Genomic DNA, 288,358 nt, shown 5'->3' with positions numbered 1-288,358 from the left:
CAGAAAGTTCTCAGAGGCACCTGCCTGGTCAAGTTGTAAATGGTACCCAGGATTCTTTGCATCCAGATGTTGAGTGCTATCTGGTAGACATTTCCCTAAAGGTAATGAAGAGAGAGGAAATGACATCTTTGTTATCTTCTCCTTTGGCTAAGGAACACAAGGGAATACATGGTGTTCTCCTACTTTCACAAGGCTCAGAGGAGGGAGATCTTTGATTACTGAACCGTGCTTGCCCAGAGGAAGCGATTAGGTCCACTCTGTCCATATTCCACACAGACTGGCAAGAGCGTGGCTCAGAATGTAATGGATATTAACCAGCCCAAATTATTCATACATATCTACAGTCCAGCTAGTAATTCACTAATCATCCATGTGATTTGGTTGGTCACCAAATTAGTCTGAATAGGCTGTCTGCAACAAGGGCTTCCATCACTAATGAGAAAAAATGGGAAAAAATTGGATACCTAGAAAGCATGCCCAGAAAAGTGAGCATCACTGCTTAACTTAGAAAAATGTGGTCATAAAGAATGTCCAACCCAATCCTTTTCCAACTTCCCCTGTGGAACTTGGAAATGTCTCCTTAGGCGGATATTTATCATGTCTTACAATATCAGACATCCTACTGGAAATCTTGAGACGGTTGAAAAGACCCAACCTATTATTTCAAGAGCCTGTCACAGAAATGAGAGCCTTTTGCTGAGGATGATATGGGAGGCAAAGGGTAGGTATCCCAAAGTCATCTTTTGGGTTTAGAAAGGAAAGTTGGCAGGACTCTACTCTGTGCGAATTACTTAGCGAGAGTGAGAAAAGGAAAGTGAAGAAAGAAAGGGGGATGGAAAATGGGGGGGATAGGAGAAAGTAGGTAGGGAAGTGAGAGAGAGAGAGAGAGAGAGAGAAAAGAGAATGCAGTTTCATCATTTCTAAGACATCTGAACATGCAAAGGCTGCGATGAGAAACTCTTAGGATCTTGGGCAGAAACTTATTGATTACACAAGCTGTTCACTAATGAGGAAATGGAGAAGGCCAGGGCCAAAACTTTTCTATCCCCAAATGTGCTGACATAATGAAAATAGAATGTGTGTTTGCAAGAACAGCCATGTGTGAGAATGGGGATAAAACTGTCGGAGCCTCTGACTTATTTCTTGTGCTCCGAGTCATCTATTATTCATGCTGATAATTAATTGCAGGGCCGAATCACATCACAAACATAGAAGAGGCAGAGTTCAAAAGAATCTTGAAAATTCATTGCCACAAATAAGTATTTCTTTAAGGAGAGGAGTCTGTTAACTTAGGTTTTTCCTGACTTGTGTTCAGCCTGCAGTGACACGAGACTCCCTCAGAAAACAGAAGTGTGTCAAGATCATTGTGCTAGACATTGAGAGAGAGACAGGTCATCATCATTTTGGGGCATGGGTTGAAGAACCAAATTGGCATTATTGTATTTGCCATTACCACAGCATAAAATCATATCTTGAGTCTTCTAGAATTTTAAATCTATGATATTCTCAAAAGGGCAAACATACTAGTGAGGCCATCCTGACTCATGGAAGGTTAGAATCTATATGCGACTCTCAGAGCAGAGAAAGTGACCCTTTTAATCCATTCTCATTACAGGGGCTTCCGTTAGATTCCCTGGTGTGGTTGGCTAGCAGTAATGAGGTCTCTGAGCAATTGAAAGTATAACTCAAGTGAATTTTCACTTAGGGCCATAAATTATAAGTTAGCTTTCATTCCCAATTAATTTCTAATGTTTAAAGACACATGGTTCTCTCTCTCTCTGTGTATATACTATACTACCAGTTGCCAATCAAGGCATTCTGAAACTACTTTAGCTTACAGAGGAAGGTTCTCTTTGGGTGAGAGATGTGCATCATGGACCATAGAGAAGACTTTTGCTTCCGGCCTAAATCCCAGTCTCACCTTGGTGCTTCCGGAATGTCAGCCAGGTTTTTGATTCTTCACAGCTCTCATGCTTGTTCCTCAGCCCACCCATTGCTCCCCACGAGCAGCATCAGGCTTTCTGGTTTCAAGTGAAAACATAATTGAGTCTATTCTAAGGAAAATTGAGACTTTCTTCAATTCATAAAACTGAAATGTTCAAGTGTAGAGGCTTCCGTTCAAATTCACCTATGGTCAGGTTTTCCCTGGACATGATTAGAATATTGTTTCCAGCTCCGATGTCCACCTTCTTTCCTGTTGGCCTTGTTTTTACTGTTATTATGTCGTTCATCAGGACTGGGGCTGGGGGAAGTGTCAGTGTTCTACCAGCTGAGCAATGATTAAGGAACTTGCTGAAAGTGGAAGTCAATAACTTAATAGCTTCTATCATGAGTTCAGCGCAGGTAGGGAAAGAAAATTAATGCTGGGAGGCTTTTGAGGTTGTTTTACTTTACAAGTTCATCTTGTAGTCAAGTCTTTGAAGCTCCACACTTCCATTGGCTGCTGATGAAATTAAGATTTGAAGAGCTAGAGGAAAGAGGGGTGAAGAAATAATAAGAAGGGTGAACAATGCCAAAATACATTGCATCTGTGAATGGAGAGGGCAAAATAAAAGTTGCCGAAAGCTGTTGAGTCATAGGAAGAACTGGAGATGAGTAGAGTTGAGAGTAAGCAAGTTAGGGTGTCAATCTGATTAAACTACTGTATACACATGTGTGACATACCAGGGTGAAAACTCTTTGAACAATTAACATACCCTTAAAACCATGAATGGTAGGAATGATGAATGGTAGGAATGCCCAGGGTATTGGTGAGGGAGAGGAAGGGGATGAAGAGGTAAAAGGAGGTAAATAGGGTCAAAATATTTTATGTACATGTGTGAAATGAAGCTTATTAAAATAGGTTTAGGAAGAAGTGGGTGATGGAGGGTTGTCTGATTGAGGTACATTGTACGTGTGTGTGTGTGTGTGTGTGTGTGTGTATGTGTATGTGTTTATAGGCATATATACCAATAAATTTGAGATTTAGAGTAGTTTCTGGAAGTGAATTTAAATGAGAAGACTGTTGGGTGAGCATAGAAATGGAACAAAGAAAGTTAGTGTCAGAACAGAAATGTGTATTAGTGGAGTGGAGATTAAGATAGTTTGGGGAATCTGCGCAAGAGAGACACGTGGGGATTGGAAAGCTCGGGGTAATGAGCTAGCTTTTCTGTCTCCACCAACAGGGGGCTCTCTTGCTCCATTGTCCTAACTTCTGAGGTATCCCTCATCCTTTTTCTCTTGTTTACCCATTGTGTAGATAATGTTAGTTTCTTTATTGTATACTCCAAAGGATTTTTATCTCTATATCTTAAAGTGTGTAGATTTTTGAGTGCAATTCTCAGAACTGAGTTTCCATATTGCTGCTATTCTGTTTCTGTCACTATGAGGACATTTTGATCAACCAGTTTCCTCTGAGAGCTAATGACTGATCCACATTTTTTTCTTAAAGAAAAGAAAAAATATGAATGTCATTGTGTTTTGACCCTACTCCCTACTCCCTTCCCCCCTCTTTTTTGGGGGGGGTCCGGTCGTGGGGCCTGAACTCTGGGCCTGGGCTCTGTCCCTCAGCTCTTCAGCTCAAAGCAAGCGCTCTACCACTGAGCCACCTTCCCAGCCCCGTCTTCCCTACTTCTTGGAAGAGAATTTTACTTCTTCCAATCTGTGGTCTCCAGATTTGTCCATAGGTTAAGATGTTGCAGTGAGCTTGTAACCCTGATGTCTCACACAGATCTTGCTTCTTCATACATAATGTGAAAACTTGGAGCCAAGGTTATGAGGAATTTCCTTTGAGTTCAGCATGCTGTCATTCTATAGTTCTCATTGGGCTGAGGTTTAGGACCTTTTAGGGGTTGAACTTGTGAAGTTTACACAATGAAATTCTAACAGTGTTTTTACAAAATGTGAAGGATCCATGCTTGGGACCCCATTCTCTCACTTGGCTTTTCCTCCCATGGCTGGCACTCTACCATTTGAATCACACTTCCTGTTCTGATTTATTGCTGGTTTAGTTGGAGATAAGTCTTGTGGATTTATCTCCCTGGGCTGGCTTCAAATCTTGACCTTTAGATCTCAACCTCCTGAGTAGTTAGGATTACAGGTGTGAATAACTGGAGCCCTTCTGGCTAGTTGCTGTTAGTAATCACGCAGCAAAACTTTTCACTAATAAACAGAATAATGGCAATGATTTTTGTTGAAAAATCATGGTTTGTTCTCATTGAGCTCAGGTATTGTTAAAGGAATTGTAACAGTTAATTTAAAAATAAACTAAAATTTATGCACATCTGAAATACCTCTTGGTCCAAATCACTTCACTAAAAAAAAATTGACTAACAGGAAAGTAAAACAGTCACTGGGAAAAGGGAAGACCAATGTAGAGGGTAAATGTGGGTGAATGAGCCTAAAATACTTTATTTGCATGTGTAAAAACAGAACAATGACACCTGTTGAAATTGGTTTAGAAGGAAGGAAAGCGTTATAAAAGGGGTGAATTTGATTGGGATATGTTGTGTGCATGAATGAAAATGTTACAAGGAGCCTCCCCTCCCCCCACCCATACAACTAGTGTATGCTAACAAAAATCTTTTTCTAAAAAAGAAACCCACAAAAAACCCAACACACACACACACATACACACACACACACACACACACTCACACACACACACACACACACACACACACACACACACACACACACACACACACACCCCTCAAAAATCTCTACATAGAAATAGTTACTGGCTTCTGTATTTCTTTTCTGTTAAGGGATTTTAAAAAAAATATGTAAGTTACATTAAAAAAATTAATGCTATTTACAGGAACACATTGAAGTCTACCAGGAATAGATCTGCCCACAAAGCCATTAGAATAGCAGTCTTTGAAATGATGCCGGGAGAATATTAGGTTAATTCCAGAATGACCAGAGCATCCTCTTCCTAAAAGGAGACACACCGTCACTGAAAACTGCTGCCTCTGATTATAAAATGGGAGTAGAATATTAAAACTGTCAAGTGACAAGGAAGCTATACATCAGGGTGATATTAAATGTGAACCCTGGCAGCGATTCGAAAGGTGTATTTGTTCAAAAGAACACACCCTGCTTTCTTCCTGTGCTTGTAACAGAGCAGTAGCAGGAATCAGCGGCAAACCCAGAAGCCTCTAGAGCAGTCTGTGTTTAGTGGGGACCAACCTCCTGTGTGCCTCCTCCAGGCTCTCCATGGTGACTGTGATACAGGACACAAGTTGCTTCCATTCCTTGCCCCACAATTCCCCTACCTAAGGATGGGATCAGCAGTATTTCCCTTGTGTACTGAGGCTGTCAGCTGAGCTGAGGTTTCTAGAGTGCATTGGTATCCGTGGGTGAAACGTAGCCTTGTCCTTGGTCCAGCCTGAAGGACTTACTGCATCTTGAGTGGCCTTGAGACCCAGGATGCTTTGAGAAACTGTGTTGACAGCCCCTTCCTAAGACTGGAGAGAGTCTGATAGGAAATAGTTTGAGAGACCACTGTGAGAGGGGGCCATTCCCATGCGTTCATTTGCCAGAATGAAGAAAGATGCTTAGACCCTCTTTTGTGAAGTTCTTTCTAGGGCAATCTGCAGCTTGCCTTTAGGTAAATACTTTGAAGGTTTACTGTTGTTGCTTAAAAGCTTTCAGTTAGAAGTGAGCACAGTGCTTAATGATATTCAAGTCATATCTCATTAGTTCATTAAAGGGTGGGGGGATTTGCATTCCATAGAGACCTATTAAGGAAAGTAATTTTATTAAAATCCTAATTATTATTTTAAGGCATATAAATTAATATTCTTATTTGTGAAGTGCTCCCTCTCCCTGCTTAGGATGCTGCATTGACAATTAAAGCATAATAAAGATGATTAATAATGAATACACATAAAATTAAAATATCATAAAATATGCAATTAAAAAACACTAAAAACCCTAGCTGAGCAGAATCATTAGAAAAAGGCTAATCGTGATGGGGAGAGAGAAGCTTCTGGAAGCTGATGTTACTGAGCATTATTTAACAATGAAGAGGTTTTAAAAATGTCTAGTTCATTTCATCAGGGAGGATGATATAGATCTTGTTAGAACCTCAGTGCCTTGAAAGAGGAAATAAAAATGACCCAGGTTAAACCCCAATGTGTAATTTAACCCCTCAGTTACTTCTGTGTCTTAACAGGCTTACCTCAAGCCTAATAGGAAATATTCAGTCGTCAAGCGGGAAACATGACAATAGTTACTTTCAGTGTTACTTTATTAAATTTATCCAGGCAATGGGTGGCTCACTCCTGTAATCCTAGCTACTCAGCAGACTGAGATCTGAGGATTGTGGTTTGAAGCCAGCCTTGAGGGAAAAAAGCTAAGAGAGGTCACTTGTTTTGTTTTTGTGGTCTGGTGTGATTGAGCTCTGCTCTCCATAGATTGTGCCACATGAAATCTTAAGAGCACCTTCTCAGAGGTGGGTATGGATATGTTCTCGATGTCTAGCTGATGGCAATGAGGCTTGGGAAAGATGAATGACATGACTATGTCATTGAATGGCTGGCCTGGGACCCTCTTCGTAGGGATTTAGCTCCAATGGCCCAGCAAATAATTAGGCAGCTGAATATCTTGTGAGGGAAAGTACTGGATTGTTTGTTTATCCAGATCATCTCCCGCTATCCTGACTATTCATTGTGACAGTCTCCTGCCCCATGGATAGATCTGACCCATGTTCTTCCTTGGTGGATTCTCCTCACCCCATCTGGAAAGTTCGGTTTAGTTTTAGTGCCCGGATTTCAAGTATCACCTTCTCTTTCATGTCATCCCTATGTGTGTGTTGGAGATTGTTTTGTGGTAGTATGTCTACGGGCCCTACTTCTTTTTATTGTCTTATTGCTTTGGCTTAGAAGAACTCTAAAGTGTGTGTATACTTTATAACGTACATGTGCATTTCCTTCCTCCTTTCCCTTGTTTCCTGATAGATGAATCTCTGAATTTGGAACTGTGTCTGTGTTTGCCTTTGAATCTTGCTGGATTTGTTGTAATCTAAGAATGCAATGGAAGCATAGGTAGAAAAAATGTGTGTGTGTGTGTGTGTGTGTGTGTGTGTGTGTGTGTGTGTGTGTGTGTGTGTGTGTGTGTGTGTGTATTGTCATGCATGCAAAAACTTACTGAGGAAATGATGTACCAAAAAGTGCATGGTAATAGAAGAATTTATTCCACAAATAGCTTTCTAGCTTATTAGACATTTGCTTGGAAATTTTCTTTTGAAACTTTGCAACTTGGGCTTTTAATTTTGGGAAAACTGACCAATCATCTGCAAGAGTTAATGACTTTCCATAGGCACTTGCTATTTACATATTACGTAAATCTGTACAGCAGTCTGCTGAATCTTAGTTTCTTTATCTATAAACCTGGGATAATGGTGTCTATTTGTATATCAGAGGTTTGGAAGAGTTTATACACTGTCAAGCACTCTTGTCAGGGAAGATATTTTTTCCTCAGAATTACAATAATCTTCATACTTCACAGAGCTCCCCAGGGTTGCCAATTTACCATAGAATAAATTTTTAAGGGTGCTCACCTTTTACCACACAGCCATGTTTCTCTGTAGAAATGGCTTATGACTCCTGTAGGGTAGTTGACATGTTAAAGAGTTGTCCGATCTGATTCTGGGCCATGAAATATAAAGGGAAAGATTCTCAAACTCCTTGGAAAGTTTCTTTGCTGATGAAAGAGAGATGCAGACTGTGGCTATGAGAATTATGTTTGCTTAGGTTCCAGGAGAAAACAATTGTCAGGGGATTACAAGCCTCATTAATAGTAATAAAGGACATGCATTCTTCAAAATAGATGAACAACACATGTATAACTAAAATAGGGAGAAAGTCATAGAAAGTGATCCTCTCCCTCCTTCTGTGGGATGGTCCATCACTGTTCTACATATGATGATACAAAGCTTTGGGTGTCTAAATGACAAACCCAGAAGCCTACATACTCTGGATTGCCAGTTTATCAGCCAATCCATTGTCCTATGGTTTAAGCTGGCTTGAGTTCCTGTTATCTTCAGCTATTCATCTTTCCTCACTTTTACATATCGAAATCACAATTATCTTCCCCAATAAATCATTTGCTTTATTTATATTTTGGCTATTTTTCTGCAATACTGATATTCTCACGCAGACAGGGGTTTCTCTCTTCAAGAGTCTTCCTGGAAATCTCTTTGGTCTTTGGTTTTGTTTGGATCTGTTTCAAAGGCAGGTCTTGGACTTAACAAGGCACCTTCTTCTGTAGGGGCTCCCCAGCTCAATAGGGGTGCTGGCAGTGAGGACACACAGTTGTACAATGCCCAAACAGATGCTTTTTTGGGAGGGAGTCTGGTCGTGGGGCCTGAACTCTGGGCCTGGGCGCTGTCCCTCAGCTCTTCAGCTCAATGCTAGCGCTCTACCACTTGAGCCACAGCACCACTTCCAGCTTTTTTTCTTTTTGCTTATGTGGTGCTGAGGAATCGAACGCAGGGCCTCAGGCATGCAAGGCAAGCACTCTACCACTGAGCCACCTTCCCAGCCCCCAAACAGATTCTTATATGTAAATTTCTTCATTCACTTACTAATTTACAAATGTGTACATGGGAAAATTATAAGAGTAGCCACTGTATCATTTTCTGAGGACATGAGAGTAAACAAATGGAAGGTTCATTTCTTGGAGTTTAGAGAGGGTTTTTTTTTTCCTGGCCAAATCAAGAAGAGGATAGGTTTGGGGAAAAAGGGAACACATCTTTTGTTTTGGCCTGATATTACATCAATAAAAAGACCAGGAGTTTTCTCATTACCCTGAAAGTTAGAGAGAATGGCTTAGATGAGCAGTCACTCTTTTCTAGCTGAAGGCTGAACCAATATCCTCTTCCTAAATCTCCTGCAGAGAGAAGCACCCCTCCAAGCATCTACATTACCAGGGAAACAGAAAGAGTGGGAAGCAGCAGGAACATGTGTTAGTGCTGTGCTGACTTGAACCTTGGATCCAGCAATACTAAATGAATGAGTTCAGAACTGGAATAATGTTCTTTCTTATGGGCTTCTGACTGGCTAATGCTGTTGAGCAAGCCATACATTCTTTCTGGGTATTCTATCTTGCGGATACTAAGATGTTGCTTTAGTTTATCTTGACCTCCTGTCATCTGAGATTTTATCATTATGATGATTAACTTCAGAATCCATCAGAAGACAACAAATTCTCTCTAAAAATTCACTCTTGACAAACACAAGTAAATGATTTAGTTGACTAATACATTATTTGGCTCATAAAGATGAGTAAAATACCAAAAAATACCCCACATTCTCTGGAAAACACAGGTCAATTATTTAGATGAAAAAGTAAAGACAGTATTTTACTCATAAAAGATGAGGAATTCTGTACTTTATAAATGTGAGTATGTATATAGGAACCAAAGGTCAGGGTTTTTTTTGTTGTTGTTGTTTTTTTTGCAATGATGGCTGAAGCTCACACATATTCTTAAATCACTCTACTCCAACTTCCCTCTGGAAAAGACAGCTCACGTGTCAGAGTCTGTTGGCCAGTGTTTTCACCAGGTTTTGGGGAGAGAATGGACACGACGAGTTCTTAAGTTATGGCCTATGGACTCTGCTATTTGCTTTGTTCATTTTTATGTTTCCGCCCTCCCTGATATGGCTATTAAGCAGCAGTAGAACTCTCCCCATATTCTATGCATCAAATCTTGAACACAGTTCTGTGGACATATCTGTACAATGTATTACCTAAAAGAGGGACATTCTGGAGAGTGAATAGAGACCATTAATGACTACGTTGAATAACATGGATAAACTGGGACCTGCGTGCACAGATTGGGCCTTATATATACCTTATCCACTGAGTGCTAGTATTTAGAAACAGAGAGACTATATATAAGGGGAGATACAGATACCTGTACTGGTCACAATTTCAATTAAGGCAACATCCCAACTTGCGAACGCAGCTTTCTGCAAATGCCCTACATCCCATTCTCTGTGCTCCCTGAGCCTTTACAAACCACTTTAAATGTCTGATTCGCTTGCTTTGTTTGAAATAACAAATGATGGATGGCTAATTGCCTCATAAGAAGTCCCTTCAATTTGTCACTTTACTAAAAAATTAGATAAATAAATGAATCATCTCTGCTTTATCCCTGACTCAATATAATTAATTCTAATCTTTCGCATTTTTCATTTTCTCCATGTTTAATTCCATCATTTTAAAGACACAAACAGAAGAGAAACCTTTTTAAATTAGTGGAATAATTGTGCTGTTCGTGCCACTCTCTGAAAAGGCTGTCAAGAAAAATACCATGACCCTATCTCAAACATTAAATGGTTTAGAAGTGAGACTTTCAAAATCTGATTGAAAGGATCACATTGAGAACTGATTTTTTTAAATCTTGGTTTATATGCTTTCTGATGTATACTATCTCCTGAGCACAGAGCTTTGCTCTTGGAGAATATTAATCATGGATTTCTAGCTAATTAGTTAATACTAAGAATAACTTCATTTATATTTTCTGTCTTATTGTCTCTGGCATTGAAGAGTATCCTAAGTAAATGCAACTTTCGCAACATATAATCTGAGTATGGAGATAATCTGTAAAGTGCTTCAGTCATTGATTTTTTCTTTTCTCTTTTTATCCAAGACTGGGACTTGAGCTCAGTATCTGATGCTTACCACTCATTGGCAGGCATCAACTGAATCATGCCTCCAATCCCAATAATGACTTTTATGCATACAAATGCATACAAAACTTGTCTACCAGGGGGGAGAGGGTCACTTCAAGGCACTTAATTTGGACAGAAGACTTATGATTCTATAGCTTTTAAACTACAGTTTGTATGTTCTGCTTGATCCAAAAATTCTCAGTACCTTGTATACCCACAAACTAGCTTATTTCTAAAGGGGCTACTACTCTCTGGTGATAAGGGATTCATGGAGATATTGCACATAGTAGTTCATTATAAATAAGAGCAGAACTTCACATTTGCATAGCAGATTACAATTTACAAAGTAGCTTTGCTTACTCAATATCTCCCATAACTCTCTCTACAACCACAGAAGAAATTCAGAAACTCTTATTTCCTTGTTCCTCACTTTCTGATTTCCTCTTGTTAACCAATTGATTGAAAATGCCCCAGAAAAGGACATCCATTGAAGACCTAGGATTAGGGGTTAGAAGTAAGTAACCCCTAAGGTAGAATTTGGAAAACTATGGCTAGTCAGTTGAATTTCACCTGCCAACTGGTTTTGTCTGTAGATTCTCTTTAGCTTATAATGGGTTTATAGCCATATAATTCTACTATAAATTGGAAATGGTGTAAGTTACTGGGTGCCAGTAGCTCACATTTATACTATTCAAGAGGCTAAGGTCTGGAGGATCTCAGTTAAAATCCATCAGGGGAAAATGTCTGTATGACTCCATTTACATCTTACTGGCAAAATGCCAATCTGGAGTCATGGCTCATGTGGAACAGCACAGAAACCATCTGAAAAAAAGGTTTAATTGAATAGCATTTGATCTGTTTATATGTTGTCAGCAATGGCTTTTACACTGGCATAGCAATGTTATCTATAACATATATTTTGTAAAGCATAAAATTGTATTCTCTGATATATATTATATGTAATATATATTATTCATTATACACACACACACAAAGTAGAGGGAGTCTGGGTTCCTGAACCACTATGTGGAAGGTTGTAGGAAGGTTATATGAGTAGGAAATGACCTTCTATTTTTTAGAGCATTAAGGTTTTCATGTGTTTGTTTTAGTTATTATTCTATTTTTATTACTATACTTTTATTGTATTCAATTTACTCATAGGTTTATAAAGCTCAGAGAAGTTTGTACTTATTTAAACTCATAGAATCTGACATTCAGAAAATGATAGTGGTAGACAAACTAGAACTTGAACCAACTCAGGTATGTAAATCCCAATAACCATAGGACATAATACTGTGAACTAAATGTGGCACTCAATGTCAGTCAAGAACCTAAAATCTTTCTGGTAGGAGTAATGTTTCTCTCAAATCTCCAATGGGACCTGGAAAATCCTATTAGAAAATCCTATTAGAAGGACTGTTGTGACACCCTTATTTTGTTTACTGGTAAAATTAGGTAATTGTCAGCTCACTTCTCCAAACTTGAGTATATATTATGATAACATGCTATGATATTGTAACAATTAAAATGAAGTCTTCAAATTCTTTTTTTGTTTTCTTTCTTTTTAAAATATATTTTTATTGTAAGAATACTGTACAGAGGGGTTACGGTTACACGAGTAAGGGAATGAGTACATTTCCTAATGAGCATTGTTACCTCCTCCTTTGTTTTTCCCCTACTATTCCTTCCCTCCCCACCTCCCCAACTCCTCCCTCCCTCCAGCAAGTTATAAAGTTTGTTTTCAACATAGTGTCTTATACATCTCATTGTTACAATGAGTAAACATGTATCCTTATTTCAGCATTTTGTTATTTCCCTTCCCCTCCCCAAATTAGAAAAATGTATATACAGATTTTTGTTTGAGACACACAGAAATCTGTGAGGCAGGAGGTATGTTTGTTACAAAGAAAACTTTTATAGAACAATGCAAGAGAATCATGGTGTCCTCATCTGCTGAACGTTTGGCTCTCACCATCTTTGAAAAGGGATTTTGGGGAATGGATTTGTAGATGCTTTGTATGATGGGAGTGTGTAGAGGATGTTTTCCACTGGGTAGAATCCTGGTAAAATTGTAATATTTACCATTACTTGACAACTTGTCTATGCAAAGCATAAAAAATGCTTCTTTGTAGCTGAAGGAGCTCAGAATTAAGGAGATTTGGGGGAATAAAAAGTAATTGAAGACAGACAGTAGTAGGAGAAATAGTACCAGCATACATTGCCAAGAATTCTAGGGGGAGGGAAGGGATGGTAGGAGAAAAACAAAGGAGGGGGTAACAATGCTCAACAAGAAATGTACTTATTACCTTTCTCACGTAACTGTAACCTCTCTGTACAGAAAGGCTTTACAATCAGATAAAATTAAAATAAAAGAACTCTACACTGAGTTGGGAATAAGAATCAGAGACAAACAATATAATAAGTCTCTGAGAAGTTAAGGCAGAAATATACCAGCTCATTCCACAGAAGGATCACCTCTCTTTTTGTCCACAATAAGTTGTTTCTTATCATAATAAGAACAAATCTCAGGCTGGGCGCTGGTGGCTCTCACCTGTAATCCTAGCTACTCAGGAGGCTGAGATCTGAGGATCACAGTTCAAAGCTAGCCCAGTAAAGAAAGTCTGTGAGACTCTTTATCTCCAATAAACCACCAGAAAATGGGCAGTGGCACTGCAGCTCAAGTGGTAGAGTGCTTGTCTTGAGCTGAAGAGCTAAAGGACAGCTCCCAGGCCCAGAGTTCAAGCCCCATGACTGACAAAAAAAAAAAAAAAAAAAAAAAAAAAGAACAGATCTCAGGCCCCAGTGCTCTACAGAGTCCTCATCAAATGACTAGAATCCAGTCTTCTGGAATAATGAAAGTCATTGTAATCTTATTTCAGTTTGTTGAACATGTGAAAGGATCTAGATTTCATTCCTCTTATTGTTCTTGATTGCTCCAGCATCTTTCCATGCTTCCCAAAATTTTTTATTTTTTATTTTGTCAGTCGAGGGGCCTGATCTGGGTGCTGTCCCTCAGCTCTTCAGCTCAAAGCTAGCACTCTACCATTTGAGCCACAGCACCACTTCTGGCTTTTTTCTGCTTATGTGATGCTGAGGAATTGAACCCAGGGCCTCATGCATGCAAGGCAAGCACTTCTACCACTGAGCCACCTTCCCAGCTCCTTCCCAATTTTTAAAATTTCTTTTTTATGTCTTTTTGTTTTCTATGAAGTGCATTTTCACATTCATTTCTTCAGCCTCTGTTTTTCATGCTTCATCTCTTGCCTTTTAGATTTAGCTGCAGTATATTTTCTTAGGGAGTGGGTAGACGTGGGTTAAAAAAAGGAAAGTGGCTGTGTATTTTGTGTACATGAATTCCTTTCATCCCTACTGCAGTAGAACGGAAGTAATGGAGAGAAATATTTTAGTGCAAGGTGTAAGTAGATGATAAAATCTTGGTTTTAAACCAACTACCCCTTGAATATTAAGCAGAAGTCATTAGCTTTATTAGATTAGAAGCTAAGAAGCCCTGATCATCTTTAGTTTCAGGTACATGGTCTTTGCATGGTTTGCTGAAAGTTATACCCAGTTGCTTGAGAGTAGTTGTAAAACACCCGGTGCTTTTTATTTTTAACTCATTTTTAGATATATCCTGTAACTCATTATCTATTCCTGACCACTGCATAACCCTTCTCTACTCACTCTGGCATGGAGACTTATTCTAGCCAAATGAACCAATGAAGAAAGAACATTTATTCAAGCCATACATTAAACAAAGTGGCTCTGAACAAATGGTGCTGGAACTGCCTCTCTAGTGCTTACTGTCACAAAGTGCTTGTGGGATAAGAAAGATCAATACAACCTGGAGGTGATGTTGAGGAGTCCTGGCCTTGACAAGCTCATAAGTATACATGAGGAAATTGTGCTCTCTTTGGTGGTAATCCAGTTTAATTAGTTGGTGCTTGCAGTAGCTAAGAGACCATGAAAAACTCAAGGTAAATGAAATGGTACATAACAAAAGGTTCTTTTTATCAGCCTTAAAGGGAAACTGACTCGAATTTGAAACTATTGCATTGAATCATGCAGAAATTCCTTTTCTTTTCCTTTTTTTTTAATCTTTTTTTTCCCTTGTGCCAGTCCTGGGTCTTGAGGAGCATAGAGTTCTAGTGCTGTTCCTGAGCATTTTTGTTCAAGACTAGCACTCTACCACTTTATCCATAGCTCAGTTTCACTTTGGGCTTTTTGGTAGTTAATTGGAAATAAGAGTCTTGAGAGTTTCTTGTCCATGCTGGCTTTAACCATAAACCTCAGACCTTAGCCTCCTGAGTAACTAGGACTTACAGATGTGAAGCACTGGTTCCCAGCCAGAATTTCTTTTTTATAGACCCCCAAATGGTTAAATATCAGGATTTCATGTGATCGAGCCTAATACCCACTTCCTCCTTGATTGCAATAGTTCCTATTTTTTTTTTTTGAAATTGCATGTTTCAAATTGCATTTCACTGGTTTCATTGCGTACTGGTGGAGGCTGGAGAGAATTCACACTTGAAACCTTGTTTAGATATTTCCTGTGTGTTACCATGGAGAAGACATTCTACCTAGCTTCACCTCAGTTTTCTTACCTGTAAAATGAGAATTACACATTGATAGATATCAGAGGCTTTGGGAGATGGATTATTGCAATAATCTGTGAGAAAAGTGCCCAGCACAGAACTATCATGAAAGTAGGCATTTAGAATTTTCTAGACATGTGCTTATTTAGTTCAACAGCGATGTGTTATTTAATTAGACAGAAATAGACAGTATCTATCACCAAAAATTACTATTTAAATTTGACCCACTGCACTCTATCCAATTAAAGGAACATGTAATGTCTTCTATCTGCTAGGCATTAGATTAGGGACTAAGAATGGAGTTACAAAGGCCTTGAACATGTCATTAACTTTTATTTTTGAGTCAATAGGCACATAATGTAAGTACTCAGTATCTCCTGAACATGTTGGGAAAAATATTAACAAATATGACTTGATTCAGGTTTTAAAATTTCTGTACATTTTCCCCATATACAACATCATGTGTGATTTTGCTTAGATATTCAATCTAAAATAAAAGATTACCTAAATACGATTGGATATGTCTAAGAAATTATTTTGCCAGTCATAGCTGCTTGCTCGCTGTTTTTCTCTCCCAACCGAAGTCTTTTGATTCCTTTTTTTTTTTTTTTTTTTTTAATATTTATTTTGGAGTCCTCTAGATGGCACTAGAGAATACGGCATCTAAGTGGCTTATGTAATGCCCTTCAGTAGATGAGGGCAAGTAATTTTTATTTTTCTGCAAATAAACATTCATAAGGAGTTGAACAGGATGGAATGTAATATGCAAGGTTAGCATTTACCCACTCTTTATTTGAGAGGTAGACTAGATTGCTTTGAGAAAGAAAGCAGGTAATTTCAACAGTGGATGTCTCCCAATTGCTTTTGATATTTCAATTAGAATAAGATTCATTTTGTGTGCATAAAAAGACATAAACATAATACAGATCTTGAGACCAATCATTGGCCCAAATGACATTTATAAATGAATCACATATCATGGCACTGGGTCAATAGAACAGGAGGACTGTGCGTTAATTGGGGCAGGAAATGGCAGCTGGGATAAGAGACTATGGGATGTGGTAGCACATGTGGCTAATGGACACATCTGGAATTCTCGTGTGATCTGACCACTTTTGTAAAAATAATTCTCATAGTTTTTCAATCAAAAAGAAATCTAAGCTTGAGAGAATGTCTTACCCAAGGTCACAAAGATAGTGAATTAAAATTAAGGCTCAAATTCAATTTCTCTGACTCTAGTCTCCTCTTTTCAACTGTGCCAAAGTGTACCCACCTTGTCGTTAGCATCTGGCACTCTTCTGGTCTCCTTGGAGCTCCTTTGTTTCTCCATCCTTCAGAACTTCAATGCATTGAGAGTTTGGATGCTCTAAGCTGCCAGTGCATTGAGAATTCCCATTTCAAGAGGCTTACACAAGAGTTCAATTCCTTTCTAACAAGAAACTTAAGGTATGGCCATCCCAGAGTTTATTATCTTCAGTAGACCCATGATCTCATCCCAGGTCCAGAGATTTTTGACATTTGTTCTTTGCTGTATTTTATTCTGCTTTTTTTTCCCCATGGGTGAAAAAATAACTTTAGCAACTTAGACATTATGTGCCTGCCAGACTACATCTAATTGTTCCTTCCTTGGGCCTCTTCTATAGACTAGAGAAACATTCCTCAGGAACCCTCAACACACCTTTCCTTATGTCTCACTGGCCAGGACTGAGTCATTCTGCCTACCTCAACAATGGTGATGGAGTGATAACAGACTTCTCTGTGGCTCTTAGCTGTGGAGATGCCCCTCCAATAATAGATGCGTGTGGTACTATTCAGGGACGATTTTGACTGCAGTATTGAGGAAGAAGGAAAAGGAATGATAAGTGTCCTGCAACACTCAGTCTATCTCTTGTGGTAAGGAATCATCTTACCCAAACACCAGTATTCTATCTACTGAGAGATACTGGAGAGCAAGCATGACTTCCTATGAAGTCACAGGGTACAAGATGGACCAGGGAACCAATTAGCACTTTAAACCAGAAAATAATATTGGTGTGACTCCTGGATTAACAATTAGAAGGACCCCTGGGGTGCTTTGTTACCATATCTCAAAATTTTTCATTGCAGTAAAAGGCTGAATGCTCAAAGAAGTCTAGCTTCCTAGATCTTTTGGTATCAGGCTATAATAAGATAAAAAGAGAATATGAAAATTATGAAGATTTGTTTGGGTAACATTGAAATAAGGAGACTGGGTTTAACTGGCACCATGTTGGCATGGTGGCTGATAGGGAATTGGGATTAACTTGTGCCATCTTGTCTTCATGGTAAAGGCAGGGAAGTTCCACCCTCAGGTGATGGGCATGCCTGAATTCCTAGAGGCAGGGGTGGGGACTTAGATGACAGGTTACTGAACCTGTCAATCCTGTGCCTCCAACTGTCAAGACTGACAAGTTTCCTGTGACCCTGCCCCCTGACTCTGTCCTTACTTAGGCCCAGACCAGCACAGGAGCCATAATGCTATGCTTCATGTCTTGTGTCTCCTGGCTCTCCTCCGGTCATCATGGCATCCCACTTCAGATCTGGTTTGTTGGTATTGTTTTTCTGCTCTTTCTTTGCTTTCCTACTGCCATGGACCAGTTTTCTAACAGTATTAAGCGTATTAGAAGGGCCTGCAGGTCTTTGTGACAGGAGTCCACCTGCAGTTGCCGGCTTTCCAATAAAGACTCAGGATTCGACCTCTCAAAATGTGGCTTCTCTGTTTCTCATGACCAAGTTCTGGTACAACAACCTGAATTGGGAATGACTATCATTCCTCCTTAGTAAGTCCAGCTGGATTGAGTAGGATTGAGTAGGATGCAGTAAAGTCAGAGGTGTTTGGTTGTTGATTTGCTCTTCTACAGGAGTAGGGGAGCTGGGAAGCCACTGGATCTCGAGAACAACACTGGATTTCTTTCTTCTTCCCTAAGTGGCGTGGGAGAAAATGAACACAGCTGAGGTATCAGCATCATTTTATGGAAAGCACTGAGTCTTTGAAGCTAGGCCTTCGAAGTTAGGTCTCTAAATCTACAGCTTGCAAAAATCATAGCTTGCCATCACCTGGTAACAGTGAGCTACATCATCCTGGCAAAGTCACCAAAGATCTTGGAGCTCTGACTGTTCTTTCTTTGAAATGTGACTCAAATGTGACTCACAACAAAATTGAAGTGGTAATTTGTGGCTATAATCTCACGGGAGAGCAGAAGGAAAATTCCTAGCAAGGTGGCTGTAGATGACCATCCTTATCCTTTACTGCACGTGATTTTACCCTTTCTCCCCCTCTAGGGTTTACAAATAAAAGTACCTGAATTCCAGTTACATGTGAAGTTCAGATGAATAATGAATACTTGGTTGGTAATTTGTTAGTCTCAGTCTATCTCCAATTGCACTGGGCATACTTACACTAGCCTACATTCATATTTATATGAACTTCAAATTTAGATATTCTGCATTTTGTTTCAGAATTCCCTCCTACTTCTCGCTTCTCTCTAGTCAAATAATTAACAAATCAAGCCAAATTAAATACCTCTTTTTCACATAGATGTTTTAATATTTACCAGCTTCTGGCAGACCAATGGATGACTCCTTCCATTTTTTTTTTAAAATAAACAAGCATACAGCCTGCTGTGGTTGAAACTTGTCTGTGGCTTGCAAACTTTGTGCTGGGTCTTCCTCCAGAGTATTTTCTTTCACAGTTGGTTGTACCATGTCTGAAGAGATCTGCAGTAAATACTGTACTGCACTGCTGAAAAGGGAGAAAAACATCACCATCTGCATCTACAGCTTGCAAATTACAGCTTGCAATCACCTGCTATTAAATAAAGACACTTGAACAATATTTTGGGTTTTAAATTAGCAATTTACATCACAAGACTCTGAAAATACTAGTCTTTTAATACTGCAATTTTCTTTCCTTTTAACCAGGCATCAACACGTATTGAATTTTTTTTCAAAAGAGAAGCTATACAAAGCAATGTTTATTTAAACAATAGCCACCAATGGTATGAGACACACAGATGGAAATCCTATAGTCCCTCACCCAGTGGGAGGTGTCATTGGAGGACCTCCAAGGAGCCACAACATTCTAATTTACATCCTGGGGGAATCTAGGCATTGCCCTTTCTGTTAAAAAAAAAAGGCAACTTGTGACTTTAAATGAGCATCATTATTCCACAATACTGTGAATTTCCGGAAATTAAGTAATCACTTAATCACGATCAAAAAAAAAAAAAAAAAAAAAAAAAAAAAGGCAAAAGAAAACTGCTTGGCCACAACAGGCTGTATGTCATCTAAGAAAGTGGTCTCAAGCTGGGAATCAGAGGCAAAGTCTTTGTTTGAAGGAGACTTGAAGCAAAAAGGCTGAAAGGCAGAGAGTTCAAGTGGGAGTATTTCCTTTTGTCACTTGACATCAGGGCTGAATTAGAAGGGATTGGCACTTGTACAAAGCACACCGGATGCAAAATGAGAAGGGATTTGGAAGCCTGCAAGGAGAGAAAGATTAAGCAGCTTTGTGCTGCACGGACACTACGTCTATAGACAGAGGGCTATATCTATATCTAAATATAGTGGGCTGCCTTCAAGTTCTTATTATTGGGCTCTTATTCTCCCTTTCTCTTGACATCTGAGTTAGCTGATGGGAAAACACCAGGAGCTGGCACACATTGCACAGAGCTAAGTATAAGCTTGGCAGTGTGAATCACTGGGTTGTAAATTCCTTCACACACCGCACGTATGCACACACTAATGAACACGTGTGAGTGCACATGCACGCATGTGCACACACACACACACACACACACACACACACACAGCATCCTGAAGTGTTGTAACTAAGCATGTTTCCTGTCTTGCTGTTCCATCCTCATTTCACCCATGCCTTCAGCTACTGTGGACAAACAGCTGTTTCCCACAGCCCTGACTCTGGGGCTGCTTTCATTACTTGTTTGGTTTTAAGCTGACAGAAGGGGACACTTGCATTTCTTTTGTTGTTCATGGCTTGCCATCTTTGCTTTTTGACAACATATGACAGCTGCTTAAATCTGAAGCTTTTGCCTTTTCATGATCCTTAAATATGGCACATGCTCAATCATGGCTAAACACTATTATTGTTGTTAGTGGTGGTAGTAAAGGTTTGTTGTGATGTGACACAACAGGCTCATTTAAAAGGGGAGGTATTTTAAAAAGAAGTAGGTTTAGATTCTAGCTCATTACAGAGAGAGTAATTGATCTCAAGGTTTGGGCCAAGTTCAGTCCTTTCTAGATTCTATTAATGATGCTGATCATCTCCAAAGTTTGAGCCATAAGTCTAATCAGACTAATCTTGTAGACCAGTTGCCTGTCTCAAGGATTTATATATGCAGAACTCAGCATGGTGCCTGCACTCTTCCAGTTCTCTTCATCTCTAACACTAGTCATCATCCTATCTTGGTATCTTCAATGTTAGTCTCCTCTTAAGGATTGTGTTGGTTTCAATCTAATCTCTTAAATGAAATTCAAATGATCTGGTGTCTAGCTCAACTGTTTCTCAATCAGAGGACCTTGTTCACGTCTATTTATAGTAGCATTTGCAAATAGAAATGGGATAATGGATAGGTTTTGATGTTCATTTTTTCCATGTGGTTTTATTGACTTAAGGTGTCACCTTATAGCCTAGATTGGAACTATCTTCCTGTTTTACCCTCCTAAATGCCGAGATTACAGATGTGTACCACTGTGTCTTGCTCAAATGGTTCTATTTTTTATTGCATGTGAATTATTATATGCATGTTCTTTTTAGAAGTTTTTTATGCTCAATGTGTAACTTGCCACTAGTGGATAATCTTTTCCCTCTTCTTAATCATCATAGGCAAAAGAAAAGAAGTTTTTCTTCAAAAGCATACATGTTTATTGGCAGAAACATTCCTGAATGGCTATCATTAGATTCTCTGGATTTGTGGCCCCTCTGGCATCTTTCAGTGTCTTGAATGCACTTTTCATATAATTATCTGACACTACAGAAAGTTAGGTGTATCTGTAGATGATTAGAGTTTGAATGTTCTCTCATTGGTATACATTCTTCTGTCATAGATCCTGAGATGTAGAAGAAAGAGTATAGTTGATCCTCCAATTTAACTGATGCTCAAATATAATTCTTTTCTCCCTCAACTGAACAAGGATTGGATGATGAAAGTCATCTCTGAAAGTTTTTGTAAAATATTCAATTATTAGAAGTATCCAGTGAAGCACTGATTTCAGGGCCTGAGGCCAACCTCTAATGTTGATAGTCTTTTTAAAAAATTCAGTGCTAAGTTCGTCGAAAAACAAACTTTACAACTTTGGTGTGGGGGGGGGGAGGATCAGGTGGAGGGAGGTCGGGGGAGTATGGGAAGGGATTCGAAGGGGAAACAAAGAGGAGGCAACAATGCTTGATAAGAAATGTACTCGTTATCTTGCCCATGTAATTGTAACTCCTCTGTACGGTATTCTCACAATAAAAAAAAATAAAAAATAAAAAATTCAGTGCTAAGATTTGAACTCAGGGCTCAGAGCCTCATGCTTTCACTTGGCTTTCTTGATTGGCTGACTTCCAACCTGGCAGTACCACCCATCCTAGCCTTTTGCTGGTTAGAGAAGAAATGAGTTCTCAAGGTCTTTTCTAACTGGGTTTACCTTGAACCCTGATCCTCCAGAGCTCAAATTTCTCAGTATTCTGAGTAGTTTTGATTGCAGATGTGAGTCATCTGTGCCTACCAAGTAGTTGATATAAGAAATTACTCTATAACTTGTGTGTCCTTTACACACATGTATAAATCATTTGTTTTAAACATCTGTTGGATTGTCCTCCTAGATAATGTTTTCCATTAGTTCTTACTGCAACTACTTCTCAACTCAGAGACTGCTAAATTTCTTTGTCCATAAGATATTTTTGAGGGGGAGTAACCCTTACTAAGACTTCAAAAATATCTGTCTACGTCTTAAAGCTCAATATCTCTCTGTGTTCCTGACATTTTACAAATCCTTGCACTTTTTGTTAAATCATCCTTCACATCTTATTTTATGATCTCAGCTGGAAAAGAAATGGTTTACCTGTTTTAACTACCTCTAAACATTAAGCTAATTAAATAAACATAATTCCACATAATGGGCTTTGCCATTGAGTTTTGCATTTTCAGAAGTCTCTACTCAATTTTGCACAATAAATCTGGCATCACAGGATCATAGCTGAGAAAAGTGCCTTTCAGAGCCATGGCAAATGAGAGAATACAGAATGTTGTAGTCCCCAATCCTTAGTTTTACTAATGCCGTAAACATCTTCAGTGCATCTATCTCTCTCAAGTATTGCTAGCAGGGAGCCAAGTTGATTGGATCCCTTTCACCTTTTAAAAATCTCCACCTGCCTCTGTGTTGGGGGCTGGAAATGATTATAGAAGCATAGTCTTTGAACTTGTAAGAGATTTAAAAAGTCATCAAAATTCTTTTACACATTATTTCCACCCAACGGCTAAAAGATAGGCGCCCTTTGGATTCTTTCAGCCGTGGGGTTCTCATTACCTCTCAAAGGAGTTTATTCCACTTGCGCACCGCCGCATGGTAGAGAATTATTTGTTATAGTGAGAAAAATTCGCTGGTTCACTTTCATTGTGTTTTTACTGGATAGACTAAACAACTGCTGACATCTGGGAGCGGGAAAGAGGAGCATAAATTTGAAATACTATGCTCTGCCCTTCTTGCTTCTCCTTCTGTGGTAAATAACCTGGGTAATATATGTATTTATACGATATGATTTTGACTCTGGCCATTCTGGGTGCCTTAGCTCTGGATGTGTTATATTTAGCTGACAATCATAATAGATAGTAACTATAGCTAATTTATTGAGGTTTTACTATGTGGCAGATGTCTCATGAAGATTATACTTACACACCCAAATGATCTAAGTCATCTAGTGACAACCTATTTCACTGACTGAATCTAACGGTAAAGCAGAAGTTGGTGGCTCAACCTGAGTAGCTGGCTGATCCTCAGGGAGCTGAGATATAAATATAACTATTTGAAGCCAGCTTAGACAGACAAATTGGAAAGTCTCTTATCTCCAATTAACCAGTAAAAAACTGGAAGTGGAGGTGTTGCTCAAGTGATAGATTATAAACCTTGAGTGAAAGACACTAAGGGAGAGTACTCTGGCCCCGAGTTCAAGCCCTGGTGCTTGCTTGCACGTGCATGCACACACACACACATGCACATACATACATGCTCAAGTGTGAGCAGGTGTACATACACATACCAAATGAAACAGAGAAAAAGAAACAAGGGTAAAGACAAGTTAAATAACTGTCAGGCCCATCTCTCTAGGAGCTGGCAGAGTCATGATTTGAACTTAGGTCTATTGATTTCAAAGTGCATATTCTTTATTTTTTTGGTGGTTAATTGGAGATAAGAGTCCCATAAACCTTCTTGCCCAGGCTAGCTTCAAACACATGATCCTCTGATCTCAGCCTTCTGAGTACCTAGTACTTTCAGTACCTGGCTAAAAGTGCATAGTCTCTCTCTCTCTCTCTTCTTTTTTTCATAGTTTTATTTTGCTTATTTATTTATTTAGGCATTTTGCTTATTTTAGCTTATTTATTTAGGCATATTAAGCTTATTAATTTTAGCTTATTAATTTACATATTATTTATACTCCATTCTACTTTGGGAGGATCTACACAGAATATTTTAGCATTTCTAATGCATAGAAGAATAGCACATATATCTTGAAACTACTAGAGTTCAGTACTCCAAAAACACATCTTGCAAAAACATTGCTTTTAAAACCAGTGTCTTTAGTCCTAATGGCACCCCTATAGTCTTTAAAACAATAGGATTACTCAAAATTCCTTCATATGTGTCCCATTTCCATGCTTTGTACATCAAAGTATTGAGAATCTGGTTTTATGTAACCTCAGGATGTACAAGAACCAAGTTAGCATCTGTGTGGGAGTGAAGCAGAAGATCCAGTTGGGGCTGGGGAGAGGGGCAGCCCTTCGTTTCCTCTATATGTCTTTTCATATTTTCATCAACATGTGTAGTCAAAGCGTATATTCTTAACCATACATTTATAATTTCCATTTTGAGATGTCATAGCAAATCTCCCACTTATCCCCAGAGCAAGCTGCTCTTCCAGGTCTTTTTGTGAGCCAGTCAGGGCAGAGAAAGGTCATTATCACTCAGCTTGTCCTACAAGTGACGTCAAACCAAAGAGCCAGTAAGGCTGAGGCTTCCCAGTGAAAGAAGAAACAAAGGACTCGATGATTAATAGGAAGGCTTGAAAGCCCACCCTAGGATGATTGGAAATGGTGAGGAGGAGGCAAGTGTGAGACCCATGGAGTTGCTGCAGAGGAAAGCTAGCAGGTGGAAAGCCCAGAGGTGAGGCGCTACTGCACTTATCCCCAGCGCAGGCTCCAATCAGGCATCCAGTTTGCAAAAATCATGTTCTCTGGCGGCATGTACTGTGATGTACCATGTTGTGTGCCTGTCTATTGCCCTTGGGAAGAGGATAATGAAGGCTGGGGATGGGAGGAGGTGACTACCAGCACGCAGTGTCTCACTGTGTGTTTCTGAGCTGGGCTCCTTGCCACTGTGCTTTTATTTAAATTGAATGTGTAGCAACGATATGTCTGAAAAGACACAAGTATTGGAATCACGGATATTATAGGTGTATTCATGCTTCCTTCTGAAAGGATACAACTCCCCCAGGGAAACAGAGCTGAAAGTGTAAAAAAACACACACACACACAAAAACAAAAAAATACTTTGCATTCAAAAATGTTGATGAGAGATGAAATGAAAACATGATGAGTCATAACTTTTTTTTTTTGTCAATCATGGGGCTTGAACTCTAGTCCTGGTTGTTGTTCCTCAGCTCTTCAGCTCAAGGCTAGCACTCTTATTACATGAGCCAGAGTGCCACTTCCAGCTTTTTGGTGGTTAATTGGAGATAAGTGTCTCTCAGACAGTGGGCTGGCTTTGAGCTGTGATCCTCAGATCTAAGCTTCCTGAGTAGGAGGATTACAGGTGAGCCACCAGAACCTCACTACACTTTTTAAACTTATTTTCTTGATAAATCCAAGTACACTACAAAGCCAGATGATATTGTTGCTAAAAGAACATAAAAGACTGTTTGGTTAAATCATCTCATTTTTATGGAGAAACTGAAGTCCAAGCATGAGAATCTGAGGTCCACTTCCCACCTAGTACTCTATACCCAGGAAGAGGCTGAGAGAGTATGCTCTAGATCTCTGGATTGTGATACTAGAACACTCCCTACTCTTTATACATGAAGGTCTCCATACTTACTAGAAATGAGATGTCAATTTCATTATTGAAAAAAGCAGTGCAAAGAAGCTGGAGTTGTAGGTCGGTGGTATAGCCCTTGACTCATAGGCATGGGTAGGATGTTCAGCACTGTAAAACAATAACCACCACCATCACATGGAAAGTCAATGAAGCTTAATTGCATGGTAACATCCTTCTTCTATTATAAACACAAAGAAACACAAAGTGAAAACTATTTTCCTCTCTGTACATTGAGTGTTGAGTCATAAATTGGCAGATAAAAAATAATGCACAAATGTTTACATAAATGAAGGAACCAAAGAAGAGTAAATAAATAAAATAATGAAAGAATAAGAGAGTCACTGCCTAATGACATATTTTGGTGTAGTTGGAAAGGTATGAATGAGGAAAGGAAAATAATGAGATTCTATCTCACCCCAATTAGAATGGCTATTATCAAGACAGCAAACAATAACATGTGCTGTCAAAGATGTGAAATGTACTCATTACCTTGCTCATGTAACTGTAACCCCTCTATACAGTATTTTCACAATAAAAAAACTTATTTTAAAAAAAGATATGGTCAAATGTGGGAATGTGAGCTTGTTCAACCACTCTGAAAAGCAGTATGGAGATTCCTCAGAAAACTAAATGTGGAACAACCCTATGGCCCATCAATTGTACCCCTGGGCATTTATCCAAAGAGCACAAACTGGGTTACAATAAAGCTCCCAGCACAACCATGTTCACTGGAGCACTATTCCCAATAGCCAAGGTATGGAATCAGCTCAGATGCCCCTTCATGAACAACAAATGGATCAAGAAAATGTGGTATACTTACTCATTAGAATGGCTATAATAAAAAAATTTAATAATGACAGATGCTGGAGGGGGTGTGGCCTAAAGGGAACCCTACTGCTCTGTTGATGGGAATGTAAACTTGTTTACCACTCTGGAAAGGAGTATTGAGTTCCCTCAAAAGACTCTACATAGAGCTACCCTATGACCCAGCAATCCTACTTCTAAGCATTTACCCAAATGATCACAAACTAGGCCACACTAAAGCTACTAGCATAACTATGTTTATCACAGCATTATTTGTCATAGCTAAGATATGGAACCAACCCAGATACCCCTCAGTAGATGAATAGATCAAGAAAATGTGGTATATCTGTATATGTATATGTATATGTATGTATGTATATATATATATATATAAATATAAAATGGAATTCTATGCTTCCATCAGAAAGAGCGACACTGCTCCATTTGCTAGGAAATGGAAACACTTGGAAAAAATCATATTAAGTGGAGTAACCCAGTTCCAAAGAAATTTCAGTCCAATGTTTTCCCTTTGTAATAACTAGTATACATATAGGATAATCTTGTCAGATGAGCTGAAAATCTCAAAAGCCATGTACAAATGACCATATAAGATCATGCTAAGTAAAATGAACCCCAAGATATGGACACTAGAAGTCTGTCCTTATTGTTATTGTTTTAAATGTGCCATGTGATTTTAGTTGTTGTAGTTGTTGTTTCCTTTGTATGCTCTTTCCCCTATGGCATATCCCCCATTGTCACTGTACTTGATTTTGGTACCCTGCATCTTGTGTATACATATGTCTAATCTGGGGAGGGGAAGGGGAAGAACAAAACACTGAAACAAGGACACAGGATGACCCACAGGACAATATAGTGGAAACAAACTTTACAACTTTGGGAGGGGAGGGGGACTAGGGTGGGGAGGAGTGTGGGGTGTGGGGGAGGGAAGGGATAGTGGGACAACAACAAGGAATAGAAAGGGTAACAATGATTGACAAGTAATGCACTCATTGCCTTACTCATGTAACTGTAACCCCTCTGTACAGCATCTTTACGATAAAAAAAGAAAATGTGGTATATATACATAATGGGATTTTACTCATCCATTAGAAAGAATGATATTGCACCATTTGCAAAGAAAATGGAAAGACGTGGACGAAATGGTGTTCAGTGGCATAAGTCAGGTCCAGAGGGACAAAGGTTGCATAGTCTTCTTAATATGTGAAAGCTATAATTAGCCTATAAATCTATAAGTAAATATGTCAGGGGTTATGCAAATGCAAACAAATGTATTAACTGAAAATGTGATAGATTCAAGTGAGAACTCAAATAGTAAAATTCCTTAGAAAGGCAAAGTCAAACCCAACAAAATTGCATGAAGTAGGGTGAGGCCATGGGGAGAGGAGTAGACAAATGAAGAGGGAAGAGAATGCAGTCAAGAATTAAATATATTCATATATTAATATTAATTGATTATGTCTTATATATTAATTAATATATCTTTCTAGAGATACCTCTATTACTATATATAGGAAAGGGATGGGTGGGGGGATGGGTGAGAATGTCGAAGCGGGTGACACTGATCATACATAAACTGCTTTGTTAAATGGCAATTCCTTTGTACAACTGCTTAAAGATAATTAAAAAAATAAAAGAAAGTTTAAATTCCAAAATTGGAAGAAAACATGGATTGAGTTCCAATTGCATAAGATGTTTGATTTAATAACCTGCAAATCACAGCCTGCTTCTCTGAGCGCACAAAGAGCCCTTCTTTGGAAGATGGGAGGCGGCCAGGAAGATAAGTAATACCTAACTTGGTTGGTTCCTACTAGAAATATAGCATTGTCTTCAAAACCAGAAGACAAGTATGTTGGGATCTGACTCTGCCACTGACCAGATTTATCCCCAAATTTTCTTCTTCACCTTTGGTCATCATTTATTTTTATCCTGTCTTCTAGCAACTTAGCTGAATTGGTTTCTGAGTTACCTCTCAGCCCAAAAACTCCAAAAAGCTTGATTGATGAATTTAGACTCTTGCCAGGGTGGGTTGGGGGTGAGCCCTGGAGACTTGAGTGGGGTGTGGTGTAAAGAAAGAAGCAGTAGTGGGATCACAGGCACAAAGGAGATAATTGAAGAACTACTTGGGGAAATATTACAAAAAGCTGCATGATGAATCTAAATGTGATTTTCAAATAACACCCAAGTATTCCCAGAGATGCTTGGGGCAAGACAATGTTCTGTTATTTCAGAAAAGAAAATATGTACTGTTCTGTGAACTTGAGTAGAGTCAAGGACATACATCATAATTGCGTGCCAAGCCAGCCTTTTCAGGATAAGGTACTTTTTGGGAACAATGCTTTCCTGGAACAAAGCTCTGGGAGGTGTGTGGGGAGTATGTAGTACTTTGAATATTATCTCTATGCAAATGTAAAGGGATTTTTTTGTTACACATTTTAAAGAATTAAGTTTGCATGTTATGAATATTATGCATAGCAGTGGGAGTCTTTGAAAGTCATGTAAGAAATTGTGTTTTGGATATTATACTGACTTTCCCAATTTATTACAAATCTCATTTATTCCTCAATATGCTTAGGAAATAAATACCTCTGACATAATGTATTCCCACTATTGATTAGGTGTTGAACCACAGAGAAGAACAACTTAGGTTCCCACAAAAATACCTGTGAAGAATGAAAGCCTTAAGCACCTGTGTAAATTCAAAGGCAACTGGTCACTCAAACGTGTGTGCGCTTTCAGAAGTGAGTCAGTTAGCATAATCTTTTGAACTCTGATGGCAGCCATATTTACTACCTCTGGACTCTGTAGAGGAAAGAAACTTACTACTTCTTTGGCCTTGCAGATAGTATTTTAAATGCTTTGAAATTTTAATGAGTTTTACCTACCAGCATACACATTTACAAAGCATGAAGTCATTAAGTCAGAAGGGAAAGAGACCATGTTAACTGTGCGTAGTTGTTCTGTGCTTGCTTCTCCTTTTGACTTAAAAGCAGGCACTGGTGGCACTGGTGGTGCAACTCTAGCTACTGAGAAGGCTGAGAACTGAGAATCGTAGTTTGAAGCCAGCCTGGGCTTCAGACTCCACAAGACTCTTATCTTGAATAAATTACCAAAAAGGTGAAAGTGAAGCTGTGGCTCAAGTGGTAGAGTGCTAGTCTTGAGCAAAAGCAGTTCAGGGACAGAGCTCAGGCCCTGAGTTCAAGACCCAGGATTTGGTCTCTTGCAATGTTAATTTGAATCACGTACTTTTTTATTAACTTTTTTGATCCTTTTTAATCTCTATGGAAGATTCTTCTTCATCCTTCTACTTCCCACAGAGGAATGATCTAGACCCATCTTTGCTCTCAACTCTATATTAGATTCTATTGTTTCCATAATGCATTACCAGAATTTATGCTTTAAACAATGGATTTATTATTTTGTAGCTCCTTTAAGTCAAAGTTTGACATGGGTCTTATTGGGTTAACGTCAAGGTGTCAACAGGATTTTGTTCCTTCTTGAAGGCTCTAGAAAAATATGTATTTCTCTTTCATCTGTGTTTTGACAAAATTCAGTCTCTTATGGTTATAGAACTGAGATTCCTGCTTCCTTGCTGGCTATAGACTAAAGGATGAGCATAACTCTTAGGAGTCATCCAGAATCTGTGGCCCATGGGCTTCTTTCCCTCTTCAAATCTAACAATTGATACTTGAATCTCTCTTCATATCCTGAATATCTATTCCTTCTAGTCCATCTCTCTGACAGTACCTGAAAAGCTGGGAAGGTCCTTTGCTTTTAAAGTCTCATGTGATCTGATTAGACCCATCTGGATAATTCAGTATACTCTCTTCATTGTAAGGTCATAATCCTATTTACATCTGAAGTTCTTTTTCCATATAAGGTAATGTATTAGGAAAATGAAGGAGAATGGAAAAGGAATAGGCTGGACTCGATTGTAATTAGGATAGGACTGTTTATTGCCAGACCTTCCTGTTGGTTTAGAAGTTGTGCTTATATGGGTCTTAACAAGGAAAAAAAGAAATAAAAATCAGGCTGTAATTACCGGGGGTAGAGAGGAGGAGGGAGGGTGTTAGGTACTCAGCTAGGGCCAGGTACTTTCAGTTAGGTCCATAATGGGATGTCCTGCCTTCGGTAATGAGGACTTTCAGCCAGGCCTATGTTGGAATAACTTGCCTGTGGACAGGCACGTGGTCAAGCCTGCTTGTGTGCACCTGGTGTCTTGCTTGACCTTGGGGAATAAGGCAGGAATCATTTCTTCATATTCTATCTTTAGATAGATGAAGTTTGGGCTGAGAGGGGAGAGGCAAGGCCTTCATAATATATTCACAGGCTCTAGTCTAGGGTATGGTTCTACTTATACATCAAATCTAATGTGCTATCAGATTCTGTAAACTATGCCTCATCCAGCACTCATACCAAACTCTATAATGTATATCAAGGCCTGTTGCTTCTGGTAAACAGCTAAAGGCACCAGGCATCAGTGGCTTATACTTGTGATACTAGCTACTCAGGAGGCTGGGATCTAAGGATAGAGGTTTGAAACCAGCTGGGGTAGGAAAGTCTGAAGACTCTTATCTCCAGTTAATCACAGAAAATGCTGGAAGTGGAGCTATGGCTTAAGTGGTAGAGGGCTAGCATTGAGAAAAAAGGAGCCCAATGTCATTACCTAGACCCATATTTCAAGTCCTAGGACCGGAAACAAAAAACAATAATGAAAACAGCTGTAGGCATCACACATCAATATACTCTTTGCCACATCCCCCTAATTCTCCCTAAATTCAATCAAGTCCTTCCTATGCTATTAAAAAAACCTATCAGTGGCTTCCATTGCCTAGAGGATAAAGTTCAAAATACTTTGTAGTTTGTTAGGAAAAATCCACTGAGGCCAGGAGGTAGTGGTTTATGCCTGTAATCCTAGGTAGTCAGGAGGTTGAGATCTGAGGATCAAGGTTTGAATCCAGCCTGGGCAAGAAAGCTCATGAAACTTATCTCCAATTAACCACCAAAAAACCTGAAGTAGTGATGTGGTGCAAGTGGAGTGGTAGAACACTAGCCTTGAGTAAAACAGCTCAGAGACAGCATGTATGCCCTGAATTCAAGCCCTAGGACTGGCATACATACATGCATACATACATACATACATACATACATACATACATACATACAGACAGACAGACAGACAGACACACACACACACACACACAGAGGCACAGACAGACAGACAGACAGACAGACAGACAGACAGACAGACAGACAGACAGACACACACACACACACACACACACACACACACCTATTGAAATGGAGACATCAAAGCAATGTCCTTTAGGTCAATGAGATATTCAAACTGTTCATGAGTCAGAAATGAGAGATACATCTGACAGAAGAGTACTCCCAGATGGATTGATGCTGAAGATATTTAAATAGAAATGGAAGCAGAGCCTCAGCTGTTCATATAATTTAGACACAAAGATGGCATTTGAAAAGCAAAAGTATGATGAAGGGAAATGGCTTAATTCAGTATGTTCTATCCAACTTTGACCACCAGTTGGTTATATACAAAACATTAGAGAACACATTTCATTGTCAGAAGACAGTTAGTTTGACTATTTGCAAAGGAGGGTGTGAATTATATGATTTTCAGAACTCTATCAAGTTATCTGTCCATAAAGAAGAATTGGTTGAACATTATTGTACCACTGGCACTGAGTTGGTGCTGAGAGTTATGAATAGAAACACTTTTCAGTTCTTGACCATGGGGCAATAATCCAGCTCAGGCCAACGTAGTTTGGAAAAGAAAAAGAGAGTTGTTTTAGTAATCTTCATAGGTTTTAAGTACAACCTGAAGCTGGAAAGAATACTCATAATCTTTTGACTTTTATTCTCTGAACTCTACCTGCTACAAGAGATGGCAATATCCTTGACTTTTAGCTCTCTTTTCACGTACAGGTGTACAGTCTTAAATCAGGATGGGGAAAAGGCCTGTTTTCCACAGGGGGTAAGAGATGCCAGCTGTGAAGACATGGAATGGGTATATAGCAGAGTGGTCTGTGTTTCCCACAGAGAAACTAGCCTGGAAGATGGTGAATTGGTGCTGAGTCAGCATTCTGGAAACAGCCCTAGGAAGCAAGGATCAGCTAGACTCTGCGCTCATCTTTCATCAACTTTGAAAGGCTGTAGCCCAAAATGCATCACAGAAACCTGAAACAAGACCAGAATAAAACAGTATACAAGTGACTAAGGTTTAGAATATAAAGGTAAAACTTGAAGGTTCCTTCTCAGTGAACAATTTTTGTAATCTCCATGTTGTGTTTTTGGTCTTTATGTCTTTTATTTTTTGAATATTTTCATTATCTTTAAGTAGTTGTACAAAGGAGTTGCTATTCACCAAAATAGTTCATGAAAACAGTGCATCCTGATCAACTTCACTCCTTTCAAAATTCTCACTGGCCCCTCCCTATCACCCACCACTCCCATGATTATCTTAATTCTAAGTTATGTATCTTTTTGCTATTTAATAGAGCAGTTTATGTATACAATACATATTGATCTCTATTATATTATTGTTAGGAATGTAAGCTTACTCAACCACTTTGGAAAGCAATTTAGAGGTTCCTCAAAAGATTAAACAGAGCTTCCATTTGACCCAGCAATTCCACTCCTGGGCTTTTATCCAATAAAATGCAAACAAGGTCACACTAAAGCTACCAGCACAGCCATGTTTCTTGCAACATTATTTTTTCATAGCCAAGGTAGAGAATCAGCCCAGATGTCCCTCAATGGAATGATGAATCAAGAAAATGTGGTATATATATATATACACACACACAATGGGGTCTCCACTTTCTTAATCTAGATTCTGTGACTTATTGTGGTTGGTGGAGTGGCTGTCTAGATCCACCTTGGTGTGGAAGGTGTGTTGTGGTCATAAGTGATTGGGTGACTGCAACAGGTCCTTACAATTGTTCATAATAAATGTCCTCCTAAAAATCTAGCTCTCAAACACTCAATTAAAAATTGGAAAGGTTTTGAATGGACATTTCTCCAAAGACACATAGAAATGTTAAATAGGCAGGCACAGGAAGAGACACTAATCACTAGGAAAATGCAACTCAAGATCACAATGAACTATCACTTTACATTTGTAAGGATGGAAACCTCAAATGCAAAATTCTAGTTAGAATGAAAAGAAATTAGAAGTGTTGTTCTCTTTTGGTAGTAATGGAAAATAGAATGGACATCCTTAAAAAAATTAAAAATGGACTGCCACATGGTTTAGCAATCACACCTCTGAGTATTAGGCGGTAGGAAATTAAATCAAGATCTTTACCTATTTTTATTGCAACATGATTCACATGAGACAAGATCTCAGAATCAATCAAAAGTTTTTGCTGGTGAAAGAAAATGTGGCATATGTACAAAAAGTAAAACATTATGCAGCCTTGAAAGAAATCCTGTTCCATGTGACATAATGAATAAACCTTAATAATATCATGCTAAACAAAATAACCCAGGCGCAGTAAAATGCTGTGTAATTCTATTACACAAGCCATCTAAAGCAGTCAAACTCAGGGAAGTAAAGTAGCATGGTAGATGCTGGGTTTAGAGAGAAAGCAGGGAGTTGCCACTATTCAACACCTGTGTAGTTGTGAAGTAGACAAAATTAACTCTCCTGGTGAGACTTTCCAGCATCTGGTTGTTGGAATGTTGCTTCTACTCAGTTGCTAGAAAGTGGCTCTATGGCTATTGCTGGAATGTGAATTTGGGGAAGACTAGGTGGGTCTATGTGAATCTGAAGCCCATGAGGCATTTTTTAAACAGACAGCGTAGTAACAGGATGCCATGATTTCTGCTCAACTAAAAAGGAATTGTCAGAAGTTTACATCAGCTTGCCTGACCCTTATCTGATTAATACCTGTTTTGTGTATAACGAGCTTATATAAAACCCAGAATTTCCCCAACCTCAGGATCCAATCTTCATTCTGGCACTAGCTTGCTTCCTGTTGCTGGCAATAAATTCCTTTATCCTCTCTAAAAAGTGGTCTCGATCTTTGCTGGTCTGCTCTGTTGTAACAGTTTCAGATGCAGAAGATGGATTGTTCTAGAGGTCTTCCGTAGGAGGTTATGATTACAGTTTAAAATGCAATGTTGAGCCAGGGACCAGTGGCTCACACCTGGAATGCTAGCTACTAAGGAGGCTAAGGATTGCAGTTCAAAGCCTGCCCGGGCAGGAAAGTCCATGAGAATTTTGTCTCTAATTAACTGCCAGAATGCTGGAAGTGGCACTATGGCTCAAGTGGTAGAGCACTTGCCTTGAGCTGAAGAACTGAGGAACAGGAACAGTGCCCAACCCCATAGTTCAAGCCCTATGACTACCACCAACAATAAAAATACTATGTTGGGGGGCTGGGAAGGTGGCTCAGTGGTAGAGCGCTTGCCTTGCATGCATGAGGCCCTGGGTTCGATTCCTCAGCACCACATAAGCAAAAAGAAAAAAAGCCGGAAGTGGCTCTATGGCTCAAGTGGTAGAGCGCTAGCCTTGAGCTGAAGAGCTGAGGGACAGAACCCAGGCCCAGAGTTCAGGCCCCATGACAGGACCCCCCACCCCCCAAAAAAAATACTATGTTGGATGAATGGCTCTCTTATCTTTGTGGCATCAGAAAAGAGACAGGAAAAGAAATAGATTGAGAATGATGGTAATATTGCTGTTCAGGATTAAGATGCGTGCCTTTTCTGTTGATTGCAGAAATATATTTCTGGATTCTCTTATTGTAGCAGATCCTTGGATGTCAATGGATTTACAGGGACATTTTTATGCCCTTCCTGGGGCTTGAAGTCAGGGCCTCAGCACTGTCCCTGAGCTTTATTTGCTCAAGGCTAGCTAGCACTGTCCCTCTTGAACCACAGCTTCCCTTCTGTTCTTTTTGTTTTATGTTTAATTGGAGATAAGTGTCTCATGGAATTTTCTGCCCAGGCAGGCCTTTAAACAAGATCCTTATATCTCAGCCTTCTGTGTGTCTAGAGTTTTAGGTAGAGCCACAGGTGCCCAGTTGATTCACTGGTGCATCAATGTTACAATATCACTGGTAGGGAGAAGAGCAAAGTCTTTTGGGAAACAAAATAGCTTACTGATATTCATGGAGTGGGTACTAGATAGTCTCTGGCTATTTCTTTTTGACCTAGGTACTTTGGCTTCTATGAATACATACAGTTCTCATTTACTTAAGAGTTGAGGTATAGTAAAGGGTATTACTGGCAAGTCACTGCTCTTCTGAGAGATAAATCAACCATATCAGCTTTATAGATAAGAATAATTTCTCTCACCCAGCATTCCCTTTTCCCCATCCCTGTGGTCTATCAAGTAAGAATTCAGGTCTGCCAATTGGAAAAAGTGATACTGACTATAACCCAAAGCAGGAAGGTTACTTATATTTCCAACACCAGTTAAAAGTATGGAGGAAAGAAAGCAGAGAACGATTATTATTGCATTTCTCTCGGCTTGGGCTGGAGATAATGAGCCCATTCCTGCTGCCCCGTCACTTGCCTAATGCCTATTGATGTCATCCAGAGTCCACAGTGTGTGAGAGCCCTTAGATCACATGTATCATCTTGAAAATAATAAGGACAAAGGGACACCATTTTTATTTAAACTTGGCAAAGAGAGCCTCTATGGTTCCAAAACCTCTCTAGATGGTCCCAATTAAGAAGAAATAATAATCTTCCTGGCATTGAGCGGCTGCTGCTGTTTCAAGGTGAGCTTTTCATGAGGAAAGCATGGAGTCATACCCAAGATGGGTTTTAGGTTTCCAAAGACAGTTCTCCTAGGACATATGATTAGAAGGCATTACCAGAGTCCTCTTAGACACTGATCAAAAGCAGGCAACTCCTATATATTCGAAAGAATGAGAGCACTTAAAAGAAGAAAGCAAAGAAAAAAAATCCTTCTCAATTGAGGGAGGAGAAATGCTTCATTTTGGGAATTATTTAATTCCTTTGGGCTTTTTATTTCCTTTTTTTCAGTGGGGCTAAGGTAATGTTGCTTAAAACTTAGTTCTTCAATGCGATAGCTTGAGAGGAACTTGTTACAAAATAAAAATAAGAGCATGGATTTCTGTTTTTCTCTTAGAGAGACTCTGAAACAGTTGGTCTTGGATAACTTTGGGAATTTGCATTTTAAACAAATTATTTTGATCATTATACATGTTTAGAAAGTATTTGTAGATAATTTCTGCTCTCTTGATGACTAGATTCTTTCCTTTTTTATGTTAAGATGTGAAGAGTATGGACTGGCCTAAGTCTTGTTAATGACTGGACATATTAGAAGATCACAGGCCTGGGAAATGTTGTAAGGTAACTTATCAACATTGCCACATTTTGAAGGATGGAATATTGGAGTCTTTATTATAACACTAGCAGTCTGCAGGCCACCCATTATAACAAAGGCCTGCAGCCCCCAAATATACAAATATGTATATATGTATATATGTATATTTGGGGGCTCCAATTCAGCGATGAAGAGCTGACTTGGGATGTATGATGATTGGAGACAAGCCAGGAAATGGGACACCAGACACAATCACAGAGACACACATGGCATGGCATAATGGTGCCTGTGCTGGTCTAGGCCTAAATAGGGTCAGCGCAGGGGGCAGGTCCACAGGAAATTCCCAGTCCCAGGCACTGGACTGACAGATTCAGTAACCTATCAGCCAAGTGCCCGCCCCTGCCTCCAGGGATCTGGGCATGCCCATCACTTGGGAGGTGGGTTATTTCCTTCCCCCAACATGAAAACAAGATGCCAGATCTACCATCCACCATGTGGCCAATATGGTGCCAGCCAGATCTCCTTACTTCAGTAGTTAAGTCTAACTCCTGTCTAGTGCTGATACTAGGTAGAAAAGTTTCAGAAGTTGGGGAAATGTTTACTTTGGTTGACAGGACAGAATGCTAAATGTTATAACCTCAGGGAACAGATACTGGTTTGAACAAGTCGATGAGTGCCTTAAGATTTAGGTGGGAAGGCCCTAGACAAAATAATTCCTTACAAACTTGGCAGTCCCTGATAAATTCTCCCTGCTTTTTCTCCTTCAACTTTACCTCCTTCTGTGTTATTCTTCAAAATGCTGGACATGAACTATTCCCAGATTAACCAGAGTTCTAGGCCAGAGGCCTGACTCTGGGTGTTGCAAAAAAAAAATCAGGGCCAGCATTTACTCTAAAGGAAGCAAATGAAAATGATGGTGAAAAGAGAAGAAAGGATTTTATTAAAAATATTCATTATGAGAAGATGGAATGAGTATTTCAGCCCATCTTTGAGAGTACAGGCATGAACTTAAGATTTAAACAGAGGAAGAACTGGGGCAGGAGCAAGAGGTATCCATAATTATGTAGTCTAGGTCAAAGGATAATATGAGTAGTTTAAGTTTTGCAAGGTGGCTCCAAAGAAATCCTTATCACTTGATGAGACAATCTTTTCCCCCCTGAGATGATAGATTCTGTTTGGGGATGATCACATCATGGGTGATGAGATCTATCTGTGAGGCTCCTGTTGTTCTTGGAATCCACACTAAGTGTAGGTGTAGGACAATACCTGGAGACACTCAGGTCCTTTGTGAAGGGGTCTAGGTTGAACACTGTCAAACCAGGTGGCAAGATGCCTCTACCATTTTTAATTTTGTGTCCCAGCCTTAAAGGAGGAGGAGATGGGCTAAGGTCACTAGGTTTTAGGCAGTCAGTCCTTCTGGACTCATCCACTTATGTATAGAGTTAAGCAGAAGTCTCACCCAAAGCAGAGGAGGCAGATATAATATGAAAGCAGAGATATCAGATTTTATTCTGCTTTTAGTTGCCAAGTGAGGAGTCAATGCTTTTCTGAAAAAGGCAGCTTTTAAGTACCTGTTAGATTCCTTCCATAGAGCTTTTGCAATGGCTGATCCCTTTGCTTAGATGCTCTTCCTATAGATACACACATGGCTAACTTTATGTTTTCCCTTAACCCTATCAAATATCACCTTTACTAAAGGATCTGCCTATTGTAACCTGCTGGAGCCTCCACTAGGTACACCAGAGCCCACTCATCTTGCTGTATTACAAACCATAAAGTTTACTGATCCCTCACATTGTCATTAATTCACTTATATCTTTTGAGACTATCCTATAACCTATGAGAGGGAAAGAATCGCTGTCAATTTTATTCACTTGAGGGGATGGTAGACTTGAGAATCTTGTAGTAATGAAAATGGATGATGGTGGTTAAGGTTCTGAGAATCTTGTAGTAATGAAAATGGATGATGGTGGTTAAGGTTCAAAGAGATCTTAACTGTATATTTCTCTTAGGGTTTTTGGCCTCTGGGGAGTCCAATACTAGTGTCAGTTGATTTAAAGATTGGAATCTGGTATTGTAACCTTAGAGTCTTGAGATTCTCATCTGGCTCTGTTTCATCACCATGCAAATGGAATGGTATGCCAAGAGTAATTACTGTCTGGTGATGTGGACTTACTTTCTCTCTGACATAGCTCATGGTCAAAATAAGGTCATTGGGCAGCATTTATTGAGTGTTCAGTTTGTCCCAGCATAATTCTCAAATAATCCTATGAGCTAGGAACAACTTGTTGTTGCTCTCTTGTATAAATGGAGGAACTGAGACATATAGCTCTTAAAAATGAAATCGCTTGCATAAGGTCACATAAGTAGGAGATAGTAGAGGCAAGAGATTTGAACCAGAATCCACAATTTTAAGTACTAATATTTCTGGTTCTTGGAGCAATGGTCTAAAACTGGTTCATGAGGTAAAATGTTTAGACAGTATGTGAAAAATATTGAAACTGTTGACATACTTATTTACTTGTTTTTTTTTTTTTAGAAATCAAGAACCTTGGTTCAAAAATCAGACACCGTCTCATTATTTGAAACAGAAAAGGAATTTACAAACATACAGAAAACTTCTCAGAAATTTCTCTCTAGGTAGAGGATTAGCATTAGGAAGTGCTACAGTAGCAACAATGCTTGAGTTATGTAATAGGACAAAAAAGTTCTACTGGTTACTGCCATTGAACATTGCCCATGGAGTAGGCAGCCCTGATGGCACTCCCAAGACTGAGATGCTGCAAGCTAGGCATTGTAACTGGAGCCTTTATTGTCCAGGTGCCTCTGTAAGGTGCAGCTCTGCGAAGATGCTCTCCTCTGGCATCCTCACAAGAAACCATTCTTAGGCAGATCCAGTGTTTTGTTATCCTTAGAAAGTCTGAGTTGGTGTGTCTGACGGGGAACTTGAGATATTATATTTATACCTGGCTTTGAAGAAATTAAGAAAGTGAGAATTTAGTGTTTTCAAATCATTTTGGTATACTTCTGTTACTCTTTTAGCTCTTTAAGAACAGAATTCTTTAATTTCACAAAGTTGGGGATTCAAATGAGAAAGGAAAAATAAATGGCTAGAAGAAATGAATACATGTCTACCAAAATCTGTATATTAGCTAAAAGTATGGCTACATTATCTATATGATAGAGAAAAAATCATGAATAGTACAGATGGTGAAAAATACCAAGCTACACACAATTGGGCCTATTATCAGGTGTCTGGAGGCTTTCTAGTTCCCAGATTAGATCACACTTTTTCAGCAGAAGGGCCCAGGAAGGAATTTTAGTTCTTTACAATAATACTCATTTTTATCTCTCTAAACTTTCCCACTGATCAGTATTGTGGATTGAATTTTGTTCTCCAAAACTCATGTTCACGTTGAATCGAGTACCAGTGACTGTGACCTGATTTGGAAATAGAACCCTTGCAAGGAGTGGTCATATTGGATTAGAGAAGAGATTCATCCAATGATTTGTGTTCTCATGAGAAGAGAAGAAAATACCTGGATAAATACCAAAGAGTAAATTCTATGTGATTGAAACTCAGGAGAGAACTGGATGTCAAGGTGGAAACAGAAAATAGTCAGGAGTCTATAATCCAAAGGGTGTGAAGGATTGCTGACAGCCTTCAGAAATGAGAAGTGGATCTGGGCACAGATTCTCCTTCAGACTTGTAGAAGGAATCAAGTTAGTTGACACCTCTATTTTGGACTTTTGGTTTCCAGAACAGGGAAAGAATACATTTCTGTTATTTCAAGCCATCTAGTTTGCAGCCATTTGCTACAGCAGCCCCAGGAAACGAATGCAACCACTTTAAGAATATGTTTGGATGGCTGGTCTTGACTTAATTCATGCTACTTATTCTGACTCTTCATTGTCAAGTCCATCAGTTTATAGCCATTGGCATCCTGCTTCTCTATCAGGTTGTGATTCTTTTATTTATCCTGGGAGAAGTATACTGAGTTACTTTTTCTCTCCATCCATGGAGAATGAGGAGTTTAAGGCCATCAGTTTGTGTCTGTGACAGAGATTAAGTCTGAGCATTAGTAAAGAACAAGGATCCTCTCTCTTTCTACCTGGTGCATACTTAGAATGTTACTTGTTCATTTTTAAGACAGTTGACAATCAACTTTTACCAATATAGTGTAATAAAAAGGATCATCGAAATTGCTTTCTGACCCCTCTAAGCAGGTTTGTTTCTGCACTGAAATAATTGCCCTCTCTCTCCACCTGCTGCCCAGGCTCCTGTGGTGCTGCTGTTTCTTCCCTGGGAGAAGATTACATGGTAGGTGGGATCATCGGAAGTAAATTGAGTAGAATTATGTACCTAGTGACAGCCTTGTTCTCACTCTGTAACACATTCTTCGATGCTGATGAACTTGATGAAATAAACAGGGACATTTCCTCTGAGTGAAAACCAAAACCAAAAACCTCTAAATCTTCAAAAATCCAATTTCCCTTTTTGTGTCATGTGAGACATCTATGAAGGAGCCATCCCCTATGCCAAAGAAGGGAACTGAGAGAACTCTCAGCTTAAATGCTTCTCTATTTAACTTGCTAAAATACAGCCTCAGCCACAGAGAATCAAGAAAGGGTATAATAATCATAATTCATTAGCTGTCTCATGCACCTCCATGGGGTCCCATAATTCTTTGTTAAATTATTTGATTAAGCAAACGGCCTCCATAAACAGGTGGGACTTGCAATCCTAATATCAGATAAAATAGACTTCAAATTAAAATTAGTGAGAAGAGATAAAGAAGGTTGCTACATACTAATTAAGGGATCTCTCTTTCAGGAGGCTATTACAATTCTAAATATCTATTTGCCAAACAACCGAGCACCCCAATTTATCCAAGAAACACTACTTTCCCTCAAATCTCATATAGATCCAAAGACATTAATTGTTGGAGACTTTAACACAGCACTATCCCCACTATATAGATAATAAACTCAGCAAAAACTCAACAGAGAAACCACATATCTAAACAACTGCGTAGATCAACTAGATTTAACAGACATCTACCAAATATTTCACCCAGAAGCATCAGAATACATGTTTTTCTCAGCAGCACATGGAACATTTTCCAAAATAGACCATATTTTAGGTCACAAAGCAAACTTGTCCAAATTCAGAAACATTGAAGTTATACCTTGCATTCTCTCAGACCATAAGGGAATAAAAATAGAACTCAACACCAAAAGCCACCAAAGAAAGTCCTGTAACACATGGAGGCTGAACAACACACTGTTGATTCACCGGTGGGTCATGAAAGAGATTACAAATGAAATTCAAATGTTCATGATATTCAACAAAAATGAACCACAAATTACCAGCTCCTCTGGGATGCAGCAAAGGCAATACTCAGAGGCAAGTTTATAGCTCTGAGTTCCTACATCAACAGATTGGAGAGATCTGAAACCAACAATTTAATGAGACATCTGAAACATCTGAGACATCAAAGCAGAACTCACAACAATACTCCTCCAACTCTTCAATGAAATTGAAAGAGAAAGTTCACTACCGAACTCATTCTATGAAGCCATCATAACCCTCATCTCAAAACCAGGCAGAGACTCATCAAAGAAAGAGAACTATAGACCCATTTCTTTGATGAACATTGATGCAAAACTTCTCAACAAAATTTGGCCAATCGACTTCAACAATTCATCCAAAAAATCATGCACCACGATCAAACATGATTCATTTCAGGGATGCAAAGCTGGTTCAATGTATGCAAATCAATTAATATTATTCATCACATCAACAAGAGCAAGGACAAGAACCACATGGTTATCTCAATAGATGTAGAAACAGCATTTGACAAGATCCAACACCCCTTTATGATGAAGGTTCTGGAAAAACTAGGAATCCATGGAACATTCCTCAATACAGTAAAGGCTGTATATGACAAACCTACAGCCAGCGTTATATTTAGTGGTGAAAAACTAAAGCCATTTCCTCTTAACTCAGGAACAAGGCAAGGATGTCTACTCCCTCCACTTCTCTTTAATTTAGTATTAGAATGCCTAGCTATAGCAAAAAGACAAGATGCAAACATAAAAGGGATCCAAATAGGGAAAGATGAAGTAAAATTCTCCCTCTTAGCAGATGACATGATCTTGTATTTAAAGAATCCTACGGACTCCACTCCCAAATCACTCAAGCTCATTCAAAACTTTGGCAAAGTAGCAGGGTATAAAATTAACCCTCAAAAATTGGTGGCTTTTCTGTATGCCAACAATAAGAAAAGTATGGCTGAATTCGGGAAAGCAACGCCATTCATAATAGCCCCATAAAAATAAAATACCTAGGAATTAACTTAACCAAAGAAGTGAAGGACTTCTATGATGAAAACTTTAAACACCTGAAAAGAAAATCAAGACAGAACTTAGAAAGTGGCAAAACCTCCCATGCTCCTGGATTGGAAGGATCAACATCATGAAAATGGTAATACTTCTCAATGCTATCTACAAGTTCAATGTGATACTTATCAATATTCCAACTTCATTCTTCAAGGAAATAGATGTAATCCAAAAAATCATATGGAACAATAAAAGAACCCGAATAGCAAAAGCGATCCTTAACAGAAATTATGGTGCTAGAGGAATATCAATACCAAATTTCAAACTCTACTACAAAGCCATAGTAATCAAAACAGCTTGGTACTGGTAAAAGAAAAGACCTCAGGACCAATGGAATAGCAGTGAAAACCTAGAAATGAACCCACAGACCTATAGCCATCTAGTTTTCAATAAGGGAGCTAAAAAAATAGAATGGAAGAAAGACAGCCTCTTCAGTAAATGGTGCTGGCAAAATTGGTTAATCACTTGTAGAAAACTAAAGCTAGATCCTTATATATCACCCTGCACCAGAATCAACTCCAAATGGATCAAAGACCTCAGAGTCGAAGCAGACATTCTGAAAACATTACAGGATGGAATACGAGAAACCCTAGGTCTCCTTGGCACAGGCTGAAATTTTCTTAAAAGAGACCCAAAAACACAACAAATCAAAGAAAGGTTGGACAAATGGGATTGCATAAAATTGCAGAGCTACTGCATGCCAAAGGACATAGCTAGCAAGATCAATAGAAAGCCCATGGATTGGGAGAAGATCTTCACTAGCCATTCAAGGGACAAGGGTCTCATATCTAAAATATAACTAGAACTCAAAAAATTAAATCCCCCAACAACAAATCCTCAAAGAAACAACTGCCCAAATACAGAGAAACTTCTCTGAAGAGGAAAGAAGGATGGCCGATAGACACAAGAATAAATGCTCAACCTCCCAGCCATAAAAGAAATGCAAATCAAAACAACATTGAAATACCACCTCACCCCAGTTAGAATGGCTATAATCAAGAACTCTAATAACAGATGCTGGAGGAGATGTGGCCAGACGGGAACACTACTGCATTGTTGGTGGGAGTGTAAACTAGTTCAACCACTTTGGAAAGTAGTATGGGGGTTCCTCAAAAGACTCCACATAGAGCTCCCCTATGATCCAGCAATCCCATTCGGGCATTTACCTGAATGCTCACAAAGAAGGCCATACTAAAGCTACCAGCACAACTATGTTTATTTCAGCATATTGACCATAGCTAAGCTTGGAACCAACCCAAAAGCCCCTCAGTACATGAATAGATCAAGAAAGTGTGGTATATATACACAATGGAATTCTATGCTTCCATCAGAAAGAATGACATTGCCCCATTTGTTAGGAAATGGAAAGACTTGGAAAAAATTATATTAAGTGAAGTAAGCCAGGCCCAAAGAAACATAGGTCCCATGGTTTCCCTTATTTGCAATAACTTGTATATGTCTGAGACAAGCAGAAATAGTCAGGTAAGTTGATGTTAAGTGAAATGAACCCCAAGATAAGAACTCAAGTGTTTTTTTCTTTCTTGGTATTGTTTCTAACCTATTTATAAGATGATTTCTTTGTTCCTTTGTATGTCCCTCCCCCACAGTATAACCCCTGCTTTCACTATATTTGATGGTGGTATAATTTGTGGAGGGGTAGGGCAAAAACAAATTGTTTAAATAGGGATACAGGTGGACCCATTGCAACAATAAGATGTACAATATGTTATGTTGAAAAATGAACTTTACAACTTTGGTGCAGGAGGTGGGGGGTAAGGGGATGGGGAGTGGGGCCGGGGTGGGGGTGGAGATGGGAAGAGAGAGGAAGGGGAAACAAAGGAGGAGGCAATAACACTTGATAGGAAATGTAGTCATTACCTTGCTCATGTAACTGTAACCCCTCTGTACGGTATTTTCACACACATAAAAAATATTTTGATTAGGCTTATGTAACCTTATGAATGATTTGAGATGCCGTAAAATTTTCATGTGTTGCTTTACTTTCTGGGTACAAATTGTTTTATTTCCCCTTTGAAATACATGCAGCAATGGTGGCTGCTATACCAAGGCAGACGAATGAAGTTTCAAAACTAAAATCTCTTCTGGCCAGATGTAGACATGATGAGTGGCTGCTGATGGTTGTTAGTTGTATAATGTTATAGTTCTGCCTAGTCACATGGCATTCGAAGATATTTAGTAGATGCATACTCCACATTTATTTGAATATTAAGTCAGTTTCAAGAATTTATTAAACACATGGGGACTTGCAAAACAAGCTAGGAGATTAACATTAATATATTTCCAGTTGTATAGTTTTCTGCCTTCATTCTGTCTTCCTACTCAAAACTCACATTGTGACACTGCGTTCATCCCTGTGGTTCTTTTGTACTACATTCCTAACCATTCTTAAAATAATTATGACCATTTAATTTCTTTTTAGCTTAAAAATACCTTTGTGGGTATAATTCACATATGACAGAAATTCATACATTTCAAGTGTACAGTCCAGTGAGTTGGGGTTTAGAGTGTTCAGTTTTTTTAGCCATCATGACAATCAATTCCAAAAACAACTCTGTCACCTCAGAAAGGAACTCTATAATGGTTAGTAGCCCTTTCAACTTCACTTTCCCTAATGCTGTCCTAGGATTTCTAGCCTTAGGCAATTACTTCTTCATATTTATCTGTCTGTCTACCGACCTACCTATCTACCTATCCATTTGAACTTGAAAAAAATAGACAAATAGGATTGCATCAATACTTGGAAGCCTCTTCTGCACAATAAAGGAAATAACCAAGTGAAGAGTCAATCTTCAGAATGTAGACAGGCATTTGCAAACTGTACAGATAACAAAGGTCAATTATTATCCAAACTACATAAAAGCTCAAATAGTAGCAAGAAAGCAAGTAACCTTATTAAAATGGGCATATGTCATAAATATGATCTCCTCAAGATGAAGAACAAAGCCAGAGGCTTAATCATCACAAATTTATATCTTTTCTCTATCTGTACATCTCCTTTAAAAAAATCTCAATGTTGCTGAGGGTGTGTCTATGAGAGAGGTACCTTGCCTTGACTTTTGTATTCCTGCTCTCTGCTTCTTGTTGGCCATGAAGTTAAGAACTTCTTTTCCCATAGGTTTCCACTTTGCTTTACCCAAGCACTTGGGACTAATGACCATTGTCTGAAACATCTGACACTGTATTATAAGGGATCTTTATTCCTTTAAGTTGTTTATATCAGGCATGCTGTTACTGTGACAAAAAAACTAACCAATGGAAAAGAAGGAATTAAAAAAATCAAAATATCAATCAAATGATTGATCTGGGTTTACATTTTTCCAAATACAATGTTGAATATATTGGCTTTATATATTCCTCTGTCTTCATATTAGGAGACAGCACAGAGAGAAATAAGCTCTGAAAAGAAAAGAGGATTCGTTTTTGAGCAGTATTTAAAGCAAGCATAAAAAGCCCCAAATTTTATTGAAAATACAACTATTTTTCACTCTCAGTCTCTCCCACCACAGATAAAATAAGTCCAGGGCACTGTCAGGAAAATGTGGTTGTCAGTAAAGAAGTCATAGAGGGACTATAAAATATTTTGTTAGGACCTCAAAAATATTTAAAGGTTGCGTGCCATAATTCTTCTGAGGCAGGAAAGCATTCTTATAGATTCATCTGAAAGATCGTCTGATTATTGATAGGGCTTCTAGGAATTTTAAGAATGTTGTCCTACAGCATCTCAGACAAGACTCCAGGTAGTCAACACTTCCTGAACAGGGGGTAGTTTTGACTTATATGCATTATGGGTTATTAATTGGTAGAGAACAAACTCATAAGAACATGAAGGAACTGTATTAGGAAAGAGCATCAACCTGCAGAGATAAAGACATGAGGAAGGAAGAAAGAGTGAAGGTGAGAAACAGAGAGAAATAGACTGGAAAAAGAGAGGCAGCAAAGAGAGACGAAGAGGGATATATGACATGACTCCTGGGCTCTTTTATTTCAGTGGGCAGTGCAGGTGAAGACTAAGAAAACTGCTCAGCACACAAAGTCAGTAGCAAAAGAAGGCCTGTTGAAGGTAAGAATTGAGTTTAAAGGCTGAGATCAATCAAGAAGGACTTCCATTAAATAGGAAAGAATTACCAATCTAGGAAATGGCCATTTCAGAATTGTTATAATCTGGAAATATCTATGGGTCACTCATTACCTCTCATCCAAAGGGAATTTCTAGTGCTTGTCTATCACTATGGATATAGCAATGGATGGAAGGCAGCTGTTTTTTTGAATTGACCAACTTTGGGATTATTAGTTATCTTGCTCACATTATCCAAATATTGATTTAGTTGTCAACATTCTGATTATGAGCCTGAGATTCATGATATCATACACTGAACCTCTGAACACTGTTGAGAGAGAGTGTGTATATTTTTCACATGGAAGGAATGTAAATAACTTGTAACCCGAAAGCAGGATATGGAGGTCTTAAAATACGCCACCAAATTCTTTGAAAGTGTTTCTTCAATGTAGAGTGATTTTGTCTCCTTATTCTTAGTCTTGGGGAATCTATGGATTCTGAGAGATGGGTTTATAAACTTCTATAAGGTTCTTCTAGAACATTCTCTCTTATGATACTCTTATGGAAACTGGCCATCATGTTGTCAGTAATTCATATTGCTCTTTGGAAGGGCCTTGTACCTGTGAACATTTTCAGATATGTCCAGCCTTTATGTTATCTCAGCCAGATGCCAGGTATGTGGGTGAAATCATTGTTTTGGAAGTAAAGCATTAGGTCTTGACTATTCTGGTTCTCACTTTTCACAATTACCTTTTTTTAAAAAAATTTATTTTGTTGTAAAGATGCTGTACCGAGGGGTTACAGTTACCTGAATGAGTAATGAGTACATTTCTTGTCGAACATTGTTACCCCCTCCTTTGTTTTTCTCCTACTATCCCTTCCCTCCTCCCATAATTATCTTTTTAAAGACATTAATTACCTTTTTAAAGACCTTATGTCTAAACGCTGTCAAAATCTGAGGCACTGGATTGGAGACTTCAACATATGAATTTTGAAGGATTTCATTCCATAACTAGATGTACCTATTTATTTATTGATATAGATAGATATCTGAGTATTTTTTAGTCTATAGTTTCTATCTATCCATCCCTCTAACAAGAGTAGTATTAAAGTAAGTTTTACATCCTTAAGTTACAAATTTTATAAAATATGCAATACATATTTTTTGTATTCTCTCACATGGGTTTCTAACTCTTTAGGAGTAGTTCTGATCCTTATTGAATATATCATTCCTAAAAGAACAGTATCCATTTAATGATGCTTCTAATTTTATCCCTTGATTAAGGAGACAGAAAAAAATACCTAGCATCCCCTTTACCAGTTATAGCTGGATACTAGACGCCATCTTACCCATGATGCTCTGTGAAAAGTCCAGTTGTGTTTTGATGGTAGGAGCAGAAGCTCTGGTTGACAGAAGTCCTAACTTATATACCTCAATATCTTAAAAGTTTTCAAATTCATGGTAGGCTCAGTGAAATGAAGTCAGAGACTTATACAAAATGCTTTTGCTGTGTTTTCCATTTAATTGTGAGAGGAGAAAAAAAACACAGAATATACACTGGAAAAGAATTGAAGGAGATAAAAAATATCCTTTAGAAGTGCTTCTTTTTCTACCTTAGGCCCCATAAAAGCAAAGAATAAAAAATGATGTTTTCTCTGCTAGAGGAAAATGCCTATGCAGTGTAAAGATGAACTTTTCAGAAGATAATGCAGAAGAGTGCCAGCCATTAAAACTCTATTTATGCTGTTTGACAATGCTTCAGAATCACTTGAAGAAGGAGAATTACGTTGTGGACTGAACTAAGGCTTGATCTGTTTGAGGAATATCTTGTATTCTTGCATAGAATGCCATTAAAAATAAGAAACCACATCAATGGAAAGAGCTAAAATAAACTTCAGCCACAGAAAAGAGAGTAAGTTGGAATACTTTATGTCCCATGGCTCCAGGTCAGTCACATCAAAGTCTGCCGGGCCAAACATTCTTTCTGGATCCCTGGATATTTTCCTTCAGCTCTGGCTGGGTCTCTGTTGCCTACTAGGAATGACTTATGTTTTATACATTAATGTTAGTAGACACAAGCAGTCTTTGGGGACTTTTGGTGATGTTAACTCTCTTGGGTCTTCTACTGAGAACAACTCACTAAGGTCACCTTGATTCTTCTTTTGGAGTGTTTTAGGAATCTGCTGGCATCTTTTTTTGTGTGCCTCTTCTATTTTTTAAAGACCAATAAATGAGCCAACTAAATCATGCTCATTGTAGTTGGTCCTCTCACCTCTGTTTTAGTGAGGGATTTGCATGTGAGGTGGCTTCAATGATTTGTAGGGCTCCTTTAAGTTTTCAGAAGTTTTTTTTTTAAACTCTAAATCTAGATCACCCATTATTATCTGCAATTTCCCTAGCCCCTCATCTTAGTCAGATTTCTGTTGCTCTGTTGTAATACCTGTGATAATCCACTTAGAAGAAAAAAATAACTTATTTTGGTTCATGGTTTCAGAGGTTTTAGTCTCAGGTCAGTTTCCTTTGCTATCGGGGGCTTTTGGTCAGGCAGGACATGATGGTGGGGCACATCAGTAGGGCACAGCTGCTTACCTCTTTGAAGTCAGGAAGGAGAGAGAGAGAGGTGAAGAGAAAAAGAGAGAGAAAGAAAAGAAAAAGAGGGATAGATGCCCCAATAACCTAACTTCCTCCCCACCTTCTAAAGGTTGCATGACCTCTTAATGGCACCACAGGCTGGTGAGAAAGCCTTACATATGGATCTTTGGCGAACATTAAACACTTTTCAACAGAGAAGAAACACCCTGTCTTCTGTGTGCCTATGTGTCTGTTTAGATACAGATGTCTGTTTATTTAACAGTCTGTAGCGGAAATATCCCTTCCTTCTCTGTAGTAGTGTTTTCTCTCACTTTTCTTCTAATAACTTGCCATTCTTCTTGTTTCAGTCAATGTTTTTTGCATATTGTTTTTAAAGGTTTTTTAAATTGTCCTTAAGTATTTCTACAAAGGAGGTGGCATATAACTAAAGAGTTTATGAAAACAATGCCACCCCCTTCAACATTGTCCCCCCCCCGTCTGACCCACTCCTTTCTTTACTTTTCTTAATATTCTGGTATGTGCAATGAATTCTTGACTGCATTCAACCTCGCTCCCCCTTCATTCATCTGTCTCTATCCCATTGCCCCACCCCCTTGTATGTACCCCTCTTAGGGTATTGATTTTAAGATTTTTACCAGCTATACATTAGACAGGGGCCTAATATCCAGAATATACTTAAAATTCAAATGATTAAATCATCAAAAGTTAAACCCTCAAAGAACCATCAAGTCACTTAATAAATGGGCTAATGACTTAAAGAGAAAACTTCTCAGAAGAAGAAATAAAAATGGCCATTAGACATGTGAAGAAAAGCTCAATATCTCTGGCCATAAAGGAAATGCAAATCAAAACTATATTGAAATTCTACCTCATCTAGTTAGAATGGCTGTTATCAAGAAAACAAACAATAACAGATCCTGGTGAGAATGTGGCCAGAGGGAACACTACTACACTGTTGATGGGAATGTAAAATTGTTCAACCACTTGGGAAAGCACTATAGAGGTTCCTCAAAAAATTATATGTAGAGCTACCCTAAGACCCAGCAATCTCACTCCTGAGCATTTATCCAATAGAAGATAAATAAGGTTATAGTAAAGCCATCAGAACAACCATGTTCACTATAGCACTATTCACCATAGCCATGATATGGAATCAGCCTAGATGCTTTCAATGGATGAATTGATTTAAAAAAGATATGTATATATATATATATAATAGATATATAAGATAATATACAAAATACATAATATATAATATAGACATAATAGATATAATATATAGATATATATATATTGATATATAACTATATATCAATATATATAATGGAATATATATAATGGAATTTTATTAATCTATTTGAAAGAATGATATTGTACCCTTCATAAGAAAATGAAAAGACCTGGAAAAAATTATATTAAGTGAAGTAAACCAGACCCAGAGAAACAATGCAATGTATGGTTTTCATTGTGATAGAATCTGTAAGTAAACATGTTGAGATGTATGCAAGTGGTTACAAATGAATTAACTGAAGTATAATAGACTATGGCAAGCTCAAATACTGGTTACTAACTTGTAATTGAAGGATAAGACAGTTTCTATTTAAATTTATTATATTTGAGAAAAAATAGGTATTTAGTTTATACTTATTAAAGAATGCAGAATTATGGGGAAGCAGCCACAATATCGAGGTTCTTTAGAGGATGTTATTTTTTTCAATAACTACAATTATAATAGAGTTCAAAAGTCAAAATATCCACATCTGGTCTTCAGGCAGAATTTGCCATTTAGAATCACTTTTTGGTTTAGATGACGGTATAATTCTCAAGTCCTATTTAAGGGGGAAATAAAGGGACCTTATCATTCTGTTTCATTTGAACATTCTTACCTATTTAGTTTCCTTAGATGTTAGAAAGCAATTTAGACATGTTTTCCAATGTTTTTCTGATTACAGTTAGATGTACACCTATTAAGCCTTTGTGTGAATGTTTTGGCATAAATAGCATCAAGTGAGTGAGAACCATCATTGTTGACTTTATCAAAGAAAGCATACTAGCTTTAGGTTTTCCTAGCATTCATCTATCAACAAATGTTGTCAACAGACCTGATGTAGGCAATGACATTAGGGGATGCCAGAAGGAACTTTCAAGGTAGAACAGGGTTTATATGGTTGTTTACATGTGTCAGTGTATCTGAATTCCAAGTTTAGATCGTTGGTTTTGTTTTCTTCAGTGTATTTGCTATTTTATTTTTCTGAATTTCTCACTGTTTTGATTATAAAATCTGAAAAGATAGCTTCCTAATGTGTCAAAGCTAGTGAGACTATGGTAGCAAGGAGGTTTTCATTGGTAAAAGGGTGGAACTGGAGACCATTGTAATAAGTCTGATAAACCAAGCTCAGAAAAGACAAATATCACACCTTTTCACTCATGCATAGACTCTAGACCTAAAAAACAACTAATAATAGGATATAAGATAAAACAGGGAACCAATGGGTAGGAGGAGGAGAAAATAGGTAATAAACACTATAGAACTAATATATATATATGTTTAATATATATTATATATTATGTATATATATCCCACAACAATGGTTAGAATAAGGAGAGATGAGAGTTCTGAAGGAGTAGTATAGGTGGGTGAATTTGATCAAAGAATATTATATATATACATGTATATCATAAAAAACCTTTGTATAATTAATTTATACTAATGAAAGTTTAAAAAGTAACAATAACAAACACCAGCAGTCACTGGATTCTCTTAGTGGTTTGGGGGTACTTTTCTTATTAATAGATTCATATTTATAACTCATTTGCAATACCTGTTGATTAAAGTTCGAATTCTCCTTTCTCAGAGGCCAAAAGACATGCTGTAGTAAATTAGGAAGACTGAAGTTTGTGATTTAAAGGAGTTGAGAACAGAGACAGCCATGATATTATTGAGTTAGAAAGTAAATTTCCTGTTTATAATTTCCCCTACAAAGTACTACACAGGGAGAATAGTGAAAACTTACCTTTCTAGCTCTTTCTAGATTTGTGATAAGTTCATATGCCTCAATGAATGAACGGATTGTATGAGCTGTGTTTTAGAAGACAACTTCTGCAGGTAGGGCAAGCTTCATTTCATTTCTACCTGTATTTCTTTAGTCTAAGGCATTATGGGCAATTCAAATTTGCTTCCTCCTTGAAGAACACATTTTACTTTTCTCATGTCATTTATAGGAGTTCTACATAATATGTCTGATTCCTATCATAGTTCTATATTATCTTCCCATCTCATATAATATTAAGGTTCTTTAAGCCCAGACATGGTGCATTCATACAATTTTTAGTAGGTGCCAACTATGTGACAATTCTGTGATTGTTACTGGGAAAGTAAAAAAGACATTATATCATCCTCAAATAGCCTATTTAACTCTTCTGCATTTTACTTATGTTTCCAACTTTCCAGTGTCTCAGTCTTATCTTTTCTTATAAAGATTCCACAGATATATTTATATATATACTAGATATATTCCAAAGATATATATATATATATATATATATATATATATATATATATATATATATATATACTAGAGTCAGATGGAGATTTATTGTTTAAGAAAGGGGATTTCAAACACATCATGCCTGGTATCTGTAGGTTAGTTAACCCAGTGTGAGTTTCAGTGTAAGTTCAATGCCAGTCTTATGCATTTTTACAAATAGAAATTAAGTCCATCAAATAAGGTTGTTGATATAGTGTGTAACACACAGTAGGTGGGACACAAAATAGAGCTGTATTAGTTACTATCTAATTCAGAGTTTGGCAAACTTTTGTGAATGTTTTTGTCTTTACAGTTAATATATTCAAAGTGGCAACTCTTCAACTTTGAAGTGGCCATAAATGAGATATAAACCAAGCATATATCTGTATTTCCAAAGACTTTATATATGAATTCATGTGGCTAGCTGAAATTGGAGCATAAGTCATAGTTTTCTGATAGTTGATATAGTCCAACTTATCCAACTTTTAGAATAAATTATTTTATGGAAAATTAAATTATCATATATACCACAAACAAGTGTGTCTTGTTAAAGACAATGCACATATACCTTTATTTCTGTCAGTTGAGATACTGATATAAGAAAGACTTAATTCCCTTAATCACTGATTCTTTTTTTCATTGTATGAGTTTTGTGTGAAGTCTTTGGTAATATCAACAATATTATTATTTGCCTCCCCAAACTTTTTTATTAAAGACCAGGAAAACCATGGCATGATAACTAAAAAGGAATCAAATACAGATTTCATGATCTTTGGTTTTCGAGTTAGCACAGATTTTATAAGCTAAGAAATTTTAGGCTAGTAGGTTAGATATTGCTAATTTTAATTTATATTCTATTTCAAATATGGAGGGATTTATCTTAGTAAAAGTCTTACAGTCAAACTTTTCAGAGAATAGAAGACCCTGCATTTTATTTTTTATTTTTACACCTTGTTCAATGTCGGCCCTTTCAACATTCCCTGTTTTCATAACTCCAATCCCATACTTCAAAGTCCCTAAAGATACCACTAGAAAACTCTTAGGTCTTATTAGCAAATCAACAAGAAAAAAAATCATCATACAAAATCCAATGGCTTCTCTACATACAAGTAATGAACATGTGGTGTATAAAGTCAGGAAAAGAATCCTGAAATCATGAGAGAAACTTTGCTTATTTTCTTATCTTTGAAGGAAAGTGCTTCATCTTTTTTAAGAAGAGAATTATTGTAATTACAGGCTTTCCACAGAAGCTCTCCATTAGTTTTTAAGTTGTTCTTCCAGATTCTTAAAGTGCTGAGAATGCATTAGTGTTGATTTTTGTGAAATGTTTATTTTATGCTTACAGGCTGTCTACTTTGTTGGGAATATGACAGATTGCATTTATTTTCACATAACAAGTAAATATTCCTTTTTTTGAGAAAAATATCACTGGACCATATTTTACCAGTTAAATTAACTATATACTCACATATAATTTTATGTAATATGTGTATATTATTGTGTTCAATTTGCTATTTAAAAAATCTTTAAGAAATGTTGTACTTTATCCAACAATTAGTTAATTTCCATGTTGTAAAATCATTTTTGCTGAGATTAGCAAGAGCTTCTGCATGCAGCTTTTGTATCTCTGTGCTTTCCAAATGGGACAATATTCTGAAAAAATACTTGCATTCTGTATTTATTATAGCATTATTTGCAGTAACAGTGTATGGGGGCAGTACATTGATTAAACCTAAATATCCATCAACAGATGGGTAAAGAAAATGTGGAAAATGAACACAATGTTCTATTATTCAGCCTAAAAAGGAAAGGAAAGTCTTCTATTTGAAACACCATGGACGGAGCCAGAGGGTATTATGTTAAGTGAAATAAAACTGACACAGAAGACAGAAAATGATATCTCTCATTGGAGTATCCTAGATTGGTCAAACACATAGATGCAGAATATAATGGGGATTGTCATGAGCTGAGAAAGAAAAGGTGCTGGTCACTGTCAAATTTTTCATTTATGCTCAATAAATAGTTTTACTGCAGCATAATGCCTATAGCTACAATATTCCCCTGCAGGCTTAAGATTTGCTAGTATGATGATCCTAAACCAAGGGTTCTCTCTCTCTCTCTCTCTCTCTCTCTCTCTCTCTCTCTCTCTCTCTCTCTCTCTCTCTCTCTCTCTCTCTCTCTCTTCTCTCTCTCTCTCTCTCTCTCTCTCTCTCTCACACACACACACACACTCTCTCTCTCTCTCAAATAATACTTGAGGTAAGTGAAGAGAGGTGTTGGAGGAGATAAATAGGTTGATGCATAGATTATGTTGGTGGCTTCATAGGTATGTTCTTATCCTCATGGTATTGCAGATATTACATACAGTCAGCTTTTTGTGTGTTAGTTCTACCTCAATAAACTGGTTTAGAAAAAGGGGACAATGTAAAAATGCTTCAGAGTAATGAGCAGTAAAACATATTTCTTTTTTTATTGTGAAAATACTGTACAGAGGGGTTACAATTACATGGGCAAGATAATGAGTACATTTCTTATCAAGCATTGTAGCCTCCTCCTTTGTTTCCCCTTCCCATCCCTTCCCATCCTTCCCCCGCCCCCGCACCCAATTGCTCACCCTGCACCAAAGTTGTGAAGTTCGTTTTTGACATAATGACTTGTACATCTCATCGTTGCAATGGGTCCACCTGTATCCCTATTTAAACGATTTGTTTTTCCCCTTCCCTTCCACAAATTATACCGACATCCAATACAGTGAAAGCAGGGGTTATACTGTGGGGGAGGGACATACAAAGCAACAAAGAAATAATCTTATAAATGTGTTAGAAACAATCGCATGAAAGAAAAAAACATTTGAATACATATCTTAGGGTTCATTTCCCTATCATCACCTTATCTGACCTTTTCTGCTTGACTCAGACATATACTAGATATTGCAAATAATGTAGTTTAAGGTCATAGGAAGTTATAAGAATTTTGGTATGTCACACCATGCAGAAGATATAGACCATATTCCTGGTTCTAGGAAATAAATACTATAAACTTTTATTTTAAATCATTTTATTGTGAGATGGAGAGGCTAGACTTCAGGTTGGATGTAAAACAGAGAGGTCTCGGTGTTCATATTGGCCATATGTTAAACAGAAAAAGTCTAGACATGGTTTCATTCATCTTCTTTTTATTACAGGAGAGAAAAGCCTGATTTAGGAGATAGTAAAAGAAAGTAAAAATTGAAAACCTTTACTGTTACTTTCAAAGTGTCTTCCTAAATATTTTTTTGATAGGCAACTCCACATTCAATATACAGATTACATGAGTAGGCACTGATGTAGATAAAAGAAATACTAAAAGTAAGATTTGCCCTCTTTACAGCTAAAAACATTACTGTAATGAACGAGCCTTGGTGACCAACATTTTTGATAGCACAGGTGTAGAAATTTGCCACTGGCCCTTTCCATGCCCTGGCTGTTTACTGTACTTGGGTTGTGTATGAGCATTTCAGCACCTAACTGGGAATTAGGTGACAGAAAGTAAGGAATGAAGCAAAGTTTGTACAAGAATTTGTTATAAAATACTTTTATAAAGATAAGTAGACTGAATTGATACATGCTATCTCTCCAAGGAAAGGGAATGGAGCTAACATTTTTGGAATTCTTCTATTGCCATTTTCCATATTATTACTGTTAATCCTTAGAATCCTCTAAGGGAAATATGTCATTCTTTCAGCTAAAGAAGCTTAAACTTCGAAAGACTTCTCATCCAGGATGTGTAGATTTTGGATTCCCTTATATGAATGGTAGATTCTAACATAAATAATGGTATAATCAATTTCTCAAGGGGATCTGAAAAATTCCTATATGTTCTATGGACAGGGTCTCTATGAGAATCAAGGAAAATAATTTATATTAAAGTGATGAGATCGCTTACATTTGACATTCTCATTAGTAATGTTTTTCATTTCTATTTTTCCTTGTCATGAGAGTTTTTTTCAGTTCATTTTTCTTTCAGGGAGTGGCCAAACTATTGACTATTCTTGTATAGATTTGGCTTTTTATGGCAATTAGAAGGTCCTGCTTTTATATTTTACCAAGTTCCCTGTGCATGAACATGTTAAAGAGCTAGAAGTCTCAGGCCCTGGCTAGCTTTCAGGTGCTCACTACAGATGTTCAGGTTAGCAGTCTCTCAACATCAGGAATGAGTTAAAGTGAAAAGAAGTTATGGTTTGGGATATTTAGTGTGATATTTCTGAAGGGAAGGCTTCAAAGCATTGTTTTAAATTTCAAATGATCAAATGAATAGAATCATAAATACAGATTAAATTCTTAGTTTGGGGCAGTTAGTGTGCTAAGCTGTTTCTGTTTCTAAAATGTTTCTGTCCTGAAATGATTCTACAATACTATGAGATTGGTTCCATTACTATCATTATGTGCGTTTTCTATCTGAACAGAGTATAAAATTCAAAACATGAGAAGAATAATCTGGATTCTCAGGGGAAATGAGACACAGAATCCCAAATTATATTTCCCAGATTTATTTCTTAAGGTTTAATTATAAGAAGACATTGCTCATAAAAAGTAATGAAATTAGTCAAGGCCATATTGAATGTTTACTATCTGATATGTCTTCTCTTGTTAAAGAGAGTTTACCTACTGTAATAGGCAATAGACAATTGTAATTAGAAAATGATAACAGCCAATTATAAATAACTTCAATCAGAAGTAGCTTTATAGAGTTCAATCAGAGAATCATACCACTTATTTGTTGATTGACTTATTGGCTGCTACATTTCTTAATGTGTTTATTCATGTTTTTGTTATAAGAACTTTGCTAACAAAACTGTGGGGACTGGCTAGGCACATCTATAACCTACAAAGCAGAACACCCTTACATTACCTTTCCATTGCTTGGGATAGGTTCACCAGAATGTACATCAGAATTTTCATTCCATAAGGATGGTAATGGGCTTTTATCACGTCTACAAATTACCTTCATGGCAATATCTAGAAGAGTGTTTGATTAATGCTATAGAAAAACCAAAGAGACAAATGAAACTAACCATAATCACCTAACTGGGAATTAGGTGACAGAAAGTAAGCAAAGTTTATACATGAATTTGTTATAAAATACTTTTATAAAGATAAGTAGACTTCAGGAGTTCCTAGATAGTCAAAGAAAGTTCAAAGCCTTGAGATGACTCAAAGCCTGGTCCCACAGCTCATCACTCACCTCTGCTTAATCAACATCAATTAATGAGCATGGGTCAAGATGGAATTGTCTTGTGGAAAAAAAGTAGAATTATGGAGGGCCATCCTACATACCAGAGACTAAAACAAATACATGATGTAGAACTAGAATGTGAAAAAAAAGAATTTAATAGAGCAGGGAAACATAGGCGACATTCCAGAAAGGGTCCTGATGATGACTCTGACCTGGAGCTTGAACCCGGGACTGGGAGCTGTCCTTGAACTTTCATGCTCAGGGTTAGCACTGTATTACCTGAGCTATTCCTCTAGTTCCTGCTTTTTTGTTGCTTTCTTGAAGGGAAAAGCCTCATGGACTTTCTTACCTGGGCTGGCTTTGAACTGTTCTCCTCAGATGTCAGCCTCCTAAGTAGCTAGGAGTAGGCATGAGTCACTGGTGTCTAGGTAGGCCATATTTAATACCAATTCTGATTTTAAAAAATCTGCTTCCACAACTTGTATATTCTAGACACTCACATAGATCCATAATTGAATGAACTTTATGTAGTTGAACACTTTTGAGTTATATCTCAAGGTGTTGGCACACTTAAGTTAAAACTTTCTGGACTACCCGCTCCATAGTGGGCTTTAGGCATAGTTCTTACTTTTTCTGGATCTCAGTGTACACTTTCACTGAAGCAGCATAGTAACAACTTCTCTGTCTTTTTTTGCTGGTTTGATTAATTTATTCACTATTCATTACTTCTCAATCCTTTCAGCCTAATGACTAATAGAGGGTTGAGCGTGTGACTTGGGCACTGTTAAGTTTTCAAGCTCTCCAAGTGCTTCTAATATAAACCCAGGGACCAGAACCGTGCTAAGCCAATTAATGAGCACTGCAAGTGGTTCAGGGGTTATTTCTGACTCTCTGTACTTTTAACCCTCTGACCTTTCAGGACCCATATTCCACCTCCACACCATGGATGAGCTTTTCTGCTGGGGATCTGCCCTTAAAGTCTGCAGGAGTAAGGCCTCTTGCTCTTGTGAGTGAGCATTGAAACAGAATGACTACCAACTAGTCCCCCATCTCTGCTTTGAGAGATCCTATTGAATCTATTCCATTTCTATCTGCCCAGTGCCCTTGAGCTGCTCTGTCTTCATGCTGTTGATAGCATACATTTTTCTTCTTCTGTTCTTGGCCACGGAAGGTTCTAATTTACTTTGCCAAATCCGGTATCAGAGGCTGTGTAGTATAATAACAGGTTGGACATAGGTTTAGATCTTTCCTTGGCTACTGACAAGTTCCTTTCTGTCTCTACAACTTCTCTGTCTTACAGTTCAGATGACACAGTGAGTCTTAATGGTCATATTACAACCACTATCCTTGGTGCTGAGATGCTAAGAACACTAATTACTAACAGAAATAAACAAAAACCAGAGCTTTTATGAGTCAAGTATACATAGATCATGGAAGTGAGCGTTTTGTCTTGATTTTATAGATAGGAAAAACAGAATTAAATGAAAGGTGGCACACAAACTTGAAGCCCTGAGAAAGAATGTTAACTCAGTCAGTTCTATTTCAACCAATCAGTAACTGAGTCTATTTAACTCAGTTCTCTTCAACAAGGATGCACTGTCCAGAAAACTCTGTTTTCTTCGAGGATGAGCACTATGGGCACCATCCTTGTTTACCAAGAAAAGTTCAGCTACAAGCCCACAGAAGGACACCAGTCATTTTATACAATATGGATGCCTTCATTTTTAACCTTTACCCTCCACTAGATCAAATGGCTGCTTGAACTTACAGGTAGCAAATTATGCTGGTGGTTCAGAGAGAACCTGGTAATATTTCTCAAGAAGGTGAAAATTGGAACTTGCAGAAATTTATTGAGGATATTCTTCAAAGACTCCAGGACCTTTTTTTTTTTGGTTGTTGTTATGTGTTTTTCACAGTGGCTGGTGAAAAGGGCAGTTTATCTCTAATGCTCTCATTTCAAGAAGTACACTCTGATTTGTGAGATAGCAGATATGACTTTTCAGTCTTTTTATCCAAGTATATTATACTGACAACCATGAATGTCAAAAGAACAGGTGAAAAAAATATATGTATCAGAAAAATAATCAAAGTTTTCTGAAAATGGAAATAGATCTATTTTAGGATCCTCTTGTGAAGCCAGGGACAGCCATCTTATCTGGATGCAAAGAATTGGAGTGGAAAAAGTAGAAGTCAGAAACTCCTTAAAGATTTTTTAAAAATAAAGTTGGACTCAAGTCCTTATTCTTCAAAGATAATCATTATTAGTGGTGGGAAGTATTCATGTTTCACAAAGCAGGTGATTCTCATCACTTTCTTAGTTTAACCTCCAAGATAAATTGCTTTTGTAAAGTTCTTTCTGATTATTAAAAAGGATTTTATCTAGTCCTTTATGAATTTTAGCCCAATGACATATGTCTAAGTGTGTTTGAGAATTTAACTGCAAGAATATTCATTGCAGGATGATTTATAATATAAAAATTATTAACACAATCTTAATCTCTATCAACAGAAATCTAGCAGTATAGCTTCCACATATCTCAGAGAAAAAGTACAAATTCTAGTGAAAACTTGACTAATCTATAAATGTTTTCAAAATTTACACTCTTATCAATTAAAATAGTCAGTAAATTATGGCTGTAGATAATTTGCATTACTACAATAAAAAACTGTGAGTGAACTGGGTGTCTTTGAGCACAAATAGGGCTTTTATAAAAGTTGGCTATATAAGAGAACGTAAAACAGAGAAAAACACACAGAATCAGAATCAATCACATGCTTTTTCTCACCATAATGTAATAATTTTGTAAATCAATAAAACCATTGGGAGCTGAAAAGTACAATAATATCTGGAATGTATGTGTGTGTGTGTGTGTGTGTGTGTGTGTGTGTGTGTGTGTGTGCGTGCGTGCGTGCGTGCGTGCGTGCGTGTGCGCACGTGCGTGTATCACATTGGGTCCAGAATGAGACACCTAATGTACAAATGGAAAGAATGTAAATATGACAATTCCTAGAGAAGGAAGCAGAAATCTGCATTATTGCAGAATCTCTCTCCTTACTACAAATCTCTACTTAAAAAAAAAACTGTAATTTGAGAGAAAGCTACAAAAAGATATGCAGCATATGATGCCATGGATTATGAAGTTTATCTTATATAGTAAAGTATCCTAATCAAAGAATGCATTTAACAAAAGTTAAACAAGAATTATAGGGAAATAATAGCACAATGAGGAAAGTACTAAGATATGTAGAGGAAATAAGCCATATCCAGGAGGGTTTTTAACAGTGACTTGGGAGTAACATGTATTTGTGCTTTTTCTATTAAAACTCACAGGAAAACCCTCACTTGACAAACCTGAGTTTTGTCTTTTACCAGAGCTATTTTAAACCTTGGTGCTGTTGTTTTGGCTCATGCTTTAACGGTACAAACGTTTGGTAGGAACATTTCCAGTGGGAGGAATTCATTAGGTGTGTGCTTGTCAAAGGACATTGGGATGGGGAATTTGTCTTCCCTCTTTCTTTGTTTTTTGGCCACCATGAGATGAATATACTTCTCCCCCAGGAACATGCGTTGCCACAGGTCCAAACGAGTATGGATCGAAACTTTTGAAACTGTGAGCAAAAGTAAACCTTTCCTCCTGTAAGCTGTCTCATAGGTTTATTGTCACAGTGACCACTGACTAGTATACTTGGAGTACAACATTTTTGTCCTGTTGTTTGAAGTTCTTATTTCAATGAAGGAGTTGCTGCCTTGAGGATTAAGGGAACAAGTTTTTACTCCACATCTACATCCAGTAGGACTGACTCAATGGTAAATTCTTCAAATTGAAGAATGCCATTCTGTCCCTAAGGAGTGCTGATAAGACCCTCAGGTTAATATTGCCTAAGGGAATCCTTGTATATTTTAGTAGTTTGAGGTCTTTTCCTTATGCAGCATGAGCCACATTATGCAGAGAAACAGCATCTATCACTCTGAGCAATCAAGCATTTCATTTGCATTTTTCCACGAAATACAATTGATCTTTTTTTTTCCAACAGCACTCACCTAACAGGTTTCAGATTGTGTTTCCTATCAGGGTTGTGTTAGAAAGACTCTTAATGTCTCAGCCTCAACCAGTCATACAAGTCATAAACCACTGCGGGAGTTTCTGACTCCATTCTTCAGTTAGTCTTTGAGAGACACTGCCATGGCAGAAGTCATTGGGACTGGCTCTGAAGCCTTCATATAATAGGCGGCCTCTTGAAATCCTCTTGCTTCAGTCAGGAGAGCATTTTCCTCTAAGTCTTAGCATACACCTCTGGGGTATGAATTCTCTCTTTGTTTTCATATCCATCATGTCTCTTCCCATCTATTTTCATTAGTGCTGCGGAGCACAGCTGGACCTAATGATACCTTGTAGAAAATGAATAGAAATGGAGGGACCTATAGAATGAGTAAGCATGCATCAGGAAGTTCTTCTCCATCCAGCACACCCAAGATGAGGGAAGAAAAATGGTTGCTTGGTTTTCCTTCTCATAATGAAAATCAAGCTAGTTAAATGCAGGCCTTAGATTCCACAGGAAAAAAAATATCTCAAATCATGGTAATTCTTGATCTTTAAGAACATTCTTTCTTTCAACGGAGCTCAAAGGTTTTAATAGGCTTTTTCCTCAACCTCAAATCCTGCATGCTTAAACAAAGCCTTAGAGAATCATGTAGGTAGGATGATATTCTTTTATACTCATTTCAGAATTCTCATCCTCTGAACTTTAAGACATATAGCTATCTAATCTCAGTGGAAACATTTTGTTTAAAAGATCTGGAATATATATTAATTTTTTTCACTTTATAGGTTATATTTCCCTATAAATCTTGTCTTAACAGCTTTTTTTTGCCTATACCATTTGAACTCGGAGCATTGAGTTTGCTCAGCTTGCTTTCAGGGCTGTCCTGTCCTCTATCTTTTGGGCCATAATTTCATCCTAGAATTTTGCTGGTTAATTTGAAGTCAGAGTCTCTGAGATTTTTCTGTTCAGGATGGCTTTTAATTATAATCTTCAGTATCCTTAGCTTCCTGAGTAGCTAGAATTAAAGAATTATAGCTGCGAACCACTGGCACCCATTGTTTTCATAGTTTTTGTGGCATATGCTCATATTTTTTGGAGTTTGAACTCAGCACCTTGCATTTCTAGGCAAGCACACTTCCATTTGAGGTTTCATTTTGTTTTATTTTGCTTAGATTCAAGCCTTCGGCAATGACTGTCCTAGCTCTACCTCAGTGTGTGACAGTCGGTATGTGACAGTCAGTCATGTGTGGCAGTCGGTGTGTGACAGTGTGTGACACCACGCTTGACCTTATTCTGGCTTTTGAAATATATGAATTCTCTTCTATAATATATGTGATATCCCCCCCCCTTGCTTAGCATGAATAGAAGTTGGAGTTTGAGGGAGAAAAATCAAATAAAAGGTCCGGAGGTTTTTGTAAGCTTATCAATCTCATAAAGTAACTTTGTGCACTTTGGGCCTGGTAGATGTGGAACTCTGCTTTCATGAGCTGTTCAGAGGCTTACCTGATGAGCCTTTGCATGTGGGCAATATGTTTTCCTCAAGATGCTTGCTGTCTTTGGAAGCCCTATTCACACAGATCTTGCTCAGCTGGAGTCGCCTGGTCCTTCATGTAGTTTCCTAAAGACAAGACAAAAGTCTGGACCTGGCTTTTTGCTCATGGCCCACATGTGGCCCATAAAAAATGCTCACTCATCTTTTGTTTTGACAATGCTAGGAGTATACAGTCTCTTCCCAGGACCCTTCACCTTTACTAAACAGCCCATTGGAACATCTGTCTTCTAGATGTCCCACAAGTCAATCAGACATTCCAAACTTGGGATAACAGTTATTAATTTCTGTGAGTGGAACTACTGGAACCTCTTAATTTCAGGTGTGATTGGTTGAATTTAAAGGAGATTGGGCCACTTCTTTCTTTCCCTTCAGTTTTAGAGGTGTGTGTGTGTGTGTGTGTGTGTGTGTGTGTGTGTGTGTGTGTGTGTGTGTGTGTGTATGAGTGCATATGCACACAGCCATGTATGCATGAGATGGGATGGAGGGAAGCAGGAAAACGGGGAGAAAGAGAGGAGAGAACGAGGACACAGACAGCAATCCATTGGTTCTCTTCAGCTGAACATTTCTTGCAAATTCTTTTTGTGGCCTTTTTACCTTCAATATGAGATAAGGAATAAAAAAATCCCTCAACATTTCTTAAATAGTGGCTTTGAAGATTTATTCCAAACTTCAATGTCTTACACTCTCATAGATCTGCTAATCTGCTCTGTGCTGCATTTTGGCCTCTCAGTAGAAACTTTGAATTTAATGTCATATTACAAGTGTATTCATAAATTTGGCAAGGAATCATATTTTATAAAACATATCTCTCCTCACACTCAATCTTTTAAGAGGATTGGACATCTTTCAATTACTTATTCTTTTTAAGAACCTGTTCCTAAATAATACCAGATCCTCATAAGATAAAATGAGAACCTCTTTCATTTTTTGATGTTTTTATTGCAATATAGCAAAGTAATTCAGCAATAACTCTGAAGCACCTCTTCTTTGACTATGTGTAATACTCCGGGAATGGAAAAATGAATGGAAGAATGAACATGGTAGAGCCTCCATTCTGTAGGTGACTGTAAGCTAATGAGAAAGCAGAATTAAAAAGCACCACATTGAGTGATATATTGACAATCTTGTGCAGGGTATCACATAGGAGAAGTACCACATCCATCTGTGAGATGCCAGAGAAGGCCTACTGGAGGAATAGCATACAAGATGAGTCAGGAAGATGAGTTGGCTACAGTTATAAGAGTAGAAGACAAGCAGGCTCCTGGCCAGTGAAACTCAGATTCTCAATGACTCCATAAATCCCTACTAGAGTATGATAAGAAAGTACAGAGTGGTACTGTAAGAGATGGAACCAGGTTGATCCATTGCAACAATGAGATGTACAAGATGCTATGTTGAAAAACTAACTTTACAATTTAGGTGGGGTGGGGGGGTGGGGGAGTGGGGATGGGGGTGGGGGGAATGAAGTTATGGAGATGGGAGGGAAGGGATGCTAGGGGAAAAACAAAGGAGGAGGCAACAATACTTGATAAGAAATGTACTCATTACCTTGCTCATGTGATTGTAACAGTATTTTCACAATAAAAACTTATTTAAAAAAGAGATGGAACCAGGATTAGATCATGAGGAGTCTTCCAAACACAGTGAGATGTCTGGATTTTATCTATTGAAGAGTGGGAAAATGATGTTAGACAGTGGAGGCATTAATGTAATAACTAAGGGAGTAACAGGTAATTGTAAAGCATTGTTATCTTTGTGTGTCTGTTTGGTTAATGATTTATGTTTTCAATGTGTTTTCTTACCATAGCTAACCTATGGTAAATGCATTGTTTTCTTATACAGATGACCAAACTGGTCTTACAGATGTTAAAGGATTTACCCAAGATCATACCATGTAATATCTGAACCTGCGATTTGGATTCAAATCTTTTTAGTTTTATTCTAAGTTTATAGAGGTTTGAAAAGCTTTACATAATTTTAAAAAGTGATGGTTGTTTATATATAGATGCCAAGAAAGGTAGAGTTCTGAAAGGATGGTAAGTGAGATAAGCCTGTTTTAACCCTTCTGTTATAGTCTCTTTCTTGCTTAGTACATTCTGGTTCTTCAACATGGTTATTTGCTTGCACTAATTATCTGCTCACAAGGAGTTCCATGAAATTCCCTTAGGTTATCCAGTTCTTGGCATCTATTTTAATTCAGAGTTTTCCAAATATTCTAGGGAGCAAGCAAATCTATTTGATAACATTTGTGGCTCAGATAATCAGTTGATTAATAAAGATCAAAGACTGAGTCTACTTATCATCAACCGGCTACATCAATAAAAACTCAGAGTTATTGCAGGATAATATTTCATGGTAACATTCAGGTTAAAGTTTTTCTGCAAAGATCAAAATACTGAAATATGAAATTACAGAGTTGTTAGCATCTGATGATACCTGGAATTTATGACTGAATTATTTGGTTTCACAGGGAATGTTTTGGTTATTTGAAGCAGAAAGATGCGTTTGTTTCTGCAGATAGCTAGGAAAAAACTCAATGACCCCGAGACATCCTTGGTCAATCAGAAGATCTCTTAGAAATTCATAACAACAAAAAGTCAACTGCTAATCTAGTTGAGAGCTTACTCCTCACCAAAGGCTGTAGGAAAGCATTTCCATCCACTACTCATTAGATTTTTCATGGTAATCTTGTGACCGTTTTGCCAAGGGGAGACACAGACTGAGATGTTCAATAACTTCTCTTGTTACCCTGAACTCCAATGGGGGGAAAATGACATATAAGGTAATTCCAAAGCCTCCATTGTTTCAAATTCAAATCTTTGTCTATCAAACCTAGATCCAGTTTGAGAAGTAATAGGAAGGTCTGTTGTTGGTCTTTTTTGATGCTGTTGCTCATTAGTTGGCTGATAAATCTGGTAGAGACCCAGAGTCAAATAGGAAAAAATGAACATCTGCACTAGAAAACTGTGATGGGATTGTACAGAAAGCATTTCCCAGAAGGAGTGGGAAGATGAGCACTGAGGCAAATCAGGGGAGGCTACTGGGCTTTGTGTGTTATTTGGTGTAGTTAGCCAGCATCTGCTTTTTTGCTTTAATATGAGAAAAGCACTACTCAGAGAGCCAGAATTTCCTCTGTGTTTTATATCAGACAGAAGATGCTATTTTCTTAATTGAAACCCACATCAAACCTAAAATCCTTTGCTTTCTTAAGACCTTTGAAATGGCAAATCAAACTCCAGGAGCAGCAGGACTGAGGGATTTGGAGAGCCCTCAGGCTACATTTGTTGCCAGAGGAACTGAAAATGAAAAGACCAAATAGTGTAGTATTTCCAAGCACTTGAACTCCAAAGAGTTCTGTTTGTGAAAATTTTGTTTTACGATTTTTCTTCTCTAAATAAAAGCCCAAGGTCAAGTAATTGAGCTACCTTAGTTTAAACAAAGGGGAAGAACACAGAATTTATTTGATCCTCCATGAATGTTTGCTGGCATATTGAGAAGGCAGCTCAGGCTCTGAGAACCTTTCTGACAAGCTTAGGAAGGAGCAGGTGCTCAGGACAAAAGAAAATCAGACCCAAGTGGGTGGAATGGGGCAGTATCTTGGTTTGCCCTTCTGACATGTCTGGAGTCTCAGTACCTGATACTTCCTCAAATGCAGGATGATCCTCTGACTTTATAAAGTTCAGCAAGAAGGAAAATGGAGAAGTGAGATCTTTACCTGTGGCTTGAAAAAAATCGCTAAACGGAGGCTAGGAGATCTGGATTAAAGCTTGGTTTTCTTTCTCTGTTGATGAAAGGATCACACGTGTTTGGAATGTTCCAGATAAATATATAATAGCACAGTAAGAATTTTACTGCTCACACCAGTTGGTCCTAAATGCAATGGAGAGAGCAGGGATCTTGCTGGCACCACCAGAGTGGCGGCCTTAGATTCATAGAAAGCCTGGTGAACCCCAGGTTCTCAGAGACACCTTTGCACTCCTGTCTGTCTCACCTCACAAAAAATGAATTGACTTAAACGAACAGGGAAATAGATGTGAGTAAATACACTGTGTTGTGGGATGGAAATGATTTATGGGGTTATATTCTTGGGGGAGGAGGTTTGTTTTTCTTCCAGTATGATTTCCCCATATGCATTCTTGGATAGTAAACTTTGCTGCCCAAGCCAATAGGCCTTTGGCATTACATTACTCAAATATATAGATTAGGAGAGATAATTTCCTAATTTGTATCTCACTTAACTGGAAAGTTGTAAGAAGGTATATTACCTTTATTGTATATAAAGTAACTTCCGGACAGAAAATTGTCATTTGAAATTGTACAATACTCCTTCTTCTGAGTAAAATTACTCAACACTATCCTTTAGCACATGGCACCTGTAGCATAATTTAAATGGTGTAGTGGTTTGGTCTTTCTGGATCCTGTTTTCATCCTCCCTATCTTTTCGTTCATTCAGACTTTTGTTGGATATTACCAACTTATTTTTCTACTGACCAGCATTGATCACTTGTTTCCTCCTTTGCTTCTCCTATCACTTCTAGTTCAAATTCACTCATTTTTTTTCCAATCTCATTTTGAATACCACATCGTCAGAAATTCCTTCCCTGGTGTTGTCTGGACTGGCTCCTGTTGACATCTGCTGCATTACTGACATGAAACAAACAGTTTTACAGCCATTTGTCTTCGTGATTTCAAATACTATATTAGACCAGAAACTCTGAGAAATCTCAAACTATTTGATTTACATTGTATTTCCATTTCTTAGCACGGTGCAGAGAAAAGACATTTAACAAAGAACTGAGATACAGATGTGAGTAAATACACTAAATATTGAATGAACAAGTGAATAATACCACAATTATGTTTTTTGCTAATAGTGCCAATAGAATTATTGATCTCATTGAGGCAACAGGAATGCTAAAGCTAATTTCTAAACAGTCATCACAAAGAAAATAGCTGATAAGGACAAAATATACATAATAAATATAGTACCTAAAAGATATCAGGAAGATATCTGAAGTCATCATTGATCCTGATTGTTTTTATTCTACTAGTTATCAGTATTTTTGAGAGTTTCACTAACTGCTTGATTCATTCTGATATGAAAAAAGTCAAGATACTGTCAAGTCCTGTCAAAGATCTGTTTTAATTTTTTTAAGTTTTAATGTTTATTTTAAGTTGTCAGGCTTGAATTTGAGGTTTGGGTACTGTCCCTCAGCTATTTTGCTTAAGGTTAGTGCTCTACCACTTTGAGCCACAGCACCATTCCCAGTTTTCTGGTGGTTAATTGGAGATAAGAGTCTCATGGACTTTCTTGCCCTGGCTGATTATGAGCCATTATCCTCAGCTCTCAGCCTCCTGATTAGCTAGGATTACAGGCATGAGCCACCAGTACCTGGCTATTTCAATATTTTCAATTTGTCTCTCCTTCCCCTTTCAAAGGCTTATATTTCCTTATATTTTGTTTGCCTGGCATCTTCACCGAAGCTGGCTTCCTATGTTTAAGGTTTATGCCACCTGTTAGTCAGAGGAGAAACTAAATTTGGTTTGACAGTAATTCACCATCATATTCTATGTCTGGTTTCTAGTTCATTAGTAATCTAGACTATCTTCCCATTCACTGTAATCTAGACATATTTAATCTAGACATATTATAGTGATAGAAAGTTTATATTTTCATTTTTGGGTAATCATGGGATTGGTCTCTTTTGCTTTTTGTCATTCTTTTCTCCTTAAAAATCAAGTTTTTATATGTTGATATATTTTGGATTGTTTCTTGGACATTATCACTGATATTATAGGGATATTAGTTCTGTTGAGTACATCTGAGTACATAAATAAGAGCCTTAGGTTTTGTATAATAACATCAGAAACCTATAATAGGCTTTTCATGTTTTAAATACTTAGATTGACTAGGTACGAACTATAAAATCCACCTTCCTTATGTGTATTGTTGGCTTGCATTTTGTTTGGTATTTATTTTGTTGGCTTACCAATATATCTGGAATCTGATTCAAGATTAGCCAGAGATTTGGAATGATTTATCTATAGGTTCCAAGCCTTTTATTCTCATCTATTCTTCTCTGGGATTTCCTTCCTTCCTTTCTAGTAATTTTTTCCCCAAAACTCTGCCTTTGGAGTAAAACTGTGAAGTTTCCATGAACATTTTGGTTGATGGTGGACACTGGATCAGGCCTTACACCAGAAAGTAGGAAATTCATTGAGTCATGTTTCCTTGATCCAAATTTTAATTATTCTTTAATATGCTGATTATTTTTAGTCCCCTGTATCTTTTGTTATCTGTTTGAAAATAATTTTTCTAGGGCCTATTATTGGCCATCTATATAAGTATTGGGCCAAATAGGAATTCCTCAGCCATACCAGAAACAGTGAAATACCAGATTTTATGCTGTCAGAAAAAATTCAAATACAATACTGAAAATATTTACAATATTGATTGTGTATTGGGGTCCATGAAACTCCAGATTTACACACCTCTACCCTTACAAAAATAATTCAAACCCATATTATTTAGTGATGATTCTTTAAATAACTGTTTTATTCAAACCCTACTCTCTCTCCTTCTCTTTTAAATAAATGCTTTAGGTGAGTACAATTCCTGTATTATAAGTAAGAAAATTAAATCTTGAAAGTGAAGTCTCATATGAAGTTTAAAAATCTGACAAATGGCAAGACTCACATTAAGATACAAAGATCTGAATGCAAGCACCGTATGCCAGATCCAGCCATATATCATCTGTAGATATTTGAGGGCATGCTGAGACATGACAACACATTGTTTTGTCTCCTCCTTCTCCCCCAAACCTGAATTTACACCTGTATTTAAGATACTATATGTGTTTGAACAGATTCTTTACTTGTATTTCATTCTGACACTTAGAATCTGGGCCAAATCAGCAAATACATGTCACCAATTCCCAGCCCTCCAAAAGTTTCCCTGTCTTCTTCCAGTCAAAACTTTTCCTCAGTGGCTCATGCATGGAATTTCTGACATGTCATGAGGAACATTGATTTAAATATTTCCAGTTCCTTCCAGAATTAGGAAGAAATTTATTTAACATCCTTTTTTTAGAATAATGTCTGGGTAATTTTGTGACAGAATTAGACAAGAAGATGAATTGAAGTCCAAGAAAAAGAAGCTGATAACGAGGCAAAGCATGGTGGTATATAAAAATGCCTGTGTGCCTTCATTCTAATTCTTTAAAAGTTGATTCTTTTCTAGTCTTAATTAATAGAAGTCTTTGCTCTGGCCGTATATACCTGTTTCAATATCACAGGAAATATTTTGCTTTGTGAAAGCTCCATACTGTGGCTGTATTTTGCATTAAGATATGATGTGTCTAAACAACTCAAAGCAGTAATGATGGTAAGAGGGAATGACAAAGACAGTAGCTTAGAGACTTGATAATTGGCATTACTGTAGAACATGATTTTTCTTAGTTTTGACATATGCTATCTCTATATCTTTCATATAGCTCATTATAATTGTTTCAGAATACACAGAAAAATTGAAAACAAATATAAAAGTTGATTTTATTATCATTAAGCTGTCAACCATAATAAGATTTTTAGTGGGATGGGGCATTGGTGTATAAGCTATTGTAGATTCTAAAAGTTTTAATTGCTTTACTCTTTTTGAAACTTAAGATTTTATAAATATCTGTCTTAAGTGAGCACTTTAAAAAACTCTTGGTACTGGCACTGGTAGGGTGGTAGAGTGCTTGCCTTGCATGCATGAAGCTCTGGGTTCGATTCCTCAGCACCAAACAGGCAGAAAAAGCTGGAAATGGCACTGTGGCTCAAGTGGTAGAGTGCTAGCCTTGAGCTGAAGAGCTGAGGGACAATGCCCAGGACCAGAATTCAGGCCCCACAACCGACAAAACAAAAAACAAAAATAAAAACAAAATCCTTTTGCTATCTACAATTAGAGTAAGACATCTAAAGATGATAAATACTTATAAAAAGACTATATAATGAGAATTTTTCCCTTTCATGAAGGGAAAAGGGAAGGTTTCTGAAAATATGTAGGTATTTCATGATGTGACTTTACATCCACGGTGTAGAAAGAAGTATCCATAAGTTCCTGTTGCTTAAGTGTGTTTTTTATAATAATCATGGCCTTTGCTGTATGACACTCTTGACATGAGTTGTCATTTTTCAGCAGAGATGCAAAACAATTATATTCAATTTGAAAATCTTCAATACCTCATCCAGTCTAACCAGCTTTTCATTTGCAGTGTAAGAATATCTATGATCCTCTTTGATGTCTCCTTCATTTTATCCATTTCTGAAAGGGCTTCAAAATGGAACAAAGATGGCTGATGAAACCAGCCACATCTTCTTTTTGTTGAGAATCAAGGTATAGGTGATATCATAAATATGATAAATATGCCTTGATTTTTTAACTTATTTTTTAAAATTGTTAAGGTGATGTACAGAGGGTTCAGTTACATAAGCAAGGTAATAAGTACATTTCTTGTCAACCTTGTTACTCCTTCCCTCAATTTTCTCCTACTTTCTCTCCCCTAACTCCCACCCAAGTAGTACAGTTCATTTCCAACATACTGTCTTGTGAATACTGCTCTTGCATTGGTTCTCCCGTTGTCCTTTGTCTCACCATTCTGTTGTTCCCCTTCCCTTCCCTAATTCAAATGAACATACATACAATATGCAACACCAAGGTACCAAAATCAAACACAGTAACAACAGAGGATATACCATAGGGGGAAGAACATACAAAGGAAACAAAAAAATCATATGGTACATTAAAAACAACAGCAACAACAACAAAGAAGAATCTCTTCTGTCCATGTCTTCATTTCGCTTAGCATTGTCTTATATGGTCATATTTACAGAGCTCCTTAGAAGATGAGCAGAGTAGGTCCATATGCCTTGATTTTTAAGGCTGGCATAAATAGCACAAGGAAAAGGAAAGGTTCTTTAGCTGGCTGCTGGTGACTCTTGCCTGTTTTCATAGCTACCCAGGAGACTGAGGATGGGAGCAGGGCAATTTGATGCTAGTCCAGTCAGAAAAGTTTGTGATGCTATTTTTCATCTCTTGTCTGCATGTAGGGATATGACATTGTTGTCCTAAGCTTCATGGGAGGCCAGGATTGAATGGATCTTGGAACCAGGCTGCTCAGGGATGAAAAGTCTCAGAGACTGTCACATGAGAGGAAAATCACATGCCACCACATGGCCTATCATTTCAACAATGACAGAAGTTCTTCCAACAGGAAGATAGTGATCCAAGTGTAAGCCTGAGCAGGAAGTGAGAACTTCTCTCAAAAATAACCAGCAATAAACAGGATTGGAGGTGTTGCTCAGCAGTAGAATGCCTGTTTAGAAATTGTGAGTTCCTGAGTCTTATGCCTAGGCTGGCTTTGAGCCACATATCTCAGGGCTTCAGGTATGGTGTTAATGTTTAAGCAAAAATGTGGAAGTGGATTGTCTTTTCCTATACAGCTTAGAAAGTCATGTGAGGCTTACAACATTTTATTACTGACAAGCAAGACACAAACCACCAAAATTCAACAGAAGGAAACTAGTTGGCCTGTTTTGATGAGCAAGCAGCAAGATGCTCTAGAAAAGCCTGCAGAATGGGAAGAATTCTTGCAGCCATTAAGTACAATCTGTCATGGGACTTGGTCGTCATGTGAGGAAAAAAGACTTCAAGCGTAGCACTAGGTTAGTGGGGCAGTGATTAGCAGACAGACTTGGGTTTGCAATATTATTGACTAATGAAGACAGGAATGGTCACATCTCTTCATTTGGACTGCTTTCATATATATATATATATATATATATATACATATATATACATATATACATATATACATAGTATTGTAAAGATATTGTAGGTTACAGTTACATGAGTAAGGTAATGAGTCCATTTCCTATTGAGCATTGTTACTCCCTCATTTCTTTTTCCCCCCTACCATCCCCTCCCTCCCCACCTCCTCAACTCTTCCCTCCTCCCCCCAAAGTTGTAAAGTTCATTTTCAACATAGTGTCTTGTACATCTCATCGTTACAATGGATCAACCTGTATCCATTTTTCAGCTTTTCTTTATTTCCCTTCCCCTCCCCAAATTAGAAAAATGTATATACAAGATGCAGGGCACCAGAATCACATACAGTGAAAACAGGGTTTATACCATAGGGAAAGAACATTCAAGAGAAACAAAAAAAATCACATAGTACATTATAAGTACATTAAAAACAATAGCAAGAAAGGTAAAACTACTTGTGTCCCTATCTTGGGGTTCATTTTGCTTAGCATCATCTTATATGGTCATATGTATATAACTTTTGACCTTTTCGGCTTGTCCTAGACATATACTAGTTATTGCAGATAAGGGAAACCATGGGACCTATGCTTCTTTGGTTGGATTGCTTTCTGAGAACATGGCAGGACTCAAGTCAATGTGCAAAGCATTGCTCATTAAAATTATATTTTGTCTCAATAATTTCTCTTTCCTACTTAACGGAATTTTATGATACATATTTAATTTTCATTTACTATGTAAAGTTTTGTGTGGGCACATAGATAAAGAGATGTTTTCATCCTTTTACTAGGGTTACATGGAAGCTATTAAGATTTATAGTTCTAAAGTACCTGAGAGAGAAAACATGCCATGTAGTCTCCTTTTAAAAAAAAGTTAGATGTAATTGCAACCTTTAGAATGACATAAGCAACTCAATAATAAGGGGAAAGAAAATTTGAATATTTGAAAGATAACTGAAAAACTGGATTGGGGAAATGCAAAGTATTTAGGTGAAATATAATGTTACTTATGTTACTAGTGTAAAGAAAAACTCAGGCTTTCAGATGTCACTTATTTCGTTTTGAGGTCTGTGAAAGTTTTATATATTCTTCATATACTTTGAGGAATTAACATACCATTTTATATTTATTTGTATTATATGTACAATATTGAATAAATACACTTGTTTATTTAAATGTCTCATGTGTCTGGAAGAACTCCTTGATAGGAGGGATGATGAAGGTTTCTCACATTTTGCACAAGAATCCTTGGTTCCTTGGATATTGTGAGTTTGTTCTTTTTGTACCTTGTTTTTCTTGTGTAAGGTAAAGAATGAGCTACAGCGAATGATAACCTGACAAACCTCCATGAAGATAATTGGGCGCAATACATTTATATACAGACTGAAAACAATTGTGGGGCCCAAAGACTTGTTTGCAGGATGGGAATTCAGAACCAGAGTTAAGATTTGGCAAAGAGAAACACTTGTCACAAAAGCCACAAGGGAGCCTTCACTCATAAATATTTACACAGAGATCTCAGGTGGCTGCAAATCTCTAAATGTCAAATAGGAATTGCTGTGTTGGCTTTCATTTCTTATGCCCAAAATAATCAACTCCTCATACTAATAGGATTTCCAAGGTAATTTGGAAAACATAATGAACAGAGTAGCAAATGAAAAATTAGAATCTGAGGTGGCTGTTTAGTTTTTTTGTATTTATGAGAATTGGCTTTGTTTGTGTAGCTTTATGAAGCTATTATTTCTACAATCATGTTTTTGTCTTCTAAAAAAGAAGTTCCTCTCTTTCAAAATGTGAACACCTTGATAAAATTATTTATGCCTTTAGAATCTGTCAGCATAAGTCTGATTACAAACTATTTATACCTAAAGTCTATCAATCAATATAAAGCTCTCCATGGAGTATTTTCCTCATTTGTCTTAAGATCAGTGTTTACTGAAGAAGTTGCTTTTTTGTTTTTAATGACAATATTTTAAATATTGGTGCTTCATAAATAGCTTAAGGGTTAGTTGAGCTTAAAGTGTAAGGGTATTGAAAGGAGATATATTTACCAACTGTGTGATCTTAAGAAATGTGTGACTTTCTGAAATTCATTTGGTCTACAGTTTCCTTTCTATATGTGGGAATATCATCATGTTTTTACTTTGCAAGTCTTTTGCCAGTTTTAAATATACTTTTATTCAACTGTCACTTGAACACCATATACTTGGACAAGGATGTATGAACTGGATACACCCCTACATCCCTTATATTGTAGAAGGACTATATTTTTGGGAAAAATGTTCTTCCACCTCTGGCATTGCATATTGGATAATTCTAATGTCAACACAAGAATATTTCCATTTACTTTCTTAATATAAAGATACTTAATTTTTCAGTTTCATCACCAGAAAGTTCCATCATGGCCTTGAAATACTATCTTTACTTCAATATAGATTTTTAGCCACAAGAGATTAAAAGAAATCTTCTCACTTGATAGTTGTTTATGGGGATCCACAAAGTTTCCAGATCAAATACTTAGTGTTCATTTTGCATTATCTATTAATATACTCATTAATAAAGGCTTAGTAAACAAGTATAGCCACAAACCATTACCAACAACTGAAACTCACCGGGACCCTTCCTCTTTTATCTCTAACTTTTTATTACATTTTTTTTGGCTGAAAATCTGATGTATGGCACTTACTGAAAAAATCTTATTTATTTATTTATTTATTTATTTTGGGGGATCAGTGGGAAAGTCATTGACTTTCTGTATCTTTCTGTGTCTCTGCTTCTGTATCTTTATCAAAGGAATATTGGTATCTCTTTTACAGAACTTATGAAATTATTTAATGTGAATGAATATAAATATTATGATACCAGTAAGTGCCTATTATTATTTTGGAAACACAGACAGTTATTTAAAGTGATTTTACTAATCTTTAGGTTATGAATATCTACCTGTCCAACATCTAGCTTGGCTGAAATCCTGGGAACATTGAATAGTAAGCAGGCATAGGAAAGACAACAAAGAAATAAGGGTTATCTGCTACCCGTGTGTAGTAGGTATTATCACACTAGGTACTCTACAAGAGTAAGCTCATTTAATCATCACAATATTATCTCTAGGTGAGAGGTAAAATACAGAGAAGTTAACAAACTTTTTCAAATTCTCCTGCCCAACAGGCAATGGGATTTGATTCCTTCCACAGCTATTTGAAATCTTTTTTCTTTATTTAACATCAAGACTCTGTAATTTATTTCATAGAATAGAAATAGAAGATACACTATCAACATCATGATGTTGGCATTACAATAAAGTTGAATAAAGATAGACAATTTTTCTTTATGAACATAGATGTAAAAAATTCCTCACTTGATTTCAACTACACATTAAAAACACCATACATTATGGACGATGGTTGTACACAGGGGATGCAAGTTTGACTAAATGTACACAATAAATAAACATAAAATAAATAAATAAGCATAAGTACACAGAATCAAGAACAAAAAACAGCATCTCAATAGATACAGAATACAGTAGTGATATTCAGGTTTTGATTTTTAAAAGGAATTACCTTTTAGAGATAGGTGCTATAGTTGTATTGACAAATTGTATGATGACTAGACGTTGCTTTAAAATGCTACGGGTAAGGGCAATGTGGGTGAGGCTGTAGATGAAACCAGATTGTCAGGAGTCAATAATTTCAACAGTTGATAACCACAGGGAAGTGTTTGTACATGTTTGGAAATTTTTCAAATTTCTTTTTATTTATATGTTTCTATTTTCTCTAAGCACTTGTACAAAATTTTATTTCTTTTTTTTTTGGTGGAAGAGGAAAGAAAGATCTTATGCTTGGGACTGTGCTGCTATTGCTTCTTCTTCTCCTTCCTCCTTCCTCCTCCTCCTCCTCCTCCTTGTCCTCCTCTTCTCTGTTTTCTATTATAAGTTAGCTTGAAAGCCTTTATGATGTCAAGAACATCATGAAAAAATTTTATATATACTTGTCTCCCTACCAAAAAATGTTTTCTGGACATCCCAGCTTCTGAGAGAGAAAGATGAGAATAACTAGGTCAATAGGAAGTGAGTGACTATATGAAATACTGTTTGAAGGATAAGGCCAGTTTCCTCTTGCTCAGCTCAAAGTGTGCCAATGACCCCTCTCCTCACTGAGAAAAATGGCAAACTTCTTATGTGTCTAGCCCCTTTTTCTATGACTCATTCACACCATTGTATGTTTTGTATCATTCTTCATCTTAGACATTCTCCTCTGGTTACTTTGGCCTGTTAGTTCCTCCTGGAATATTCCAGGTAGTATAGTGACAGTCCTCTGTGGATTTCTCTTTCTGCAGATACCTGCATGGTTTGATGGGTGACCTACCCACCACTCTGTCCCCTGGCCCTTCCCAGCCTTCTTTTCTGACTTGATGTCATTTAGTTTGTATGTGTGTGATGTTGTGAAGAAGTCACACTTTTACTAAATGGTCTGATGTGTAAGGGAATAATTGGCTGAAGCCAAGTGTCACTATTATGGAATGATAAATGTGAACTGTAGCTACATATGTTTGCTTTTATGATTCTTAAATTTTATTACTAAAAATAGAGTCATCAGTTTTGCGAGGCTGGACCCTGAACTGTACCATTCCCTCCTCAACCAGGTTAGCTGCTAGATTATTCAGGCTGTAACTGAATTTTATCTTCGTGATGCCTAATAGATGCTCACTTTCTAAGATGTTGAGTTTTTTCTAGCTCTGCTCACATAAAATACTTATGATGGGAATATTCCCAAAAGGCATTCGCATTTCCATTTATCTCTATAAGTAAATAACTAAGTTCAGACATCCCATAATTATCATCTACATCAGAAGAGTTTTTCAGTGGTGGTAGTGGAACTTCATCAAAATGAACCCTAAAGTCATAACTTTTATGTTGCTAGATAAAATACGGTAGTGGCAACTCCTTTGTACAACTTCTTAAGTTAAAAAAATCTTATAAAATGATGCTTATGGAATAGTTTTAGAAACAAATTTGAGTTTTTCTCTTTTATTTTTGATATTTTGTTTAGCCCAATTCAAATAACTGTGAGTTTACACTTTAACAAGAAAATATGGAAGTTGAAATGTAGAAATAGAGTCAAAACTGGCTTCAGATGACTCTAATCATTGCTAATTACTATTCATTACTCAGTTTGCATTTCATAGGTGCTAATTTTAGAACTTTATCTGGTTAAAATGCTTTGTAAATTATCAGATAAAGTATGTATATGACATAATGATTTTTAAGTAGTTTTTTCAATGTAGTTTGCAATAAATAAAGCATTTTCTCTGTAAACAAAATTCTATCCATTTTGTTACTAGACTCAGTCTTTAAGAGTGGAATTATTGTATCTATTAGAACATGTTATGAATGACTATATTATTTTACTTCTTCTATACATATCTGTTTCTGTCTAGTTGCAACAAATCAAGTTGCAACATTCCCAGGAAGTAAATTTTACTACAACTTAAATATAGACAATACTAGCTGGGCACCAGTGGCTCATGCCTGTAATCCTAGCTACTCAGGAGGTTGAGATCTGAGGACTGCAGTTCAAAGCCAGCCCAGGCAGGAAATTCTGTAAGACTCTTATCTCCAATTAACCACCAGAAAACCAGAAGTGGCACTGTGGCTCAAGTGGTAGAGACCTCTCCTTGAGCTGAAGAGATTAGGGACAGTGCCAAGGCCCAGAGTTCAAGCCTCAGGACAGACCAAAAAATACATAGACAATACTTACATTTAAATTTTAATACTAAGAAATTAGCAATAAATATAAATGTGACATCTGTCCACATTAAATATGATGCTAGCCTGCATAACTGTGTGATAATTATACATGCCACTTTCAGTGACTAAGCATTATATTGAATGAGTTATTTCATTACTTATTTTTAAGGTGTATAACGAGATTTAATACAGATTTGGCTCATATGCAATAGCTAAAGCTACAATTGGGTATATTATATATTCATTGGGTGCATTTTCTTTAAGCCATCATGTTATATAGTGATAATATATAACAGTATTTTTATATCTTGTAAAGATTTAGAAGATATATTTTTGCAGTTAAATTTAAATTTATCACTGCGAGAATAAAACAGCTAAGCATCCAAAAAACAGCTATTTTATGTTTGTTTGCTTTTCCATCCCCAATATCTGGAGAAATTCTGGATACATTAACCACATATAATCTTGAAAAAAGGAATTGTACATGAGCGATTCATAGTTAAACAGCTATGATTAGGCCTAAGGGGAAACACGTGTACCTGAGAACATGGCAAGCTGATGGAACGTGGAATGTGGAACATGGAACATGGGATGCTGAAAAAAAAATTAGGCATCCTCACTGAAGGTTAAACAGACTTACAGATGAGTTAATAGAGGCAAAAAGCTAGGAGGACAGGAGGTGATGGTTTTGATATAGGAACAGTTAATAGTATTGACAGGATTTAAGCCATGGTTTGACAGAGGATATTTGAGGCAGAATAATGGGCAAAGAGAATTCGAAGAAAAGAGGTTCCGAAACAGTGTGTTCTACGTAGACAGAGTGTGCTTTCGGGATATGCTAAGTCTGAATTTTGTCACGATAGCTTTTCACAGTAAGCATATATGCCTGAGACTACTAACTGTGATATTTGGCTTCCAACTATGGCAGACTTCTGCTTTCTGTGCACCTGCAATTACCTTCCTCTCACTCTGAGTCTATATAAAATTTTATATAATAAAGGGACAGGGATGAGTGTTAGGAACGCTCAAATTTAGCTGCTCTAAAAATACCCAACAGATAAAGTACTTAAATAAGGTAGAGCTTCATTTCTTTCTGTGGGATCATTTAGATGGATTTAGAAGGACTCTCTTCATAGCCATGCTTTAATTCTCTAAGGGCATAATATTTTAGTAGATAATAGATTACATGTATATGTTTGGTTGATATATTTAATAATTTAAATCCAATGTTTTAAAGTAGTTTTAATTGTGTATCTCCCCACCAAAACAAAGTAACAACTATAGAAATAGTTTTTTTTTCTATTTTGTTCTATTTTATTTATTTCTTTTTGAGTTCACTCATCATAAAAAGAAAATGGAAAAACAAGTTCTTGAGTATATAATTTGCACGTGTACCATCTGAAAGTAAAATAGTACTTTTATTTGTGCCTCATTTAACAAAATGTTCCAACTATCTGTATGGGAGACCAGAGTTCATATGTGACCGTAAAGCTAAGTGCCTAGCTAAAATGTGGGGATTCTTTTACCAAAATAATAGGAGAGTAGATATTAGGTAGGATAAGGATTGACCTCATTACTTGCCATGGAAATTTTAAAAAGCCTTGAAATTAATCGAAGCCAAGAGACAGTATCAGGAGCCAGGGAGCACAATTATTGTAACATTTCAAGGCTGAGTGGCAGCTAATGGGCGTTGATCTTTAGAGATGATTGACAGCCTCTAGTCTTTCCAGAGGAAATATAGGAGTCCATAAAAGTTCACCTATCATGTATAATCAGGAGTGATAAATGGAAGAGTGTGGAGCTCAGGGCAGTCACCCTAATAAAAAAATCACAATCCCTTTTTTTACGTTTCTGGTTGTGAGGCATTTTCTCTTTATTATTGAATTCAATAATACAAGAAGAAGTGTACTTAGCCATAGTTATAACAAATTATGAAGTTGAGAAGTGGCTAAGTGGAGCTGATCTTTGAGATGGTTGACAGACTCTGCTCTATCACCTCAGCAAAGAGGTTAACGTGGTGGCTCAGGTGACTGTATGCTGGGGAATAAGTGCATCCAGATTTATTGAATATCATTAGAAACAGAGGTGGGATTAACATGGAGATCTGGAAACTCAAAAATCCTTCTTGGAATTCCTTTTGGAGTAAGGGGTTATAGGAAACAAATGGATAAAGAATGGAATTCTCACAAACTGTATTCACATCCATCTCTTTGTGATTCAACTAGGTCCCTTTACCCACTTTTTTGTTATTTTCCCTGGTCTTCTAGAGTAAAAGGCAGATAAGCAGTCTTTGAAGATGGTATAATGTCCCCCTTGTTTCCTTGGCCTGTGGAATAAGAGCTATCCAACTGGGGAAGGCTAAGAAGAAATTTCTGCAAATATCCACTACCTTCCACCTCTTAGCAAGAGAACAGAATCAAATCCAATGAAACCCATTTACACAAAAAGATGGACACCATAAATCCCATACAAACAAAAGGCAAACAAAAATACTAATGTTGAGTCCTAGAGATTGTGGAGGTTATTAGTGCCTCCTTTTTCCTAAAAGCTATGCCCACTTAATTCAACATTCTCTCCATTAGAACCAGATGGATGCTTAGGGAGAAATGCAAACTACCATTAATTTAAGCAAGTCATAGATTAAGTGTAGCTCTCTTTTTGGACATGAGAGGATTATCCAGACTTCAAGAATTTGGTATGTAGCCATCGAGTCAGAGAGTGTATTCATTTTTTTCCACACTCAGAGAAAAGATTCAGAAACAGATTATATTCATATAGAAAGCATGTCAATGTCCATGTTAGGACAAGCCTAACACTTTTGTGACCTTAGTAAATCCACGCTTTCTGGAAAGCAAGAAATGTCATCATGACCTGGATGTATTATTCTGTAAGATCTAGGTGAAAGAGGTCAAAAATGTGTAAATTTGTTTAAGGCTGGATTAATGAAAGTCAAATGAATGCAAGCCAAAACTGAGTAGTGGTCGGATTATATGTACATTTGAAAATTACCCTGAGAGAAAGTAGAGAGAGTATATCTTTCCAGTGGGCAAAGACAAAATCAGTCAATGTGCCCATCTACTTTTATGAAGGGAAAAATTGGCAAAAGTCTAGGTATGGCTATGTAAACATTCCAGAGAAATGTTATGATCTAGCTGGATGCCTAGGGATCTGGAAGGAAATTTACTTAACACTTAAAAATGAGGAGGTTTGGGGTAAAGTTATGTGAATATATAGCAGTGTGTCCAAAGTGTAAAGACATCTAAATGTCTTCCCCGAATTATCCTCACACAAAGAGCACTGAACAAGTAAGTACTGACACTGTACCAAAACCTACCTCAGAACTAACACGGTCTTAAGAAATGGCTAGTTGTAGAAACTGCAGTATGATTTCTCTTATTTACTTGACCTATGTTACAATAGTTAACCATGTAACTTAACCATAGGTAACGATGGTTACCCTTGTATACCCTAGAACACTAGAAGCTCTGATGATACAGTTTATTCCTTGAGGACCCAAATAGCTCTTCTGGTGCCCAGTAGACTGTATTGGATCCCTTCTGTACTGGGAGCAGTTATTTGTCCTTGAACATGGACACCTAATCTAGGTGTGTATTTTCTTTTCACATCTGTTGAACCCTGTCAGTCCAAAGGATGTGGTTTTTTAAGACAAAGAAGTAATGACTGACCCACAGGCATAGACTTGCCTATATGTGACCAGTCAAGTCAAATCACAGGTTGTCTGCCTCCTGATTTTGTCATCCCCTCATTGTATCATGTCTTGAATGATTTCTAAACTTCTAGGTTTAGAAAGTATTTGAATGGTGGAGTAAGATGGAACATGTGCTCAAAGGTGGTACTCTTCATGAATGGAGTTTTGCTGTTGATGGCACGGTACATATTCTGAGAGATGTAAGGTAGGAGGATAGACAGATTTCTGGGAAGCATCTTGTGCTTCTGCCTAGGTTCCTGGGGGAAAAGTTTAAAGTAGGTCTTGAGTAGAATCGTGTGACTGTGCATATGATGATGTGCCCAAAATGTGAAGATGGTACTACTTTCCTCTAAGCAGAAACTCTAACAGGATTAGCTCCATTATTATTCTTCCTGAGCATACTCTGCAGGACTTTCTACATTGTCTCAATAATTCTGTAATCTATAGGGTTAGAGGTTCCCTTTCATAAAAGGGGAAACATTTCTAATGGCACAGCAATCAAACTGTTGGTCTGTAAGTTAAACATGCTTTCCACATAGACTGGATTCTATTTCCAGTATCCAATGAGCAAAAAAAAAAAGTCCCTGTCTTGGAAGAGAGGAAATGTATGTGTATCAGTGATTAAGAGTGAGGGATACATGCTGAACTTAGATAATCTACTTGGGCTCTAATTGTTTCTCCCTTTATGCAATTACAAGTGGGAATGGACATGCAAAACAATCTTGATTTGAAAAGGTTGTGGTTACCCCACTCAGGAATGAAGGCTTGGGTTATGTCACCAATAAGTCCTCATGACCTGCAGAGGTCATTAAAGAGATTCCTCAGTGGGAGAAGGAGGCTATGAATACCAGTTGAGGTTTTGAATTCAACTGAAATTAACTTATATGTCCATTATTCAGGTTTAGAAATAAATTATTAGCCAGGCACTAGTGGCTAATGCCAGTAATCCTAGCTACTCAGGAGGCTATGTCTGAGGATGGTGGTTCAAAGACAGCCTAGGCAGTAAAGTCTGTGAAGCTTTGATCTCCAATTAGCTACCAAAAAGCTGGAAGTGAGGGTGAGGCTCAAGTAGTAGAGTGCTATCCTTGAGCAGAATGTTCAGATCAAAACCCAGCTCCTGAGTTGAAACTGGCACACACACACACACACACACACACACACACACACACACACACACACACACACACACACACACACACACACACACACACACACACACACACACACACACACACACACACACACACACACACACACACACACCCCAGAATAAAGAAACAAACAAAAACTATTACTAGCAATCAGTAGTTTATATTATAGACCTTCCTAGTCACCATTCCTTATTTCTTCTGCAAGTTCAATTTCTCTCCATCAGGAAAGAATATAGAGAAATGTTCCCTAAGGTTTAGAAACTTATTTAAATAAGAACATACAATATATCTTCCTCTGTCTCTGAATTCTATGATTCAATATTATTTGTGTACAAATTTATGTTTTTCCTCCCATGTATGCATATGGCAGATGTCTGCATTAATTTGTGGTTTACGTGTTGTGCACTGATTAATATTTTTCACACCTAAAATGTATTTCATCACATTCCATGAGTTGTAAATTTGTTCTTTTTCCAGTTTGAGGCTAAATCTTGCTGTCTGGGTAGAATGTGCTGGTGTAGAATTTTTGTTTGAAATGTGCGTGTATACACGGCACCTGGTTATGTTGATTATGTACCTGGGAGTGAAATGTTTTTCCCCAGGGAATACACATGTGGACAACTTTATCAAATGATGCCTACTAGTTTTTCAAAGTAATGTTACTGATTGACACTTCACCAGAAATAGGAAAGTTCTAGTTGATCTGCTTTCTTGCCAACACTGATTTGAACACTGAAGCAGAAAAAAAATTATTGAGGCTATTTCTCTACAGAAAGAACTTGACATTGCTACTCTATCTTAATGATAAGCAAAAAGATGAAAAAGCAGCTCTTCTTAGATCTGTAGGACAAGTCAGGTCATAGGGAAAATGGTTCCCCCATAACTTGTGGAGAAAGACAGATCTGGAGAATTATCGTATAGGATCAGAAAACTCACCAACTGAAACTTCCCCCCAAACCAGCAGGAAAACCTGAGCTGTAAATGATGAATTGTTGGAGACTCAGTGAGAATAACTCTCAGAGGGAAAAACTCCAGGGGAGCCAAGCCATGGAGGCATTGTCATGCTTTTGTGGGTTTTACCCAGGAGTTCAATCAAGTTCCTGAAAATATGGGAGAAAAATTCCCTTGTGGTTCTAGCAGGAGAAGGAAGAAAGAAACTGTTTTGAAATAAGAGCTTCTAAAAATGAAATGCTCTGTTTTTCTTAAACGTCTTTGCCTTCAAAAGAAACTAGTTAAGCAGAGCCTTGTGTGATTTATTTTTTTTTTTTTAAATCACAGCCTAACTGAAACTGGGCCAGGGAAATAACCAATTTCAGATGGTGCTGGCATTCCATGGGAGACAAGGGAGATTCCAAGCATTATAACCAATGCTAGTCATCCTGTCTCGATATACAGGGTTGGATATGAAGTGGGCTGAAAAGCACTTATAGAGTTTATGTTCCAGAGTCACAGAGGTGTGAAGGACTAGGGCATGTCCCCTCTTCTGCTTTCCCTTTGTAATAGACCATTTTCAGTATTTCTTTTAATCTAGTGCAACAGGCCAGAGGTATCAAAAATGACAAGATATGCTGGAAGCCAAAACACACAGACCGAAGGGGGAGAGCAAATATCAGAACCAGTTGGAGAAATTGGAACAGATGATGGAATTGTAAGCCAAGAATGTAAAACAATTGTCATTAGTATGGTGAGGTTGTTTATGGATAAAGTAATCACCTGCAAGAATGGTAGACTATGTAAGTAAAGAGAGGCAAGTCATGAGAAAGCTTAATCAGAAAAACATCATGCTTGTAGAAACTAACAGAAGTTAGTCAGGTGCTATGATTATATTGGGCATAGTTGAAAGAATTTCTGAGTATGAGGGCATCTCAAATAGAAACTTCACAAACCAAAAAGCAAGCAGAAGAAAGAATGAAAAGGAAAAGAAGTAAAAATACAAAGAGCATGAGATCCAGGAATGGTGGGACAACTATAAATGTGAAAACAGATTCATAATTGGAACAGCTGGTGCAGAACACAGAACTGGATAGAAGAAATATCTGAAATGATATTAACATTTCCCACTTAGTACTAGAACCCAAACCACAAATTTAAGGAAGCTCAGAGAACACAGAGTTGGGAAAAAATGTCCCAAGCGACATCTAGGCCTATCATTTTCAACCTAAAAACAATTAACAGTAAAATAAACATGGAGAGAGGCAAGATGGGAAAAATCACCTTACCTATAGAGGTACGAAGATACGAATAGATTGGCTTCTCTTCAGACTATGTAAGCATGAACATACTAGAATGAAATATTTAAAGTGTGAATGGAGGATAATAAACCCCTCTAAACTAGAGGCTTGTTTCTTTTGAAATCATCCTTCAAAGTTGACAATTTCCTCATCTGCGAAAGACATTGTCAAGCAAAGGAAGAGACAAACCATAGATTAGAAAAAAAATAGTTGGACAAGAATATCTGATAAAGAAATGTTGTCCAAAACAGGCCAGGCATGGTGGTAAACACTCACACTCATAGCTACTCCAAAGGTAGTTTTGGAGGATCATCTTTTCTAGGCCAGCCTAAACAAGAGTCAATTAGTGATACCCCATTTCAATCCACAAACTGAGCAGTGATTTTGTGTCTTAATCAGCTATTCAGGAAGCATAGAGAGGAGTGTCATAGTCTAAAGGCAACCCTACACAAAACTTTATCTAAAAACAACTAAAGTTAAAAGGTGTGGGTTCGTGGTTCAGGAGGTAGAGAGATCACCTCACAAGCACAAGGCTCTTAGTTCAAACCTTACTCCTCCAAAAGTAAAGGAAGTTCTTGAACCCTATTAGGAAGAAACTAAACAAGTTAATTTAAAAGTGGGTCAAAGGTCTGAACATATGCATCAGAGAACATTCAGAGGCTAAAGAGTATGAGGAGATATTCTACATTGCATGTAAGCACAGAAATGAAAATGATAATGGCAGTAAGAATGTGCACAAAGAATGTGCACAAGGATGCAGAATTACACACCTGCTTAGTGAGTGTAAGTTAGCTGTTGAAGAAAACTAGGCTCAGCATTCAGTCCAACAATCATGTTCACTGGGATTTTCCAGGAGTTGAAAACTCCACACATAACATTTTTATTCATAGCTGCCAAATTTTGAAGTAACCAAAATGTCCTTTAGTAGACAAAATAAATCCAGAACATGGACTGTTATTCACTATCAAAAATGAATGACATGTAAAACCTGCAAAGTCATGGAAGAAATTTAACAGCATATGACTTAGTGTGATAAACCAATCTGAAAAGCATTGCATATTATCTGAACTGGGTTGCATGGCTTTCTGCTTTCCGGAACAGATGAAAGTTTGGATGTGATAAAACGCTGCATTGTTCCTGAGGGCTAGGTGAAAAGGAAGAGGAAACAGGTAAAGCACAGGGAATGGTCACAGAATGAAAATATTCTGATACTCTAATGATGGAGTATGTCTCTTTTTTGCCAGTTGTGGGACTTGAATTCTGGGCCTGGGCACTGTCCCTCAGCTCTTCAGCTTAAGGCTAGTGCTCTACCACTTGAGCTACAGCATCTCTTCCAGTTTTCTGGTGGTTTATTGGAGATAAGAGTCTCACGGACTTTCCTGTCTGAGCTAGCTTTGAACCGCGATCCTCAGGTCTCAGCCTCCTGAGTAGCTAGCATTACAGGCATGAGCACTGGCACCCAGCCAAGTATATCTTTATATGTGTGTGGAAACCCATCACATTAATTAATTATTTCTGATTCAATGAATTTGATTCGCTCTCCTGTGTTACAGCTGTAATACGTTCTTAGTGGTACAGGTAGAGGGACAGCACTTGGAGAATTACTGTTCCATAGGAAGATGAATTTCTTCAGCAAACATCTTTCAGATGTTTGGCGAATGTCTTCCAGTGTCCTCAGAGCTAAACCTTTGCAATGTCCTTTACATTGCTACCTCGAGTATCTTCCTGTCAGAGCTCTCTGCCTCCCCAGACCCTGTTCTTCTCCATATCCTCAGCCCTTGCTCCCCCTCCTTTGGTACAAACCCAGGCGATTTCATGTCTTTGGTTCTCTGGAACTTCTCTTACAGCGTGGAACCATTGAGAGGAATCAGAGAACTTATTTTCTCTAATGTCTAAATGTTATCATAAAAGTTCTGTTTTTATACTGTGTTGAAACCTAATGAGCATTATGTGATTTAGTATTAATCCAATTAGTTCTACTACAGTCTGGAAAGAAATTGAGCTGACAAAATTCCTGAATGATCTTATCTAGAAGTTAATATTGGCTCTGTCAAGATGTCCATCTTTTTGGCATTACTAGTGACATCTCTAGATGAAGAATTTCTAAATAAATCTGTTATCTTAAAAGAAGAGAGATTTTAAACAACCCCTTTATAAAGTAAATTTATGAAATGTACACCCATGAAAAGTTACTTAAATTAGTTATTTGCATACCAGTGTTTTTTAAATATAAATATATTAACCAATCTGACAATTTCAGTCAATTTTAAGTTCTAAATTATGGTCCCTCCTGACAATTTTTCTCTTTGGTGGGTCGTGGGGCTTGAACTCTGGGCATGGGTGCTGTCCCTCAGCTTTCAGCTCAAGGCAAGCACTCTACCACTTGAACCATACCACCAGTTCCAGTTTTCTGGTGGTTAATTGGAGATAAGAGTCTCATGGACTTTCCTGCCTGGGTTGGCTTTGAACCATGATCCTCAGATCTCAGCCTCCTGAGTATTAGGATTACATGCCTGGCCCTCCGGACAATTTCTGAAGTTAGCTACTCTTCATTTTGTAAGTGAAAATTAAACATGATTTTGTGATTCTGTTTTGATCTTAGTTATATAAACAGTCTCAGGGTAGTTGCAGTAACTAGAGTAACAAAAGGAAAACTTCAAAATTGTGTTAAAGGCTGAAAGGTGGATGGCCATCTTTAATGATAGCATGCTTTAAAAAAATAAGTTTTAAGAATTTCTTTTTTAAAAAATAACATGCTCTTTTGGGTGCTAGAAATAGGGGATTGTTTTCTTTTTTAATCACTGGCTGATGTGGAAATATTTCAGGGAGAAGATATGGAGCAAACTAACAATACAGTGTTAATATTCTTGAGTCTGAAAATGATTCAAGAAATAATCAGGAGTTCTGGGTCACATCTTTAACTTCAGGTTGTGAGAAGCTTATTGGTTGCTAAACCCCAGATAGTGGCCAATGGACACTCATGTTATAGAAAACAATTGTTAGAAGATCCTGACTGGTGCCCAATTCATAAAAGTAGAGTAGGCTACTACCTGGTGAAGACTGAAGAGGTATTTATTCATTTATTTATTTATATCTCTATCCTGCATCTTGAACTCAGGTCCTGGTCACTGGCCCTTAGTATTTGTTGTCAAGGCTAGTGCTCTACTATTTGAACCACAGCTCCTTTTCAGATTTTTTGGAGGTTAAATGGAGATAAGAGTCTCACAGACTTTCCTACCCAGGTTGGCTTTGAACTATGATCCTAAGATCTCAGCTTCCTGAGTAGCTAAGGTTCCAGGTATGAGCCACTGGTACCTGCAAGACCCAGTAAAATAAAAATCAAAAGTAGCTCTCATAAATTATGTCTTCTATACAAATCAATATATCCCTCAAAGTTATCTTTCATACCTAAAACTGCTTTCCATGGAAATTTTGCTAACAAAACAGACCTAAAAATGAGATGTCTGAGGGCAAACTGAAGGTAGTGAATTGTACAGAAAATAACATTTAGTTTTGTCTGGAAAAGCCATAAAATGACCATAGGTAAGATACTGACTTGGCAGAAACAATTGGACAATAATAATCTTTAGAATTTAGTTTAGTTAGCACAATCTTACTTATGTTATCAGAACACTAATAATGGAAGAGCTTGTAAAATACTGAAATGATCAATAACATAATATTTAGGTATTCTCATTACCCCTAATGAAACAAATGATTTGGAATTTTTCTATAGCTGAATATAAACACATAAACAGATTTTATGTAATAATCATTGTGAAGGTGCATTATAAGTAACATTCACTGACATGTAATATGCTCAAATGTATGTGGAAATTATCCTAATTGAACCATGACTAATTTGCTCTCTATTGAATTACTTAATGTAACTTTAGACTTTCCTTACTCTACCATGAATGGTACCAAGGCACCAACTTAACCTTTCTCAAGATGTTCAAAGACTTTATGAGAGCATTAAAAACTAGGCAAAGTTAAAATGATGAACTAAGTAGCTTCTAGACCATTTGGACAAAGCAGATGTCATTATAATTGAAGTCAGGGATAAAATATATACTTTACTTGATTAAATTTAGTTCTGAACTTACTGGTCATAAAGATAGAAATGGAAATGATCTGACATAATTCTCACAGATTATTAGTTGAAAATGACCAGGGTTCCTATGAATTTTTCTTCTCTTCTGGTTTTTCTCTGAATGACTCCAGGAAGTATAAAATAATAATCCATTCTATCTGACATTTTTGTGTTACTCCTTAAAAATCCATATAAAATGTATCTTATTCTGATGGGCTTTCTTGTATTTGTGTAAAATAATACCATCACACACCAAGGTTACAATGGCAGGTGGTGTTGTAGAAGAGCAGAAGGGGAGAGAGGTGAAGACATATCATCTCTATTCTTTATTGAGTATGGAAGCAGAGGAATTATTATTTGGGAACTCTTTAGAGAAAGATAGTCTGGAGCTTTGATACCAAGGTTGACACAAAGTAGAGAGTAAAAGTTACTGAGAATTTTGCAAACTACTGCACTGAGAAGTTAATCAACATCTTGTTTTAAACAGATCTTTAAGGGGAAGGTGCAATGGATGAGGGAAGGACTAACTAGACAATACTCTACTACTGATACTACAGGAGTGTGCTACCATACATACATGGCTTTTTTTCCCTGAAACTAGATCTTGCTGAATTTTTGTCCAGGCTGTTGTCCAGCTAAGATTCTGCCAGCCCCCTCCTGAGTAGTGAGGATAACAGGTGTGTGGCCACCATTGTTTCTGACAGATTTTTTTTAAGGCCTAGCGCTACCAAGGAGACAGACATGCCTGGAGCCTTGTGCTGTGATGCCTGGCATTTGTGGATTAGCAGAGGACTAGATTTTATCATAAATAAAACCATCACCATAGCTTTTGTACTTGCCTTTCCCACTGTGTCTTAGCACAATTTGAGAATATTTGGTAATTGCTAGTTATTTACGAGTAACAGCATCATATTTAATATTTTCCTTTATAATGGGTGCGAGGAATATAAATTTCATAGCAGCATTATTTACTTTTCGATTCTAATAGGATTTCATGTTCATTGTGATTAAGAGAAGCAACTTCTTCAGTAAGCAACTGCTATCTTGCATTGTTTCAAAATTCATAGATTGAAAATCGATTCCCCAAAGTGATATAGTATTAGGAAATAGCTATCTTTTATCACCAGATGGAGACATCACAAATGAGATGAATGCCTTTATCAAAGGGGCCACAGATTGCTGACTTATGGTTTTATCATGAAGACACTCTGAGAAGACACCATCTCAGCCAGACATAGGAAGTCTGCTATGACCTTAACTTCCTAGTTTCTAGACCATGACAAGTATATTTCTACTGTTTACAAACTACCAAGTCTAAGGTATTTTGTTATAGCAATTTCACTGAATGAAGGCAGTCAAATAAAGAGCATTTTGGGAATCAGTATATCTTTTTGAAACAGGTAAAATGTTTGGTTTATAGTAGTCTCTGCAAAAAAAAAATGGAGGATATTTTCAATAAACATTCCTTCTTACACTCAGAGAAAATATTCAATTGTTGCACAAACATAAAACTGCATTTTGTGAAATAACAAGCTTTATAATAATTTCATTTCATTCTCCTTTGTTAAAGATACCTTACCTTTGGAACATGTATCCTACTAGATGCAACCCTATAATAGTGGAGCATAAACAATGGAATTCTGGGGAATAAAAGGACTTCTGGAGTTTGTTTTTACCATTTTCTCATTTTCTCTCACAGCCTATTTTGTGAAAAGGGCCCGAGTTGTCTGACAGTCTCCGTATAAGCACACTTAAGCCTCATGAGTACAGGCCTTTCAAGGATAAACTTTGCTTTGGAGTCAGTTTGGTAGACTCCAAATATGATAGTGTCGTTTGTGATTTTCTTTACTTCTTAGAGACTAAGTACTCTGAGGTTCAGGGCACTGTAGCACATGGTTCTGTGGACAATCAAATTCTCACTTTAATTTCTCGTTCTCCATTATCCTTGTGTTTGCAGGTAGCTATGCTTCCAAGACTCCATTCATGTTTAGCAGAAAGACTCCTTGTGGAATCAAATATTTCATGCCAATTTCTACTGAAGCTACAGTTTAAAAATAAAATGCCCAAACATAAGCCATAGCTTCATTCAGGGACTCACTTATTCCCAGAGCCTTTAAATGGGCCATGATGAAGGTCACTAAAAGTGGAAGAACTTTATCTTGGTACAAGCTCAGCCTCCCGTGTCTTCCAATAACCTTGAGGTATCACTGATGAGAATTCAGGTGTCTCTAAATCAAGAAATTGACCGGGTTTATTCCTAAATGCAAGGATACCATTATTTTACTTCCATTTCAATATGAAATCTGTGATAAAATCTTGAGGATAAATATAACCCTTTCTTGTTCATTATCATCGTATCTTTTACAGTTGTAACATCGATCCAGAGTCATGTCATTAATTGCTTTAAACTCAAGTTCAGAGCACTAAAATTGTGTGTAGAGCTTTATTAATCCTGGTTTTGCTTTTGTCTGCTTTTATAGGATAATCACAAACCTCGATTAGTTCTTTCAAAATCAATACCTTATAAAGAAAAAAATTTCTTTCACTAGCCACATATTATTGGCTTAAATGAAGAAATGCTAACTTATGGAATCAAAGGTCAATCTTACACATGACATGTAAGCAGAGCAGGGCCAGTGGACATAGCCTGTTGTGTAGCAATGGAAAACACATGATCAAGGTAGTTTGCAACTTATTTATTTTCCAACAGGCATTAAAAATTGGGCTTAATTCTGCTAATTGGCACCTTGCTGTATTTTCTAATTTGTGTGTGTGTTTGTGTATATTTTCTGGTACATGATTTTGAAAGGGTAGTGTTCAGACACTTTTAAGTTTCCACTCAGTGAGTTATGTACTTCTGTAGTGAAAACGGTCTATCCCAGCGCTGAGGCAACTGAGGTAGGAGGATCTCGTACTTCAGACTAGCCAGGGCTCTGCGTGCATGGAGAAAACACCTAGCCAAAACCAAGACCAAACAAAAACAAAAGACAACACTAAAACCCAGCAGCGTATCATCCATTCATACTGATTATGTGTGTACTTCTTTGGTTTTCGGATAGACCATTAAAATCAGAGACATTTGAAAGTTTCCTTTCCTTCTAAACATTCATGAAGTGAGCAATGTGTCTCAAGGTCTTCAAGTGACATACAGATGTTGTGATTTAGGATCACTGCATAGGATTTTCTTAGAGGTAGAAATGTCTTACTACTTGCTAACCATTTCATAGTCAAGTTGTCATGCATGACATACATTCACTGATTAACAAGATGTAGAGTGCCAGCAACTTGGGCTCTTGGACAGTGTTGAAGTATAAAATTGCCAATGATTGGGATCAAGGGGCAGGTTAAAATGTAATGAGGCTAATGGTTCTAAGTAACAGTGAGAATATACAAAACAATAATCTAGTAGAAAACAACTTTTGTAGAGACTGACCAAGAAATGTTGTTTCACATATACTAAACATTTCTTAAAGTTTATTATATATAAAAAGGCTTCTGGTGTTCTTTCTATAATGCAATTTACAGTTGTTTTGATAATGGTTATAATGGCATAATGAAATGTGATTAGTGTTTTTTATTTTAACCTAATGTGGAATGGTCTTCTAAGCACTATCAATAAGGGCCTTGTTAGATTAAGTTAAAATCAACTTTTCAGATGTATGAGCTGGAATTCCAATGGGGTAAACTTCCTTCATGTGTTGATAGAGCTTACAGATGTCAGGTTCCTGTTAGGAATTTGGCACAGGGAGGAACTCAATGAATATTTATTTTCCCTTTTTTCTTTTCTGCAGTAGAGAAAAATTAGTCACTCTCTCAGGATGGAATCTACTGGAGAGAGCTGAGGTTTATGTAACTGAAACAAACTGGAGAGCTGATGGAGTCTGAAGCTCCAGAAAGAAGCTAATCTACTAGAAAAAGTGTTAAACCAGGCCCAAACTAAGTGCACTGAAAAACAAAGAAATCATGGTTATTTAAAACACAGTAATGCTTAGAAAGTCAGTAAGTTGGCCAATAATATCGACATGAGACTTAAATATAATAAAGCTGATGAGGGGGTAGCTGAGGGAGAGAAACTAAAATGAAGGTTAACATAAGATGTTGATATTTAACATGTATATTTGCCCCATGTACTTACCTAATAAACATAATTTACTTATATACAAAAAAGTGGATGTGTTTTAATGCTTTTTGAAATCTAGTGTTTATTTTAACACATGTATGATGATTATCCTGGGTCTCTGAAATTTTTGTGAGATCTATAGTCTTTTTTTGGGGGGGGGGGTCCGGTCGTGGGGCCTGAACTCTGGGCCTGGGCGCTGTCCCTCAGCTCTTCAGCTCAAAGCTAGTGCTCTACCACTTGAGCCACAGCACCACTTCCGGCTTTTTCTTTTTGCTAATGTGGTGTTGAGGAGTCGAACCCAGGGCCTCAGGCATGCAAGGCAAGCGCTCTACCACTGAGCCACCTTCCCAGTCCTATAGTCTCTTTTGATAAGAACTACTACATGAATTAAAGAACAGAGTGGTATATGATTTGTTCTAGGTCCATCTATTTCTCTGCAAATGGCATATCATTATTTCTAATTACTCTATAGGTATTACAGTTTTTGGATCCACTTACCTATTGTAGGGCATCTAGGCTGTTTCCATAACTTGGCTATTGTGAATAGTGCAGCAATGAACATGGATATGCAAGTGTCTGAATAGTATCCTGGCTTGTGAAGTTCTGGGTAGATGCTCAGGAGTGGTATGATTGGATCATAAGGAAGATCTATGTTTAGTTTTTTTTCTTTAACTATATTTTATTGTTATTGTAGAGGTGATATACAGAGGGGTTACAGTTAAGTAAAGAGTCAAGTAAAGAGTACATTTATTTATGAGCTATGTCATCTCTTTCCACCCTCTCTCCTAATTTTTCCCTCCCACCCCACCCACAAGTTGTATAGTTCAGGTTCAACAAAGTGTTTGGTGAGTACCACTTCTGAATTTGTTCACCCTTTGTTCCATCTTTTCTGTGTTCCCCCTTACTCTCCCAAAGACAAATAAAACTAACAATCAACACAAAAAAAAGATAACAAAATTGTAACAAAGAGCAGAAAACAATCCTTGTCATAAAGAACAGTTTTGGAGGAATATCACTGACAAACTTTAAACTCCATTACAAAGCTATATTAAAAAAACCAAAAACTGCTTGGGCTGGGCGCCGGTGGCTCCTGCCTGTAATCCTAGCTGCTTAAGAGGCTGAGATCAGAGGATTGTGGTTCAAAGCCAGCACGGACAAGAAAGTCCATGGGACTCTTATCTCCAATAAACCATTCTGAAAAACCGGAAGTGGCGCTGTGTCTCAATTGGTCGAGCACTAGCCTTGAGCTGAAGAGTTGACAGACAGCACCCATACCCAGAGCTCAAGCCCCACCACCTACCAAAAAAAAAAACAAAAAACAAAAAAAACAACTGCTTGGTACTGGCACAAGAAGAGGCCTGAGAACCAGTGGAACAGAAGACCCAGAAATGAACCCACAGACATATAGCCACCCAATGTTTGATAAGGGAGCCAAAAGCACAGGTTGGAAGAAGATGGCCGCTTCAACAACTGGCAAAACTGGCTATACACATGCAAAGAACTGAAGCCAGATCCTCATATATCATTCTGCACTAGCAACAATTCAAACTGAACAAAAGATCTTAGTGTAAGGCCAGATACAATGAAAATATTACAGGAAGGAATAGAGGAAACACTAGGTCTAGGCATGAGTCCAAACTACCTAAGTAAAGATCCAGAATCACAAAAATCAAAGGAAGACTGGATCAGTGGATGGCATCTGACATCAAACTGAAAAGTTTCTGCATAGCAGAGGAATAACTATGTTTAGTTTTTTTGAGGAACCCCCACACAGCTGTCCAGAGTTGGTTTACTAGTTTACATTCCCACTAACAGTGCAATAGGGTTCTTTTTTTCTCCACATCGTTGCCAGTATTTGTTGTTCATATTCAAGATGTTGGCCAATCTAACTGGGGTGAGGTGGAATCTCAGAATTGTTTTGACTTGCATTTCCTTTATGGTCATGGATGTTGAGCATTTCCCTGTGTATTTGCCTGTCTTACCTTTTCTTCTAAGAACTCTCTTCTTACCTCCTTTGCCCATTTAGTGATTTTTTTATTAGCTTTGGGAGAGGTTAGTTTCTTGAGCTCCTTGTATATTTTGGATATCAGGCCTCTGTCTCATGTATTACCGATAAAGATGTCTCCCAGTCACTTGGCTGTCTTTCTAGTTTAGTGACTATTCCTTTACTGTGAAAACACATTTTATTTTGGTGTTCTCCTATTTTTCAAGTCTCCCATTTGCTGTGCCCCTGAGACTCTATGCCTATGAATTCTGATGTTTTTCCTATTCCCTTTTGCAGTGATTTCAAAGTTTCAGGTCTGACATAGAGGTCTTTGACCCATTTTGAGTTGATATTAATGCATGATAATAAACAGGGATTCACTTTTCATTTTCTGCATATGGATGCCCAGTTTTCTCAAAATCAGTTATTGAAGAAGCTATCATTTTTCCCACTCTATATCTTTGTCTCCTTTATCAAATATCAGATAACTGTAAGTATGTGGTTTTATTTCCAGGTATTCTGCTCTGTCCCATTGATCTTCAGGTCTACTTTTGTGCTAATAACAAGCAGTTTTTGTTATTATAGCTCTGTAGTAAAGCTTGAGGTCTGGGATTGTGATACTACCATCAATGCTTTTCTTGCTTAGAATTACTTTGGCTATTTGAGGTCTTTTGTTGTTCCATCTGAATTTTTGGATTGTTTTTCTATATAAGTAAAGAACTTCATTGGGATTTTGATAGGAATTGCAGTGATTTTGCAAATCACTTTTGGCAGTATGGCCATTTTCACGATATTAATTCTTCCTATCCTTCAACATGGAAGGTCTTGCCATTTCCTGATGTCATCTTCGATTTTTCTTCAGAACTTTATATTTTTTTCCATATAAGCCTTTTGCTTCTTTGGTTAGGATTATTTTCAGCTATTTCATTTTAATTTTTGAGTCTATTGCAAATAGATTTGTTTTCCTGATTTCTCTCTCTGCTTTTATATTACTGTTATACAGAAAGGCTACTGATTTTTGTGGGTAAATTTTGTGTCCTCTTACTTTGCCAAAGTGTTTGATCAGCTGTAGGAGTTTGGGAAGTTGTGTTTTGGGTCTTTTAGATATAAGATCATTTCACCTGCAAATAGGGACAGTTTGACTTCTTTCACTATGTGAATGCCTTTTATGTTATGTTCCTGTCTTATTACTCTGGCTAGGAATTCTAGAACTACATTGGACAGTATTTAGCGGAGAGAGTAGAGAACCTTGCCTTGTTCCTATTTTAGAAGAAATGTTTATAGGTTTTCCCCATTTAGTATGATGTTGGCTGTTGGTCTGTCATATATAGCTTTTATTGTTTTAAGGCATGTTCTTGTTTCTTCTAATCCTAGCTTCTCCAAAGCTACGATGGATGCTGGATTTTGCCAAAGCCTTTTTTTCCATCTATTGAGATGATCATGTGATTCTTGTCTTTGACACCATTTATATGGTGTATTATGGTGTTTATTGATTTACGTATGTTAAACCAGCCTTGCACCTGTGGGATAAAACCTGCTTGATCATAATGTATGAATTTCTTGATAAGTTGCTGAATTCTGTTGCCTAGTATTTATTGAAGAGCTTTGCATCTGTATTCATCAGAGAAATAGGTCTATAATTCTCTTTTTTTTCTTGCATGCCTACCTGGTTTTGGGATGAGTGTCATGATGGCTTCAGAAAATGAGTTTGGAATTGATCCTCCTGTTCTTATTTCACCAAAAAGTTTGATGAGTACCAGTATTAGTTTAACTTTAAAAGTCTTATAGAATTCAGCTGTGAATCCATCAGGACCTAGGCTTTTCCTTTTTGGATTACTCTTTATTACTTCCTCAATCTCATTGTGTGTTATGGGTCTTTTTCCGTGGTTTATATATTCTTAGTTCAGTTTACGAAGTTTGTAAGTTTCTTGGAATTCATCCATTTCTGCTAGAATTTCCATCTTGTTTGACCGTGTTTTGAAATAAGTCATTCAATATCTTTTGTATTTCTTGGGTTTTTGTTGTAATGTTTCCTTCCTTTGGCATCTCTAATTTTGTTGATTTGAATCTCTTCTTTATCAATTTAACTAGTGGTCTGCACCTTTATTGATTTTTTTTTTAAAGAACCAGTTGTTTCGTTTTGTTGATTTTATGTGTAGATCTTTTAGTATGTATGTCATTAATTTCTCCCCTAAACGTTACCATTTCTTTTTGTTTAGTAGTTTTGAGTTTGTTACTGTTTTCCTAGCCACTTTTTTGGTTTGGTTTGTTCCTATTTTCTAGCATGATGAGATTATTTGTTTTCTTTATGTGTGTGCTTACAGCTCTGAACTTTCCTCTCAAGTCTGCCTTTGCTGTAGCTCAGAGGTTTTGGTATGATAAGGCTTCATTTTCACCGAATTGTAAGAATTTTCTGATTTTCTCCTTTATTTCTTCAGTCACCTAGATGTTGTTCAACAGTGTTTTGTTTAGTTTCCACGTGTTTGAGTATTTTTTGGAGGTGTTTATTGTTAAGAACTAGTTTAATTCCATTGTTATCAAATAGGATGCAAAAGTTATCTTTCGTATTTGCTTAGGTTTGTTGTGTGGTAGGATATGATCAATGTTACACTAAATTTAATTATACTAATGAAATTATATAACTTAATTTAATTTACTAAATTTAATTACATTAAGTAATTACTTAATTATACTCCACTTATTGTTTGAGATAGAAATGAAATGAGAAAATCCTCAGAGTCCTTTGTTATAGTTAAGTACAGTGTAAGCAGTTTTTAAGTTAAAAATGTAATGGACAAATATTAAAATCTCTAGTTAGTGCCATATGCTCTTTTCCCCTTTGAATTATAAAATATGTGGAAAAATATGTATTTTTAACTGAGATAATCTCAGTTGGAATGTAGGTACACTTCAAAAATGTGTAATTTGATAATTTCAGCAAATGTGTACTCATAAAAACAATACTCTGCCAAGAGACTGGAGATTTCCAGTGTCTTTGGAAATTCCAATATGCCCTTTACAGTCCCCACAGGTCACTTCTATCCTCATCTTTACAACAGAATGTTCGATATTTTTGAGTGAAATTCATATGTGTTTTGCAATATGCACTTTTATTCAAATAATCTAAAATATTAACGGGACAGGACTACTTACAGCGTAATTTCTGGTTTTTAAGATGAGTTTTATTTTGCTTATATTGTACTTTGCTGCTTCTGCTCATCCCTAAGGCAGATGGCTCTTCTAAAACGTGTTTCCATTGCATCTTTCCTAAGAGAATTTAATAAGGCCTTACTTGAATATTATAGCAACAAAGAATAGGAGTGAGGAGGGCAAAACAATTGAATTATAGAAAATGATGTGAATTTGTAAAGGGATGCTAAATTGCCCGCACTTAAGACCCCTGTATGAGTACTTAGATGGGGAGAAGGAAAAGCTGTTAATTACTTTTATCATTTACTTCCTAGCTGCATATTTCTACGAGGGCTTATCAGTGTTTGAGAATAATAAAACACATTGTCATTTCTCTGAACATTTACTTCTTATTTCTCCATGTATACTTGCTGCCAGGTGTCTAAGTAATGGAAATATGAAGTGACAATTGGTAGCCATTCTGAGCTCAGTTTTGCCAGAGAATGATGTTTACTAATATAACTCAGAAGACTTTCAGATTTGCTCATTATTCTTCTGACAAAAGTATTTTTCTTATCCCAGAATTTGAATCTCTAAAGATAAAAGTCTTCTAAAGCTAGATTTCCTTACAGTTTTCTGCTCTTGTATTATGAATTCAAATAGAAATCAACATATTGTTGTACTCCAGGTGTCTAGAGTAGACTGTGGAAAATAATTGGGTAAATCATGCAGCTTTATTTTATTCTTCATTTAAATTCTGTTTTATAGGCTTTGGGGCAAAATGTAAATGTGTTACCTGATTCGTATTTAGTTTTCATAAAAAAGCATATTTTAAAAAAATTTTCTGGTAAACTTAAGAGTTTAAACAACTGAAGATATGTCTTCAATGTATCATAAAGAGGTCAATTTCATACAAGTTGGTTAATATATTTAACATAATTTTAATAAAATGCACAATGTTTTATTCCTTCAGAACTTCTTCTGAAGGAACAAAAGAAACAATATTTTAAACTTAATACTTTTTAATGGTTTAAGGAAAGGGACAGGAAAAAAGATGAGAAAATAGAATATTTGCAACTTATACTTAAGCAAAAGTTAGTATTTCTAATATATATAGAGTATTTGAACAAACAAAAGGAAAATAGAAATAAAATAAATACAAGTGGGAAAACATGATAAAAAGATTTCAAAAAGCAAGAAATACTAATAGCCCCCTTTATAATAATCTCTCATGTGTATATATATATTCCTGACCCCTAAGACTGTGAAAATTAATATCAATTAATACATAATTTATCAATTATTAGATCCTCAATATCCCTAGAGTGTGAAAAAATATCTGATATGATATAAAATCTATGGGGAAATGAGAAATTAAGGAGGGATGCAATAGTGATTCAACTGCTGTGAAGAAAAGTTTTGGCAGTCTCTGATAAGTTTGATGATTCATATTTGGCTTAGGAATGTTACTTCAAGAATCATTGCATAGAAAAAAGACTAGAAGCAATCTAAACATAGGATAAAAATAATGCTTGATTCACTTCAGAATGACATATTATGCAGTTGCATTCAGAAATATAATGCTCTTCTTTGATGTGGAATGAGTTATGTAATTATACTTTGATATAGAAAATTTGTACGCTACTCATAAAAATAGAAACTAGAAAAGTCTTAAATGCTTTCTTGTGAAAGCAGACAAGTGAATTTTTATATTTGCAGAGAAAACAACTTCAGTAACTAAAATTTAGCTGCCAACCACATTTTGGAAGACCAATATCTTGCAGTTTTCCCCCAAAGAAATACTCCGTTGCTGTTAGGAATAGAACTGCATGACAGATTGTTCTCTTGGAATTTGGGAATTAGAGAATTTAAAAAAATATGATTCAACTGATAAAAATATATTGTTAAATGCATAAAACACATGGAAAATATTATGATACAATTGAATATAACATTGTAAAATATAAAATGATATGAGCTCATAACACAATGTAATGAAGATAAAGAAGAGTAAATGTCTCCAGTAACAATATTAGTAGGGCACTAGCTTATGAGTCTGAAATGTGAAAACTAAAGGAAAATAATTCAGCAATTCTTGACCTTGTTCTGCAATTTGAGTTTAGTACACATACTAACTTATTTACAAATGCCTTAAAATACTTTAATAAGACTAACATTCACCTCCAGGCAAAACCAAAATCCTGCCATGAAAACCAACCTGGGGGGACCAAAGTGACTATGGTCATTGATCCTGAGTGACAGATTCTTATGTTTATTTGAGATGTCATAAAAGTCTAATTTTCAAAATAAAAAGTTTAAACAATCAAAGACTGATTGAAATAGAATGTCATTTGATTAGTAGGTCTAAGAAAGGGTTAAATGTCATTTATTTGAATGATGAGCATTTAGCTTAGCCTATGTTTTCAATTCATTTATTTTATTGATTTGGTGTTTCAAGTCAGGGTCATGTGCTTGCTTGCTGGAGCTCTACCAACTTGCCTCTAATCTGACTCTTTTCTGGTTATTTTGGAGATGGAATCTAGTAAACTTGTCTGCCTAGACCCGTCTTTAACCTCTCATTCTCCAGATCTCAACCTCCTGAGTAGTTAAGATTTCAGGCCCAGTTCAGTTCCACTCTGTTCCAATAGTGAGTAAGCCTTTATTTACTATTCCTGTAATGAACCTCATAGGCATTTTCCAACAGAGTTTTTTTCAAACTTAGACCATAGTACATTAACAGGTTTACAAACCAATTAGATGTGTCTGATCAGTATTTTGAAGAATTAAAGGACAAAAAAAAAGAGACATACAGAATCTCAACTGGGGTTTTAAATAACTAGAGTATTCTCATAGACAATGATGAAAACTATGTTCCATGTAGACAATTTTGTCTGAATTTGTTATATGTACTGAGATATTACAGATAAGAACATGAAAGGTCATCCTGTCAAATCTGTTTCAAGGCCATTACCCAATGCCCTTGTATCAACACTCACCGAGGCTCCTGCTCACCTTGTTCTTGCGATTGCTAGGTCAGTGTGGCTGGAAATCTGTTACCTTCAGCACTAATATCTCCAAAACCATAAACCAGAACTGCAAAGCATTTTGTTTCTAAACATTATCAGAAATAATTTCTCCAACCAGCCTGTATAAAATAACATTCTTGTCAACTCTGACCCCCTGACATTTCTTATTCCAGAAAACTTCCTAGTCATCAGAAAATACAATATATAGCATAAAAAGTTATTTTAAGTTAAAACCTTGCATAAGCATCCAGGAAATGTGCTTCATGATAGTCCTTATTACTACTTCACTTTGGGGGCTTCTTTGTTTGATATGTCTCTTTCTTCAATTCACTGGAAATATCACAGTAACAATACTATTCCAATTTTAATCATTGCTATATTTCCATGGAGTGAATAGAAATAGGCAAGCACTCAGTATTTTATGGAATAAGTCAATAAATATACCTAATTATTTTTTCAAACAAATGCTATTTTGTTGAGCATAAAATAATACAGATGCATCACAGTAGCTTTTATTAAATTTTCAGTTTTTAGTCAGTATTTGCTTAAAGTACAGAAGCTATTGTGTAGGATTCTAGGTTCAACCAAAGATATGAGACTTGAAAGAGAGAGGGGAGGGAGAAGAAGGGGAAGAGGAAGGGATAGAGGAAGAGAGGGAGGGAGGTTGAGAGATATAGAGGATAGAGAGAATATTTCTAATAATATAGTCCTGGGATATGTGACTATGGGCTGGGGTCTGACTATAAAAAACCAATATTTGTAGGACAGCCAAAAAAGAAGACTAGAAGCTACCTGAATGGGCTAAAGCTATTGTTTGTTCACAGGTATCCAGAAGGGAAAAACACAGAGAAGGGAGAGTAATTTAGCTAATGTTTGATGTTTCCTTCACTTGGAAAAGCTGAATTCCTTTTAAGGGCTTCTCATACCTATAAAAATGATCTTCTTAGCTTAGAGTCTGATTAGAAATGTAAGTTATATCTGCAGAATTCCCTTTCTGCAGTACCTGTGGCATGACTGAATAACCAGAAGAGGAAATACAAATCCTGTCATTTGCCTGTTAGGGCTTCAGCTCTGTTTGATGTAGCTACCTTAACCAAATTGACATGTCACAGATCATTACAGAATCAGAATGATTTTTATAAATTCAAACATTTGTCCTTCCTCGTTCATGTCAATCTGACCCCTTTGAGTTTCTTCCGCTCTCGGAGAACTTAGAATCCAGAGTGACAATTTCATCCAAGCGATTTCTCCTTTCTGGTCTCTCTCTAGAGTCATTTTGCAAAGAGCATTGCTCCTCTGTCTAATGTTTCATGAATGGATATTAATTGGGAGCCAATATTCAGAGTTCAAGTTACATTGTGAGAAAATAAGACTACAAGACTCCAGTACAGAGCACATTCTAGGTTAGATTAATTCTTTTACTGCTAGCCTAACTACTTAAATGAATTTATAGAATACACATTTTTTTCAATTTTGTGACAAGACCTCCTTGAAGTGGTTATTGGTAAATTTTTTTTTGGTGCCAGTCCTGGGCTTGAACTCAGGGCCTGGACATTGTCCCTGAGCTTCTTTTGCTCATGGTCAGCACTCTACCACTTGAGCCATGGTGCCACTTGCCACTTTTCTGTTTATGTGGTACTGAGGAATTGAACCCAGGGCTTCATGCATACAAAGCAAGCACTCTACCACTAAGCTACATTCCCAGCCCTAGAAGATCTTATAAGTAAACTAAACAGTAGAGTTTAAGCCATAGCACATGAATATTTTACTTTCTAGTCTTTCTTCTGGTAGGTCTAGTGCAGAAATAATTAATATCAATTGAAACTTAACAGGGCACTTCAAAACAGTTCTGGAGATTGAATTCAGGGACTTGAAACAAATGCTTTACCATTTGAACCAGAACCTAACCCTTTTGATTCTAGTTTGCATTTCAGGGAACGTCTCCCTGTTTTGCCCCTGGTTTGTCTCTAGCCATAATCCTTTTACCTCTACCTACCAAGTAGTTGTGATAAGGAATGATCTACCACTTCCAGTCCTAATGGTTGCTTCTGAATTTCCACAGTGTCTTGGTGGACAAATTACATACTACACTTATACTGGTTTTCCAAAAGGTAAGCATTCTGGCTTTCCCAAGATAACTTGCAAAAAGTTGGCCAATTAAATAAAGAGAAACCAATGTTTGTGGATAATGATGGTTTCATTGGAAACCTGAGAGTTTCAGGAAGTTTGAGGACAATGAAATTGCCTTCCTTTCTACGCGACTTCAACCATTGTCTTTCCTTAGTAACACAAAGCCTGGAGAAATTTGTTCATAAGAATTATCCAAGTGAAAGAGAAAAGTTGAAAATCAGCAAGTCTGGGAAACTAGCTGGACTTTGTGACTCTTCTACAGGTTAAAAAGTAGCAAGCAAGATTCTTACCTGTACTTCATTTTAGAGTCTGACTTTCCAAGGAAATCTTTTATTAGCGAACTCCTATTCACCCAGCTTTCAGCTGAAAATGTCATTATTTTCAAAGGTGAGCACGGCATTGCATGCTTACCCTTTATCAGCAGTGATCTTGAGGGCATCTCTGCATTCTATTATGGTCAGGGATCCATGCCTACAAGGCACTTAGAAAGCTTAAACTCAATTGCATTACAAGATTCCAAGCACAAATGTCTTTTGGGATAAAAGGGCAAATTTTTTTTTGCATTACTTTGGAAATATGAGACTGGTTTTCTGAGTTCACAATACAAAATCTAAAGCTAAATCTGTAAATATTACTTTCTTGAATGAGAATAAAGTGAGACAAGCCAATTAAGCACATTGCACTTAAGACTTTAATAATGTTTGGTCAGAAACAGACAAATACTTGTTACTTTTTAAACACTTGTTTGTTTTAAATAACTTCATAATTATCTTCAAAAACGAAGTATTGAACAACCATTGGTTTCTCTCAAATATCCAAGTCTTGAAAAAAATCCCTATTTACTTAAAGATAGCAATAAATTTAGTAGTAGGTAAACAAATCACTAGACACTACATTGGAAATGAACTTTACACTTTGTGGCTAGGGGAGTCGGGAGGGGAAAATGTGGGAGAAAATGAGGGAGGGGGAAAACTGTTCAAAAAGAAATGAACTCATTACCCAACTTAGGTGGCCCCTCTGGGCATCACCTTTACAATAAAATTTTAAAAAAAGAAACTGTGCACGGATATTGCAATTATTTCAAGTAATAATTCTATCTCAGGATCTGTTTACTCTCCTTTCAATAGCTCTTTAATGTTTTACAGTTGTGATTATAAAAAATGAAGGATAAGACTGAATAGTGATATAATCACCACTGCTTTTAGGTACTTTTAAATTGAAGCACTGTTAACATTTTCCTAGAGAAAGACATGGTGGAGGTACCAAAAACAGTATCTTCACACTAGCTTCCCGAAGAAGGAATTATTCTTCAAATATTTTCCATAAATATCTTCTCATCTTTCTTGCTCTCCTGTTTTTATTGTTTGTTTGTTTGTTGGCAGTGTACTTGTGGAGAATCTAAAAACAATCTAAGAGAGTGATTGAAAATAATGACAGACTCTTCTGACCCATTCATTTTCTTCCTAATAAAGTGATCCCTCCTTTCATTTAAGTAATAAAAATGCAAAGTAAGATTTTTGTGTTTCTTAGAGGTCTCTGATTGCCTTTTAAACATCTCTTTGCTTATGAACTTAGAAAAAGTTTTTGAGGGAAGGGGGCCGACCTATGGCTGAAGACCACTGCTCTACTACTTGAGCCATAGCTCCACTTCCAGTGTTGGTAGATAATTAAAGATAAGAGTCACAGGATATTCCTGCTCTGCTCTGGCTGGCTTTGCAATGTGATTTCCAGTTCTCAGCCTCCTGACACGAAAGCCTTCTTAATTAAAAGCCTACAAACACCACATGCATCCTGTCTTCTTTCTGAAGGTAGATCCGTGTTGGAAGCAATATTACAGTGACAAATTTGCTGTTGAATAAGGAATCCAGATTAAGCACATAACATAGTTGTAAGCTTTTTTTTTACATTTAATTTTATTGTCAAGGTGATGTACAGAGGGGTACAGTTACATATGTAGGGTAGTGTGTAATGGTACCTATTAGCTAATATCAGAGCAGTCAGGCTCAACTGAGCACATCTTTTAGACAAGTGGCCATATCAAGAATTTCTTTGCTTTGTGAGAGTGATTTGAAATTTACCAGGGAGGGCCTACCAATCTTGTTTCTGTGATTCTGCTATTTTCTAGGGATTAATGGTAATCAATAGCTATCGTCACTCTCAACTAACTTGGCATTTGCATTTACTGAGGTTATAGTCAAGTTTGACTCTCTCATAGTACACTTGGCTTCCTAAGTTTTACTTTCAATTACAAATATTTTATTTGGAAAGTGGAAGGTCTTAGGGTTTGTTTTGCCTTTATCAGCTCAGTCATCATAGCAATTCTTTCTATAATATGTTTTTCTGTTGCCAGCCAGTATGTGAGTATCTTATGTTTTTTGCTGATTACTTTTGTTTCAGAAGCTTTTATGAACTTAGCATCTAAAAAAATACAGAAAATAACCAGGTGCCAGTGGCTCATGCCTGTAATCCTAGCTACTGAGGAGGCTGAGATCTGAGGATCGAGCTTCAAAGCCAGCCCAGGCAAGAAAGTCCCTGAGACTCTTATGTCCAATAAACCACCAGAAAATTGGAAGTGGTACTGTGGCTCAAGTGGTAGAGCACTTGTCTTGAGCTGAAGAGCTGAGGGATAGTGCCAAGGCCCAGAGTTCAGGTCCCATGACTGACAAAAAAATACAGAAATCAACAGAAATACATAGATGCCTTAGGGTTTCTAAAGCTAATATAAAGACATTTCTGATGAAATATCTTTGTAACTTCTTGCTCACACGATGCATTTGTTAAATTTATTTTTTTAAAGTGAAGGCTGCTGTACAGCTGAATTGATAGAGGGCATTGCTAAGTGAGTCTAAGCCTAGGGATTCAATCCCTACAACCACAGAACAACAAACAAAAACAAAATTCCCTAAACATGTACAGTTTCAGTGTTATGAAAGTAAAATGGAAATTATGCTCTCTTTACTAAGAAGGTACAATGAAAGTCATCTTACTTAAAAGAAGAGGTTGTGAGATAGTTTATTTTTAAATCTTATGTTAATTGTACTTTTTTTTTTTTTTTTTGTCGGTCGTGGGCCTCGAACTCTGGGCCTGAGCACTGTCCCTTAACTCTTCAGCTCAAGGATAGCGCTCTACCACTTGAGATACAGCGCCACTTCCAGTTCTCTGGTGGTTTATTGGAGATAAGAGTTTCACAGACTTTCCTGCCTGGGCTGGCTTTGAACAGCAATCCTCAGATCTCAGCCTCCTGAGTAGCTAAGGATTATAGGCATGAGCCACCGGCACCTGGATAGCTGTACATCTTTATGAAGTACAAATGTTCTCGTACATGTCTTCAGTTGATGAACTGAAGATACCCATCTTGGCAAACATTTTGCATAAAAAATTCCTGACTTCTATTCGAGATTACACAATACAATATCACTGACTATATTTATCCTGAACATAAAATATTTTTATCTGAGTTACTGGATAACCTCCTTTGAATCTTTGGTTAGTGACTTTTTCCAGCAAAACTTCAGTAGTTATTTGAAGAACAACATAATTTTCCATGGAAGAACACTGAACAAAGACATCATACAGAGAGGAATGGCAATCATCTTCATTGGTTATTTAGTTAATCTATTTGTGCTTCCTGTGTACTAAGCACCATGCTAACTTCTAGTATTGCAATCCATACATGTAATTGTTGAGCTCCTAATCCTGGGACTATACTCAAGAAAAATGAATGCTTAATCTCATTTAATTTTAATTGATTATTTAATTTTAATTGATTAAAATATTTGAAATAGTGTAACTTTCTTTGGCACCTGTACTAGGGCTTGAACTCAGGGCTTTGCCCTCTCTCCTAGCTTTTTTTGCTCAAGACTGGTATCCTACCACTTGAGCCACACATCCACATTTGGCCGTTAGCTGGTTAATTGGAGCTAACTCTCATGGACTTTTCTCTTCAATCTGCCTTTGAGCTTCCTGTGTATATTCTAGCCTTTTCTGTAGGTAGGATTAAGAGCAATACACTGTACCTGGCAAAACAGTGTACATTTTTTATATTGATGGCATGTCAAGATGATGTTATTGGATACACAACTACGAATGCAGTAGTTTTTCTGATTCCTTTTATATTAATGTGGCTAGTGTAATATTAAACATCTTTGAATCATTATATTTCTACTGAGCATTTCTAGAGCTTCTGTGGGAATTACATAGATGTAGTCATCATCAAGAAATTAGTTCATAATATATTATTTTTATTTAACTTTAGATAGGAAGAATACCTTTAGATAGGCCACTAATTTTAGCACTGAAAATTGGATAATAAGTGATGAATAAATGACAAAAATCAATTATGTGTTAAAAGTAAACAAATAATATATAATTATTTCTGTACTAGAAGACAATCTCCAAGGAACCTAATAGGCATGAAATGTCAAAATATATAAGATTTTGTTCTCTTATGTGATTCTATTGTACTCTATCTTAATGTCACATTAGTTTTTTTCTTAATTGTGGAAATCCCATTATAGATTAGCTCACTTAATTGTAATAATTTTTGTGAAGTGTAGCTTTGCTTTAGAAAAGAAGAAAGACAAAGTTTGAGTGATTGTTTAGTTGTTAAAAATTTATACAGAAATTATGTCTGTAGTAAAAATTCAAATCTAATCTCCTTTCCTATTTGATTCATTTCATATTTTATATTCTCTCTTTTTTTCATGAAGGACCAGAATCTTTGAAGCTGAAGAACAGAGAGGACTTTGTTGTACTGTTTTCAGGATAGGGCACTTTGTCCTCAGAATGCACCTTTCTACACACTGAGATTGTTTTGTTGTTGTTTTTGTATTATAAAATTATCCAGAACAATCCAATCTTCTTATTTCCTCTGTCTTACTTAAACAGCCCTGCTATGATATTTTCAGGTACTGTCAAATTTTGATGTGTTAAGGTATAAATTACTTGATATGTTTGACAGTGTAATCTGACATTCTACCTATGAAAGGGAACCTGTTACTAAAGGATGGGTCATGGTTTCAGAATTCTTGTAAGGCAGGTAGATTAAATTCAATCTGATTAAAAATGAAATTTAATTACTTTGGATTAAAATAAATGGTTTGACAATGACTGAATTCTAACTCTATTGATTTTAAAATTGAACATCTGAAAAGTTTTTCTTCTTCCAATTTAATTTATACTCTTCAATTTAAAGAGGATATAAATAGAAATGAAACTCCCCCAAATTCCAGATAAAACATTACAGGAATGATCTTGAGGTTACCCTGGAAGTGAGGAATTCAGGTCTTCTGCTTGAATGCTTCAGATAATAATGCAGAATTAAATAACCACTGTTAACTCAAATTTATGTATCTTTATCTAAGGTGCACATCAATTCCTGCTGTCTTCCCACTTCAAGGGTTACTTACTGGAATCAAGACAAAATGAAGTCTTTGCCATTTGAATTATCTTCCAGAATTTCGTACCTTACTGATCAGGTCACAGAGTCCCTTTATGTGGTGATTTTTCTAGATGAAATATCTTGTTTGTTCCATTTATTTTCTACCAGCCTTCTCCAATTAACTAAAGAATAATAATCATGCAAATCCAGATGTGGTGGCTCGTGCTTGTAATTCTAGCTACTAAGGAGGCTGAGATGTGAGGATTACAGTTGGAAGTCAACCTGTGCAGGAAAGTCCATGAGATTCTTATCTCCATTTAACCACCAAAAAAAACAGGAGTGGAGCTATGGCTGAAGTAGCAGACATTAACCTTGAGTAAATAAGCCCAGGGACAGGTCCCAGGTCCCGAGTTCAAGCCCTACAGCCTGCTTCAAAGGAAGAAAGCAAGAGAATTGGGGGAGGGGGGGTAGGGAAAAAGAAGAATATTAATCATGAAACCCATTTGCTTTTTCAGTAGATTAAACATTGTCTTATGTAGTTATACAAAGGAGTTACCATTTAGCAAAACAATTTATGAATAAAATTAATCTTGATCATGTCACTCCTTTCAACATTCTCATCCATCCTTCCTCTCCCCACTCATCCCCTCATTCTTCTTAATTTGGAGAATAATCACTGGATTCCTAACTGCATTCTCCTCCTCTTCCCTTCTTTATTTGCTTACCCTTTTCCCATTGACCTAACCCCACCTTTTTGGAGCAAATACCTGCTTCCTAGTGTTTTATTGTGCTGAACTTTGGTTTTGCCTTCTAAGGAATGACATGATTTGAGTTCTCCCCTGAAACGATCATATTTCAGTTAATATGTTTGTATATGTGTGTATATCACCCAAGCTATAGATTTTAAGTTTATAAGCTAAATCTAGCTTCCACATGTAAGGGAAAACATGAATCGCTTGTCCCTCTGGGCCTGACTTACTTCATTTAACACAATATTATAGTCTCCGACAAGAATTTTCAGACCTACTCAACCCCACTTCCTAAAGCCAAGTTAAATATATTTTGTGTGCTACATAGTATCTCATGCTCAATTCTTCCCTTGCTTCTTTCTTCCCATCTTATAATGGTCACTTTTAATTTTCCCAAGAGAAAACGAACAATTTTCCAATTCTTTCTAATTCCTGGAAGGGACAGTGATTTCTTCCTGTTTAATCCTTAACTAGTGCCTTGTGTGTAATAGGTAAGCTTGGTGTTTGAATGAATAGTTTTGAATCTGAAATCAAGAACAATAATCTACCTTCTCTATGTCATTCTTTTGTCATTGTCTTCTTCTTCTTCCTCCTCTTCCTCTTCTTCTTCTTTTTGTCAGTCGTGGGGCTTGAACTCTGGGCCTTGGAACTGACCCTCAGCTCTTCAACTCAAGGCAAGTGATCTACCACTTTAGCCACAGCACCATTTCTAGTTTTCTGGTGGTTGATTGGAGATAAGAGTCTTAAGGACTTTCCTGCCCACACTGGCTTTGTACTTGGATCCTCAGATCTCAGCCTCCTGAGTAGCTAGGATTAACTGGGTGTGAAGCACTGGTGCCTGGCTCTTCTACTCTGTTTCAAAGTAACCATATTTCTCCCAGGTGATGAAAGTGAATTTTCTCCCTACTATTATTACTTTCCAGGGTGTTGTAGCAAGGCTGAGCAAGTTCGTTGGCTGTAGATCTAAAGTTGTTAGGTGGTAATACATCAGGATTATATTGATTTTTCCCCTCTTCTTGATTAGATGTCATTTGTGGTCCTCTTTTGATTCAAAGTTCCATGTGGTTAGTTCTTACCCTGGAGCCAGATGCCCTCCCTGAATGACAAAATTAACTTCTCAGTGGTCATAAGATGGCATGAAAAACAGGTGACAGTTCTCTACTATTAAACTTCCTGTTTGAGTTCTACTTTCCTCAAATAAGGCTTTCTCCCTGGGAGGTATAAGTGTTCCTCTTTTATATAGAATAATCATCTATAAGCCTGAGGAGATAGAGCTCTAGATGCAGAGATCAGTGATTGAAGAGTGGATTTTGCAGGATATGATTTGATCAGAGAAATATTGACTAAATTTTAAAAAATCTATTTTCACATTTGTAAAAGAGATAATAATTCCTACAGTGTGGTTGGCAGAATTAAATAACAACGCATATAATACAGAACTTCTATTTTCTTCATTATTGGGATTACATCTGATAAATTATGTTTCTCAGGATATATTTTATTTTATTTTATTTTTAAAGATCGATTTTTTTTTTTTTTGGGTCCGGTCATGGGGCCTGAACTCTGGGCCTGGGCCTGTCCCTCAGCTCTTCAGTGAGCCACAGCGCCACTTCCGGCTTTTTTTCTTTTTGCTTATGTGGTGCTAAGGAATCGAACACAGGGCCTCAGGCATGCAAGACAAGCGCTCTACCACTGAGCCACCTTCCCAGCCCCATATTTTCTTTTCTTAACACCAGAAACTTTTTTCAGAATGTTTCTTGTCATTTTAATGTATTCTTGTCCCTCTGTCATTTGCTTGTGTAATCTTCATATAAAAATACTTATCACATTTAATCACAAAGAGGTATATGGGTTCATTCCCCACTGCCACAAAAAAATGTAGAAAATAAAACATTTCATCTTGGATTGACAAAGAACCAGCAGTTAGCTGGATAAGAAAATCTGAAGCCATATGGTTCCAAAATGCTATTTCTACTATTAGATCAAAATCACAGGTAATAAGTAGATTGTAAGATAATACAAGCCACACATTCAGGGGTTTCAGTGTAACCACTTAGCACATATAGGAGACAGAGACAAAGCAAATTAGCCTTCTAGATATCAGGGAACAAACAAATAAATAGCAATCTGACATATAATTAGCATATCATATAATATGATAGAACAAATGAAAGAGGTGGCAATAATAGTAGTAATGATGATAATATTAGAAATAACCTAGTGATTAGCTTTTAAGTCATTAGTAACATAAGTAAAGGAAGTATGAATCATGATTCTCAGCTAGCCTAGGATTTGCACAATCTGAGATTTGCCTAGGGAAATGGTATTGGATTTGCAACCATTTTCAGGGACAAAACATGAGCAAGGAGATTCTGGGAACTCTGTCATTCTTATCCTTCTTGTTTATTGGGCAATGTGATGTATGGGAATATACATAGAACCTGGTGTAGCTCTAAAGTCAATTAAAAACCTATTGCTCAGTCTAAAGACCTATTGCTCAATTATGGTGTTTACAAAAAATGGGTAGAATTGGAAATCACTATATTAGGGTAAAGGAAGCCAAACAGAGAAGGAAAAGTATTCTTAAACGTGGACTCTACATCTTAAAAAGAAGAGACTAACTTGGACAAAATGGGAACTGTATGGATATAAAAACCCATATAAAGGGGAGAGTGCAATCAATTTATTATGGGCACATGTGGAAATATAATAATTATATTTATTGAAGTTATTTAAAATTGAGAAGGGGTCAACAAAGAGTAAATAGTGGTATGAATTTGATCAAAGTATATTTTCTGCATGTATGGACATATCATAAAGAAATTTCTTTGTAGAATTGATATACACTAAAAAAGGTCTTTCTTCTGTGTAAACACACTGCTGTGTCAGAACAAAGGACTGTCCTGTAGAAGATGTAAAGGGGCTGAAGAAATGAGTAGAGGATGGAGTGGGCTCAGCATTCTACAGAGATCTGAGAACAATAGAATAACTAGGAAAATCAGCTGTGGTTACATGGAAAAATCATTCATTCCAAAATTGGTTATCTGGATTCCAAGGTTACCAACTGAGATTTTAATTTCTAGTTACAGTTGATATCATGGATAAATAAAATACACTTTTCCCGCCACAATTTCTAAATTTCAACTTGATGAAAAGTTCAACAGCTTCTCAAGGGGAATGAAAACGAAAGAGAACTGAGGGAAGCTTATGATCTTTTGTTCATAATCCAGAAATAACTATTATAAGCTATGTTGTTTTCTCTAAAAGTTCTGCTCTTGTGCTCGGACATCTGTAACTCCCTAGTTTCTTAATCATTGGTAAAACCTGTAGGTTACATAAGCATTTGCATATTCTAATAAAATAATTGAGAGAAATGCTTGGTTATGCATGAGCTTATCCCAGTAATTATCCAATCTTTGCTTATAAATCATGAGAGAGTACAGCTCTGAGTTCACTTCTTTGATGAATACATGTGCTATGTATCTTTCTGTAGTTGCTTTAACTTTTGGATTAATACCCACAAATCTTTTGGGCCAAAGGGAAATAAAATAGAAGCAAGATTTTAACTCATCATCCATAATTAATTAGCTGTCTCTTGTGGGAAGCCTTTTCAACTCTCTGGGATTTTTTCTGTTCATATGTGGGGTAGAGGAAAGGAGACAATAAACTTTTAAAGTGAATATGAAATGGTTGTGGAAGCCCAAATTGCTTTGGCAGGGATAATATAGGGAGAATTTTTTAGTCTTTAAAACAATAGTTGCATCACATTTCATCTGAAAACCAATTCAATACTGTTCACATATGTGGGGTTACATACACAGAGTTAACTGTTCAAGGAAAGGACGAAGGGAAAGAAGAAAGAAAAGGAGAAAAGGAGGGAGGGAGGACAGGAGGAAGGTAGTAAAGGAAGAACAACAGAAAAGAAGGAAAAGAATTTTATGGTAGCCATTTGGGGACTGGGGAACTAAAGGAACAGCTAAAATGTAATTGGGCATAACTCAGGTAAATCAGATGACCCATTGCCTAGTTGTTTTTAAAGAAAGAGCAAACTATAAGTTGGACAGATTCTTGTGAGAAACCTTTTTACAAAATAGGAGACCAGCATTTCTTTTTTTCAAGACAAAGGCTTTAAAAGGACCAACCCTATTATTTATTTTGGTGTTCCTCAGTAGACAATTCTATAGGTTTTTGTTTTTTTTTTTTTGTTTTTTTTTACCATTCTCCTCTTTGGCACTTGTTCTGTTCAGAGAAACAGGAATTAAAATACTTCTTGTAGACATATGGAAAGTAGGTGTGAAACAATTCTCACTCTATTAACACATTTCTCGATAGATTCTCACATTGGCCAAGACATAGTAAAAATTTTTCAGGGGACTGAGCAGTGACTACCCTGGGGAGGCACATATTCCAAAGATTCTCAGGCAAAGCATCAAGAGTTATGTGATATTCTCTTTCAATAACTTAGGTTGCTGTTAAACGCGTGTAGTTGAATAGAATACCTGAAAATAAATATCCCCCAAATCAACTTCCATTCAGTATTAAAACAAGCTGCTTGCTACCATGCGTCCATCCAAATCTGTAAAATCTGAAGTGGTGAAGTAAATGAATGACAAGGATGTAAAACAGGTCCTGTCCTAGAGTGTAGGAAGGAATGGGACAGGGGATGACAACCAAATAAATTTCCTCAGACAATAAATTAATGCTAATAAAAAATGTACTGTAAGGACGAGGTTTTCCAATATGGACTTTGACAAAGGGTGTACTCTGATGATGAGTATCATCAATTTAACATAATACCTTAATGTTATAGTCAGGAAAATAGGTTCTTCTAGGCTGTGTTTTTATGACTCTCATCTTTGTTGTGCTTCTGAATCTTTGGCCCCATGAAAAACTAAGGAAGAAAATATCATTTCCACCCAAACAGACCATCATGCTGTCTTAAAGAATAAATCTATATCTTCTTCTTTTGATCTTTCAAATGCTTATGTGGGGCTAATGTATCTGCAAGTACCAGAAAGTAACTGGTATTTACTATAAATAGTTAAAAATGAAAAGTATCTTTAAGAATTTTGTAGAACTTGTTTTCTTGGGACCAGTTCAGTAGAAAGGTGACAGCTGCATATTGGTAATTCTGCACATATATTGACTGTAGGTTTGTAAAGACAGAAAGTAGAAAAATAGCGAACCATTTATCAAAGGACGGCTCAGCTATCTCCCTCTTGTTTCTAAGTTGGTATGCATTTAGTCAGGTAAAAGATCCTCTGGACTGTGCTGCTTTCATATTGCAACTAGTCATGCCTAAGGATGGACTTATGGGTGGTGCTTTCATGCAACTGGGTATGCCTATGAACAACCTTATCACAATCTTATCTGTCTACTAGTTTTTAAAGTGTTTGTCCTAGTGGCTTGTATTTATGGCTTAGGATAAACTGTACTGTGGATTGATCAAACTTTCTAAATAGTCTTTCCAGATGAGCCTTCTAGGCATAAGACCAGTGATAGAAATAGCATGTTCTACAGGACTAGCGTCAGCTTTTTCTTTTCTTTCTTTCTTTTCTTTCTTTTTTTTTTGTCGGTCTTGGGTCTTGAAGTCTGGGCCTGGGCGCTGTCCCTAAGCTCTTCAGCTCAAGGTGAGCACTCTACCACTTGAGCCACAGCCACTTCTGCTTTTCTGGTAGTTAGTTGGAGATAAGAGTCTCACAAATGTTCCTGCCCAGGTTGACTTTGAACCACGATCCTCAGATCTCAGCCTCCTGAATAGCTAGGATTACAAGCGTGAGCCATTGTAGCCTTTGAACTATGGGGTGAAATGGCAGTTGGTCTGATACTTGGAGTTTATGACTCTGACTTCCTTCCAACCCATTCACCAAGAGTACTTGCCTGGAATGCTTTAATGATGCAGTTGACTCTTAAGGATTTATTTATTTATTTATTTAGTTAGTTAGTTAGCTAGTTAGTTAGTTAGTTAGTTAGTCATGGGGCCTGAACCCTGGGCCTGGGCACTGTCCCTCAGCTCTTCAGCTCAAGGCTAGTGCCCTACCACTTGAGCCATTTCCAGCTCTTTTCTGCTTATGTGGTGCTGAGGACTCAAACCCAGGGCCTCATGTATGGGAGCCACTGAGCCAACTTCCCAATATTTCCTCTTGTGACTTCAATGAAATACATACACTGCTAAGTTAGACCATATTTAAATTTTATCCCAGTCATCTAGTTCCCTATTCAGCTTACCTGTGACTAACTTTTTAATCATGAAACTAAGAAGTTGCATGAGATGTCTCAATTTTCCCTTCTAATCTTCATTTCTCACAGCTTATATAGAGATCATAAGGGGAATAATCAATTTTGATAGGACAAAGTAGTAGTAAGTTGAAACACATGTGCATATGGAGTTATTGTGGAGTTCAGACTTCAAAATGTTTTGCTATGTTCAAACATTTTCCTAAGAAAAAGGATAGACAATCATGGTACCATTTATTTACCAATATGCTGTTTGCTAGATAACATATTAGAGCTTCACCATATTTTTATTCATTTTCCACAATAACTTGTATTTTATTTGCATGTACTACTAGCATTACGTAACACAAGATAATTCAGTGATTATTTAATCAAATCAGATCACAGATACAGCCTTTGCTGGTCACAGACATTTTACCTTTTATTTCTGTAACGTTCAATGTCTGTATTTTGAAGGTTACCTTTGAATAGATTTTATAGCATTTGTATCTCCCCTGATTATCTCAATATTCAAATTTTTAAGGCATGTACTTTACAATGGGGATATGAAATGACTAGTGTAATATGAATCGTAGAAGGTAAAGAGTCAGAAAACATGGGCTTCAATGTCAGTTGTATCTATTGGTAAGGAGAGCTCTGGTGAATTGCATAAACCCCTGAGTCATAGTTTCTTTATCTTTAAAAGACACTAAAAACCATTTGATAAATCCGTTCCATCTGCCTCAGGAATGTAGCTGAGATAAAACAAATTAATCTGTTTCAAAATATTCTATGAAGTATAAAGCAGTGAATAAATGAATAACATACTCTTTAATTTATTCTTGGATTACTCATTGCCTGCAATGGGAGAAGGACTTTATAAAATAATGATGTGGAAAAGTGAAAATGTTTTATTATAAATTTTGTATTCATTTAGAGAAATATTGGAAACCATGTTAATTTGTTAAATTGAAAAATAGCTGTATTGCAGCTATTCAGAAATGTGGTTGCCTGAGAAGAGTTGCTGATAGAATATATTCTGGGAGCATCCACACAATGAGAAACAGTACAACTGGAAATAGGAAGATTGAGATCAGATGACTTTGATGGCCAGTGGCAGAAGCAGGGTGATAAAAGGCAAGCAAGATAAAAGATCACAGAATCAAAGAAGGAACTGTTTATTCTCAAAGATGAGGTGCAGTGGCATTTTGACCATGAAAAATGTGGTTGTTGTTATATGGGGAAAAAAAATCTATAAAGGCCTTTAAGCCAACACTTCTGTTGTAGGACAAGAGAGAAACAAGTTAGTGAATTTTATTGAAAGAGGTTTGGAAAAGAAAATCAATGTTTTCTTTATGAAGTAAATACTGGTTCTCCCTCCCTTTGAGTTCTGTGTGAAGTCCTAGTCAAATGTATAAACTCTTTCTAGGGTCCTAAGTAGATGGAGTTTCAAATACTGGTGCTTGGGAGATGGTGGGACTTTCCATTTTTTTCTCTTTCCAATGAAAGTAAACGTTACCCCGATGACTCTTAATTTTGAATAGCCAGTAACCAAACAAGAGGTCTGAAAACAAGATTCAGGATGTAAAAAATACCAACTCCTAATTCCATCCCTCCAAACCATAAAACACTTAAATTTTGATGATTAAATACTGGGATGTGAAGCAAGGTACAACGGTGGCTTTATCTATAATTTAATGAATCAGAAATGTACTCACGAGCAGATCCAAGAACATCAGGACATTGGAAACATGTCAGGCATATGGCTTTTTCTGAAACAGTGTGGTTGTTTATCATAGACACACTGTCAATAAGATCAGTAAGCAAAGGTTCATAAAAGCATTGCTCTCAGTAATAACTACAATACCTACCGTGCCATTACTATTAATGTAAATAATAATCATAATACTGTGTAGAAATAGATCATCCCAGAGTGTCTACACTGTAAACATTTGCAAAAGTATTTTGCTTATTATAAATCTATTAATCAAAATAAAAAACAGGTAGATAAGGCCATTATTATACAAATGAGGGATCTTGATTTAATGTCCTAGTCCCATAGCTGAAGTGCCAGAATCAAGACAAAAAACTTTGGTCTTGTTACTAACAAGGTTTTATGTCTTCTTTAGGAGCTACTTTCAAAGGCAGAAATACATGTATTGTAAAGAAAGGAGTAATCAGCCTGTGCATGGAAAAGTTGCAGGCTGGGAAACAAGAATCTGCAATGCTAGTGTTCACTGAGATCAGTTTCATGGCTAGAGGATCATTTCAGAAAATAAAGTATCTAGCCTCTGTAGAGAACTTTGTTTACCTTGGCTACTTGCAAGTAGACTGAAACGGGGTAGGCTTTGGGATAGGCCTCCAACTGGGTGAAGTTGAAGGAAGAATGGTGCTTTGACATTAGAGAACAAACAGTGATCAGGAATTTCTGTGTCACTTAGCCACTGTGTTTGGGCAGGAGGTTGCCACCAGAGAGCATCAAAGGCAACAAAGAAGGCTTCAGCAGTTGGTAGTCCCACTTGGCCTGGTGAGAGCCCTTTCATAGCATGAAGGACATTTATAAAAACAGGGAACTCACCTTCCCTCATGGAGATTTCAGATTGCAGGAAATGTTGGAATGATAGCTACATGTACTTTGCATCCCAGACACTTGGAAAAAAGAGAAGGAACAAGCAAGAGACACCTATAAGAAGTAGCTGTGGAGCAAAGAGACAGGTTTAGATATGGTCAAGCTGAGAATTCAAAGAAGTTGCAGGAACCAAAGCAGTTAAGGGTCTGGAGGTGTGCTGCCACCCTCCCTGGCTAGAACAAGACTCAGTGTCTGAGAGTCACTATAGAAAAAGCAGTGGCTTGCAGAGTGCTCAGCCTCTAGGACCTATCTGGTAGCTTAGTGGACTTGCTTGTGGGTTGAGGAGACAGGGTCTGAAAGAAATGAGTACATAAGCCTCTCAGTCATGAATTGCTGGCACAGAACTCAGGGATTTATTTGTTCCCCTACCATCATACTACTGTGGGAAGTCTGGGAGGGTAGCCTGTAAGCTGCCACAAAAACACACATGGAAAGATCTGTGCACAAAGAGAAACCTTGACTGGCCTACAGACTTTAAAATGTGCTCTGTGACTAGCAATGGCTTCCAGTACACAAAAAGGGGAGGTGTCTAAGGAGTGACACAGGTGTGGGCAATAATTGATCCATGACTAGCCCCATCCCTCTCACACCTAAACACAAACATAGAGAAGTATTGGAGACCCAAGTTAGTTTTATCACCTGTCTTACTGGTGCTAAGAACTAGGTATGATTCCCTAAGTACTTAGGCAAACTTGGCTGTGGAACAATGAAGAGAAACTACAACTGCAACACTTTTAGTGTAAGATTATGGGTAATTAAAATGTCCAAGCTCTGGTGGCTCAAGTCTTTAATCCTAATTCTCAGGAGGCTGAGATCTGAAGATTGTGGTTCGAAGCCAGGTTGGGCAGAGAAAAGTCCTGGTGAGACTCTTATCTCCAATTAACCACCAGAAAATGGGAAGTGGTACAGTGGTGCCTTGAGTGTTAGCCTTGAGTGAAAGAGCTCAGGGACAGAGTCTAGGCCCAGAATTCAAGCCTACAACTGCCGCCTCCCCTCTCACCCAAAAATAGGCCAGCCAATGAATTGACTTCAGATGTGTAAGTCTTAGTGTAGGAACATAAGAAGTATGAAATTAAGCAGCATGAGACCTCCCTAAGAGTCAAAAAGCCCAGAGTAAAAAATGCTCAGGATAGTGAAGAAAAGAAAATCAGGAGAAGAATTCAAAACCATTATTATAAAAACAATCAATGAAATGAGAGAGGACATGCAAAAAAAGCTGAATGAATCCAAAGAAAATACAAATACACGGATAAACAAAATAAAATGGACTCTCTAGGAGAGATTCAGTTGGACAGAGAAGGGGAAAATAGCGAATAATGAATTGAGCGAGGATTGAAGGACATTACATACATATCTATATACAAATATGAAATATGAAAAATACAACATAGCAAAATCTATGAAAAACTGGAAAAAGTAAGGAGAGAAGGGAGAAATGGTAATTTGTTCAAAGTATGCACATGAGGAAATACCAAAAAAACCTTGGAAACAAAGGAGGAGGCAACAATGCTTGATAAGAAATGTACTCATTATCTTGTCCATGTAATTGTAACCCCTCTGTATAGTATTTTCACAATAAAAAACTTATTAGAAATTTATTTTAAACTCCAAAGTAAAATTTCAAAAGAGAGAATTTTGAAAGAGTGACATTGGTCAAGATACATTATATTCACAAACACACATGTTGAATCAAAACCTCTTCCTACAATTTACTTAAGGATAATAAAATAACAACTATAAAAGAAAACATTCTGTACACATGTAGGAAAGTAGAAGCTATAACTATATCCATAACAAAGAAAAAAGAAAAATAATGTCTTTATGGCTATGTACTTTGTCATTTAGTCTGATTTACACATTTAAAAAGCCAATTTTTATACTTCTTTAAGGTTTGTCGTTTTGGTTTTATAATGACTATATATTTTTACATCTCTCAAAACAAGAAGTTGGAAGAGATGGAGTAAAAGGGGGCAGGAAAAGATAATTTTGTCTTTACTGATTGAAAGTAAGAAGCCATAAAAACCTTCATTCTAAATTTTGCATGTATGTAGGTTGAATTTGCTTAATGTGAGTTTATACCTCAGGACAACTTAGAATATTTAAAATTCTAGTTATTGTTACTGGGTAGACTTACAAATGGGCCATTTTTATATTAATTTCTCTCCTTTCTAAACCATGTCATCCCAAAATTGAAGCAGAACTCCTCTATAAAGATGGCAAATTATTATTTTTTTAACTCTAATTCCCTCCCGAAAGCACAGTAAGCTCATGGTAATGGGATTAGTTTAAACCAAACCTGAAAGTATGAGACAATGAAGAAAATACAAAAGGATTATATGCATTAAAAAATATATGTTTATGAATAAAAAATGATGTATCAGCTCTCGAATCCCTGAATCCTAAACTAGAATTGAGAGAAACTGAACAACTGAAACCAGAAGGCTTGGGAATTCTCAGAATCAATTACTTCAAATTAGTAGAATACGTCAAAAATTGATTAAAGAAATGTCGTGTAAACATTCTTCCCCGAAGAAAAACAAAACCCTTATCTACGTTCAGATTCTGTAGTGGCCCAATAATATTAGTCAGTTTTCCATACTGTAACGAAGTACCTTAGATAAATTAATGGAAAGGGGGAGGGCTATTTGGGCTCAATTTTGGAGGTTTCAGTCTATGACTAGTTGGCCGGGTTATTTTAGGGCCATGGCAACACAGTCCATCATGGTGGGAGGAAGTACAGTAGAAGAGGCCTGGTTTAATTCACGACCAAGTATAGAAGAAAAAGGAGACTAGATTCCCACTATCCCCTTCAGAGGCTAGTCTCCCATTGACCTAAGACCTCATACTAAGCCCCATCTTTTAAAGGTTTTACCACTTCTAAATAATATTAAATGAGGGACCATGCTTTTAAATAAATGGGCTCTGGGGAGACTGTCAAGATCCAAATTATAGTAACATAATACTCCTTTGCATGAGCTCACATTATTATGTCTATATTTATATACATCTACATAATTACAGTACACATAAGTACAATATATACATGCATCTATATGTGCGTCTATAGTGATATACTCACATACACATAAATTACTATATCTGGCAATTGCAAGACATTTAAGAAACATAGTCTTGCAGGGAACATTTTCACACATGGAATTATCATTTTTTACGTGTTCCATTGGAAATAACATGTTTTATTTATGTTTGACAAGGTTGTATTTGCCTTAGGGTAAGATAAGATACAAGGCAACTCGTAAACTTGCATTTACCTTAATTTGTTCAATAAATTAAGCTATAGTAGTCTATAAAAGAATTCATCTTCCTATTCCCTAATGATTTTATTTGATGATGAAACCCATGACATCAGCAAAACATGACTGCATATATTTGCATTCCCTAAACAATGTAGAACAATTAAAAATATATGCTTCGCCGAATATCTTTTCAAAAGAGTAGTTCTGCAAACAGTCATGATGCTCTCCGTGTACAAGCAGCGAAACAGTTTGCTGTACTGAAAGTTTCCCTCCATGACAGGTCATTTTCACACTGCAGAGAATATATTTTGACTGTTACTATCAGATTCACCTTGTGCTGAAAGCCTCATCTGTTTCAATGTAAAAATATCTGAATTTCAATGACGTACTGACCTTTTTTTTTCTTTGTAAGTTAGGGGTATGATGTAAAAAAATGTGTAGAACTAACAAGACTTGAAATCTTACAACTGAAGAGTCCATTGCAAAGGAGCAAGATGGTGTAAGTTAGGTAAACCACATGATATTGAACTTTTTGATTACCAGGAATTTGCATTGTGCCAAATGAAACTATTGTTTATACTAAACTCCTTTGAGAAAGGGGGAAGTTGGGGGGATGGGAAGAGAAAGAGTGGGAGAGAGCAATGAGGAGAAAGGGGGAGAGTGAGAAAGAGAGAGAGGATCATTTCTTTTCTTTTCTTTTTTTTTTTTTTGCCAGTCATGGGGCCTGAACTCTGGGTCTGGGCGCTGTCCCTCAGCTCTTCAGCTCAAGGCTAGCGCTCTACCACTGGAGCCACAGTGCCACTTCCGGGTTTTTCTGTTTATGTGGTGCTGAGGAATTGAACCCAGGGCCTCATGCTTGCAAGGCATGCACTCTACCGCCGAGCCACCTTCCCAGCCCAAGAGAGGATCATTTCTAAGGTGGGTAAGTGGGTAGAAATATAGAACTCTGGGCCAGTATCATATTTCAACAAACAATCTCTTCTTCCTCTTTTATGAGGTTAAATGAAATAAATGTATATCCAATTTTCCTCTGAGAGTGACTCTACTTCACTTATCTTCCAGGAAGGCCCAGCCATGGGAATAGGTATGGATTTTATTGTTACAGTCAAAATCTAATGTTGTGTCAACTTAATTAGTTAGTCATGAGGCAAGTATTTGTGCTTCATAGGGTAGGTGATACTGTGTCCTGATTTATTATAGCTGAGTAATGTGATTGTGGTGTAATTACACTGTGTGTTCTTTTAATTGGGATCATCCAAGCCAATGGTTCCAATCTAGATTTTGTCTAGAATATGAATTTATAGAGATATTTGTGATTAACTCGTAGAAGATTCCTTCAGTGTCTACTGGCTAGAGGCTTGGGGTGCTAAGAATCCACACATATGTACACCAACAAACAATCTTCAATATACAGAATAGTTCTCCTTCATTATCAATGCAAAATTTGAAAAAACACTAATCTGCATTTTTTTTTGTCACTCATGGGGCTTGAACTCTGGGTCTGGATGCTGCCCCTCAGCTCTTCAGCTCAAGGCGAGCACTCTACCACTTGAGCTACAGCGTCACTTCCAGTTTTCTGGTGTTTTTTATTGGAGATAAGAGTTTCATGGCCTTTGCTTCCCTGGCTGGCTTTGAACCTTGATCCTCAGATCTCAGCCTCCTGAGTAGCTAGGATTACAGGCATGAGCCATCAGCATGGCTTTTGTTGTTTTTTAAAATTTGTGCTAGTCCTGCCTGGAGCTTTAATTCAGGGCATAGGCCCTGAATTTTCTATACAAGATCATCACTCTACCACTTGAGCCACAGCTCCCTATCTGACTTTTCTTGGTAATTAATTAGAAATAAGAGTCTAAGCTTTGCTGCACAGCCTGGCTTCGAGCTGTGATCCTCAGATTCTCAGTCTCCTGAATAATTAGAATTATAGGCATGAGCCACCGGCATCTGGCCCAACGATTGTCTTTTAATACATAATACATAATACATGATACAGGGGAAATGATTCCTCTATCAAAGACTAGAAATTTAAAGTAGTTGTTAGTATCTATTTGTCACGTTTCTTTTGAAAGTAGTCAGTAGCTGATTGTGGGCTGGAAGTAGGATGCATTTATTTCCTGCTCTAATCCCTGCCCCAGAGAAAGAACTGCCGGTCATTTGCTTCTGTTTCACTTGCTTAGTTTGGACTCCCAGTAGCTATGTGCCCTCTGCATTGACCCTTCTGCAATTGCGCACCTGTGCTCTTCCCAAGAATCACTCTCAAAATCATCAGGATAGACACAAATGAAAGGAATGAAGTCTTACAGGTGCGGCCCTCCCACATTCATTCAGCCTATTTCATGCCAGCAAGTGGCCACAACCAGGGGTGTGAGTCAGGGCAGACATCAGGAAGGACGAATGGCCATTCCTTCCCCTTTGGTTTCAGTGATTGCTTCCTGTTCTGTTCCCTACAGCCTCATCACGTGACTGGGCAAGTCTCCCAGCGATTCTGATTAGGTTGGCTGAGCAACCCTCCAGTTCATGTATGAACGATGAACTGGTTATTCAGTATTAATTCTTCCTATGAGGAATATTGCCTTGTGCAGTTGAGAAATTATGAAGCTGGAAGTCTGGTCTGAAATGAAACTGTCATATTCTCTTTCAAGATCCGGGGTGTCATTGAAAACCTAGAAAATGTTGGCTCAGGAATTAACTTCCCTTTCTTAGTATGTTGCAAATATTTATGTTGTGATTTGAGTGGTCAGTGTCAGCACCCTTGAAATATTCTTGAAGGTGATTTGAAAAATGATCAGAGGAAAAAAATTGGATAATCATAATACTTGTTTCCAAACAAGGCTCCTATTTATTTATTTATTTATTTATTTATTTATTTATTTATTCATTCATTCATTCATTCATTTACTTATTCATTCATTTATTTGCCAGTCCTGGGGCTTGAACTCAGAGTCTGGACACTATCCCTGATCTTCTTTTCCTCAAGGCTAGCACTCTATGACTTGAGCCACAGTGCTACTTCTGGCTTTTTCTGTGTGTGTGGTACTGAGGAATCAAACCCAGGGCTTCATGCATGCTAGACAAGTACTCTACCTCAAAGCCATGCTCCCAGCCCTAAGGCTAATATTTATTTCATATTAAAAATTACACTTAGAAAAAATCACAACAAATGACAATTCAAGTTTTATCATATGAGGAGGTAATTCATTGAAAGAGAAAGAAAATGTGTATTTTGGATATCAATTTTATATAATTTCTTAGCCAATTCCTCTGCCTTTATAATCTAGAAAAGGCTATTTTAAACTTTAGATTATACTTAGAAATTTGAAAGCATTAGTGTGGTCTTGTTTGTAAACATTTGGGTAAATGCCCAAAAATGGGATTGCTGGGTCATAGGGGAGTTCTATGTGAAGTCTTTTGAGGAACCTCCATACTGCTTTCCAAAGTGGTTGAACAAGTTTACATTCCCACCAACAATGAAGTAAAGTTCCTTTCTGTCCACATCCCCTCCAGCATCTGTTGTTGTTAGAGTTCTTGATTTTTGCCATTCTAACTGGAGTGAGGTGATATCTCAATGTTGTTTTGATTTGCATTTCTTTTATGGCTAGTGATGTTGGACATTTCTTCATGTGTCTATTGGCCATCCTTCTTTCTTCTTCAGAGAAGTTTCTCTTTAAGTCTTTCGCCCACTTATTTATTGGGCAGTTGTTTCTTTGAGGATTTGTTGTTGGGGGGTTTAATTTTTTGAGTTCCAAGTATATTTTAGATATGAGACCCTTGTCTAGTAAAGAGACCCTATGGCTAGTAAAGATCTTCGCCCAATCCGTGGGTTTTCTATTGATCTTGCTAGCTATGTCATTTGCCCTGCAGAAGCTCTGCAACTTTATGCAATCCCATTTGTCCAACCTTTCTTTGATTTGTTGTGTTTCCGGGTCTCTATTCAGAAAATTTCGGCCTGAGCCAAGGAGACCTAGGGTTTCTCCTATTCCATCCTGTAATGTTTTCAGAGTGTCTGCTTTGACTTCAAGGTCTATGTTTATTGCAGCATTATTTACCATAGCTAAGATATGGAACCAACCCAGATGCCCCTCAGTAGATGAATGGATCAAGAAAATGTGGTATATATACACAATGGAATTCTATGCCTCCATCAGAAAGAATGACATTGCCCCATTTGTTAAGAAATGGAAAAACTTGGAAAAAATTATATTAAGTGAAGTAAGCCAGGCCCAAAGAAACATAGGTCCCATGGTTTCCCTTATTTGTAATATCTAGTATATGTATGAGTCAAGCGGAAAAGGTCAGATAATGTGATGTCAGGAAAATGAACCCTTAGATGTGTATTTTAATGTTTTTTTTCATGCATGTGTTTCTAACACATTTATAAGATTATCTCTTTGTTGCTTTCTATGTCCCTCCCCCACAGTATAACCCCTGCTTTCACTATATTTGATGTCAGTATAACTAGTGGAGGAGATGGGGAAAAACCAGTTCTATAAGGATACAGGTGGACCTGTTGCAACAATGAGAAGCACAAGTTGTCATGTCCAAAACGAGCTTTACAACGTCGGTGCGGTGGGGGGGGGGAAGGGGGAAGGAATAGGATTGGGATGGGGGGAGGGGGGAGGCTGGGAAGGGATGTGAAGGGTAAACAAAGGAGGAGGCTGCAATGCTTGGGAAGAAATGTACGCATTATCCTGCCCATGTAATTGTAACTCCTCTGTACAGTATGTTCACAAAGAAAATTAAATTAAATTAAAAAATAAAAAAAAAGAAATTTGAAAGCAAACTAACATTGTTGCAAAGACTATGGAAATACACATATATGTACCAAGCATACACACACATGCATACATGCGTGCGCACACACACACACACACACACACACCCTCACTCAAAATTATTTCCTAGCCACAAACATGTCATTTTATTACTGTCATGGAATAAGGTCCCAAAATTGAGAGCACCAAATAAAACCTGGATCAGAATGAAGATTTATGCAAGTACACACAAATGTATTAACTGAAGTATTGTATTTGCAGGTGAGAATTCAAACACTGATTCTTTAGGAAAACTAACTCACAGTCCAACAAAATGAATTCCAGAACCTGGCACTTGACAGATATGTCAGAGAGGTTAAGGGGATGGGAGAAAATGAATGAAAAGAGGAAGCAGGGGATGCCATCATACTACTTGCATATCTTCTGGAACTATGAAAGTCGAGAGGGGGTTTGTGTTGGGAAGGGAGGGAGAATACTGAAAAGGTGACACCAATCATGACACATTGGACTTATTAACTAATTTGTGGAATGGTAAAACCTTTGTACAACTATTCAAAGAAAAATTTAAAAAATTCTTCAAATTTTATTGTAATCTTTAAGTAGTTGTACAAAGGATTTGCCACTCCACAGAAGACTATATGAATACAACAAAGCTTGTGACACTCCCTTTGTTTCTTATCGCTCAAGAAAATAGAAAAAAAAGTAAAAATAAAAATAATAAGACCTCAATTTAGACTCTAGCATGCTACTTCCTAGCTGTCTAAAAATGTAATGTCAACAAACATTGCTAGAATGACAATATCCTGAATAATGAAATAAAGCTGTTGCCAGTGGTGTTCAGACCATTACACATTTTTTAAGAGACTTAATAGCTCACTTAGAAACAATATGTAAATTACATAATTCATGGAACTCACTAATTCAAAGGTAACATTTACTCCACATATTTGTCCTTATATTTCTTCATCACAACACAAAATGTCATCCTTCACTTACTTACTTTTATGATTCCATAAAACCAGAAAATGGTCTTGGTAAAAATAAGATCAAGTCTTTTCAGTGTTTATCAGCCGCAGTCAGATGAGCGCCAGGAACAAGATCAGAGTTCAATCGAAATGGCCGAATAATCAACAGATTAAAACTTAGGGCTTTGACACATTTATTATCAGAACAATTAAGGCATGACTCGGCTAACTATCAAATCAATCAAAGTTCAATCAGCAGCCCTCCAGTTGTGATCATGGATCTCCCACTGTATGATGCCACCTTATGCAGGTTGTTAAGCAGTTTTGAAGGGTTAACTGTGCTTAAAAACTACGTCAATATCCTTTTTTAAAAAATGAAGTCTGTTCACCACACATTTGTGAAGGGTGAAATTCAAGGCCACTGCCTAAAAACTCAAAAAGCACTTTAGAGCTTTTATAAAGATGTCTGAATTTAGGTAAACGTCTTTGTGCCATCTCCAGAGATGTTATTTAATTTAAGATTCACATGACCTTTAGGCCAAGCAAACATCTCTTGCAGAGAGTACTTCAGTTTACTTGAAGTGGTGAGTAAATGAATGATACATTTTGTTTCATTTCTTTTTTTTTTTTCACCTAGGAGAGAGGTTCAAGTTCTTGATATGATGTTAATTGCCTGGTAACTGTTTTGACCAGAAAAACAACTATTGTTCGTATTCTCTAATGTAGAATCTAGAACTAATGGTAATAATAACACCAATAATAGTACCGTACATGAATATTAAAGGGGCTCTGTTGCTGGGGGACTAGCAGGAAGAAGGAAGGGGAAAAAGGAGAGCGTAACCAGGATGAATATATGTATATACGTATGTATATATGAAGTTAGCATAATGAAAAACATTAATTTTTAAATGGAGGAGGGCTGGGTGATATCGGATAAATAAAAGTAACTGGGGTTAAATTTGATCTAAGTACAATATATGCACTGATAAAAATAAAATAAAATTCCTTTGTTCAATTAATATATACTAATAACATTTTGTGATTGGCTCTTCAAAAAATTAATGTTTGAATAAGCTTTCCATATATTAGTTGTAGTTTTGAGAAACTGACTTTAAACCCTTCCAACTGAACAAATGGGTAAATTAATTATGAATTTATGCCATAATCTAAATGATAAAGTATACATTTTAACAACTGAATTATATTTCAAGGTATGGCATTTTATTCTGTTGCATTAGATACCAAGCATGAATGTTCTGATTATTATTATTTTATTTTTTGGTGCGAGTCTTGGGCTTTAAACTCAGGGCATGGGTGCTGTCCTTAAGCTTTTGTGCTCAAGACTAGGGCTCTATTATTTGAGCCACAGGTTCACTTCTGGATGTTTAGTGGTTAATTGAAGATAACAGTCCCTGGATTTTTCCTTCCTGGGCTGGCTTTGAACCACGATCCTCAGATCTCAGAAACCTGAGTAGCTAGGATTACAGGAGTGAGCTACTGGTGCCTGGCCTTTTTTTGATTGTTTATTCATATTTGACTTTTCTTTCTTAGTAAATTTTGTATATTATATCTCAGCTCTGAATTTCTTTTAACCAGTTGGGTGATATGGGACAAGTTACTTAACTTTTATAATCCTCAGTTTATATTTTGATAGCATGTATACTTTATAGTTGTTGCCATGATACATAAACTATATCGACTGTGTAGAGCTCTTAGAATGAATTACATGGCATATATTATGCAATATATTACACATTCAATGCCTTACATCTACTTTTATATTCTTTAGGTGTGGGTATGGTTTGTGTATGTATGTGTATGTCCATGTGTATATCTGTATGGTTTTTTTATTTACCTGTGTGTCTATGTGTGTATGTATGTTTCTATGTAACTTTGTATGTATGTGTTTCTGTGTGTATGACTGTGTATAGTCCTTAAGGGCTTGTATTATATCCTTTGAATATGTACAACTCTCTGAATTATTGTATTATAAATTTATATTGAATTCAAGAATGTGATAAGTTACTCCTTATTACAATGGCTTTGTATTTTGTGTAACACTTTACAAAATACTTCTAAAAGACCAAGTATTTTTTCAAATCTACTAAGAGAACAGTTTCTTTACATATGCAAATAAATATGACAACAAAGATTTCACTTAGATTTTTTAACAATAAAATAATTCTTCAAAATGATAAGAGCATTTTGGGGCTAACTTAACTGTTTTCACTTATCTTATTTAGTTATGCTGTTTTCTAATCTTCTGTAGCAGATTAGGTTTTCCATAGAGAAGACAATGAGAAAGAAGTTTGCATGAAGACATTTTTAGCATTACTCCTGTGATCAAGAACAGTTGAGAGGAGGCAGTTTTTAGGTTACACTGAAGTAACAATAAAGATTTTGCCAACCCAAGCATCTTCATATCCCTTCATTGACTGGTCACAAAAGGTGTCCTAAGAAGGGTCATGTTTTAAACAAGGTTGCTCTCTTCAGGTAAAGGAAATCACTTCAGAATATAAAAATTTCCAGATGGTGTAGTGTGTGATGGTAATCTGGATTTCATATTAATGTGCCTCCTCCTCTTTTGTTGCAAAGTGGGTTTTGTTAAGTTGTTTCATTTTATGTCAGCATGTCAAGCATTAACTATTTAAATGACACTAGATGAGACTTGTGTTGGTTGATTTGGCATCTCTATGACAAAAATTATCTGTGAAAACAACTTAAAGGGGAAGGAAAGATTAACTGTATCTCATGGTTACAGAGGATTCAGTGCATGGCTGGCTGGTATCATTGCTTTCAGGCCTATGGCAAGGCAGAAACATCATGGTAGAAAAACATGGCAGAGGATGAAAACTGTTTCCTGCATTCCAGCCAGGAAACAGACAGAGATAGGAAGAGGACAAAGAAAGATATATCTTTGGTGACCTCCTTCCTCCAACTAGATCCTACTTCCTAATAAAATATGAATGCAATCATGTATGAACTCATGTAGAAGTTGGTGTCTCATACTCGGAACTCCATGGCATCACCAGTTGGACACCAAGCCTTCCACCATTGAGCCTTTTGAAGAACACTTCAAATACCGATCCTCATAGGGCCCCATGGGAAAGAGATTAAAATAGCGCACAGATAATGTAGCAGTACCAATTGAAATGAATTATTGCTCCTTCCAGAGTAGAATGTATGTAATTAAGTCATTGTTCAGACAAATGGTGTTTTGTTCACTGGAGGAATGGTGAGATCTTGAGTAATTAGAGCTGTGATACATCAGGAGCTGTGATATATTAGGAGGGGCCTAATTAGCTTTGGCTAGAGGGCATTCAGGGTTTTGGATGCAAACAATCCTCATAGTTATGGCTACAGAGTCACAGACCTTTTGTGCCAGCATCAAGGTGGCTGATGGTCAGAGCTTGAATAATGCTCATGAAGGTAGCCAATCTGCACACTTGTTTCAGTGCTATTTGGAGGTAGCTTTCAGGTGGGTGTTGTCATAGGAAGCAAAAACCTTCCCAGTTCATGTTTAGTCTCCATGTATTTTATTCTGCAGACCTCATTGTACCCTTGCCAACCTCATCACTCATCAGTCATTCATCAATGTTGATGAGTCTCTAAAAATTATAAACAAGGCTGGGTGCCGGTGGCTCACACCCGTAATCCTAGCTACTCATGAGGCTGAGATCTGAGGATCTTGATTCAGAGCCAGACCAGTCAGGAATATGTAGGAGACTCTTATCTCCAATTAACCACCAGAAAGCCAGAAGTGGTGTGGCTCAAGTGGTAGCCTTGACCTTGTCAGTTCAAAGGCTTCAGGAGAAGACTATAATATTGCTGAAGAAAAAGGTTCGACCTGTGCACTTAAGCCATAGCCTTTACTTGAGTTTCTAGCTTGCCCTTCCTGATGGCCTAGCCTATGGATTTCTCCCTATATACATATATGCACATTTTTACACTCAATATGTAAGTATGAATACATTCTAAAGACTTATTCTGCTTTTAGTGTGAAGAGCTAAAGTAACTCCATTTTGAGATTAACCCCACCATCTTGTGCTGGGCTGCCCTCAGAGTAACCCCGAGAGAGAGAGAGAGAAAAAAAAACAATCCTCTGTTGCCATCAACCCTGCCCACCCTTAAGAAACAGAACAATTGCCCAAGTGTTGCAGGAACAGAACATAACGAACCCTCAAACCTGGACCAATAGTTCAGAAAAAGGGTAGTTCGGCTAGGGTGGACTCAAACCTCGGTACATGGGCCAATAAAAAATGACTATGTAATCTTTATAAACCTTAACAATCATGTAACTGCTTGTGTGGAAAACCCCGAAACTTGTTTGTTAAATGCTATAAAAGCTGTGCTGATTTTGTGCTCAGGGCCTCTTAGCGTCCCCGGTTACCAAGCACGTGGAGGACCAAGCTCAAGCTTGCAAATAAACAACTCTTTTGCTGTTTGCATTGGTCGTAGTCTCTGGTGGTCTTTCGGGGGTCCCGAATCTGTACAACAGGTGGAACATTGGCTATATATTAGCTCATGGTGGGAGAGTGATGGCAAGTTCTATTCTCATGGTAACTTGTTTTACAGTGGTCAGGTATCATTTGTTTTAGGCCCAGAGTGTGATACCTACCTACTTACTTACCAACCTAGATACATGCATGCATGTATGCATTGTGTGTGTGTGTGTGTGTGTGTGTGTGTGTGTGTGTGTGTGTGTGTATGTTTGCAGTATTGGTGTTTGATTTTAGGGCCTTGAGTTTGCTAGATAGAGATGACCTAAATTCTGAAAACTTGATGCCTTCCATGTATGAGGCCTGGAAGTCTAACCATTTGCTCAGATTCTAAAACTAGGCAAGGAGTTGAACCAGTGGACTGGCTAATCTTAGTTTCCAGTTGGCAGTCTTTAATTTCTTCTGCTTTCATAGATCGAGGAATAATTTGTGGAATAACTTGTGAGGAATAACTGGGCTGCTCATCTATCCTGCTCTCAGGAACAAGACTCTGTCCTCTAATTCTATAGCACTCCACACTTGGAAGGGAGACCCTATGGTGACAGAATTTGGGGGGGAACTCGAGAACTGAACCTTCTCAACCTTCTGTGAGATTTTGCTACTTCTAGGATGATATTCAGGTTTCCTGCTTTCAGCTTCGGTAGATAAGAGTCTCTTTATATGTTGCCAAGGAAAAGCTCTTAGGATTTGATTGCTGATTAATCATCCTCAGTGTTTCATTTTTTTTCCCTCCAAGTCAACTGTTTCCCTCAAAACAGCAATCCAATTCCTTTGCTCTTATTTGTGATGTGCTTCTTAAAAGCCTGATATATTACTTCTATCCATGCAGTCCTTTCTGGGGTATGTGAGGTCCAACAAGTGAACATTTTAGTGGATTTTCCTGCTACCACTTGCAGAGAGGTATTAGTGCTGTGAGTTCCTCCAGAGAAGATGTTCTTGATGCCATACAGAAAATAGGAGATTCTAGCTGCTCCATCTTGAACTATTTCAAATATCATCCACTGATCATCCTATTTTCTTGTTTTTAACACAGAGATTTTTGTGTAAGAAACTTACTAGGAAGAGCCCTCAACAGCATTTATGAGAAAACAGAGAGTACTGGAATGGGTAGAGGAAGATCTTAGGTTACTTTGCCAAAATGAGTCATAAGACTGGGAGGGTTCTGCAGAGCTGTGTCCTCTGTAGAGATGAGATGCCTTCGAGAAGGGACTGTTACCTTAAGCAAAGGTATGACTTTTGATCACAGGATAATTTTTGAAAGAAAGAGGTCTCATGAGTGAAAATATAACTCATACATCTGTGAATATGTGATATGTGGACACACATGTGTTTGTGTAAATGCACACATGCACACTGCACTCACATGTAGAAAGGAAGTAAGCTAATTATTATGAATTCACGATACTAGAGTTTAATACATAATGATATCTATCTATCTATCTATCTATCTATCTATCTACTCTTTGGTTTGCCTTCTTTAGCTCTAAAAATCAATTCTCTTAGTTATAAGAAAGTAAGTTACTTTTTTTGTTTGTTTGCATGCTTAGAACTCAGGGCCTGGCTGCTGTCACCCAGCTTCTTTTGCTCAAGGCTATCATTCTACCACTTGAGCTACAGCTTCACTTCTGTTTGTTTTTTGTTTTTTTGGTATATTGGAGATAAGAGTCAGATGGCCTTTCCTGCCTGAGCTGGCTTCTAACGATGATCCTTAGATCTCAACCTCTTGAATAACTAGGATTACAGGTGTGAGCCACCTGTGTCTGGCCAAGAGGATCATTTAAAGATTTTAGACTGATGAAAAAGGCAGTTTGATTTCCCTGAAGTTGTGCACACTGTGCACAACTTATGGTAGTGTTGTCCAGCATTACTTGAAGGCAATCCAGTGCATTTAAGAAAATAAGGTACTATGCAGATTCCATAGAATGTCTTTTTAGGTATAATACCACAACTTATCTGGTTTGAAATTTTATGACTGTAGAGGTGATGAAAGCTCATAGTCAAATGTAAGTACGGTTGTACATTTTGAGATTTACATAGTATCATTATTAAATTTTAGTTTTTAAATCTTCATTCCTTTCCATTCATGTAGAGCACCAAATTCTTAGTGAATTCTTAGTGAACATAGACTAAAATAGATATAAGATGAAGGAGAAGATTAAAAACCACAAATACTTTCTATTAGCTCTTTCCTATAAACCGTATAGTATTGTAAGGTCACTTCATTTAAAAGTACTTTCTGTAATAACAGTGAAGCATTATACCTGCCCTTTTCTAAAAAGAGTGCCTTTAGATGCTTACAATTTATGGTTGGGGAGGAGTCTATTTGCATTATTTTCAGAAATGTAGATAATGGTGTAGATAAAATAATCCGAGGTCTAATTTACACTAATTGGTATTTTTAAAACATTAAGAGGATCTAAAAACATTTAAAGCTACCCACCCACAAACTATTCAAACTCCTGGTGAGGAAATGCTACTGCCTGCCTCTCCACTTCGCTATGTGAAATTTTAGTGGGTGAACACGTTCATCTCAAGTGTTGTCATGTGTATTTACCCCTGTGAACATCGGCTGCATTCTGCCATCAAATCAGCAAGTTGCCTTCCATGCCAATGGTGGTGTTTTTATCATGTGGCTTCCCTACAGTAAATTCCAGGCCTTCCCTTGCTTGGCGTGACCACCTGTTATTCCACACCTGTTTCAATTTATAAACCATATGCTGTAGTCACAGCTGAGAAACCACTGTGGGCATGATGTGATTTCTCATAAATATTTCATAAATTCAAAGTTCCCTGTACTTCAAAATAACCTAAAAGCATTGATTTTTCTGAAAAAGCAAACCTCACGGCAATGGATATATCCAGTTTTATTATCATCATTTAAGCAAATATGAAGTTCACTCTTCTTACAGTAACTTCTGTCAATGCTAAGATTTGTATTGCTTACTAGTTTTATTTACCTTGTGTTAGAAAAACACCCGTGAAGTCTACAGTAAAATAATTCAATTGAAAGGATTGTTATGATATATACATATATATATATATATATATATATGCCAAAGAAATCCAAGAAAACAAGCATGTGTAACTACATTTTCTACCTACAATAAGAAACATACCCCATAAAACAACAGTCACAGAAAAATCAATTGGTGCTAACTTTTGATGGCTTTTTTTTCTTTTTTAAAAATCATTTTTGAGGAGTTAAATTAAGAATTTATTATCATACTAGTTGCTTGTAACAGAAGTCAGCTTTAAATAACTAATAAATAAAGCCTAGCTTACTAATTGAACAAACCAAAACTTGGAAAATGACTGAAAAAATTTTAAATGTAAGCACAGTTCTGCTGTTCGCTCTCACCTCTCACTTTGTTTCTGCGGCATAGGCTGTCTACTTACATAGTGGAGTGTGAATTTATATCTAGAAGAGCAAGCCTGACCTTTCCAGAACCTTCATTCTTGACTGTTTCCAGTGCAGAAGTGTTTCTTATTGTAGTAGTTTAAACAAACAAACAGCAATGAAAATCAAACAAAAGTAACAAAAGAAGCCTACTTTTCTCTCCAGAAATCACAATAACCATTTTGTTTCATCCGATTTATCTTCGTCCTTCTCCCATTCTCCTTTCCTTTTATCTTCTTCCCCTTCTTGGCAACCTCCTCCTCCCCCTTTTCCTTCCCCCTCCTTACCTTCCTTCTTCCCTGCCACTCTTGTCCCTTTCTCCTCTCCTCTCCTCCTTTCCTCCCCTCCTCTGCTCTCCTCCTATTCCCTTTCATTACTTCTTCTCTTCCTCTAACCCATCTCTCCTTCTTTGGGTTTTAACTCAGAGTCTTGGTTTTGCTAGAAGACATGTCTCTCAGGTAGCTACAAATACAGGTTTGCAATACCAACATGCCTGGCTTCTTGTTTGAGATGGAATTTCACTGGATATTTGCTCATGATGGCCTTAAACTGTGATCATCCTAATCTCTGCCCCTGGGTAGTTGGGATAAAACAGTGAGTCACCCTGCTGACTCATTTTAGTGTTGGAATATGTGATTTGACCAGTTGTATGTGCAACTTGCTTCTTTGCTACTACTTATAACAAAAACATACTCAAAATTCACCTCTTACTACTTTTGATCATATATTGTTGCCTCAAAACATTAAAAATGCTTAGGTGTTATAAGTAATATATTTGTAAAATATTTTATTTATAGTATTTATAGGATATATAAATATAATATTACAATGTTTACAAGTACTTATATAAATATCAATAAACAGAACTAGTCATGTAATCAGTGTTTATATAGTATTTGCTGCATAAAATGCTTATTAGATAACTATTTTTATGGTTGATCCTCTGTTTTTTCTTTTATATTTTAAATGCCTATTGTACTTGCATCAGGTCCTTGCTCTAGTCCTCTAGTTGAGTGTGGAATTGGAACAGCCAAGACAAAGATGCCTATCATAATTCCTATTTCAGTGTGAAAGCAATCTCGTTGGTATAAGTCTTAGGGCAAGATTTTAAAAGTAATTATTACCCTCCTGTTTGCTATTTAAAATCAATCTTAAATAGCAGTTTGACCTTTCAATTTTTATTAAAGTTTTAGTTGGTTCCTGGCTAGCTGCTTTGAATGGGGATGAGATCATTCTTTTCTTTTCTGTCAAGAGTGAGATTCTTAGTTGGGGCACATCACTCATGGGAATCACATGGACTTCAGTTTCCTTGCAAATTTTGTTCTCCAGTGAACTAAAAACAATTGCTGTGTAGTTTATCCATCTTTTGGTCATTGTTGTGAGAACATGATGCAACTCTTCATTTTGAGTGGAAGCAGAAATCTCAACATTACATTTTAAAAATTAATGTCATTGAAAACAAAAACTAGAAATTAATAACTAAAAATAACAACTTAGGTTTTTAAATTAAAAAATAGTGAAAGTGAGGAAAAGAAAAATATGACTGAAAAGAGACATTTTAAAAACTCATACCGATACACCAATTGTGTATGAAACAGCCATCAGCAGAATAAATAAACCATTAAGTTATAGAGAAGGCATAAAATACACAACCTAGTAATTTGCTACTTCTGATAATGAATTGATCTTTAACTGTGACAAAAATTCACAATAAACAGATAAGACAAACTAATGTAATTTCTCTCAGCATTCTGTGATGACAGATGTGTCAAACAACAGAAATAAACTTCCTTCTCCATTCTTAAGACTTTATTATAATTTTTACTAAGCTCTGGGCTTTAGATTTAAAGTTTCTTACAGCATTAAGAACAGAAAAGAAAAGAAAGATTCCAAAGGTTCTGAACCAAAATAAGATCAAGGCTCATTTCTAGGACAGGATGAGTTATTTTTTATCTACTTTGATTCATGATGCAAGTTTTGTTGTATTAAAAAATTAAATCCTCCCTGCTGCTTTATAGCAGGGAAACGAAACCTGAGTCAACAGATTTATCAAAAAAATATACAGAATTCTGATTTTAGAAAAAAATCACTCAATTGATATTTCTTATGAGTTTTATATAAATAATATTTTACACCATTGACTAGATTCAGACATATAAATTTAACTAAGAAGACATAAATAAACATATGAATTGATCATCAGAAAAATAATCTTTGTTTTAAACCAATTCCAATTTTATAGATTTACAGGAAAAAGCTTTGAGTCTGTGGAGTGTTAAGATTTGTTTTATTATCTTTAATTAGTTGTGCCAACGTGGTCCATTTAACAAAGCAGTTTATGCATACAATTCATCTTGATTAGTGTCACTCCCTTTATTCTTACCACCTTTGAATTCTTGACAGCATTCTCCCCTACTTCTCCCTTTTTATTCAACCACCCTTCTCCCCTTAGCCCCATCTTCCTTTTGCATATATCCATTTCCTGGTACTGATTTTGTTTTGTTGGGCTTTGAACTAGTATCTAAAAAATTACACTATTTGAACTTTCCATAGAGTCTACTACACTTCAACTAATTCATTTGTAATCACTGCACACAACCTAACATATTTTTTTTTTGGGAGGGGGTCTGGTCGTGGGGCCTGAACTCTGGGCCTGGGTGCTGTCCCACAACTCTTCAGCTCAAGGCTAGAGCTCTACTACTTGAGCCACAGAGCCACTTCTGGCTTTTTTCTTTTTGCTTATGTGATGCTGTGGAATTGAACCCAGGGCCTCATGAATGCAAGGCAGGCGCTCTACCACTGAGCCACCTTCCCAGCCCCCTAACATATTTTCATTATAGATTTGTAGGCACATACTATCTACCACAAATGAGGGAAACCATGAAACCTTTGCTTCTCTGGGTCTGACATATTTTATTTAATATAATTTTTTCCAAGTCTTTCCATTTCCTTGTGAATGGTATAATATCATTATAATACATGAGTAAAATTCCATTGTGTATATACACCATATTTTCTTGACTCATTCATACATTGAGGGGCATCTGGGCCAATTCCATATCTTGGCTATGATGAATAATGCTGCAATGAACATGGTGGCTTAACTGTAATATGGTTTGTGATCAATTAGATTAATACCCAGGAGTGGGATTTCTGTGTCATAAGGCTGATGTTTATTTTTTTGAGGAACCTTCATGTTGTTTTCAGGAGTGGTTGAACAAGCTTGCCTTCCCACCAATAGTATAAGTTCCCTTTTGGCCACAATCTTACCACCATTTCCTGTCAGTTTTCTTGATAATGACCATTCTAACTTGTGTCAGGTGTAATCTTAGTGTTATTTTAATTTGCATTTCTTTCATGATGTCGAACATTTCTTCATGTATCTACCAGCTATTTTCACTTCTTCTGAGAAGTCTCTCAGTCATTAGCCCATTTATTAATTGGGTGGTTGTTTCTTTGAGGGTTTAATTTTTGAGAGTTTACTTTTTTGAAGAGCCTGGAGAATTTTATTTTTCTGATTTATCAGCTAATCAAAATGTACCTGTCTATCTGAAGTTTGCTTATTCGACTTGATTTGTATTTCTCTTCACAGTTTTGAATATATTGACTATAAATCACTCCTGTTAGCATTATTAGTCTGCTATGTTTGTTTACCCTCCAAATTCATATTGAGGCTTAATTACCAACATTATAGTGTTAGCAGAAGCACTTTTAGAATGTAGGTACATGAGAGATTTGCCCTTATAAGTGAAATTACCAACCTGATAAAAGAGCTGGAGGGAGTAGAGCATTCCTTTTCCTCTTTTTCCATTTTATCCCTCCACCACAAGAAAACATAACAGGTGGCTATTTTGGTCAGGTTCTTAGGGTGATTTCAGAAAATCCACTATTAAGGAGTGCATGTATGTATGTGTGTATTGGAAATCTACTATATTTTTATCAAAACTTCTTAACTTATATTTGCAAATGAGTCATTTTTTGTATATGTAAATTATACTTGGATGTATCTGTTATCTCATTTAAAAATGCAAAATGTAGAGACTAGAGTCAGCTAAAGGCAGTCCAGTGAACTTTGATATACTGCAGGAAACAAAAGCTTAACAAGCACTAACATGATGATAATGCTAAAAATTGTGTTAAACTTACTAAAATGGATTAAACACATCATTTGCCCTAAATCTTTTATTAGGAACTTCATAGAATATAGAAGAAACATGTATAAATTAGTTAGAGCCCCTGCATTATAGCACACTATTGCAGGAAACATTTATGACTAGAAATAGCTGTAATAACAGATGCTGCAGTTGAATTGTGCTTTATGAGTTCTCTATATCACCAAGGATGGTGCAATTACTTCTGATTGAAGATACTGGGGGAGAGCTTCAAGAAGAAGGTGGTATTTCAATTGAACTACATGTTCCAGTTGTTGACTAATTTCTTAGATGCTTATAAGTGTATATTTTCATGAGGCAATTTCCCAAGACTTCTCTATACAATTTTGTGAATATGTAAGGTGTTTAGAGACTTTATGTGCATTTGCAATTTTCAGAGCACTTGTGAGTGCCATTAAACCTTTTCTTTTCCAAAGATCTTATTGTTTCCATAGTAACAGATACATTTGAAAGTGAACACTGACATTGGAATCATTCAACTAGTGTTCATGGGATTCTTGGATGGCACCTTAGCACCAATAGATTCTGCTAAGGAAATGCTAATGTAAGTTTCTTTTCTAAGCATCTGTCTACACATTTATTTCCTGCAAGAATATATTCAATAGCAATGACTCTGTCTATGCTGTTATATAGATTAATGAGCAAGGAAAATATGTGTTTCCTCATACATTAGACTCAGTGCTTCTTGGTCCATGTCATCTTCACTTACTGTTTCTTTTAGCTATTAATATATTATGGAGCTATTGAGAGTCTAAGCATATATATGTGCTTTCTCATGATTTTTTGAGGTGGTTGTCTTAGTTTATCTATATTGCTATGACAAAATATAACCCTTTGGTAATATTTAGGGAACAGAAATTTATTTCTCACCATTTTGTAGACCAGAAGTCAAAGACTTGAGAAATTTATATCATTACTGTGATTCCACAGAGAAGCTCTTTGGATCAAAGATCTAGTCAGTAATTTTCTCATATTGATCACTGCACCTCTGGAGGTATGGATTCCAATTTGTATTTAGTGAGATGCAAAATTATGTCAGCTAAGGTTTCAGTGTTCAACATGGTATACATTATAAATTCAATTACAAGAAATTGGGAAAAGCACTTGGCCATGTAGTTGAACTACCACTTAAGGTGAGTAAAGTTTAGGGAAATGTTGGCTATTTCTAATTTGTGAGTTATTAAGAACAGTATTCTTCAGGGATCAGCAGTAGGGCTCTGTGGACTTATTTAATAATCTTTTAATATAAAAATCTCTGGAAGAAAGCACGCTTAATGAGATGATCAAGATTCCAGATGAAAATATGGCCTCCTGGGTTGAGAAGTGCCAGACTAAGGGGAATAAACTTCAGCCATTGCTTGAAGGCATTGGAAAGGCTGAGAGCCAGGGGAAGGAAACTAGGGAACAAGTATGCATGCATAAAGTTTTAATTTTAGTCTAAAATAGATTGAGACAAAACAAGTGAAATTAAGATATCATCCAGGGAAAACTTTTTTCTATGATTATTAGCCCTGGATACTATTATATTATTTCTTGGAAAAAGATAAAATGAAAACAGGAAGAAACTTCTCTTGAATTCTTCACACACACACACACACACACACACACACACACACACACACACACACACACACACACACACACAAACACACACACACACACACTCACTCACAAAAGAAAGAAAAAGACTTCCTCACAGCAACTTAACTATAGAGGTGTGACCTTAGTGTAAGAAATGAGGTGGGGAGGCCTGGAAGGTAGCTCAGTGGTAGAGTGCCTTGCATGCATGAGGCCCTGGGTTCGATTCCTCAGTACCACATACGCAGAAAAAGCTGGAAGTAGCACTGTGGCTTAAGTGGTAGAGCACTAGCCTTGCGCTGAAGAGCTGAGGGACAGCATCCAGTCCCAGAGTGCAGGCTCCAAAAAAAAAAAAAAGAAAAAAAGAAAGAAAAGAAAAAAGAAATGAAGGGGAAAATGCAGAAGGAACTTTTCCTCTTTGCAAATTTTAAGTCATTTTTTCTAATTAATCACACAGGGTTTTTTTTACTTGTCGATTTCATGTGTGAGAATTTGGTAGAAAAACAGCAGGGATGGGGGGAGCTGGGAGGGCAAGGGTGGTAAGGGGAAACAAAGGAGGAGGCAACAATACTTATTCAAATGTTTTTTCTTTCTTGTGATTCTTTCTTTTATTATGGTCATTTAGCCAATGTGGTTTGTGATTCTTTTAAAGTTATTTTTCATTTAAAATTTCAACATCAATATTATTAGATTTTGTGTTATCCATTGAATTACACTTGTTGTAGTGTCATTTAATTGCTGTTTATATTTCCAGTAACACTTTGGTCTTAATATTAATTATAGTTACAGGAAATTAGGTTGAGAGTAAGTAAGAAGTTTTTTACCTTTAACTTTTCAAGGTTCTTGTTTATCATGCACATCTTCCATAATCGCACCTTTTGCAAATATTTAAATTAGAATATTTAGTCCATTCATTTTTAGGAGAAAACCTAGTCCATTCAATTATTTTATTTTCTATATGTCTTTTTTTTTGTCTGTCATAGGCCTGCACTCTGGGCCTGGGCTATCTGCCTTTTTGTCTATGACAACTTTTGTTTTGATCTTTATCATAATTTCCTTTTTCTGCCTTTTTTCTTTTGTCCGTTGATGTTTTCACTTTTATTTTCAAGGTTTCTTTTCGCCTTTTCTTCAAGTTTCAGTGTCTCTGTCAATTTGGAAGACTGATTATATTCTTTTAGGTAGTCTAATATTTTAATCAACCCCATAATAAGTTTAATTACCGCTTCTCCTTTTTTGTCCGCTTCTCCTTTTAAAAAGCACTCTCACATCTCATTCATCTCACTGCTATGCCCTCCCCTTTATTTTTTCCAAGAGTTCACTTCAGAGTTACCTTTTTATAATTACTTTTATGTTATTCTAATAACTATACTTTTTTACATTTTTTATTGTGAAAATACTGTACAGAGGGGTTACAATTACATGGGCAAGATAATGAGCACATTTCTTTTCAAGCATTGTTGCCTCCTCCTTTGTTTCCCCTTCCTATCCCTTCCCATCCTCCCCCACCCCACCCCAATTTTCCTCCCCCCCAATCCTCCCCCCCCGCCCAGCACGAAAGTTGAAAAGTTCATTTTCGACATAACCACTTGTACATCTCATTGTTGCAATGGGTCCACCTGTATCCCTATTTAAACGATTTACTTTTTTATGATAAAATTTCTTTAAATATGTCCACATCGTTTTGGCTTTCCTTGCTTTAAACTACTCCTAGCAGGTTACCTCTAGCACATGTTTGCCTTAGTATGTTTTTGAAGTAATCTGTTCTATGATAGCTCTGAGGTTTCTCCTGTGGTAAATATAGTAAGCCTAGAGATGACTACATTACAACATGCAAATTCAACATACATCTTCCTGTAGAGACAGCCATCTTAAGTAAGTACTGAATTGGATTGATTTTCCCTGTTCTTAGCCTCAGTTTTTTTGTGTCTCAGGCTTTCTGGGTTATACTTCCAAATAAAGCATGATCACACAAACTTCCCCATGCTTTTCCTCTCAAGGGACTCCAGAGTGAGTGACTATCCGTTCAGCTCCTCATTGTGTTGTATACACTTTTCTTTTCTTTTCTTTTTAGCCTTAAATTCAATATGCCCACTGAGTTTTTAATACATAATCCATATATTTTCATTTCTGAAATTTCACTATTGACGTTTTAAATCCTACATACGTTTTGAAGTCATTTTAAGTATATTCAGTTTTTCTGAATATACATTTATTTTCTTATCCAAATGTTTGGAAGTTAGAATCTTCTTTTATTGTTTTTTTTTATTGTGAAAAGGTTGTACAGAGGGGTTACAGGTACGTGAGCAAGATAATGAGTACATTTCCTATCGAGCACTGTTGCCTCACAACTTGCCTTCCTTATCAGGTCTAGTTCTCTGCTACTTCTGGAGAGAGACCCATATGAATTATACAAGATATGTTCTAGTTTTCTAAGTTTCTGATTGAGTTTGGTAGTTTTGACTAACAACTGGGAGAGAGGTAGAATAATGAAATCAGGGTACTGATTTTCCTGCTTGACTTTAAAAACTGGTTTAAATTCTTGGCTATGTTTAGAAAAACACCACTTCTGGAAAGTATCTTGAACATATTTCTCCCTAATTTTGTTCAATTATTTCTCTTCCTCATCATTTTGTCAGATTTTAGCTCCATTACTTCGAAAAGATAACTGTATTATCTCTTTTAGATAGAGTTGGCTCCTCTATCATTTATTCCTTAGTAAATAAATCCCTCCAAATTATGCAAACTCCAGGATGACTCCTGATTTCCTCTAGATGGTATTCTATGATTGATTTTTTTATTGCCTTCAGCTACAGTGGCTCTATACTGTCAACCTAAAGCAATATTTGTTGTCACTTCAGCATCAGCTTTTCTGTGAAGTAATATGCAGCATGGGTTTGCATCATTGATTCATACCTTTCATTCTAGCTATACAGGAGATTGAGATCAGAAAGATAAGGTTCTAGGCAAACCAAGATAAATAGGTTCAAGAGACCCCATTTCAACAGAAGAAGCTGGTTACAGTGGCGCACATTTGATACCCCAGCTGTAATGAGGAATGTAAATTGGAGGATAATGGTCTAGGCTATCCAAGAAATAAAGGGAAAAGAAAAAAAAAACACCAAAAAAGTTCTATCTCAAAAATAACCAGAAGTTGGGTGCTGGGGACTCATGCCTGAATCCTAGCTACTCAGGAGGCTGAGATCGGAAGATTGCGGTTCAAAGCTAGCTTGGACAGGAAAGTCGGTGAGACTCTTATTTCCAGTTAACAACTAGAAAACTGGAAGTGGCGCTGTGGCTCAAATGATAGAATGCTCATCTTGAGCTGAAGAGCTCAGGAATAGTGCCCAAGCCCAGAGTTCAAGTCCCACAAAACAAAAACAAAAACAAAAAACAGAGTGAAAAGAGCTAGAGGCATGACTCAAACAGAAGAATGACTTCTTAAAAAACACAAAATGCCCTGAGCTCAAATCTAGTATTGCCCCTCTCCTACAAAAATATCAACTTCACTTGAAGGCATAACAACAGACTAAACAAGTCTTATTTCCTTCTGAAAGCATGTTTTTATCACTAACATTTCAGATCGAATAGTATAAATGGTGAAATGGCCAAATAGTCAAATCATACAAATAACATAGTATAAATCCAAACTCTCAATCCATAGAAGATATGTAAATATAGATATAAATTCATAAGACAATTTTTTACAGTATGATAAGGGTTTTATTTTATTTTATCTTTGAATTAGCATACATTTATAATATGATAGAGTTTCAGTGTGATATTTCCATACATGTATACAATGAACTTTGAATAAATTCACCCCCCACTATTTCTCCCCACCCTCTCCTCCCTTTTTTCTAAGAGTGCTTGGTGAGTTTTATGATACCACACACACACACACACACACACATCACACACATATATGAAGATCTCCCACTGATCACCTCCTACAGAGTCTCCCTTTTATTCTGAGTCTGAGTCTGTGACCAGAGCTTTGAGTTTGGACCCAAATTGCTCCCTCAGCAATAACAGAGTTCAGGTCAGGAGTAGAAACAAGAAGACCCAGAAAGGGATCAAGAATAATGTCAGCAATGGTTTAGATCAAGGCAACAGCAAGGAAAGAACATTTAAGGATTTGCCAGATTCAGATAAAACCAACAGAACAAAAGTCCAGACACTATCATGAGGCAAAGACCATCACAATCCCAACCTTTGTCCATGCCTCAACTCTCACCTACCTCTCTCATGCCCCCAGCCTCCTAGATCTACCAGCCTTTCTCTGCTACCCTGCCCTGCATCCTAGCAGACAGTTACTGACAATCAAACCCCCAGCAGGACCCAAGCTGGTATGTGTCAGCTCCAAGGAGTCATAGGACAAATTTTGTTCACCTAGAGTTCATGTCAAAATAGATGGATTGTGTTCTTATTCTTCATAAGTCTTGTCCTACTCCAAGTTATTTATTATCTCACTTAGTGGGTTAATCTGATTTTCTAAAACCTTAAAGATTCCATCTTTCTATGACAAAACCCAACATTTCTCCCCGCTGCCAGAGCAGGTGATAGCATTTGTTAAATCATATTTAGTTTTAGTTTACTTTCTGTTTTAGATCCTTTGTAATTAACCCTTATTTTTTGTGAGCACTAAAAAGGATGTCTGTCATATTTTAGCTATTCTCATTGTATTTGGCCAGAAAGATGATCAGGTTCTTTTACCTTTTTTTTTCTTTTGATGGAATTTGGTAGTATGTATGTTTTCTTCACCTCCATCAATCTTACATTTGACACGATTTTCTCTATTGGATTGAGACTGTCTTGTGTCCTTAAATATTAAGTGCATAGTAGGTGTTTAATGAAATATTTACAGAAAATAGTTAAGGCTATTGGTGATAGGCAATTTTTTTGCTGGACTATATTTAGCTTTATAGTAAGGTGGATTTATAAACTGATCAAAATGAAGAATGCTGATACTAAAGTGCAATCACTGACTATTGTACAATTTAGAATCAGAATTGTATTCATGCATAAGTAGCTCACATGGCAAAGTAGTAATGACATTGTCAACAAGTGCATTCCTATTAGCAAATTCAACAAACATTTTATATTCACATATAAAATATAAATTTCTAATATTTTATGAATCCAGGAATATAAAAAGTCCATATTAGCTGGGTGCTGGTGGCTCACGCCTGTAATCCTAGCTACTCAGGAGGCTGAAATCTCAGGATCATGGTTCAAAGCCAGCCCGGACAGGAAGGACCGTGAAACTCTTATCTCCAATAAACCACCAGAAAACTGCAAGTGATACTGTAGCTCAAGTGGTAGAGTGCTAGCCTTGAACTGAAGAGCTGAGGGACAGCGCTCAGGCCCAGAGTTCAAGCCCCACGAAAAAAACCATAATAGCCATACTTGGAGATCAGCAAAATCAACTGGTTTTACAAAGAAATTTTGTTTGTTTTTGAGAATCCTACAATGTGTTCAAAACAATCTTAAGTAGAAAAACCCTCCTTTCAGAATCACTTTGGAACACTTTCCTTTTACTTATTCTTCACATACAACCTAAAACATTATAAATTTAAATTAAATAGTTACAACCTTTAAAAAATGTTTAACCTTGAGGAAAAATGCAAATTCAAAAATATGTTATCAGCCCATGAAGATGTATTATGGACTAACTACACATTACTGTCATTAAAGATAACTAGTAGCTTTAAATAATGACATTTTATTGCTATACTATGAAATCTTCCTATCTTGGACATAAAATTTCCAAAAAGTTATCTTCCAGCATAATTCTAAACATTTAGAAGAATGAATAAAACTGAGGGCACAATTCAATCATGGATTTTTCATTCTCACTTTATTAGAAAAGGCTGATGTACTGTGCTCACAGACACTTAGTCTCAAACGTAAGAAGCAGGAAAACATCTTTTATGAAAAGCAAGGAAAAAGATTCTCATATGCATTAAAGATAAAGATATGATCAAACCAAAGGAAGAGATCAGTCAATGTGCCAGTTAGAGCTTCCAAAGTCCTCATATCTAAGAAAATAGAAAAACTGATGATTGAATTAATTCTTCACTTACTAAAAGCAATCAATAAGTAAAGGGAGAATGAGGTATTACTTCAGTTGAATTTCATATGTATAATGAAAATAAGGGATGATTTTGAATATGTTAATTGCAGCTCCTCAGTTCATACATTATAAACAAATATTGTATTTCAGCCTTTCTTTCTCTTTCTTTCTTTCTTTCTTTCTTTCTTTCTTTCTTTCTTTCTTTCTTTCTTTCTTTCTTTCTTCTTTCTCTCTCTCTTTCTTTCTTTCTTCTTTCCTTCTTTCCTTTCTTCCTTCCTTCCTTCCTTCCTTCCTTCCTTCCTTCCTTCCTTCCTTCCTTCCTTCCTTCCTTCCTTTCTTTCTTTCTTTCTTTCTTTCTTTCTTTCTTTCTTTCTTTCTTTCTTTCTTTCTTTCTTTTTCTTTCTTTTTCTTTCTTGTCCCAAGGCTTGAATTAAGGGCCTGGATACTTCCTGAACCTGTTTTTTTTTGTGTTCAAGGCTATCGCTCTACCAACTGAGCCACAATGCCACTTCCAGCTTTTTGAGTAGTTTATTGGAGCTAAGAATATCATGGGGACTTTTCTTCCCAGGCTGGCTTCAAACCATGATCCTCAGTTTTCAGCCTCCTGAATAGCTAGGATTATAGGCATCATCCATTGGTGCCCAGCTGTCAGTAAGTATATTTTTTCAGCATGATGGCTTAGCAATCCTAGAATTATTTTTCAATTTATCTATAAATAATTTTTAAAATATATTCAAGAAAATTATTTTGCCTTTGGAGCCTGCTCTCACCTTTGAATATACACATATACATATACAAATACACACGAACATATATACAAACATACATGTAGAGTCACCCCTTCTGAACTGTCCCAGAAACTATAATTACCATTAGTACTTATATTACCTAAGCAGCGGAGCTTAGTTTCTATTTTCCATTTCTCAATAAAGAGAGGCAAGACTTCTATGGAAAAGATGATTTTTTTAGACTAAAGTAAGAAGATCTAAGATGAAATTTCAACATTTGTGCTAGAAGAAGATAAATTAAAAAATGAGATTATCAAATGGTCTTTGACTAAATTTGAAGGAAAAATATATGTTGGAGAAAAGATAGTCTCTTCAATAAATGCTGTTGGGAAAACTGGACATCCATATACATCCAACTTAAATTGGATGACTGCTTTTTACCTTATACTAATTATCAATTCAAATACAGAAAAAAACATAAGATAAAAAGAATGCATACAGAATAAGATAAAAGAAAGCATACAGAATGAGAACATGTCTTTACAACTATCTGTTTGACAAGAATCAAATAATGGAAATATATGGGAGATAAAAATATTACCCCGCCCAAATCAATAACACAATTAATAAATGGACAAACTATCTCAACAGAAACTTATCACAGGAAGAAGAACATATGGAAAATAAATACATGAAAAAAATGCTCAAAATCTCTGACCAAAAAGGAAATGCAAGTAAAAGCAACATCGACAATCTTACTCCAATGAGAATGGATATCATTAAGAACACAACAGCAGCAAATACTGTCAAGGATTCAGGAAAAACACACCCTAATACAATATCAAGGCAGGGGGAAATGTAAATTAGTGCAACCACTATGAAAGTTAGCATAGAGATTCCTCAAAAGACTTTACATAGAACTATCCTATGAACCAGTAATGATACTCTTGGGCATTTAGCTGAAAGACTGCATGTCAGGATGAAACAAGGGCACCTTTGTTATATATGTTGTATTTACAGCAGCATTCACAATAGCCAAGTTCTGGAAATAGCCCAGATACCCCATAATACATGAATGAATAAAAATGTAGTTATATATATTTGTGTGTATATATATGAATCCATATATACATATATATGAACATATACACATTACATATATATATAAATATATAAATGAATTTTATACAGCCATTGGGAAAAATGAAATTATCTCACTGGCAAAGAAATAGGTGAATCTGGAAAATATTATATGGATCCAAATAAGGCAGACCCAGGAGGACAAAAGGCATGTATTTGCTGTCATGTGGATTTTAGACCTAACATACAACCTGTCATATAAAAACAACACAGATATGTGCTTACAGGTGTATTTGAGTTGATTAAAGTATAGACAAGTATTTTATTGAGACATTTTGTTTATCTGTTCATCAAAGAATTTGGAGTGTAATTCTCTTTTTGATTGTATTTTTAAATTTTATTTTATTGTAAAGATGTTGTACAGTTCCATGAGTAAGGTAATGTGCATTTCTTGTCCAACATTGTTACCCCCTTCTTTGTTCTTTTCCTATTATTCCTTGCCTTCACCCCCTGCCCCCACCGAAGTTGTAAAGGTCATTTCCAACATAATGTCTTACGAGTATCATTGTTGCAATGGGCTATCTTCTGTCCTTGTTTCAGCATTTTGTTATTCCTTTCCCCTCCCCAAACTAGATAAATGTTTATACAAGATTCAGGTACCAAAATCAAATACAGTGACAACAGGGGATATACCATAGAGGGAAGAACATGCAAAAGAAACAAAAAAATCACATAGTACATTGAAAACAACAACAAAGAAAAACCTCTTGTGTCCATGTCTTGGGGCTTCATTAAGCTAGCATCATCTTATATGGTCATATATACGTAGCTTTGGAGCTTTTCTGTTCATCTAATTAGATTATCCTAGACATATACTAGCTATTGTAAATAAGGGAAAACATGGGACCGTTTTTTTCTTTGAGACTCGCTTACTTCAATTAATACAATTTTTTTTGCAAGTCTTTCTATTTTCTAACAAATGGGGCAATGCCATTCTTTCTGATGGAAGCGTATAATTCCATTGTGGGTATATATAGAACATTTTCTTGATCCATTCATCCACTGAGGGGCATCTGGGTTGATTCCGTATCTTAGCTATGGTCAATAATGCTGCAATAAACAATGGTGCTGGTAGCTTTAGTGTGGCCTTGTCATCATTTGGGTAAATGATCATCCAGGAAATGCCCAGAAGTGGGATTGCTGGGTCATAGGGGAGCTCTATGTGGAGTCTTTGAAGGAACCTCCAGAGTGGCTGAACAAGTTTACACTCCCACCAACAGTGCAAAAGGGTTCCCTTTTGGCCACATCCCCTCCAGCATCTGTTATTAGATTTCTTGATTCTGGCCATTTTGACTGGGGTGAGGTAGAATCACAATGTTGTTTTGATTTGCATTTCTTTTATGGCTAGAGAAGTTGAGCATTTCCTCGTGTGTCTATTGACCATTCTTATTTCCTCTTCAGAGAAATCTCTCTTTAAGTCTTTAGCCCACTTATTAATGGGCAATTGTTTCTTTGAGGATTTGTTTTTGGAGTATTTAATTTTTTGAGTTCTTAATATATTTTAGATATGAAGCTCTTTTCTGTTGTATGGCTAGTGAAGATTTTCTCCCAAATATGTGGGCTTTCTCTTGATCTTGCTAGCTATGCAAAAGCTCTGCAGTTTTATTCATTGTCCAACCTTTCTTTGATTTGTTGTGTTTCTGGGTCTTTATTAAGAAAATTTCAGCCTGTGCCAAGGATCCCTATAGTTTCTCCTATTCCTTCCTGTCATGTTTTCAGGGCGTCTGTGTTGACTTTGAGGTCTTTGATCCATTTGGAGTTGATTCTGGTGCAGGGTGATATATAAGGTTCTAACTTTAGGTCTCTATAGGTGTTTAACCAATTTTGCCAGCACCATTTATGGAAGAGGCTGTCTTTTTCCATTCTATGTTTTTAGCTCCCTTATTGAAGATTAGAAGGCTATAGACCTGTGGGTTCATTTCTGGGTTTTCAGTTTTATTCCATTGGTCCTCAGGTCTGTTCTTGTGCCAGTACCAAGCTGTTTTGATTACTGTCGCTTTGTAGTAGAGTTTAAAGTTTGGTATTAATATTCCTCCAACACTGTTATTTCTGCTAAGGATTATTTTTGCTATTTGGAGTCTTTTATTGTTCCATATGAATTTTTGAACTGCTTCTTCTATTTCACTGAAGAATTAAGTTGGGACATATTGAATTTGTAAGTAGCCTTTGGCAGTATTTCCATTTTCATAATAATCGTCCCAATACAGGAGTATGGGAGGTTTTTCCATTGATTGTGTTTTTATTTAACTTCTAAAAAATAATTTTGATTCAATTTTTTTGTCATAACTGACTAATTCCTTTTTAGTGCTTAATGCTTATTTCTTTTTTTGGGGGGGGGGGTCCGGTTGTGGGGCCGGAACACTGGGCCTGGGCGCTATCCCTTAGCTCTTCAGCTCAAGGCTAGCACTCTACCACTTGAGCCACAGCGCCACTTCCGGCTTTTTTCTTTTTGCTATGTGGTGCTGAGGGATCGAAACCAGAGCCTCAGGCATGCAAGGCAAGCACTCTACCACTGAGCCATCTTCTCAGACCTTAACGCTTATTTCTTAACCTATTTTCTTTTTGTGAAGTCTTCCATTGTGTGTATGTGTGTTCTATGTCTCTCTTTTTGCAGGTAATGGGGCTTGAACTTGGGGCCTTCTTCAGGCTCTCAGTTGACATTTTGCTCATGGCTGGCACTCTAATACTGGAACCACCCCTCTAGTTCTGGGTTTTTGCTAGTTGACTAGGGCTAAGAGTCCTGATCAAAGACATGAGTCATAGGGGCCTGGATAACATTATTATTATTATTATTATTATTATTATTATTATTATTATTATTATTATTATTATTGAGATCAAGATTATAGATCTGATTAGTCTGAAAGCCAAGATTCTCCTGTCTCAGCTTCCAAGTGCTGTAATTACAGGGATATCACTATACTTGCCCTATATATTACTTTTTAAAAGTCAATTTATCTTTTGTTGGACAATTAGGTTGATTGAATATCTCAGCTATTGTGAGTGATGTTGCATTACAAAGGAATACTGGTATCATTTGTGATCCACAGCCTTTTCTCTTATTAAAAACAAATGATAATTACTGGACATCTGAATATAAGACCCCCAACTATGATAATACTAGAAGAAAACAAGGTATAATTCTTAATATTTTTGTACACCTTTTATTTGTCTCAGCAATGTTTTTACTTTTGGGAAATGATTTTATTAATGATTCATCAGTATTTTTACTTTCTATTTGTACATATTTTATTAGATTTATTCATAAATAATTTATTTGAAACTGTTGGAATTTAATTTTAAACTTTTCATTTACTGAATGTGTGATGCTAATATTAAAGAAAAACAGTTACACATTTATTTCAGAAATTGAAAGGCCATGAAATGAATGGGCCACCAAAATATGGGTCTGAAATGGAAGGTTAACTATTGTGAAGATGCGTGTTCAAGGCTGAGAGTATTAAAATAGTGTGAGGATGTTAAAATTAGTCTGGAGAGACTGTGGTATTATTGACAACTTGTTAAGAGGAGATGACCTCCAGTCTGTCTAGGCAAAGGAGGGCAGATGATGTGATTTGGGGAGAGCAAAACATTAGTCTCCTTTCAATATAAACTATGAGACAGTTAGACATGAGCAGATGGTAATCTGTGACTGGAAACTTACTGGGTAGGCCTGAGAGGACAGGAAGGGGACATCTGGGCATTGGAAAGTTTGAAGAATAAACTTTAAAGAATAGTTATTAAAACAAGAGAGAAAATACATTGGCCCAAATACTCATTTAAGGCAGTATATGAAGTCCAACATTTGGGGATATATAGTCCTTCTGTCAAAAATTTGGAGTGTTGATGAAAAATAGTGATACAAGTAATTCCTCTTCATGGAGGAAAATATCTCCAAAACTATCTCTTATTACATCCCCAAGATTGAATTCTTGACAGAATACAGTGTATTTATCCCCATTGGGTGCTGGATCTTGAAAGAGACTAACTCATGCCATTCTCCTTCTGCATTTCTCTTTCAGAGAAATAATTATGAGTCAGTTACATAACTCAGGATGACGTTTGCCTCACGACTTACAAGGCTAAGGTAGAAAAAGCACACAGTGGCATAGCAGTGCAGTGTTGATCATCAGCACAGTGAGACATAACATGTTGAAAATCATTGGGGCCTGCCTTAAAATGAGAGGCTTTTTACTGGCTCTTGAGAAAATCTGTGTTTGTCAAGGACAAACCATTCTATCTACCAGGATGGAAGCACTTGGGTTATACCTACCCCACCATTTCTTCCATTTAGTCCTCTCCTGGGAAGGGAAACAAGGAAACAGGAAGTGTTTATTTTCTCTGTGTTCTCATGTGATATTCCTTTCCTCCTGCCTGAAAACTTTCTTATTGCAGTAAGTCTTTCACTCACAGGAAAGTGGGTGTGAAAAAGGATTTTTCTCATCCTCCCTCACCCACTCAAGCAACACAGCTGGGCAAAAATGCTTGAGATCATTGTACTTCCTTGGCTTCCTTGGCTTTTGCTTTACTCTCCAGTGGCAGAAGTCATGTTAACAAGCAATCTGGTAATAAAGCTGGTTTCAGTGAGCCCAAGGAATTCTCTGGAGAAAGTTGTGATTATTTAATTACCTTTGTGCATCATTTGCTGAGAAAGAAGATTTTTATACTAATTTTACATTACTTTTTATAAATAGTAGTTTTAGGCAAGTGAGGTTGTGAAGGCTTTTTAATTAGAAAATTGCAGGGGGTGTTAGCTTTTACAGAAAATGTCCAATAGTAAATTACTCTTTCTAAGATGTTGAAATGCATAGCATCCTCCAGATTCACACACATTCTTCTTTAAATGAGGCCTTTTTCCAATGACTGATATTAAATGATTTACTGACACATAATCTTTATTACATTTTCCCTAAGAAGCACATCTCAACCTGGCTTAAGCTTCTGGGGGAAAAAACTTGTAAAATTCAAAAAATGAACTTTTCAAGTATTATAAGTTGTGAAAAATAAATGCATGCAATTTGGTAAAACATTGTGGTTGTTGGTTCAATTGTACCAGAGTGGATGAGCCAGAAAAGCCCCTTCTCCCCACTTTTAAAACCTGGGACATTAAGACATATGTCAGGAATGAAGACGAGGAGGAACAGAAAGAGCCCAAAGGTAAAATGCAACAACAATCTTTAGGAAAGTTTAAAAACCAAATTAGAAAGACTGCTCTGTTCTCCTTATGTGAACCCTTACTTCATCATTTTAATCTCATTTAAAAGTATAATATTCTCATTTTTATAGTATCTCATTGTATTCTTTTTATAGATAAAGTCATTTGAGTTCAGAAAGTATGCCATATTATTGCTGATTTTTATCATCTTCAACTAAATAGCAAGAATTTTTTTTCTTGAAACAAGTTCATGAGACTTTGTTGAAAATAATCCTAATTTGATTTGAAATAAACATGAGGAGATTACTGAAAAATGATTCCTGTGCCACCAGGAAAAAAATGCAAAGTACAACTTGATGTTTGATTAAAGCAGAGACCTTGGCAATGTCAATATTTCTAGCCTATCTTAAACAAATCATCTTGTTTTACATTGAGGTCATGATTATTGTAAATATTCATTGAGGCCATCTATAGTGAAGGAGAAGACTCATATTTACAAAATAATATAGCTGGAAACTTCATAAACTGATTATATATCTTAAATATAAAAATACTGCATTATTATTAAATTCATGATTCATGAGATATAGGGAGATGAGTGGAAAAGGGGAGAGAAAGGGAGGAAAGGAGAGAATTCTGTTGGATATATATCTAAGGATCATTTATTTCCACTAACTTCTTGTAAATATTTTGTATCACTGTAACCTAATATCTAGCCATCAGCCACATATGGTTATTCAGCACTTGAAATATAGCTATTTGACACATAAGCTTAATTTTGAAAGTTTATTTCTTTTTAATTAGTTCAGCTGGAAATAATCACGTGTATCTGACAGATCCAGTATGATACCTCACTTCTCTTATTCCTTACGCCATTTATGACTGCAAAGGGGGAGAAAGAAAATAATATTTGAAGAATTGGTATTGAGTGTATTTTTTACACTTATATATTGTGGGGAAAATCAAGGCAAGACCATTACTATTTGATGATATTCAGTCTTCTCCTCCACTCTAGGTACAAATAGGATATTTATTATAAACTTAGCTAGTCATGGTTGCTACTTTTGATTTCATTGTAGGACAAGATGATTTGGTCAGAGTGGGTTGAAAATGATGACCAAGCTTCACTTTGCTTATGTGCTCCTATGGTTTAAGAATTCTGTTTCAGTCCTGCATCACATGCATATTAAGTAAAATTATAATACTATTTCTGTTAATTATTTCAACAAATATTTATTGAACCTAATTAACAAAAATATGCCCTCTACACAGTTGTAAGTGAGGAAATCAACAGGAATCTGGTATAACAGCATCCCTACGAGTAGGGTAACATGCTGTTCTACAGCAGTTCTATGTGTATGTGTGTAGGTATGTGTCTGTGTATTTTTATCAGATTAGATTATATATGATTATTTTTATCTCATAGATTTTCAAAATTTGGAATTACATTGTTTAAAGATTATATGTGAGTATGCTCTCGTTTTGAAAACAGAATTAGATGAAAATTAATCCATGGAAGGAGCCATGGAATAAGAGAGTCACCTATTTCACTTTATTTTATGATTCTTCATTCTAATGTATTCCATGTTTATTAAATGAGACCATTTTTCTAGGAGTTGATAGAGTATTCTCTCTGCATCAGGGAAAACTAACCTTGAATGTATAGTTGAATTAAACTAAATAATACTGAAGATACGATTTAGTAAAAAAAACTCTTTGTATATAACTTAACTTGAAATATTTCACATCCAAAATGAATATATTTATCTCTCAAAGAAAATAGTAATAATGCCCATCTTAATTAAAACTATGTCCCGGACACCACCCAAAATATATTTCATGAGTCATCTCACTTGATTCCCCACTTGATATATGATGAATATATAATATAATGGGTAAAGAATAGAGCAAGTAGTCAAGTATCAGTATTCATATTTTTTTTTGCTATCGGCTTGAATTTCAACATGAGTTTCCAAACTAAAATTAGACAAGATCCTTTTTTGTTTTCATAATTTGTATGAGTTTAAAATAGTATACTATTTCATATTATTTCATATTATTTATAATTGCAGAGAAAATTGTGGCATCGGGAAACATAATTCCAAATCATTTATAACAATAATTTATAACTGTCATGGCTGAATCTCTTCTTTTGGAGTGTGCTGCAACCATGTTTCTAACATGCAATTCCACTTTCAGTGTTTTACTCAGGATCATCTGAGAATGCAGAGGTAACGAATGCACTCAAAAAAACACAATGTCACTCAGCAAAGGTTCCTTTCTCATGTAAAATCCACTGCACCTATGAGAATATACCAGGGAAAATTATGATTGTGTGACCCAGGCTAATGGAGCTTCTGCCATCCTGATCTGCCCTTCTCACAAATGTGGCTCCATAATCATTGTTACAGAAGAAAGCTAGTCCTTGCCAACAAAATCCTTCAGTTTAGGAATGGTGGCTTAGTTGGTATCTGAAGTGTCATCAAAGGCCAATGTGTTAAAGACTTAGACCCAGGTTGAAGCTATTAGGAGCTGGTGAAAAATTGTAAGAGATGGACTCTAGTGAGAGGCTTTTAGGTCATTGGGGGTGTGCCTTGGGAGCAATATTAAACATTTATTTCTCTCTCTTATGGCATCCTAGCCATAAGTAGTTTTTCCTCACTATGCAGCTGTGCAAGGTACACTTGGGGCCTTGATACAGGCCCCAAGCAATGGGGACAAACAAGCAGAAACTGAAAGCTCTGCAATTATGAATCACAATAACCATTTCTCTTTAAAAGTTGATTAGGTCAGGTATCTGTTATGGTGACACGCCAGCGATCTCTTCTTACAACTTGTTAGTCACAACTAGAAAAGAAATCTTAGCATTGTCTATGTTTACAGAAGTGAAAAATAGATCTGGGAAACACCTGTCATCTATTCTACAACCATCTTTAACACATGACTTTCAAAGTCTTTGTTCTTTTCTTTAGTCAAGTTGTCAAAGGGTAAAGAAATAAGATCAAGCCTGGCGCTGGTGGCTCACGCCTGTAATCCTAGCTACTCAGGAGGCTGAGATCTGAGGATCGCGGTTCAAAGCCAGCCCGGGCAGGAAAGACCGTGAGACTCCTATCTCCAATAAACCACCAGAAAACCGGAAGTGGCGCTGTAGCTCAAGTGGTAGAGCGCTCGCCTTGAGCTGAAGAGCTGAGGGACAGCGCCCAGGCCCAGAGTTCAAGCCTCACGACCGACAAAAAAAAAAAAAAAAAAAAGAAATAAGATCATACAGAATACATTCATTTGCCCAAGATTGTTATGTGACACCTCAGCTAGATTTGGTCATGCCTAATTTTTGTGGGCAGCCAGGAAATCTGGATTAACATGTGATCAAAAAAGAAAACAAATCAATTTGATGACAGCCTGTGTTGTTTGTCACATGGACATTACTAGTCTGGTTTTCTTTCCGGAACTGTCTCTGTGCCTGTGTGCATACATTTTTATGATGCCTACGGAAAACACTGTCTCAGGGATCTATCCAAATTCCACCTTACATACCAAGTTGGCTATTCCAAAACCATGTCAGAATTGTAAGATTTGAATAATCATTTTATACCAATATGCTCCATCCATAGAGCAAATGAAATTCCTTCTACTCAGGCAGAAGAGGAGTTTGATGATGCCATATCTAGGAAGCTCCAGGAATCAGAGAAACTTCTCCTGCTTGGTCCTGATCAATGTCACCATCCTCCTCTCTTACTAGTGAGGTGACAAAGTATTGTAACTGACCTGTCTGCTTTGTCAGGGCTTGGATTTGTACTCCAGGGCCTTGTACTTGCTAGGCAAACACTTTCACCTCTTGAGACATGGCCATAAAACTTTGTGCTTTGTTTTCCAGAGAGAATGTTGCTTCTGTCTAGGGCTCTACTTGGACTATGAACTTCTACCTACCACCTCCTACCTACCTACCTTCCTTCCTACCACTTCCTCTGTAGCTGTGCTTACAGTCAGGAGCTGGTTTGTTTCTTTGAGAGAGAATCTACCTAGCATTTTTGCCCATGCTGGCCTCCCACCATGATCTTCCTACCACGAGCCTATTGTGTAGATGGGATTAGAGTCTTCCTCCACCATACCCCGCATAACTGATCTGTTTCCATGTTTGCTTACAGTTCAACTCTCATCATGGAAGCCGGAATAATGAACAGAGTTTTCCATTCTATGTTTTATTACTAATTTAAGGTTAAAAGGCACTTATTGCAATGGCATATTTAGATTATTAATTGGATTTTTAAAAATAAAAATTATATGACTGATCTAATAGAAAGGGTTGTATATCAGATGGCTATAACTTTCCTTCCCAATAATAGGATTCTGGTGATAAATTTGTTCAACCTTCTTTATTCTGTAGACATCTTTTTTTTTACCCTGTTTATAATGACATCCCCAATTGCATGGAGTGAAAAAAAAGTGGTCAAGAGAATTTATTTTGTGAGAGGTGGATGCGCAGAGTTTGTGGGATGAGTTAAATCCAGGCTGTATTTTTAGAGCTATGCTGGAGTCATTTTCCTTTTGTGAATGAAAATATGCTTCTCAGACAATAGAGATATAATTAAAGTATGTTCAACTTCAGTCAAGATCTATAGACTCAACCTGATTGCTTGTTGCTTGCTCTGTGAAGTTTTGTATTTTCCATTTTTCTTCCCCACATTATTGACAGTGATTACATAGAATAAAAACTCCTTTTCCCTTTTGTGGCATTGGAAATTAGATTTCTGCCATTCTCTTATAAGGGTATTGTAAATAATAAGCTATGCAATAATTCTCAACATATTGAGAAAGACATAAAGGCTGAGGAACACTTTAGGCATTTGTTCTCAACTTTATTTGTAATTTATATGTCATGTACTAAGAATAATATAATAATAAGCTTTATAGTATTGTGTTCCCTTGATAAAAGCTGAAGTAATTTATTGTCTGTCATGCATGTAAATTCAGTGTCACATGGGTAGCATTACAACAAAGAATGGCTCAAATTACAATAACTTTTTTTTATCATATTTATGCACTTATCAACCATATGAAAAATCAAGGAATACTATTTAATTCCTTTCTACTGTTTATACTTTAGATTGTTTTCATCTAGAAAACTAGATTATGTGGTAGAGATGCTTTTCTTGTTACCAGGGCTTGAACTCAGACCTTGCACATGCTCAATTCTCTTGCTCAGCTGGCAGCTTACCATTTGAGCCATGCCTTTAGTTTGACATTTGGTTGTTATGCTTTAGAGATGGACTTTTCTGCCAGGGTTGGCTTCAAATTGTGATCCTTCAGACCTCGGCCTCCTGAGTAGTTAGGAGTTTAGGTGTGAACCACTGGCACCCAGGTGATAGAGTTTTTTGTAAAGAAAGAATTTATAGTAAAGAATTCAACACATAATGACTATAATTATCTGTGTGTTGTTGTTGTTGTAGATTAATGGAATGATTTAGTGGTGGGATACTCACCTACAATAGAGAACACTCTCCCTTAAATCAGCTCAATGAATTCTACCTTAAGAGGACCAAGTGACTGAAGTGACCAGATTGCTGACCTCCATACTCAGAGTTTCATTTTTGACTATGCAATATATTTTATTTCATAAATCTACAAGTATTTTATGCATGATAAGTTAGAAATATATTTTTTATTTTTCAGTAATTATAGTTATTATTATTTTTTGTACATGTGTGTGTGCTGGTTCTGGGGTCTGAACTCAGGTCTGGGCTCTGTCCCTGAGCTTCTTTTTCTCAAGATATCACTCTGCTACTTGAGCCACAGTGCTACTTCTGGCTTTTTCTGAGAAGTTTATTGGAAATAGGAGTCTCACGGACTTTCCTGCCAGGCTGGTTTTGAACTATAATCTTCGGGTCTCAGCTTTCTGAATAGCTAAGATTACAGGTGTGGGCTACCAGAGTCTGGCTTATTTCTTAGAACTTTTTTTTTTTTTTTTTTTTTTTGTCAGTCATGGGGTTTGAATTCTGGGCCTGGGCGCTGTCCCTGAGCTCTTCAGCTCAAGGCAAGCACTCTACCCTTGAGCCACAGCACTACTTCCGGTTTCCTGGTGGTTTATTGGTGATAAGAGTCTAAAGGTCTTTCCTACTCCAGCTGGCTTTGAACCATGATACTCAGATCTCAACCTCCTGAGTAGGTAGGCTTACATGTATGAGCCACTGGTGCCCAGCTATTTCTTAGTATTTTTAAGAACAAAATACCAACTCCAATTAGAGAAAAAAATGAAATTTCAATATTCATTATTTTCACAAGATTCTTAACATATTATATAAAGATCAGTAGATGCATGGGAAGAAAATTGAAAGTACCACCATTGTCTCCTGAAGTATTAAATTTATTGTCACATGATGTATACCTATTGGACAAATGGTTCTTTCAGGTCACTTCTCAACCAGTGTTCCTTGTAGCTGTGAAAGATTTGTTTTAAAGATTTCAATCGAATAGAATCCATTCAATCCTCCAAACAGAAATGACAGGAAATGCAAATAAGGTTCATACTCATGATTTTACTTAGTATTTCAAGTATAGTGTACCAAAAGTCATTCCATGTTCGCTGCTGAGCGACCCCAAGAACAACCTTGGAAACGGACGACAATGAACTAAAATGTTAAATGGAGATTATGTTCTCTTGTTTTCTTATGGATTCTCATCCCCAAAGTTGTGTTTCTGTGTCCCATCCTTCGCACTCTTTAAGTGGATCTGCCTTGCAAGACATTCCAAATTTGGGGATTCAAGGCATAAGGCTTTCCTTAAGACTTCTTCCAATAATTAGCCATGAACACCTGGAGCAAATCCTCCATTTCTCTTAGTGTCAAGTTGCCATTTCTCACTAGCAGGGGGTTGAATATATGGTGATTGGTGGCCTCTGAGCTCTAACTTTCTATAAGATTTAGAAGTCTCCTGGAATGTTCCCAAGCCCTAGGATGTGCCTCCAGCAGGAGAGCTGTATCTGGTTTGCTGAAGCAGCACAAAGCACTGCCTAAGGCTTTGGGGCTTGGACATAGTGTGCTTTTCTGGCAGGATTCATGATGAATCATGTGACGGTCAGAAAAACCAGTTGACAGTGCTGACCTGAATGATAGGACAGGAAATCCATCCTGCTGTGCCTCTCATGGTGACAACTGATGCTTAAGTATTAAAGTAATAGCTTGAGGTTAAATTCACCTTTGGACATCAGCACAAGTGACCGGAATTCAAGATTCTTGTATGGAAATCTGTAAGGACCTAGTAAGACTGACAGATGGAAATTAAAGAATCTTATTCCATTGTTTTTTTTCCTAGAATAACAACTAGTAAGGACATTCTGAAATCCCAAAAGAGTTATCACCTTCCTTTTTTACTATATTTTGTGAATTCTTCCTAAATAAGCACCATTGAACCCAGGTAGGCCTACTCGTACATTAATCATGATAATTACTAGTGTAGCACACTTTTTTACAAAAGAGAAGGTCAAAGGCAACTCTTTTGCTGTGTTCACAATAAAAAGGAAACATTCTGTGTACTGTTGATCAACTTCATCTACTTCTTTTCTAAAACTTGGATTTTGGGGTTTTTACATTTAGCCATTTCTGACATCTTTGATGAGTCAAGATTTTCCTATGTTACTTCATAAAATATCATTTTTCTGGTTTAAAATCCTAGCTTCAAAAGGGATATATAAAGTCATATACTAAAACCCTCATTTATGCCATAATACATCAGAGGTCTATAAGAGATAATAGAGGAAAAGAAACTTGTGGGTAACAAATGTGGTGGCAAAGAATATCATAGTATCAGTAATGAAGAAATTGAAATATCTAGTCTGTATTAAAACTTTATTTCCTCAGAAATAAGAACTATATGCATCTATCATCCAACATAAGCATCACTGGATTGATAGTGGTGATTGTTAAAAGTGGGGTATTTTGAGAAGCCTTGCTGTGTACTCATAAATACTCATTTCTGACAACAGCTTATATTTCCAAAGAGACTTTTCTTACTGGCAACTCTACATTTTGAACTGTGGTTCTTCTGGTCAAGTCAGGTTCTGTCCCACATGTTGCTCTACCTCTGAAAATTCTTTTTTGGTTGCTTTGCCTGGAATCAGCAATCTATAGAACATTCTAGTCACATCAGAACATTAGAATGTATTATTCATTTGTGCATTTAACAAATACCAGTTGAATTCCAATGAACTGATGCTAGACCGGGACCATGGCTTGCGGAATGTGTAACCTCATCTTTCAGAGCTCACACATTCCAGAGCTCACAAATACAGATGGTATCTCCTGCTGCTCAACCTACATGTTTGTATTTCCAAATTGGAATATTGCATTTGGTACATGATATGCACTTAATAATTACCAATTAATGTGATGAATCAGGCACTTTCCTAGTGATCAGCTTCACAAAATTATGAAGTTAGGCAAAATCTCACTGTTGATCTACCTGAATATATTAATTTTGTTGTAGACAAGCTATTTGTAGAATATAAATAAGCCAGGGAATACTTTATGGTGAAGATTACAAAGTGAATTAAAAGCAGATCAGGGACAGATATGTCAGTCTCTTGCCCTATACCTATTACAGTAGCTCATTTGCAGTCTAGATGTTTTAAACTAATGATTAAATATACCATACAATTAGTAATAATCAACATTTACAATTCAGGGAGCATTACAGACCATAACTTTTATAAAGCTGGTATGATCTGAAGCTAGGCTTTGATAAATTATTTTTTTATTTGATGCTTTCTGCAGCTAGAATACTAGGTGAAACTAGGTTATAATTCTTCAGCTATCATGTCACATCATGTCATATCTGTGTCTGTGCAGAAGACTGTCACGGGGTATTGATAGAAGAAAATGAATTTCACCATTTGTATCAAGAGCAGAAATAATGACTCCCTCTGATGCTCTTTTTAGAAATGTAGCTTGAAGAAATGAATGCATCTTGGATCAAAATGTAGCTTTTAGGGAAATGAGGTGTATAATTTTCTTGAGGCAAGAAGAGAGCACTAGAACTTGAAGACAAATATATTTAAACAGTGAATTGGATAGAGCAATGGAAAAATAATAACTATATTGTGAAAAGTTTTCTAGTATAGCAATATACCAACATGAGTTTGTTTTTGTTTAGTGGTCTCATCTAAGTAACTTTTAAAGCATTTTCCTGTCCTGTAGCTTAAGGTGTTGTGTTGCTTGTTAGAGATTCCTGGTGACAGTTCTGTGTCAAGATTTGACCTTGGGCATATTTGATCCTCATATACTAAAAGCTATGTATGACTTATTTCTAAGTATAAATGGCTATAGAATGGTGTTTTGAATCAGTATGACAATTAAAAAATCAAGTCCATTAGAGTTTCTCAGAAGGATAATAATAAAAGTAAAAATCTCACATCGATTGCCATTTTATGCTAAAATCTTAAAAACCCCTTTGTATATTAGGTCCTCTGCATTACGGAGAAAAATTATGTTCAAAACCATCAAAATTTATGAACAACATTTGATGGTCAGCCAGCAATTTATAATGATAGCTAACCTTATTGCATGAATTGCTTTATGTATTTCAGTCTAAATGACTCCATGTACCAGGAACTATTAATATCATAACCATTGTGCAGAGGAGGAGACTGAGAAATAAAGAAACTTGCCTAGAGTTACTGTGAGTAACTAGAGCAGACAAAGTGTTGAGATTTTGACCCATGCAATTTGTGATTTTATCGTTTATCTGACATATTGGGGATATGGGAATATCTATAGCTGCATCACTAGACTATTGTGCCAAGTACTATGTTCATTATCTTGAACTTAGCAACTAAAATATAAATAGGGATATTGCATACTAAAGTTTGATTATGAATTATTAGTATGGCTTTAAAATTTTAAATGTTGGATTATAGAGTTCAAATAAAATTTAGCTGTAACTGTGACTCTAATTCTGAATTTGTATTCTCCAGGTACTAGTATAAACTTCAAATCTAGCAGCTCATCTCTTTTCTGAGGATAAAATATATGGAACCATTTTAAATTTTTACCAAAATTCACTTTTAATTGAACTTTTGAAAATGTAATGAATAGCGGCTAGGTTAGAAATATATAAATGATTTTTGTATCATATTTTAATGTAGATGGTTAACATTTTTTCTTTACTCTTTGATTACTTCTCTACTATTTCTTTTAACATTTCCTTAACATCTCAGGGACCTGTATAAGTAGTGAAACACAAAAGCTAATGAAGAGTTTGCCTTTCTTACAGGGGGATACATCACAGGTGAGAATTTTTCACACTGATTATGAATCTGTGAGGCCTCACTCACCAATATTGAAGTGATACTTACTGGTTTTAGTACCCAGTGACCTTTAAAAACTGTCTTTGTCATTGTGTCTTATGACCCATGGTTTTTGGAATATAACTTGAGGGTTTTACCACAATCATTTTGGATCATATTTAGGGATGAAAACATAAAATATTCTTTTTTTTAAATATTATTTTATTTTATTTGAGAACATACTGTACAGAGGGGCTACAATTACATGGGCAGGATAATGCATACATTTCTTACCAAGCATTGCAGCCTCCTCCTTTGTTTACCCTTCACCTCCCTTCCCAGCCTCCCCCCTCCCCCCACAACATAAAATATTCTTATATAATCATTAGCAAGACAACATTTTACAAGAAAAAATGCATAAAAGACTGAATATTGAATATTAAAACACCCTCTAACAAACAGATATTTACTGAAACATGTTTCCAAAGGTATGCTTGTATTTCATTAGAAAATTAGTTGATGATCATTAACATGTTTATATAAGATGTCTATATTTCTGTCTGATATGTCCTGCAATTTGTCTGTAAGATGGAGCAGAGAATATGATTTATTGTCAAGAAAAGTAATGCCTTTTCTGGTGTTTTATTTTTTACTGACACTTTCCTCCAAAAACTGTCTTAGGTATATACTAAATATGAGAATTGTGTTGAAAGTATTTCAGTGTTCTACAGTCGTGAGCAAAGCTCTCTTTGTTCTTATGTAGGTTCAGGTGGAGAAGATAATTTAAGATGAGCCATAAAAATGTATGGGTGACATTTATTTTTGAGTGTGAATATATGAATGCCTAATCCGCTGATGCTTAATGAGGTCATGAGTTCCACATTTGAAAGATTATGATATTTTTAGAACTGGGAAATTGTATGTGGTAAAGGTGGAATAGACTATGTTTTCATGGTGATTTACATTTGTTTGTATAATCTTTGCATTGTACAATCCCAAAGCAAGAGCTCATATATAATTTAATGTCAGCAAAGAAACAAGTGTTATAGAAGAAATGATGCAATAATTACAACTGACATTGTTTTCAAGGAGTCCAAGAAATATAACTGAACCATAGGCAGCAAATATTATCATACTTCTAGAATTTTTTGTATATTCATATTATTTAGATGCATAAATCAAAGAGAATTAATAGCAGACCAAGTTTTCATGAAAATAACAGTGGAGTTATCTTCATACTTCTTTTCTACTATGGATCTCAGATGAAAGTCAAAGTTTGTGACCACAGGGTACAAGAATATAGTTTCATCTGGAATCATTCATACCTGGAAGTCTGTGTGTTTAGCAACTCATGATATTTTTTTTCTGATTCACAATGGATGGCATAAGTAAACATGAGTGGCATGGAATTAAAATAGGATATTGACCCATTTACTATATATTTTTATCTATTTTTGAATTTTGTTACTTAAATGTTTTAGTGAAGAATTAAAGGTATACAACACTGTGACTTTATCTGAACCTTAGTGAAATCACTTTGATCCTGGTGACATTTTTAATTTTCTATACATTTTATTTTAGGTAAGGGTGTTTTTTTTATTTTAGAATACTAATCACTCACCTTGAAATTTGGACAACTAAATGGCACTGTGGATACAGGAACATCTTACATTAGATTCACTACATTTAATTTTATAGAAAGCCAATAATTAACTTATAATTTAGAGGTATTCCACACATTTTTGATCATCTCCCCCCTCTTTGATGATACTGTAGTTTGAACCAATACACTCACAATTGCTAGACACACTATCGTTCTAGCCATGCTCCATTGTTACTGTTTCTCTGAGAATGAATTACTAAATATTTGTTTTGAAGATATTACTCTAATGGTAGTAAAAGGCCAACCCAAGTTTATCGTAGTTGCCACTTAAATACTTCAAATCTCAGTTACAGGTTTTGTAAAATAACAGAAGATATTACAGCTCCATTTCTAGTCATATTTTATTAAAGATAAAAGCCAAAATTTATATTTACCCAATACAGACCTAAATATATCTTATTGACTCTGATAAAGAATCTATGTTAAATATAGGAATCTCTAGAAGTAGGTCATTGAGAATTTGAGATTTAGACATAACATAAGAACAGGAGCTTTCATTAATAAGTTTACTTTTTAATTCTAAGCTTTATCTTATAAAAGCCAACAACTTCCAATTCTTTAATCATTTTAGTAAATTAAGTAATAATTCTAAAACCTGGTAAATCACTATGATAAGTTAAAGAAAACTAGAGCTGGGTTTGGTTCCTGGTGATGGTGGACAACATGATAATTATCCAGACATGATACTTACATAGTAACAAGTAGCAAATTCAACTGAGGGCCAATATTCCCTCTGACACAGGTCACAGGAAGTGAAAGGAAGTTTGATTACTACTTGGGTAGTACAAAGATCTCTTCTCTACAGGGACTTGTTTATTCATCCATACATTATACATATTTATTATGGTGAACATATTATTTCCACACGAATTCTACATTAAACTAGCTATGAGGTCTTTAAATGACTTAATTCCTCATTGTGTCAGGAGGGTTTTTTCCAGCTAGAAATTTTGCCTTCTTATCAACTTTATGAACTGCTCTAATATCTTGAGGGTCTCTTTGATACACAATTTGCTTCCATAAATGTTCCTCTGGGTTCACAGGTTTCACTTCAAAATTAGCTTCTACATTTTCATTGTTCTGTAGCATTTTTTCCCTTTGTTTTAGCAAATATGTTTCATGAGTTTAAAAGAAAGTCCTTTTCAGGCACCATCATAAGCAGCAAGGTTGAGAAGGCAGGCAAAGTCCAGTCACATTCCTCTAGTGATTGTTACAAATAAGTATGATATAGTCAAAGGAATTAACAACCAGAAGGGAAGACATTAAGTAATCACAATGGATACCTAAACAAAGTCTTCTTCTGGCCAGTATACTGTTTGGTGTCTAATGCTTGAGTAATAGCTTTAATTTATTTTATTTTATTTATTTTTTTGTGTGTGGGTCAGTCGTGGTCGTGGGGCCTGACCTCTGGGCCTGGACACTGTCCCTGAGCTCTTCAACTCAAGGCTAGCGCTCTACCACTTGAGCCACATTGCCACTTCTGGCTTTTTCTGCTTATGTGGTGCTGAGGAATCAAACCCAGGGCCTCATACATGCTAGGCAAACACTCTACCACTGAGGCACCTTCCCAACCCTTTTGATTTTTTTTAAATGAAATTTAATCATTTTTGAAGGGCTAAGAATGTGTTTTCTTGTAACTTTTTTTGTTAGATAATCATAATTTGGTATTAGTTTGTATTAGTCAGAAATTTGATGTCAATCATGATATCTGCTTACAATGACCTAACTATTTACATGGCAACCGAGTTATTTATTTACCAAATGGTTGCCTTTGCTTGGGTGAGTTGTTAAAAGAGAAACTAAACAAGAACTCTACCCCAAATTTTTCAAATAAAGCACCAATAGCCATTTAATAAATTTTGAAGTGGAACATACAATGTCATGAATTATATGCTCTCAGAGTATTTGTTTCTATCAACAGTGGCAGGCTACGTCAGAGAAATAAGATTTTAAGGAACTTTTTGCCTATTGTATGAACAATTTTTTTTATTTTTTACTTATTTTATTGTGAAAATACCATACAGAGGGGTTACAGTTACAAGAGCAAGGTAATGAGTACGTTTCTTATCAAGCATTGTTGCCTCCTCCTTTGTTTCCCCTTCCCATCGCTCCCCAAAACTACTCCCCCAACCAAGTTGTAAAGTTCGTTTTTTGTTATTGACATAACATCTTATACATCTCATTGTTGCAATGGGTCCCTGTATCCCTATTTAAACGATTTGTTTTTGCCCTTCCCCTTCCCAAATTATACGAACATCAAATACAGTGAAAACAGGGTTATACTGTTGGGGAGGAACATACAAAGCAACAAAGAAATCATCTTATAAATACGTTCGAAACAATAGCAAGACAGAAAAAATATTTGAGTCCTTATAATGGGGTTCATTGTGCCTAACATCAACTTATCTGACCATTTCTGCTTGTCTCAGACATATACTAGTTATTGAAAATAAGGGGAACCATGGGACCTATCTTTCTTTGGGCCTGGCTTACTTCACTTAATATAATTTTTCCAAGTTTTTCCATTTCCTAACAAATGGGGCAATGCCATTCTTTCTGATGGAGGCATAAAATTTTTTAAGTGAAGTAAGCCAGGCCCAAAGAAACATAGGTCCCATGGTTTCCCTTATTTACAATAAGTAGTATATGTCTGAGTCAAGCAGAAAAGGTCAGATAAGTTGATGTTAGGGAAATGAAACCTAAGATATGTATTCAAATGTTTTTTTTCTTTCATGCGATTGTTTCTAACACATTTATAAGATTATCTCTTTGTTGCTTTGTATGTCCCTCCCCCATGGTATAACCCCTGCTTTCATTGTATTTGATGTTGGTATAATTTGTGGAGGGGAAGGGAAAAAACAAATCATTTAAATAGGGATATAGCTGGACACATTGCAACAATGAGATGTACAAGTCGTTATGTCCAAAATGAACTTTACAACTTTGGTGGGGTGGGGAGGGGAGAGGAGGATTGGGTGGGGAGGCGGGGGGGGGGGGGGGGGGAGGGCGGGGGGGGGGGGAAGGATGGGAAGGGATGGGAAGCGGAAACAAAGGAGGAGGCTACAATGCTTGATAAGAAATGTACTCACTATCTTGCCCATGTAATTGTAACCCCTCTGTACAGTATTTTCACAATAAAAAAAAGAATTCCATTGTGTATACATACTACATTTTCTTGATCCATTCATCTACTGAGGGACATCTGGGTTGGTTCCATATCTTAGCTATGGCAAATAATGCTGCAATACACATAGTTGTGCTGGTAGCTTTACTATGGTCTTATTTGTGATCATTTGGGTAAATGCCCAAAAGCGGGATTGCTGGGTCATAGGGGAGCTCTATGTGGAGTCTATTGAGGAACCTCCATACTGCTTTCCAAAGTAGTTGAACAAGTTTACACTACCACCAATGCAGTAAGGTTCCCTTCTGTCTACATCCCCTTTAGCATCTGTTGTTATTAGAGTTCTTGATTGTAGCCATTCTAACTGGGGTGAGGTGGAATTTCAATATTTTGATTTGCATTTCTTTTATGGCTAGGGGATTGAGCATTTCTTCATGTGTCTGTTGGCCATCCTTCTTTCCTCTTCAGAGAAGTTTCTCTTTAAGTCTTTAGCCCACTTAATATTTATTGAGTAGTTGTTTCTTTGAGGATTTGTTGTTGGGGGATTTAATTTTTTGAGTTCCAGTTGTATTTTAGATATGAGACCCTCGAACATAATAGCTTATGTTCTTATGTTTCACAGAGAATGGGTACTAGGATATTTTACAACCTGCTACTACATTTGTAAACTTTATTATCTTATAATTTTTTTCATCTTGTAAGACTTATGACCTTTTATGATAGTCTTTCTCAGCTATATGCTCTTGTTCAATACTGTATAAAAATCAATGTATAATTTGGAAGTGTCTTTTAATTTACCCACCAGGCTTTTATGCATGCTACAAACATATTACAGCATATTGAAGGGAAGAGGTATATAATTTTTATATGCATGGATTCATACTGTCATTTCATAGTGATAGTCACACACTTTTTTTTTGCTGGTCTTGGGGCCTGAACTCTGGGCCTGGGCACTGTCCCTCAGCTCTTCAGCTCAAGGCTAGTGTTCTACCACTTGAACCACTTCTGGCTTCTTCTGCTTATATGGTGCTGAGAAATCAAACCCAGGGTCTCATGCATGCAAGGCAAGCACTCTACTGCTGAACCACCTTCCCAGCAAACTATTCACACTCTTAAGAAAGTAAGTCAGACATGTTGAACTGAAACTCTTGGTAACAGCCATGGCATAAGAGAAAACCCACTGAAGCCAGAGTCAAAAGGTGTTTGAGGGAAAATGTATATAATCATTTAATATTTAAAAATATAGAATATAGAAACTGCAACTGATGCCACAACTTTTAAGCATGTGAGATTTAGCAGTTTTTTCTCATAATTTGAGCCATTTGTGCAAATGACCAATTCAGAGTCTTAAAGTATTGAATTCCTATCATGAACAATAGCTCAGCTGTGTGAATAGTGTCATGTTTTTCCATGGAGCTATTTACCAGGTCATCTAGACCCATGGCTATCAAAAGCTAGCCCTTAAGTTCAATGCGCAGACATGACCTGTTTTATTTATGAAATATATGAATTCCTGGACCACACTCAAAATTGACTTAGTCATTATCAAGGGTCTGATCTAGATGTTAATGTTTTTATGAAGCTCTCTGTCTAATGCTGTATGAGTTTCATCAAGTTCCATGTAATGCATATCAACCATGTTTTAAAGTTTAATTGGAACAAGAGGGACAGTTTGAGAATGACAAAATTGCTTTCCTTTAACAAGTACACAAAGGGTAGGCACAATACACAAGAACTTCTGACAAACACTCTCCTTGGAGCACAGTGCTGTTTGTTCCTTATCATTACTCTCCCTAGCCATCATTTGTTACCTTTTGGTGAACTCATTTGACATATCACAGATGATCCAAACCTGAAAACAGCTTTAGAAAGTTTTTAGCTGTTTTTATATTTGTTAGAAGCAGTGAAATTTTGCAGACCCCTTGACTACTCTTTGCTTGACAAAATGACACCATTAAGAAGATTGATATCAAGGTCCTTTAGATAATTGTTCAGGAAGAAGCTTCAGGAGCTATATATTAGCCCTACTATATTTGTCAACATTTGAGTTAAGTGATCCATGAGAAGACATTTAAAATAAATGACTCTAAATTTATATTCTCACCAGTGTGATGATAGCATTAGACACTGTCTTAGCACCATAACAGACTTTTAATCATTGATAATACATGGTTATTAATCATAACAAGGGAATCTAGAAAGGGACTCAAAATAAATTTGTGACCCCAGCATGTGTATACCCAGAGTCAGAGAATAGAACAATTTGTTATGAAAGGAAAATACTGTTTATTAATACCCCTCAAATTGCAAATCTACTCTTTTACTTGAGATTCCACAGAAAGCAGCATTTCCCGCCTTGTATTTCAGTTTTACTGACCAAACTCTACAGCAAGAATGGTGGACTTCAAATCAAGCTCTTGCACTAACAACTAAATATAAATACCCTGGAATGAAATTAGTTAAGGAAAAAGTAAAATGTCTTCAGTTTTTATTGATTTTTAAAAAAATTATTATGTCTGCTAAGTCTATGTAGTGGAATTAGACTTCAATCATACTTGTACTTTTAATGATGCTATGATTGTGGCTAAATATGTATGTACTAGAGATGATTTTATGACTATCTTTCCCACCAAATGGATTAATGATTTCCACATAACCTATAAACATACTACTCTTTTAAAGTGCAAGAAGAAGCATAGCCTGCAAAATATAATAAAATAATAACCTAATAATATAATATGTAAACCACAGTGCTATTATTTTAATAATTCAACACCTAACTTATATCTCCTGGATCAGGCACTCTGTTCCTTCCTGAACTCATAAAATGCTAATAAGAAGAAGCACTGCCTGAGAAAGAGCTCATGATATTATACTTCTAAGTCAGTGGTAGTCAATGTTTATATGTTCCAAAATATCATATTATCAAATGTGTTTTCAATACTTGAAGATTGGTAGTAGGGCAAGAGTAAATTGGAAGCCCAACTATAATTCATTTTGTAAGTATCAAAATAGAAATCATTCTTTCCCCTTATATTTAAAATGTGTTTATAATGATCTGGTAGTATAGATATGGATTTAAACTTATCTGCCTTTCTGATCTCTTTGATAGAAATAATGGCCCAGGGATAGTTACCTTGAATAGTTTTCTGGAATGCCCAATAAAGCACATCTTTTCTCAGCTCAGGATTAGTCCTCTATTATGAGAGGATACCCAAGATCTGTGTCCAGTGACTACCATAGGACTGGGCATTGATAGTAAATTCAATGGACTTTGCAAAGATGATTCATTATATGCATGTTGTGTGTGGGTATGTCTCCGTGTGTGCTGTTGTGATGTGAAAGCAGCAGGAAAAAAGATAAGAAAAACAGGAATCAGTTCCTTTACTTAAGTTTGCTTTCAGAAGTAAGAGAAAGTAAGGAAAAAGAACAACAATAAATGACTGATTATAGGTAAAGTGCTCATAAGAGACAAATCAAAGATGGGATATTATTACTTTATTTGAAACTATTTATCCATGTGTAAATATATGGAGGAAAGCATGGAAGGAAGTTCCAAAAATATGTTGGAGTTATCATTTCTGGATTATGAAATTTTTGGACTGTTCCAAAGCTATAGGAACATACTCTGTTTTTACAGAACGGGCTCACATACTAAACAGCAAATGCTTGTGTTGAAATAGAGTATATGATTTAGAATGAACTATATATTCTGTACTTACTAACTAGTTTTAGGCTTGTCATTAAACCTCCCTCAGCCTCTGTTAACTCATGTGTGGGATGGGTGTACTTTTTGTATCTGTGTCAGACAAATGGAATGTGAGTTAGCTAAGGAAGAACAAAGCCCACAGTCTGGGTTCTGATAAGCAGCGATTGAAACTGTGTTTCTGTCATTATCATCATTGTCATCATCATCATTATCGTAATTAAATAGCAGCTCTACTTCTACCTTGATGTCCACTTGTTTCAGTAGATTAGTGATAGAAGAACAGCCAGTTTTCTTGTCTGTATCTATTCATCTGAGGTTAAGCCTGAACTAGGACCTAGAATAGCAGATCTGTAGTTCTGCCATGAACTTTTAGCATATCAAGAATTAGAACAGACCATCTCTAGCCACTATTCATTATGATGCTAATTTAGGTGATTTATCTGAGTTCTACCTATGACTACCCCTAGTGCAGCCTGAGCTGCATATCTGAGTCAATATCATTCTTCTCTTGGACATTTATAGGAGCCTCCTGCCTGATTTCCTTGCTCCCACCTTGGCCCCTCATTAACTCATACTCTACACAGTAGCTTGAGCAATTATTTGAAAATGGAAATTTTATTATGCTATTTTATGTCTTATACTTATTTGTGCAGTAGGAAGAAAATTCAAATACCTTCTTATGGCTCATGGTGTTCTCCTTACCCAGGCTCAGAACATCCAGTCATCTTGAACAGTATTCTCTCCATGCTCCATTTTCTAATTACGTTCATCTCGCTCTCACCCAAATAATCCAGGCCTTTTTCTAGTTCAAGTCTTTTGAATAACATACTTTTTACGAATAAAATACTCCTTTCTGTGATTCAGTGTTTGCTGGCTCCTTTTTGCACATCAGGCTTCTTGCTTTTTTAAACATGATTTTTAATAGCACACATCAGTTTGTACAGGAGAAGTTTCTTTTTGACATTTCTATTCATGTACACACGATACCCCAACATCAACAACTCTGTAACTCCTCCTTACCCCTGCGACTTGCTTTATAAAATATGTTAACGGGCTTTGTTGCTCTATTTTCATATATGTATGAAGTCATTTCCACTATAATCACCTTCATTCCCTTTTCTCCCTAGAACACCGATGTCCACACTCCATAGAGCCTGTTTTACTTTCTTGTTATTCATTATTGAGTATATATATGTATATATGTATATATATATTTCAGTATATTTTTGTACCAAGAGGTTTCACCGTGATGTAATGTGTGTGTGTGTGTGTGTGAGAGAGAGAGAGAGAGAGAGAGACACTGAATTTAGGTTTTTAATTTTAACCATTTTGTTACATTTTTATTATCTTTAAGTAGTTGGAAAAGGTGTTAACATTCAACAAATTAGTTTATGAATACAATACATCTTGATTGATGGTATTCCTTTCATCATTTTCCCCTGTCCCTTTGAATCCTACTCCTCCCCTCAATTTTCTTAATTTTGTAGGATATACATTGAATCTTGAACTGCATTTGCACTCCTTCCTCTCATTTGTCTATCCCTCTCCCTTTCACTCCACTCCTATCTTTTTAATCAGAATAGTCTCCTCTATTGTTTTCTCCTTCCACCATCCATTTATATAATTCCCCTCTGCTGCTTTTGGTTATCCAAATTTGTTTGAGTTTTCAGTCTCCTGGGTTCATATATAAGATTTGTAACTGCCTTTCATAGTTTATTTTCTTTTATGTTTCTTTCTCACAATCTAGATTTTTGTACATTTTTTATTGTAAAACTGCTGTACAGAGGGGTTACAGTTATATAAGCAAGGTAATGAGTATATTTCCTATTGAACATTGTTGCCTCCTCCTTTTTCCCCCCTACCATTAGTCCTCAATGACAAGGGATGATTTTAGGCCAGGTATTACTTGTGTCCCAAGATCTAGAATGAGGACTGATGATGGCAGAAAATGTTGACAAATTTTGTGATTAGATGATTACAAATAAAAGGACTATGAAATGAGTAATTGGGCAAGTAAATAATAAATGAATAAATAAATGAATGAATGCATGTCCATGCATGCTATTGTCATGTGGTTATATTCAATACCGTCAATACCATTATTTCACTTAGCTCTGACAGGATTTTTCCTTTAACAGAAGCAATAATTTCTAGTAGGAGAAGAAAAGAGATTGCAACCTCACTTCATTTTTCTAGATGGTAGATGTGACCAGTATCGCAATGGAACAGGAATGGGAGAAGAAGGGACTAGTGACCCTAGTCGTATTTCAGATTCATCAAACATCAAATGATGTTTGGGGCTTGATGTAACATTAAATGCATTATTTTCCTGCTGTTGTTGACTTTCATTTAGAAATCCATTTCAGGTCAGAAACTATCTTGTGTCCTTTCTTCTCTGGTCAACTTGGTACAGGTTGGACTCTTTGTGTATATTTGTAGTTGGCCTTCCCTGACTAACCTTTTGGCTTATTTATTGTTGCTGTCTGTTCACGCTTTTGCCAGTTGGGTTGCATCTTTATCTGATTATTTTTGGTGAGAGACTAGTTCCAAAGAGTGATTGACCTTATGTAACCCTTGCTTGCATATGAAAGCATTATTTGTGACATTCAAAAAATGTCCTGTCAGATGGCAAGGACCATTGGTTATATTGAGATTTGGAATGCCCTATTTTCTAACAAGGTTCTGCAAGCCATAGAGAGGGGATTGTGATCCATTTGTTTCTCTACATTTTAACTTTTAAGTGTGCTTGTATATTGGCAACAAGAAGTAATGGGCAGCTTAACAACAACAACAACAACAAATGCATTCCAGAGCAATCAGGTCTGTTTCAAAATATAGTTCATGTAACAATGAAAACAGACAATGTGTAGTTCTGAAATGTATTATATGCAAGGAACTTTGTTGTATTCATTACCTATTCTATAATAATAAATATTGTAAGAATTTACATCCCACATAGGTACAATTTATTTTTAGTACCAGATGAGATGTCTGGTAAAATCACTGTATGTAGATGTGTTCATTTCATTTTACACATTAGAGTTTTAAAGATTATAAGGTTACTAATAGATTACAAGGTTAGTAATGTGTTCAGGTTCAAGATAGTGCACTATGTGAAGGCTGAAGTAGAGCAAGTCTAAATCATAAGTGAAATCTTTTTTCATTATTTCACTTAGTGCTAAAGTCTGGAATATTGTGATTGAAAATATTTGAAGAATGTGCAATTAAAATAATACTGATTAGGTATTTAATAGCTTATACAACTATCATGAGCATAATGTTATGTAACTCTATTTATGTCTTCACGATATAGATACTTTTATAGTTTCCTTTAGTTTTATATCTACTTTTCTTTTATTGCTATCTTTATGTACACAGGAGTTGCCATTTAACAAAGGAGTTTATGGCTTGTCACAGACTGAAACTTTCTTAATAAAGACCCAGAAACACAACTAATCAGAAAAAAAGGTTTGACAAATGGTATTGCATTAAACTGCAGAGCTTATGCATGGCAAAGGACATAGCAAGATAAATAGAAAGCCCACAGATTTGGAGAAGATGTGCACTAGCTTTACAACAGATGGGCTTCATATATAAAATATACTTAGAACTGAAAAAAATTAAATCCTCCAAAACCAAATCCTCAAAGAAACAATCACCCCATTATTAAGTGGGCTAAAGACTTTTCTGAAGAGGAAATAAAAATGGCCAATAGACATATGAAGAAATGTTCAAGTTCTGTGCCCATAAAAGAAATGCAAATCAAAACAACATTTAAATTCCACCTCACTCTGGTTAGAATGACTATAATTAAGAAATCTAATAATCACAGATCCTGGAATGGATGTGGCTAAAAGGTAAGCCTAGTACACTGTTGGTGGGAGTGTAAACTTGTTCAACCATTCTGAAAATCAGTATGGAAGTTCCTCAAAAGACTCTACATAGAGCTCCCCTATGACCCAGCAATCCCGATTCTGGGCATTACCCAAATAACCACAAACAAGGCCATACCAAAGCTACCAGCACAACCATTTTCATTGCAGAATTTTTTTTTAACCATAGCTAAGATATGGAATCAACCCAGATGTCCCTCAGTAGATGAATGGATCAAGAAAATGTTATATATATATATATATATATATATATATATACATATATATATGTATATATATGTATATATATACATATATATTACATTAGAAAAAATACAATATATTTTGATCAATGTCACTCCTTTCAACATTCTCTCCATTCTCTCCCATCTCCTTTCTTTACACTTCTTAATTCTGTAGTATATACTTTGGACTCTTGACTGCATTATTCATGTCTTATTTTCTTCCCCTTGACCTGCTTCCTGGTGTTTTATTTTGTTAGACTTTGATTTTTCCTTTCTATGGAATTACACTATTTGAGAGCTCCTATGAATCTACCGTATTTCAGCTAATGTATTTGTATATACTTGCACTCAATATATTCATTATATTAATATTAAATTTAACCCAGATTCATTACCTGTTTTTTCCCTGTCAGTAATCCTTTTATTAGTCACTACCCTCTGAGAAATTCCAGGCATATTTCTCATTGCAAATATGGCCATTCCAACTTTGTTATGGCTCTCTTTTTGTTATGCTTGAGTAGTATGAATGTAACTAATTAAAAATTACTTTGAGAGTTATGTAACTCATTTAATTTTTGCTTCAATTTGTATAACTTTTTTGGAAAAAGTAAAATTAATATCCACACCCAAATAAAATGAGTTGTATATCATGGCTTCATCTAGGTATAATAAGTTTTGCTAAAACATCAGCTAAGAAAAGTATACATGAATTATAGGTAGGTAGACTGAATAGGCCAGATGCATTATTAGTCACTATTGTTCTAAGTGTGGTTGGACTCTCACTTGAGCAGATATGTAATTGTATGGCTGTTTTATAGTTAACAGATGGTTCAGTAATTAGTATGTAATTTTTCTTATATTTACCTATCATAATCTTTTAAGTATAATGTTAATGTTTCCCCACTCCACTGTCTCCAGAATAAATTGTATTAATTTTTAAGAATATATTTCAGATTAACATATTTTTCTTCCTTAGTAGATATGCTTTTAAAAATAGGAGCATTTGCTCTCACCACCCATTAATATTGGGTTACCATGCTAGCATGTTACAACTCAAGTTGCATAATGACAAAAAAATAAAGATAATATTATCCCAATTCAAAGATCTTTCTAGTATCTCATCCAAAATCTAGCTTATTTATGTGGAACTTCTTTCTCTTTATCCCACCTTGGGGAAACTGAGTTTAACTTATTTTATATCTCTGTCACACCACTCACTAGCTGCATGGTGGTGAGTAACTTACCCAATATCTATAAAGAAACATTTATCATCTGTTTCTATGAATTGAATTATTATCTGCCTTAGTGAAGTTACTAGGTTGTTTTGAGAGTTAAAGAAAATTATACTCATTAAAATGTTTTATAACTTCTGTCTTCCCATTTAAATTGCTATTAGCATGCCCTTGCTCTGAGAAGAAAACATGATGTAGTATAAGAATATAAACCTAGGAGTTGCTCTGTTTACATCACAACAAATCACTTAGTAAGAACTTGAGCCTCAATTCCTATGCAGCTATCACTGTACTCTTATTTTCTGCCAGTTTTATTATACATTTTACTGAGAGTCAATCACACATTTCTTCTAAGACACTGGCTGAGATACTTCCTTCTTGAACTCTAGACCTCACATAGGGCTGCTGCTCTACCACTTGAACCATGCCTCCATTTCTGGCATTTTTTGCTGGTTATTAGGAGATGAAAGTCTCTTGGATTTGTTTTCTCTGGCTGCCTTTGAACTGTGATTCTCTGATCTCAGCCTCCTGAATAGCTAGGATTATAGGCATAAGCCACAGGTACCTACATCCTTTGTATTTATTCTTCATTGCCAGGGATTTATTCCACTATTATTGTTGTCTTTGGGTCTTTGTCTTCATGCCAGCCCAACAGAATAGGAATGGCATTTACTAATTGTTCAGTTGAAGGTAATTATTCTCCTTTTGTTCTAGGATTTTTTTCATTCCGAAGTTATTGAGAGACACACCAATCTTCCTAATAATGAGGAAAAGTTTAGCCATGAATGTGGAAGCTACTATCAATTTTTGGTGCTTACTTTGACATTGGGAAGATTCTTACAATATATTCTTATACCTCCTTATAACATTTTGTCTGTCCCTTATAAAATCTCAGAGGAGCAATGATCATTATCTCTATCTCATACTTGAGGAAAGTAAGGCTTAAAAGTGATTGGTATTTGGTTAGGATAATACAGGGGAGATCCAGATGACAGACACAAACATTTCCATGTCTTGAAAATTATATCCGGTCAGGGAAAAAGTTAAATATTAAAGAAAGTATATGTCATTAGTTCCAGGAAGCTCACTGCTTGGGAGAAGAGAGTTTCCACTGTCTTGTGTGGGCTTTTTATGAGGAAGAAATGTAATTTTGTGTTCCAGTCTGCTGAATTGTCAGTGTTTGTCTGCTGGGGTAGCTGGTAGTCAGTAGTTAGCCATGCCAGCTCTTATAGACACTGCAGTTGAACTGATTATCAAAGTCATTCAACTCAACTGAATGCTCAGGGAATGGAAACATAGGACGAGATCTGTAGCTCATTGGAGATGCTTCCTACTCTAGACTTGTTTGTGATGCCATTTTATTTTATTAAGGATCAGAAAATACTTGCTTTCATAAGTGACTAAATTTTGTATTTATTTCATATAACTGTAGGGGATCATTTTTATATACCTATAAAGCATAAATAAACAAACTATGAATAAATACATGATATTTACTATATAACTCCAGGATTTTCAACTGCACTTTGTTTTATTTTGTGTATTTTATTTTATGTATTGTAATTTTTGTTCTAGCTTTTAAGAATAGAGGTAAAAAATTCATTCAAAATATACTTTGGTAACCTGTAGAAAAGTAATAAAAGGTGCCATTTTTCTGCATAAATATTTTTCCTTTTGCCGTTTCTTTGAATGAAAATGGGCTGTCTACAGGTGATTGATGACCAAGTCTACTCTCCTCTTTTCTATTGGTGAGACAGTTATTGTTGCCTCAGCAGAAATAAGCTTCTGTTTAAATATTAGCATCTTTTACAGGGGATAGTCTTTTCTTTATGTTACCAGACCACATATTTCTGCAACTATATAGCTACTTATAGAGGGACAGTAAAAGGGGAAACACAATTCTTGTTCAGGTTTTAGTAACCAGAAAAAGGTCTAGTAAAATAGAAAGAACATTTAACTCATTAAGATGTAAATCTGTGGTACATATCAGCACCTTTTTATTTCTAATTGACCAATTCTTGTGGAGTGTTGTAGTAAATAGCATTTGTTTCATGTTCCCTGAGATTGCAGAGATGACTCACTACAAAAGTAAGTAAAACAAATTCGTGGCAGAGGCATGAATCGAGCTCCAGGAAAAGAGAAAATGATGGTAGAAAATTCTGGAGCCTTTGGTCTCCTCTAGAATGACTGCTGGTGAGCCATGTATCTTTAAAATGAAATTGTTCATAATAATGCTACTGCCATGCCTCGATAAAAGTTCTTTGTCTCCTCATAAACAGGAAAGGATTAAATGAGATAGCATATCCTATCTAACGGAATATCCTTCTCTTTGAAGATAGACAACCAATGGTAGTCTTTCTTTTTTTATTTTTTTGTCAAAGTGATGTACAGTTACATAAGGTAATGATTACATTTCTTGTCAGAATTGTTATCTGTTCCCTCATTTTTCTCCCACTTTCCTTCCTCCCAAACCCCCAAGTTGTACAGACCATTTCCAACCTATTGTCGTGTGTGTCGCTGTGGCATTGGTTCCCCATCGTCCTTTGGCTTCCATTGACCACTTGCTATTTCATTGGGCTTTCAAAGAGCTGTCATTCCTTCTGTCTTGATTTTCCTGTAACAGCTAGCCCAACGTCTTCATGACTTCAGGTTGTTAGGGCTGTGCCTTCCTTTTTACTGAGCAGTTGGGCTGTAATATTCCACTCCAACTTGCTTCCATCCACATTCTTTTATTCTGTCTTTACAACTACATTATATCTAATTAATTTGCTAATTCTATTTTAGAGGGTGGAAAACAATTCTCAAGAAGCAAAATGACTTACTCCAGGTCAAAAAATAAATGAGTAATCTGGGACTATGGTTTAGATATTAAGATTATTTTGAATTCTAAAAAAAGTTAACTATATTAAGACAGTCCTTTGTACATTTTATTCTCAGAAAATACAATGGGGGACCCTCTGTACTCAAATATGCAAATAAACCATCCGAATACTGAGATGTGCTCCTGCAATTGCTGCTGTTCTTTTGAACTTTGGGAAAAACCACAGCACTTTCTCATAAAAACCAATGTCCCTTTAGTCTTTGAATCCTTAGTCTTTGGTGTTTTAGAGTGAATGCACAAGAAACAAACCTGAGCTGATCCCTTAGGCAAAAGTTAAACCCAATTTAAGGGCTTTCAATTTGAAGTCGATCAGCCAACCTCAGTACAGTCAAGAACTACACAGAGGTGCACAGATTAGCATTCAAACCACTGGATTTGAAGAGATTTATAGCCAAACAGCACTTATTCCACACACACACATTGACACACATGCACACACACGTGTGCACACACACTCACACAACTTTTGCTGTCCTAACAAGTCTACCACTTATGAAACATTAAATGATTAGAGAAAAGTAGTAATGCTTGAGTCATACTCTAAAATATCAGTAGATTTAGACAGTGTGTCTCTGGTTTGTTTCCGAATAAAATAAAGGAGTATAGGACATAATACTTCACAGTCCCCTCTGTTTTCAAAGAAAACTTGATACTTGGATGACAGATGTCAACCAAATTCATGTGAATGCTCTTTCTCTGATTATACCTATCTATAAACACAAGTCTCTTGTACTTTTCAAGTTCTTGCTTTTAAAATGCCCCAGGTTTAAGTCTCACAAACTTGAGTCCTCAGCTTCACAAAGAAGGGTGAAATATCAAGGGAGTTTCCTAAAAAAAGGAAAGATTGGATCTGATTAGATAGCTGAAGTTACAAGCTCACAACTCTTACCTTTTAGCTGAGGGGTATAATCACTAATTGACTTAATCCTATTGCTAATGCAAAATAATCCTATTGAGCTCACTTGTGCAGACAACTGCCAGTGTGCACTGAATGTTTCTGTCTTTATCATTTTTATTCTTTCCTAGAGTTTGAACTCATGGCCTCTGTACTGTCCCTGAGGTTTTTTGCTCATGGCTAGCACTCTACCACTTGAGCCACAGCTCCACTTCTGGCTTTTATTTATTTTCTTGGTTGTTAATTGGAGATAAGAGTCTCACAAACTTCCCTGCCTGGGCTGGCTTCAAACCAATATCCTCAGATCTCATCCCCCTGAGTAGCTAAGATTATAGGCGTGAGTCACTAGTGCCTGGATCCTTGTTCCTATTATTCTTTATCTATAACACTGTCTATAATGCAAGGAGAAAAAAATAACCTGTCAAAATTTATGACTCCTCTGTAAAGAGTGGCTCAAAGAGGAAACAGAAATCAGTTTAGACACTATTGGTTTGCACAGGGTCAAGTACTTCCTAGTTCTAGCAAGATACAGAGCATTTTATGAACACTTTGATATAAATGATGACCAAAAGACAGACTTTCCAGGGAGATCATGACTATTATTCCCATTTGAAAAGATAAAATACCCATGCCACCTCAGAGACTTCAAAGCTAAATCTGAATTGTTTCGGAAACACTACAAGCTGTGAATAATTGTCAGATTAATAACACAGTCCTCAGAAACTCTACCCATGGGTACTGTGGGAAGCTACAAGAATGTGAAAACTAAGAATGACGCATCAAACATAATGCTTTGCTATAAAAGGAAAATAAGGTCAGATTTATATGTTAGTCATCAAATATACATATGAAACATTTAAAAATCAATATGTAAACAAAACTTAGTGATCTTTACTGTATGCTAGATTTAGTTCTAAGTACCTATTGAATCCTCACAGTGTTTGTAGTACTGTCTTCAGTCTTTGCACAGTCAACTTGCAAAGTCATGGGACCAGTAAATTGAAACCCAAGACTGTTCTGTCATTCCAGCATGAATGTCCCCAGGACCCCACTGTATTTCCAAGAAGGTAGAATATTATCACAGAGTAAAGTAGAAAAGGGTGTGAATTTTATTTCTAGAGATTTCCAGATGCTTCATTCTGATCTAAAGTCAGAGATGAACATGGGTATGGGTAACAGGGAGGGAGAATTATATGACATCTTAATTACGAAAAAGGATGAACTTCTCCAAATCCAAATCCCTTATTTATTTTTTTTGGTCAGTCCTGGGGCTTGAACTCTGGTCCTGGCCTTGAGCTCTTCAGCTCAAGTTTACTGCCCTACCGCCTGAGCCACAGCACCACATCCAGTTTTCTGGTGTTTTATTAGAGATAAGAGTCTCAGAGACTTTCTTGCCTAGGCTGGCTTTGAACCATGGTCCTCAGATCTCCTGAATAACTAGAATTACAAGAGTAAGCCACCAGTGCCTGGCTTCCCTTATATTTTAAGTTAAACATTTATTCACTTTGAGTGTGTGTTTGAGATATCAGAGCTTTGTTCATTAGTGCATAATGTTTATCTGTTGAAAAATGTGGTATAAGTAGCATTCAAAGTTGATCTAAACATATTACATAATAAATGTACCCATTACCTTGCTCATGTAAGTGTAACCCCTCTGTACAGTATTTTTACAATAAAAATGTACAAAAAATTTTATTAGCATATATTGGTTTACAGGGGGTGTTTTATTTTGGTATTTCCATACATGGACACCATGCCACGTGTTCAAATCCACTCAGGTAATAATCACACTCGTTTACCCTCTACTTGCCTTTCCATTCCCCCTGGTACCTGCTTCCAATAAGACACTATGTTTGTTTTTGTTGAAGTTTTGAAATTTTTATTTTCTTATAAAGATGCTGTGCAGAGGGGTTATGGTTACATGAGTAAGGTAGTAAGTATATTTCTTGTCCTGCATTGTTACCTGCTCCTTTGTTTTTCTCCCACTATCCCTTCCCTTCCCTTCCCTACCATCTCCACTCCCTCCCCTGCCAAAGTTGTAAGGTTCATTTCCAACATATTGTCTGTCTTGTCAGTATCATTGTTGCAATGGGTCATCCTGTTTCCTTGTTTCAGCATTTTGTTATTCCCCTTCCTCTCCCCAAATTAGGTAAGTGTATATACAAGATGCAGGGTACCAAAATCAAATACAGTGACAACAGGGGATATACCATAGTAGGGTGGACATACAAAAGAAGCAAAAAACTCACATAGTACATTCAAAACAACAACAAAGAAAGACCTTTGTGTCCATATCGTGGGGTTCATTTAGACTCTAGTAGAAGTACTACCAATGAAGTGGAAAAATAGCTCTAAAATAATCATTTTCTGTATTTGTACATATCCATGAAATAAAATCCAAGATTTTTTCAATGTATTTCTTTCTGACAATGAAAAAAAATTCAGTGTGTAATGAAAACATTCTAAGAGAATCTGAGTATGTATATTGTTACTGATCAGTTTTTGCTATGATGGTTTTTTCTTTTTTACTACTTTATACTTATGTAATACTGATATCATTCAGTTTGTGTCTTTCTGTCCTTCTTTCTTTTTCTTTTATCAGAAAAAATTTAGGATCCTGATTTTCCTCATGGCTTCAAGTTTAGTCATTTTTGTCTGCATTTTATATATTACTTCCAGAGAAAGATCTTCGATACCAATGCACACAACAGGCTTCTTAAACTAATTCTAATGAACAGACATAGTGCTATATATTTTTTTTCTAACAAGGCCAGTCTTGTCTTACCCATGAAATTGCTTTGCTATGCATTTTATTAGGCTCAAAGTCTTAATACTCTTTTTCCTGCTGAGAAATGAAGAGGATATAGGTCCCTAGATAAACTTATCTGCTGGAAGCCAGCACAGAAGTGTAATCTCCTAACTGGCTCCCTATCATTCGGCTATGCACTGCACAAAATCCATCTGCAGACATTTATCTGACTCTAAAGCTGAGATCTTCATGAAAGCAGGTTAGCTCTCCTAGATTCAAATAACTGAGCTTATATCCTCTAACCTAAGGGTGGCTTTTGAGTATTAAACCAGACCTGTGGGTTAAAAGAGAAATGACCTTAAAATAATTTAACTTTACTGTGAATGGCAAAGGGGTGAACAGGACACAGAGAGAAATGGCTGCGCAACACTTCCTGCTGTAAAGGAGTCTACCTTGGATTTGCTGATTGAGAGGAAGCAATAAAGTGCCTTGAAAATAAACCATACTGATGGATGTCTTCTGCTAGGATGGAGCTCACTGTATTTACTCCTTTTCGGTTGGATGTCAGCATCTTAGCACTCAGCATGAACTCTACTACAACTGTCTAAATAAGTTATTTCTGGTCAATAATGAATGCTTCCCTAACAGGTTATTATCAGAAATAACAGGTTCCAAATGTGTGACCGAATGGGATATGACTGTATGATTCGTTCTCTTCCTTTGTATGAATGGGATTTTCTCATCATTAGAGCTGCAGTTTGTGTCCACATTGTGTTAAGTTAGAGCATCAAGGATCCAGACTAGAGGCAAATAGTTGCATTGAAAGATCAAGTTAACAAATGCAATTGAGCAGTGACTTACAACCTACCAAGAGTTTTCAGAATATGCTCTTCACTCTCAGAAAAAGAACATGTGTATTTTCACTCACATTTTAACAAAGAGGAAATTAAGGCACAGGATTTGAAGAGAGTTGCCTGACTCTCAAAAGTACTAATAGTGAGAGGCCAGGCTAAAAACCTCAGCATCTCCTTCCAAGTCTGATCTTTCTACTCTAAAAGTAAAGTAACTCGATATTGTTTGTTTAAGCAATAGAAAAGGAGAAGCACAAAGCTTTTGCCACTGGTTTATCAGTCCTTCTATCTTTGTTTTTGTGTGAGGACACACAGTATTGTAGACAGAATTTCTCATTTATACATTCATTTTTTTCTATTCTATTTCACCTAGTACAGCTGTGTAAATAAATTCAATTTTATTTTTGATTGGCACATATAAATTGTACATATCAGTGTTCACTGTGATTTTTTTCTGTTTTTAGTTGCATACATTCACTGAATGAGGCGTTTCCTTGTGATATTTCCATGTGAATACATGTAAGCCAATCAAATGTATCCGCTTCCACTTTCCTTTATTTGCCTTCCCACTTCCTGAAATGACTCCAGTATGTTTCATCATTCCATCGTCATGCAAATGTGTAAAGCACTTCATCTATGGTCACCATCCTATACCCTCTTCCTTTATGTAATCCCTTCTGGTCAATACCCATGTCAAGAAAGAACCTACTTTACATTTCTCTTATTCATTGTGTGGTGTATGTATGTGTGGTGGTGGTGGTGGTGGTGGTGGTGGTGGTGGTGGTGGTGGTGGTGGTGGTGGTGGTGGTGTGTGTGTGTGTGTGTGTTTAACTGGTCCTGGAGCTTGAACTTACTGTCCTTGAGCCCATTTGTGGTCAAAGCTAGCACTCTAACACTTAAGCCACACTACCATTTCTGGCTTTTTCTAAATAGTTTGTTGGAGATAACAGTTTCACAGACTTTTCTGCCCTGGCTGGCTTTGAACCCTGATCCTCAGGACTCAGCCTTCTGAGTAGCTAGGTTTATAGGTGTGAGCCAATCACACTTGGCCCTGTTATCCATTTTTTTCTTCTTTTCTTCTTTTTCCTGTTATCCATTTTTAAGGACTTGTTTTCACATAGAAGAGCGAACATGTGCTATTTGTCTTTCTAAGTCTTTCAACATAATGCCTCTAATTCTATCTATTTTTCCTACAAATGACATGATTTCATTCTTCTTTATTGCCAATGGATACTAGGCTGACTTACATGTTGACTGTGGTGAATAGTGCTGCTTTAAACATGCATCTCAATTGGATGTTTACTTTTCTCCCTTTTGACATATGCTCAGGAGTAAGCATGTATCTCCTTCCCCTGCTGCAGTTTGATAGCATTCAGAAAGAAAAAAGAAAGTTAATTCCCATAAGTTTGTCATGCATTCAATCTTCTGGCAGTGGCAGCCCCAGTAACTGCATTCTTATTTATTCCATGTTCCTCCTGTAAGAGTAACTGCACCTGGCATCGAACTTGGTTTTAATTAGACTATGATGGTCAAAATGGCATCACAAGATGGATCAAGCCTGGTGATGAAAAATGATAGAATAGCAAAAGTGATTCTGCAGCCCCATTGCACTGTTTCCACTTAATTTAGCAAATTAAAGATGTGTCCAATTTTGCACAATAGATGTTCCTGGAAATTCAAACAGAATTCTCTTATCTCCAGATTAACTCTAGATCTCCAGATTGACTCTATTAAAAGAATGCTTTTCCCTACATATGTAGGATACACCTAGTAGGTGGTAACTCATTTAAATCTATATTGTTAATGTTTTAACAATTTGTAGGAGTAAGCTATATTTATCAATTGTATAATTTAACCTTTATAATAAGGCAGAGATCAGATCTCCTATAATTTTCACATTGCCCTTCTGAGCCTTTCCTCCCTCCCCATGTTTTACATTTACAAATTCAGTGTTTAAATCATTGTTCAGTAATCCCATCTCTTTATATAAAAAGTCTATTTAATTGGTTTTTTTGTGCTTTTTCTATTTAATTGTTATGTGACCTTTTTGTACCTCCCTTTCTAATAAGCTGAGTATTTCCTCCCCCCCCCCCCCGAACTGGTATAAGGCTTGCCACTTTGGCCAGTATGTGGGCTTAGTCACTTATTGCTTTAGCTATTGAAACACTAGCAAAAGTAAGTCCAGTAGAAACTTGAAATGTACTTGAATCCTCCAGCTCGGCCTCTTGTTTAGCATTCATCATGAGAAGAGCACACTTCACACTCTTACAGGTCCCAGAATACAAAGTCATTTGAGCAGACTTAAACTAAATCTATTGCCCAAAGCAAAGCCTAGTGGAAGCCAGCTACACAACAGAACATTTAAATCTACAGAATTTTGAATGGGAAAAAAAGCAGATGTTTAGTTCTCTAAGCCACAAAGCCATTAACGATACTTTGTTAAGCTGCATTACTATAGCAAATATTACTAGTAATTCCACAGGCATTTCCTGTTCTGTGCCTAGGGATGCCATTTTGTTTTAATTTCTGAGGTCTTCCTACAGGAAGCAAGTCCACATGCCATGTCTTTACTGACAGAGATAAACTTCCCGTCTTCCTGTATACATCTGTATTAGATTTCCCAGTAGGCTTTTTGCAGCCATCAGCGAGCTGGTGGGTGTAAAGAACCTGTGAAACTCTGTGAAATAGATATGATGATACATGTGTATATTGAAGAAAGAATGACGAGCGACGAGGCCAAGGCTGGCTTTAGGGATCATTCTCACAACATCAATCAATGTTTGGGCAACCGTGCTGGGAATAAAGATTTCTCTTCAATATTTCAGGAGAATTATTTATAAAGAAATAAATCCAGTTCCCTTTTTTTCCCCTTCCTGAGCCATGTTTGCTAGGCATTTGAGAGAATTCACTCTGTGGGAAGGGAAATAGGAACATGTTCCCAGCCAGACCTAGACTCTCCTTCATTTTACTCTCTAGGAAGAGGCCTTTGTGTTCTGAATAAAATGTGTAGAATGCCACTTATTTCCTGACAGGGTTACTCATCTTTCACAAAATGGGAGGAGTGTTTGGCTTCCCTTCTGGCAGAAAGGAAACAGCAATGTCTTCAGGGTCTTATTCTGGAACTTTTGGCCTTTTCATTATCCTTGGACTTTCTGTTGACTATTACAGAATAATTCATATGTATATAACACATGCCGATTCTGCAGTAGGACAGTTTTCCTAGTAGCCTTAGGTTGACCTAGTCCCCTTCTAACTCAGCTACCATCAACTCCCTTCATGTTTTCCTTTCTAAAGAATGACTGGGATGTACTAGGTAGTCAGCAGGATGTTGAGATAAAGAGAGAGAGAGAGAGACAGAGGACTGACTCCAGAATATCTTCCAAACAGGGGGTCCTTTCAGTGCTGTCCCAGAGAGTCATGTGATCCAGAGCATTGTCATCCAGGAAGGATTGCCTTTCAGAGTGTTTCTTCTGCGGTCCATTTGAGACAGGCATAGTTGAGACTCTATCTACCCTAAGTAGCTTTCTGAGCTTTGGGTGGGGCTTGGCTCACAGAGTCCTGGCTCGTCTTGCCCCTTTCTATCTCTAAGAGATAGATCTGCATCATGGGTATTGCCTGAAGTCTACCTCTTTGGACTCAGACAAAGTTTTAACCAAATGTGAAGTAAACCTAGTTCACCTATAACTTTTAGGAAATGCTCTGAAATCATAAAATGTAATAATATTATTAATTATTTAGGTATTATTATTGCAAATATCACTTAGATATTATTGCTGTTTACAAACCTCTTTTGTTATTATGTCCTATAGTTAGTTCATTGGAAGTTTGCAAATAGGATCTATTTTCTCGTTAGGGCTAGGATGTGCAGATAATTTTCAGTGCCAGCTAGTTGCCAGTGGTTTATTAAGAAGGGAGGAAAAGTAGAAACAGAATGGAAACACCTTATATTCAAGACAGTCCTGTCTCTTTGTGATTGCCCAGAAGAAAAAATTAGAGAAGTTAGATTTTTCTTTCATATATCCCGTTGTTTTTAGTCTTTGGAAATTTGGAAACATCTAAGAGGAGATTGTTGTCTCAGAAATATTAAGTAAGTAATAGGACATTACAACATGCCACAGGATTGTGAACTTCTCACTTTGTATGATATTGTTGACTGAAAATGAACAAGTGATATTTTAGAGTTAAAAACTATGAGACAAGCTCATTTTCTAAAGTATAAATACAGAAGTTCTGACAATTGGTTTCAAAGGAGAAATGTGGACACAAATGAGAGAGACATTCTAGGCTTCCCTACAAGAAGATCCATCAAAAGGTTTCGTCTTGCTGAAACACAGTTATAGATACACAAGCCTCTTCTACTAGACGACAGTGACACTCACAAAAAGCATGGCACGAGCAAGAACAAATTGACAGGCTATGATTTTGTTTTACTTTTTAAATTATTTTAAGTATTTATAAAAAGTATGACATATCAGCTTATGAGTACAATGCATATTGATCAATATCACCCCTTCTATCATTCTTTCCCATCTCTCCCAACTTCACCCATTCTCCTCAATTTACCTGGCTCCATTTTCATGTCTGTACCTTGAGTATTACGAGTATTATTTCACCACCCTTCTTTCCCAGACCTCCTGACAACACAGCTTCTTGGTATTCCTTTTGTTAACCTACAAATTAGTCGTGCAGAGGAATTACTATTGCTATCCTCCTTGTACATACCATAATTTAGGCAAGTTGTTTAAGTATGTGTGCATCAGTTTGCTTGTATTGCCTTTTTCTGGGTCTTTAAAAACTACTGTTCTATGTGAATAGCAATACAATGTTCAGAACATAAGCATTTTGCATGTTTTAATCTCTCAGCTCAAATGAAATCTCTGAAAAATGGGCTGGAACAAAGACAGTCTTCATTTTGAATAACACATCTATACTTTTCTCATATCCATTATTGAGCTTTCATCTTAGAGGATAAAGTGAGTCATCTCAGTTTGTTATTATGTATTGGATCCTATAATTGCCCAAATGTGATAAATCAGTCTTTACAAAATAGCTTATATGAAACTGAAATCAGAGTCATTAATGTACCAGTTAATAATCAATCCCATTCTAGGTTAATTCTATGTAATAGTTATTTTCAGATCCCTTACATAGCACATTAAGTTGTCTTTCATGTTATCTCTTCCAGTCTTATTTGGGAGGTCTATAAATCTTGTGTCATAAATTTGTCAGTTATTTGTCAGTTGCAATTCAACTGAAAAACCCCCCAACAACAAATGATGCCTACAAAATGTCAGGGAACCCTAATGGTGGAATTTCTTGTGGCAGATTTTGTGTCTCCTATTATTTTAGTGAACTGCTTTATTTATGCCAAGAGAAACAGATAGACACCCTGTGCCTTCTGAGTTATTTTTTATTTAAACCATCAAAGAACACAATAGCAAATCTTGTCATTTTCCAGTTCTAGATATGTTTATTGTGTGCATACATTGCATGTGTTTATATGTGTAATACATCATATAAAAAGAATATTACCGCATGTATCCTACTTAAAATAATGATATAAACACCTGTACCAGTATAACAAATGCATGAGGACCAATACTCATGCTTAAAGGCACTTCCTCTGCACTTCCAGAATTCTTATTGTGGTACCATGTAACCTAGATTATAAAGAATGAACATTTCCATTGTTCTTCTCTCAAAAGGCAGGAATTCATGTGTGCTTTCAGTATGAAGTCAGGTGGTAAAAGAAAGGAAGAAGAACTGGAATGACAGCTTGAAGGCACCGACTGAGGCTTATGACAGTGTGTAGCTTAGTCATTTCCAGGTTGAGTGAATAAGAGCATTATCAATTCCTCCCCATGAATAAGAGGCAAGAAGAAAGTATCAGAAGAATTGTGAATGCTATGCTGCAGAGACAAGAATAAATTACTGAAATAAGAGCAAACCCATTTATTTATAGCATATTCTGCAAATTGATAATGGAAATTTACAAAACAGAATGAGCAGCTTAGGTTGGATGGTAGATGGCAGCTAGTAGACATGTATGTATGCATATGTAGATATGTAGAAAAATAGAAAAATAATATTTAAGATGATGAGTCATTAATATAAAACTTGTTCATACACTGTATTTTCACTGAGAAAGAGAGAGAGAGAATGGTAAAACATTAACAAATACTTTTTTAAATATTAGAATTATCTGCAAGAGTTGGGTATAAATCACTAACTTACTAAGCTCACCTTCATTATATAATTGTGCATTCTTTCCATTCAAAATATACTAATTAGTGCAGGGTGGTAATATTTTACTGTAGCACATTTTTCTTCTCTGGCAACACATTTGTTTGTTATGCTATGACACCTTTTTGTATTCCTTTCTTTGTATTGTATACCTTGATGAAAAAAAGTGAAGAAATAATGCCAATAAAATACTTTCTTCCTGGTCAAAGATTAAAAAAATAGCATGCTACACTTTCCTGCCCACTTACCACAGTAATTATGAGCACTGCTTTAATTGTTTCTCATTATATAATACCAGACTCTATTTTCTACCTTAGAGTACAATTATAAAGGACAGTTAAAAATTTGCCCTATCTTTGCACTTATTCTGTAGCATGGGATATTTTTTGCTTTATACTGTAAATCCAATTCTTAATGCAATCTGCAAGGTGAGCAGCTTACTGATTTTAAGGAAGGCTTCAGGCAACTGCTTGTTAACTTAAAACATGACCATTCACTTGGATATTTTCAAAAACATTTTCTTCATACACCACGGAAATGTTACCTGCCAACATTTTATCAACATGTTTTCAATGGGAAATTTATTTCACACTTTCTCATAACACCTTAATAGCATGCACATCTCCAATTTCTTGGGTCAGAATGTGCTGCTTGTGTACTACCATGATAAGGGGAAAAAAATCCCCAAATGCCAGTTTGGATATTTTTACTCCAGTATTTTACACTGAAGACAGCACTTTCTGCTAACATCATCTACTGGATATTGTGTCAAACTCTAGAATCAACTTTCCCAAGAGTATGCATAAGTCAGTTACACATAATCAGAGTCATATTTGTCAAAGGTTCGGTGGACTAAATAATGAAAATTTGGGTTTCAGAAAATACTAAAATTTAATTAAAAAGTAATCTGGTTTCTTTGGGCCTGGCTTACTTCGCTTAATATAATTTTTCCAAGCCTTTCCATTTCCTAACAAATGGGGCAATGTCATAGGTCCCATGGTTTCCCTTATTTGCAATATCTAGTATATGTCTGAGTCAAGCAGAAAAGGTCAGATAAGGTGATATTAGGGAAATGAACCCTAAGATATGTATTCAAATGTTTTTTTTCTTTCATGCAATTGTTTCTAACACATTTATAAGATTATTTCTTTGTTGCTTTGTATGTCCTTCCCCCACAGTATAACCCCTGCTTTCACTGTATTTGATGTCAGTATAATTTGTGGAGGGGAAGGGGAAAAACAAATCGTTTAAATAGGGATACAGGTGGACCCATTGCAACAATGAGATGTACGTCATTATGTAGAAAACGCACTTTACAACTTTGGTGCGGGTGGGGGGGGGAAGGGGCAGGCGGGGAGGATTGGGTGGGGGGCAGGGGGAGGATGGGAAGGGATGGGAAGGGGAAGCAAAGGAGGAGGCTACAATGATTGATAAGAAATTTACTCATTATATTGCCCATGTAATTGTAACCCCTCTGTACAGTATTTTCACACACACATGAAAAGTAATCTGGTATTTGGTGCTGCATTCATGAAAAGAATGCTCCAACTTTGACACAGGCCATGTTCCTCAAAGGCTGATAGTCACGAGCCCATTTACCTTTCTAGCTTTGTTTCTTACATGACAAGTGGAGCAACTAACTCCTCATTAGATAACTTGATTTTATGACCAGAGAAGTAACATTTATTTCCTAATTATGCAGCCTATATAGCTTCAAATTTATTCCATCTAAAGAAAAAGTAAGCTATATGTTTTTATCTCAATTTATCCTTTGGGTTTTAGCTGGAAAACGACAGAACAAAGATTCAACGTTGATTGCCTTATACCCCATCTTCCCTATTTGACTTGAGTTATGAATTAATCCCCATGGGAAAATCAAAGAAAACATGTTTCTAAGATTATCAAGAAGAAAAACAACAACAACTGGGAATATGCAAACTGACTCTCATCCATTTTTATTTCTTAGGCACCCAGTTGTTTTTTTTTTTTCTGAACCAAAAGTCTACATACACCTAAAATATTTGTATATCTCTATGGGCAGGTTGATTAAAGTTATCTCAGATGATATGCAAAATTCCAACCCAACATCACTCAAGCCTTTCCTCTTTTTTGCGCTTGCATAATACTCTACTACACTGAATTTTTTGTTTATATTATAACTGATATTTCAATCCAAATTAGATCATTTCACTTGTCTTCAAACCAAGCCAACCCTTCTTTAACTATGTCCCACACTGTCCTTTTCGCCACTTCCTAGGACAGCAGATGCCTCAATCATAGTCACTTTCTTGCCAACTTGCACAAAAGATAGACTGAGAAATCTTTATATCTCACCTTCCTCTGTCCTCTTTCTCTTTCTTTCTTTCTTTCTTTCTTTCTTTCTTTTTTTCTTTCTTTCTTTCTTTCTTTCTTTCTTTCTTTCTTTCTTTCTTTCTTTCTTCCTTCCTTCCTTCCTTCCTTCCTTTCTTTTTTCCTTCCTTTCTTCCTTTCTTCCCTCCTTTCCTCCCTCCCTCTCCCTTCCTTCCTTCCTTCCTTTTTCTCTTTCTCTTTCTCTTTCTCTTTTTCTTCCTTCCTTCCTTCCTCTTTCTTTCTTTCTTTCTTTCTTTCTTTCTTTCTTTCTTTCTTTCTTTCTTTCTTTCTTTCTTTCTTCCTTTCTTTCCTTTCTTTGCTTTCTTTCCTTCTTTTCTTTCTTTCCTTCTTGTGCCTGTCCTGGGGCTTGAACTCTGGACTTGGGCACTTTCTCTGAGCTTCCTTTTGCTCCAGGCTAGTGCTCTATCACTTGAACCACAACACTATTCTGTCTTTTTCTGAGTAGTTTATTGGAGAGAAGATCTCATGAATCTTCCTGCCTGGGATGGCTTTAAACTGTGATTCTCAGATCTCAGCCTCCTGAGTAGCTAGAATTACAGGCAATAGCCATCTGTGCCTGGCCCTCTGTTCCATCTCTTGATGGCTAACCACATCTCTCTCCCTCCTCCCACTTCTGTACTGTCTGGTTTTCTTGGGCATTAGGATCACTAGCTTGTCCAGATCACCTTTCCACCTTACATTGTCTGGTTTACCTGGCCACCTGTGTGCTTGTCACATCATTCTGCCTTCTTTGTCGCTAATACATAGATTATTCCATAGAAGGGAAAAATGGAAAGAATAAAGGGACAGATAAGAGAAGAGAGTAAGAAATAAATAAGGAAAAAGAAAATAGAGGAGAAAAAAGACAAAAGGGGAAAAGGAAAGAAGGAGGAAGGGATGAAAAACAGAAAGACTAAAGTAGGAAGGATATAATTTAAATTGTGGAAGACTATAGGGAAGAGAAGAGAATGTAGAATAAAAAAGGAAAGAGGTAAGATTAGAATCTGAAATACCCGTACATGAAGAAGAGAAATTGTGATATCATTTGATTCAAATTTTAAAAAAAAAATACTTTCAGTGGACTTGGAAGTGCTTTAAATACCTTTGACAATATTTAAGTACTTACTGTTTACACATTTTAAGTGCTTAATTTTAAAATAGAAAGTAGCTATTGATTTTAATAATCAATAATTTGTCAGTAATAATTCATTAATTTTAGCATATACTTTGTATACAGTAGTTGATCAATTACATAAACATAACTCTAGACAAAAGTACAACACTGTAGAAAGTATATTGATTTTTTCATATTTACTAGTTAAAAGTATAAATTTCAATGTGAAATTATACAAGTGAGAAAAATTAAATTACTTTAAAATTATGTCATTATGTAGTATAGTGGGATACAACATACAATAACATATATTTTACAGGCCATTGGAGACTTTTGCCTCAGAAAATGAAGTTACAATAAGAAAAGGAATAAAAGGAAATTAAAGCTTTTCTGTAACACTGATGTCATAGTAAGGGCCTAGAAAATTATGACAAGGACAAAGATTGCCTGGAATACCACCAGTTTCCTTAACTGAATTTCAGTTCCTAGTTTTCCCATGACAGTTCATTTTAATTTGCCCTACAATTACTATTTTTGAAAGCATTAATTGAAGTTTATAAATGTTACATTTCTCCATCAGAAGTAACAGAATGGGAGAAGATTTTTACCAGCTATACATCAGACAAGGGCTTAATATTCAAAATATACTATAAAACATTAATCCCTCACAGAAACAGCAAGCCAATTAATAAATGGACTAATGACCTAATGAGAATTTGCAGAAGAAGAAATAAAAATAGCCAATAGACACAAAATGAAACACTCAATATCTCTGGCCAAAACTGAAATACTAATTAAAACAAGATAGAGATTCTACTTCTCTGTAGTTAGAATGACCATTATCAAGAAAACTAACAATAATAGAAGCTGGAGTTCATATGGCTAAAAGTAAACCCTATTACACTGTTGATTGGAATGCAAGCTTGTTTAACTACTCTGGAAAGTGGTATGGAGGTTCTTGAAAATACTAAACATAGAACTACCCTCTGACCCAGCAATTCTACTTCATGGCATTCATCCAATAGACTACAAAATTACAATAAATCCACAAACAACCATGTTCATTGCAGCAGTATTCACCATAGCCAAAATAAGGAATCAGCCAGCTGCCCCTCAATGGATGAGTAGATCAAGAAAAAGTTATACACACACACACACACACACACACACACACAAAAGCACACACACACACACACACACACAAAAGCACACACACACATTACCTTATATATAAATAAACAATGGAATTTACTCATTCATCACAAAGAATTATGTTGTACTATTTATAAGGAAATAGAAGGACTTGAAAAAATTATATTAGGCAAGTCAGACAAAGAGAAATAAAAGTTGCATGGTTTCTGACATATATGGTAGCTAGAATGTGCATATAAATCTATAGGTAAATATGTTGGGTGCTATGTGAGTGGTTATAAAGAATAAACTGAAGTATAGTAGAGTCTATGCAGGGCTCAAACAATGTAATTTTTTAGAAAGACAAAGTCAAAGCCAAAAACTTTAAATGGAAATGATTCTTGTAAGTATGGGGTGGACAGAGGTAGAGCAAAGAGGAGAGGGGTAGAAAATGAAGGGGGAGAAGACAGCCAAAAATTCATTGTATATACCACAAAATTAAGAAAAATAAGGGAAGAGGTGGAGTGAAGGTGGTTGAGAATGTTGAAAGGGGTGACAATGACGAAGGTATATTGCAGTCACAAACTGCTTTGTTAAATGGCACCAAAAAATAAGTAGCCAATAAAGGTTGAAACTGACATGTTCCACTTAACTCCTTTGTATAATCACTTAAAAGTAGTATCAATAATAAAAGGAAAATACACACAGACACTAGTTTCATGCTCCCCATAAAGTAATAGCCAGACTTACTGTTACCAGTTCCATTTCTTGAGGTGCATGTGTAGCTTTGAGAGTTGAAGTTCAAAACAATATAAAACAAGAAGCAGGGCATGCCCCAAAGCACAAGTCTATTGGCTGACCGTGCTGTCTGACAATTAATATCACTCTACAAGTTTCCAGTGCTATATCCAATGTTTGCCGAACACTATTCAGGCATTGAATAAAACAGAATGAGTAGCTGTATTTCAACAGCTCTCAAAAAGCAATTGATGTATGACTAGATATTTGAACTTGATAGCTTATGACTTTGCTTTTGTCTTTGTGTTTTCTGTTTTCATGGTAAGTGCTAATTGTAAAATCATCTGAATTCTTTGAATTCTAATTGTGGTGTCTTTCAAAATGAAGATGGTAACATCAATACTGATGAGCAATGGGATTTCATGATAATAGAAAAGGCAATCTGTACAGCCAAAACTAAAATATTACAAAGTGATTTCAGGTAGTGGTGGATTTCAATTTTTCATTACAATGTGGCTCAAGGAATAGAACATCTTCTAGTCAGTGTGAACCTACTAGTCCAAACTAGAATAATTAAAAATAAATTAATAAATAATAATAGTACTAAAATAACAGCATAACATCTGAACTTGTATAAGACTAGAACACTTTGGATTTTGCAAACAGCCTCTTCATGGATCATTTATCTTAATATTCATAGACATAGTTCTCATTTTGTAAATGCTGCAAAGTGGGATATGTAGACATTAAAGATATGGTCAACAAGAGAACAGAGCTGTGGTTTTTTTATTCTGTACTTACTGTCCATTGTGTGATTCAATCAGAGCCGGTCAATGCATAATGTAGAACTTAATATCACCAGATATTTTTTTAAAAAATCACATAACCACTCTAGTGGTTCCTTTGTTCCTCCTGGGTAAACTGATGACTCTGTAAGTATACAAGTTTACAGTGTTAGTAGACCTAAAGTACTTTCCAAAAGAGCTAATTTGTTTGCATTTTCAGAACTCAAATCCAAAATTGAAATAGCTTAATAATGGGGAATAATCCTTGACTCCTCTATTTCTAATAACCCCTCTGAACAAGTTTTCTATTTGCAAAAGCATACTCCATTTAATAAGTTCCCAAACTCCCTTCTATGGTTTAGTTTTGAGTGCTTATCTGTCTACTTTTCTTGCGTTCCTTGTTCTTTGAAGAGATGACCCATGTCTTAGACATTAATGGAGCTGAAGGCAGAGAGAGTTCCTTGATTTCTTATTCTATTCTTATTCTTATTATAATGGTACTGGAGTTTGAACTCAGGGCCTCTCACTTGCTAAGCAAGTACCCAACTACTTGAGCCTTGCTCCTATTTTACACATACTTTGATTTTTATAACTTTGATGTTTGTACTTGATGTAAACAAAAACAAAATAGCTTCTATTATTTGGGGAACTATAGGCACAAAGATGCATTTCATAAAAGAACTCAGTCCTTAAAGTGTCCTCATAAAATAGTCATTATTGCTATTATTATTCTTATCTCTGTCATTCCACAGATAAGGACACAAGCTCAGAAAGGTGAAGTAATGACCCCAGTTTGTCAGGATGCTAACCCAAGGCATATGAACTGAAAATCTTTCCTTTCTATAAAACCTTGTTTTTTTTACATTGATATTATCTTGATACATTGTTTCCTGCAAAAGATAATTGTATATTTATCAGGTAAAAGAAATACTACTTCACATCAGAACTCAAACCAAAGCCATGTCTGGTTATGTGGTTTTTAGACTTATTTTATCAGAGTTGATTAAAAAATAGCTCTGGACCAAATTGAATGGATAAATTCAGAGTCATTGTTATCAACATCTACACAAAGTAAACACTGAAGACTAGGGATTGATAAAAAGTCTATCTAACTTAATATATTAGGAAAAGTGTTTAAATCACAGTACTACATTTTGAAGTCTCCTAGGATTCCTTTCCATGTCATTCATTGCTTTAAAAATACATTATCATTCCACATAAACATCTTCTGAAAGGTATCTATTATTTGCATACATTTTTTCTATGTATGTAAGACAATTACTATCTTCTGAGAAACAAATGTACAAAAGTGATTTGGAGTACTCCTTGTCTCCAATGATACTATGATTGTGTCCTCCTGAGTCACCATTGTTACATTTCAAACCCTAGCAAACCAAGTCAAAGGATATTTATTGTATTTCTGGATGTGTGCTTCTGGCAGTATTCATGCACACAAATCATAAGTAACATGACATATGAGGATTTCAATAGAGGAAGGGAAGAGTTGAAACTTCCTGTTTCGGTATGCAGTTTCTTGTGTAACTTTTGAAGGGCCTTTGGAATTGTTCTGGGTTGTCCTCCTTACCCCTTTGCAGTACAAATGAGGATGGAAAAGCATGACAGTTTCTTTCTCCTACTAGGGAATTGAATCACATCCCTTAAACATAACAATTCTGATGTGATGGCTATACACAAGGGAGAAAAAAGGAAGTTTTTGATGGTCTCTCTATTTTTTTTTTTTTGGTCGGTAGTGGGGTCTGAACTCTGGGCCTGGGTGCTGTCCCTTAGCTCTTCAGCTCATGGCTAGCACTCTACCACTTGAACCACAGCACCACTTCCAGCTTTTTTTGCTTATGTGGTGCTGAGGAACAAACCCAGGGCCTCATGCATGCAAGGTAAGCACTCTTCCATTGAGCCATCTTCCCTGCCCTGTCTCTATATTTTTATTAGTTAGAATAGCCTAGAATTTTGTCTCCCTAACCAGTTCTATCATTTTACTTTGTACTTGTGGAAAAACTCAGTTTCATGAAAATCATCATCTCTTGCTCTCAGGCTAGAAATGTAGTTTGATTCATCAAGTGCTTGTCTACATGCTCAAGACATGGAGCTCCATCTCTCTCAAGGCTTATTTATCAAATAATGACAATCGCAGTTCTAGAAGTTGTTTTTCCACATAATTAAAAAGGTACTTTTGAAAAAACATTTTTTGAGATTTCTGAAGATAGCTTTTGTCTATTCTTGACAACAGAGTTGATTAGAAGACTCTATATTGGTATCTATCATGTTCACAATGGATACAATGGTAATGTTAATTTTAAAAATAAGAACAGATTCCCCATCATTAACCCTGAATCTCCAAATCATGCTTTTCCATAAGAAAAATAGCAGTGCTGTATTGAAAGTTCACAGGATTGAGACCAAAAGTTTTATCTTAGGCTTTGCTACCTATTCATATTCAGTTACATTCAAACAAATGAAATCCAAGCCATCTGACTCCTTTGTTTACACAAAAGAATTGTTCAGTCTTTGAAGTCTCTAGTAATGCTAGTATTCTTTATTTCTAAATCAAGAATTAGAATACTGTTGCATGATGCATTTTTTTGGGGGAGGGGGGTTGCTGGTCATGGGCTTGAACTCAGGGCCTGGGCACTGCCCTGTACTTTTTTGCTCAAGGCTAGAGCCCTACCACTTGAGCCACAGCTCTACTTCTGGCTTTGTTGATAATCAACTGAGTCTCATGGGCTTTCCTGCCCAGGGCTGGCTTTGTTTCACAAAAATAATAATTTTAGCCTCCTGAGTAGGTAGGATTACAGTCATGAGCAACTGGCTCTCAGCATCGTGTTATGATTTGTGTCAGTATGTTTGTATGACATTTCTTTACATCTTTAACTTCAGTTTTAGAATGAAATGTACATGCATTGTTTATGATGGCTTAATAGAAAAATATAACTATGCTTTTAGCCCTTCTGATTAGACCATTCTTCAGATTGTCACGTTATTCCTTCTGGTAGAATTTTTCTCATTATTAATGAAACTTTATAGGTGACTAGAAGTCATTATGAGGTTTGGCACAAACTTTTGCTTTGATGAAATGAATCTGATTTCCCTAGGTCTTCTCATATCTAAAGTATCTACTCAGAGTCATATTTGTGAAAATAATTTGGCTCAGAAAATCTGTTTAAAAACATGAAGGTAACATGTCCCCTAGGTAAGGATGATTAGAAATTTAGGGAGCATGCAATTAAGTTTAATTGGATTAAGTTGAGCAGACTGATTTTCATAATTAATTTAGTCTCATGATTGGTCTTTAGGGGGGTCCATCCCAGATGAGAGAGATGATTACAGTGAAAAGATGTTGCAAGATCCAAACCAAACATCACAGTCCAGCTGTGAGGAAGGAAAGCTGATGTCAGCAAAGGAATAGGATATGGTATGCATATACCAATGAAGATTTCTTTTGGATGGATCAGTAATAAATAATTGAAAATTAAATTTAAAAACACAGCTCTTTCCCACCTCTCTTTCCCAGCTCTCTCTCTTTCCTGGCTCTTTCTCTTTCTCAGCTTTTTCCCAGCTCTTTCCCAGCCCTTTCCCAGCTACGTGGAGGGCCAACATGGCCTGGTGCCAGCCAGAATGATGAATAAACCTACCCCTTACCTGAAAAAAAAATTTTAAAACACAGGAACTTTCCAGGAGCCAGGGTTTACTTCAGTAATCCTAGCTACTCAGGAGACTAAGATCTGAGGATCACAGTTTGAAACCAACCTGGGCAGGAGAGTCTAGAGACTATCTCCCATTGACCACCAAAAAGCTGGCTCAAATGGTAGAGAACTGACCTTGAGCAAAGAATCAGCAACAGTGCCCATGCAATGAGTTCAAGCCCATGGCTGGCACAATGAACAAGAGAAACAGGAACATTAATAATAGCATCAAAAATAGGAATATTTTAGGGGCTGGGAAGGTGGCTCAGTGGTAGAGTGCTTGCCTTGCATGCATGAGGTCCTGGGTTTGATTCCTCAGCACCACATAAGCAGAAAAAAAAGCTGGAAGTGGCGCTGTGGCTCAAGTGGTAGAGTGCTAGCCTTGAGCTGAAGAGCTAAGGGACAGTGTCCAGGCCCAGAGTTCAGGCCCCACGACTGGCCTCCCCCCAAAAAGGAATATTTTTAAAGCAAATTGCATGAAAATTGTAAAATTTTCATCTGAAAGAAAGAAATCACAAAACTTCTTTTGTAATGAAAGAAATTAGCTCTGTCCTAGTTGCTAATTAAGACCTGTACCTATGGTTTGAAAGACTTAATATTCTTATGTGCCAATCTTAAGGGCTTATCTATATTGTCAGTACAATCCCAAAGGAAATCCTAGTAGGCTACTTTATATGTACTAACATCTTGGAACTCTCCAAATTTGACATAAGCATTTCAGTGAACTGAATTCACCTGCTCAACATTGAGAAACTATCTGTATATCACAAACATTTAGCAGCCCAATTATAAGAAGATATATTTAACATGTAATGGAAATGATAAATTTACCTTACAAGATAATATGTGGGGCTGGGAAGGTGGCTCAGTGGTAGAGCGCTTTCCTTGCATGCCTGAGGCCCTGGGTTCGATTCCTCAGCACCACATAAGCAAAAAGAAAAAAGCCAGAAGTGGCACTGTGGCTCAAGTGGTAGAGTGCTAGCCTTGAGCTGAAGAGCTGAGGGACAGCGACCAGGCCCAGAGTTCAGGCCCCACAACCGGACCCCATCACCCAAAAAAGATAATATGTATGCACAGTAACACAGAATATATTTGTCCATTCACTCATTCATTCATTCATTCATGCAGCTATCAAATTTGTATTAAGAGACTTTGAATGTACAAGTGTTAAGTATATGAACGTTAAATAAAGAAGACATTACTTTCATTCAGACTAGTCAAAGAAAGAAACAAAAAATTATCCACTGATGATTATCATCCATGGTGATCAATGTTTGAGAGAACTTTATACATAGATACCAATAGGATAAGATAAAAGAGATCTAAGAGAGAGGTTACAATAACTCTACTGAAAGGAATCATGGCTGTGATTAATTCACTCTGGAACAAAAAAAAAAAGTGATTCATCCAGGCTCTATCTAAGTATGGGTGATGAAAATTATGAGGGTTAAGAGCCTTAGTTGTATAAAACAGCCTAATGGATGAAGACAGTCAAGTGATTTGGAGGACTAGTGGTCTGTCAGATCACTCTTCAAGGTCAATCAACATTGTTACATCTTTACCCTTTATGTATGATTACATCTTCTTAACTGGAGCCAAGTCTGTAAGGAGAACAGAATGGAAGTTGTGGGTAGTGGGAGGGGTTACCTTACTCTGTTTCCCTGAGGCTTATTTATTATTTCCATCGGTACAGTCAGCACCTCAGTTGGCAGCTGTAGTTTCTCCAGAAAATCTTCATAAGTCAATGCAGGGAAAAACTGCCTCATGAGATGAGGAATGACATCCCGTGTTTCCCCCTCCAGGCAGGCTAGAATGAGTTCTAGTTCTTATTTCAACTGTTCCCTTGGAGTGAAGCTACATCCTGAGAGCTACATTTCCCAACAAGTGTGCTGTGGCCTAGTTCTTTCCCTTCATTGGCTCATGACCCTTCCCCTCATCGCACTGACTCTTAAAAGCATTGTTTAATAAATCTCTTTCCTCCCCCCGACCCCTGTGTCAGACTCTGCTTCTAGGAGCATGGCCAAGACAAGTCCGCTCCATGTTTCATTCATCTTTGTGTCAAAATACCCAGGGGAAATGTGTTGCAAAGAACTGAGAAACGATTTGTGAAATGATTGGAACAGAAAAATACATCAGGTGGGATTCGACTGTATGGGGAGTTTGGACTTAGATGATACTTAGTATTTACTGAGCATTTGCTGTGCCACATGTATAATTTAATCCAAGCACCGTAAGCACCATGAGATAGTGCATAGAATCTATACTTTATTGATGACGAGATGAGAAATTAGTGGAGATTGGGTCTTTTGCCACAGTCCTTCCAGAAATAATGACCGACATAATCCTATTTAAATTTTTGTTGTTTGTTGTTCCTTCTGATGGAAATATGAAGAACTTTGTTGACAACATTTTATTGACTTTCAGCATAGTTTTTTTTGTTCAATATTATTTTTTTATTATTTTATTTAATTTTTTTATTGTGAACATACTGTAAAAAGCCCCAACTCTAAGAGTCAAATGTATAACATGCTTTTGAAAATGCTAATAAAGAGCCAGATGCACTGAGGTATTTAAAAAAGACATTTTATTAAGTTTATTTACATAGAAATATTTAACGTATGCTCTTCGACTCATGCTAAAAATGTCCCTTTCCCCATCCTCTCCCCCAAACATAGAGTAACGCCACATTGTATATAAGTAATACCCTGGGCGTCTGATCAAGAGTCTGGATTATGTAAGGCATAATTAGATTTCCTCGATGCAAATAGAATTGGAAATTTTTGCTGCCAAAGCACTACGTTGCAGTTTTTGCTGGAAAGAAGCGTTAAGCATTTTGTTTGGTACTTGGAAAATCTGCCTTGACAACGCTTCATAATAGAACCAATTATCAGGTATGCTGTTACACATAGCCTTCCAGACCTCAATTTAAGTAGAAAGCAGTGACAATTTCTTTTGTAAAATAGTTTCCGTAACATTTAAAGTCAGCTGTATGTGAAGTCCTACATGCTTCTTAAGGTGACAACAGGGACTCCGACTTCTTGTTACACAGACATGTATTGAGATGTATTGCAGCAATAGGGAATGACAGATATTCAGATACATGTTTCCAAAGGAAATTCTTGCTTGGTTTCTTTAATAGTTGTTAGCATAGTTGAACCTACAGATAACTTGTATGATTTCTCTAAAAAGTCCAGCCTCATCTGAAATAAACTTTGAAGAGACAATTTGGAGGGGGAATCAGTAAGGTATAGTTTTAGTTTTTAATATGTAGGTGATAAAGAATCAAACCTATATTGGGAAACTAAGACCTGAGTCTTGGTATTTTAGTTATGTTAAAAACTATTTAATCTGACTACCAATTTATAAAACAATCAACAAAACTGAAAGTAAATATGAATATATAGCCATATAATATACCGTTACACACAAAGTTTAGAAAAGCTCTTCCTGCTTGTATTTGTACATAGAACCAGGTTGGTAAGGCCTTTAAAATAGTATTTTATGACCAAAAAAGATCCCCAAGTCTCAACATGCCTATTTTGTTGCCTCAAGGCAAAGCTATATGCTCAGGTTTTAGGTGGATGAATATTGTTAGAAAGAAATCCCATGCCTACAACAAGACCCTGATTATTTTAGTGAATGGAAGCTAGGTTGCTAAAGAAAGCAGAAGAAAATGTACTTAATCTTGGTGTAGTGAACATACAAACTAAAGTATGTGTACACCTGGGAGTCTATAAAACATTCCAAGAATTTCAGAAATACAAATAGTTGTGAGGATTCAATGCTCAGATATTCATTTTTCCGTCTATACTTCTGCCTACCACTTATGTGCCTATGAGTGCTACAGCATTATACATATTCATATGTTTCCTCTTCTCTCTCAATCACCCTTCTGACACTTAACAAAACAACAGGAAACCTCTCACCTACTTGTAATTTATTACAGTAGATTGCACTGGGATAACACATTCTCAGAGGTTCGAAAGGAATAATTCACAATATTGATGACAGTGTGGGAAAAGTGAATGATTCAACTGACTATGTGACACATTCTTTTGCAAATCAGTTGTTTCCTAATTTTTAATCTCAACAATATTGATGTAAGAGCAACTGGGTTGGTCAGAGGAGAGTTTAATAATAACATGTTTGATGGTAGGTAACCATGCAATTTTGGAATGTAATGCAGAGGGAAATGAACTTTTTGGTAGTCTTTAGAGTTGAACTCAGAGCCTCTTGTTTTTAGGCAGATACTTTACCATTTGAACTATGACCTTAACCCAGACAGAATGAATGGCATTTTCTTGTTACTTTAAGAAAACAGCATACATCATCATTTGCATTTATAAAAAAATCTGGTTTGTTCTCACAATAAGTAATGTTTCTTTACATATTTAAAAACAATGCAATATTTCTTTGCATATTTTAAAACAAAGAAAGTCTATTGACTTAAAGTCAATAGACTTTATTTGTAGCTATTGTGCAATAGAAGGCTAATTAGTTAGAACTCACAATATCCCCCAGCCATTAAAATGTTATTTACTTTGACTTGTTAAGGACATATTTGCTGTCTATCTCTCATATATTCTAGTTTTCCAAATTTATACTAGTTACTTAATAAGTTTGGGTATCATTAAAATAATGATAAAAAACAATTAAATTATTATTCATTGTCAATAGTATAGAGATAGACTGACAACTGGGTTGTATTGATGAAAAATTTTAACATATAAATCTTGTGACAATTTTATTTTAGTTTCAAAACATTTTAATTTTATGTGATTTATACTCTTGCATTTTCTACATCTTCTAGTAAAATGTAAAAAATGCTTTTCAACTCATCAAGGATGTATTTTTACACCGAGCTATTTGTAGAAAATGTAATTCATATCAAAGATAATTTTTACATTTATGGTGTTCTAATAGCTATTGTTGGAAGGTAAAACATGATCAAGTACTTAGGGTATTGATCTCTGTCCCAAGAACAAATTAATGTCATTAGAAGAAAGATTTACCTGGCCAGATGCTGGTGACTCACAATTGTAATCCTAAACACTCAGGTGGCTGAAACCTGAAGACTGAGGTTCAAAGCCAGCCAGGGCAGGAAAATTCAATTTGTGAGACTCTTACCATCAATTAACTACCTACAAGCTGGAAGTAGAGCTGTGGCTCAAGTGATAGACAACTAGCTTTGAGCAAAAAAGCTCAGCAGCAGCACCCAGGCCTTGAGTGTAAGCTCGAGGACCAATGCCAAGAAAAGACTTACAGAAATAGTTTTACACTTTTCTGCCATGACAGAGTACTCCTTTATCTTACTCTTCTATTTTTTCCTTATCCTTTTTCGTTTAGGTAAGCCTCATCACAGTCTTGCCTTAAACCACACTGTTTCTTACCTCTACTTCTTTAGTAGCTGGGATAACTCAAGTATCAATGATCATCATTAATGGTGAAAATTTTATGTTGTCCAGATAGTCAGATTTAAACAAAAGTGTTCTATTCTTGCCACTTTTATTGGAGGGCCAATTCAATGCAGTAAATGCATACTTTGTAAGAACCGAAATAACTATAAAAATGCATGGATTAAGCTTAGTGCAAGTGACTCATGCCTGTAATTCTAGGCTGAGATCTGATGATCACAGTTTGAAGCCAACCCAGGCAGAAAAGTCCATGAGACTCATCTCCAATTACACTCCAGAAAACTGGAAGTGGGGCTGTGGCTCAAAATGTTAGAGTACTAGCCTTAAGCAAAAATGCTCAAGTACAGTGCTCAAGCCCTGAATTCAAACCCCATGCAAAAAAAAAAAAAAGAAAGAAAGAAAAGATAAAAAAGTATGGATTAATAAACTATAGTCCAACTGACTGTATACCTATCTATAATCCTACAGAAATAATCCACTGTAATACATCAGAATATAAGTGAACCTCAAAATTGTAATGAGGACTGAAAAGGGCAAAAAAATTAGTCTGAATATTTCATCCTATTTATATGAAACACAAAAGTATAATTTAACATTTAATGACAGAAATAAGATCTCTCACTTCCTGAGAACAAAGAAGTCAGAAATTATAAAAAAAAAGTATGAGAAATTTAGCATGGGATGTATTTGTTATCTAGATTGCATGTCACAGATCCATAAGCCAAAACTTCAAAATTATTTAGCTACTTTGCTTTTTACTGTTTTGATTTTCTGATCTGGAATAAAGTCTTTTGATTTTGACTGTTATGAGTTAGCTGAAGTTTGGCTGGCCTAGCATTATGATAGCTGCGATGACCCATATTTAATCTATCTGAGCTCTCCTTTTTAGCACACTGGCCTAAGCTTTGTCTGAATGATGGTTCCATGGGTACCAAAAAGTGGTCGGGAATTGCAGCATCCCATGATGCCTGCATTTAGACTAATGTAATTATAACTTCAACTCAACTAAAGCAAGACAATAGCCCAGAGTCAATGAAAATGGTAGATGGTCTCCAATTTTTTTTAACAGAATCACATTTCAAGGATTCTTGGTACAAGAGGCAAAATTTTGGATATTTTGAAAGGATCCATCTCTAATATATATATATATATATGTGGATATATATATATATATATATATATATATATATATATATTCAGCAAAGCCTTGTTGCATTGAGTTGCACTTGGTAACATCACAGTTTACATACCTTTTTTGAAACAATAAATAGTTTGGCCATACAGGAAGATTTAGTCTCACTACTACTGTAATTACTGATATCTATAATGTAATTATTGATATCTATAATGTAATTTCTGAGAAAATTAAGTGCTCTCTACCCTATCCAATTTTTTCTAATATTTCCTGTTCTTATTTGCTTAGAGCTGTAGCAGATTCTTTTACAATTCCATGCAGTCTACTTATTTTTGAGTTAAAATAGTGCATCCTCTCAAACAAATGTACAAAACATACTTGATTTGCACATTCAATATTGTGCAGATTCATTTTTATTTCAGGATATTGTGAAGGCATTTTAACTTTTCCAGAACAAAACCCCTTTATTATAAGACATTATATAAATAAGTTGTCTGAGCAATGTATTATAATTCAAAGTAATAGCAAAGAATAAGTGAGCTGATAGCTAATGCTGGAAATCTCTAGCTGCCCAAACCCTGCAGGCTTGCTTTGAAAACCTCTATATATGCTCTTCTTCATGCATTGTAGAATGATAAAAAAGAAAAGTCTATGACATTCTATAATTGATTCTCTTTACTTTAGAATAAAGCTAGTGAGAAAAGGATTTTAAACATTTGGAAAAATAGCATATTTAAAGACTTAATTGCTTCTTTATTAAGAATTTTTTTCAGGCAGTTGGTATAACGTTTCTTCATTGAAAAACCCAAAATGGAGAAAATTGGCAATCCACAGATTGTGAATGATTTGCCAGATTGGGGAATTAACAGAGACATTTATTATTCACATCTATCTCTATCTCTATCTTTATCTATATCTTGTTGTGTTACATATATTTCACTTTCATCGACTCTACTTGATTCTAATAGAATAATGGACCAGGGTGACATTTCCAATTCTTACCTTTGGTGCGTAGTAGTCATTCATTTGTTAATCTTATCATGGCCTTCAAATACCTTTTCAATTAATTTTTCATTAGTTTTCTTGGTTTGTGAATCTGGTCTACACAAGCTAGAAAACATAAAGCTTGTATTAGTAGGATCTTCTGAAGGTGTAACACACATATATACAACTTAGGTTGTGCTTTCAAATGAGCTAACAAAATGGAGTCAACAATGAGCAACCTGAGACACTAAACCTTCTAACAAAGCCAGGCGCAGGTGGCTCAAGACTGTAATCCTAGCTACTCAGGAGGCTGAGATTCGAAGATTGCAGTTCGAAGCCAGCCAGGACAGGAAAGTCTGTGAGACTCTTATCTCCAATTAACCACCAGAAAACTGGAAGTGGTGCTGTGGATCAAGTGGTAGAATACTTGTCTTGAGCTGAAGAGTTCAGGGACAGCTCCCAGATCCAGAGTTCAAGCCCTGTAACTGATAGAAAAAAAAATCTAACAAATATGCTCTAATAGCCATCTGGTTCATTGAGGGAGAAATCAGTACAAGTTTTGGCTTCCAATTCTAATTATTACAGGTGCCTAGGAGCCTTGGCATGTTCATTATCCTTACAAGAATTTTTATGTACTTCAAGATGCTGCCAGATAAAATACATAATGCCCAGTTAAATTGGATTTTTTTGATAAATAACTAATCATTTCTTCTAGAAGTGCACACCAAAATGGCATGCACATACTGTCACTAAAAACATGTTTCTTTTTTAAATCAGTAATTGAATATTTTTCATTTTTCTTTGCTAAATCTGGCAATTTTATTGCTTAATCCCATTTGACTCCTAGGCTTCATGTTAGGTTTGCACCACTTTCCAGGCATCTGAGACACCTAAAATAACTTTACAAAATTAATTCAGGGTTAAACCAACTAGAGGGATTAATACTTATTGAAGTAGTGAGGACAAAGACCTTTTGATATAAAATAGAAGCAATTTGAAGAGTTGTAGAGATAGAAATACTTGGGCAAACTTTTCTTAAACAATTCACTTTTCCTTTCCCAGAGAGCAAAGACAATGCTCTCTTTATTAAGATAATGGGATTTCAGTGTTCAGGGAGTGTTAACCTGAGGGGCCTACCCAAGGATAGAGTCATTAGATGGCAGCTTGCATTTGACTTTATGATTTTAACAAGACAACAGGGTTTGGAAGGTGGCAAAGTCTGCTTACTGCTTCTCTGTAGTAGAATAAAAAAATATAATGGTTGTTGTGCTTGCTGAGTTATTGTTTCTCATAATCAAAGATAAAGACTTCTTTACCAAGTCTAGGAGAGCAGAATGACAGATTACACTGGAGGATTTTCTGAGATATTTTCTTTTACTTTCATTCTCTTAAGAAAAGGGAATGGAGAGTAGGAGAAATTCAATCAAATGAAATAAAAAAGACTGAGAAAATGTGGTTCTTAGTGATTTTTTAAGGTGAATAACATTAAATAACTCAGTTCTTAGCTGAGAATAAATATTTATATATTCAAAAAAATAGTCCGTATTATAGACTAATGAGGACTTTTAATCAGTTGCAGAAATCAAGAATAGGTTATCCATGTCTCACTTTTCATTCTGTTCTCAGGGTGGAGGATCATTCTCTTTAATTTATAAATAAAAATTTTTCCAGCTGGGTGCTGGTGGCTCATGCCTGTAATACTAGCTACTCAGGGGGTGGGGCTGACATCTGAGGATCATGGTTCAAAGCCAGCCCGGGCAGGAAAGTCTGTGAGACTCTTATCTGTGAGACTTTATTGGAAATAAACCACTAGAAAACCAGAAGTGGCACTGTGACACAAATGATAGAGAGCTCACCTTGAGCTGATGAGCGCAGGGACACCACCCAAGCCTGGAGCTCAAGCCCCACAACTGACTCCCCTTCCCCCCCAAAAAATATATATCCAGACTCAGTCTTACTTCAGTTTGTTGTTTCCTTAAATAAATTTCATCCCACTGTAGGTGAAGCTTTTAATATGAATTCTGGGGGAAAGAAGCATGCATGCAAGTCTTCAACAGCTAGTCTATGGGAGGAATGACCATTGCTCAGAAACCATGGACCGATAGATTCGGTAGCTAGTTTAGCTTCTTCATGGGGTAGAATAATCAATATTTAGTTTCATAAAGAATAGTACATTATATTGGTTTAGTTGCATATTGTTTGCAGATTTACATTAGGAAGAAGGTAAACATTAAAAAGTCAGACCTTTTAAGATTAAGATCTGTAATCTAATAGAGATAATAATTTTTGGTTGCCTAACCTCTTAAACTTTCAATTTGTACTTGAAAATAATCCTCATTGTGAATCTTGCCTTGCCAAATTAGGCCATGAAATTGGTGTCCCTGGACTCTATTGTAACTCAGCTTCAGGGTGATAATGAAAATTCTGCTAGTCAAATATCTTTTGTACAATTTGAAACACAATAAATTGATGATTACATTATTACATGATGATTGGTTTGTTTTTGAAAATGTGCTAAAGAATGTGCCTATAAATCTTCAAGTAAATCAAATGGATAGCAAAAGACAAATAATTACACTTGAATGTGATTAATTAAACAGTTCTCTAAACATCCACACGATGAGAACAAAGGAGGATATTCTTAGGAGAGGAGCACAAGGGCCCGATAGCTATGTTCATATGATCAGATAAAATGTATTTATCTGATCATATGCGTGTTGAAATGAATTCCAAGAAATGGAAATGAGGGTTTTTTTAAATTGTACAGTTTTTTCCCCCTTCTGTTTATTCTCTTGACACTGTTTTTTATTTCTGTACCTTTTGTTTTGTATGTAATTTTACCTGATTTGGGGAGGGGAAGGGGAAACACAGAAATGGTGGGACAAAATGCAAACCAATTCAGCAGGGACGCTCACCACACACTATGTTGGAAATGAACCATACAATCCCTCTGTACATCACCTTTACAATAAAACTTAAATTAAAAAAATATAAAAACATGAAAAGGTGGAGGGGAAGGGGAAAAACAAATCGTTTAATAGGGATACAGGTGGACCCATTGCAACAATGAGATGTACAAGTCGTTATGTCGAATATGAACTTTACAACTTTGGTGAGGGGGGGAGCAGGGAGGATTGGGTGGGGTTTGGTGGGGGAGCGGGGGCGGGAGGGGGGAGGATGGGAAGGGATGGGAAGGGGAAACAAAGGAGGAGGCTACAATGCTTGATAAGAAATGTACTCATTATCTTGCCCATGTAATTGTAACCCCTCTGTACAGTATTTTCACAATAAAAAAAAGACCTACCAAGTGTTAAAAAAAAAAACCCACAGAAAAGCAGAAGTGACACTGTGGCTTAAGTGGTAGAGTGCTAGCCTTGAGCACTCAAAAACAGTGCTTAGGACCTGAGTTCAAGCTAAAGACTGGAAAAAAAGGGCACATACTGAGTTTCTGTGGAAGGCAGGAACAGTATATTTGCTCTCATTCAAAAGTGCTTTAATTGCTCAACCAGAATGGTAGTAGGATATAGGGAAACTGGAACAATGACACTGGCTTCAAGTTCTTTCCATGCAGACTTTCAGAATCTAGTGCATTCTGTCTTGTAGTTTCTGTGAGATGGTTAGAACATTTTAATAAATTTATTTTCTCTTTTTGTTGATTTGGTGATATTAAATCAAGCCTCCTGTGGTATGGGATGAATGTCATTTATCAACCCCATAGTCAAGATTATTGTATTATAGTCTTGTAGGAACTAACTTATCCTCATTGATTTTCTGCTTTACTAATGTCACCAAAATTTAGAAAAATAGAATTGTCATCTCCAGTTTCAATAATGTCAGCTCCTCTTCTATTTTTGTATAATGTAGCTACCACTAGAAGATTTCCATAATTGTTAAAAATAATAAGGTAGTTATAGAAGATTCTAAGACTAGGCCCTTAACTATTTATATCCAATGATATAGATGTGCAACACCATGAAAACAGACAAAATGAGACAAATTCTCAGGTGATAAAATTTAATAATATAATAGTTTTCAAGTTTAGATTTCAATTCTGGAAGTATTTTCAATCTCAGACTTGCTACTTTTGACTGATTTTATGTGGATTGTCTAACAGCTTTGTCAATATCATTGGTACAAATGTAGTGATATTATACAAATCATAGGACTATCCTAAGAATATTAGAATTTATTAATATACAAGAACTTGTAAAGCCTGAAAACTTACTAAACAGAATTTGATAGGTATTTCTTTCCTTTTATTCTCTTCTATTCTAGTTTTATGGTAGACTATTGCAACTGGTCCTTCATTTTATTTTCCCTCTAGACTTCTCTTTATCATTAATACTATCATACTTACTGTTGGAAAATTGAGTAGTGAAAAGTATGATTGTGGTTATATTTTGCTATTCAGTGTTTTCCCTTGTCTCAAAAATAACAATCACATTTGTTCTCTTTGTGATTCAATGACTTTTAACACAATTTCTCGTTTCAAATGTCTAGATATTTAACTAAATGACTTGATAAACATATCCTAAATTTACTTCTATCCCTAATGATTTTTCCAAAAGGGTCTCAAATAAGTTCGTGTATGTACTTTTCGCTATTTTCCCCTTCTTTAGAGTCTCTCATGTTTTTGATACATGGTCAATGAAGAAAACCCTTATTAATTTACTAAATATCCAAACCCAACAATACCTTTATTTTTTTCTGGTCATTTATTTATGGTATCTGGTTTTGGTTTGCATATCCATTATCTTGTTTAACTTTGCTTTCCTTGCACAATTTAGTGTTAAATCCCTCAAAATAATGTACTTTCTGTAGTGGAAAGATTTTTATAATTATATAGTATTTCAAAATAACTTTTCTCAAGTGGTACAGTAAACTTTGCTGGCTAGAGCTACTATGTAATCTGAATAGAAAGATTCCCTCTGTAATTTGTTCCAAAAGAAGTATGTCTTGATATATTCAATTAAGACTCAGTCATGTCAACATATTCTTTGCATGCTATGGGAACCCTCTATTATCTTAGCATGTTCAGGGTGCTATAAAAACAACCATGGGCTCAGTAGCTCACACAAAACAACCCGTTATCTTTCCATATTTCTGGAGACTAAGAAATTCAGGGGAGGGAAGGGATGGTAGAAGAAAAACAAAGGAGGGAGTAACGATGCTCAATAGAAAATATACTCATTACCTTACTCATGTAACTGTAACCCCTATGTACAGTATCTTTACAATAAGAAAGAAAGCAGGATAGAAAGAAAGAAAGAAAGAAAGAAAGAAAGAAAGAAAGAAAGAAAGAAAGAAAGAAAGAAAGAAAGAAAGAAAGAGAAAGAAAGAAATTCAGAATCATGGTCTAGTGGATGTAGTGTCTGGTGAAGACCCTCTTTCTGGTTTGTAAATAAATTTCTCATTCCTATATTCACATGGCTAAGAAAACAAAAATTAAAAAGTGAGATATCCTTTCTCTTATAAGCATACTAATGATATTCATGAGGTATTACTGTAATGACATAATTCTGTCCTAGGATCTTATCTCTAAGTACTGTGAAATTGAGGGTCATTACAATCAGTCCATAACATACTTCAGTTGTACATCAAGTTAAAACAAAACTTTAAATAAGCACAAGTATCCATTATTCTACTGAGTACTCAATTATTTGGTTTGTTGGAGCCAGGCAAAAACATGGAAACTTTTATTTTCATTTGCCATCTTCAGAAAACATTTTTATGTTTGTCATATAACAATTATACATATATATTTATAGAATCATGAATGATATTGCAATACATGGATACATTCTATAATATTCGTTAAGAATGAACATAATCATTTATCATTTCTTTGTGGTAGGAATATTATTCAAAGCCCTCTCTTGTACCTCTTTGAAATGAACTATTATCTCTCTTATGCAACAGCAGGAGAACTTGTAGACGAATTGTGTTAAGGGAAAGAAACTAGGCAGCCACTTATTCTATAACTGCAAACCTCGCTGAACCTGAAAGTAGACTAGTGGTTACCCAACACTAGAAAGAACAGCAGGGAGGCAAGGAAAACAGGGGAAAGTTTGTCAACAGGATCTATCACAGTTAAGTATCCTTTTGATGAAGATATAAAGGATTCTTGAAACTTGAAAATGCTTTCCACGTTTTAGAAGCTAATACCTTTTTGTACCCACAGAAATCAATGCAAGACAAATATAATTGAGAAGTGTTTATTCACCTCAACAAATAGTTGTGAAGTACTTCTACTTTCTATGAAAGTCTGATGGATAGTAAAGTGTAAAATAAACCAGGGTTAATGCTCCTGGATTGGAAAGATTAACATCGTGAAAATGGCAATTCTTCCCAAGGCTATCTACAAATTCAACGCAATACCTATCAAAATTCCAACCTCATTCTTCAAGGAAATAGAAGAGGCAATCCAAAAATTCATATGGAAAAATAAAAGACCCCGAATAGCAAAAACGCTCCTCAATGGAAAGAACACTGCTGGAGGAATATCAATACCAAACTTCAAACTCTACTATAAAGCCGTAGTAATCAAAACAGCTTGGTATTGACATAAGAACAGACCTCAGGACCAATGGAATAGAATTGAAAACCCAGAAATGAACCTACAGACCTATAGCCATCTAATCTTCGATAAGGGAGCTAAAACAATAGAATGGAAGAAAGACAACCTCTTCAGTAAATGGTGCTGGCAAAATTGGTTAACTACATGTAGAAAACGTAAGCTAGATCCTTATATATCACCCTGCACCAGAATCAACTCCAAATGGATCAAAGACCTTGAACTCAAAGCAGACACTCTGAAAACATTACAGGACGGAATAGGAGAAACCCTAGGTCTCCTTGGCTCAGGCCGAAATTTTCTGAATAGAGACCGGGAAACACAACAAATCAAAGAAAGGTTGGACAAATGGGATTACATAAAGTTGCAGAGCTTCTGCAGGGCAAATGACATAACTAGCAAGATCAATAGAAAACCCACGGATTGGGAGAAGATCTTTACTAGTCATACAACGGACAAGGGTCTCATATCTAAAATATACTTGGAACTCAAAAAAATTAAACCCCCCAACAACAAATCCTCAAAGAAACAACTGCCCAATAAATAAGTGGGCGAAAGACTTAAAGAGAAGCTTCTCTGAAGAAGAAAGAAGGAAGGCCAATAGACACATGAAAAAATGTTCAACATCCCTAAGCCATAAAAGAAATGCAAATCAAAACAACATTGAGATATCACCTCAATCCAGTTAGAATGGCAAAAATCAAGAACTCTAACAACAACAGATGCTGGAGGGGATGTGGACAGAAAGGAACTTTACTTCATTGTTGGTGGGAATGTAAACTTGTTCAACCACTTTGGAAAGCAGTATGGAGGTTCCTCAAAAGACTTCACATAGAACTCCCCTATGACCCAGCAATCCCACTTTTGGGCATTTACCCAAATGTTTACAAACAAGACCACACTAAAGCTACCAGCACAACTATGTTTATTGCAGTATTATTTACCATAGCTAAGATATGGAACCAACCCAGATGCCCCTCAGTAGATGAATGGATCAAGAAAATGTGGTATATATACACAATGGAATTCTATGCCTCCATCAGAAAGAATGACACTGCCCCATTTGTTAGGAAATGGAAAAACTTTGAAAAAATTATATTAAGTGAAGTAAGCCAGGTCCAAAGAAACATAGGTCCCATGGTTTCCCTTATTTGTAATATCTAGTATATGTATGAGTCAAGCGGAAAAGGTCAGATAATGTGATGTCAGGAAAATGAACCCTTAGATGTGTATTTTAATGTTTTTTTCTTTCATGCATGTGTTTCTAATGCATTTATAAGATTATCTCTTTGTTGCTTTGTATGTCCCTCCCCCACAGTATAACACCAGCTTTCACTATATTTGATGTCAGTATAACTTGTGGAGGAGATGGGGAAAAACCAGTTGTTTAAGGATACAGGTGGACCTGTTGCAACAATGAGAAGTACAAGTTGTCATGTCCAAAACGAGCTTTACAACGTCGGTGGGGGGGGGGGGAAGGGGAGGGGAGGAAGGAATAGGATTGGGATGAGGGGGAGGGGGGAGGCTGGGAAGGGATGTGAAGGGTAAACAAAGGAGGAGGCTGCAATGCTTGGTAAGAAATGTACGCATTATCCTGCCCATGTAATTTTAACTCCTCTGTACGGAATGTTCACAAATAAAATAAAATTAAATTAACAAAAAAATAAACCAGGGTTAGCCCCACACAGGTAGCTCACAACTGTCATCCTAACTGCTTGGGAGGCTGAGATCTGAGGATCTTGCTTTGTAGCTAGCCCAGGCAGACAAATCTGAGAGACTCTTCTCTCCAAGTAATTAACAAAAAGCCCAAAATGGAGTTGTACCTCCAGTAGTAGACTGCCAGCCTTTAGTGAAAAAGCTATGGAAGATATTTAGACCTTGAGTTGAAGCCCCGGTACTGTAAAATAAAAGAACCTAGGCTTGCACAAAAGTAATTGCATCTGTACATGTTACAGTGAATGTTTGGTAAGATACAATTACATAATTATTTGAAGGATTTCAGAAGAATATGATGATGAGTTTACCAGTAACTCTTTGAAACTTATCTTCAAAATTTTTAAAATGTATAGCTATGTGAGATGGTTTCTTTTCAAAATTTAATTGTATTGATTTCCCACAAAAATCATCACCCTGAAATGATTGCTTACTTTGCCTGGTCTAAAAACATGTGATATTATTTTGAATAGGAAAATCACATAAATTCCTGCATTTGGCTGTGGCATCGTTTCTGCCCCTGAAGAATTCTAAGGATCCTGGTTATTAGATCCTTCAGAACTTCTCAGGAACCTATATACTAGGCCAAATTGCGAAGGAAACTCATAAAAGTGGAAATTCATGAAAGAAATATCATCATACTGCCAGTTTTCAATGGGGAAGAATTGTTTGGCCAGCAGTCCAAACACAGGAATGAACATTCTAGAATACTTCATGTGTGTGGCCCCTGTACCTTATACTGAGGGGGAAAAAGCAACAACAGCAAAGCCATGGAAAGCTAAACATTAAGAATATGTGTAAAGGGTCGACTTGACTTTAAAAAGTGACTTTGAAGGACTTTAAGTGGAGGCTTATTTAGGTAATATTACAGAATGTTTTAATTAATTCACTTTGGCTCAGGGTTGAAATCTTCCCTAAGGATTCAAATTGGACGCAGATAGCTCATCAACTTGACAATCTTTGATTCCTTTTTCATTAATGAAAGTCTGTATATATGCTTTAACTGTTGCCTGACATTCCTTCTGGAAAAGTTCAATTAAGAGGGCAAAGTAGCATATTTAGTGCTGAAAGGTCTGCTCTGTTAAAGAGTGACTTAATATTTTCTGAGTGACTCTAGAGAGCAGATCTAGCACCAGTGAATTACTCTGAGAGGGCAGTCGTGTTCAGCTTAATAGAGAAGATATACCCTTGGAATTGCTCATTAGCTGGAATAATGTGCCTTTCAAGGTCAAAGCTCTCTGTTGGATTCTTAATATGTGTAAAAATTTTGTAATTTTCAATTATGTGAGGACACTGTAAAATTATTTTTGAGTCAAGATTTCTAAGATCCTGTTTTCCCTTATTTTTGACAGGTACAGGCTAAATATGTACAATTTTAATGGATGCTGCAAAGTATATTTTATTTTATAAGCATCCAATATCTTCTTATTTGCATTGTTAGGCAGGTTTATTTTAATGCAATATCTTAACATTCATATTGAATTTGAGATAAAAGCTTGGCTAGCATTAAATAATTTTCATGTATTAATCGCTTTGTAATAGGACAAGACAGAAAGCAGTATTTTTCAGAGAATTGCTTTCACACGCTTAATTGAATGTAGGATTGCATGCCTAGCCAATTGTTTTATGAGACATTCATACACAAATGCACAATACAGGGCTTCTGCATTAATAATGAAAGTTATCAGGGACATTTAAGAGAGAGAGGAATATACTACAAAGGATAAATTACGGGACAACAAATTAAAGAACATCAAAGCCTAAAGATTCTTTCCCCACTTGGGGAAATAATAATAAGGATTCTCTATTTTGATGTTTTGCAAGAAGTTATTCCTTTGGAGCTCTAGGCTTCTTTTAAGCTGATATATATTTTTTAATTATTCATTTACTTATTTATTTAGTTACTTATTTTATTATCTTTAAGTAGTTGTATAAGAGGATTTCAGTGTACTATACCAGTTGGTGGTTCTATGTAAGATTCCATTGTATGTAATTCCTCATAGACTTCTATAAGATTAGTGAAGGATTATTTGATTGGTTGAATAAAGTGGTTTTCATCAAAGGAGAAGAGTGAATTTTCCAAAAGAGAGCAAAGGAATAGGAAGACCCAAGATATAGGAAAGATTAAGGCAAAATTCTGAGTGAAACAACAGAATTCTTATACTTTTGGAGATATATCATCCTGATTGAGTCATTCCTTGTCTTGTGTTTAAATATGTAGAAATAAAAATGTAATACTTCACTTAATAAGCCAGGCCCAAAGAAACATAGGTCCCATGGTTTCCCTTATTTTCAATAACTAGCATATGTCTGAGACAAGCAGAAATGGTCAAATAAATTGATGTTAAGCATAATAAACCCCAAGATAAGGACTCAAATGTTTTTTCTTTCTTGCGATTGTTTCTAACATATTTATAAAATGATTTCTTTGTTGCTTTGTATGTCCCTCCCCCATGGTATAATCCCTACTTTCACTGTATTTGATGTTGGTATAATTTGTGGAGGGGAAGGGGAAAACAAATCACTTAAATAGGGATACAGGTAGACCCATTGCAATAATGAGATGTACAAGTCGTTATGTTGAAAAATGAACTTCACAACTTGACCAGGGGTGGGGATAGGATAGGGAAGGGATGGGAAGGGGAAACAAAGGAGGAGGCTAAAATACTTGATAAGAAATGTACTCATTATCTTGCCCATGTAATTGTAACCCCTCTGTACAGCATTTTCACAATAAAAAAATGTAATACTTGATGTGATTTGAAAGGAAGAAAGTTTATTTTGGTTCATGGATGCAGATCCATCCTCCACTATTTTTAGCCTGAGGCAAAGCCAATGACAAGGTGACATGAGCTTGTGGCAGTAGTTGTTCACCACAGAGTATCCATGCAGTAGAGCCAGGTAACATGAAAGATCCAGACTAACAGATCAAGACTAACAGTTCCACAGCAACTGACTTATTCCAAGCCTGCCCAACTTCCACAGTGCTACCACCTCCAATAATTTACTCAAAGTTTGAATTCATCAATGGATGGAATTACTGATCAAATCAGAGCCCTGATGGGCTGATCATCTTTGGAAGTTACTCAGAGACACACTCTGGGGTGTGCTTTACTACTCTAGGCACCTCTCAATCCAGTTGATAATTAAGGATTAACCATAACACCAGTTAATGAGTATTAGCTTTGTTCTGATCCATTCTATTCTCCTTATGGCCCCTGAAATTACCAATTGCTCAGGGTAGTCCCGAATCCCATTGTGGAAAACAGTGCTGACTTAAACCCAACACTTACTTGTCTCAACTACATGTTCTAGTTATGAACTGAAAAGGCTAATGTCAGCTTTTATCAAACCAATAATTTCATTTTACCACAAGCAAATAATATATTGTTTGTCCTTTTATATGTCATTCCTATCTCCTATACCTTCCAATGTTGTCCTTACAGCTTGCTGAGGCTTGAACTCCCATCTTATGAAATATTAAAACCTATTTCTCTTTCCTATTGAGTGGAGCTCATCTTATATTTTATTTCATTATAAAACTAATTTTTATATTACTTAGTTATATTTACTTTAGATAGGTTTAATGTGAAGAATATTAACTAATATTTACTGTTAGGTAATTTTTAGTAATAAAGGATAACCAATTACGATGAGTATTTCTTGAGAAGTTTGAGTTTGAGTTTTAAAACCAGAGTGAAGCATGTTCAAGAGGATTTGTAGATGTATGGAGTTGAGAGAAAATATTTATCACTCATATGCTGAGTATGATATGATACTTAATATTACGGCTGAGAATGATGTCTGCTTTATATTGTTAATGCATGGAGTCACATACTTGACCTGTTATTGTACTTTTCTATGTCTTTGACTTAGCTTAATTTAATGTTGTTTTTTTAACTCACTTGATGTAGTCACTCCTAGCTTCTTTTTTTTTCTTGATATATCCTGTCTGTACATTAGTGAAGTAGTATGGAAAAAAATCTCTCTTTAACAATTTTGATCAGAAAGAAAGCATTTAATAGAGGATAATTCTTGTAGAAATGTTAAACACTGGAAGTATTAAATGAACAAGCTAATTAGAAAGGTGATATAATTCAAAGTATAATCAGAGTAACAAGCAGGTAGTATTTCCTAGCCATAGGGAGCAAACAAGGGAAAAAGCAATAGTGCCTCTGGGTCTATAATTGAAGAACAATGTCATTGCCTGCAGGACTGTGATATAGAGGAGAGAAAGTGGTCTTCCCCCAAAGAATAAGAACTTATCTTTCTTCAGATGCTAAAGAGCTGCAGGAGCCATAACTACTAATATGCTGTTTCCAGAATCTGCAACCTGTAGTTTTGCTTCTGCCTGTTTTCTAATGTCAAGCTAGTACCTCCCAGTGAGAGTAATTAATCAAAACCCAGGTGGAAGGGGATCGGGTGAAATGTAATGTTCATACCTTTAGTCTTGCAGGCATGGTCTACGTTAGTTGGTTATTTAGGTTATGTTCTCATAGCCTCAGGATGCCTGGAGTTTAAACGAATCTGGCATTTCTAATTTTGTTACATCTTGGCAGGTTTGGTTTCATTGAAGTTCTGCTCATAGGTCTTTTTCAGGCCTCAGAGTAACATATATTTGGGGTACACCATTCTTTATAAAGGAAAGAGCAAGACTGCTATTGGAAACAAACAGTGACTTTTAAATTGTCCCCTTTAATTTGACCTTTTCTCAACTCACATTCTATGGGACAATCATGCCAAGCCTCTCTATGAGGCTGATTTAGCTCCATGAAAATAGGTTGAGAGGCATGATGCTCTTCTAGGTAAATATGAAAGAACATAACTGAGAACAGTAATACAATATATTATGTTTGTCTTTCCTGCCCCCCAAATCCACTTATCTCTTATCTGTCTCTCTTCATGCAAATGCATGCAAGATATTTCCTCAGGAAAGACAATAAATAACCTACAACCAATCTCAGCAAAAGACAAAGACTAGAAAACCTTTCCTTAGTATGTATATCAGGTACATTTGGATAAGAAACATGGAAAGAAATAAAATTCTGTCCTTTAAAAAAATCCAAGATACATCAAGAAAATAGAAATAAAATGATAGTAATTTGTAGAAGCAAACTGATAGAGGTTATTTGCTCATGTAAAATTGCTTGCTCTTCATAGATCGCATAATCCTGGAAGTTGGAAGTGTATTCAACTAAGACCTTAGGTCATAAAGACTACTTTCTCCACTGATTTTTGGCTCCTGATGTTTTTGCTCTGTAAAGTCCTTTTCTAGTGTTTTCCTTAGTCAAATACAAATTAAACATTGGTTAGTAGAATTTCTTCAGGAACAGAGATGAATTCTACCTTATTTCCTTCCATAAAACTGAATAGGCAAAGGTGTGTCACAATCTTTTCAGGTAGGTGGGTAGCTTTTTCTGGCAGTACAACTTACTGAAGAACTTTGTGAATCCAGTAAGGGTAGTTTACAAGTAGTAGCTCAACCAGCAATTCTTTTTGATATACATATATGTATTCATCTATAATATTGGTCCTTGAGTTTATTAGCCATTAGAAGTAGTTCTAGTCTTACTCTCTTTTTTCTTGGGATGTTATGTCCCAAGAATTTTCAAGATAAACTAAGCATGCTCATTTTTTAAAATAAAATGATTACAACCATACCCTGAGTTTGATCTTGGCCTTTTTTAATATTATTTTGTGCACTCTGAGTTTTCTGGGATCTTTTTTCCTCTTCTTCTTGTAAACTAGCCTGCTCTTTTAAAAGTCAAGTTATTCCTGCAGTATCGTGAATTATTTCTAATGTTAAAGGAAAGTTTTATCAGACAAGAATTAAACAAAAGCAAGGAAAACTAAACTATCACACTGATGACAACAGGCTAAAAAGAATGAACTGAGCTCCTTGTGAGACAGGACAGATTTGAAATATTAGAATAAACTATTAGTACTGGTGGCTCTTGTTTGTCATCCCAGGTACTTTGAGGTTGAGGTTGGGAAAGAGAATGGGAATTCTAGTTCAGCCTTGGCAGAAAAGACAATGAAACTCCATCTCCATGGAAGAAAACTGGGCCTGGTAGCATAAGCCTGCATCCCCGCTATGGCATCATGGCTATGAAGTAAGACTCTATCCCGAAAGTAATGAAAGCAAAAAGGGCTAGTCAGTCATAGGTCAATGGCAAAAGGTCTATCTAGCAAGTTCAAAGCCATGATTCAGGTCCTTCAAAATGATTATGTGAGCCATGACTAATGGACATTACTGGGAGACTTTGAGGAGAGGTTGGTCAATGTGATTATATCATCTGGTGTTTACTAATTAGTGTTTTAGCAAAAAGTTAGGCACCTACTATCCTATGAAGACTGAGAAACAGATCCTGGTATTATCTCACAGAAATGGATTTCTTCCTCAAGAAAGACATTCTTGGAGTATAAGAGGTCACATTTTAATGGGAGCAGAAAAAAGACTTACAATTGAAAGTTGTGACCTTGGTTAATTCAAGGAAATCTTACGAAAGAAAGAAGGCCAGGGAAGGTACTGTGTGTGGGTCAGGAATAAATAGGACATCTGTCCAAAGTTGATGAAAATTGAGAGGGAATAGTGAGTCTACTTTGGTCACCAAAGACAACTATCTTCATGGTAACATTACTTATTTTAGACTATTTGACAAAAGCTATACCTCTTGCACTTCCATTTTGACCTTATAAAACCATTGCAGGTGAGAGTATGATCTAATAGATATGTGAATTTTTTTCTACATGATACAACTTTTAAAAATATTCGATGACATGGGGCTAGGAAGGTGGCTCAGTGGCAAAGTGCTTGCCTTGCATGCCTGAGGCCTTGGGTTAGATTCCTCAGCACCACATAAGCAAAAATTTAAAAAAAAGCCAGAAGTGGCACTGTGGCTCAAGTGGTAGAGCGCTAGCCTTGAGCTGAAGAGCTGAGGGACAGCACCCAGGCCCAGAGTTCAGGCCCCACAACCAGACCCCCCCCAAAATAAATAAATGAAATAAAATAAAATATTTGATGGCATATTGGGCCTTTGTTTCTTCCTCCTCTCAGAAGATAGAGCCATGTATTTTAAGCTGTTGTCTTGAAAACAAACAGTGACAATTTTATTAGCTTTTGCTTCAGTTATAACTTGAAAATATAAACAACTTATAAATTGTGTTAAGTTGCTTCCTCACTCTGAGTACTGCATTCACGATGGTCTCTACTTTCATGAGCCATCTATTCTGGAATTAGATATAAAAGAAGAGCATGTTGGGCTCGGGCACTGGTGGCTCACCTCTGTCATCCTAAATACTCAGGAAGATGAGATCAGAGGAACATGCTTTGAAGACAGTCTGGGTAAGGTCTGTGAAACTCTTATCTCCAATAAACTACCAAGAAAAAGAAAGCCACAACTGAAGCTATGGAAAGTGCTTGCCTTGAACAAAATAGCTCAAATGGGTCTGGATAAAAGCTAGCTGATCTTATACTTGGATCAACCTTCTGTCATCATGGCCTATAATTTGTAGACCAAAGAAACTCCAATGGCCAACAACTGGCAATAGGCTTCTGAAACGCACAGCCATGAGATGACCTGCAAGTTACCCATGGCTAAGAGAAGAATGATTTCTCTTACCAAGAGCATACATTCAACTTTCAGAACAAAAATGCTACCTATTTTAATGATGCACTGTAAGAGGGAAAATGATGGTCTAAGGACCAACAGACAAAAAAACAAAAAAGAAAAAAGAAGAAATAATTTCCTTGTAAATATTGGATGAAAATTAAGTCTTGCCAGTACTGATTGCATTACAGAATGCTTGTGCAAAACTCCATGTGATTTTGTAATTGGAAAACATTTGGGAAATCAATTTTTCAGTGAGTAGTTTAATGTGTAAGTTCATTTGAGTGAGGTCTTGGTCAAGTAGCAGTCAGTTGAATGAACTGGAAAAGATCGCAGAATAGTGTTTGGCTCAAGCCAATTCATTTTATTTTACTGCTTCCATCCACGGGTTCATAAATATTCATGACATTTGAACATGAAAAGGAAATAGGTTCTGCAGAGTTAGTGTTAAAAAGTAAGTACTTCCTGCCATCTATATTCAAATGAAAACAAAGGAGGTGTTTGTGTGTTAAGATTTGTGCCAGTTATTTCAAGAGGAAAACAAACCAAATTTAAGATGATCCTGCACTTGCAAAAAAAGTAAAGGGAAAATTACTGTACTTCATTGTGGTGCCAATTCCAAGTGACTGTCATCCAACTTTCAATATGAAAATGTAGAGAAGCTCCTCTCTTAGGGCAATTGAGTTGATGGTAGATAATATTTGCTTGGAGGTGCTATTGAAGGAACCAGAATAATGAGGCTTACTACTAGTCTACGCTGGAGCCTTTGCTGACACAGTTGAGAAATTAGATTGTCTGCATTGTGAGCTGTGCCACCCTCACTCACAAACAGAAGAAAGGCACAAGAGATCACTAGAAGAAAGGAAGAGGAAAAGAGGGGGACAATTCAGTCAGGAATTCAGTGTAGGAAGAGGGAGGGAAATGCTGGAGAAGGGATATAGGGGCAAAAATGTTGAAAGGGGTGACCTTGATCAAGATGCATTGTGTTTATAAACAGCTTTGTTAAGTGGCAACTCCTTTGTACAACTACTTAAAGATAATTTGTTAAAAAATGTTAAAAATAGAAGTAAATAAAGAACACAGAAAGCAAGAGATCTGATAAGAAATTCATGGTTTAAAAACGCTGAAAAGTGTATTTGAGAAGGGAATGCTACCACACTGTAACCACTCTGGAAAGCAGTATGGTGGTTTCTCAAAAGATGATAGAAGTTCACTATGACCCAGCAATCCCATTCCTGAGTATTGCTTTCTTTTTGTTGTATTACTTTTCTTTAAAGAATCATTATTGTAAACTTGGTCAAAGTTATATATATAGTCCAGGTTGGCTTTTTTTGAGGGTGAGGGTCAGTCCTGGGATTTGAACTCAGGGTCTGGGCACTGTCCTGGAACTTCTTTTTGCTAAAGGGTAATGCTCTGTTAGAGCCACAGCTCCACTTCTCACTTTTTTGTAGTTTATTGGAGATTTTGGTAGGTTTTTTTAGAAATAAGAATCTCAAGCCTCACCCTAGTTAGGAGATGTGGCCAAAAGGGAATCCTACTGCATTGTTAGTGGGAGTGTAAACTTGTTCAGCCACTCTGGAAAGCAATAAGGAGGTTCCTCACAAAACTTCACATAGAGCTCCCCTATGACCCAGAAATCCCACTTCTGGGAGTTTATCCAAACAATCATAAACAAGGCCATACTAAAGCTATCAGCACAGCTATGTTTATTGAAGCATTATTTACCGTAGCTAAGATATGGAACCAACCCAGATGTCCCTCAGTGGATGAATGGGTCAAGAAAAGGTGGTATATATACACAATGGAATTCTATGTCTCCCTCAGAAAGAATGACACTGCCCGATTTGTTAGGAAATGGAAAGACTTGGAAAAAATCATATTAAGTGAAATAAGCTAGGCCCAAAGAAACATAGGTCCCATGGTTTCTCCTATTTGCAATAATTAGTATACATATAGGATAATCTTATCAGATGAGCCGAAAAGCTCAAAAACCATGTACAAATGACCATATAAGATGATGCTAAGTGAAATAAACCCCAAGATATGAACACAAGAGGTCTGTTTTTATTGTTATTGTTTTAAATGTACCAGGTGATTTTATTTGTTGTTGTTGCTTCCTTTGTTTTTTTTAAATTTAATTTTATTTTATTTGTGAACATACTGTACAGAGGAGTTGCAATTACATGGGCAGGATAATGCGTACATTTCTTACCAAGCATTGCAGCCTCCTCCTTGTTGCTTCCTTTGTATGTTCTTTCCCCTATGGCATATCGCCCATTGTCACCTTATTTGATGTTGGTATCCTGCAGCTTCTATATACATATGTCTAATCTGGGGAAGGGGAAAGGGAATAACAAAACGCTGAAACAAGGACACAGAATGACCCGTTGCAAGAAGGATACCTTCAGGACAGTATATTGGAAATGCACTTTACAACTTCAGGTGGCCAGTGGGGGATAGGAGTGTGGGAGGTGGGGGAGGGAAGGGATAGTGGGACAACAACAAGGAAGGGAAGGGATAACAATGATCGACAAGTAATGTACTCATTGCCTCACTCATGTAACTGTAACCCCTCTATACAGCATCTTAACAATAAATTAAAAAAAAAAAAAAGAATCTCAAGGACTTTCCTGCCCAGGATGGCTTTGAACTGCCTCCTGAGTAGCTAAGATCACAGGCATGCACCACTGGTGCCTGGCTCATTCCAGCATCTTTAGTATGTAACGTTATTATGCTTCACATTTTAATCTTGTGTTCTTAATATGTAAGAATTCTCTGATATGTCGGTGTATGATACTTTTTCCAAATTAAACTTTTAGGGCTCTGTTTTCATAATACTTGGATCATTTGCTTTTGCCCTTTTATTTCCATGAGTTGTTGTGAAACAATTTGGGAAACAGAATCATAAATCTCTAAAAAGAGATTCCACTCAAATCTTAATGTCTAAATTTTTATAAAAATAAAAATATTGTGTTGACATTGTCACACGTATATTTTCAGGATACTAGTGATATAAAAGACATTATGGTAGATATTTGGCAAACTATTTTGCTATAAGATTAAATTATATGGACATACTATTATCCAAAAATTACTTTCTTGCTCATCAAGTGAGTTTGCGTGTAATTCTTTATCATTACAGTGTAAGTTAAGCTATTCTTGCTCAAGGTATTATATTTTTTCTTCCTTGGGATTGATAATAATGTAATGGTACAATTTATCCGTTACTGGTCAAATTGTTTATTATTATACTGATTTTACAGAAATAGGAAGGAAAAGAAGAAAGCAGTTTATAAAGTACTTAGGTGACCAACTATTGGAGTACTATTATTTGTGAACATTTTCTTTTCATATCAAATCACAGAAACATCAAAAACATAAGCTACTGGATGCTCCCAGTAGATATAGGTACAGAATCTTATATTTCCATGACAATGGAAATCCATGGGAATGTAGACATTTTTCTCTTTATTTCTTTTTCTTTTAGCCATGTACTTACTAATGCTAATTTCTCATTCTTAGAGAGACTTTAATGTATTCTTGCATTTCCCCTGATGACTCATAGTCAGAGTTAAGCAAAGATACGTTCATCAGAATTTTCCTAAACCTCATGTGGAAGATGGAGCAAAACATAAAATGAAAGTATTTGACCTCATTGTCTAATCTATAGTTTCATTTTCACATTGACTCCACATTTTTAACTGGAATTTATATAAATCAAAAGCATATTTTCTCAGTGATAAAGGCCTTTTCTTAAAGGCTAGATTTTAGTGAAATGTTTTACTCAACTTACAGACCTTTGCCAGAACACAGTCTAAATGTGGATCATGTGGTTACTATGTTTTAGATAGTTCTTTATTGGTTATGTAGTTAAAAATCTTAATTTCTTGGGGTGTGATGAGAATGTTGAAAGGTGTGACATTGATCAAGAGACACTGTATTCATAAGCTGCTTTGTTGAATGAAAACTTTTGTACAACTTCTTTAAGATAATAAAAATTCTTTACTTATTTTTTTCATCAAACATCAATTATACATAGATAGCAATAACACAAGCCCAGTTTTGCACAATTCTATGAATAATTTGGTAGGTTTTGTTTGTGCTCTTTGGGCTTAACTTTTTCTTATACAGCTTCCTTTACTGAATTCCAACATGTTATCTTACAATCTTCCAAGATTTTCCAACTCCCACCCAGTATATTATTTCTAGAAATTCATCTCCTTTCTAGATGCCATCCCCTCCTATCCAGACCCAGGGAGTTGACTGCTTTTCTCTACTTTCTCAGTTATGTTTTGCTTTGTAATCCCTCTGAATGTTTTCTCTGGTTAGATTTTGAGGCCTGTGACACATTATGTGATCACATTCTCCCAGTTACCTTCCTCTATCAAAGTCACTAAACCATGTTAGCTATGCAAAATTGTAATGATATTTCTGAAGTTATGACAACTATTTTAAAAGTAGTAATAAGAAAAAATAACAAGCAAAAGCAATAGATTGATATAAAATTTTAGTTTACACAACAGACAATAAACCAAAATAATTTTTAGAATAATGTCAAAGTCATTGACCACAACCTATGCACTTAAAAATTCCTATTTCTACAGCCCTATTTCCTGTTTCGAGCCAGCTAGTATTAAGTACTAAGCAAATTACTACTGAAAATATTTCTGAACATTTAAATTGTTATAAATCGCATGAATATGTACAGTGGATCTGAAATATTTAAATTCTAAAGGAGAATAATATGTTAAAATAATGTGTTACACATACATGCAAACAGCCATTTGTGGGGAGTAATCAGTTTCTTTCTTGAGGAAGAAAGAAAGCTCCAAGAGTATTTCAAGAGTATTTAGAAAAGAATAGACTGAGTTCCACTGAGGGAGTTTGGAAAGGCTTTCCAGTGAAATTGTTGTAATCTAACGTCTCCGTACCTCTGCTTCTCATCTGTAAAATGAGGATAATCATGGCATCTTCCTCAGTGTCCTGAGTGTTAAATGAACTGGTACATCTAAAGAATTTAGAGGAGCCCTTGGCATACAGTTAAATAACACAGTCATCACCACAGCTAATAGCATTATTCAAGAGGGACCCTGATGAGTCGGTGGAATATTCAGCATTAGAAAGAAGTGGGGAAAATAAGACATGCGTAAAAATGATGGTATTGCCAGGAATGGTGGCAAATTTGGTTTGAGAGAAATAAATGGTAAGTCTTCAGTCATGTGGAAAATCTGGTTGACAGAAATATAGTTTTTAAACAATGAATATTTATAAATTTTGGTGGAGGCCCTTTATTTTCTCTATCACAAATAATTAAATGCTAATTAATTACAATCCTTAATTATGATAATTGTAATTAATTGTAAGGGTGTAATTAATTAATTGCAATTGCAATATTACAATGCTCTTAGGCATGCACACATGCCTATTTCTGAGTAATCTGCTCAGATTCTGACTTAGGAGAAATGTGGTGGGGCCAGAGATTGTGTACTTCCCACAGCCTCTCCACAGATGTTGATGTTTTAAACATCGTCTTTTGGTTTTGATTACTTACTTTTGTGTAGTCAGTTCCAAGAATGTGAGCAGAGATTTCTTCAACTTTGTACTCCACTTTAAGGGCTCAGTATCTATTAAGAGTGACGTAAAATGACCAAGAAAATACATATTAAAAGCATGAAAGCATGGAAATTTAAGATCTAAATCACATGGAGGATGACTGGTGTGATTTTATTTTTGAGGGTGAAGAAGTGCAGCAGTGGAAATGTGGAGATAGTATTGATTAATTTTCTATGGGAAAAGGCTCTCCTTTTGTGCCCCAAAAAATAAATAAACAAAAAGAGAAAACTAGAAAGTAGATATTTTGAAGTAGAAAGACAGGGAGGAAATGGAATTTCTGTGGAATGCCCCCATCAATATAGAAAATGAAAGTTCTAGATCGTTACTTACCTAATATTACTCCTAGCTCAAAACAGCCCAAAGTTTTGTACCAGAACCCTAGGATGCTACACTCTACCAAGAAATGTGGAAATTTTGTTGTTAAAATGCAGGTTCTGAAGCTACTCCAAATCTAAGTTCGATTATTTACAAAGATAGCTTCATGATTTCACAGAATTCACTTAGCTGAGCAGAAAATCAGAACTATTATTAATAAATCTTGCTGGGCACCAGTGGCTCATGCCTGTAGTCCTACCTACTAGGAGGATGAGAGTTGAGGATCATGGTTCAAAGCCAGCCCAGCAGAAAAGTCCCATGAGATATTTCTCTCCAATTAATCACCAGAAAACTGGAATTGACACATTGGCTTACAAGGTAAAGCACTTGCCTTGAGCTGAAAAGCTGATGGACAGTGCCCAGGCCCAGAGTTCAAGCCCCATGACCAACAAAAAATGTTCTAAAATTTTTAAAAAATATTTTCATTATTTCATATTTTGCCTCATTGCTTTATGAAAATTGTTTAAAAATTTAGTAGTATCATAAAACCATTTTGAAATGGTTTTAAAACCAGAATGCTCAAATACAATACAGTGAATCTAAGTTCGGTATGCTGGCTTATGTCCATAATTGTCTATAATACTAGCTATTCAGGAGATCTGACTGATGGCTGTTGGAGACAAATTTGGGAGGAAAAGTGCTAGGAGATCTCTATGTCTGTGAAAAAAAATTCCAAGAGAGAGAGTGAGAGAGAGACAGAGAGAGACAGAGAGACAGAGACAGAGACAGAGTCAGAGACATAGTCAGAGACTGAGCGATATCCAGGGAAATGCAATAAATTAGAAAGGGATAAAACTAGAAATCATTGTGCAAAATATATTCTAAAATAAATGGCTTTTGTTTGCATCTTGTAGTACCCGAATGCTGGTGTTTGTGGATTGTTTACACAAAGGAATTGTCAACTGCGGACAATACATGAATACTGAAAGCCACCCAATGGTACAAAAGATGATGGACACGAACAAATAATTTATCTCAGTAAAAAATATTTCTTTTTTTATTGTGAAAATACCATACATAGCAGTTACAATTACATGGGCAAGATAGTAAGTACATTTTTTTTTTGTCGGTCGTGGGGTTTGAACTCTGGGCTTGGGCGCCATCCCTGTGCTTTTCAGCTCAAAGTGAGTGTTCTACTTCTTGAGCCACAGCGCCACTTCCAGTTTTCTAGTGGTTTATTGGAGATAAGAGTCTCACGGACTTTCCTGCCCGGGCTGGCTTTGAACCATGATCCTTATCATTTCTTATCAAACATTGTTACCTCATCCTTTGTTTCCCCTTACCATCCTGACCTGTTTCCCCCCCCGCACACACACACAAACACACTCACCAAAGTTGTAAAGTTCGTTTTTTGACATAACGACTTGTACATCTCATTGTTGCAATGGGTCTACCTGTATCCCTATTTAAACAATTTGTTTTTTCCCTTCCCCTCCACAAATTATACCAACATCAAATACAGTGAAAAAAAGAGTTATACCATGGGGGAGGGACATACAAAGCAACAAAAAAATATCTTATAAATATGTTAGAAATAATAGCAGGAAAAAAATTTGCGTCCGTATCTTAGGGTTCATTTTGCCTAACATCAACTTATCTGACTGTTTCTGCCTGACTCAGACATATACTAATTATTGCAAATAAGGGAAACCATGGGACCTATGTTTCTTTGGGCCTGGCTTACTTCACTTAATATAATTTTTTACAAGTCTTTCCATTTCCTAACAAATGGGGCAATGTCATTCTTTCTGATGGAGGCATAGAATTCCATTGTGTATATATACCACATTTTCTTGATCCATTCATCTACTGAGGGGCATCTGGGTTGGTTCCTTACCTTAGCTATGGTAAATAATGCTGAAATAAACATAGTTGTGCTGGTAGCTTTCATATGGTGTGTTTGTGATCATTTGGGTAAATGCCCAAAAGTGGGATTGCTGGGTCATAGGGGAGCTCTATGTGGAGTCTTTTGAGGAACCTCCATACTGCTTTCCAAAGTGGTTGAAGAAGTTTACACTCCCTCCTACAATGCAGTAAGTTTCCCTTCTGTCCAAATCCCCTCCAGCATCCGTTGTTATTAGAGTTCTTGATTATAGCCATTCTAACTGGGGTGAGGTGGTATCTCAGTGTTGTTTTGATTTGCATTTTTTTTATGGCTAGGGAGGTTGAGCATTTCTTCATGTGTCTATTGGCCATTCTTATTTACTCTTCAGAGAAGTTTCTCTGTAAGTCTTTAGCCCACTTATCTATTGGGCAGTTGTTTCTTTGAAGATTTGTTGTTGGGGGATTTAATTTTTTGAGTTCCAGGTATATTTTAGATATGAGACCCTTGTCCGTTTTATGGCTAGTGAAGATCTTCTTCCAATCCGTGGGCTTTCTATTGATCTTGCTAGCTATGTCCTTTGCCATGCAGAAGCTCTGCAGCTTCAAGCAATCCCATTTGTCCAACCTTTCTTTGATTTGTTGTTGTTTCTGGGTCTCTTTTAAGAAAATTTCGGCTTGTGCCAAGGAGACCTAGGGTTTTCTTTTTCTGTCCTGTAATGTTTTCAGAGTTTCTGCTTTGACTCCGAGGTCTTTGATCCATTTGGAGTTGATTCTGGTGCAGGGTGATATATAAGGATCTAGCTTTAGTTTTCTGTAAGTGATGAACCAATTTTGCCAGCACCATTTACTGAAGAGGCTATATTTCTTCCATTCCATTTTTTTTTAGCTCCCTTATTGAAGATTAGATGGCTATAGGTGTGTGGGTTCATTTCTGGGTTTTCAATTCTATTCCCAAGGCTATCTACAAATTCAATGTGATACGTATCAATATTCCAACTTCATTCTTCAAGGAAATGGGGCAATCCAAAAGAAGAGGCAATCCAAAAATTCATATGGAACAACAAAAGACCCTGAATAGCAAAAATGATCCTTAACAGAAAGAACAGTGCTGGAGGAATATCAATACCAAATTTCAAACTCTACTACAAAGCCATCGTAGTCAAAACAGCTTGGTACTGGCACAAGAATAGACCTCAGGACCAATGGAATAGAATTGAAAACATAGAAAAATATTTCTACTGCTTAAAACTAGCCTGATGTTTACATTGATGAACTTCTAAATTTAGAAAAAATAACTGTTAATCCATACCTGTTGTTAGCAGGAAATGACTGTGATGCATACTGCTACATTGACATGGGATTATTTTTGAAGATATTTGACAGTATTGTTCTAAGAGAAGTTAAAATGATCATGGGGGAAAATAAAGATAATTAGTATCTCTCTTATTGTAATATGGGTATGTTTCTTGTTAGCTTAAATGAACCAATTTCTATTCTTAAATAGGATAATATTTAGACATTCACTCAATTGAAACACTTTTAAAAAGAAGAATCTAGGAATAGGGTAGGCAGTGAAATTAAAAACTGGAATGTTTGAATTAATTGATTTAATGTTTTAGCTTTCTCCTAAAAAGGAAAAGTAATTCTTAAAGCACAGGTGCTACACTAAAATAGATGTATTTTTCTGACTTTGTTAAATTATATTTCTGCTAATGATAGAGCGTTTTCCTACTATTAGCAATGTATAATATTTAAGAAAAGAAATAAATTCAGTAAGATAAGATCAGTAGCCCTGCCAATGTTGTAATTATTATAAGAACTGAATGAGGACAATTTTGACTACATACTATTTTTTCTTAGTTTTTTTAGTTCATTTTTTTGTTTGTTGTTATGAATTCAACCCAGGGTTTTTACGTATTTTACACATGCTCTACCACTTAGCAATCACAACCAGCTCAATGCTATTATTACCTGTGATATTTTGTTGATTAAGATTTTTTATTTTGCATCAGGAAGAATATAATTCCATGTTAGAATCAGTTTTTAAAATGAAACTTTTTTTAAAAAAAAGCACTTTGTCAAATTTACCACCACAGAAGTGAATTCTGAAATATAATAACAACAGATGCTGGAGGGGATGTGGCCAGAAGGGAACCTATTGCATTGTTGGTGGGAGTGTAAACTTGTTCAACCACTTTGGAAAGCAGTATGGAGGTTCCTCAAAAGACTCCACATAGAGCTCCCCTATGACCCAGCAATCCCACTTTTGGGCATTTACCCAAATGATCACAAACAAGACCATATGAAAGCTACCAGCACAACTATGTTTATTGCGGCATTATTTATCATAGCTAAGATATGGAACCAACCCAGATGCCCCTCAGTAGATGAATGGATCAAGAAAATGTTGTGTGTGTGTGTGTGTGTGTGTGTGTGTGTGTGTGTGTGTGTGTGTGTGTGTGTGTATGAATTCTATGTCTCCATCAGAAAGAATGACATCTCCCCATTTGTTAGGAAATGGAAAGACTTGGGAAAAAATTACATCAAATGAAGTAAGCCAGGCCCAAAGAAACATAGGTCCTATGGTTTCCCTTATTTCCAATAACTGGTATATGTCTGAGACAAGGCAAAAAGATCAAAAGCTATGGATATATGACCCGATAAAATGATGTTAAGGGAAATGAAACCCAAGATAGGGACAAAAGTGGTTTCTTCTTTCTTGCTATTGTTCCTAAAGTATTTATAAGGTACCATGTGATTTTTTTGTTTCTTTGTATGTTCCTCCCCCATGCTATAACCCCTGTTATATATATATATATATTTGATGTGGTGCCTGCATCTTTCCTATATATACAGTTCTCTAGCTTGGGGAGGGGAAGGGAAAAAACAAAATGCTTAAATAGGGATACAGGTTGACCCATTGTAACAATGAGATGTACAAGACACTATGTTGAAAAATGAACAATTTAGGCAGGGAGGGAGGAAGGGGGAATGGAGGAGTGTAGTTGTGGAGGTGGGAGGGAAGGGATGGTAGGAGAAAAACAAAGGAGGTAACAATGCTTGATAGGAAATGTACTCATTACATTGATCATGTAACTGTAACCCCTCTGTACAGTACTTTTACAATAAAAATGAATTTAAAAAAGAAGTGAATTCTGAAAGCAAATCTATATTTTAAAATGCTAAAATTTCAGCAAATATGTAAGAATGATTCTTTAGAGAATAGAGTTGATTGATGTTCAGTCATTTTAATACAATCACTAAACAACCAACTCCATCCTTGTTTGTAATCACCTGACACTTTATAAAAATCACACAATTTTCCCTTGTCCCAATTCCTATATTCATATTATTTCCACAATTCATTTGAACATGTTGAATGCTGTTTTGAGTTCAAGGCTTTTCCAGTAAGAATTACTGGGATTCTGGGTATGCCTGCTGGCTCACTCCTGTAATCCTAGCTACTCACACAACTGAGATCCGATGATCATGGAAGCAGTCTGGGCAGGAAAGTCTGTGAAACTCTTACCTCCAATTAATCACGTAAAACAAGAAGTGAAGCTGTAGCTCAAAGTGGTAGAGCACTAGCCTTGAGCATAAAAGCTTAGGGACAGAAATACCTAGGCCCTGAGTTTAAGCACCATGATTAACAACAAAAAAAAGGATTACTGGAACCATTGGTGGAACCATTTGTAAAGTGATCTATGTTGACAATGCACATGAATGTGTATTCAATGTATTAAGTGATCTTTAACACTTAATTAATGATGAGTGGTTTGTGGCTCATTATATCCCCTGGATATTTAGTGGTTTTTATTAATGATGTATAAAACCAAGTTTTAACCTGTTGTTCATATTTTTCCAATATAAGCTTAAATAAGTTGCCTGATAGTTTCTTCCTTATTCTATTCCCTAAAATTGTTTCTGCTATTTATTTTCTCACCATTCCAAAGATAGACATTCAAAAAATATCATGATATTCCAAATAAAGATGCTGGCTGGTTCACTTTCTTTGGAGTCCTCTCTGTGCATTGCAGATATGCCCCTCCATGGCCTTTCTTCTGAGTATGTGTCTGTGTCTAAATCCAATCCCATTAGATTAGGACTGTCTTGACTGACCTTATTTTACCTTAATTGCCTCTTTACAGGCTCTGTCTCTAAAGATACTTCCATTCTGAAGTCACCATAGGGATTGAGAGGAGAGATACAAATAGCCCATCAGTCATCCTCACAAAATTTAGTCTTTTAAACATAATCGACTCAGATGTTCAGTTTGTATTTAGTAAATAGTAATATTGCAAATAGTAAATAGCAAAATAGTCAGCAAAAGTTTCTGAGGAAGTGTTGGTAACTTTGCACGAAGAGCTGAGAATTTCCTATGAAACTTCTCAATGAATCTTGTTTGATATTTCCAGGGCAGTAGAATTAATGGGTATACAATGAATCGCTAAGAGAAAAGAATGGAAAAACTACTGGTAGATGTAATTTAATGGTGCTAACTAGAATAAAATATAAATAGGAAACATCTACAGTATAATTAAAACTAGCAGTGCTTCGCTGGTTAATGGTAATTGTTTCTCCTAGAAGTACTACTTAGAGCTGTTCCATTTTTTTAAAGAAAATTACATTTCACAAGCCCTCTCTGCTTATTTTCTCTTTTAAACATTTTTTGTTTGTTTCCAGAAGAGGCAAAATCCTTTGGAAAAGTTATACATTTTTACATACTATAGTAATGGCTCATGTTGACATACACATAAATTATATTTTTCTTGTTTCATTTTTCTGGAAAAAAAATAGGCTTTGAATGAGTTGAGGAGTACTGAATTATTGAGGTTTCTTTAATTAAAACTGGACTTCATCAAATACGTTTTAAATATTGTTTGTAATTTGAAAAGGTATCTAATTTTCAATGTTACTTAAGTACAGTGTAACTCGAATCATGGTCAGAAGCTCATTCTGCCTCTGAAATTTGTATTGCCCAAACATTAGATAAGGATGTAGATTTAGAGGATAAGATAAACGTGACTCCGTTATTATACTTGAATGCTTTAATATTCTCTGAAGTATTTATCGATGAAAATTTTTTTCTTTTTCTTTTTTTTCTTTTTGCTTATATGGTGCTGGGGAATTGAACCCAGGGCCTCAGGCATGCAAGGCAAGTGCTCTACCACTGAGCCACCTTCCCAGCCCCTATTGATGAAAATTTAAGGAGGACATATTTTAAATTTTTCCAAGCTATCTATTCTTCTTAACAAAATCATGGATTAGTGAAGATTGAAGTTCAAAACAAAGCAAATAAAAATGAAATAAACTGGGTGCCAGTGGCTCACACCTGTAATTCTAGCTACTCCAGAGGCTAAGCTCTGAGGGTCAAAGTTCAAAGCCAGCCCAGGCAGGAAAGTCCTTGAGACTCATATCTCCAATAAACCACTCAGAAAACTGGAAGTTACATATAATCTCAAAGTTACTAATTATCTCTTATGTTCTTCTTTTTCAAATACAAATCACTTAATAATTAAACTTTTGTCAATATATTACCAAACACATATACATTCTTATTCTCACATCAAGAGATATAAAGTCACCTAACATTCATAGCATGTATAATATGCATTATAGTCACACATAACCCACCTTTGTTATGATGTAGAATTGACTTACTATGGGAACAAAATTTTCTTTTTTCGAATCCTATTCTTACTAAAGTCACGGTGTTCCAAATGGTAACAACTGACCACATGTTGGCAGCAGAGATAAGTCTACTTTGCATTGAAATATATTTCACTGTGAACTAAACACCACATTTTTGAGGATTTACTATGAAAAAAGAAAGTGAATTTCCTCAATCATTTAATATCAGTGGCACCATTAAATAATAGCATCTGATTTTTTGCAGCACATAAAATGTATACTTCTTTTGGATTCATTAATAAATGCTTGACAAATTTAAAGTGGTATCTGTGGTCTGATTTTGTGTCTAATTGTTTCATTCAGACATTAGTGTAAATACCACTTGGTGTGGCCTTATATTACATTTATTAATGATATTCACTAAACTTTCTTCCTTTTAATTGTTTACAGTGATGTGCAAGGGATTATACTAACCTGAAGTCCTATGTAATGGAACTTTCTCTCAAAATAAGATTTATTTAAAGAGATATGCTCATTGAAATAGTATCAGTAATTATTGTTATTATTATTGCTACTATTGTTACTACTGTATAGTAAGGAATGATGTAATTCTGAACACATTAAAATGGAAGAGAAGAAAAAGCTGAGTTCAAGTTCTTCTTCTGGTATATATCTCTAAGACAATAGTGGCTCTTTTGATTTTATACTTCTAAAAGGAATGAGAGATAATCACCAGTATTACTATACTACCACTACTAGTACCACCAGAACCTACATCCCCTTATATGATGATTTTTATGGCCTGTAATTTTGTCTTTCCAACTCTCAGAATATATATGGAGAGGCTCAAGACATGTTCATTGAATATTTTCTTTTGCATCATTAAAAAAAGAAATGTAAAATTAGAAGATTGATTACCTCTTCTGAATTTTTATTTATTCAGGTAACTTACCAATGGATATAATTTTATAAAGACTATAGAATTTGAACTCAATTTTGTATGAACATGAACCTTTAAGGATGTAGATGAAGATTTTTTTTGTGTATTGAATACATTGATCAAAAGGTTGCAAAAGACATATGTAGAGAATAAGTGGTTTGTTGATTTTCTAAAATTTCTTCTTAATCCTATGATTAAAAAGTCATGCTAGGAGCTGGGAAGGTGGCTTAATGGTAGAGTGCTTGCCTTGCATGCATGAGCTCCTGGGTTCAATTCCTCAACACCATATAAGCAGAAAAAAGCCAGAAGGGCTGAGGCTCAATTGGTAGAGCACAAGCCTTCAGCTGAAGAGCTGAGGGACAGCGCCCAGGCCCAGAGTTCAGGCCCCATGACCACCAAAAAAAAAAAGTCATGCTGAGAGACAAAGACATCATTTTCGTCAACATAGTTAAGGTATGATAAAATTAAATAGAATATAGTACCCTAAATATTATAATAAATAAACTTCTTTCCTATGCATTTGGAATAATACAACATATATTATTTTTGAATTATATTTTATAGCATTTGTTACTCAGATGAAGAATCTTGAGTAACGTTTTGTGGAAATTCTATACTTTGTATTTGAATATTTGGATTTAAGTAATTCAGGTTTAGAGGCAGGATTTTCATGAACCATTAGAATACCAAGCACATTGTGATTTATTTAGTTAACCGAAAGAAAAAAATAACATTTTGCTTATAATTGCTACAGAAAAAATACTGAACAAAAAATAAAACAGGCCAGCATTCAAGGACAAAACAAATGCCTATGTCCATGTCATGGAAATGTGCATGCAGATATCCGTAAATACATGGAGGAGATTAAAGACAGATGAGTCCGTACGTATCAGAGACATCAGAAATGTTCAAGGACGTCGAGTAGAGGTTATAAAAAAGAAATAGAAATGGAAAAGATCAAAGTAAAAAATGTGAAAACACTGAACAAGTAGAAAGCAGAGATAATGTCTGGAGGATATTTAAGATTCCACATTAACATTTAAGGTTATTCTGTATGTACATAAAAGTGTTGCAGCCTGGAAAGGCAATTAGTGTAAGGGCAAGCTGAGTCCTCCTCTCCCAGGCTCCCCAAAGATGTGCTTTTTCTATAAGTAGTGTCACTTTAAAAGGAATAGTAAACAATAGCTCATATCCACCAGAGTAAAGTTGTTCAGTAATTTTTGTACATGCAAGTTAGGCTGTTACTGTGAGAATTCTTGTAATGGGAACATTGATCCTTATCGAAATAGTCCCTAAACTAGCAGGATTTAAGGCTTACATTTAAATATGAGTTCTAAGATGAATCTAAGGAAGCGAAGAACATTAACGGGGAAGCAGAGACCTACAGATAATTGTAAAACTAACTTAAAGGATGATAAAGCTTTTCATACTTTTCATACACATTTGGAATTATTGAGCTCTGTACTTATTGAATTACTGAGTTCTACATATGGCTTAGATATAGCATTGTATTTGCTTATTTTAGTTGGAAAGACAGAACATTAACAATTTATCAGTTTGTGCATTACATAATATTGTTTAATTCTTCTTCCATTCTGAGTACCTTTGTAGGATTTTGAGTAGTGCTTAAGATTGAAAAAGTCCTTGCCAGCATGTAATTTATATGACAGTGTGTTTCAGATAATTGGCAAAATATCAAGTAGGTATAAGTTTTTAATAAACAAAAAACTGTATAAAGAATAGAAAATAAAGGTCATTTTGATTGATTATCTAGGATGAGACTTAAGAAGTTAATGATTATGCTTGCATCTGAATCAAACTTCTAAATTGAATCAAATATATAAGGAAACATCTGAGAAATATTTGAAAAATTAAGAGGATGAATGCTTGAGTAAAATTAATTTAGGAAAGTGAAACTGCATGTATAAACCCCCTATTAAGGAAATAAAGTTGTGGTATTTAATGAAAAAGAAAAACCACAGTATGCCTAGGCTGTGCCAAACAAATGATCTCTAGTAAGAGCTGATTTCACTTTGTAGACTGAAGTTAGATCCTGAAGGATCTTAATGCTATAATGAGGATCTTTGCTCTTATTCTAAACATGAAGAAAAATCTGCAAAGAGCTCTGAATGTAGACTTGTCTTGGTCAATGTTGACAGGAGAGAGTGAAAAGGGAAGGAATAGGGGAGAAATTATAGCATATGAAAAACCCCTAATTGATACTGGCTATTGGTGAAGGGTATTTATTTAAGTGGAAGTTGTAAGAAGTAGTTAGAGATGACAGGATTTACTCATGGAGTGGTTGGAAAGAATACAATGAGAAATGAAGAATGACTTAAAAGTTTGTGATTTGCAGCAACTGCATGAATGACATTCACATTATCAAGGGATATTTTGGTATAATCAGGAATTGGTCCTAGGTCTTAGACATGGTCATTTGGATATGGCTGGAAGAGATGTCAAAAAGAAATTTGGGTGTATGAACTAACTCAGACTTCTGAATTTGAGATAAAATTTGAGACTCATCAGCACAGAAATGTATTTAATGTCAATTATCTGTGTAAGATCATTGCCAGATAAAATACACATAGAGAAGAAGCACAAGGTCAAGTACTATGCCATTCCATCCAATATATAATGGTCAGAAAAGATGGGGAAATTCAGAACAGACTAGGGTAAAATTACTAATGGAATAGAATGAAAAGTAGGAAAATGTGAAAGCCTAGTAAATTTGGTGATTGCAAAATAAGGAGGCATAAATGATTCCAAATTCTACTAAAGGTTTAGGAGAACTGATAATTGATGTTTGAATTTGTCATGACAGAGGATCTTTGGGTTTGGGCAAGAATATTTTCAGGAATGTGATAGGGATAAAAACAAAGGCAAAAAGGATGGAAGAATAAAGGCAAAGTGTAGAATACAGAGAATCAACAACTCTGAGACAGTTTTGGGAAAAGGTTGAGAAGAGAAATGATATTTCTTTTTATAACAATAAGTGGAGTATGATTTTATTCTGATGGAAGGAGGAAATCTGATAATGTAGGAGAGGCAGGATCGTATAGCGCTAGTAGAAAAATCTTCAGATTGCAAGTTAGGAAGAAATTTGGAATACCAATTCAATGTTTGATTTTAAGTAACAATTGGAACAATACATTAGCTTGAATTACAGAGAACTAAAATATTTAAGAGCTAATGTAATAAGCTATTTGTTTCCTTAGTGGAGAATAAAAGAGAGTAAGAGGCAGTGTGTGTGTATGTGTGTGTGTGTGTGTGTGTGAGAGAGAGAGAGAGAGAGAGAGAGAGAGAGAGAGAGAGAGAGAGAGAGAGAGAGAGAGAGAGAGAGAGTGAGTGAGTGTGTGTGTGATGATAGTTTGAAAAGAGAGAGAGAACATGTTAATTTTTCCTCTAGGAGAGTAGAAGGAATGCCATGGAATTCTTAAAGCTCAGCTCTGCTATTTGGTTGTTCATATATAAAAATTTTAAATAAATAAATAAAATTTTCTGGATGAGGGAAATATTTTAGGTCTACAAAACTAAACAAAGTGTTGGAATGGTTTGATAGACCAAAGTATTTATCCTTCATATGTGGCATCTGTGTAATGAGGCTAAGGATGCTTTGTACATTCTCAGCAGTGCTATTACTTTCTTGACCAAAAACCTTGACACCGAACTACTGCAAATTTATTAGTTGCGATTTGGTGAAGGCATAGTTGTTATGGATGAACCTGGCATTAATAATAATCAGGACATTTCCTCATGGCTGATACATTGGAGAGAAATTTTACTATTTTTCTCACCAACAAGGGGACCATCAAGGTCTGGTCGAGTACTTCAGAGATTCAGGTAGAAGTCAATGTCCCTTCCTTTGTTTTATTTATATCAACATTTTAGAATATAACTTCTGTTTCTGAGGTTGCATTATCACCCAACAGGTGAATCAGTGTTCCAAGCAAGAGGTCAAATTACATAAAAATTATGAATGATTAACATGTGAGCCAGTTGAGACATCATGGTTGTCTGCATGTGGACATGTGTCTATGTATTTTAATTAAGTACAGCGCTAGCTTTCTCCAAAGAACCTTCCTCACTCATCTGAGTATCAAAGGACACCTGGTTGCTTAGAAAGCTAAAGTGACAGGACAGATTGTACTATGAACAAAACTGGGGTTTTCTTTGTAAACAAATATATAATATAAAATCATTGGTCAGCTGATAGTGTCTATGATATGATCAGGACAAACTCTATTTTTGTCCTAGGAAAGTTCTTTGTTCAGTGGCAGAACATGGAACTAAATACAGTGGTTTGGATGGGAAATTATGGAGCACACATCATAACTACCATTGACAATAATTACCCAGCTTGAATTAATTACCTCCATGAAATTGGATGGTACAACGCTATTAGCTCTTTGCTTTTTCAACAGAACATCAAATTTAAATCATGTTTTTACTTTCAGTTTTTTAAAGGACACACAAACTAACTTACTCTTTTTTTTTTTTGGCCAGTCCTGAGGCTTGAACTCTTGGCCTGTGTGCTGTCCCTAAGCTCCTTTTGCTTAAGGCAAGTGCTCTACCACTTGAGCCATAGCGCCACTTCTGGCTTTTTCTGTGATTAATTGGAGATAAGAGTCTCATGGACTTTCTTGCCTGGACTGGCTTCTAACCATGATCCTCAGATCTAAGCCTCCCGAGTAGCTAGGATTACAGGCGTGAGCTACCAGTGCCCAGCTAATTTACCCCCCCACACCCTTTTTTCTTTATAATGTGGAAGTTGAACAAAGATGTCTATATCTTGGATTCAATATAGTGTTGAACTCTTGAGCTGTACATTTTTATGCTTTGAATTGTGACATGCTTCAACAGGGGTAACTGCAACTTGCTATGGAGACCTCCCTGACAAAAGAACTCACAGAGAAAACCGTTTTTTCCCTTTCAATATTGCAAAAGCAAAAGAATATACAATGGCATCACAAATCCTCATGATAGAAAATTCCTAAGTGCATACATATCTTATTTATCTCCTTATTTTAGACATTCAGAACTTAAGACCCAGAGACGAAGACGTACAAAGGAAGCGACAAAATCGAAGTTGAGAACCCAAGGTTCCTGTTTCCTAGAGACAGTCTCTTTCTAGCTCAGCCTGCATCTTCATCTAAGTCAGGTTGAGTAGAGGGATGAAACTGACAAGGCGATTGACCCAGTCCACTGGGCTTGTGATGCAGAAATAATAGATAATGTTTTAAACACTCCTGTCAATGTTCACAGTGCTAATGCCAGGGAGAAAAAGAGTTTCTGGAGATTGTGAAAATAACTCTGTCCAGGGCTATTTCACAGCCTTCAAGTCAATAATTAATTCTGCCAACAGGTAGTCTGGTTATCCTGCTCTGAAGGTCATGCAGTTGCTTATCTTTTATTGAGATTTTTATGGGAAAGCAACAAATGACCCTCAAACACGCTCACATAAAGGACTTTCTTATTGTAGTTGAGCATTTGCACTGGCTTGTTTTCAAACAATCCCAGGTCTGTTTCTGAATTTAAAGAAAGATATAATAGTGCAAGTATCTGAGTATTTAAAAATGTTACTTTGCAAATATCTGCATTGAGCATGGGATAAATTATACTTATTTTACCACTTGCTTGCTCATATCATCAAGCGGTTATAGTTTATAGAATATTTTCAGTAGAATGACTTCAATGCTAGATCCTTATGAATCACCCTGCACCAGAATCAACTCCAAATGGATCAAAGACCTCGGAGTCAAAGCAGACACCCCGAAAACATTACAGGATAGAATAAGAGAAACTCTAGGGTTCCTTGGCACAAGCCGAAATTTTCTTAATAGAGTGCCAGAAACACAAAATTCAAAGAAAAGTTGGACAAATGGAATTTCATAAGTTGCATTGCTTCTGTAGTGAAAAGGACATTGCTAGCAAGATCAATAGAAAGCCCACAGATTGGGAGAAGATCTTCACTAGCCATACAATGGACATATCTAAAATATACCCCGAACTCAAAAAATTAAATCCTCCAACAACAAATCCTCAAAGAAACAACTGCCCAATAAATAAGTGGGCTAAATACTTAAAGAGAAACTTCTCTGAAGAGGAAAGGATGGCCAATAGACCATAAAAGAAATGCAAATCAAAACAACATTGAGATATCACCTCACCCCAGTTAGAATGGCTAAAATCAAGAACTCTAATAACAACAGATGCTGGAGGGGATGTGGACAGAAGGGAACCCTACTGCATTGTTGGTGGGAGTGTAAACTTGTTCAATCACTTTGGAAAGCAGTATGGAGGTCCCTCAAAAGACTTCACATAGAACTTCCCTATGACCCAGCAATCCCACTTTTGGGCATTTACCGGAAAGATCACAAACAAGACCATACTGAAGCTACCAGCACAACTATGTTTATTGCACCATTATTTACCATAGCTAAGATATGCTACCAACCCAGATGACCCTCAGAAGATGAATGGATCAAGAAAATGTGGTATATACACAATGGAATTCTATGCCTCCATCAGAAAGAATGTCATTGCCCCATTTGTTAGGAAATTATATTAAGTGAAGTAAGCCAGGCCCAAACAAACATAGGTCCCATGGTTTCCTTATTTGCAATAACTAGTATATGTCTGAGACAAGCAGAAACAGTCAGATAAGTTGATGTTAGATGAAATGAACCCCAAGATAAGGACTCAAATGTTTTTTTTTTCTTTCCTGCTATTGTTTCTAACATATTTATAAGATTTTTTTGTTGCTTTGTATGTCCCTCCCCCATGTTATAACTCCTGTTTTCACTGTATTTGATGTTGGTATAATTTGGGGAGTAGAAAGAAAAAAACAAATTGCTTAAATAGGGATACAGGTTGACCCATTGCAACAATGAGATGTACAAGACCCTATGTTGAAAAACAAACTTTACAATTTAGCTGGAGGGGGGTGGGGATAGGGTGGGAATATAGTTGTGGAGGTGGGAGGGCAGGGATGGTAGGGGAAAAACAAAGGAGGAGGCAACAATGCTTGATAAGAAATGTACTCATTACCTTGCTCATGTGATTGTAACCCCTCTGTACAGTATTTTCACAATAAAAAACTTATTTAAAAATAAAATAAAAATGAAATCCAAAAAAAAAAAGAAAATAGTTGATTAAGTACTTTAAGGAGCTTTTGGACTGCATTCTCTCCCTCTTCAATGTATATCCTATAAAGTTAAGAAGAGTAAGAAGGGGTAGGTAGGGGAGGGATGGCTGAGAGAAGGCTGACATTGATCAAGATGTATTATATTCATAAACCGCTTTGTTAAATTGCAACTCCTTTGTATAAGCACTTGAAGATTTTTTAAATATCTGATTCCATTTTTTTTATTGTGAAAATACCATACAGATATGTTACCATTACATGGGCAAGGTAATGAGTACATTTCTTAACAAGCATTGTTGCTTTTCCCTTTGTTCCCCTTCCCATCCCTTCCCATCTCCTGCCCCCCCACCCCCCATCCCACCCCCCCCAGCCAAAATTGTAAATTTCGTTTTTCAACATAATGTCTTGAAGATTTTTTTAATCACACAAAAATAAAATTGAGAAAATAAGGAACTTTCAGGACCTATTGCCTATATAAATTGTCAATTTGTAATTCCTTGTCTTTAGATGATTTAGAACTTTATCTGCTGTGGTCAACCCTTTAGCCTTCACTGATGAGAAATCTGGGTTTTTGCCTTCTCCATATGTGGCAAGTTTTAAAACTATTCAGGTTGTTTAAGAAATGAGAGTTAGACAATGCCTGGAAGTCAAATAAAGGCCTACTGGATAAATAACATGAATAGTTCTACATCTTTAAATCCCTAACTCAGAATTTATGGTATTTCTGATTTTCGGTCTGTTTGTTGGTTTAGCTCCTCTCATTTCTACCTTCATCTGCATATGACCCTAATACTGATGTCAATTGGGAACTCACATTTTTTTCCTCAATTAATCTCTTAGTTTGGATTATGCACAGCTCTGTGGCAGCCAACCCAGACAGATGTATGTATATCCAGCGGCTTTGTATACTTTGAAGGTCTCCAGGGAAGGAAAGTCCACAAGCTCCCTTGGTAACCAATCCTAGTGTTTAATGGAACATGTCCACTCATCTATAATGATATTTGCAATTATACAGCACATTTCTTCGGAGTAGCTCTTGGCACTTTAAAATAGTATTTCTATCCCCAAGACATTCCTAGAAGTAGGGAGCAAGCTTCATTATGCTCCTAGAGGGCACAAACAATGTCTCTGTACATGCTATATTCGGTGCTCAGGATATAGTGAAACTTTAGAAACGTTTAATAATCAGAATAAGTAATTTTGCAGATGGATGGGTTGAAAGAAAGTGGGTTTAACTCCTTTTTTTGTGTCCACAATAAGGGAAAAAATGAGATTTTGACTTACAGAGAGACTGGGGGCCTTTCATATGTTTTTGATGCATTGCTTAAATATTTCATCCCTCCAAAAAAAGCTCTAAATAATTTTATCCAAGTATTCTTCCCATAGATCAGATGTTAAGACAGAGAGTTATGAGTATAAACATGTTAGAGACCAATAAACTACAAATAAGATAATTTTTTTGAGAACTTCCCATTTTGGTGTTCCTTATTTCAGGAGACCTCTTGACTATATCTAGCTCTAATTATATTGGAGCAGCCAATTATAGTTCACATTATATATTGGGCAAATCTTCTCTAAACAGAGGTTTAAAACAGCCAACCGTTTTCCTATTCAGGTATTCCTGATTTGTGTCCTGATAGTGCTGTACTATCCTATCAGATAATAAAGAAGAAATGTTTCACCTGTAATTCTTTCTATTCAGGAGGCTGAGATATGAGGATCCAAATTCAAAGTCAGCCTGCATAAACATATCCAAGAGACTCAATGTCCAATGAATCAGCCAAATGCTGAAAGTAGGTCAAGTGTAGAGCATCAGCCTTGAGAAAAAAAAAAGCCAGGCTAGAGGGCTAGGCCCTGAGTTCTAGACCTAATACTCACACACACACACACACACACACACACACACACACGTACACACACATCATACACACACATACACATGCACACACACATGAAGAAAGAAAGAAATTTTTATATGCCATTATTACGAAATGAATTTGCATTTTAACAGGAATTTTTTGAGAACACAATAATTTGATCCATGTTAAAATCAACAGTTATTTCATGTAGTATAAATATACAATGGAATTCTATGTTCCCATCAGAAAGCATGATATCACCCCATTTGTTAGGAAATGGAAAGACTTGGAAAAAATTATATTAAGTGAAGTAAGCCAGGCTCAAAGAAACATAAGTCCCATGGTTTCCCTTATTTGCAATAACTAGTATATGTCTGAGACAAGCAGAAAAGATCAATAGCTATGTACCATATAAGATGATATTAAGCAAAATGAACCCCAAGATAGGGACACAAATGGTTTTTTTTCTTGCTATTGTTTTTAATGTATTTATAATGAACTATATGATTTTTTTTTGTTTCTTTGGTATGTTGCTCCCCCACAGTATAACCCCTGTTTTCACTGTATTTGATTCTGGTGCCCTGCATCTTTTATATACTAGATGTACAAGACCCTATGTTGGAAACGTACTTTACAACTTTGGGGAGGAGAGGGGAGGAGTTGTTGGGGAGGTGAGAGGGAAGGGATGGTAGGGGAAAAACAAAGGAGGAGGCAACAATGCTTGATAAAAAATGTACTCAGTACCTTACTTATGTAACTGTAACCGCCCTGTACAGTATTTTTACAATAAAAACATGTAACACCATCAACCACAGCTATTTCAAAGAAAATGACCTAAATCTGTAGAAAGTTTTGGATCACTTGAATTCTGTTGCATTGATACCCATCTACCCATTCTTCGCTTGTCTACTAACAGTCTTAGATTTATTAATGTGGAATACAATGTTTGGACTAAAAATCAGACTTTTCTGTATTACCAAAGTTAGTAGCCTGGGGTCTACATTGTGCTCACAATGGTCTGTCGATACAAATGGATATTTTGTGGGAGTTGGGTGAGTCAATCATAGATGAACTGTTAAGCAGCTTACTGGCTCTTTTTCTTACCTGTGGATATGCTAGTTTCAAAAGAAAAATGTCATCATGATTCTGAAACTAGGGCTGAATTGCAGATGTTTATGTTGATCTATATTCTTCCAAGATGCTTGACAATTTAAGTCTCACGTTAGCTTGTGGGCAAGTGGCTATATTGACATAACGTAAATGCAGGGGGGAGGACGGGATGAGAGGCAAAGGGAGAAAGAGAAATGGAGAGACAGGGAGTGTATGGATGCATGATGTGTGAGAAAGGGAAAGGGCACAGCACCCACACATGGGAGTTCTCCCCTGAGCAGGCTCAGCCGTGAGAGCATCAAAGCTGTGATATAAGTGGACCTACTTTTACCATGGCGCTACAACGCATCTTATTAGAGAGCTCTTAAGTCCCTTTTCCAAAAGAGATTCTTTGACTGAATGGAAAATATGCTTTTACTCAGACCTATACCCCCATTAGAAAGGACCAGAGATTCTTACAGAAAAAAAACAAGGGGAAAAGAGTTTCTGAGAAATACTGCTGAGAAGAAAAAAAATATTGTTTTTAAAAAAATTTATTTAGCTGCCAGCAATGGGAAGTGGATTATTTTTAGGAGAGTTTCTTAAGTGTCTGGTGTGTTGGGAGCGCACTGGCGCTAATGCTAACAAATGACAGAAATCGTGCTGAAGAAATAATGCAAGAAATTACAACATCATAAATTCATTTTTTTCTTTTCAAACTAAAGGTTAATTACTATTAAAATATAAAAATTGCAATAATATGAAGGCGCTTAACAAAATGGTGAAGCAAGGACAAAGGAGTGAGCCAATGCAACAGCAATACTCACAAGACACTAGGTTGGAAATGAACTTTACAACCAGGGGAGGGGCAGAGGGAGGAGGCCAAGTGTAGGAAATGAAGGAGCGGGGGGCACTGACAAGAAATGTACTTATTACCTTCCTTACGTAACTTTAACCCCTGTACATCACCTTTCCAACAAAATAAAGTTAAACTAAAAATGCAGTAATAGGTGTGTCACATATTTGAGGTTAGTGCTAACTTGAGTGTATCCAGGAAGCTGACACATGAATGGACAATCTTTTGTCATTGATTATTGAGAAACTAGTACAATCCAGGGATTGGGAGATATTGTGTGGCCTAGTAAAATGCGGCAGCAAACTATTTTAAAAAATTCTTCTAGATGGGACACTGAATATTCATTCTACATGAGAGATTATTTATACCAGCAAAATATACCCTAAACATAAACTAGGCCTACTATATATTGCAGATATTAAATATATTCTATTTTCCCAATTATATTTCTCCTCTACAATATCGGAACCACCCACACACACCAGTGACATGGTACTAGCTCCTACACATTGGTGGTAGGAATAAATTTGCACTGATGTTATTCAGACCCTGGAAGGCAGGTGTAAATGGAAGCTTTCCATGTGGCTGACAACCTTTGAGCTGGGAGAAAGAAGGTGAGCTGTCAATCACCGACACTAATGAACTATTTGACTCAATAAATAGACTCTGTATACAAAGCAAACCATCTTGCATTGGAAAGTTTATATTCATCATTAGATGATGCTAAGAACATTGGGAAATTTTATAGACATTGCTTTAGGTACATCGAAATAAATACTGACTTTGAGAGAAATAAGTTTCAAGCGTCAGAAAATGAATCTCATCAGAACTTCCAAATCTATTAGTTTCATGCTTCTGGTTTAGGTTATTTAAACCACTTGAACAGCAGATTAGTACCTGAAAAATGGGACTAAAAGTTCTGACTTCGTAGGTTTGTCCTAAGATGCAGATTGTAATAATGAAGCACCAAGATTATCCTCCTCTATTGAGGAGAGAACTGGGATTGGGATCTAGATATGTGCTATGAGATAGCGTGAGATCTTGACCCACTTAGACTTCATTTTTAAGCCAATTCTATAATCAGTTGAGTAAGTGACTCTCTTGAATGAGATAGGTAAGTATGACTTACACATAATAATTACTAAAACTCTTATGCCAAAGTAGGATTGAATAGTTGGCATTTTGTAAATGTTTTAAATTCAACTCTAAGATCTTTGAAACCATCAAATAAAGTATATTTCTATTGAAACTTATGTAGTATTTTATTTTCCCTTGCAGGGAGCAACACACAGTACCCATGTCCATCACAACCTGATACCTTAGAATTGCTTTGCAGGGTTTTTATTTAGAATATTCAAAGCCTATCCGGAATACACTTTAACAAGTAATCCCCTTCTGATAACACTTCTACGAGGAAAATTGGGAGGGGAATATATGTTCACCATGAGAATAAAAATTTGTTACCTGAAAGACTGGGGTATATTTCTTCCTCACATGTAGGAAGGCCTGATTTTTTTTTTTTTTTTTTTTTTTTTTTGTCAGTTGTGGGCCCTGAACTCTGGGCCTGGGCACTGTCCCTCAGCTTCTCAGCTCAAGGCTAGTGCTCTACCACTAGAGCCACAGTGCCCACGTCTGGCTTTTTCTGCTTATGTGATGTTCAGGAATTGAATCCAGGGCCTTATGTATGCAAGGCCAAGTACTTTATCACTGAGCCACCTTCCCAGCCTAGGAAGGCCCGATTTTAAATGTCAGAAACTCAAAACAGGAAAAACATCTCTACGCACAACTAGAGAATTGTTGCCAGAAACACAGTCTTAAAGTAAAATAATAAAATAAAAAACTTCCCTTAAACATCGTATGTTTCATTTTTCACTTATATAAAACTTGAACTGGTGATAGTTTTGCTCCCGGAGTCATCTGAAACCCAAGCTTCTTCTATCTTTTCCTACTGTCCTTTCTAAAGGACAGCATTTACCTGCTGAGCTCAAAATGATTCACTGTGATTCATTCACAGCAGACAGTAATGGGGTGAGGGCCAGGCACATTCCTTCTTGAGAGCACAATTGGGATGTTCACATGCCACTTTTCTTACATGCTGTCTCCAAGAAGCTCTACATGTGGCCACACCTACCTACCTACAAAACATGCTAGGAAAGGTAGACAGTATTCTCATGATCACATTCTCCCACTCAGGTAGTACAAAAAAGAGGAGGGAGGCCTATAGATTGGAGGATAAATAGCAATGTCTTCCATAGACTCATTGATCTTATATTGGTTTATATATGCTGCAGAAACTTGCTGGACTCCTAAGCCATCTATTTTCCATTAATATGCATATAGAGTAAAAGCAGTAAAGACAACATACATCCACAAGTAAATTGCAAATGCATAGTATTTATTCTTAAGCACAGCTTGGGATTTTGGAGGTTGTATTTGTAATTAATTATCTGATCACAAAAATGGGATGACATATTACATGAGAAATGTTTTTCCCTTCCCCAGGTGAATACTGGGTCTATTTCTTCCCTTCTTGATTGTTACTTTAAGCAATTAATAGAGATTAAATTGCACCAAATCAGCTAAAAGTTCATGAACTGTTTTGTGTATAGGATGAAATTTTGTCAGCGTATGAAATTGCAGCACATAAGGAGAATGACTCTGACATATTAAAAAAAGATTTTGCTAAAGCTATTCAACTCGTTTCTATATTTCAGTGAGAAGAATCAGATGAACAGGTTTCTTTTGTGCAGGAGAAAAGTAGGAAAAAAAAGCTGCACGGTGATCTGCAGAATTTGGGTTTGATGGACAAGTACAAGAGAGTTAGAAACAGGAGGAGAAATTGTACTTGAACTATCTAGGGAGAGCTGCTGAGACTCTGTATGGGGGTGGGGGGTGGAGCAGAATGATGGGTTTAGATCTGTATATGAGCTAACCAACGGGGAATAGACGACATAATGAAATTAAAAATGTTTTCTATTCAGAATGAATTATTTCATAGGAAATTGTTACAGAAGTTCTGCTTTTTCCTATGTCTAAATGGTAATCACATCATAACACTTTAAGTTCACTTGTGTCACACGCCCATAGACACATACGATATATATACACACAATATATATTTGAATAGAACATGTCATCAGATTTTTCCAAACTGAATATATTAGTTTGATACATCTGATTACAGAAATGATGACATTATCCACTAGGCTTGTCTCCTCTACTTTTAAGGCACCATTATATTTGAAAATTCAAATCAGGGAAGAATCAAACTTTGACACACAAACCCAGAGCTTTCTGGTGATTCTGAAGAGTTTCTTTTGGAATTGTGAGTTTTGTTTTCTGCCACATCCTGTTGGGTTCACTTCTCTCCATGAGACTTCTTACTTGACAACAACATTGTTCCTAAACCTTAATAAACCCTTTTAAACATGAAATGATTGTGAATAGTGTAATCTGGAAAATGAATGGACTGAATTTTAATAAGGAATGATAATAAATAGTAAGAAGAGATACATAGTTGACTTAATTCATACCATTATCTAATCAGAAGTATGTGTTTTTGAGATTCAGAGGTAGATGTCTGATCATCAATTTTAGAACTTTCACCAGACAAAGACAAAGAAGACTGTATTCCTTTTAATTTCATTTTGATTTTTTAGATCTAAATCAAAGCATGCAAACTATAAGGCAGACTCTGGAGATAGTAGAAGCGTTTGTTTCTGAAAGAGGTTATCATTTTTTCAGATGAATTCTAGCACTGAGTAAATAGTTTATGTTTTTATCTGTCCATAAAATAAATCAGGACCTCACATTTGCTAGGTAAGCACTGTACCATCTGAGTCATGCTCCTGTTCTTCATGTAGCTTTGAATCTCAGGCAGAGCATGTCTATGAAAAACAAAGGCCAAATTTTTTATTTTTTAGTCCTATTTGGACAGCATATTATGGAAAAGAATAATATCCTTAAATGAAATAAACAAGTTAAAAGACCTCCATCATCAGACAAGCTCTCTTTGGACATGAAAAAGAAATCCTGTATTCCCAGTATTGAGGGCAGAACTCTAGGTTTCCTTTCCAAATCAGAACAAATACCAAGAAGCCGTGGGCATCTTCTCTTTCATCTTGTATGTAATTTACCCACAATGCTATTAACCCTACCATCCAAGTTATGTCTCTAATCTTAACACTCCTCCCCACTTCTCCATTCCAGGGCTAGAGGAAGTTGCAGCTTTCTCTGATCTGGATTTTCACACCAGATGTCTCACTGGCTCTCCTTCTTAATACCCTCTACCTATACTTTGCCCTCCACTCACAGGTTACCTTGATCTTTTCAAAAAGTCGATGCTTGCGTAGCGTCCCTCTGCTCCAACAGCCAAAATTCAGACATTATGAAGAAAGCAAGAGCTTGTAGAAGCTAGAGGGAGGCAGTAGATAACAAAGAACACAAATCTACTGCAGGTGGAGGGAATGAAGCGAATAGAATTTACAAGTCTAGTGATGTGCCAGAGGAGCCTAGAAACACTAAAATCATTACTGGGGAAAGTATGGAAGACTTGGGAGTGTTTGACCATCCAGTGGACTTCTGTAAAAGAAGCTATACTTAAAAGTAGCAAAGCAAAAAAGAACATGTTGTTGTTATTCTTACTTTTTAACAGGGAGCAGTTCTGTTGAAGATTGGGTTGCTGGGTTTAGAACACATGGCATAATACAACATGCTGTCAGGTATGCTTGTCCAGGAGTCCTTTAAAGTTATTTGTAACAAAATTAATTGAATGAAGGGAGGCCATGCAAATTCTTGGTAATAAGAACCAACAGGCAGGAGCAGAGCAAGCAGGAGAAGCCAAGCTTTGAAGAAGGCTGCCATTCTACATGAGGACAGTAGATGGCGGTGGTGTGCCGAAAGAGAGCAGGGAGGGTTTAGACAGGCCTACAGTAGGAGGTAGTTTATGCAGGTGCATGCTAAAAAGACACTATTTTGTCTGAGGAACTGTAAATTGTATTTATAATCCACATATCATTATTAATTCATTTTGTATTCATTATAACATGGCAGATTCATTTGGCATTTTTGCAGATGTCAGAGAGTGTAGGCACTTCCGGGAGTGAACTGTGCCAGTTCAGATCAGACTATCTTTGTGCAGGCTTCTTGTAGGCTATGTGAAAAGAAGAAATGCCTTTTTAATCACTAAAAAAATTAGCTATAGATTGGACTAGGGCTTGCCCAGCTAATGGCTTTCAGTGTCTAATTCTGTCACCACTGTATGTTCTCATTACATCCCTCTGAATATTTTTGGCAGATTAAGTCTAGCAGATGAGAACCTCCCAGTTTAGAAAGCTCTGAGTAAGATAAAAATTTAATAATCTTATTGCTGACCTAGTCACTAGGGGTGGAACTGATAATTCTTTAATAATAGAATTCAGAAGCCTGCTTTGCCTAGTCAGATGGAGGTTGGGTGGAGAGGATGCCATTGAAACAGGACAAGAATGGGTTCCAGTGCTGGCACAGCCACTAACTAGCTCTGGGACTTAGAGAAAATCAATTAACCTTCCCAGGTCTCAGGCTCCCAAACTATAAAATGAAGGGACCGCATGACATCATCCCCAAAGTTTTCTCCGGTGATAAAAATAACAAGATTTCCTGATAGGGGGGAAAAAGCATAACACATCAAGTTTCAAAACTCTAACACTTCTTAGTGACCTACTTCAAATCGGAGGAGTTATAAAGCTTGCCGTGAATTGTAAAATGTATATCATCTGTGACTAAATGCACCTGGAGAAGTTGTGAGGGTGATTTATTGCCAGTGGCTGGTGCAGCGTCATGTGTAAGTGACAAGAGTTGGTCTTGATACCTCTCTTAAATCTCAGAAATAACAGAATAAGAAATTTGGGGAAGGGGTCTAACTCCAGGAATGCTTTTCCACAAATGAACACGATTTGACAGACTGTATGTCATGCTCTGTCCTGCACGTCGTACATGTCGGAAGCGATGATTTATCTTGCAGTCTCCCCAACACTAAACCAGATTGTCCTCCATGCTTAATTCACTCGAGAAGTAAAGCAGATGCTCTGAGAAGCAGGTTAACTCTTGCGGGACATCAGACTCTTCCATTCCCTGCAATAGGAAAATGTGCTCTGACATGGCTTATGTGCTCATTTGATCCCTGGTAATCACAGATAATAGCTGTCCATTGGTTAATTCCCAAATACATGGTATTGACTGATTACTTAAATGATCAAGTGGATAAAGACCACCAGGTTCTTTAGGGGAAAGGACATTTAACTATTTTTGAAAAGACATGCCCATTTTCTTACATCTTTTGGCCTTTGATCCCTTATCTGGAGATGTGCATATTCATGTAATTTGCACCTATTATAATTAATTTTTTATTATTGAACATTTTATATAGTCTAGCTGTTTGATCATTATGTATTATGGATATATGTATTGAATTATCACAGTGTACCTTATACAGATGTACAATTAAGTGTTAACAGTTAATAAAAAGTAAAGGCAAACATATGGATTAAAATGATACGGCTGATGAATATGGAATATTTGAAGTTTCGAAGTTTGAACTGGTTTTCAAAGCAGAGTGATTCAAGAGTAGCTGTCAGAAAAGGGAGAGTTGTTTTTCCCCCTAGATCTCCTACTTCTGTGTCTTTGGAAATGAGTGGATGATGAAGCGTGCAAAGAATAGTCACTCAGGCTTCACTGTCCCTACTCACTTTTTGGTCAGACTTCCAGGATCAAATGAAGGCAAGCCTAGTGCTCTCTCCTGTCTGTAGCCCATTCTAAGTTCTTCAATGCTATTAAATGCTGGATTCATTAAGATGAAATGCTTCTTTCACCAAAGCACTGGAAAGTTGAAGGAATTTTATCCTTCACACACACACACACACACACACACACGACTATGCAACTAGAACTTTACTAGTAAAGGAAATTTCCAGGTCCAAGAACACATGCATATAATAAGAAACTTATCATGCACCACCAGGAAAAGTGCTCCCCTAAGAAATGTTGGGAGCCATACAGAAGGGATGGCATCTGGAAGGGTTTTAGAAGGGCTTCTAGAATAAAGCAACTCCAGCACATGCAAGTAAGTTGGAAGATCAGTAGGAATAATTTACAAGGCTAGAGAATATGTGTATGGCAGGTCTGGGGAAGCTGGAAGAGGCATATGGTATTTATTGAACATTAATTTGCATGCTATAATAGAGGAAAACATGGTGCCTGGGGCTACGTTGTGTGGGATGTGTACAATGTGTGAATAGCAGATGCTTTTTATATGACAGACCCAATTGGGATTTCTTCTTAGTACTTACCATGTGTCTCTAACATAGTTCCTTAATTTTGAGAAATGTTTCATTTGGTTACAGTGAAAGAAGGGACATGTACCTCACTGGTTCTTTGTGTAGAGATCGACAACTCAGCTTTTGACTTCCAATTTGAAGTTGGGCAAGAAAGCGTGCATCTCTATGGAAATCTCCAACATCCTCTCCACAGATTCTTCAGAGTGAACATTGATCCAGTCGTGAGTAGCCATTCTCAGTTTCCCTCTTCCTTTCTTATCATGCTCAAATGAATGGGCATGATGGATGGATGATAGGCTGTTGGATGTCTGACTTGGACTAGGAAACAAAAGGTCTCCTAAACTCTTATGCATTTCCCATCAAATCTCTGTGCTTCAAAATAAGGGATTTGGTTAAAGCTGTTGCAAATTTGAACTATGGTATATAGCTGTCCTCGCTAGAAAGAGCAAATACCAACGTCCTCCCTCCTGACATATTTCCACCACATCAACTTCATTTATCTCTGAGGACTACTATCATGGAATTTAGCATAGATCCACATGAGAAAAAGATACAAAGAGTTTGCAAATTAATCATCTAAACTGTACCCTTTGTAGTTCTTCCTGTCTCCACACAACTTAAAACATCAGGTAAACCAATCAGTTTATCTAGTGCATCGCAGGAAAGGCCTCATAATGCGTACAAATGGGAGGAACAAAATTATTCCAAGTAATGTAATTCTAAAACTGTTTCAAATTTGAACTATGGTATTAGTTACTCTTATGAAACTCATAAGGAAAAATGCCAATTATAGTGTTTAATCCTCTGAAATGCTTTAAACTAAAATGAATAAAATGGTGAAGTTAAACCTTTCTCTGCACCATATCACCCGGTGGTCTGGTGCTGAGGAAAGATTGCTTGCATAGTGGGAACAGTTTCCTTGCAAGGAGCAAGGTTCACTCCAGACTTTCAGATTTCAAATGCTTTTATTGAAACTCTCTCATGAGCACACATCTTTAAAAATTTAAAAACAAATTATCCACACATTTTTAAAAAATTTCACAGCATTGACACCATACCCTCAGCCCTGGTAACCCCAATATGTACAAAACTTACAAGTCCATATCATCCATATAACATAGTGGTTGGTTCAGATGCATTCAGATGATTGCTAAAGACAAAAACTGGAGAGAAGAGTCAAGTCGCCATGATGAACTTCTTTGCTTAAGTCCAGTCATCAAAGTCTAAGGACTAGAGGCTTAGGTTCCTTAGTTGCCCTTGTCTTCATTTTTGTTTCCTTGCTTCTTTGTTTTTTTTTTTTTTATACAATTTTGCCTTCTTTTTGTGTGCCAATATTAGTGAGGATTTTCCAATGAGAAAGAATCAATATGATTGGATGATTAAGCAGATACAGAAAGAGAGAAAGGAAATGAAGGAAAGAAAGAAAGAAAGAAAGAAAGAAAGAAAGAAAGAAAGAAAGAAAGAAAGAAAGAAAGAAAGAAAGGAAGGAAGGAAGGAAGGAAGGAAGGAAAGAAAGAAAGGAAAAAAAGAAAGGAAAGGAAGGAAGGAAGAAAGAAAGAAAGGAAAGAAAGGAAGAAAAAGGAAAGGAAGGAAGGAAGGAAGAATGGATGGAAGGAAAGAAGGAAGGAAGGAAGGAAGGAAGGAAGAAAATAGATAAACAGGGGATTTACTAAGGATATAACAGGGGATTTACTAAGGATATTTGTTTATATGATTATGAAGTTTGCAAACTTCCCTGAAAGACCATCTAAAACTGGGGTAGGGTAGGGTAGGTTGCTGGTAGCATGATTTAGTCTAACTCTGAAAGCTTTAGAACCAGAAAGTCAATGACATAGATCTCAGCCTAAAGCTGAAGGTCTGAGAAGTATAGACAGTCACTGATGAAAGTCCTGGAGTCCACACCCTTGGGGCAGGGCAGACAGAGGTATGAACACCTGCAGGGATGAAGGAATTTGCCTTTCTTCTGTTGTTGAATTTAATCCAGACTACCAGCCAATAGGATCGTGTCTATCTACCCAGAAGCACAAATATATGCCACTACTACATCTTCCTGTATGCCCAGGAGTTCACAAGCTAATCTCTTTTGGAAGCAGAGACAACACCAAAAATAATGCTTTACCAACTGTCTACATAATCCTTCATCCAGTCAATCAGATTGACACCTGAAATTAAAATCACAATCTTTTTTTTCCAGCAACAGGGAAGGGACTTGATGATCAATCCATGATTACTTCTCTCAGTAGACATTTCTTGTCGTCTTCTTTTCCTCTCACTCGCTTTCCTACTAGATACTCACTTATTGATCTTTTATCTTACTTCTCTCTATCTGAGATATAAGCTTCATAAGGATTTGCAGCCCCTGTTCCCTTTTCAGCAGTACTGTGGGTCCATACTTGATAAAATTGTAAATGTTCAAGTGCCATTGTTGTGCTTATTTATTTGTCTTTAAGTAGATGTACAAAGGAGTTGTCATTTAATAACACAGTTTGTGACTACAATTTGGCTTTCTCAATGTCGCCCCTTTCCGCCTTCTCACTCATCCCTGCCCACTCACCCCTCCCTCACTTTGCTTAATTTTGAAAGTTATAAATGGAATTCTTGCTGACAATTTCCCACATTTCCCCTCATTTGTCTATCCCTTTCCCCTTGACTCTATTCCACCCCTTTAAGTAGACATTTCCTAGTATTTATTTTGTTGAACATATTTTTCTAAGGCATTACACTCTTTGAATTCTCCCTTGAGTCTATTAGGTTTCAGTTAATATGTAATACCATTTCAATCAACTTTTAACTTTAACTGTTTTCAAGCAACACAATGATCCTCCTTAGAAGCAAACTCAATCTCTTAGTGTTCTCTTGCCAAATGTGCAAATATTCCATAATGGTTTCCTATAGCTTTCCTAATTTCTGCAAAAAGGTTCCCTACTAGCTACTATTCCAGGTTTCTCATCTTCAGCTACATACTGATGCCTTAGGATACTTTCTTGAATATGCATTCCTCTAGGAAAGTCACTTACATGACTGCTGAGAGATTTAACTGTTGCATGAACAAGAACATTTGGTAGAAATGTAGTTTATTTTCCTTTGTATGTAGTTATGGTTTGGTGGAAGTACCTCTTATGTTTCTTTGTGCTTCTTGATTCTTTAAAAAATATATCTTTTTCCCATCTCCTGAGCCATAGTCATTTATAACAATTAATTTGTTCTATTTACATATTTCATGTACACATTTATTTGAAGGTGCATGTAATGAAGGTAGGTTATACCACTCCTCTGTGATATTTCATGTTTAACTTGTGATTATGTAATTCACTATTCTTTAAGTCTTGTTCAAGAACAAAAGCTTTTCAACATCATATCTCTCTCTCTCTTCCTTGTACTTGCTTACTTACTGATTGATTTAATAAAACAGACTTTTGTGGATCAATACAATCTGGGCCTTGGAAATCTTATGCTCTGGCCATAACCCATGCAGTGACCAGAGTCAATTTGAAATAGCAATGATAGAAGGTGGTTCTCAAATCTATGAACATGTTTCATAAAGCCATGATATTAGCTTTGGGGCAGGTTTCTTCTGCTTTTTAAAAACTATTTTTGGAGTTATATGCCCTTTCAAGTATGGCAAGCGGAAGGAATTTCACGTAGCTAAACTAATAGCTTCTATTAATGTCAGACACTAACAATGCAAAGGCTTAAACCTCACCCACTTCCTTTATAGCCCACATAGATATTAAACTCCCTTTGCAGATGGAAACTCCAGTCAGTTGAGGACAAGAAACACTAGAAGGAACAAAAATCATTTCACCCCTCAATGCCTGGAAAGCCTGTATGAAGTGAGCCTTAACTGAAACTAAAAGACTCCCTGTCCCCAGATAATCTAATCCTTATCTCATTCATGCTTGCTTAGGTCAGAGCTGTACCTGCATCCGTCAAGGACAGCTGCAAAAGTCAGTGGGAGCTGTGCTTGCTTAGCCTAGTGCTACTCAGGAAAAATCTGGTAAACACCACTAGCCATCTGCAATGGTGGACTGCTGTGTGGTCCCAAGAGGTCAGAAACCAGAGCCACCCTTGATATACCCATTTATCCAAATGATCATTTGTGTCACACAACACCAAACCTGCAGCTGATTCTTTCACGACTCCTGGCTGGGTACATCATTGCGGTCCCAGTGCTCGGTACAATTTGGGGGATTTGGTTACTCCAGTATTATGTACCATTCACACTGCCAGGTGAATATTAAAATGGTGATTTCCTATTGAAAGAGCTAGATCATCATGCAGTCCTTACCCAAGTTTTGAAGTCCATCCTTCATTAGTTGATCTTACCTATTCCAAATGATAAGCGTCCTTGCTAAGCACAGATATTTTCTAGGTAAGTTTAGTGTAGGGAAGAACAAAGGGCCTATGGTACATGTCAGAGAAAGAGAAATGGACAAGATAGATGTATACACTGATGTTAACCCCCACTACGGTAAGAGGATGGATAGAAATGGGTTAATGTGGTTCTGTGGCTGCCTCTCTTGGCAATGTGTCTCTTGTTGTGAGCAAAACTGTGACAAATAAACAACACAGAGGAGTTAAAGTCTAATGGAAGGAAACACTTATCAGAAATTACAAAAGATGCTGATGTGCTTGTGGGAGAAAAATGTTGTTTTTGAGAAAATAATATCTAAACTGTTATTTAAAGTATGGATAGGAAGACATGTTTTAGAGCAGAAGTAAAAGTGTCACATAGTGACTGAAGGCAACAGATAAGAAAATGGCATTAAAATGTTAAGACCCCTGCGACACCCGCATCCCCTCACCAAACCTCAAAACCACTGCTTGGAAATAGCAAATTCATGATTTTAACTTGGTGACACATAAACACTGTCCTAAGGCTGTCTCAGGAAGGACATGTGTTACTAAAAAGCTACCAATGTCTCTTGTTGTAATCCTACCTACTTTAGGAGGCTGAGATCTTAAGATCATAATTTGAAGCCAGCCTGGGAAGGAAAATTCCCAAGACTCTTATCTCCAATTAACCACCAAAAGCTGGAAGTGGAGCTGTGGCTCATGTGGTAGAGTATTAGCCTTGATCACAAAAAGTTTAGGGATAGCACCCAGGCCTTGAGTGTAAGCCCCAGGACCACACACACACACACACACACACACACACACACACACACACACACACACACACGCACACACACACACACGCACACACACACACACACACACACGCACACACACACACACACACACACACACACACGTATGCATCTATTTGTTGTAGGCAAATAAAGGGATAATGTGACCATTAAACTTTTAGGAAATGCCACTTACTAAAGTTGACAATCACCTACCTATCTTACGTCCAGAAAGAATAGGGTATGTTTCCTCTCTGCAAATCTGGCTGCATGTGCTTTGATTCTTTATTGAGTGATAAATACAAAGTTCCTCTAATTTCTTAGGGATACACACATATAATATTATAGAAATAACATTATTCAGAAAACAGCTCTGTGCAAGATTTGGATTCTGGCTTCACCATTTTCTGCACCTGTAACAATGATCAGGATGTTCAAAGAACCAAAGCTGTTTTTTTATTTTCATGTGATGCTGCTAATTCTCACTGTAACTTCACATGTTGTCTCTGTTGTCCAGTGAATGTTAAGAAAGATAATTTATTCACAGCAATAAGTATAGTGTCCACTGGAGCTGGAGTGGACAGGCGCTTCACTGTTATCACTTGGCATCTGACTTAATTATTTTCCCATAAAGGCAATTCAGATCTTAACAGCTTTGCTGACGAGCACTAGAACAGACAGGGGGGATAATTATAGGAACATAAACAAGCCACCAACTAGAGAAATCGGACTATGAAGCTTTCTATAGTAGTAAAGTTAAACATATTAGTAACATATTAAGCTCACTTTTTGTGATTTTTTTTAGATGATCATGATTTAGTACGTGTGTGGACTTTGTATAGTTAACTATGGCAGAATAAGAGAGCGGAGGGAGAGTAGGAAGGGGCAAACTTTGGAACTTGACTACTAAGGCTCACCTTCTAATTCTGTGATCTGTGACTCCAGTTCTGTTATGTAAATGTTGTACCCCAGTAATCTCATCTATGAAATGAAGATACTAGCCAGGTCTATCTCACAGGATTTTGTGCGCTTAAAAGATTTCTCATTATGAAGCACTCCGAACATTAGCTAGCGCTGTTAGTGCCCTGTGTTTTATTAATTTTATTGTTAGGGAGTCTGGAGTTATATTTAAAATTAGCTTGTCATCATAAAACTTCAGGAACACAGAGTGACCTCTGCTACCATTGAATGCATGCCCTGCACTTAGCGCTTAGAGACACTGGCAGCGGGCAGAGACGGTGCACACTCTTCAGGGAGCTGGTAGCTGGTGGACTGGTGGACGGCCAATGCGGATTGGCATGCACATCCTCCATCTCAGCCCAGTACCACTTGTTGCCTTCGCTGTTAAAAAGAAAATTCTGCTTCTCACCAGTGGGTTGAATGTATGACTTGAACAGTACTTTGGAGGGCAAACATGAGATTAGAACAATCCCTATACTGAGGCCTTTTCTTCAAGTGTGGTTGAAATCAACACACCCCAATAAATTACTATACCCACCTAGGCTGACTCACGAGGAAGAAATAACTTTGCTCTGAGCATTTCAACAGAGATAAAGGAACAATTCTCTGGTCAAACTGACACATAAAGTACACCATCGTAGGTGATGATGGAAGAAAAAACATTTTTTTGTTGATTTTTTTTAAATTTTATTTTATTTTATTTGAGAACATACTGTACAGAGGGGCTACAATTACATGGGCAGGATAATGCATACATTTCTTACCAAGCATTGCAGCCTCCTCCTTTGTTTACCCTTCACCTCCCTTCCCAGCCTCCCCCCTCCCCCCACCCAATTATACCCCCCCCCATTTTGTTGATTTTTTTAAATGTTTGTACCAAATTAAAAGTTAGAGAGGGAAAATAAAATCTAAACACTGGAAAATGTTCTTCCTGTTGGTCGCAGGTCACCCTCATGTTACTGCTTCTTGAGCTCAACTTCAAATTAGTCTCTTTTATCTCTTTATATTTTAACTATAGAGTTTTAGTTAAAGTTTTAGTTGTTTTCCTATTTTTTTAATGTACTGCGTATGCCTAAAAGTCTTCGTCTCCGACACCAGTAATCATTGGTTATTAAATGAAGGGCAAAGGAATTAAAAATAACTTATTTAGCTTTCACACAAATCCTAGGAGCCCTCTCCCATTCTTGTCTTTGTAGAATTTACTGAGTCTTTCTGAATTTACTTAGGTTTTGCCAAATTCAGTTAAACCATGGAAACCTATAAGCAAGCAAAACTGTCTCTAGTTACGTAGTTCTGAAGAAAAGAACTACTATTAGGCATTGAAAGATGTGTGAATTTATAAAAGGCTATGAATTCCATTGTGTTGGTATATGTGGTTGGGTTGAAAACCCTTTGAAGACCTCAGTGTTTGAGTTTCCAGGACCTTCTATAGGTATCTCAATTGATAAAGAATTCTTTGCAGATATATTGAAGTTAATGATAGTGAGGTGAGGATATTATCCCTGATAATCTAGGTAGAGCTAAGCGTATTTATAAACTAGAAATAAGAAGGGAAAGATGAAATAATAAGGCAGGCTTTTAGATACGCAGGGAAAGTCTACAGCAGTTTCTCTCAGGGACCCTCCACAGGGAACTAACCCTACTAGTGCCTTTATTTTAAAACCATCAGACTTGTTTTTGGACTTCTGACCTTTAGATATGTAAAGATTACTATTCTTTATTGTGTCCAGTCCCCAAATTTGTGTGTTCTTACAGTTGTAACAACACACTATTACAATGCATATAGCAACACCAATTAGGGTTAACTTCTAGTGTCACCTACTGAAGGAAGCATGATAGTTAATCTTTAGACTCCTGTGAGGCAGACATTAATGAATACGATCTGTATTTTGGAACAGGACAAACTGCCACTTATAGACTCTAAGCAACTCATCTAGAGTTGATTCACTATATCAGGTAAGTTACCCTGGGACACATTGCGGTTGCAGTATGACCCAGATTTAGCCAATAAAGTTTGGTTTCCATCCTCAACACAAATCTTGCTATGGCTCCTTCCCTGCTTATTTATATTTCTCTCTGAGATTCTTGACCACTAGCTTTGGTCAGACTCTTTGGCCACAAGAAAGAATCATTTCCTATGAGATTACACATCACAGTAATTAATTGGACAAATCTGAGAGGAGTCCAGTAGTTAAGTCACTATAGATGAATATGATGAATATAGTTTTGTGTTATCAGAAAGTGTATAGTCCCAGCAAAAAGAGAAGTCTTTCTGCAATCATTACACTTCCAGTCTGTATTCAATTCTGTTCTTTATCCTGCCTTTTAGCTGTGTTTTGAACATATTACCTGGGCTGGGTCACTACACCTGGAGAGTGTATAACTCAGATATCTTCAGTGTTTATCATATCGCCATTTGCGACAGATGAGGGAAACTTAAGAAAAGTCAACAGCAAATGTGAGAATACAATTATTCTTGTAAATGCACCATTAAAACCTCTCTATTTTAGCTTTCTTTACAGGAGGTGAAATAATTTTTAATGTTCATTTCCTTTACTCCCTGGAAAGCAAAATGAATTAAGCAGCATCACTATTTGTTTTTAAACATGATAGAAAGTTTAAAGGAAGGCATTTGGGAGCATAGAAAAAAAATTTAAATCAGGGAACAATGAGTTCAGGGGACAGATTCACAACCAGGGAGCAAAACAAAAGAATGCTTTTTAGAAACAAAACAAAAGATTTCTTTTTCTCTCCCTCTCATTTCCCCATCCTAATGCTTTTATGAGCCAAATATTTTACAACCTTATGGTAAATGGGAACAAAAGGCTTCATTGCATACTATTAAATGTAAAATTATAAGAATAATTACATAAAAATATATTGCATTTGGATTCTCCCCAATGCTATTTTTCCATTGAGTTTGAGCTCATTATATTCCACTGAATCTATTGATTCCATTTCGACTGAACCTAAGTGATTTCTTGCAGTTTATCCATTGTTCCTCTTTTAATTAACAGTGGATATCCAATAGAGCGGTAGGCAGTATTTATTCCATATTATTAATTCTGCAGCTTCGCCGGGACAAAGCACTTTATATTAAACAAACACACAAGTGAAGCCACATATTCTATAAGGCAAAGCTCTGTTACAGGGTGCCATGCTGTGCGATTTCCCGCCGGCATGTAGAAACTTGGTTCTGCTCCCCTGTGAATTAAGGAGTCACTGTCTCCCAGTGCCTAGTCCCCGGCTGCCTGTGTCTCTGAAATCAGGATCTCCAAGTTCTTTAAGGACATCTTCCCACCAGCTTTCTGCGAATGCTGTCTGCCTTAGGTTGTGTTCCCTTGCCTTCTGGAAGGAGACTGCTCAGGCTATTTGGGGCACATAGAAAAATTCATAATGGTCACTGTAAATCCAGCTGTAAGATTCTTCGAAGGTGACCTGCCAGACTCAGCTCCACCCAGAGATGCTTGGGAGAGAAAGGATTGACAAATCCAGTCCTGCCTTCCACTCCCCCGACCCCTTTTTTTAAAATTTGCTTTTTGCTTCCTTGGGTAGCAAGAGCTAGACCACTAGGTGGCAGACTGGCGTTGTCAACCCTCCTGGGACTTCCTGTATCCCACATCTTGGTTTAAATACTGAGTTTGGGGTTTTGGAAATCCCATTTGGCTTTTCCACAAAACCAACAGCACCAAGAGGCCAAGAGCTAAGGAGTGTTTCTTCAAGATCTTAGAACCCAATATGTAGCTTACATCTTCCATAGGGAGAAGAGAATTTAGGGCATTCTAGCTCTAGTCTGGTTGGAAATAATCAGTAGGTTTCTATTAAATTGAGGAAATACTTTTAGGTTTCTCGAAGTTAACATAGTCAAAGGCATGGACTATTTAGTTATGACCTGCCTTTGACTATCAGTATTGGAATGATAATAATCATTATTTATTGGCTCAATGGAAGTTTTCACTTCCTATTTTGGCTCATGGAATAATTCCCCATCAAAATGTCCAATGAGCCAATGTAAGTAGCCCAGATGTGGCAGATATCAAGAAAGAAGAATTTCCCATAGAACCGTCAGAAAGAGACGCAATTGCCAGCATCTTCGTCTAAGCCCATGGTCCTCATTTTGGCTTTGTGATTTGCAGAACTATAAAATAATACATTGTATTGTGTGAATGATTAAGGCTTGTAGGAATATGTTATGGTCAAGAAACACACACACACATACACACACACACACACACACACACACACACACACACACACACACACACACACACACACACACACACCCCTGATTGTTTTGGATCTGTGATTTGGTTGGTTATTTTTTCTTAAGGAAGCTGTGGCATGTTTATGGAACCCAGTTCCTTCCCTGTCAATATTATACATGTATCTTGGTCTTTTGAGCATTGTACATATTTATTTTCACATTTATTGATCTTATCAAGGAATATAGCTCTATTTTATGGTTTTATGGGCTTTTCCCTTGGGGCTATTCAAGTAATCTTTATGTTAACAAAGTCCTCCTTTTTCACCTCAGCTAACCATTGAAAACAAGTTAAAAGAATATGTGTTAGATTGTGATACTTTGTCCTTGTCTAATCTCTAACCCAATTTGGCCTGATATTACTGGCTGCCTCTGTTCCTATCCACTATTTTCTTCAATTGGCCACTCAAATGTACTCTATGATTACTGCAAGTGCAGAAATTGCAATTAAAATGTTTCTATAGGAAAACTTTTAGAGGATTATTGTTTTTCCTTCAGTGATAGATATCAATATATCCCACTTATAAATCCATATTTCTTTTTGATCTACCCCAAAGTGAGACAGCATGGTATCAGGATAAGTTTCTTTAGAATATCTGTGGTATTATAGGAAATTAAAAGGAAAAAAAAGATAAAGTTTACATTGCTTGAGTGCAAAGACTACATTATGTGAATGCTTAGAATAAATTCTACCCCTTTACAAAATGCTACACACCCTCATTTAATTATTGTAACGTGCCTGTAATTTGAATGATCCTATACCACTTTTACAAATGAAGTCTCAAGTCTTAATTTCTTTCTCTAATTTTCTTCAGGTCATACAATTAATAAGTAGCCAAATAGAAGTCTGATTCCAGTTTTGGTTTGTATGATGTGAAAACTCACAAAATATAGACAATAATATCATTAATTTATAGGAATAGCCAATCTTGGCTCTGAGATTGTAAGGTAGGGTGCATCTCTATGTCGTGTTACCTTATCTGAAATGCCTTAGTCACTTTTCTAGGTCTTGAACACAGTTCATTCTTTCCCCTGATTTCCCAATCCTTGATTCACTTCTTCCTAGTTCAGGAGCATACTTAAAAAAAATGTCTTCCTAGTTTTGGAACATGTCTTTTAATATCTAGGTGACCCTGACTGGACAGGCTAACCTCCTAAAACCCTCTATGAAAGTTCATTCCAAATGAGATAGTGATAGTTGGGTGCTTACTTGTTTGTCTTCCTTACTGGGCATCTTGAGAATTGGAAAACAAGATTGATTTCTCTATTTTGACAAGAATTTTGGTCTCACAGATATATATCTCTATGTCTAGAGTTGTGTGTATAATAATATGCATGTATATAGCCATCTATAGTTATATCAAAATTAAAAGTAGAAAAAGCAAAACTAAAACACTCAGCAAAATGCTTGAACATGATACCCATGCATATGTATTAAGGGAAAGTACACTTAAGTCAGAGACTTGCTAAGAAGCAAATTGACAAATGGATTAGTGGGTAAATACAGAGAGCAGGAGACACATAGGTTGGTGGTAAATCAGGCATAACAAAAGGCTAATTTTAAGTGATGGTGGGTTAGTTTTAGGTTTGAATGTTTTTCTGCAAATTTGATTCTATTTTCTGTGTTTGAAACTATCGAAATAAAATAGAGGCAGAGGTCCATAATGAACTTGGGCGGCAATGCTGTCTTATGCTTTTGCTTAACTCGCTCTCCTCCCCAATCAGACATGAGGCTGGACACAATCTCATCATGCAATTTTTACTGTGTTAAATGCCCATTCTCCCTCTTGTCCCAACTCATTCTTTCTTTTTTTCCCATGTCCAGTTACATATTCAGAGACTGTGGGGTGGCGGAGGAGATGAATTTCAGTTTATATCCCTATGGGAGACTTCATTTTAATTAAAACAGCAAAAGCTGGACTGGAGGCACAAATGACAGTGTTCCAGTCACGAACTAGTAAGCAGAGTGAACCATAAGCCCTAGTTCAAGATCTGGTAACCCCCTCTCAAAAAAGAAAATTAATTCTAGAGAACCCAACACATATCATCCCTTTGCTTTATTCCATTCAGACTTTTTGGTGCGTGCGTGTCCAAGCTCATTCATTTGTCAGAGGAGGTTCTGGTGAAGCATTGGATCATCCATTGCCCCTCATGAAGGATGAAGGTCTTTACTCCATCACAGCCAGTTACACATTGGAGATTCCATTTGAAAATCTTGAAATATACCCATAACTTCAGAACATCTGAATATTCCCTGTCTCTGTGGAGATATATGGACTTTACTGAACACACACACACACACACACACACACACACACACACACACACAGAGTTTCTCATTGTATATTTATGGGTGTTTCTTTAATGCAGTGGGAGTGCATTCCAATCTGAGATTACAAGAATAGAGCTGTAACATATACACAGACGCAGACACACACACACACACACACACACACACACACACACACACACAGAGTTTCTCATTGTATATTTATGGGTGCTTCTTTAATGCAGTGGGAGTGCATTCCAATCTGAGATTACAAGAATAGAGCTGTAACATATACACAGACGCAGACACACACACACACACACACACACACACATAGAGTCAGGCACACACACATCCACATACATATGCAATCACTTTTGTTTGAGCTGATGAAGATCCAAGATCAGATCCTGGGGCCTTGAATATCTCCGGCATAAATAAGCTCTTTTGCAAGGAAAGTAGAAGGTCAGTAGCAAGAGGCTCCTTAGAAACAAATTCAGATTTGTTTACAACTATGACTCCATGTCTGGCTCTTCTCTGCTTGTCTGTACATGACAGAGTACCATAACTAAGATAATATCACTGCTAATAAGATGGGACTTTCCCTTGACACTCAGCTTAGCAACTCTCCACAGTCCACATAAATTCAATACTTTTCTATGAAAACCTAGGCCTGGTAAAAATACAACCTCAGCCTGTCCCCGGTGATGTTCTTGTTGGCAGTTGTTCATGGATGATAAATTACTTTGATTCTGAAGAGCAGTGGTGCTTGATACTCAAAGAGAAACTTAGGAAAATACCAGCGTCTTCCTTGCTGAGAGACAGTTTAACTTTTAATTATTCTTCTTTGTTTCCTATTTGTCTCTTCATGTTCTGAGTGAGTTGATGATCTTTCTATTGTTAAATTGCTAATTCAATAATGTTAATTTTGTCAGCTTCAATTTCCTTTTCTTTTTAAAAATCATATTCTTATTAGGATCAATTAGTTGTGCAAGAAGTTTTCATTTAAGTGCCTACAATGTAAACCGATTGATATACTCTTTATTACTCTTCCTTATTTCCCTCTTCCCCATTCCCCAAACCAATCTTTTAAAAAAATTTTATATGCTATTTATTGTAAAAATACTGTACAGAGGGGTTTCAGTTACATGAGAAAGGTAATGAGTACGTTTCCTACTGAGCATTGTTACCTCCTCCTTTATTTTTCCTCTATCATCCCTTCCCTCCCCACCTTCCCAACTCCTCCCCTACCCAAGTTGTAAAGTTCATTTTCAACATAGTGTCTTGTACATCTCATTGTTACAATGGGTCAACCAATATCCTTATTTCAGCATTTTGTTATTTCCCTTAACAGGCTTTTCACTGATTGGATGGGTCCCATAAGACAAGGCTTTTAATCTTAGACTAAGTCAGATGTTAATCTCCTCCCCAAACAAACCAATAGCTACTGCCAAAAAAGTGATTTACCAAATACATGGCCACAACCCAGCCAAACTGTCACATCAGAATTAAGTATCACAGTGTCCTTGACCTTCTTCTAAATAAATTTTCCATGGAAATAAATTTTCTCTCTGAATAAATTTTCCATAGGAAATATCTTGCCCAACTTTACATGTTATTGATAAAAAAAATTTGATATATTCCCTCCATTAAGACTATTGTTCTTCTGGCCTTTAAATTTCTACCTAGCTACGAATAACTGTTTTCCCTCCCTCATCGCCTCGAAGGCCACATTTGCCATTATTGCTACTTTCCACTTTCATTCCCTTTCCATTGATCAGATTCACTCATTCATTCCCGCTTTTGTTAAGCATTACTCTAATAGTTGATCAAACATTACTATAATAGTTTGTAATAGTTTCTCAAGCATTACTTTAATAGTTTGTAATAGTTTCTTAAGCACCATCCTGGAATTGTCTCATTGCCTCTACAATTATCCTGTGCAAACCTTTTGACATTTCCTTGATTTTTACACCTCTCACTCATTCATCCTCCCTCTCTTCTCTGACTCCTGGCCACTATGAAGAGATCAACTTTTCCCATGCTTTTCTGCCATCATGTATCACCCTATTATGGGCTTCCAAACAACCTCCCTGGCCATGTAATTGTAGACTGAAAGTCTGAAACCATGAGCCAAAATGAACCTTTTCCCCTTTGAGTTGATCTCTCTCAGGTATTGTGTCACAGTGTTGGAAAGCTCACTAACAAAATACTTGTGTATTGTTTTGATATTCTGCCACATTATAATTGCTTTCTTCATGTTGAAAACATAAGTCTACCTCTAAGCTTCCACATCCCCAGTGAATTATTTCCAGATATGCCTTTTTGGAATGATCACTGACTCCATCCTTTGTACCCTGTGCTATTCTTTGGTTTTCACTGTACTTACTTTTACTCTCGATATAGAGCACTGTTGGCATTGACCATTCTCCACGATAGGCTTGATAGGCTTCTGGACTGTGGAAGGTCTGTTTTTCTTTTCTCTCTTTTGTTTAGTTATTCATTAACTACTTGATCCCAAGTTGGAAAATCTCACCAATGATCTTTAAGATGTATTCTTTCTTCCTTTTGCCTTCTAAGACACAGCTAAAATTCAACAACAGCTAAAAGGCATTTTCTCTGCTTGAAAATGAGTTTGAAAAAGGTTTTCAATTCAATTGATGTGAAGATTGTTATTGTTCCCTACATTTTTCCTTTCCTCACTCCCAGAATGTAATATTATTCCTATTAGTTCCATTTAATGGGTTGAAGACTGATTTTGTATATTTAGTATGGAAAAATATGGAGACAATATCATTTCAAGCTTTATATTTGATAATCTATAAAGAGAAGTCTTTTTCAAGTGTATTAGCTAATGATGATGGAGGAAGTGGCAGTTATAGCATATGCTACAGCAATTAAATCATCAAATATCTAAGGTGAACAACACTATTTAACTGTTCTCATTGTTACATAAATTGGAAATTCTATGTCACTAATGGTGCATAGCAGACAGAGCCATGCTGTGTCTTAGCTTGCTCTACACACTCTTAATTACCCTCTGCAAGTTGACTATACCCTAAAGGAATAAACGATACTCTCCTTAACAATGTTGGCTCTTGACTAAACCTCACACTGGTGGCTTTGTGTGGGTTAAGGGTTTGTTTTGTTTAATAGAAGGTGCTCTTGAAAAAAAAATAAATAGCATCTAATGGGAAATTCACCGAGGTTTTCAAATACTGAAGTGTGTTCACTTCATTAGTGTTCCATCACTAACAGGTATGAAGGCAAAAATCACCTTTGCTCTCTGGAGGTCATTGTTATAATAATTACTTGGGTCTTAAGATCTACTTTGTCTTGTTACTTCTTAGCTCTTTTGCTGAGAGATATAAGTGGAACAACTCTCTCCTCTCTCTGCTCAGCAGTGAGGCCGCAATTTTGCACAGTATGCTATAGAGGCCATTAGTGGCCAAGCATAGAAAGATCTTGAAACCTCATATCCCAGATTGACACAGATGGCTATAGAGACTATGCACTGCATTTCAGCTGCAGAGAGAATAGAATTGCTTTTTCAGGCAATCTATAAAGTTCAATATTGACAGGAGCATTAGAAGAAATGTCAGATTGCCTATTTTTGCTGGCTAGAGAGTCCTGTAATTGTGGCAGGCAGGGGGCAGAATACCTTTGGTGGCTGACAGTGAAAATACTTGATCGGAGCTCTCAGAGCCTTTGTAGACGTTTCCATCCAGAGAAGAGCACCAAGGCTGCATTAGCTGAGTCCTTGAGATGCAATTGAGGAAGCAATGATATTTTCCTTCTGGCTGAGAGAAATGGCAAAGCCTCTTTGCAACAAATGATGGTAAATTGCCCAAGTGTCTCTGAGACAATGAAGGCCTTGCATGTTAGTGCTAATGCAAGCCGCTCTCATAGTTTGAGTGGTGCATGCTATTGGGAAGAAAAACAGAGCTGGAGAATAACATTACCAATACATGTCTGTACCCTTCACGTAAGTATAATCAAAAGGCAAGGTTTTTTGTTACTTTGTTACTTTAAGAGCAGTCTCCAAACTCAGTAATCAAATTAAGAAAGGTCCATACAGAAAGTCTGATAAAGTGAAATTTTAACATAGATAAGATCCTCTCCCAGAGAAAAGCTGGGTTGTCAACCCTTCCTTGTATCTGTTTTCTTTGTTTTGTTTTGTTTTCTTCAGTAGTCAATGTTACAAAAAGTAACGTGATTCATGCCACAGAAGTAATGTCATTCAATAGCATATACATTTCTAGTTAAAGTCAGAGAAAAGTTGTTGCTTAGTACTGCGTTAGGGAATTTTACCTGGTTTTGAAATGTTTTCTGGTGTAGTTTAGGTTATCTTTAAGCTTCCTGAGATACTGTCTTCCTTGAAGCTTTGTAAATCATTTTGTGCACAAATGTACACATTTATAGTAAGTATCTCAGATTATATTCATACCAGAGATTATAAAAATATATGCAGTTCTGGAATTCTAACTAAGAGAATTGATTCTATAAAACTTAAACATGAGGGATTTTTTTTGCGGGGGTCCGGTCGTGGGGTCTGAACACTGGGCCTGGGCGCTGTCCCTCAGCTCTTCAGCTCAAGGCTAGCACTCTACCACTTGAGCCACAGTGACACTTCTGGCTTTTTTCTTTTTGCTTATGTGGTGCTGAGGAATCGAACCCAGGGCCTCATGCATGGAAGGCAAGCACTCTACCACTGAGCCACCTTCCCAGCCCCAAATATGAGGGATTTAAAAAAAATTTTTATTGTAAAGATACTATACAGAGGGTTACAGTTACATGAGAAAGGTAATGAGTACACTTCCTATTGAGCATTGTTACCCCCTCCATTGTTTTCCCCCTACCATCCCTTCCCTCCCGACCTTCCCCGAGTTTCTTTTTTTTGTGATTAAGTGATTACATAATTTCCCAAATTTCACAGTATTGTGGAATAATGATGCTCATTTTTTTTTTAAATTTTATTTTATTTTATTTGAGAACATACTGTACAGAGGGGCTACAATTACATGAGCAGGATAATGCATACATTTCTTACCAAGCATTGCAGCCTCCTCCTTTGTTTACCCTTCACCTCCCTTCCCCGCCTCCCCCCTCCCCCCACCCAATTATACCCCCCCCACACACCGACATTGTAAAGCTGGTTTTGACATGACATTTTGTACTTCTCATTGTTGCAACAGGTCCACTTGAATCCTTAAACGACTTGTTTGTCCCCATCTCCTCCACATGTTATACTGACATCAAATATAGTGAAAGCGGGGGTTACACTGTGGGGGAGGGACATACAAAGCAACAAAGAAATAATCTTATAAATGCGTTAGAAACACATATGATGCTCATTTTTTAAACCTGATATCGCTTATTCTTTTTTTTTTTTAAAAGGAATTGCTGACACCATGTTCTTCGTGCTGATGGCAATACATCCCCTTTTGAGAATGTTTCCTAAGTGCAAACTATGCTGCTAGTTAGTTAACATAAATGATCACACTCAATTTCATCAACCTCCTTATTGTGAACATCAACTTTTTGAAGAAACTGACAGGGAAATTAGCTTGCTTAAGGTCATACACTTAGTAAATGAAGGATGATGGTCTTCAATATGTGTATTTGTTGGGAGATCTTGGAAAAAATACATTCTTGCATTCATTCTGTTGCAATGTGCAGTGACTTCTTTTGCTTTTGAGATCCTGCCTATGATCCAACATCTTCTGGATATATTACTTCCATCTTACTTTGGTAACACACCATTTCTAATAGCCCTATAGATTTAGTACATCAATTCAACTCCCAGTTGGAACTTAGATCTGAACTGGCTTATGTACTGTTTCCTGGCCAGATACTTGCTGTAAAAAAGGAGCTAATTGGTTACTTATTATGTTGTTGTGTGAAAATATAAGGTTTGGAAATTAACTATTTGGATATTATAGAAGACAAACCAATCAAAACTCTTTATAAATGTGCCTGTTCACAGTGTGGGCTGTCCAGACATTTTCATCAAGGTATGGCAGCTCCTTATGTAGCTCTTGTACTTAGTTTCATAAATTTGCTTTAGCTAATATAACATGTAATGAATGACACTGCAACTCTGAGGCTGAGCACTGAAGCTTCGGTTGTTGGTCTTATGAGACCTGGGAGGCCATGTGAGCAAGCCTGTTTAGTTGTCTGTGGGGATGGTATGTTTCAAGAAAAATACCAGTAACACTGGAGACAGAAGGCCAGTTTTACCCATCAGTCCTAGAAGTTAAGCCATCTCAGAAGTTCTAGCTCAGCTGATCCTGAGCTTATCGCAACACAAGAATTGAGGACCCAAGCCAAACCGCAGGCAAATAGCATTATGGTATGGAATACCAAATCACTGTCTTTCAAGTCGCATGGTTTTGTGGTGGTTTATGAAAGACTGGCTGATATGACCACCAAGGCTAGAGCATTGGCAAGGCAAGGAAAATAATTGCAGAAGAAGATTGAGGAATAAAAATGGAAGTCAGCCCTGTTGCCATACTTAGCATTAATAAAAGTCTGCTTCTTCCATTTTATTCACTTCCCTCTCAATGTGTTATTTCTTTTTTTCTTTTCTAGGCAAGGAGGGGGGAATGACTTAAACCAGTCATATTTCATTAAAGTAGAATACACAATGAACTATTGTGTCAAATCATGGTGTCACTGGCTAATGCATGAGGTAAGAGTGTTACCTTCACATCTAAGTGACTAGCAGTGCTAAGAATTGGGTAGGATGAAATTTTGCTACCTTCAGTAACCTATTATTTTGTTCATTTGTAAATTAGTTTTTACATGAATTATAAATTATCCAATGTTGCTAGACATTGTTTCAATAAAATGACCTGATAACAGTTGATACAAAGATCAAGTAAAAGGAAAGGGCACATAATCATATTGAGTTCAGATGTATATATTTTTCTGAAATAAAAGTTAAAAGATCTTTGGGAAATTTAGGTTTCATTATTTATATTAAATCTTTCACAATGAATTCTGGCTTATGACCAGTCCTTGTTTCTAGACACCATCTTCTAAAATACCCCATCTGCAAAAATATTTCCTTGATCATATCTTTCAATAGGGGGAAAATATAACTGAGGTATATGTGATGACCCAAACATCAATAGATGGAATGGCTGATTCCAAAACTAAACTGAATGACTTCATGTGATAAAAGCCTAAAATTTATTTGTAAATAAATATAATCAGGATGGAGTGTGTTGTAAATCTCCTTCCATACTCTGTTTAAAAGGTTTTAGGCATCTCAGGAGCCATTCGTTTAGTTATTAAATTTATTGAGTACCTACAAGATGTCAGGCCTTGTGCTGAAAAGAATGAAAAATGACAACAAATTTTCTTAGTCTGCTCAAAGTCTCAGAGAAAATCTGGCTAAAATTTCAGACTACAATAAAGGGCTTGTTAACGACAAGAGGACAACAGTGCTGCACAAAGACAAAATTAATCAAATATTCTCCTCAAAAGAAAGGGTTTGCGGATTTACCACCTTGGTGATTAGTGATTAATTCTGTCCTTATTTCTGGGTTGGTGAGAGGGAGACATCAGTGCTAAATACTTAGCTATTATTCTATCTTTATTGTAACTTGGAAGGACTCTATTAATGCCCCTTTTGAGTGGGTCAAACAAATGGAGCATTTGTAGGCCACAAATGACAAATGTAAATATTTATTACCATGATAACTTAGAGCTTTTAACCTGTGAACTAAACCTTTTTGTACCCCTCTCCTTTGGCATAACAACAAGCAATATTCAAGATGGCGGATTTTCTGATTGGGAACAAGCTGGACAGAGCTCTTCTTATATCATGCAATACACATGCAAAAGGGATAAGTTATCTTTTTGCTTTTTCCTATTTGCAGAATTGCAGTCTTCATACTTGTACTTCTTGCACTTTACCATTTGAGACCCACATCCAGCCCTATTTGCTGTGTATTTTGGATTTTCAGAGACTTTTCTGCCCTGGATAACTTTAAACCACAATTGTTGGGGTCTTAGCCTACTGAGTAGCGAGGATTATAGCCATCAGTGCTTAGCCTTTGCTTTTCTTTCTTGATATTGGTTACAGATTTTGATTTTATTATTGGAACATTAATAAGAACACCCTGAGTGAAATGACATTTTTAACATATTCATAATTATCTACTTATCTGATTGGGTTAATAAAAAGACAAGGAGTTATAAAGTGCTTCCTTCCAATATGTTCCCCATTTTTTCACTTACTTTAGGACAATCTCTGATATGCAATGTCCTTCTAAAAAGATCCTTGCAGCTATAGATATGTATACATGCATGCATACTTTCATGTACAAGTGTGCGGATTTCTGCTTTCCTTTGATGCCTATTCAATATGTAACTGTTCACACAATGACTTATAAAGTACTTATGAAGCATTTTCTGATTGAATAAGACTTGGTATCATTAATATTTCAAAAATAGACCTCTCAGGATTCTGAAAAATTCATTTTACTTCACTTAAGGGACTAGAGATCTTGTACAGAAATACTTTTTTAAAAAAAGAATAGAACATAGAAGTAAAAGTAGTCTAAACATTGGAGGAAAGCTATGCCAACTTCCTCTAGACAGATAGTTTGGTTTGGAACTAAATTCAGAACTCATAAATATCATTACCTTATAGAGACTTAGAGTTCTATATTGCTAATGTGAGCTTCAACATGAGAACTTTCTTTTTTGTTTCTGAGTGTTTTTGACACTATGTTTATGTAATGATGTTTTAGTGCTGTTATAAAATGCTGTAGTTTCACATTATACTTATCTGTGATTAATCCTTTCTGGGCTACAGATGGTGTGAGATTCTTTCCCTAAGGGTTAAACTGGAAATTTCTGCAGTGTTCATGTAAAATACAATTTGACAACAAAATGTAGCTTGGAGGATAAAAAATGATGACTATTCTAAAGGTTTCTTTAGGTAAAGAAACTAAAGCAAGCACTTTATGTGCAGAAAACTAAGTTTCAAGGAGCTACATTGCCCCAAAGAACTATTTTCTTAACAATATAGAAAGCACATTAGGAGACAGTTTAACTCATTCAGGATAGATTATTATCTCTCAATATTAAGGAGTTTTCAAAGAGATTAACTTTTTTCTTTTTGTATTTCAAACTAGATGTACATTGATGAAAGTAGTTGGGAGCAGAGATTTAAAAGAAGTCTAAAAGGTGTTTTTTAATCTACTATTTAATTTCTATTATGAAAGTATTCATTGAGGTATTTGTGGGTAAAATTGTAGTACTTACATTTATAATTCATTTACAGGACATTATTGGTAAGGTGGCTATAGCAAACTTATTTCTTCACTTTTATTTCAATTCTTTCTAGGATGACTAAAGCAGATATAATGTAACTATTTCCTTGAGGAGTGCATCCTAATGTGTACAAGGTATTTTGATACAATGCAGAAAGGCAACTGGGCCTTAATATTTTACATATTTTCACTGAGAAGGTATTTCTTCTTATTTGATGAGAGGTATGTGCATGTGTTTCAGTTCTCTTATGTCTACTGGATTGGAATTTCCTATACAGTTATCAAAGCCAAAACAGCTCAGCAATGACACAGTGCAATTATGTTCAAATTATATCCCTAATCATCTGTCTTCATATATGCACTTAATCTGGTTGGCACCTGACCTTATGAAAATCTTGATAATCAAAATGGTAAATGATGAGATAATATCTTATATTTATTCTGACATACAAAGTATTAATCAATGTGGCTCACAAATATCCTTAAATGGATAATTTTAAAATGATGAAATATAATGTTTTAGAGTTCCCATGCTTGTCTAAATTTTTTAAATCTGATTTGAACAAATTGTCATTTATATCTCCAAAAGAGCACATTATACCTCTGCCACATGCAAAACTCAGATGATCTGCACTGTCAGAATTTATTATTATTGTGACAGATACTTTGGAATACAAATCTTAAACTAATGAAAAAATGTCATCTTCTTTCTGGAGCTAAGTGTTCAAAGTGCATCAGCTCTTTGATTTGATAGACAGTCTTTGGGAAGGCTTGGGAGGAATTACCTATACTTTGTGTATAAAATTCTTATCATTTATACCCACCTCCCTGGCAGATAAACTAATTGTAAACCATTTTTGAGATGGGAACTTGAAAGCACAATTACCAGTAAAAAATAAAGCATAAAAATTCCCAGACAATATTTCTGTACATTTCACAATGTCACAAGGATTTTCTTTTAGTTATTAGTTTTATATCAAAAACAGAAAAGGAATGTAATATTTGTAAGAGTAAAAGTCATACTACAACGCCTTTGAAATCATCACAGTAAGGATGTATGACCTATGAATTAATTAATAATTAAGTCGTTAGTTGGCTTGTACTTTTTGATATTTTTTGATGATAGTGAATATACATTTTCTAGGACAAACAAAAGCTAATATAGTTTCTCTCAAAAACCGTGTGCATAAAATCACCTGAGTATTTACTACACTGCAGATTCTTACATTCTCTGCAGATTCTTCAGAAATTCTGATTTAAAAGGTCTCTAGCAAGAGACCCCTAGAGAATTTTAATGTAGGTTGTTCAAAGAGCACATTTACATAAAGGGTGATGAGAGTCTTCGGATTTATTAAAATGTGATTAAAGAAATATAGGTGTAGCCTGCATGTATATGAAATTGAATTTCCAATTGGTTAAAAAATGTAACTTTATCTACACCTTCCTTTTAAAAACACATTTATTTTTATTATAGTTATTTTTAAGGAAATAATTGGAAAATATTTATTGGAGAATAGCATGTTCATAGTTACCCTGCTCTGTTATACATTATATCAGGATATCTTAACTTAAAATTTTTCTTGGGCAATAGTCTTATACTTCTCATCCGAAAATACTCTGCCTTTTTATTTCCATTGCTTGAATATTGATATAGGTGGACTTTTCTCTATTGAAACACATTGAAAATACAATAAATATTATAATATTCTTCTTTGGGGAACTCATGTATTTAGTTCCATTAGGAATGCAGCTTTCCTAGTGAATCCTTTAGGATTCGATCAGAAGGATGAATGTTTGGAGCACACACTGAAAGAACACGAGAGTCATTTTTATTTTTGTCATTATGCCGAGTCATTTTAATAGTGTCATGTATATCTTCTAATGCCAGTTGTGTCAGTGCAAGGTGACACATCTTAAGGGATATTCACCATAGAAATAGGTCTTTTTGATCTTTGGAAATTTCTAGATTGAGCAGCATTTCAGACTGAATTTTAAGCCGTATTTAGTCCATGGAAGTTTCCTTCTAAAAAAGCAGTTTCATGGTCCTATGGGAGACTGCCTATCACAATGATGCTTTTAAAGATTCTACCAAACATGAATGAAAGATTGGAGTTACCTTAGGAATAAGAAAGTTCTCTGAAATTATTCATGTAACACTTTCAGAATTAATTTGTCTCTATGGTTACTTTTCCTTTCATACTACATGATTGCACATGGCACCTTGTGAGGATGTGTAGCTTTCTCTGAGTGAGAACTTTCAATTCCTTTGGAGTGAAAAGTCGCAGGTTCAATTTAGCATTCAGTTAGTACACATGTAGGAAGATGTACCTTTAGAGCTGTAACTATAAAAGAAGATGATAGACATTTCATTTCTTTAAATGAAGTCAAACATTTTTAATACAGAGTGAGCTAAATAGCTGAGAATTAGATGTTCACATTTTCATCTCTCTGTCTCTCTCTGTGTCTGTCTGTCTGTCTGTCTGTCTCTCTTGTGGAGAAAGTCAAACATCAGCTCCAACTGACTCAAATATTCAAACCCAGGACTCCAAACCTTCATTTCTTACCAGACAAATACCACCCACCAACTGTGAGTTCATATTTGACTTGTGAACCTAACTATGCATATTACTAACAGTGTAAAATCCCTATTTAAATATTTTTGATGTATTTTCTTTGTATAAACATTAAATCTATAGTTACTTGACTTATATTTGAAATCTTGATATCAAAGTAACTTTCCTTTTTTTGTTTTTTAAAATTTTTTTTATTTTTTATTGTGAAAATAATGTACAAAGGGGTTACAATTACATGGGCAAGATAATGAGTACATTTCTTATCAAGCATTATAGCCTCCTCCTTTGTTTCCCCTTCCCATCCCTTCCCATCCTCCCCCCACCCCCCACCCAAACCCTCCCCCCTCACCAAAGTTGTAAAGTTCGTTTTTCCACATAATAACTTGTACATCTCATTGTTGCAATATCCAAGTAACTTTTCTAACTTTACTAACTGTTGATATGTTCGTGTTCAGATTTGTTACAACTCAAATAAGTTGAACACATTGTCATGGCCCACAAAAGCATGTACACAGCTGATTATTTCTCTACCTCTAATTTGTAGTAGGACCTTTGGATTTTTTCCTCTCCTGTTAACCTGGTAGCACCATTGAAACTCCAGAAATCCATCTTAGTTTAAATAGGGATACAGGTGGACCCATTGCAACAATCAGATGTACAAGAGTTATGTTGAAAAATGAATTTTACAACTTTGACACAGGGCAGATAGGGGAGGAGTGGGGGGGTGGAGATAGAAAGGGATGAAAAAGGGAAATAAAGGAGGAGGCAACAATGCTTGATAAGAAATGTACTCATTACCTTGCTCATGTAACCCCTCTGGACGGTATTTTCACAATTAAAAAAAAAAGCAAAAAAAAAAAAGAGAAATCCATCTTTGTGGTGAATTAATGCCATAAAAAATACTTTGACTAGGATTGAGACCCTAAACAAAATAGAATGATCAAAAACTAAAAACAAAATAGAATGATAATATGCCCACGATGGTCAATATTTTCTTAGAATAAAGATAAACTTTTGAACTCTGGGGAGCCCAGGTAGTTTTCAGAAAAATGCTACAACCAAGCGGACATGTAGAAGGAAACACACATGAGACAGAGAAAGCAATCTTTCCCGCATCCAGGTATCTGATTTCAGTATTCTTGAAGCTTTCTGTAGCATAGCCACATCTTCAATGTCTAATGCTTTCTCTTTAAGTAAGCTCAAATTAGTCTCAGAATTTTTGTAACCCTAAAACTAAGAATGCCCACAAATTATGCATCTATGCACATAAACAGATACACATTACTTTTCCCTGTGCTGAGAATATTTATTTCCCTGTACTGTTTGTCAATATCGTAGCCATCATTTAACATCTACCTCTTGTTTAAGTCTATCATGACTTGCCATTTGTTTTCATTGTCATTATCATTGTCATCTTCATCACCCTCTTCCTCCATCCCTCCCCCCCACCCCCTGCCCCCTTGTTAAGGCCTCACATTTACTACTAGGCTTTACACTCTTGGCTGGTTCTCTAGAACTTGAGGCTAACCTCCAGCCTGGCTTTGTGCTAGTTGTTTTGGAGATGAAGTCTACTACTGCCTGGGCTGGATGTGAACTATGATTCTCCCGATGTTTGCCTTCTCATTAGCTAAGATTTTTGTAGAAGTAAGCCACTAACACCTAGCTCAATTATTTTTGTGCCTCTGGTATATCAGGCAGCTTTTTAATGATAACATTACATTATTGACATTCAAATGCAAGACTATGCCAAAGTTATTGTGTGTAACATACTGCTTTTTAACAAATATCTTGTTTTGAGCAGGAAAGGCAGTAATTATGATAGTTTTGAATTGAAGACTTACTAGGAATCTATAAACTTACTCATTTTCTCTACAGACCTAGCTCTGAATTAGAAAAGCTATCTCAAATCAAACATTACAATGGTCATGAAGATTATTTCTTGATGAGGACTATTATTTTCCTGTTAATATTTCAGTGACTGTTTCAGCCCCAAGATTATCGAAGACTTAATTATATAGACATCACACCCATATCAATGGTATAACTGTGAGATGATTAAAAGAAGATTTTCACAACTATCCTAGGTCAGCATGGTGAGAGAGAGAAAATGACAGTGATACTCAGGCTGAGTTTGAAAGACCTTTGTAATGCATACGGAATAAATAACTTTCTTCTGACACCTTCAAACTATGTGCTAATATACAAGAGTAAAATCAAGGAGATCTTAGCAAGCTGATGGGTGATAATTGTTAAATACCCTTTGTTAAATCTAGAGGTCATCTGAACTTTTTGCCAATGGTATTTGACAACTGCATTGAGTTTTTGGCAATTTAAACAATGCACCAAGAAAAACTGATTCCTTTGAAAAACCATCAGATTATTTACATAGCACTTAATCTAGAGGCTCAGCTTCTCATCTCTGCTTCCTCTGCACATGCTGCGTTAAGGAAGAAAACATGAGCTAGAAAGGTTGACAATGGATTTTTCTTGGTAATAAGCCCTACCAAGAATCTAGTTAGCTAATATTTATATTGTAAGAGCAATTATTCTATGAAAATGGGAGGACAGGTAAGAAAGGATAAGGAATGTGAAAAGCGACCATCAGATTCTATGTCTGGCAAAGCATTAATTGCTTTATTGTCAATCCATTCAATATTATAAAATAATCCTTTAAGGAGGCTTTCATCATATTTCAGATGATGATATTAAGCACCTGATAAATTAAGAAGTTTGTCTTTACTTTGTCCCACTCTTAGCGATGGCCCACAATTTATTCTGAGGATTGAGTGTGTTGTAGGAACAGTACAACACTGTCCCTACATCCTGGTTTTCTTCATTCTGTTTAATCCATAAACACTCATGATAACCGATACTGCTTGTATGCTATGTAAGAGTTAGAATTGAGTGTAAATAATATTTTCATCTGAGAAATAGGAAGATGATATCCTACACTTATACGCAAGATAGGAAATGAACAACATTATGGACTCAATTCCTAGCTAATCTTGTAATTTCAATTTAGAGTCTACTTGAGAAATAGCAATATTGGTAATGCTATTTTAGCCAGGTAGTTCTGATGATCAGATTATATACTTTAAGTTAGTGCTTAACATCTCTGAAGTAGGACAAAAGGAAACTATTAGGTTGTAGACAAGAACTTCTTTAAATGTAACCAGGTCAGGCCCCAAAAGGAGAAGGAGTTGACCCTTTAAGGGAAAGATGTTTAATGAATGAGTGAAGGTAAGGAATGAGTGGAGGAATGATGAAATGGGTTGGGAAAAAATTGTAGTTGTATATGCCTTAGTCAGAGCAAGCTTCATGTACTATAGGAAAAAGTTGTTGACAGATGGATAACAGAAAGGACCAGATATGAAGAGAATGAGCATTGAATCATGGGTCTGAAATGGAAGATTAATTGAAAATAGACACAAAGTTTCTCATGGCAACTCACCTAGCTGAAACATTACCTTGTACAACAACAATTTACAATGCACTGCAACTCAGCACTGGCCGAATAAAAATAATAACCATTATTTTTTTAAAGCAGTGAGGATTCACCTTCCAGTAAATAGGTTTGTGTAAACACACATACAATTCCTTGTAAAAGGGCTTTAAAGAGTATGATAAACTCTTTCTGAATGAGGTAACAAGATGACAGAAAGGTGAGGTGAAAGTGAGTTCTGCGGACAGCAAGGTAACAGTGAGGGAATAAGTTTCGAATCTTGCCCCGGTCTTCAGGCAGCTGCAGGTCTGTGTTACTTTCAAGGCTGATGCAAGGGCATCGTTTTACACATATTGCCAATAAACATAAAAGAGTGTATTCAGTGTTAGTTCTTCCCACACTGTGACAAAATATATGACATAAATAAGAAGGAATGATTTATTTTGGCTCCATGTTTCTAAGATTTTTAGTCCATGATTGCGTTGGCCTCCTGCTTTGGGCCTTGATGAAGGTAAACTTCCCATGGAGGGGAATGAATGATGAAGCCAAGCGACTTGCGCTGTGTCAGCTGAGAAGTAAGAAAGGACAAGAAGAAAAGGGTTAGGTTCCAATTCGCCCTTCATGGGACTGCCTGAAGTACCTTCCTCTCACTTGGCCCCATCTGCTAACGTTTTCCGCCACATCCTGTCAGTGCCGCAGGCAATTAAGCTCTATCATACATGAGACTTAGAGAGACACTGCAGATTTAAACTGCAACCCCAGCCATAAGTAAATTAGGTAGCACAGAAGTTCAGGAAGATGGTGAGAAACCGTGCTCAGATTTAATTTGGATGGAGG

This window comes from Dipodomys merriami, unplaced genomic scaffold (assembly GCF_024711535.1).
Source record: "Dipodomys merriami isolate MVZ:Mamm:240054 unplaced genomic scaffold, mDipMer1.0.p SCAF_9, whole genome shotgun sequence".
Classification (NCBI taxonomy): Eukaryota; Metazoa; Chordata; class Mammalia; order Rodentia; family Heteromyidae; genus Dipodomys; species Dipodomys merriami.
This window is presented reverse-complemented; position numbering follows the sequence as displayed.